This window comes from Equus przewalskii, chromosome 7 (assembly GCF_037783145.1).
Source record: "Equus przewalskii isolate Varuska chromosome 7, EquPr2, whole genome shotgun sequence".
NCBI classification, from domain to species: domain Eukaryota; kingdom Metazoa; phylum Chordata; class Mammalia; order Perissodactyla; family Equidae; genus Equus; species Equus przewalskii.
In genome coordinates this window covers 91,293,227-91,581,584 of record NC_091837.1, presented here as the reverse complement: position 1 = coordinate 91,581,584, position 288,358 = coordinate 91,293,227, and the positions used below count along the sequence as shown (strand labels likewise).

Here is a 288,358-nt window from a genome sequence, read left to right as displayed (position 1 = left end):
CCCAATTGTTAGGTTTTCTTTTCATTTTGCTAGTGGTTTCCTTTGCTGTGCAGAAGCTTTTTAGTTTGATGTAGTCCCATTTGTTTATTTTTCCTATTGTTTCCCCTGCCCAGTCAGACATGGTATTTGAAAAAATGCTGCTAAGACTGATGTCAAAGAGCGTACTGACTACGTTTTCTTCTAGAAGTTTAATGGTTTCAGATCTTACATACAACTCTTTAATCCATTTTGAGTTGATTTTTGTGTATGGTTTAAGATAATGGTCTACTCTCATTCTTTTGCATGTTGCTGTCCAGTTTTCCCAACTCCATTTATTGAAGACTCTCCTTTCTCCATTTTATGTTCTTGGCTCCTTTGTAGAAAATTAGTTGTCTCCAGATACATGGATTTATTTCTGGGCTTTCAATTCTGTTCCATTGATCTGTGTGTGTGTGTTTGTGCCAGTACCATGCTGTTTTGATTACCATAGTTTTGTAGTATATTTTGAAATCAGGGAGTGTGATACCCCCAGCTTTGTTCTTTTTTCTCAGGACTCCTCTGGCTTTTTGGGGTCTTTTGTTGTTCCACATAAATTTTAGGATACTTTGTTCTATTTCTGTGAAAAATATTGTTGGAACTATGATAGGGATTGCATAGAAGCTATAGATTGCTTTAGGAATATGGCCATTTTACTGCGTTAATTCTCCTAATCCAAGAGCACAGACTATCTTTCCATTTCTTTGAGTCTTCTTCAATTTCTTTTTTTTTTTTTTAAAGATTGACACCCGAGCTAACAACTGCTGCCAATCTCCTTTTTTTTCTTTCTGCTTTTTCTCCCCAAATCCCCCCAGTACATAGTTGTATATTTTAGTTATGGGTCCTTCTAGTTGTGTTCAATTTCTTTCAACAATGTTTTACAGTTTTCAGTGCACAGATCTTTCACTTCTTTGGTTAAGTTTACTCCTATACACTAACAACGAAGTAGCAGAAAGAGAAATTAAGAATACAATCTCATTGACAACTGCAACAAAAAGAATAAAATACCTAGGAAAAGCTGCCATTCAAATTTGAAGACATAATAAAAGCAATCCCCCACAGAGGGGATTTGCCATATAGATGTATTGCCTTACAAAGACTGACTTTTTGTGAGAAAACACTTTTGGAGAAAGTACTTAAAAGAAACAGATCACTAGAGATTCCTGTAAAAGACAGAAAATTAAGGGAACCAAATATTTTGGTAACATTATTATTTGAGAGAACTCACAATGTAAATTCTGGGCAGTGTCAACATCAAAGGCATGAAAGAAGGATATTAAAGAGATACAGAAGTGTCGTAACAGACTTGTCTTGTTAGGAGAAAAGTATAGATACTGGTAAGTTTAAGAAGTCAGTAGGGATAAATACATACGAGAGTTTGTCTTCAGGTAAAGGCATCAACTGCACAGATGAAGATGTGCGACTTTTAACCCAGCAGAAGAATATGGGGCCCATACGACAGAAAGTAGGAACAAAAATTAAAAGGAAGAAATAAGAAGTTCAGCAAATTAAAAATATAATAAGACATCAGAAGTAAGTTTTTTAATATGAGTAATTATGATAAATGCGAATAGGTTAAATTCACCAACTAAAAGACAGATATGCTGAACCTCAGCTTAAAAACAAGAATGTAGGGCATCCCACATGCCACAACTAGAAGGATCCACAACTCGAAGATACAACTGTGTACTGGGGGGCTTTGGGGAGAAGAAAAAGAAAGAGGAACATTGGCAAAAGATGTCAGCTCAGGTGCCAATCTTTAAAAAAAAAAAAAAAAACAAGAATATAAAAGAAACACATTGAGAAAAAAAAGTCAAAGAAACGTTGAAAATAAAAGGATTAAAAATTTATACTAAGAAAATATGACCCTAAAGAAAGTTGATATAGTAATCTAAATTTCAGAAATTCAAAATAGAATATAAGACCAAAAATGCCATAAAGGACAAAGCATGACATAACCTGCTGGTCAAAGTCCCGAGAGACCCAGAAGCTCTCTCCTTTGTAAACGTCAGTGCAGCCTCAAGCCTCACCGAGCCCCAGCGACAGCCCTGCAGCCACCAGTGGGAGACGTCAGGACAACTTTTTCAAAAGTGAACGGAGAAGAAGCTAAAATCTAAGCATAGCTGTCAAAGATCCAAACAATATCCTTAATAAGCCTGAGCTATTAGATGTAAAAAGAACTCTAGACCAAACCAAGGGAAAGTCCACAATACATTTGCAAAATAGGCCATGCATTAGGCCAAAAATGGATCGACATCATTCAGATTATGTTCTCCAACAATACAGCGATAAAAATAGAAATTACTGACACAATGATGGTTTTTAAAAAGTCTGTATGCTTGGAACCCAAAAAACATACTACTAAATAATGCTTTAATTAAAAAGAAAATGAAGTAATGTTTAAACCTGTGTGATAATGAAGTCACTACACAACAAAAAAATGTGGGACATAATAAAGACAGGATTTAGGAGGGAAATGTATAGAATTTCTAGTCATGAATACATTTATGAGGAAAGACAATTACACTTAAAAGCCAGTTGGTCAACTGAAAAAGTTGAAAAAGAACAGCAAAAATAAAGAAAATAATGAAAATAAAGACATGACTCAAGTTAATAGAGAACAAAAATGGTGGAGGAGATTAACCCCAAAAACAGAAGCTACTTGTTGGAATAAATTAACAAGAGAGACTTCTGGCAAGATTGAATTGGAAGGGAGGGCACAAATGAGATTCAGGCGGAGCAAGGAGACTATTTAAGGCACAACTTCTTAAAAAGACTGCTCTGAACTATTTCTGCTAATAAATTTGAAAAGTTATATAAAATGGATGACTATTAAAGAAAAACGCCAAATTTCAAAATTTACACAGGGAGAGAGATGGAAAATGAAGAGACCAATAGTTATTATTAAACACACTGAAATGATCACTAAAGATTTCCTTTCCAAAACGTCCCGGGCACAGATGGCTTTACCAGGGAGTGCCTTCAAATGTTTTTTTACACAGCTTTTACAAGATATAAGTTACATATAAAGTTCATCCATTTAAAGTGTACCGTTCAATGGCTTTAGTATATTTACAGAGTTATGCAACAATTAACCTAATCTAATTTTAGAACCTTTTCACCACCCCCGAGGGAACCATTAGCAGTTACTTCTCCTTTCCCTTCCCAAAATGATCATCCCTCCTCCAGCCCAAGGCAACCGATAATCTACCTTTTGTCGCTATAGATTTGCCCATTCTGGACATTTCATATAAATGGTATTGTACGATGTATGATCTTTTGTGACTGGTTTCTTTCACTTGGCATAATGTTTTTCAGGGTTTCTCTACATTGTAGTGTGTATCAGAAATTAATTCCTTTTTATTGCTGATTAATGTTTCATCGTATCAATATACCGCATTTTGTTTATCCATTCATTAGTTGATGGAAATTTAGGTTGTTCTGATTTCTGTAGCTTTGCAGTAAGCTTTATAACCAGGAAATTTGAGTCTTCCAACTTTGTTCTTTTTTAAGATTGTTTTGGCTTTTCTGAGTCCATTCCATTTCCATATGAATTTTAAGGTCAGCTTGCCAATTTTTACAAAAAGTCAGATAAAATTTGATAGTGATTGCATTAGATCTGTAGATAAATTTCAGGAGTATTTTTATTCTAACGTCGAGTCTTCCCATCCATGGACATAAGTTGTCTTTCCATTTATTTAGGTCTTCAATTTTTTTCAGCAATGGTTTGTAGTTTTTAGTGTGCAAGTCTTGCACTTCTGTCATTAAATTAATCCCTAAGTGTTTAATTCTTGCTGATGTTACTGTAGGTGAAATTATTTTTAATTTCATTTCAGATTGCTTATTGTTTACATATAAAAATATAATTGAGTTTTTATATTGATCTTGTATCCTGCAACCTTGCTGAACTCTTTTATTAGTTCTAATAGCTTTTAAATGGTGTGCCAAATTTTAAAGAAACAGTTGTCTTTTTCTACACAATTTTTTAATAAAATACATAAAATGAATAAAAAGTTGCCCAGTTCATTTTTATGAACTTGAATTATCTTGATTCCAAAATCATATAAAGGTAATATAAGAAAAGAAAATACAGGTTTGAAAATCCTAATAAAATATTAGTCAATAGATTCCAACATTATATTTAAATAGTCATAAATCATGGCCAAGAAGGGTTTATTCTAGGAGTGCGAGGATGGTTGAATATCAGAAAAGTAAGAAATGTCTTTCTCCCACTAATTTATTGAAAGGGAAAAGTTATATCATTATCTCATCAAGTCAATAATGCAAGAAAAGGTACTTTATGAGACTGAACACACATTTATGACAAAGTACAAAATCTCTCAGCAAACTAGATCATAGAAGGAAATTTCCTTAACTTGACAAAGTTACATATCAAAAATCTAAAGCAAATATACAGAAAAAAACAAGTTTAGGTGCATTCTCTTTAAATTTGAGAGGAAAATAAGGATATCCACTATCATGTCTACATTTTAACATAGTAATAGCAGCCCTGGTCAATGGTATAAAGAAAGAAAATAAAAAGAAGTGTAAGTGGCAGGAAAGAGATAATGCCTCATTACTCATTTGATATAATCAGTTATCTGAAAATACAAATATATCGCTATTAGAACAAGTTAGAAGCTTTAATTAGGAAGTTAAATGTAAGATAATTCCATAAAAATATAGCATTTCTCTATACATGCAATATCCAACTAGAAAATAAAGTTTTAAAAATAAAATTTATAAGGAGAACAAAAACTTTAAAAAATATAGACAATGTACACCTACAACCCAGATCTTACTTTCTAAATACCATTCTCCAATAAAAGGAACAGGAACTTCTTGGAGAGATGGCTGGTTCCAGGGCTGTGACGGGGACAGCACAGATGGGCTGGAACACGTTTGGTGTCAGAAAATAAGGAAGTGCTCAAAGAATAATGAGACTTATCTGGTGGACACAGGAGCCATCTTGTATGGTCAAATGGAACAAGTTGAACAACATAATAAATAATAGTAGTCATGGATTGCTACTCATACAACAAAATTAATATCCATGAGTTCATGCTGATATTGACTAAATATACTGAGTGAGAATGCACAGCTTTTCCTTAAAGTAGAATCCCAAATAATAAATATAGAAGGAATAATAGACACAGTAAAAACTCCATTATGCAAACACCCCAGTAATCATTGTCGCAGGCAAAAAATCACCAATAGACGCTAAAATTAGCCAGTGAAAGTTTGATGAGAAGTAGGCTCTTGTATAGACTCAAGGTATCTCTCCACAATATACTCACTAATTAAAAAGAGGAAAATAATAGCTTTACAGTGGAGAAAGCTGCCAGACACTATCTCAACCACATAACCAAAGCTAACGAGAGCTATCAAAATTATGTCCCATCCCGTCCCCCTGCCCCGATCAGACGCCCTGAGAAGGGCACAGAATCTCTCAGGCACGGACTTCCCACCTTTGGCAAATAAAAATACAGAATGCCCAGTTAAATTTGAATTTCAGATAAATAAGGAACAACTTTTTAGTGTAAGTATGTCCTATGCAATATTTGGGTGTCCTGTATTTTCTGTGTCAACCATAGTTATATGGCGTTCTTGCATTTAACCGTAAGGAAACCTGAATTATTCCTGTGGAAACATCAGACAAATCCAAACAGAGACGTACAACCAAACAACAAGCCAGTTATCCCTTCTTCAGTGACAATATCCTTCCGCAGTGTTGAATTTACACAAGGCAAAGAAACACTGAGGAGTCCCAGATCAGAAGAGACCAAAGAGGGGTGATGATTAAACGTGCTGTGTGGTCCTGGGTTGCTCCTTAGCCTACAAGGACACGAGCGGGACAACTGGTGAAATTTGAATAAAATCTGTAGATTAGTGAATACTATTATTTCAGTGTCCATTTCCTGATTTTGATCCTTGTACTATCTGCGTACACTGTTAACATCTGGGGAAGCTGGGTGAAGGGTTTATGGAGAACATTTTTGTACTCTTTTTGCAACATTTTTGTAAATGTTTCAAAATGAAAACTTAAAAATAAAAAGTAAAGATATAAATGATTTGAATAAATCCCATCTTATGTAGGTTAACTTAGTATTTTAAGTGCTTTAAATTATCCTCAAATTATTTTATAAATTCAATGCAATATCAATCAAAATTCAAGTTGGACTCTTTTAAGGACCTCAAAATTTTATATGAAAGAATAAAGTTCCATAAAATAGTAAATGAACTTGAAAGAAGAGTAAAGAGGGGCGTGTTCTCTGCCTGATGTTGAGACAAAATGCTAGTTGATCCTGGATTGTTATTGTTATTGGTGTGAAAGCAAACAAACCAAACGGAACAGAACTGAGGGCTCAGGGTGATCTGAGCTTTTCCCGCTGACCTGTGAAGCCGCCTCTGATGCAGACTAAGTGATCCCACACACACCTGGGGCTGTTTCTGGGGGGGATGGTGTAGCCACACCACAGAGCAATCTAGCAGCACCGAGCCACATGAAGCCTACGCACCGCCCGGGACCCAGAAACCTGCTTCAAAACGATGCTCCCACGTTTCCACCAGGGAGCACCCGCAACGATGTTGACTGTCTATGAGATTGTGTCTCCCAGTGTTATTTTGGTAGTAGGGGGTTGGAAGCAATCTGAGTGTCCACATTGCAAGAGCAGAGGGGTAATTCCGGAAAGAATTCATACTGTGGAGCCCTCCCAGCAGCCAGAAGCTACGGGTGATTTGTAGACATAATCAGAACGGTGAACGCCACCGCATAATCCTGAGTGGACAAAATGAGAACCAGAATAAGCTGTGCAAGACAATACCTTTTACATTTATTAAAAACACTCCAGGGGCCGGCCCCATGACCAAGTGGTTCAGTTCACATGCTCCGCTTCCATGCTCCAGAGTTTCGTTGGTTCTGATCTTGGGCACAGACCTGGCAGGACTCATCAGGCCACGCTCACGTGGCGTCCCACATGCCACAACCAGAGGCACTCACAACTAAAATATACAACCATGTACTGGGGGGCTTTGGGGAAAAGAAAAAAAATTTCAACAAAATGATACACTTTCCAAGAAGACATATGAACTAAAAGGCACACATCAAACCCATTAACACGGTTGCCAACTGTGGGGCGAGAGTCAGGGAAGGGATGAGGATACAGGAATAAGGAAGTCTGGTCATTCACTGATTAATTACATAAACAAGGCAGGGGCGCTGCACAACCCAATGGTGACACTGTGCCACTAACTGAGGAGGAAAAAGTAATTTACTCAATCCTCTGAGTAATATCTGAGGTTAAATACTATAAGTATATATATATATCTATCTTACGCTTCAAGTGTGTCATAAAACAAATAGTCAAGATATTTTTCGAGTACATTTCATTCACTATCAGACATGCTGAGAACCGAGTGAGCGACACGCAGGCAGAAAGGGAAACACTATGGCGGAAATACGAAGTCTGCATCTAAAAGAAACGACACAAGTTTTACAACTTTAGACCGTGAATCTTTCTGAGAAGCTTTACTGCATTATGAAGAGGCTTGGTTTGCTCTCACACATCTTTCTCTCAAACATAAGTATTACTCGCCCATTAAAGTAAAAGTTTAAGAAAACGTGCTACTTAATGTCTAAGAGACTTGCAGCTTGCGTTTCTGCCCGACGTCCTCGGAGCATTGCTCTCTTGGTCGTCCCGTTACGTTCCCACCCGAGAGGCTTGGTGGCAGCGCAGAGCTTCACAGCTGGCACCCACCAACACTAACTAATATTTCTACCCTCTGTACACACATGCTGGCTAATTTCTTCCATATACGTCGCTTTACATAAATTTACAATTTATGCACCGCTGTCTCACTCTGCCTGATTACGGCATATTAGTGAAACTTTTGTTCACCAGCTATTGAAATCTCAAGTGTATAATTAATAGGGGTTGTAAAGGTTTAAATCAGTTTCTATCAGCATCTATTAGAGGCGATGCCTCAGACAATGCACTGCCGAGTTGCCAGGCAGGCGAGGGAGGCCTGGCTCTTTGAGAAATGTCATTCTGAAGAGGTTGGACCGGGGAAGAGTAAACAGCTTAAGAGATTTTAGATAGCTGCAAGGAGGCATTTCCCAGCTAGAGGATGGCTAAGTCTTTGAGTGAATTACTGGAGAAGACTGCGGGATTCGTTCTTAGAAGAGCCTTCAAGACAAGATAGTGGAGGGAAAAAGTGAAACAAGCCCAATGCAGGCAGCGTTCTCAGCTGCCCCCTCTCTGAGAGCAGTGTTAGGCAGTGGGGCTCAATAAATGCACACTGGATGGATGAAAGCAGTAAAAATACATTACAGTTATTCTTAATAATTTAAATTCCCTTCCTGTCCCATGCTTTTTATGATAACATCATGTAGAATTCTGCTGAGGTGTGTTTTCCTAAGGTTTAGAATTCTGGCCAGTCTTTACATGTCAAGATTAATTGCATAGTTATACGAGGCATACTTGAGACTCAAGTGCAGAGAGACAGAATAAAATAAAATTCTGTACTCCCCAGTCTCCTGATTCTGCAGTAGCCTCGTAATTGTTTCCAGTAAACCTGTTTCTCCCCAGCCTTCCTCCCCAGGTCCGTTGTCAGAAGAGGACAGTGCACTAATAAGAGCATGGGAGCCTCATAGAGCAAGGCTCGCCAAAAAAGGGAAGAAAAGAAAAGGAGCAGATTCACAGCTGAATCCTTACAAAAATAAACGAAACGGAGCAATTGGACACACAACCACAACCATCGCTGCCTCTCCACCTGAGGAGGCAGCCACATCTTTGAACCTTCCTGTGTCTGTCCAATTAACCGTGACAATTAGGAGAACAGATGCCGAGGTGCACACCGCGAGCTTGCCTCTTCATTTCCGGTGAGGAAGCGCGCACATGCTAGAGAGATGGGCGTGAATCACATCAGGCGGGGAATCGTTTCTGTAGCACGATCTTGGAGCAGGTCTCCTGTCTGTGGTTCTTGACACATTTTAAAACAAAAAAGAACATGCCTCTTTCTGCCTCGGCAATGTCTGTTTCTTTGCAAGTCTTTATGTTTGAGACCGGGATGGGAGAAAGCAAGCACAGGGAGTCAGCTGTGAAATGCATTCTCTCTTATCCAGCAGTTTGTTAAGTGGGGGGGGTGGCCTGAGCTCACCCCACCGCCTCCTTTCAGGGTATACGACTAGGACCAATGGGAGATTTGGCTGATCCTCCCCGCTCTAAAGCGACAATGTATCGTGATCTCGGGCAGCAGGCAAGTCGCTCATTCAGTGCAGTGCCTGGACCCAGGGACCGTCGAGAAAAGGTGTCACGACATTAGGACAGGGCCCCGTGCCTCCGTGGGGGTCACAGAGTTGCAGAATGAAACCTGATGAGTAGTGCTGTCATCCCTCCCCTGAGGTGGGATGGAACACAAAGCGAAGCAGGCCTGTTTCCTCGCCAGGCCAGGCCATGGGCCATCGCTCCCCATCCCAGCGTATCTGAGTTCTATATCTCGTACTGCAGAAGACGCAATTTGTTGGAGATAACAAAGGTAGAAAAACCTACGGAGCCAGGTTGTAAAGTGGAAACTGAGCGTGTGGTGTGAGTTGTGCATCTTCTGCCCAAATTGCAGACAACGGACGTGTGATCTTACCTGTGGCCTGGAGGCCTTTCGTGGGAATGCGTCCAGGGCAAAGCCCTGGCTTGTTCTATGGCTCAGGGTCCAGCCTCTGGGAAAGCCATGCTATGTCACACGATGTTGTGCACTTGGACTCCCGGGAGACGAGTTCAGCCGTTGGACCGCAAACTGTCCGCCGTATTGTTTCAAATGGCTCAGGTATTCAGACAGGGCTGGGAGCACCAGAGCATGCGGTGCCTGCCTGGAGCGGGGTCTCCAAAGGATGTTAGGATGTTAGGATTGGTCCCCCTGAGTCTGACATTTACACAGCTTCCCCTGGAGAAAAACAGGGCCCATTATCCCTTTCTTTCCAGATACAGGTCTCTTCCTAACTCAGGGGTTGTCATAACACTGTTTTTTTCTTAAAACAGTTTTCATGACTCCCATTTCAATATTCCAAAACATTGTCCTGATACTGATCATTTCCCTAAATATTTAAATGGCCCGATTCGCAGTGACTCCCCCTGCACACACCCCCTGGAAAGCCGTTGTTTAAACTTGGGGTAACTTCAGAACACTCTTGGAAGTAGGTGGAACCCTCGAGGTAGATGCTGCTGTCACCATTTGACCCCCAAGGACACGGAGAACCCAGAAGAGGAGGCTGGTGGCCCAACATCACACCATTGGCTGGCGAGGGAGCCCCGAGTGGTTGGCAAAGACACACTTTTCACAATTTGCTGCTTTTCAGCATTTATAGAGTGTTCCGCACACCAGGTGCTGTTAGGCAGTTTATGGGTAATTTCTTAGAAGAAAATAAGTGGAAGAGCAAACACACACACATAATGAATCCCCTTGGCCTTGAGGCAGTGGGTCCCAGGGCAGGCTTCTGGAGACAGCTGGGAGAAGAGTGTTGGAGATGCCCTCCCCTCCACGTTCGTTCATTCTCCTCTCAGGACGTCCTTCCCTTTAGTTTACTTCAGCCCTGAAATCCTTCCTGTCTCCTCCCCTCCAGCCCAGACCCTGCTAGGGCCGCTCTGAGGGGAAGTAAGGGGGAGGGAAGTAAGCTGAGGAAGCACCACACTCAGCTGCTAATGGGGGTGCCCCACTCTACCCTAGCAGGGTGCTACATCTCAGAAGCGCATGCCAGCGCAGAGTAATCCTTTCATTCAACTAACCGAATGCTTAATAATGTAATTTCACAAATTGGTGGCAGATGACACCACTCAATCCATATTACACGGGTCCATCTGCTTATTCATAAAACACAGCCCTGGTTAGAATGCACACATATTCATTCATTCATTCAACAAACATTTAGTGGATGCAATAAGTACAAGGGATGCAAAGATAAGAAAGATGCACCACGCCTGCCCAGAAGTCCTCCGCATTGAAAAGGATGACACGGAGACAGATACCAGTAAAAATACGTCACGTGCTCCGGTGAATGAAAACGCAGAGCGATGGGCACCTTGAGGAGCTGGCAGATAACTCAGGGCTTTCCCTGCCATGTCCCTGGCATCCGCACAGACCCGCCTCCACTCCGAGTTCTGCTCACGATGAACCAAGCCCTCCAAGCCTGAGCTGTCGTCTCTTCTGTGATTGCAGCCCCATCCTCTGGATTTGTCTTGGAGGGTTTCTCCACCCCGGGTGATGGTGTGCTCACCAAGGTAACAGGCTGCGTCATCGCGGGAAGAGCCAGGCAATTCTGCTGGAGCCCAGCTGAGGGAGCGCCTGGCGTCTTCCCTGCACCTCTCCCAGGGAGGACGTTTGTCCCCCAACAGCCAAGGGGACGGCCCAGCACTTGGGTCTTTGCCTGGAGGCGGGGTGCTCACCATGTGGGATGTCTTCCCACACATGCAGAAGTGAGAGCGCCATGTTTAGATTTCAGTTCCACAGATACGACATTTCCTAAGTGGGGAGTGTCACATGCTGCCCCTCAGCCCCAGTCCACCTGTCACACCTGCAACCTGTGTGATGGCACTAACACGCTCCTCCTGGAGAGAGAAGGCGGATGTTATGCAAAGAGCCCTGATCGACCTTTCTCCTCATTTATTTGGTGGTGGGATGGGTGGGGCCAGGTTGCTTCGGGGCCACAGAAGGCAGACTTGGGGAAGGGCAAGCAGCCAGCCCTTAGAGACCAGACAGGGACGAGCCTGTCTACACCCTGGGTAAGATCGATATGCCCTGAAGTGTAAAGAGGGAAGCGGCAGTATCAGTAAATGTTTAATATTGTACCAGCTAATATTTTCACTTAGGTCTTATTTACGCTACAGCAGAACTGTGATTTCTTATCTTTTTATATGCAAATCAGACAAAACACTAGGGCCCTTGTTCACCGAGCTGCTCAATATGCATATTGCATAAGGGAGGGAGGCCTATGGACCCGGAGAGGGTTGAATTGGAAATCAGGAAATAGGAGTTCCAGGCCTGGGTATGTGATTAACCTCTTTGAGACTCAATTTCCATATCTTGAAAATGATGTTAGATTGACGATCTCAGGTACGTCTCAGCTCTAACGCACAACAACACGGAGTTAATTTGACGATTTACAATTAGTGTAGGCAGCAATCGTGATCGCAGCTTTGCTTTCATGACATCATGTTAATCATTTATCTGATGCCAATTTCTTTTAGAGAAATACAATCTCCAACTAAAACCTTATTCATTTGAGAAAAATATTCAGCTGGGCTCCACACCATTGCTGTTTGCCTATTTCTGACTCACACAAATGGCAGTTTCACGTGGTTCAACCTAATATTATCTCTTGTAAAAGAATCTGCTTTAAGACATGATTTCCAGATATAAGGTGATTAAAAAAAACTTCATGTTGACCTACAATGAACACCAAGAAAAGGAAGTCATCATAAAACATATTCGCTGTGATTTTTCACACTTTTCATTTTATACCTGAAAAAATGAATAGAACGGAGATTTTACCTTCCCACATTCTCCACCTATTAAAAAATCATACCACACTGGAGAGTGCTTTATGATCTCAAGCAGCTCTTACGTGTTATATTAATTGCCCTTAAGAAATGGGTAATGGCTTGATTCCAATGTGACAAAGAGGAAACTGAGGCACAGGAAAGTTAAGTCATCTGCCCCAGACTCTGGGTCATGTCAGGTTCAAAGCCAGACGACAGAACAGCAGGGGCCTTGCTGTCCCCCTTCTGCCAGATGCCCAACGAGTAAATGCCAACACATCAAGAAAGAAGGGCCAGCCTGAGGGTGCAGCGGTTAAGTTTGCACATTCTGCTTCGGTGGCCCCAGGGTTCGCCAGTTCTGATCCCGGGTGCGGACATGCCACTGCTTGTCAAGCCATGCTGTGGTAGGCGTCCCACATATAAAGTAGAGGAAGATGGGCACGGATGTTAGCTCAGGGCCAGTCTTCCTCAGCAAAAAGAGGAGGAGTGGCGGCAGATGTTAGCTCAGGGCTAATCTTCCTCAAAAAAAGAAAGAAAGAAAGAAAGAAAAGCCACACACGTGACCCACCACTCACAAGCTGGAGGGATTGAGGGTCCCAGCGTACCAATGTGGAGGACCCACAGCCAGAAGCTGCTGCACAGACAAGCCGATGGATGGCCTTCTTTTTTATGGTCTTTGGTGTCGTCTAGGAGCCCACAGAGCAGCTGGAGTGCTCACCCCAGGCACCACCTCCTGGGCCATCTGGGCTCCCTGCTGACAGCTCGCCAAAAGCCCCTGAAACTTCTGCTCCTGGAGATTTGCCCTGGGGCCACGGAGACGGGCCGCCCCTCCACCAAGAGGTTCCTGGAAATGTCTCAATCACATGGATTCAGTCAAAGGGACGGTAAATTTCCATCAGAAAGATGTGATAATTTGGCAAAATCCTGCTTTAACGACACAGGATCTGGTTGTTCATGTCCATCTACCACAAAAAGGAGGGATAAAGGTAAACGTCACTATCAACCTCTGCAATTGTAAAATAGTGACACTGCGACTCACAAATCACTCCATGTAATTAAAACTCACACCCGATGATCCCCTGAGTGACAGCAAGAAAGAACAAGAATGTACCCCAGTAAGCGCTAAGCCAAGTAATACCAAAGCTATTTCACGATTGGAACAGGTGCTGGCTGGGGGCCAGCTGCCGCCCACTCCGGGCCGAGTCCGGGGGATCCAGTGCCCAGGGCAGGAGACGGCTGAGCTCAGTGTCCATGACTCCCTGGGGCCGGGCCGGTGTCCCTGGGAGAAGCGGCCCGGGGGACCAGGGGCAGGAGCAAGGACCCAGCAGGCCTGGAGGAGGTACAGGCCTGGCCTGGCGTTGTCTCATCTCTGATTTCTCAAGAGAAGCCAAGCATGGGATTTAGATGCGAAATCACCCTTTTTAAGTATTGGGAATTAACCAAAATTTGTTAAAAAAAAAAAATTGTGGAACAAACAGACATATCTGCAGGCTGGACCCAGCACCCTATCCCTCCCACTGCCCCTTCCCGGGTGAAGACCCCTTGCATCACTTGATGACGACACCACGTGACCACAACACCATGTGACCACAACGATGGAAACTGTTGTGTGTTTAGATGGGAGAATAATTCTAAATTATCTGTTAATGAGGAGTCTGGAAATAGTAAATTCAGAGATATTCCCCAAATTTCACTATAGTTTCCTCCTCGGTAAGCCTTCTATAAAGTCACTTAAAGAAAATAAAAGTGATAACGTGAAGGAAACACAGGTCACAGGGGGCCCGTGCCACGTGCAGCGGGCACACCCGGGTCTCGCACGTGGTGTGGGATGGCCCAGGACTGGAGCGCCCATTGAACACCGCACTCCATCAATGCAGTTGGGTGTGGCGAACCTTACAGAGTCAGCCTGCGAGTGAAAAGAAGTGAACTGACTCAGAGAGTTTCCAGTCGGACATCATTCTGGCTTCCAGGTTTCAGGAAGATTTAGAATGGCCAGCCTTGAGCAAAGCAGATTTCTATTGAAATAAAGGTGCAGAGTTTCACAGAACATACACAGTAGATTTCAGAAACGTGGCTTGCTCTTAAAAAATAAAAAGTCTAGGGGCTGGCCCCATGGCCGAGTGGTTAAGTCTGTGCGCTCCGCTGCAGGCGGCCCAGTATTTCGTTGGTTCGAATCCTGGGTGCGGACATGGCACTGCTCATCAAACCACGCTGAGGCAGCGTCCCACATGCTACAACTAGAAGGACCCACAACGAAGAATATACAACTATGTACTGGGGGGCTTTGGGGAGAAAAAGGAAAAAATAAAATCTTTAAAATAAATAAATAAATAAATAAATAAAAAGTCTATTGTGAAAACTCCATTTGAAATAAAGAATATCAAGTAATGATTATTTTGAAACAAAACAGGCAAAATTTAAAACTTCACTGTAAAGATCCACTGATGTTAGCCAGCAAGGGGGAATGCTTGCATGTCTATGGGTAAACAGAGTCACAGAAGAGAAAAGATTTAGCGCTTGCGCGTAAGAGTCTGTGAGCAAATGTGGGGAAATGAAGAAACACACACACACACATACTATCCAACTATCAACACAAGAAAATGTATGAGAGAAGCTCATCTCAGTGTGGTACCACACATGGGGCCAGCGAGCGCTTGGGGGTGGGCAGTATGACAGGGCACAGGTCAGAGAAGAAGCAGTGTGCACGCCCCAGCTTTGAAGGATAGGGAATCTGTAACTAGCAGAAAAAAATAAATCCAATGTGCAAGCCAGGTGGAGAGAGGCAAAGGGATGAAGTCACCAGGAGGAAGGACCAGCACGTCGGAGGACTGACCACTGGGGTGGCTCCTCAAGCCTGGGGACAAAGAAGGGATGTTAAGAAATGAGGCTCCAGGCGGAGGTCTGCACTTTATTGTGTTGGAATGGAAAACCACAAAGAGTTTGTGCGATGTGGAGTGGCGTGGCTAATCCAACATTTATTCAGCAAATTTCATTGCTGTGTTCCTTCAGCGCTCTGCTGAGTGGGAACTGTAACGCTGAACTCTTTGTGGATCCGAGAGTTTAAAGACTGCTGGGGAAGTAAAATGTAAGCTGATGCAAGGCAGAAGGTCACAAATATCGTCAGTGGTGTGTGTTCGCACCGTGGACCCTGGAAGAGGGAAGTTGACCCTGGGCACCAATTTACGAAAGGCCCCCAAATTTAGACTTAAAATACTGTCTTTATTTGGAATTGCACGTATATTTTTGTATGCATTAAAAACGTTATTTTGTTTTGAGTGAATGTTAAAAAGTTTGCCGTGATTTTTGTAACCATTTTGGCATTTCTTGGGTGTGAATGTAAGTGCAGAAGTGGCCAGCAGAAAGACCCTTCCTTTGGAAAGAGCTTAAAGAAGTAGAGGGCACTTGGACTAGATCTCGAATGGTGAGACAGATTCGGGTACGTGGAGACGAGGGCAGGGTGAAGCGGGCAGTCCAGGCAGAAGAACCAGACTGTCGGAGGCATGGCAGGTCCTGCCCACCAACATTTGGGCCAACCAAGAGCTGGGCACAGCTGAGGCAGGGTGGAGTCAGTCCAAGGGGAAAATGACTCTTGCTCTGGAAAATGAGATACTTGGCTTCAAACTCTGCCCTTTCCTGTGCTAGCATTGGGCTTTGAACAAGTGACTATTTCTTCATCTATAAAATGAGGTGATGGTATTACTTACAGTGTATAGCCATCAAGAAGACAAGCTGAAGAAGTGAGCAATACAATGGATCTCATTACTGTCTTCCCCAGCTTAACCATCTTCTCCACTTTTATCATCAACACCTCCCTTCGTGGAGAAAGCCCAGAAAGGCAGAATGTGCCCCAGTCTTGAGCTCTGACTGTTGGAAGAATGAGATGGGAGTGGCTACTCCATGTTGGTTCCATATGTATTTTGTGGGATGGGTGGGTGATGAGAATTGACCACCAGACCACTAAGATGATACTGCTAGCAATGTTGCTGATTAGAATAAACACTGGAGAATTACGGAAAAAGGGGAAAGCAAAACTCTAGAATCAATTGTTTGGGCTCCGTAAAAGAAAAAGCCACCTACTCGTTAGCTATTTTGCCTAACTTGATTGCCTGATTACAGGCAAACCAATAAAAACTGCATATCATAAAAAATGTGCCAGATTGGCTTGCTACTTTATTTCTAATTTTCTGTTTTTTGGTAATTTTTTTGATTATCAAAGACTAACTCAAGTTCACATGTGATCGTTATTTATAATTTCTCAAATATGTAGCTGGGTCATCTACTTGGACCTAAGAAATGGAAAGGGGGGCTGTCCCGGTGGCACAGTGCTTAAATTCACTCTCTCTGCTTCCAGCTAGGGTTCACAGGTTCCCATCCCAGGCATGGACCTAGTGCCTCTCGTGAAGCCATGCTGTGGCAGCATCCCACATAAAATAGAGGAAGATTGGCACAGATGTTAGCTCAGTGACAATCTTCCTCACAAAAGGAAAAAAAAAAACGAAATGGAAAGGAAGGGACATTGCTCAGAGCCCAGATAGTACCATTAGTCTCCTTGAGGGTAAGAATATTATTTAAGTTTTAAAAAAAAATTATCATCAACAATACCATTTCCCAAGCAATACATTCTCATTGTAAAACAATTCAAATACAGAAGAACTCCATTAAGTCATAAGCCTGTTAAGTCTTGTGAAAAATGTCAAATACAGGAGCCTGTGATGTCATGAGTGAGGGCCCCCTGCTTCATGCCCCACAGCCCTCCCTCCTGCTCAGAGGGAGCTCAAGGTCACTCTGTTCTGGTGCATCGTTGTGGCCTTCCTTTGCACCCGTGGGTCTCAGTGTGTGAGCCACAGACCAGGAGCATCAGCATTGCCTGGGAACCTGTCAGAAAAGCACATTCTCAGGCAGCCCCAGATCTACTGAATCAGAAACCTCGGGGCGGGCCCAGTAATCCACGTTCACAGGCCCTGCAGTGACTGACGGGAGCTGAGGCATGCAAGACGGCGCAGCATCCACGCCTCGGGATGCAGCAGACAGACACGCACGAACTCCGAGTGACAGGACTGCGCCGACACCGGGGCTCTGCCACCTGCTGTTGTCTCTCCCAACTCTTCAAGTTGGACCAGAGTTTAAGGAGGAAAAGACATGATCAAAGTCTGTTCAGCGAAGAACTTCGTAGGATACGGGAAAAAATAGGACATTAAATGAAGCCAGGAGTTAATGGAAACTTTTACAATTACAGATCGTTCTGAATGTTTCTTACATATATATGGATATAGATATAAAAGAATAAAAGAATGGCTCCCATGTCTCTGCCCCCCAACTTAAGAAAAGAGCACGGTATCAGTCCAGCTGCCTCAGCTCCACCTTCCGCTGCCCCCTCCGGCCTGACACCCAGAAGGTAAGATTCCTCCCAGGTTAAGCAGAGAAGCCAGCCTCTCCTCCCTCCCCCTCAGCCTCCTCCCACAACAAAGGTTAGCAGACGGGAGAACCAACTAAAGACTGGTCTGGACAAGGCAACAGGGAGGATGGTGTGGAAGGACAGAGCGACACAAAGGGACCTTCCGGAGGGAGAGCTGTGGAGACAGGGTGCTCCCAGACAGAAGTGATGGACCTGGCACCGTGTGGCGTGGGGAGTCCAGGAAGACAGACTCCCAGGGGCGGGGGTCTATCCAGGGCCTGCAGGACCCAACGGACTGAGATGGCGCCTCAGCGGTTTGCTGGCAAAGTCTTTGGGAAACCGCAGGCGCCCGATCGGGACATGATTCTGACTCAGTTCACTTTGCACACTTGGCAGCCATGTATCCAATCAAACAGAAATAGCCCCTCAACAGCTTGACCACCAAGGAAGCTGAGTTCTGTCTCGCCTTCTTTCTGCTCCGTGTTCCTTTCTGGCTGGCTCTCTCCACTGTGTTTAAAACTTGCTCCAAACTCAGAGAAAACAAAGACACTCCTGCAAACAGTGTTTTCCACGGCAGATGACAAGCTCCTTGTGGGAGAAATTTCACCTGCTTACGTCTGTGCCACTGCTTGTGTGACCCCATAACCTCCGTCGGCAAGGAGTTTCTTGGAAACCACTAGGTCTGTGTAAGTAGAGGACATCATCTTTTTAGAAGGTTTTCAAGTAAAATGCTTTTCTCTGCCAACGCAGACTCTGACTCTGCTCTTCCAGTGTTCCGAGTACAAAGATACCGAAATGGTAAAAAGTCAAAATGTCTGTTCTTGTAAATACACTGAAAATGTCAGATCCATCTATTTATTTTTGGAACTATTTTCTTCACTTGCTGTTATTTCTATTCAACTCCTAAGTTATATGCTATCTGCTTTTCTAGTTCCTAGAAAATGAGTAAGATGGAAATGGGGAAGTTGTGGGCAAATTTTGCTCCACCTGAATTTAACATATTAATTTGTATACGTACTCTAAACCTGCACTCAGACATAGAAATGCCTAATACGCCCATATGAGGTAATCATCTTGATTTTTCACGTATTCCTGCCTATATTAGAGCCGATCCTAAAAGATGCGCATTTCATAAAGCTGCACGGAACTTCCCACAGAAGCAGGGCAGAAGTGACCGTGAATGCATTTCATTATTGGCAGGCGGGGGGCCAGACAAGGGAGACTAAACAGATCATATTTTGATTTAGGGCTAGTTTACCAAAATTTCACAATAACCCTACCGAGCACATCTGAGGGTTAAGTGAAACGGCACATATGTAACAGTGTGTGGCGCGTAGGAAGCAGTCAGACTTGGCTCTGCCTACACGTTGACTGAGGCAGGGAACTGCGCAGAAGGGGAGGAGACGGCCATGGGGCGGAAGACAAGGAGAGGGAAGGACGCTTCTTAAACCCGGCTGCGGGGGTCCGTCCCTCCTCGGCCCGACTAAGCCCTGCCACCCATCAAATCTCTGCCCCGCTGCCTCCTCCTCCATCAGCCCAGCCAGGGAAACAAATCCTTTCTGGCCCGCCCCCTCTCCGTGTGGCCTGCTGTCATATCACTGTTGGGTCACTTATCCCATTCGCATTAACGGCCATAATCATCAGGATGGGAGCTGTCCGACCCGCTCCACTGCCACTTTCTCCCAGACAGCACGCTCCGCCTCCATCCTGGTCCTGCTCCTTTCGCCTCCTCACGTCATCACTCGTCACTTTCCTCGTGACCAGGGTATGTGTCCAGGTGTCTGTCCCCTCTCCCAGCTGCCCAGCTCCATGAGAGAGGGACACCATTCTCATTGACTGTGTGTCCCCACCCCCCGGAAGTGTCTGTAGCGCTTGGTAGATAATGTGTAAGTCCTTGGTGAGTTGTTGAATTTTTACTGGCTTGGGGCATTTTTCCTGAACACGATAGAGTAACTATTCTAGACAGTTCCATCTGTTATGACAATTAAAATGCCACGTGATTGCATCACAGCAGGAATCCTTCATAGGTGAACCAGTGATCAAAACTCATATCCATGGTCAATGGGATGACACAGATATTGCTCTAAAAACCTTCATTTTGGGGTGCTCCATGTAGAATTTTAATATGGCTTTTGTGTGGGTTTACAAAGGTCAAGAATGTTCATTTTCTTCCATATTTTCCTGGGAGGTATTATGAATCTTTACCATTGTAAATGAATTCAGCCAAATAGTATTCCAGGAATTAACGAAGACTAGAGCAGCATTCTTCATCCCAGTGTGACATCTTAGTGGCTCCAGCGATGATGGTTTGCCATCAACAGAATGTCCATTCTGGAACACCACTATGGGGATGGGAGGGAACAGGCTCCATAAGCCACGCACCATCCTAGAAAATGTCCTGCTTTCTGTGCACATGAGCACGTGGTCGCCACAATGGAGAAGAAGGAGGCGCTCGGAGAAGGGCCGGACCCCCGAGCCACTGGACAAGCAGCCCTGGCCATCTCCTGCTCAGGTCAGGCAGGAAGTGACCTGAGGCCATCCTACCTTCACCACCACAGAGGTATGTGTTTTGGGGAGAAATGTCCTTTCCCCTCACAATATTGCCTATTAGTTCCACTGAATGTAGTTTCTAATGGAAAAAAAAACAAACAAAAAACTATTTCTGTTTGATCTACCAGCATCATAAGACACAATTTTTCTTGAGGTCTTCTCTTCTTGTGGTCTGCTTACCTCCTTTGCTAATTTTTTAAGGAGAAAATGACCTCTGGTGCCCCTTCCAACTCCAGAACTCCCCTATGAGAGGATTATAACGCTCTTTAAAGAATACCAACAAATACACACGCGTGCTTCGTGACTGCATTCACATGCCCAGTTTACAGGTAAATGAACTGAAATGGCAGAAAAAAAGGATTTTCCCCATATGAGAGATTGAAGTATTATTTCCTTTCCTCATGCTTTCCAAAGTCATTTCTCATATATCTTTGAACCAAATTCATTTTCATGAGCTTCTATTCAGCACTTATTTTGTATCAGACACAGTCCCAAATGCTTTAAGTATTAACTCACTTAAGCCTCGCACCACGCCTAGGAAGTGGATACCATCATTATCCCTATTTTCAGGTGAAGAAACCAGGGTGCAGTGGGGTTAACAGCTCACCTGAGGTCCCACAGCTAGAGATGGTCGAGCTGGGATCAAAACTGAGCAGGTGTTTCCCACCGCTACGTCATGCTCCCTCTAATAAAGCGACTGTGAACATCAAACAGTACCCAAGCTTTGTTCTTGCGTCTTTCGAGGAAAGCGTTTTATCTTAACAAATGCATCCACATCAGGCTATGAAAAGCAACGTCCTTCAAACCAGAACAGGATGAAACTTGGATGACCGTTCTTGGCCTCTGCCTGCCCCTTCTGGTTCAGTCTTGCTGGCCATCCGTGCCTCACCTGCCCAGGCCCTGACCAGGAGACCAGATCTACCAGGACAAGAGAAGTCCTTTCCTCAGCACGCGCCCTCTGATGTCCCCCTGCTTGGAGTTCAGTCTCACAGCTGCCCTTTGCTAACTCTGTTTGTTTCAGCCAGTTACCCGATGAGTTAGCAGCCCCCAGCGTGGATGCTCAAAAGAGCCAGGACCCCCCAGAGGACTCAGAGCTGTCCCTGGCCCCACCAAGCCTTGAAGAGCCACCCCGTCCTTTGGCTTTCTAGGAACACCAACTACATCCCAGAGCCATCATTGACGATTCCATCGAGGAATTCCAGAGGACAGTAAGTCTGCCGTGGGTCCTCTGTCTTCTGCCCATAACTCTAGAAGGTAGAGATTTCAAGAAACACAGAGCAGACGCCTAGACACACCCTCAAAGTGCTCCACGCCCCATTAAGCACAAGGCATTCTCGTGCAGGTACAGCAGACTCCGACTGGAAAGTTTCATCAGGAGAACTAGAATAAGCTAGAGTTTTCCTGAACTGATCTTTTTATAAAAAACTTTTTCTTGAGGTAGAGAAAGAAAGGATGTTTGAAAATAAGATAGAGGTCGAAATAGCTTTATTCTACGGCTATCAAAAAGAGTTCAAAAGCTGTAATATCTTCATGAGATGTGGGGAGCTGAATTTTGTAAAACACCATATACATGTATATATTTATTTAAAAATAAGAAATATATACACTAGGGGGCTAGCCCCATGGCCGAGTGATTAAGTTCATGCCCCCTGCTTCAGCGGCCTAGGGTTTTACCAGTTGGGATCCTGGGCACGGACATGGCACTGCTCATAAGGCCATGCTGAGGCATCCCACACAGCACAACAAGAGACGCTCATGACTAGGATATATAGGTAAGTACTGGGGAGCTTTGGGGAGAAGAAGAAGACAAAAGAAGATTGGCAACAGATGTTAGCTCAGGTGCCAATCTTTAAAAAAAAAAAAGAAATATATACACTAAAATATTGAAAATGGTTATTATTGCATGCTTTTCAGTATTTTCCAGATTTTTCAATTTCTATAAAATTCCTTGGTGGAAAGGAATGTTACCATGAAAGTGCTTAAGATCCTTGCCATCAAGTAAGTGGTATGGGGCCTGGGAGCAGGAGTAAATGCATAGTTACCTTCAGTAACAATGGGTGACGAGCATTTTATGAAATTTATACTCCGGGCTTTGTCCTTCTTACGGCGGAAGTACAGACTAGGAACTTTATAAAATAATCATCACCCCGTTACTGAAGATAACCGTACATTCACACCTCCCCCAGGTCCTGACACCACCTCCTTGGATGAAGCTTGTCTTAAGCTACTTGGTCTGTCATAACAAAGTACCCCAGGCTGGGGGGCTTCAACAACAGACATTTATCTCTCACAGTTCCGGAGGCTGACGTCCAAGATCAAGGTGCCAGCAGATTCAGGATCTGGTGAGGGCCCACTTCCTGCCTTGCCCACAGCCATCTTCTCGTTGCATTCTCACGTGGCAGAGAGAGAGAGAGCCTGTGTCTCCTCCTCTTTTATGAGACACTGATCCCATCTCGGGGCTCCACCCTCACGACCTAATCACCCCTCAGAGGCCCACCTCCAATCACCCTCACCCCAGGGGTGAAGGTTGCAACACCTGCATTTGAGGAGACACGAACATGCAGTCAGTGACGGCCTGGACACAGTCCGTGAAAGAACCAGACACGAAAGCACACGTAGCACGTGATTCCTCCTCTAGGACATGCCCAGAACAGGCAAATCACAGACACAGACACACAGCAGAGGTTATCAGGGGCTGGAGGAGGGGACAGTGGGTACAGGGTATTTTTATGGGGTCATGAAAAAGTTTTGAAACTAGAGAGAGCTGGTGGTTGTACATCCTTGTGAACAGGACACTAAATACCACCGAACTGTGCATTTTAAAATGGTTAGTTATGTTATGTGAATTTCACCTTGATAAAAATGTTTTAAAAAGAAATGTGCCAAAGGAAAAAAGAAGTAAATGATTATCTGCCTTCACGCAAAGCAGTTGAACACATTCAGACTAACACACGTTTGCTGGGCACCTCCCTGTGCCAGGCAGCATGCTGGGTTCGGCGCAGTCCCCAAAGGTGATGTGCACATCGCTTGTGAGGACCTAGCCTAATGGGGGCCTTACAAACTCACCAATAGCTGCCACCCCAGACTGAGCGGATCCAACGAGGCTCGTCCTTACCATGACAAGCCTGTCTTTAAAGTCTGCAAGCACGTTGTTGCTGTATATATATATTTTTAAATCACGAAACAGTGAGAAAACGGATGAAATACTGGAAAAGGCAAAATATAAAACTTTAATATTCTATGACGAGAATTGAAAGGAAGTATGGAAAAACTAAATATTAATGTGTTGGTATGATTGGATTTTGGACAAATTTTATTTATTGAAGTTATAATGAAGTTTATGGAATAAACAGGGATAAATATAACTTTTATAAAATTATGTGTATACTCATGTATATATACATACAAATGTGTATCTATGTATATGTACACACACACACAATGCACACAGATGTGCGCCAAATTACACAATCAGAAATTATGTAGCTCATCTTGTTTTATTATATAGAACATTGACCAACAGAAATTACTGAAGAAGGTCAAGTGGGCGCCGTGAAAGCAAGGGTGGACCTTGCATCTGGAGCTGGGAACGCGCTGTGGCCGTGGCCAGCCTCTCCCAAGGATGCCGGCAAGGATGCGAGTGCAGAGGGAGTGAGGGTGGGGCCTACGCGGAGGCCTTGGAGCTCTCTGGCAGGAGGAGTCTGCCAAGAGGTGTGGATTTTATGGGCATGGGGACACAAGTCGGAGCAACAGAATTATCTGCTGAGTGGAGATTAGTATTGAAATGGGTGGCTGCCACAGAAACCTCTCCTGGCACCTATGTTGTCAGGAGAGTGGGACACAGGCCGAGAATGTTTGCCAGATTTCTTGCTGCGTCAGTCCAGCTCTGCTCTCAGTCCAGGGACCCAGTGCAACTTTAACCTGCAGGAGGTACCTGTTCCCAGTGGGGCCCCCACCACGCCTCCTCAGGTCTTAATTGCTTCTCCTCTCTGAAGAGATCCGAGTCTTCCTGCATCCCCCTGCCCCATCCTCCACCATGGTTGTCCCTGTCTTGGATTATCTTTCACGGCTGACACTTCTTGAGAAATGTCCCCTGACCCCTCTCACGGGAGGGGCCCTGCCTGCCCCAGACACCAGCGCCTGGCGTAGGAGCCTCCACACTCTGCCCAGGAGCGCCCGCTTCCCAAGCTTCTGTGCGTTCTCCACCCGCTCCGCTTGCCATTTCCTCATGGGTCTGAGAACATCGCGATGGAATCTTAGATGGAATAGCAGGCATTAGTCACGCGGCCACAAGACAGAAACAGCTCAAGCGATGGATGCATAAGATGTGGTACATCCATACAATGGGACGCTATTTGGCAATGAAAAGGAATAAGGACTGGCACATGCTACCATATGGATGAGGCTTAAATATATGAAGCTTTGTTCTGTTTTGTTTTATTGAGGTAATATTGGTTTATAACATTATATAAATTTTAGGTGTACATCATTATATTTCAATTTCCATGTAGACTACATCATGTTAAATATATTGTTAGTGAAAGAAGCCAGACACAAAGGACCACATGTTGTCTGATTCTGTGTTTATGAAATGTCCAGAACAAACAAATCCACAGACAGAAAGTAGATCAGTGGTTCCAGTGGTTGCCTGGAACAGGGGGATGGGAGAAGAGGAGGGAACTAATGGGCTCAAAAAGGGTTTCTTGTGGGGGTGATGAAAATGTTTTGAAAGTAGATAGAGGTGATGGTTGCACAACATTGTGAATGCACTAAATGCTGCTGAACTGTACACTATAAAACAGTTAATTTTGTATTATGTGTATTTTATTTCAATTAAAAAAAACTTAGGTATAGGGCTCAGAGAGATGTAGGGGTTGCAGGATAAGGGTTTAGGACTCAAAGAGGATTGATTAAGGGACTAGAATTCTAAATATATTCCCATGTCTTTGGGTTACTAGTCAGCCTCACTGGGAACACAACCAAGTGAATCACATTGTTCCAGGAGAAAAAGCATTCTGAGTCTCAAATAGCTGATCTGCAGACAAACTTTAGAAATATAATCTTTTCCTTTTTAATTGTTGAGGACTATCTGTAATTTAGTCTCCGGAGTATAGTCAGTCTTTGGTTCTTGTTCTGAATTCATCAATAACAAGACATCATGGTGGTAATCTTCGGGGAGGTGAAATTCAATTTAATCCATTTTTTCTATTTGTTAGCTCCTCTGGTAATTGGTTTGATGGGGAAGAAGTTTGAAGTTATTGGTTAAATAGAGGTTTTTGGATTATCTGTGAATTTCAATTAACCATGCTTCACCTGGCCCCAATTAGCACTAATAATTGAGTTAACTGAATAGAAGTCATTTCCCATCATATCAGTCTTACTATAGGCTTATTTATTGTTTCACTAACGGAGCCCACGAAACACAAAGCCCCTTTCTCCACTGGCACTCACGCCCCCTCCCACAATGTGTCCGATTAATGCTGTTTAACGGGCACAAAGTAAACTGTATAGTCAACAGTATGAAACAAACGCTCTTAATAACAAAACATACGTAGCTAAGAGGTGAAACCAGAGATTTCTAAAGGACACTCGGGAACCTTGGCCTTTACAAAGAAGGTATTACAAAGCATTTCTAAAGAGTAGTCAGAAATCTTAACCAATGTTTTCAACTGATTTCTATTTTCAATTTGAATTGAGATTGCTCCTGTCTTAATTATCCCAATTTCTATTAAGACAGCTTTCTAAAGCGCCCGTTAATTTCAGCAGCCTGCCCGTCTTCACATGCGTTGTTTATATTTACTAACCACAATCTACATGCCTTTTAAGGTTTCAGTTTCTCTCCTTGGACACGTTTGTATTTATATTAAACACAATAAATATCTCCCATTCCAACAGCCCCCTTTTGACCTTCTTTGATCTCTGAATCCCAACATCCCAAAACGCCACACACAAATGAGCCCCGCCCCTCCCGCGAGGCCGGAGACCAGGCGGGTTCCACGGGCTCCCTGGCCCTCTCCGACTCCCGAGCATCATGTTTTTCCATTGCCATGGAGATGCAGCTATGTAGACAGAGCACGGCCACTCCAGCGAATGGGAGACGTCCGGCTAGGTAGAATTACTAACTAAACAAACGATCTTGGTGCCAGGGTGCCAGGGAGGGGCACTGACGTTCTCCTTTCCTCCCAGCAATCAGATTACAGGTAAAAGTGCGAACACCAGAGGGAAGCTGACACGGTTGTTCTTTTAAAGACACAGCGGACATGTTACTTTTCAAGAACACACAGCCTTTGGCTCAGAGCAAGCGGACATGTGAGCTGCTGTGGGTGAAAATGTGGAAGGTTTAGTGCTCCTTTTGTGAAAATATGGCTGTCCTGAACCCCACATCACGGTCTTCTTGGTGAATCAAGACACAGAGCAGGCAGCTGAGTGCTCCCCGGTGAGGACGCAGTGGAAGCCTGTGGCTTTGCTGCAGGGGACACTCCATGTTGTCCTGTGCGGCGTGAACCAGAGCTGGGTTTCTCCCACCCTGTGACACAGCCACTCGCCGGGCAATTTCTCTCCAGAATTAACAAATTAATTCATGGTTCTTTCGCATGGCTTCTAAAATAAGGAAACTGCCTATGCAACCCTCTGAGAATCAGATAAACAAGCTTCTAAGTGGTGCTTTTCTCAATATCATTTGTATGTTTCATTTGTACTTCTTTTTAATGATATATTTGATTTTGGTAGACTGATTAGTCTCTAAGGGACATAAAAAAATTGGAAGACAAATGTTTATAAGGAAGTAAATGCACATTTTCATTTAAAGATATCAGTGATGTTTTTTCTAGATTGGCAATCTACAAAGATTTTCTAAATGCAAAAATTACAGGTAACGTCTAAGCATTAATTAATCATTTATTCTATTACTTTGGCAAATATAAATTGATCCTAGTCCAACATATGAATTATGAGCTTAGTTGGGAAATTATGTCTATCTGTCTTGCCCAATTTTTGTGACATGTCTCAGATATTTTTCTTGCAAAATGTAATAGAATCCTGTGTGAATTGTCACTTTCATGTCCTGTGTGTGCATATTGCTGTGCTTTTATCAACTTTTCAATACTACCTGATTTAAGGTTTGAAAACCCCAAAGCCGTCTCGAACAGCCTCACAGCAACACAACACTGAGAGAAGAGGTTCAGGCGCCTTACATCGGGTGTTTCAATGACTTTTTAAAATAATATTAATTGGCCAGTGAATCTTGACAATCGCTGTATTTTTGGTATTTATTTAATAGAATTATAGACATTAGAGATTTTTTTGATGGCAATTCTTCTCACACTTGAAGATTGTTTTTTACTCCCATTTTCCACTTTTGTTTTAAAGAACTAAAGTGACTTTAACTTTCCCTTAGAAGTTGTTTCCAGGTAACAGAAATCACAGTTTAAAAAAATGCTAAAGTCAACTTAATTATCCTTTTCCAAATTTAGCATGGTTAGTTCACTCTTTTAAGCAAGACTTTCCCTCTCAGTGTGAAGACTTTGTGGGTTTGTCCTGATCAAGATCCTCGTGCCAGATTGTCAAACCTGGGTATTTTCTGAGGGAAATGGCCTTCTTAAAATACTGACTTCCCCAAAATCACTGCAGCTTTAGATGGTACAAAACTGACATGCCTGGAGATCTATTTATGAAAGAAAGGAAACCTCACTAGAGACTTCTCTGCATGGTTCTGATGACACATCATAATATTAGTACAGGCGGTCATCAGTTGGGGATGTTGGGGAGAAGAGAGATGCAGAAAGGGTAATTGAAATTACTGATATTTGGTAAATATTCATCTACACAATTCAAACACCTGTTTCCTAGCAACTAGGAAAGCCCCATCTCTACTCTTAGTTTTCTCATATAAGACATGTATTACAGAAAGAGGAATATAGACCAAGAAAATGGATACGCCATAATCTCTGCCAGTTTCTGTCATATGACCCTTATGAAATAATTGTTTGCATCACTGTCAATGATGTCATTTTTTAGTGATCTCAATAACATGAATACGGATTTCTGGTGGGCATTTTATTCATGATGTGGCCTCCTGGATTCGGCCCATCCTATCAGTGTTCACAGATGAGTGTCCTAGGAATAGCACGCTTTGTTTGCTTTCACAACAAACGGAAAAGGGAGCACACAGACCTCCCTACACCCCAGACAGGAGCGCGTACCTGCTGCTGGGTCTGCATACAGTTCCCACTAGGTCAGGAGCAGGTCTGTGAGCGGAAGATGTCCCATTCAACATGAAAGGCCACAGGCCCCGCGACCCTGAAAGGAAACGCCGCCTTTTATGCACCATGGGATTTACCCGAACCCCCTTGGCTCAACCCCTCTTCCTCCCACTCCCCTCAAAATTGCCCACCCCATTAATCAGCCTGCACAGAACTCTGGCTGAATGTTCACCAAAAATAGAGTTCAGTCTTTGTGCAGAAACTCCCTAGGGGTTTACTGGTTACACTCAAGGATGCTCTCTGAAGGTTCACGTGTGTCTTAGTCTTAATAATCAGATGTCACTCTCAGTGAATGCCATATTAATTTAAAAACATGCTTCTATGAAACCTCTGCCTCCCATGGCTGGCTATGGAAATGCCCTGAAAAGAAAATCAGTGAGGTTAATTTATATGTGGCTTCTGTTTCTCGAAGGCTATTAACAATATATTGCTTTGGATTCTTAAAAATCAGTGGTATCCATTTAAATTGGCATTGTTATTGAAATAACAAAAGTAATCCCCTGAGAGCCATTTAGAGGCAGTTTGTCATGACCAAAGTTCCCAGTAGTTTAATTGTCCTTTCCCTAGTAGCCTGTACACTGTGCTACAAAGAATGACCGAACAACTTTGCTGGTTGCAAATGTGGGGTGTGTTCATGCTAGTGTGTGTTTCACAATTGCCGCAGGTGTGAGAGGGACATGCACACCACAGCACGCAGTTCCCGAAGGCCTCCTCACGTGCTGGCATTCCCGGAATGGACATGCCGGGTAAACTCATGGTACCGAGACCAAAGAAATCATTTCAAACAACATAGCAATGAGAAAGAAAGCTTTGTGAGTCAACCGTGCATATTACCAAACACAAACAGGCCAAAGAAGTCTAAAATCTGCCCAAATGGCAGGAAGGGGGTTATTCAAAAATGGCAAATAATGTTTTTGAAGAAAGAAAGGGACTTGATTTAGCAGGAGATACAGCAGCTTTGAAACTTGTCATTGCAATGCAAATATCTTTTGCAAAATAAATGTCCCCTCTCGTGGCAGAGATGATAGACACACAGCTCTTTTTAACATTATAGTTTAAAATGCTTTTTCCAGTTAGAAAAATACAGTTTTTATACTATATAATTTGGTGTACGTAAGTGGTCTCCTAATAGGTTGCCGTGAATGAAAATTATTTTCTAATTGTTAACATCTACTGACAAAGAATGTTGTTAAGCGGTTGAAGAAGGCAGGCAACGATGCTGAGACTTTCAGGGAAAAGCACCTTCTCCAGTCTGACTCAGGAGGAAGGAAGACGGTCTTTTCTTACTGGGACGTGGATGCCGGCGCTGCCCGCTCTGCTCCCGGTGGAGACGGCGGGCCCAGCAGCAAGGAGGGACCAGACTGCGTGGCTGAGAGTCAGCTTTCGTACTTTAAGGCTGAGATCTGGGCCTTGCAGTTTTTAGAGTTAATCATTGACTTCTCTGAAGTCTTGACCACATTTCAGTGGAACTAAAAACATGCCACTTTTCCAAGTAGTCTTCTTGCAATTTCCTATTTTACCCCCAAATCTAATTGGAAGTGTCGTCCTAATGGGACCTGCGTCAGCTGAGGCGGAGACTCAACCTGGACTTCTTGTTTCAACAGAGAATTTGGGTTAAACAAGACGGGTAAAAGGAAAGTCGAATACTCATACTGAATGCTTAATTTGCACATTAAAAGCTGATCATTAATCCTCTATTTTAACTCTGCAAATGTCAGGAGCTCTTATTTTCCAGGGAGTCTGACAGTTCTAGGGAAAAACGAACTGTGTCCTGTTGCAAAGCCCATAAATGAACATCATAATAGTTTCTGTATCAAACCTAAGGACCATTAACTAATACTTGAAGAATCAATTTATATCACATTAAGACTAAGGGAATCCTAGAACAAACTGTAACCAAAGTAGAATCATAACTGGGAAAGAATGTTCGTAAAATCCAACTATAAATACAATATCTATACACATATATGTATACACACCTATTACACTGTTGCAACGTGTCGGTAGTTTCATGTTATTGAACTGAAATAAAGATAAGGCCTCAAGTGGCAAAGGACCATTGATTTGTTTTTCTCAATCTTTGAGAAAACCCAGAACCAGAGATCAAGCGAAGATGCCTAAAACACAGCTCGCCAAATGATGTTTTCAAGAGATTCTAACATAAATCAATGTGACCAGCAATAGTTCGCCTAATTCTGAGAAATCAGCAAATCAAATAAATAAAAAAGCTGTCTTTGGACCAAATTGTACTTTCTAACAAGACTGCCTACTGAGCATTACGTGCCCGTTCATTAAGCTTTTAAAGCTGGATTCACTAATGCCACTTGAAAGGGGCGGGCAACTTGCAGTCCAAATACGGGACAATGCTCGCCCTAAGCTTATTAAGTTTCAGTTTCATACAAATAGCTATTCAAAATGATTTGTTCATAAATGCACACAGCTTTCAAAATAACAATCTTCATACACTTAACAAAAAAAGTAAAGGAAAAATAAAGCTGAACCAGCGATAAGAAATTAGGTTGTGGATTTTGTTTTGAAACAGCACCTTTGGCTCTCTTTTCCAAATCCTAAAATGACTTTTAAAATGTAGCAGCTCTTAAATAAAGTTTGTTCACAAACTAATTATGTGCTAACTGCAAATTGTCAGCCTGAAAACGTCATAGCAAAATGTAGCAAATTTCCCCCCAAACATTTGATTTTATGTTTTTTAAAATTTCATCAGAATCTTGTGATCTTTCTAAGAGAAACTTTAAAGAAAGCGTGTTAGTTATTTCTTTAAGCTTAAGCTGCATTCACTTTGATAAGGAGGGGACACAATTATTTATCACGCTGAAGTGGCTGCAGAGATAGAGCCTACTGTGTTAGGGGCTGCGGGTCATCTGAGCAGCAGAAAATGGAACCATCCCCTTAGCGCACGGAGGGCGGGGTGGAGGGCAACGAGGGCTCATTCTTCATTCCTGATTAGAGCAGCTCAGAAACTTGTGGAAACTCGTAAAAGCCGCCCTTCAAACTCCTCTCCACTTCCTCTTCGAGTCTAAGGTTTCATTTGGGGCAAGGAAAAGAGCCACTTTACTATATCATAAATTGAGAGCATCATTTTAAATTTGGTTGATAAAATTAATAACACAATCCAAAAAAAATAAAACCCACGCCATTTCACTACATTTTTTCTCATTCATCTTATGAACACACGAGAGTTGAGAGGTTAAGTTCTGTAGGTGTTACTAACATGTTTTTTTCTCTGAATCAAAATTCTTTTATATTCCTCAACTAAGGAAAATGAATAGATTTCTAAAACCTTAAATCCAAAATACAGCCGAGTACATTTAAATGGAAAGACAAAAAAGACTCAGACAGGGGCTGTTTGGATTCTAACCCTAAAAGAGGAAGGAGCTTTTCTCAACAGTTCTCTCTGAGTCAAGGGTGCTGAGCACAATGAGGCTCCCACACCGGCGGCCCTTTTGGCAGGAAAGCCAACCGTGGTGGGTGGACCAAGAGGATGTCTCTCCTTGATGCCCAGAGATGCTGCTCAGCACGAGAACCCAGCCGCAGGGCAGAGACAATGCACAGGGCATTCCGTGTGCTCCTTGATTCCACCTCTCTCTCAAGGCTGAAGACAAGATTTTAGTGTTTTGAAAGAAACACAAATAAAGCACGAATTAAAATCTGCTGTTACAGGCCCAAGTGGCAATTACTAAGTGGAGAATATTTACACGGTCCTGTCAAAGCTTCTTTTGAAATACTGAAAATGTTTTTCCCAGAGAAAACGTAGTACTTTTTTACCGTTTTCAAAAAACTAAATATATATCAGCTCCTCCAACACTAGGCACATCTGCTTATCTGAAACTCAACACTGATGTTGTTGTAAGGTTCTGTATAACTCACTTCCTGTCTTTATACTTACACAACAGGATATTTAAATAACAAAGACAATGAAGAAGCTAGGCAAAACGTGGTGCTCCTGACATCACGTGTGCACTTCTTCATTTCCTAATCCCACCTCTACGGGTTCTGAGTTGTAGAAATAATTAGTGCACACCAGGACCCCCTCACAGAGGTGGCTGTCTCTAAGCACACCCCGTAACAGGCAAGGAACAGTGTTCGTCCTGGGCTTGAGCTGCAAGGGGCTGTTTTTCTTTCAGAGGAAAAGCCACTTGTGGCTTCATTGCTCACCCTGTTCTGAGGTTCACTATGACCTCCGGATCAGTTTCCCAATCATAATAAGCAAACACAGGGAAGCACATGTGGGTGGATGTCCAATGTCCCCCCAAATCCACTATGCCACTCACCATGTTTAATAATTTTTAGATCTTCAAATATATTTTCACTTACTTCTTAAAATACACAAAGTTTTCTTCAAGCTCATAGAGTTATAACGTCATTTCAAAAGTACACACTAAAAATACTTGGGTTAAAGAAAACTGTTTCCGTTGATTTAAAGTGCCCCCTGCCCCATGTAGATCAGAGTTTCCCGGTTTGGAAATCTAAACTAAAAGGAGGTCTTCCCTGTTTTATTACTTCCTTCGTAGGAACATTACTGACGGATATTATAAATTATTTCACCACAGCTTTCGTCTGGTCATTAGTGCGGGCCTACTGGAAGTAACCAAGGTTTGCAGATGAAGCTAGGCTCAAGCATTTTTCTGACTGCTCCTTTTGATTGGGAAAGATGCTCTGGAGGCCCCTCTCTCCCTCGGCGTCTGTGAGAATGAAGTTAGCACATGCACACACATTATGAGAATCAGAGCTCTGTGCCAGGGACTATCTTCCATTTGAAAACCAAGAATACGTTGAAACAAAGAGAACTTAATTCTGTACAGAAGAATTCCAACTTTAAAAACACTTAGGGGTTTCAAATATCTCTGCTCGTTACTGGAAGATGGCAAATGTCTCGCATCTGTATTTATAGATTTAACAGACATGTCTTTCAATCTAGTTATATTTTAACCTATGCAATACAACACTTTTTTAAAAATGGTATTTTCAAGTATAAAATTAAATACGCTTGTGTAATGGAAGAATTGAGAAACATATAAGGGTAAAAGATGAGATAGCCACAATTCACTTTTTGTTACATATTTTAAGAAACAGATCAACATGTCTTGTTTTCATAATGATGTTTATATTTACATATGCCATTTTAAATGTGGATCATAGAACTCTAATGTGGGAGGATGTATTTAGTTCTGGCCTTTTATTTTTCAGGTAAGCTATCTAAAGCCCAGAGAAGTTAAGTGATTTGCTAAAGGTCACACAGCTAGTCATGGCAAAGTCAAGACAAGAAGCCATTCCTTCTGTCTGTCTTCTCCAGATGCCAAGCTGTCATTCTTCAGAACTGTGACACAGGTTCTTCTCTAAATGATCAGAAGACTGGAGAAGTTGGGCATACTCAAGAAAAACTAACTGGTAATGTAATGGTAATGCTTAGGAAGATGAGTTGTCTTTCAGGCTGTTAAATCCCCTTTTCGTGCATGACAGATGAAGGACCATTGGTAGTGACCCTGCCATTCTTTTCATAACATCTTTATCGAGATATAATTCACATACCATACAACCCACCTATTTAACTTGTACGATTCACCGGCTTTTAGCAAAAACAGAATGTTGTGCACACACCGCCCCTCCCCAGCCCTTGGCAACCACGGATCTACTTTCTGTCTCTATGGAGGTGCCTCCTATGGAGATCTCACGTAAATGGAAGCAGGCAGTACGTGGCCTTTTGTGCCCGGCTGCCTTTGCTTAGCATCCCGTCCTCAGAGGCTCACTCATGCTGCAGCAAGCCACAGTACTTCATTCCTCTGTATGGCTGCACAGTGCTCCACTCTGCACAGACCACGTGCTGCTGAGCCATTCCTCAGAGGGTGGGCATTTGGCTGTCTCCACCTCCTGGTTATTATAAATCATACTACTACAAACATTCGTGTCCAGGGGTCTGTGTGGACATGTGTTGTCATTTCTCTTGGGTATATACCTAGGAGTGGAATTGCTGGGTCATACGGTAACTCGATGTTTAACCTTTTGAGGAACCGCCTGAATGTTTTCCAAAGTGGCACACCATTTTACACCCCCACCGGCAGTGCACGAGGATCTTACCACATTCTTGTCAACACTTGTTATTATCTGGCTTCTGTTTCTAGCCGTCCTGGTGGGTATGACGTGGTATCTCACTGTGATTTTGATCTGCATTTCTCTAATGCCTAATGACGTTGAGCATTTTTCATGTGCTTACTGGCTATTTGCATATCTTCTTCAGAGGAATACTTAGTCAGATTCTTTGCCCATTTTTAAATTGAGTTATCGTTAGGGCCAGCCCTGTGGCCGAGTGGTTAAGTCCCTGCACGTTCCGCTCTGGCGACCCAGGGTTTCACCAGTTCGGATCCTGGGCACGGACATGGAACCACTCATCAAGCCATGCTGAGGCAGTGTCCCACATGCCACAACTGAAGGAACCACAACTAAAAATATGCAACTATGTACTCGGGGGGCTTTGGTGAGAAAAAGGAAAAATAAAAATGAAAATAAATAAATAAGTAAACTGAGTTGTCTTTAAATCGTTGAGTTGCAAGAGTTCTTTATATATACCAGATACAGGTATATTATCAGATATGATACATGATTTGCAAATATTTTCTCCCATTCTGTGAGTTCTCACTTTCTTGATGGCATCCTTTAGGCACAATAGTTTTTCATTTTGATTGAGTCTGATTTACCTGTTTTCTTTTGTGCTTTTGGCGTCATATCTAAGAAGATTTTGCCTGACCCAAGCACATGACGATTTACTACTTATTTTCTTCTAAGGATTTTATAGTTTTAGCACATACATTTAGGTCTATGACCCATTTTCAGTTAATTTTTGAGTACAATGTGAGGTAGGATCCAACTTTTTTATACATGTGCATATCCAATTGTCCCACCAGCATTTGTTGAAAAGACCCTGTCTTCTTTTTTTTTTTTTTTTTCTCTCCAAAGCCCTAGTCCATAGTTGTACATCCTAGTTGTAAATCCTTCTAGTTCTTCTATGTGGGATGCTGCCACAGCATGGCTTGACAAGCGGTGTGTAGGTCCACACCCAGGATCCGAACCGGCAAACCCTGGGCCACCAAAGCAGAGCACATGAACTTAACCACTATGTCATCAGGCTGGCCCCCACCCTGTCATTTTTAATACAAAGGAGGGAAGCATGACTTTTAGATGATTTTAATGAAACATTAAGGAAAAAGAATGTGGATCTGAAGCAGGAACAGTGCTACAGTGTGCCATACACTATTTATACCCCTTGTAATCAATCTGGGGTATTGTTAAAAAAAATCGTAGAAAACGTTACACTGAATTAATTAGTTTCTCAGTTGGTCTCCATCTTAGCTTTTCTAGAATATCCTATCCTATCCACGACCTCCCCTAAGCAGACTGACAGAGCAGTTTAAGTAGGGTGATCTTGGATTCATTCAGACTTTCCGTTTTTGGTATCTTTCTTTTCCACCTTGTATCCTTCCAGAAAACTGTCTCATTCTCTCCAGTTCTTTGCCCACAGCCTCACAAAGTGATAATGGCTAATCAAGATTGGGACTGACACTCAGCAAGTATTTTTCATTTCAGTGAGCTACTTCAGGGAAACTGGAACACCTAGAAGGACTAAACGAACACTTCTCAACAGCTGAACTTTGAGCATTAAGGAGACGCCTGGTGAGAGACCGTGCCTGCCTCCTCTGTCAGGAAGTGTGGGTCAGTCCTGGCCCTGAGGACCAACACAATTAGCAATTCTCATACACAAAAAAAGCTGGTTTGCCTCTGAGCTTCAAATATATGTACATATATATATATACACACACACATATATACATATATATACATACATATATACATACATATATATACATATATACGTATATATATCTATTTTTGTTTTTTGCAGGGAAAGATTCACCCTGAGCCAACATCTATTGCCAATCACCTCTTTTTTTTCCTCCCCAAAGCCCCAGTGCATTGTTGTATGTCCTAGTTGCAAGTCCTTCTAGTTCTTTTATGTGAGCCACTGCCACAGCATCGCAACCGACAGGTGGTGTGGCTCCGAGACCAGGAAGTGAACCTGGGCCACCGAAGCGGTGAGTGCAGAACTTTAATCACTAGGCCATCAGGGCTGGCTCTGACCTTCATATATATATATATATACATTTTTTTTTAAAGATTGGCACCTGAGCTAACATCTGTTGCCAATCTTCTTTTTTTCTCCCTTCTTCTCCCCTGCAAAGCCCCCAGTACACAGTTGCATATCCTAATTGTAGGTCCTTCTAGTTCTGCTATGTGGGATGCCGTGGCTTGATGAGCGGTGCTAGGTCTGGACCCAGCATCCAAACTGGCAAAACGGCAGGCCACTGAAGCAGAGTGCACAAACTTAACCACTCGGCCATGGGGCCAACCCCTTCATAAGTATTTTTTAATGGTCAGGCTAATCTGGACCTGGGAAGTTTATCCTTCAAACCTCAGTTTTCATTATTATTCAATCACCCTGGAACTATAATTTCCTCAGTGCTGGTGAGATGCTAGCAGAAGTACCTTGTTCTCTTGTTTCATTTGAAGACTTCTCCCCACATAGTATGGTTGAAAGAGTTTTTCCGTGTTGTTAAAATATCGCCTACGGATGTTTATTTCTTTGAAGTAAGGGAAAGCTAAACCTAATTATTCCACAAGGTATTATGGTACATCCATACGCTAGAAGGCTGTGCATTGGTCCTATTTTTTACATGGAATGATGTCATGATATGTGGTCGAAGTGACAAAGTAGGTGGTAGAACAATATTTGTTGCAAGATCTCTTTTTTGTAAATTTTATATGTCTATATACATATATTTGCCTGTTTGCAGTAAAAGATCCACAGTTAATGGCATTACTCCCAGGCACTGGAATTAGGATAAAGGAGGGGATGGGACATACTCCCTTTTTATCTTATATACTTACATTTGTTTGAACTCTTTTAAATGAGCATTTATTACTTTTGTAATTAAAAAATTAAAAATATTAAATGACCCAACTTCATAAAAACATTTAATCTGGTGCCTTTAAAAATCAAAGACATAACTTTATTTTCAAATTTTTCTGTAATTATTCATCTATTTAAGGTTGCTATTTATTCTTTAAGTCAATTTTGGTAAAAAAATTTTAGAAAAATTTATTTTTTGGGGTTGTTAAATTTATTGATATGAAAACATTATTCTTTTATAATTTTAAAAATATTTTCGTATAATTTATTCCTAATGGTTGATTGTGTATATTCTCTTTTTGTCTCTTGATTAGACTTGGCAAAGTTTATCTGATTTTTTTTTTTTTAGTTTTACTCTTCAACTCAATTATTATTATTTTTTGTTTATTTCATTTAATTGTGTTTGACTTTTACTGATTTCTCTCTTCTACTTTCTTTGGACTGATTCTATTTCACCTTTCTTTGGATGACTTCCTGAGCTGAAACCTTAGTTCACGTATTTTATACTAAATGTTTTCCTATCTAAGACCCTTACCCTCTGGGTCTCACCCCACTTGGACAACATCCACATATTTGATATGTAGATTTCTCATTTCTTTTTTCTATAAATAGTTTGTCATTTCTGATTGGTTTCTCTCTTAAAATCTTTAAATTTGTGGTTATATAAGATATTTTAAAATATAAGGTGTTTTATGATTTCTGCCCTTTGGAATTTATCAGTAGTTCCTAGCGACTTTCCTTTTTTTTACAATGACTGCTTCACTCTTCTTTGCAAAGAGACTATATTCTCTCTTCATTAACTATAATATTCCACATTTTATTATCTTAACCTTAATAGTTACGTTATTCACAACTCTTTTTGTTTACTTAACCCACGATTTCTGTTAGAGATGTGCTAAGTCCCTTAATATAGGGATGACCTGTCCATTTTTTCTTCATATTTGTTAGAGCTTGCTTCATATGTTTTGAAGCTACAGTGTTAGGTATACAAATGCCCCTGACTTTAATATTCTTATAATTTTTATCAGTTTGAAATCTCTCTTTTCTTTCTTTTCCTCATGAATTCGATTTTATCTGTTGTTTCTATATTATGCTTATTTTTTTTAATTAGTATTTGCTCGACGTCCAGCCTTTTCTGTTTAACATTCTCGCTGTGTTTAAGGTTTATCTCCGGTGAATAGCACATCACTAGATTTTAAACCCAATCTTGGCATCTCATTTCTCATTTATTTTCATTCCTAATGTTTTTAACTCATTCTGCATTGTATATTTTCTATTTACCATGCTTTCTCCAAGTTTTTATTAGTTTTAACAAATTTTCATTCTTACCTCTTTTCTAGTTGTTACTCATAATGTTTTAAATTTGTTTATTTATTTGTGAGGAAGATTGGCCCTGACCTAACATCTGTTGCCAGTCTTCCTCTTTCTGCTGAGGAAGATTGTCACTGAGCTAGCATCTGTGCCCATCTTCCTCTATTTCATGTGGGACGCCGCCACAGTGTGGCTTGAAGAACGGTGCTAGGTGGTCTCCAGGATCCAAACCTGCCAGCCCCAGGCCGCTGAAGTGGAGCACATGAACTTAACCACTAGGCCCCCTGCAGCCCCCATAATTTTTCAACACAGATATTGAACCTTTCTTCTGTCCATACTGAGTATTAATAAACTGCTTTTTTTTTCCACCCAACACAAAAATCTTACCTTACTTTTTTCTCTCTCCTCTAGTCTTGAGATTTGGGGGGATTATTGTTCTGATAATTATTACTAAATTTTTTACAATCAACACTTATTTAACTGTAACAACATCAACTATACTTCAATTTAAAAAAAACATAACTTCCCACCAAAAATTTTAAAAAGGTCTTTGTTAAAAAAAATTTTAAAGTAAATAAATGTAATACATTTTCCTGGTTTCTTTACTCACCCCTGCTTCTTCTATCCTTTGTGTTCTTTTTAACATATTTTTTATTTCCAATTTCTTTTAGCCTAGGGTTCAGGAGCAGAATTCCAGGTGAGATTGGTTAAAACCTGGCAAGAGGAAAACATAAAGTTCCAATTCTACATTTTGCGGCGATTTTCACAAGTGAGGCAGCAGACAGAAAGCGAGATGGAATGGCTAGAATGAGCATCAGGCTGAGCCTGGGGCCTGGGCGGGCAGGAGGGCCGCTGCGCGGCTGGTCCTCTAACGGGGCGCAGGCGAGCGCTGGACAGGCCTTTCAGCCAGAGGCGCAGTGAGCGCCCCGCGCAGGGCCCGGCGGGCCTGCACCGACATCGCTGGTGCTCCCCAGATGCTCGCTCGCTCACACCTGAGCATTCACATATTTGCAGGCTGTGGCCTGTCAAGTGGCTCCACCAGCTGGTGGCAGGAACAGCGAGGGTGGTGTCCAGAGGTCTGGCTGCCATTCTCCAGAACCTTCTGTCTTCACTCCTGACACCTTCGCATCCGCGGTAAACGTGCTCGCCTCTCTGCCGCCTTTCTCCTTCTCCTCGAAGCCAGAGCAATCTTTAAACACGTGTCTCTGCGCATCCTTCTCCTGTGAACACCCCCCGGGCCGCCTGCAGTCCTTGTGGTGACGGCCACCTGCTCGCCTCAGCCCGTGTGGCCCTCGGGGCCCTGACCCGGCCGTCCTCGGCCACTCCCGGGGCTCACAGCGAGCGACGGAGGTTGCAGAGCAAGCAGCCATTTCAAAAACAGATTTAGGTTGCTTTAACCAAAAGAAACAGCAGTCCTGACTCCAACGGCTAAAACAAAAAGGGAAATTTGTTGAAGTCCCAGGACAGGGGGGCGTCTGCCCCCAGCTTGGTGCAACTAGCTGCTTCCCGCTCCTCCAGGGTGGAGGATGGCCTCTGGTGTCACTGCCCCGAGCCACCACAGCTCCCGGTGACCGCCCCCAGGACGGGGAGGAGAACGGTCGCTCTGCCTCTGATTCTTTTTATCTACAAGAAGACCCTCTGCCAGAAGCCCCTCCACTCTCACGCCAGGAAACTCCCCCTCGGGACCCACCGCCAGACTTGCGTCGCCTGGATGGAGCTAAACCAAACGCTGGCAGGGGAGTGGGGCCGCCGTACTGGCTTAGACCCACCCCAAATCCCTGCTTTGGCGGCGGGAGCTGCCGTCCCCTTTCCTGCAGCCATTGGCCACGTCCAGGCTGGACCGCACTCACGATGGAGGCAAGGCAGGGGCTTGAGTGATGGTTGGGTGGGTAACCAACCGAGTGTGCAGCAAATGCTTTCACAGCACTAGAGGGCCGACGGCGGAGTGCCATGGGAACATGCGCGTGGGGTTCTCAGCAGACTTCTTGCAACAGCTGTGCTCACACCGGGTAAGCACCTGGTAGCCGGAGAAGTGTCCTCCTGGCGGAAGACAGAGCCTAGAGCGATACCTCACAACACGTATGAGTTCAGTACGTATTAGTTGAATGAATGAATATCTCCATACATCTTATGTGTTTAATATATTATTATCATTGTGAAAACGTTAAGTGCCATGACTCAGAATTGCCATTTTAGGCTTTATGACTTGCATGTGGTTTTACTTATACTACGTGCGTTTCAAGTCAGATGCTCCTTTAGCCTCTTAAATATTGTTTAATATCATTCACTTTTTGGAAGACCGCTAAGGTGATAATCATACACGCACCTGATGTCGGCCGATGGAGTTGAGTTTACCCAGGAATTATCCCAAATTTGCAGTTTATCGCCAATTGCTACATTTTGCAAGAAAATCTTGGCTAAAGAAGGAATCATCATTTTTATTAAAATTTCTCAGTGTACATATACCAGGGAATTTAGAAATTATACAAAGTAGAACAATGATGTTGTTCTGTCTTAAAATTTCATAATAGAGCAGTGTGAAACACGCAAATAGAAGGAAAGCTCCTTGTAGTATGTGGGGCAAATGGATTGTAAGAACTATACCCTGAGACACATAATTCTTAAAAACATTACATGAATTAAAATGATTCGGCTCCTAATTGACTGTGCCACATAGGAATCATAACAACTTTGCTATGAGTTTTAAACTTTTAAGTGGAGTTAATAATTCTGTGCTGTTTCACTTTGCTGTTGCGAGCAGAATTAAAATAAAATAAATGAGAAAGCACTTCAAAATATAGCATGCGTAATTATTGTAATTCCTTGGGACAAACCCTCTACACTCGTATTTCAGAAGGAGTATAATGGTCATCTGTTCTGACCACAGCTGGTGGGAACACACAGGCTCACACAGACAACAGTGCCTTGGTCACTGGGAGACGAGACATTTCAAAATTAGTGCATTTTATTGTGGATTCTTTTGACTTGTAAATAATTACCTATAATTCATTGTCCCTACCTTCCTATCTACGGCATTCTCTACTTGTTATCTTTGAGTGAAAAAAGGGAATCTCCACACACAAAAGAGAGAAGTATTTGTGTGGCTTTTATGACTCCGTCCTAACAAGGACACAACTGACACAGATGAAAGTCCCATCGAATGTTGGAAATAATTCTTTGGTGCAGTATCACCAAACAAAATCTGTTTTTTACTTGGTTTCTCTATGTTTTCTCAGAGGGTTAGATACCCAAACTTTCTACCGCCCCCTTGTAGAGAGATCCGTGTTTCCTCCCTGTTTGGTTAATCAGGATTAGAGAGGTGCTGAAATGAGGATATTTGCGCCATTAACTTCCCTGTAATTTTGCACAGCAAGGAAGGGTGAAGTAACCTTGCGCAATAATGTCAATAGGGGAAGAGAAGGACGGTATTCAATGGAAGTAATATTGTTACAGGTTCTTCTAGAGCTGAGGTTAGTCTTTAAAGTCCTTTTTGTGTTGTAGGTGATTGAAGGAAAATTTCATCAAAATTTTCAATGTGGGGGTACACGTGAGCACATCATTGCGTCTAAAAATAAGGTGAAATTTCCTGGCTTTGAAAAAATAAGAGTAGTTTAAGGGTTATCTTTGTGACACTTTACAAATGTGGTTTGTTTTTTTAAAAAATTAGGCTTCTTTATGTTGTTCCAAAGGAATGTTTTCTATGATTGGAAATATTAATAAAATCATGTTTTAGTAGTGTTTCCTAAAGTATATAAGAACTAGAAGTGGAGTTTATTATCAGTTTGCCTAAAAGTTCCTTCTCTGCTTCATCTAGGTCAAGTACGCTTAGAAACAACCGGATAAGCTCAGTTGCAATTTGAAAAAAGAGAGGTTTGGGGGAGGGGATGGGAGTGGAATATTGTTTTTCCACTCTGTTAAGTGTGGGGTAATTTATTTTCTGGAGAAAGGGACATATAGAAAATCACTTCATTTTAAGGATTCCTTTATTTTTACCACTACCCTCAATTTACTGAGCTGTGATAACTCAGAGGCAAACTAGATGAAAAAGAAAAGATCTCTGCAGGTCTTGCTGTTGGCCCGCTTTCCCCCCAGCGGGCCCCCCACGACAGGGAGACCCCGGGTGGAGTGGTAGCCCCTCTGCTCTGAATTTCCTTGCTTTTGTAAATTTGTCAGTCCCTCCATGAACTTCGTTTGAACAGTTTGGTACTTAATGGATGACTCCATTGTATTGTAACTCACAGTGTAACACATCTTGTCTGTATTTATTTTAAATAAAGGCTTTCTAGAAGCCACGGGCCTTAAGCGGTAGGAAATAAAGAAGGAAAAGTGTGTCTCCAGACCCTGCAAATGCTGCGTGTTCCTGAAATGCCTTGAAGTCCACACCCCAGAAGTTTCTGCAAACCAGGACTGTCGGGAGGCCACACTGGGCCCAGGAGGCGAGGGCCCGTGAGCTTTGGAGCCGGTCAGGGAGAAGCAGAGTGCTGACAAGTCCTGGGCCAGGAAGGGCTGTGCCCACGGCCAGTCTGGTCCTCTCCCTGCGCGGAGGGGAGAGGGCAGGGCAGCTTGTGAGGGTGGAGCAGCATCTCCGTCTGTATCACATCATAGTGGGCAACATCTAGATGGCGTGCTGAATGGAAACAGTTCTTAAACATTCGTGATTTGGGGTGTGAATCTGAGATTCCGCTAGGCTTGACCATCCCAAGGACATTTTGTGAAAACAAACACGTTTTAAAAGTCAATGAGAAAGAAAACAAATGATTCTAGAAGTGACCCCAATTTTAAGACTACTAATACAAATTTGGGATAACATTTGGGATGCCTTCAGATACTTTAAAACAACATTAAATTCACATATAATTTTACAATATTGATTACATCAGCAACTATATGGTGAGGGAGAGCCTGCATATTAAGAAAAGAACTTACGTTTGTTCACACTAATATAGTATTAAAACAATTTTAAGTGATTTCACATTTTCATTTTTCTTGTTTGTATCTCTAAGCGCTCTTCCCATTTTGCAGATAAGTTCATTCTGTAAATTCCTACTAAATTGTAGGTTGATAGTTTTGCCTCCAAACTACAGTGAGGAACATTGTGAATTTTTTTGTTTGGTAAAAATATTATTGAGAATATAGTTCATTATATTCCATGATCTCTTCTTTTTGAGAAGTTGTAGGAGAAATTTCACTTAGATACAAGTAGTAGGACATAATGTTTTTCTGTGGAAAAACACACTTCTCATTTTATAGATGTGCAAATCTTGTAAAGAATAATGTTTCCCTCTTTGTTTTGGATGCTAGGAAGCTCAGAGGAAAATTCTGCCACCTCTAACAACACAGAGGGTCACTAGCCATGCATCAGTGTGTGCCGATCTCAAGCCTGGCTAAGCCTATCTTGACCCTGATTTTATTATTTTTCTACTCCTATTTTTCCTGAGCTAATTCCTCCCACTGCTATGCTGTTCTGTTGTATTTTATATATTCAGTTCAAATCCTTTGAGAAACTGAAAAAGATTTTCATAGGAATTCTCTGTCCCCCAGTTATTGGGTCTTCCTGCACAAATATGGGACACACGTTACGGGTACAGAAGACTAACAGTGCTTTGTGGTAAGTGACCAATGCCAACTTGAGTGACACAAACGGTGCGCATCCAGAGGATGTGGCGTAACTTACACAAGTGCAAGCCACTAATAAGCAGAATGAGAACTGGGTACGAGAGTTTGTGACAGGTTCCTAAAACTAGTATGAAAAAACACAGATTTGGCTTTGTTCATCTAAAGGATTATTTTTAAAATGGCCGAGGCCCTGGTGCTCTGGCTGGTGGGTGGATTGAGGTAAGGGTCAGTGACGTGGTCCAGGCTGTGCTTGGAGGCTACTGTCTTCCCCCCCGCCATCCCTGGTGCTCGCCAGCTCTGTGGGCTGGACAGGGTTGGGAATGCCCAGCCTGTCTGTCAGCATCTGTCAAATGGGGTGATAGTGGTCCCTACCTCGTGGGATGATTGTCAGGACTCAATGACGTAAAATGTAAGCTCTAGGAAGGTTTCCTACATAATAAGCATACAATAAATATTACTTTTAAAATTAGCACTTAGCCTAGTGCCTGGCTTGGAGCAGTCAGTGTGGAATGAATGAATGATGAATGAATGAACATACAGATGTGAAAAATTAAGATATAAAAATTTTGTTAAACTTTGATCGTTATGTGCTTTAAGTGATCACTGCCTATCTGAGACACTTTAAACTTTCAGTCTGTGAAATGTTGCAGCTAATATTTAATGTTTAATCTAATCTTCCTCACATTTTCCACTGATCACTGTTACCACAATGCTGCAATTAAAAACAAAAGCACAAAGAAGACTGCTTTTTAGTGACTCAATTAGTACAATTTAGTGACCCAATAAGAGAGCAAACTATTTGTCTCTTCCAGAAATTCCATTTCGGTGCCCCAAGTTTAATTGGACGCCATTGGTTTAATATCTATTTGGGGCACATTGAAACACCTCCATCCGTTCTAAAACGGCAGGCTGTGCGCAGCGCGGCATGAGCCCCCGGAGATGCACGTGTCCCAGGCCAGTCCTCTTCTAGAAAGGTAAATTCTCTTAACCGAAGGTTTTCCTTGGGGCCGGCAGCTTGGGGTTACTTGGTGCCTGGCTGCATTAATTAACCCACCTCGGGAGCCTCATACATCAACTTCTCTGTTCCATTTTATTGATTTTAATTTTTAATTTTCTGATCTTTCTAATATGCCTCCTCCATTTTAGGCAGAAGTAGTCTGGTTATAAGGCATCAACAAGCTCTGAAAATACTAACTGGAGAGTATTTAATCCAAATCTGGCTTCAGGTGTGCTCCATGCTCTTCCAGCCACGCTGGTCTCCATTTGGGAAGATGGGCTGTCTCAAACATTTTGTCTGAGGCTTAGAAGGAGGCGAAGACAGGTGAAAACAGCTAGAGAAGGGGATCATTTTAGGTAAGAGAAGAAAAACTCGAGGATCGTTTTTGTTGAGTTTATAGTCACTTCGTTAATCAGTTGATTTGGCAAAGTTCTTTATATTATTGGCAATGCCCACTGCCATTTGTATAATGGTGAAGTCCTTTATCTATAACCTCTGCATCTTTTTTAAAGGCGACAAAATCGTACCTAGCTACATGTTACAGCATCGATGAACTTTGAAAACACGCTAAGTGAAATAAGCCAGACACAAATGGACAAGTACTGTATGATCCCACTTATATGAGGTCCCTACAGCAGTCAGATTGATAGAGACAGAAGGTAGGGTGGTCGCCTGGGGCTGGGGGGTGGGAATTGGGGGTTGTTCTTTCGCGGTTGTGGAGTTTCAGTTTTACAGGATGATAAGAGTTCTGGAGATGGATGGCGGTGATGCTCGCACAACATTGTGAACGTACTCACCAGCACTGAAGTGCACACTTAAAATGGTTAAAGTGGCAAATTTTATGCTGTGTACAGTTTACCACAATAAAAAAATCAGCGGGAAAAAATGCACCTAGCCTTCCTCATCAACAAAATGTCTTGAGTCCTTAATTATGACAACTACTCATTCATAGCCTGACCACTTCTAACCATTGACCCTCCTAAATGCCCAATTCTACTTTCCTTCAAACTGTCTTATGTATGCGTCACACAAGATCTGCAAAGGTCTCTGAGTATTTCTTCCCTGCTCAGTTTCATTACAAGTGTGTGTAGCCGACCCACAGTGAAAGAGAGAGATTGCTGGTTCCCTTATTTTGTTTTCAGTTCTCTTAGGAAAGTTTGCATAAACATGCACATGTAATCAGTTATGCCTGGTGAAACATAATGAGATTTGGGGGCAGAAGAAGTCAATGGTTTTGCTGTTGTAGGCATGTGGGGTGATAATAGGTCACAACGTATCTGCTAAGTGATTAACATACTGTAGGACTCGAAGAAAAGGTGATGCGAAACCAGTCCCTCTCTTCCCCAACTTGGGAAATCTTCCAAAAGAGGAATCCTTGAATTCGTCTTTCCTTAAATGAAGTCTGCTCTATGGCCCACTTCTTCTTATTCTTCAAACCATTATGAACCACATCTGTGGAGTTCTCCATCAGCTATTCTGCAGCCAGCTGTTGCCCAGAGTCTTTGACTTAAATTGAAATGAAGAGCAGATTTGAGGGCCCTGTACCTGCTGTGAAGGCCTGACGCAGTTACCTAAAGCTACAAACGCCGAGAAAATGTGCCTGCGATCCCTCCGACTGTTAGTATATTCTCCATACTTTTGCCTCAATTTCGGATCTGCACTAACTCTGTGACCCAACCTTATTGACATCTTTGTCGTTAACCAAAACATATGCACACCAACCATCAGTAAAAGAAAATCTACATTGCAATAAGAACTGTATTATGGGTCATCTCAAAGTTTTCCTATGAGCAGAAAACAAGCACAGATCGTTAAAAATGCTGATTCCCTGGGAAAGTTGTTAAGTTTTCTGCTGTGGGGAAAAATGAGTCAGGCATTCTCTGTATCACACATATGGGTATATTTTGCACAGAATCTTGAAGAGATGCTTCGCTGATTATTAAACTATCTAAAAATTCAGGTGTGGCTATCTGTTGAAGGCCAACTCCAGACTTGGCTACTACGGAGAGAGAAGAAATCTTCACCAAAGTCTTTCCAACAACATGCAGGTCTCAACCATGAATAAACAAGCCTAGAGCACGGCCAGTCTGAGCCTACATTATCCTGCAGATAAAAGCCCGCGGCAGAGAAAGCTGCTCGGTAAGAAGTTATCTTAGTGTAAACAGGGGGGAATGTCCGCAGATCACGTTAGAAGTAAGCGTGTGTGTGTATGAGAGATGCTAGTCATCACCTTCAATAGAAATGAAATTTAAGGAGCAGGACTGAGATAGTTTCCTACACCCAGATTAAAAATATTTTGTTAGTTAACTTCAGATTCAAGCCGTCTGCAGCCATTTTGTAGAAAACTACTTAAAATATAATCCCAAGTTTGTCTCCCGCCGCGCAGGGTTCGCCATATGTTAAATTCCGTAGTGAGCGCTCCTGCTGATGACACGCTTTCCCTTGCTCCATCGTCTGAACTCAGTGTATTCTCTGAGTGCCCACGTTCTGTGAGAAGGAAAGATTGTAGAAAAGAAAAGCAAGTTAGGATTGAGGTAATACTTTCGAAACCATTGGTGGTGAAATAAATAGCCAATTTCCATGTACACATGAAATGGTTACTGCTCCGAACAATATGAAGGCAGCTGGCAGCTGTACTGTCCTAAAAAGAGTCTTTACCTAGGAATACTTGTTGACAATTTAATTCAAATTTATCCCTAATCCACTCTGAAATCTGTCAGTTTAAGTCAGTTCAGAGAGCTAAAGATTACCCCTAGATTTAGGTGGATAATTTCATTCTCCTTTCTCAGATACAATTCTGAAAATCCTAATAAATTTACAAAGAGATATAATTAATATTAAATATTTACTAATAAGTAGTGCACTTAAATTGTTAAACATGTATATTTAATAAATATTTTTTAGTTTGTCTTGGATTTCATACCACAGAGTTTCACTTCCAGCTTTCAGATAGACGGGGCCTTTTGGGGGGTTCTTTTTGTTTTTTACTCTTAGCTATTCTTTAATGCGACCCCTCAGAACCCTTCTTATCTAAACGTCCAGCAATCAGGCCATCACCTAAGTTATGCAGACAAGACACTGAACCCTGTTTCACTAAAATGCCATTTTCCGTAGCTTTTGAAGGAGCAGAGTCTCAAATGCTGAACAAATAATTCATTAGACGGTAACTAGGGAAAATATATTTTCTCATTCAATCTATTTCATTAGCCAGAATTATTGTCTGTTATAAATAGCCAAATATGTGTTTAACCATTAATCCATTAACCGCTGATTTTTCTCCACCCAAATATTGTAATTTACCTAAACATTTCAAAATAGGACAAGCTCTCCTGGGGGATTTCAGGAATTTGTGTTTTGTGCAGAAACTGTGCCCTTAATCTTTAATGTCTACTTTCAGTGTTTCAAGATAGTAAACAGTTGAAATTTTGGCAATGCTAAATATGTTATAGGAAAAGTATGGGAACTCGTTAAATATTTTGTTTTTATAGTATTTTTTCCCCTGGAACAAGCTAATGATAGTGCATTGACAAACAACTACCAGTGACTTTGTGTACAAATAATGTAAACACATTTCTCCTGTCATGAATGGCACTCTCACCAGTAACAAAACCGGGATGGCCTTCAAGCTGCCATTTTCCAGAATGTAACCCTTGCCCATCTCTCAAATTACGTTCTCAGAGTGTGCATGCCTTGTAGCAAAGCGTGGAAGAAAGGAAATCTCTTAAAGCATAGCATCTTCGTGGAACAGGCATAGTCCTGAGTGAAACCACGTGTGGGCGATAAGCAGGTCAGAGAAAGGAGGCAAGTCATGAAAATCACAAGTTTACATGGAGGAGTTTGGAAGTTTTGCTCACTGTTCATTGATCTAAGTTAATTTTCAACACATGGAAGTTATTAGTGCAATACTGTAGTCTTAAATGGACCCAAGAATGTAGATGAATGTAGCAAGTTTTTACCATTGACTCAAATCCATTCCAAAATGCTACAGAAAAACTATGAAAATTTCAAGTATGTGAATTTTAATCTTTGTGGGTGAGTACTCACATATGTGATAATATATCTGTCTACACAGATATCTGTGTCTATATATGCAAGTTATATCCATGTAATTAGTTGAATTGGGGGATACTTTTATTTGTGCATTTTTACTGTGTACTGAAATGAATTGTGGGCACTTCTTTTCCGTGAATGACTTAATTTTGATTGTTCAAGAATACATCCCGCTTAGGCATTCATGCTGAAACCAGCAACAATTGTCAATGACCTTTACCATGCCTGCTATCCAAATTAGTGCAGATCATTAATCACAAGGAGCTTACATTCTATGCATTTTATGATTCGCAGATCCTTCTTGCAAAGGTTCTCACCCCTCTTGCTCCTTGTCTCTCTACTCCCCCGTTCCTCCATCGAAAAACACGCATACCGCACGCATGCACACAGACATACATCACACACACATCACACACGTGCAGAATGGCCCCTGTGTCTAAGAGTCCAGCTTTGCAGGCACAAGCTCCTCCCTTGAGCTCTTCTGTAGTAGTTTCTGTTGTAAACGCCATAAGTTGGAGAGGCCCCGGCTGCATCAGCAGTGAACGTTAGCGAATGTTAGGCACCGAGAGAAATGCCACAGCGGAAGGTAACGCCTGGACTGCGGCGCTGATCGTTCAGCAGAGCTACGTCGGTGTCTTGGACGGAATCCATCTCCACTGCGGAGTTATCACGAGGAGGGAACAACATGGCCAGGAGTCTGGTGGGAGAAGACAGCGTTACCCCTCCGCAGGCCACAGCTCCCTCGGTCTACGTCATCACCGATTCAGGGGCTCACTCCCCCTCCCTCTAACCTTCCCCACTCTCACTCCTCTCCTCTTTTCCCTCCACCCCCTACCGCCCCCCCCCGCCCCCCCATGCACCATTTAATGCTATTTGGAGTCAAATTGGGATTTACTCTTTCTAGACTCAATGCAACTAACTACGGCCCACGGAGAGTAGCTGGGGTGAAGACATGGAGTTTGAAAAAGGAAAATTAGAGTTGAACTTTTCAGGGATAAAAATACAAAGAAAAAACAACAGTCACTTTTAAATTGCCCTACAGCAGAATCCCTGTTCTGAAGTCTCTCCAGGGGAACCTCTTTGATCTTGATTCAGGACTTAATCTATTGATACTCTGCGTCTGAATACCCCCAAACGTATTTACCAGGAAGTTAAGTGAACGCACACCCTAAGCCGTTTGTAACGCACGGGCATCTGGGACCCCCGGAAAGACACCCACGTAGAAATCTGGACTCGAGGCTTAGTGCTCAGGTGCTTAAGTCGGCTGAAAATGCATCCCCAACACGTCTGCACGTATGGATGCGTGCGTGTGTATCCGTGTGTGCGTAAACAGCTTCCCGTAACTGGATCTGCGGCAGCGTTAGTCCTTGAGAAAAGGGGTGACACTAGCCGCTGGGATCGTGATTCAGTGCTATTAGGGGAAGAATTATCTGTGTCTGAGTCATCGTGAGCCTCCAGACTTTCCCCGCAGTGTGGCAGAACTTTGTGCTGATGAGACAATAGTGGAGCGTGTGCGTTTCCTACAGGGCAGACCATTCCGGGGCTGGGGGAAGCCTGGGGCCTGCACCCGGCCGCGGGGGCCTGGCCCCCTCCCGGCGCGGAGCAGCCCCTCGAGCCCAGCCGGCGCCGGGGTCCCCGCGGGGCGGGCGCGTCCGGGGCGCGCGCGGGCGGCGCGGGGAGGGGGCCGGGCGCGTGGCGGGCCCCGCGCGCCCTCGCGCGTCCCCCGCGCCCGGGCGCAGCTGGCGCGGTCGGTCTAGTGCAGCGCTCGGCTCCGCGCCTCGGGCGCTTGGCTTCACCTTCAGAGGCGCGGGGCGTGCGCGTCCTCCTCCCCGGGCCCGCTGCCTCTTCCCCAAGGTAGGGGCTGGGGTGGGGGGCGGCGCGGGGCCGTGGGGTCAGGGGCGCGGAGATCCGGGCCTGGACGTGTCGTGAACCCCCGGTGTGCGCCGCGGGGGTGGGGGGCGCTGGGGAGGGGCTCCCCGGCGCGGGGAGGGGGGCTTGGCTTTCCCTGTTGGTAGTTGCTCCGCTCCGCAATTCCAGGAGAGGGAAGATGCAACTTCGGGCGGCGAGGCGAGCGTCCGGGAGGTGGTTTTTACCGCAGTGGAGGGGCGGGGTGGGGGCCGGGGTGGGAGCGCGGAAGAGGCTCTGGCAGTGTACACTTCGTCAAAGGCGACGCGGGAGGAGGGGAGCTCGGATGTGCTCTCCATCCATTAGGAGACAAAGAGCAAATTGCCTTACTTTAAAGTAAAACGCTTCGGCTAATGAAGGTGGGTGATGGGGCTGCGGGGCCCGAGGAGCCGCTTCAATTATTAAGGGTTTGGCTGATGGGATCGATGCCTGTGGGCTCCGAGCGCGGCTGCCTCGGGGACGTGTTTGCGTGGGGGAGGGGGGGGATTGTTTTTCCTCCCCCCTCCCCTGGCTGAATGCCCATCAGCTGGGAGCGTGTAAGTGACCATAACATTACAGAAGTGAGAGCGCCTGGAAGGGAAGTTAGGGCAGGGGTGGGGGTGGGGGGCGAGGGTTCTCGCAATGACTCCGAGAGGGGTGGGGAGAGGGGGTCTGGGTGTCAGAGACTCCTCGGAGATGCGCGCAGCCTGGCGGGGTTGGGGTTGGGGGTGGGGGTAGGGGAGGTATTGATCGCGATATATACCCGGGTATATGCAAGAAAAGAAGAATGCAGTGGGCGTGTGTGTGTGTGTTTGGGGGGTGGGGTGGGGGTGGTGGTAGAAAAGCGCCTTGTCTGCCATTTCCAGGGAGAACGTACTGAATAGTTAGGATCAGTATTTAGATTAAACCGCCTCGTCAAGTTTTAAAGAAACTTTGTGTGAATAAGTTTGTTAAAAGCCAGCCGAGTTGGGTATTTAAAACAGCGGTTTATGGACGAAGGTTAGTGTGCGATAGAAATCAGCCGTGGTGGGCTGGGAAGCCAGTGGACCCCTGCTATTAGGAACCAGAGAAACCCAGCCTTTTGCCCGAAAAATGTGGGTCTGTAAGTTGGTCTCATTTATTATCAGCGTTAATAAGCACCCCGCAGCAGACCGGGATCAGACCAGGAGCTTCTGGCTCGTGTGTCTGTATCTTACTCATTCCGCTGGGCTTATTGATAAAGAACTGCTTGGTCTCCGGGTGTGCAAAGATCAACTTGCTCAGCCCTCTTTTTAAGTATATTCATTCTGTGCCTTATTTAATCCAGATGCACAAAAAGCCATTTGCAGCTTCATTGTTGGTTTACATTTTTTGAAAAGGCGACTGGTGTAACCTGTGGAATTTGAAATGCAAATAAAAGCCTGTGGGAGTTGAGGCAGAACAAATCAGCATTTATAAAGTGAAAAAGATTTAATGTCTTTGAAATCATTGCAGAGGAAAAAAACTGGAGAGGGGAGTGATTTTTCAGGGAGTGAATTGTGACGTCAGGTCTTTTTGGAAAAGATGTTATTTTTAAGGTCTGAAACCCGGGTATGTAAAGTGCTTACAGGAAAAACAGATTACAAGATTAACATCTGTTAACATGATCGTTTATCTCCAGCCAAAATTAGGTCAGTTCTTTCTTAAGGAAACACGATTGCTGGCTCATGCTTAAATAATAAAATTAAAATAATGAGTTCATAAATTAGGACAGGCGTTTGTTAATAACCTGACCTGTGAAAAACATTTTTTAATTTCGAGATCAATGAAAGGTCAAAGTCCCTTTTGGGTATTGAGAACAGCTCTTCACCCTGCGTCTACCCCTCCCGGATGACCCCCTCTATCCTTACTCCCAGCTCCGTCTCCGCCCCCACCCCGGATTGCTAATTTCCCTTTTCATCCACTGTGGAAGTACAAAATATACCTAAATGGATACTGTCTGACATCCCCCTCGTTAAAGAAGCCAAACTCTCTCGGCGCAGATGGCTAACTTTCAGAGCTCTGCTGTTGTTTTACCATTAAATGAAACGGGGGGGTGGGGAGGGGGGGGGAAGGAAACAGCCTTGCAAAATCTCCCTGCCCCCTGGGTGTGACTGACGGCTCTGTCGGCCAATCCGCAGCGGCTTTCTCCATTCCGGAGGTAATTTGGGGTGTGAGTGTGTGTGCGCGCGCGCGCGTGCATGCGCCCATGTGTCTGCACACTAAGTCCGACCAGCCCCGCGCATCCGCAGGCTTCTGCTTTGCACAGCTGTATGCCGTAGACGTGGACACGCTTTTACCCGAGTCTGCAGCTAGATAGGCACACGGCAGTCTAAATAGAGACGCTGGCTCCTCCGAGTGTCCTCCTGCAAAGAATGGGCACAAGAGGCGCTTTCGGATTCAAGTCGAAACCTGCTGAAGGGGAAGAAAAGGGGAGTGATGTGATTATGCTTCCCAACAATTGGGAAATCGAAATGTGCGGTTTTGTTCCTCTCGTTCCCACGCGGCAGGCGCGCCCTAGCGCGCTGGGGTCCCTGGGTGTTGGAGCCCACTCGCCAGGCGCAAAACGTACAGAGAACGAGAATTGTTGACACTGGTGTTAACTCCGTAGAAAAGAGAAGGACAGCATGTACCTTCCAACTTCAAATTTTATTTTTTCACTGGAAGTTGCTACTTAGTCCATGGCAAATGCTAGAATGTGACTTGCTCACGGTCGGTGAAAGTTCTGCTGCCCACCGACTTATGAATGCGGAGCGCTGGCCGCGTCTCCCCTGCACAATGGGCACATTCACGCGCGGAGTGCGTCACGGGCCGCCTCACGTTTCGTACTGGCTTAATCTGGCACCAACCTCCCTAGGAATATCGCTAGTGCGTGTGGAAGTATATGGGCCAGACCTGGCCAGGTAGCATCTCAGTTTCACTGCTGGAGTTGCTGTGCTGCTGCACTCGGGGATGGATGGTGCTGCTGCAGTGGTCGCTTTAGAGACCCACGTGTACCACTCCCTCCGGGAGACCCCTGCAGGGAGACCCCTGGGAGAGACCCCGCGCCCCGGCCTCGTCCACGCACCGTGTGCCCGGCTGCCGGGCCGCACCGAGGTCACCCGGAGGGTCCATGGGCGACCCCAGGCGACCTTCGTCCTACGCTGCAAGAACACAACTAGGTTACAAGGTGGTGTCCGGCCCCGCACCTACCGCTCGGGCCTTTTCCGCCCTCCACACCCAAGTTCGCCCCTTTTCTACCCCATCTCAGTGATCTGACGGATCGAGGAATGGGCAGCGCTGGGGAGGTGTCGCTGGATTAAATCATCCCTATTTCTGTATCTCCTGCGGTGCGGCGCTGGGCGCGGGTGCTGCTGGGGGGCGGGGGGATTTACCTGCCCGCCCCGGGGGCGGGGGCGGGGCGGTGGCCGCTGGTTGCTGGGCTTCCAGGGGGCGGGCCGTGGGCGGGGCGGGCAGCGCCGAGAGGTGGGGGAGGGCCCTGCCCGCGCCCCCGCCCCTGGCGCCCGCCCCCCGCCCCCGTCATGTGGAGCGGACGTCACACGCCTGCACTGTAACCCAAGAAGTGAAAGAGACCGGGACCCACGGCCCAACTTCGCACCGTAACAAAGGCGTGGGTCCGTGCGGGCCGGGGGGGTGGGGGCGGGACCAACTGCGGAGGGAGGGGGCAAGAGGGAGGGGGCCAGGGGATGGGGCGGCGGGACCGGGGAGTCGGGGGAGCAGGGGCCTGGCCGCTGCGGGGGTCTGTGCGGGGGTCTGTGCAGGGGCCCGGGCAGGGGTCTGCTCGGGGCCGGGGGGAGGGCGGCCCGGCCGCGGCGGGGGTCTGCGCGGGGCCGGGGGGTGGGGGCCTGGCTGGAGCTCTGCGCGGGGCCCGGGGGTGGGGGCCTGGCCGGGACGGAGGTCTGCGTGGGGTCGGGGCAGGGGTCTACTCGGGGCCGGGGGTGGGAGCCTGGCGGGGGCGGGGGTCTGCGGCCGGCGGGACCGCGCTCCGGGGCCCGAGGCGCGTTTGAGGCCAGGTAATTGGTTTCTATTTTAAACTTCACTTTGTTCTGGCGGAGGTGGGGCGGTGGGAAAGGCGTGGCCCCCGAGGACGATTACATAAGTGTTCACACCTGATCCGGTCCGGGCCGGGGGCACCGCGGGTGTTTGGGTGGGAGGTGCTGGAGGGCGCCGGCCCCGGGCATCCCCGCGTGGGTGTAGTGTCCTGCCCGTGTGACCAGACCCCGGCTCGGCGGTCGGAGCCCGTGTGGACTCCGGGGCTGTTTCTGGAAGCCCAGAGGTGCCCGTGGGCGTGGGGCCGGGCCTGCCGGCGGGGTCCACTGCGTAACAAAGGGGCAGGAGCTCCGGACCCTGGGCCGCGCGGCGCGCTGACCCAGCAACGAGTCACCAAAGGAACTTTAGACGGGGTCTTAATGAAACATTCCCCCAGAACCTGCCATAAGTCTCCAATCCTGACTAAAGATTTAAAAATTGATGCATCTCCACCCTGTGGCTGTGTAATAAATACCATGAAAGTACTGATCGGAGCAGAAGCGAGGGTGGATATTTCCCCAACAGGATCTTGTCCAGATTATTTTTTAAGCCGCCCTATTAATATGATTGGAGTATTTTGGTTTAGGAATGTAACTGCTACTTTAAGGAACCAGGCATGCGTGCTATTTGATGAGATACTTTCTACTGCTTCGTAAAAAAGAGCTCATCTTATCATTTGTTTGTTCCTCCTTCGTTTTCTGTTGCATTCTTTCATTGTGGCGTGAAAATAGCCGCGTTATTTATATTTACACAGACCGGCCAGAATTAAATTTACCGCATGCCACTGCTGCACACGAATCAGAGAGTTTCCCCTTCTTGATAAAATTGCAGAGTGAGTTGAGCGCCGGCCAGTGGTGCCTGGGTCTGGGGGCTGGGTTAGAGGAGGAGGACATCTTTAGTTTCACAAGAGTCAGTCTCGTGCCATCTTGAATGGGCCCTGGGACAACCCGAGCTCTGAGCAAGACTCACGTATTTTGGTAATGGCATTAGAATTCTGACGTGTAAAGCTGCAAACATACCACGTCTAATATTTTTCTTAGTTCATTAGTAGGACTTTGTTTTCTTTAAACTTGCTAATTTGAATGTACTGAAACAGTCGGAGCATATTAACATTCCAAACAAATAAGAATCCCAAGGGATGTGTAAGAAAGCTCGTTAAGAGGAGTGGGAATGCCTCTCTAAAATGAAACAACAGCGAAGTAGTGTATTTAGTAGGTACGGTCCTCAACAACGCGAAGAGAGGAGTTCTGCTTGTTCTCGTCTGTGAAAGCTTTTGTTTGTCAGCGTCATCTTTCCGATGGCAGAGGATACTGAAACATGCTAGATCCGGAACCTTAGCTTTGGGCCGTGTAGCTGATACTAGGTGCTGATGACCAGACAATAGTTTACATCGTCAGTGTTAATCCCATTGTTATTTGTAACCGCCCTTTAAAGTTGACTGGCTGATTTACAGATGGACATTTTCCTGGGACCCGGAAGCCCTTACCTGTCTGACTCTAAGATGATGTCCCAGAGACCAACAGGAGTGAATAGGATGAGAGATGTTTTTGAAAACAGGTCGACGCTGAAAGCACGGTGCCTCCACGTCCACAAATGCCTTTCCCTTCCTTCTCCTACATGGGGATGTTTGAGTTTCATAGATGAAGCGTTTCATGTGCAGATTAAGTTTAGGAACAACTATGTGAAAAAGAAAAGGAGACTTTACAGAATAGTTCAAAATGAGGTGTACTCCAACAGATGGTTTTCAGTCTTAGCAAACAGGGAAAAAGGATAATGTGACCTAGGAACTGAAGCAGAGTTTCGTCATGGATTGTCTTGAAAAACCAGTACTCAGTTTATTGGGTTGTTGTGGATTTTTATTTATTCATTTTCCAGAATACGTATTGGTCTTATTCATAATTTACCAGAAGGAATCTTTTAAAAAAGAATTTTGTGGGAGTGGCTGAAAGTCTCTCTGGAGATTGTGTTTAGAGTTTCAACTGCATTATACCTTAATGCCACAGAAATAGGAAACTGAAATATAAGCTGATTACGTTCAGCAGGAAGGAGCCTGTCTGAACGTGTGCGCCTTCCTTTTGTAATATGCTTGTTTTCAATGTTCAAGACATTACACTATTTTGGTTTTTATTCCATTTTCAACATTGGTGAAAAGGGCATGTGTTAAATAATTAAAAGTGGTATTTTGCTGATGTAACTAGATTTCTGATGAAGCGAAGCATCTCTGTTAAATGTCTGGAAACAACAACTTTTTCGTTGGTCGTTGATAGTCACACTGAGCTGGGGACATGTCAGCTTCCTCAGTGATAGGCACAGATTGAAGCAGAAGGGATAAAAGTAATGGAAGAAAATTAAATTTGATTCAATCTCTGCTGTATAAACATTTGCCTGTAGAAGGAACATTCCTTCTTCAAAGCAGATGTCTCACCTGCTTATAGTGTAGTGTTTATACATTTTAGGGCTTAGATAGAGTTCTCCTGGCACAGTCAATTAGTTTTTTCAAAAATACATCTCTTTGCTGCCCTAACCCCTCCCCCTCAAAATTCTGGAGGCTGTGGAAAAAGTGTAATTAAGTGGGATCTTACTGAACACAGTCCAGAGGTTCCAGGTGGGCCTGTGCACCGCGCTGACCCAGCCACCTGTGTGCCACCCCGGCTCTCCCGGGGCATGGCGGCCCCCGCACTGTGCAAGCACTGACTGCTTTACTAGCACCCAGCACAAGGACCTGCTTGGCTTGCTGACCACTTGGCGCCTTTGACCTTCACTCCCAGGGTTCTTGCTGTCTGCACATGGAGAGTTAATGGTATTTCTGTCTTAGCTCCCGGACGCTTCCTCTGTTGGTGGGAAGCTGCATCTCATTTGGCTTTGCGCTTTTCCAGGGATGGGCGCTGCGGGATCTCGATTTGTTCTGAAGTCTGTTGAGGTGGCGGTATAATCCATCCTGTGTGCGTTGTAGAGACAGGCGGCAGGGTGGAGCTTCCCGAAGGCAGATGGAAACGTGGGCTGCAGATAGGCATCCGTGGCGGCCATTCACGTTAGGAGTTTCCGTAGCAGCACTTCGACGCTGCCTTCCGCCTGGCATTAACTGGTGGCACGAGCCAGCCCACGGTGACGGTGGCCCTCCGCTGCCTCCTGTCCTCCCCTGGGGCTGTTACCCCAACCTTTCTACCCGCTGGCCCACAGTATGCTGGCAGCAGCCTGTTGAGGGTTTGAAGATCACTCTCGGGGCCACAAGAGTGACAGCATTTTTCAGATTCAAGCCTTGGCCTCCGTTCTCCCTGGTCCCGGGAACAAGTGGGTTTGGGGTTGGGGTGGTGGGTTCTCTTTGGAGGGGTGACCTCTGCCCTAGTGAGTTGAGATCCCCCCACCTCTCCCACCTCTCTCACCAGATGGGGGACTTTTGGGGGTTTTTTGGTGAGGAAGATTGGCCCTGAGCTAACATGTGTTGCCAGTCTTCCTCTTTTTGCTTGAGGAAGATTGTCGCTGAGTTAACGTCTGTGCCAGTCTTCCTTTATTTTGCATGTGGGATGCCGCCACAGCATGGCTTGACAAGCATGTGTAGGTCCACGCCTGGGATCTGGACCCGTGAATCCTGGGCCGCCGAAGCAGAGTGCACAGACTCAACCACTATGCCACTGGGCCAGCCCAGGGTTGGGGGGCGGGGGGCGAGTCCTCTTAATCATTGGACTCTAGCTGTGAATGTCTTCCAGTTTTCAGGAATATTGGCAAGTTGTCACATCAAATGTTTATTTGTGAAGAATTAATAAAATTAACCTTAAGGGAAGAATGAAGAAAACCTTTCTTTATGAATTTAAAGTGCTTCCCCATCCAGTTCTTTAAAAAGCATCTTTATTTTAAAATTAATTTTTTTCAAAAGAGGACTGTTTTAGGGTTGTGAGCTAAATAGCTATAGGGTGGATGCGTATACAGGCGCTATAAGTGCATTGCTTGCAGTTGGAATTTATGCTCTCTGCTAAGGTATAGTGAGTGTATTTTAGACGTATTGGTAAAAATTAGCAGTTGCAACTGTCGGTTCTCTGTCTTCTTTATCCCTTGCATCTGGCTGCACGTGATCTGAACAGCTGAAGCTTTTCTTTCCAGAGCTGGAGCTGGCTGTCATATTTATGTCCAGAATGCAGTGTTTTCCAGTGGCATACGTCGAATTGTAAAGAAATATAATTTTGTGGCTCTCAACATTCCTTAAAAGTAGTTTTCCAAAAAAGATCTGGCATTTAGTCTTGAATTCAAATGGTACTGAAAATTACAAAGCAGGAGTAATTAGAAATGCAACTATTTTTAGAAGGCAAACATGTAAATATATGTAAAATAATGAGTAAAACACCATACAGGAGAATAGAAAAAAATAAATTACTTAAAAAGCAACTATATCGAATTTAGATGCATTTTACTGTTTGTTTCAAATATATGTTCATTCTGGTAGGTTTTCTTTCTGGGTTTTTTTTTTTTTTTGGTCAGAAATTTAATCAAGTTGTTATGTTTTCAAAATTTACTTTGAGAGGTATTTTATATGATTGTGAAATTCAGATGGTTCCTCACCAGTGTGGTGAAAACAGGATGAAATATTGATTTTATTTTGTTTTCAAGACAGAATTAATCTGGTGTTTTATTCCTTCAAAAGCAGGTAGACTTGTCTCGCACCGATTCTGGCTCCCCCGGGGAATTGCTGATGTCAGCTCGGCCCTCGGATACAGCTGTCCTGTTATTTTCTTGCTCATTTAGGGGATGGTGAGCACAGGCTAAATGTGGTGTTAGCTTTCAGGACGTGTTAAATGGAGACTCTTAAAAATTGAGGTCCTGTGTGAAAACTCTGCAGATTTTTCTTGATGGCTAAGAATTAAAAAATTTCCTTCAGCATTATTTACTAACACTTGACAAACCATCTCGCCTTCAGCTCTTCTCACACTGAAGAAAGTAAAGGATATTTGTTTAGGAATTTTTCCTTTGTTTCAGAAAAGGGCAACATGTGTCTGTCTCTGCCATATGGCACTATTTAACCTATATTGCATGAGCTGGCTTGGTGCTGTGTTAGGCATTGATTTATTTCGGCATCCGAGAACATTCTTAGAAATTTAGTCCAGTGAAAGAGGCCGTGAAGATTGTCAGAGAGGCTGTTCGTGGCTTTAGCAGCTGCTCAGGTGCTTGAGGGTAGTAAGCAAGTGTCCCTGTTTTTTTTTTTTTTCTGTTTGGTGAGGAAGATTGGTCCTGAGCTAACATCTGTTGCCAATTTTCCTCTTGTTGCTTGAGGAACATTGTTGCTGAGCTAACGTCCATGCTCGTCTTCCTCTATTTTGTATGTGGGATGCCCCCACAGCATGGCTTGATGAGTGGTGGTTGGTCCATGCCTGGGATCCGAACCCATGAACCCTGGGCTACCGAAGCTGAGCACACAAACTTAACCACTAGCCACTGGGCTGGCCCCCAAGTGTCCCCTTTTCTTTTCCTAAAATAATTTTTGTGGGAAATAGTTTGACATTAAATGTTGGCTGCTTGTGTTCATTGAGGAAAACGCAGCGCCCCACGTGAGTAGCTAGAACTTCTGCTGGTCGCACATTTGCACCCTCAGGGTTGGGCTGGTGAGAAAGGACGTCCACTGTTAGTTCCTGATTACTCCACTGATTTTAACCGAGAGCTAAAAAATACGTGTTTTTCCCTTAAAGACTTAGCTGTTTTTTTTTTTTAATGGATGGATGAATCGGTGAACAGATGCATGGTCCTGTTTCATAGTGTAAGCTTTTATGGTGCTGCTCTGGGGTACCTAGAGGCGGCACTGTGATGTTTGCACTGACGACTTGTTTTGTTTACACATGTTGTCTTTGAGTTTTTGGATAGACTTGTGTTTAATTCACAAGGGGGCTTCTCCTGCCGTGTCTCAGGGACTGACTACTTACTTTGATGCAGAGCGTCGCGGAAGATTCTGCCTCTGTTCTCAGCATCCTCTGTGGCCGTGGTGTGGCCTCCAAAGCTGAGGTGTCTGGATACTCTTCTCTTAGTGCATCCCTGTCATTAGCTTTAATCATACTGTTTTTCCTGTTTTAAGGAAACAAGTAAACAAATTTATACTCATTCACGTGTGCACCCCCAAAGCAGGGCATGTGTGCACAGAAAGGTGGGCCTGGGTATCACTCAGAATTTCAGCAGAATGGGTGAAGGCTGCTTTTGCTGATGCATAATTTATGTTGACATTATCAGTGACACGGAGAGAACATTTTTATGCCAGTTTGAGAAAATACCGTCATTCACATTGATAATCATATTCCCACCAGATTTAGATTCATCATACCAAAGCTTTTCATGTCTTAGTGTGACCATTAGCATAATGATGATAATTTTCCCTTTGAGTAACACCAAGCGTAATTTAAATTAGTGTTATTGTGATGAGTACCACACAGCCCAGGTGTTCAAGTGGCTTCCTTATTTCAAAAACGGATTTTTGCTTTTTAAGATAAGAGGCAAGGAAGATGATCTCATTCCTAAAGACAACTTAAAAAATAACAATGTTGGTAAATAAGTGAATTCCTAATGTAAAAGTACTTGCCATAGCAACGTAAACTTGGGGACAATTCTGTAGAGTCATGGGATTAGTGGTTTAGTGGGAGGATTAAAATTGGCCTCAGTAAATTACCCTGGTGACAGAGAGGCAGAATCTGTTAATGGTTTTACAGGAAGATTGGCTTATCAGTTATTTTCTAGGTTGATGAAAGATTATGGGCTGCTTAGAATTTGAACTTTAGAAAGGAAGGTTAATTTTCCTAATAGCTACACATTTTTAAGTATCTGTAGGAATTGGTTAAAAAAGGCTGTTAGTGCAGTTAGAATTTGGGATTTTATACACATGTGGGAGACGATTTATGGTCCACGTTTGTTGTTGAGCTGCAAACGTTAAGGGGCAGTTGCCAGTGTGCATTTCAGGCGGTCGTTACATTAGGTCTTCCAACTGTCCGTGGAAATAGACCATTTTGGAAAGTGCATTAGATCTTTTGGGCCACAAAGCCTCCATTTAGATGCTTACAAGCTGGTAGTTTACTACACTGCACCTTCTTGGCCTGAGCGCAGTGAATGTGCTCCCCACTCCGGAGTATGACTTTTCTATCGGGTAGGAGGCCTAAATCGATGGTGTAGAATGACCACGAAGGAAAATGGTTACTTTTGTGATTATTTATGTTTCTTTGTGAATTTTTGTTACTTCTATTTGGATTTGTTTTAGAAGGTTAATATTGAGAGTTACATATACGTTATAACTAGCAGGAAATGTAGAGATGACTTTTTGCATGAATCCTGACATTTTATTGGTTGTGGCATGCTGAACGCACACAGCAAGGTGAGGTCAAAGTCCGCCTTCGAGATGAGCTTGTTAAGAGCGTGTAACGCTGATTTAGCAGGGTGGACTGTAGACCTGGGAGGGATCGGTCATTTAGGGCCATGGGTAGTATACTGTCCCCACTTCAGTTTCACTTTCTGATGCTTAGCTCTAGCTCTAGAGAGAAGAAAAAATCTTGCTTGAATTTTTGCATCTCTTAGTGGGGATATCATGTTAGTATGAGAACTGGATGGGTCGTCCCTGTCAAAGGCCACTGCAGCTTGGCAGAGCTCAGACGAGGAGACCTCGGGAAGTGCGGGGCACCATGGACACCCGGCCGCTGTTTGCACAGGTTCCCGGCTCAGCGTGGGGCCAGTGTACAGACTTTCTTGGGAAACCCAGTCTAACGCTCATACTAACATCACTTTCTATAAGAGAGTGAATGTGGAAGGGAAATGACCAGCGTGGGATCAGAAGCCCTAAAAGAAAAAAGCTACCAAAGAATTGCCAGGAAGGAGGTCAGAGGAGACAAATGACGGTTGTGACAGACTGCCAGTCCCTGTTAGGCGTCCTGTCTAAGCTGCAGCAGCAGGTGGATACAGGAGTGCTGGTGCTGGTGGTGAGCCGGGCATCTGCAGGGCCAGTGCTCAGTGCTGGAGCAGATGACTGCTGAGGCCTGGAGACGCGGGGCTTTGAGAGAGAGCTGCTGACCAGAGCGGGTCAGGGAGGAGGCCCAGATGAGTGCCCCAGGGGTGGTGCGCATTTTTCCTTCCGCACATCCATGGTGTAGGTAGACAAGATGGCAACTGGGCGAAAGAGAAACTGGGGAGAGGAGCAAGCTGAACACAGTGACGTGTGCATTTCCCTTTTTCCTCTCTGATGGCAAGTCAGACACAGGGCTACACACAGCAGCCCGTGGGGCTGGCCGGCTGGAGTTGGGTCTGCTCCTGGTGGCTGTATGGACTCTGGCCAGCTGTTACCAGCCCGTGGAGAGGTCACTGAGCCTGCTCTAGTGAAATTGGAAGCTGGACCAGGGTGCAGTGAATTTTTCTTCTCTGTGCAAGAGCCGCTTAGAAAATCCATCTCCTTTTGCGTTCTCCATGTGAGCGAACATAGTGGACATTCTAGGTTTTCTCTTAAGAGGCAAAATTGGTAAATTGAGACCCAAATTTAGGATTTGTTTTCCCTTTTCTGAAGAAGATAGTATTGAGTACTTTTTCATTATTTACCTGAAGCTATATCCTAGGTGGTTTGCCACCCTTCTAGAAACTTCTCAAAATACGTGATGACCAGTGTACATTAAGAATTGGAAAGAATTATCTAATCAGTGTGATACTTTATGGACATCATCCTGGATGCCCTTGTGTGAGAATTTTTGCAGGCTTGTTTGAGTATCAGGCAGCTGAAATCTCATTTGCTTGTCGGTGGTAATGGTTTGCTTCTTTATACCCATCTCATTCCATAAAGGGTGTGCGCTGAGCTTGAGAGGTTACTCATTAAATATATAGTAAAGCATAAATAAAAACCAAGAACAAGAATGGAATAAGAAGTCACAAGAAGGGGAAAAATAATATTACCTATCCAGATCATAACGTTCCCTCCAGTGGGTGTCCCTGAACCAAAATTTAGAATCTGAGCTTTCTGGCAAGTGAAAACAGCGAAAGGTGGCCACTGATGTGTTGAATTGATGCTAAGGAGAAAGCTCACCAGTTCTGCTGTGAAAGAAAATCCTTTTTGAGCGCGTAACCCTAAAGAAAACTTTTTACATTGATTCGTGTATCGGCTGGTTTTGTACATATTTTTATGTAGACGGTGCCTTCAACAGCATTCTTAAGGCGATGCTGTAGTGGTTTTGGAAAGGTCCTTCCTTGTAGCTTCTCCAAAACGAAGAGCCAAGGGCTTAGGAACAAAATATGATGCACTGAGAGCTATGTTTTGAATCACCGTGACAGTATGATCCAAGTTACTGATCATTGGAGTGTCCCATTATGTTAGAAGTTTAATTTTTGTGACTGATGACTTATTCCAGAGTTGAATCAAATTTGGTGAATGCCTTAATAACCAGCCCCCCAAATAAATAGCTTGTAAGTGCTCTGTTAAGGCTCATTTCCTTTTCACAAACATCGATCTCATGCCTGCTGTGAGCAAGGCAGTGTCCCACGTTCTTTATGTGTGTTGTTTAGTATTCATAACAGTTATGAGATGGCTTGTCATTTTAGCCCCCTCTCCCCCAGGCGGACGCTGAGACTGGCACGGTGAAGTTGTTGGTCAAAGTCCCATGAGTAGAGTTGAGAAGACCATCTTTTGGGCAGCCGCCTTGAGGTTATGACCGTCCACACACTTGTTAAAACTTGTGTAGAGTTTGAGTCTTAGCCTGAGCTCTCTGGTACTGTATCACTGTGGAGGTCACATTATGGAAGACCAGTGTCCCTCCTCCTGGCCCCCTCCCCTTTCTAGGTGGCTGGGGTGACCAGTGAATCCTCTGAGAGAAGCTGGGAGCCAGTGTGTAGGGTCCCCGGAGCTGGAACTGAATCAGTTTATGGCCGTATCTGCTCTGAAGTTTAGCACAAGTTCTGAGGAATCCATCCCGAAAGAGAAGTTTAGAGGGCGCTCTGAGGATTTGAAGCAGGGGAAGTCCTGCCGCAGCCTTTCGAGCCAGCTGGGGGGGGACTCGGCCCCACCCTGGGCGCCCTGCCCTCTGCTTCTCTTGCCCTCTTGCCTGCCTGTCCACGGGCTTAGGGAGGTTCCCTGGAAGCCCAAAGCCACCCTCCTGAGCTTCGGAAACCCGGGTCTGTGTTGACAAAACCCTGGGGCAGAGGTCGGCAGACCGTCTGTGAAGGCCAGGTAGGCAGCGTTGCGGGCTTCGCCGGCCATGCCTTCTCTGTTGCGACGGCCCAGCTCTGCCTTGCAGCATGAAAGCAGCCAAAGGCGGTACGTCAGCGGATAAATACGCCTTATTTATGGACACTGAAATTTGAATTTCATGTGTCACAAAATATTATTTTCTTTTGATTTTTTCCACCCGCTTAAGAATGTAAAAACCATTCTTAGCTCACAAGCTGTACAAAAACAGGTGGCGGGCCACAGTCGGCTGACCCATCACGCTGGGACGGTGCTGCCCGATGGAAATACAGCGCATCTGTCATTTTAGATTTTCTGGTGACCACATGGAAAAAGGCTAAAGACATGCATAAAATTAATGTTAATAATATGTTTTATTTAATGCATACATATGCAAAATGTTCCTTGAACGTGTAAGTGATATAAAAATTATTGCTGAGATATTTTTTGTTCTTTTTTTACACTAAGTCCCTGAAATCTGGTGTGTATTTTACACTTACAACTCATCCCCATTTGGACTAGTCCTGTTTGGCCACCATATAGGTTGGTGCCCCTGAAGGGGGTTGTGATGACTTGCCCATTTTGGGAAGCCCCACCATCAGCCACGGCCAGGTGCTGAGGTGGAGTCAGAAATCTCCACCCCACAAGTTCAGCTGTGTCTGTTTTCGGTTGTTTTTAAACAAGGACACTAAGGGAAAATACATTCCTTTGGAAATATCTCAGTCGAGTCCTAGCAGTTTAATTAAGGGGAAGAGGTTCTTTTTCCCCACTCTCAAGATCTGTGCCAGGAGCCAGTGGTGGCCATGGTGGGGCGCTGAAGCATGCTTCCTGGGATGGCAGGAGGCGGGGGCCTCCCCTGGCAGGTCTGTCCCTCTGTAAGTCCATGGTAATTAAGCTAGCACGCTCGCTCGCTCGCTCGTGGAGCAAAGAGCCATCCTATCTAGGTGTTTCCCTGTGTTCCCTGCAGCCAGACCCCCACCTCTGATGTAGCGTCTGCTAACTCAGATTTGTTAATTCTGGCATTGCAGTTGTATAGAGAGGAATTCCAGTGTGGGAAGATGCAGCCTCTGGCTTCGGGGCCAGCACCTGCCAGGGATGACTTGTGGCCAGATTTGGAGCCTCTGTGTGCCTTCACTTCTTCATCTGTGAAACTGGATGAGATGCGGCCTTCCCCGAGGGCTTGCGGGAAAGGAGGGCGTGCGTGCACGGCAGCTTTGAAAGGAAGTGGGCTGAACCTTTGCAGCTAGCCAGTTACCAAGCAGACAAGTTACAGATGAAGGCTCCTTACCCTGAGGCTGTCAGAGAGCAGGAGGAAGATCCTGGTGGTGTGAGTTTATTCTGTCTCATCTGGGATAGTTTTACATCTAGCATATAAACTGTAAGGAAATTGGTTATTCCTATTTTTTGCACATTAAAAAAAATCATCTGTTTTAGAAAGGCGATAATAATTGTGGTCTAATTCAATTAGGTAGATGTTGTTTATATTGCACATTAAGGCTTAAACCGGTTTTATGATAATTGGCATTTTAGTTTTGTTAACCTCATAATATAAAAAGCAAATTTACAAAAAGTAGAAACCATTACCTCTGTTTGGGTTAAGGTGTACCTGGAGTGAACACTGTGGGCAGAGTTAGTTTATTATTGTGTAAATTGGTGTAATGGCTGAGGATCAACAAAATGCTTGTTCTGTTGAGGAACAGAGTATCTCACTGAGATGGTCTGACCGACCCTCCCTCGCACATTCTTCGTGGGTGAACGTGTTCCTGCCTCATTTCTGCTCCTAGATCCTGTGCGGTTGTCGAATTAGAAGTCAGGACACTGTGTTCTGTATCAAAGCTTGTGAAAGTGCTTATGTTTTGGAGTTTCCACTTAGGAGAGCCATGTGGAAAGGTAGAACTTTTTTTCCTTCAGAATGAATCTAAACACATATATTTAATCAGTCTTTTTTAAATTGGTCATTTGAACATAATAATAATGATAAAAATGAAGGTTTCCCCCCGGAATGGGTAAGAATAATGCTTCAGGAAAGCTGTTTCTCAGAAGGAAGTAGAGGACTCTCCTTGAAGAAGATGCTTCTTTAAGGAGACGAGGGCTCGATGCCGTGTAGAGGATTTTTGTCCCTTTGTGTCAGCAGGTAGGATTCCTGTATTGTTCTGTGCTGCTAAGAGTTAGAGCGAGATGCATAGAGGCACCTGAACGGTTCTCGCCCTTGAGGGCCTTCCAGTGGGCCATTTTGTGAGTGCTGACGGTGTGTTTGGGGTGGTTCATAAGCCAGGTGAGAGGGGAAGGGAGGGTATTTACAATCATAAACTGGCCAGAATCACCTTCTGTTGGCATAGTGGACATCCCACGGGTGGGCATGAAAGCCTGCCCTCGTCTTCAGGAGGCAGAGCTCAGCTGGTCTCTGTCCCCGTGTATCTCAAGACAGCTGTTCCGTTTGCTTATTCAGTTTTATCCCATTTCAAGGTGAGACGTCGTTAGATTGCTTCCTCCTTCTGGGGCTGGTCCTGTTCTTTGTGGCAACACAGTGGTCTCCCTGTTACTCCTGCCCATAAATCCAGACGTTCAGGTCAGACGTTTATTATTTTGACCAAGGGTCAAGTTCCATTTCTTGCCATTGCAATCACGGAAATGCTTCTTTTGATAAATAAATGGTGTTGAAACAGACTAGAATTCTGTTGACTGTCTTGGGTGTGGAATGGCAGTATCAATGTTCAGAAAACTTATCATACTTTTATTTTGAATAAGATTGGCTAGCGTTCAGGTGGAATAACAAAGTCCAAATCTATATTGTTCAGCTGTGATAAAAAGTGCTATTTATCTATTTTTTGTTTCAGTGACTCAGCAAAACAGTGCTTTGGACCTGTGCAAATTTAGGTAAAGGAGTATTTCTACTTAAAGGAGAAATGTGAACCTTCAGTGTTAGGATCGCCATTTCTTAGTATGTGGACCTAAAATTCTTTGGAGAGTTTTGCAAATCCATGTATGTCTCAACGAGTTAGATTTCATAAGTGGGCCCTTATCTTGAAAATGCTTTAAGCCCCAGAGCCAGTCGCCCCCTAATGGCCATACATTTGGGGGGGTTCAGGACCTTACGCGGTTTCCGCCCGGTCGTGTGAAATTTATAGGTCTTCACTTGCCTTAGGATCTGCTAGTCAGATGGGACTCCAGTAGCACAGGAAATTAAAGTGTTCTGATTAAAACGTCCCTTTCTTGGACAAACACGGCTGTTTTTAGAGGTTGGTGGGAAACAGACACAGAACTGTAGCCTTACGTTTAATCACTCCGGGCAGAATTTCTTTCATATTCACTTGAAAGTCACTTTGTTGAATACACTTTAATATGTCTGCAGTTAGAGCTAGGAATATGTGCTACGTCCTCTTGTTAGAGGAGAGGAACTGTGGGAGCCAAGAACAAGCTTGGGCTTTCCTGAAAGCCCAAGATACTGACTTTGTCTTCTATAGAATTCCCTTTGCTGGCAGTGACTTATCCGAATGTCATTGTTCCAGGGGATTAATATGAACCTACGCGTTTTAATTGTTGAACCAGAATTAAAACATTGACAGCTGGTACCCAATATCTTACAGTGTCTGTTTCTCTTTCATAGGAGTATGAAGACAGACACAAGTAATTGGGTTTTAAGATGGATACAGAGATTTTAAAAAATAACTTACATAGGCATTCCCAAAATGGTATGAAGATGTGCACTTTTTGTTTACTACCATATAAGGGGCTGGTGGGGTGGGGTGGAATTTAGGGCAGATACACTTAACTTGATTTTTCAACCACGTATTTGAGTAATTATAGCCAAATACTTAGGGTAGTGTTCTCCTTGCCCAAATTAAGCTGTTTTTTTCAGGTAACTATACAAAATGCATAGTTCATAGACTGCAAAGACTTCATCATCTTTGCCTTCAAGATGTTTGCAATCTAAAGGGGAAAGTGCATTTTGAGAGAAAATAGCACGTTCGACATTTCACAACACGGATGTAATTTTATTTTATGCAAGAAGCTGTTTACAGAGTGCCTTCCACATGCCAGTCACCATATTAGGCATTTGCAGTAGTTTAATGTGTTTAGATCTTTAATATATATAAACTTTAATTTAAAAATTAAAATGGGATCATGTCATGTGAAGTTTTCTGCAATTTATTTTTTTACGTAACATCACAACCTACTCTTTTTGGGTTTTTTTGGCACCCGAGCTAACATCAGTTGCCAGTCTTCTTTCTTCTTCTTCTTCTTCTCCCCAAAGCCCCCCAGTACATAGTTGTATGTTCTAGTTGTAGGTCCTTCTGGTTGTGCTATGTGGGACACCGCCTCAGCATGGCTGGACGGGTGGTGCTAGGTCCACACCCCGGATCCAAACCGGTGAAACCCTGGGCCGCCGAAGCAGAGAGCACGAACTTAAACACTTGGCCTTGGGGCCGGCCCCACGAACTATTCTTTTCTTCGTTTGTTTTTTTGTTTTTCTCCCCAAAGCCCCAGTGCATGGTGGTATATCCTAGTTCTGCTGTGTGGGATGCGACCACAGCATGGCAACTGACAGGCGCTGTGGTTCTGCACCCGGGAAACGAACTGGGGCCACCGAAGGGGTGAAGCCCCAAACTTTAACCGGCAGGTCATCAGGGCCGGTTCCACACTTGTTCTTTTTAAGAGGATATGCACAGGACAGATGTTTGCACACACCCTTAGTGATGTCCAGATGCCCCATGCGACCCCGTTCTGACCCACTTGGAATGGATTCTGGCTGAGTAGTCCAGAGGAGCAGGCCAGTGCCCACCGGCTGGACATCCGCCTGAGGAGACTGCTCTCATTTATCCCCAGTGAGTGGACATTTGCCTTGCTGCCCGCATCCTAGTGTGCAGGGAGCCTCTGTGATGCACAGTTTCGTGCACGCATGGGAATATTTCTTTGGGATGAGTTCCCTGAGATGGAATTTTTGGCATGGAGGGGCATTTTAATTGATGGCTTCTGCCAGATTTCCCAGGGAAGTTGTCAGAATGCCATTTTACATCCTGCAGCCGTCAGCGTGAGCGAGGCCCTTCTCTGTCAGCACTTGCTGTTGTCGCTTTTAAGTCTCAGCCAACTGGATGGGGGAATCATCTCATTGTATTTAGAATATTTTGAATGTTGAGCATTTCATAATGTTTACGCATCACTTTCTTTCACCTGTTGATCTGTTGGTCAGTTTCTCCACTGAATTATTCGTGGTTTGTAGCTTTGCAAGAACATTTTGTTTATTAGAGTAATAGCCTTGTGCTTTGTGTCACAAGTATTTATCTTTTTTATGTCATTCACTATATGTAAGTTCTTTTTGCTCCAGAAACATTCAAATAGCCTCTATCTGAGTTGTTTCTTAAAAGGTGTGTGAATTTCCCTCATTTTTTTTTCCCTTTTGAGTGGGTGGAGGAGTGTATAACAGTTTTGATTATTGTGCTGGTTACTTTTTCTGTCCATTCCTAGGCAAATTTTGGACATTTGTATTTTACTAGAAAATCAGTAATTTCTTTCATCCATATAATCACATTTATTAACCTAGAGTTTTGAGAAACATTGTATTCTTTTAATTTTCCTTCTTATCAAAGAGTCAGTTATCGATTTCATTTATCAGTTTTACTATTTTTTCTTTTTTTCTGATTTGTTACTTTTTAAAATTCAAATGTAAGGGTTTTAATGCTTCTTTGGATGTTTCACGTACAGATTTTCTTTACTTTTTTAATTTTTTTGAGCAGTTCTGTTTATGAATGTGCTATAATTTATTTATCCATTTTGCCGTTGATGGATATTTGGGTTGTTTCTGTTAGGGGCTCTTGCAAGCGATACACATAAACGTTCTTGTACAAATTCATTTCTGTTGGGCGCAAGTTGACTGTGTTATAGGGTATGTTCAGCTTTTGTTGTTGTTGTTGTTTTCTAGGAAGATTAGCCCTGAGCTAATTACTGCCAATCCTCCTCTTTTTGCTGAGGAAGACTGGCCCTGAGCTAACATCCATGCCCATCTTCCTCTACTTTATATGTAGGACACCTGCCACAGCATAGCTTGCCAAGCGGTGCCATGTCCGCACCGGGGATCTGAACCGGCGACCCCCAGGCCGCCGAGAAGTGGAATGTGCGCACGTAACTGCTGCGCCACCACTTCGGCCCCTTCTTTATTTTTGATGATGTAGCTGGTTACACCGTGAGCTTTCTTTGTGCCCCGTACATTTTGCCGTGGAACAGTGTCAGGAGAGGTTTTGCAATTGCTCTTTGATTTCCTCCTCCCCGGGAGTTATGAAGAGTTTAAAATTTTCCAAGTAGCTGAAGTCCTGGTAATGTTGTTTCTGCTTTTACTTGTTAATTTTTGGTGTCACAGTACTGTATGGTGGAGCTCGTGAGGTCTGTGCTGTGTTTCATTTGTGGAAGTGTTGGAGGCCTCCTGTGGTTTGCACGAGCCCGCTCACCTTTGCCAGTTGAGCCAAGTGGCAAGTGTGGGGTTGGTACTTCTGTATTAGATACACCTGACTTTTTAATTCAAATTCTCTATTATTTTTGCCTTTGAATCTGCCAGATTTAGGAGAGATTTGCTATGTCTCATAGATGCATTTTATCTCTGTTGATCTTTGCGTGCACTGCTGGAGTTTTTGCTTTATGTATTTTATTTTGTGTTATTTGATTTAAAGGTTTAGGACAGTTATGTTCGTTGTGATTTTTTTCCCCCCCTTAATAATTGTAACATGACTTTAGTGCAATTCAGTGCCATTTTTAAAGCAGGAATTGAACTTGTCAGGATCTTTTTGTTTTCACTGTTGCTTCTTTTTGCATTTCCTGCGGCATGTTGTCCACACAGCCAGCTTTTCTGAATTCCGTAGTTTTAGGTATGGCTTTTATAGAGAGCAAATAGTTGGATTTAGTTCTTAACTCTATCATAGAATCTTTATTAGTAAGTAAATTTATTCCATTTATAGTTATTGTTGAAACAGATTTATTTGATCATCTTTCTTAATTTTTTTTTTTTTTGAGGAAGATTAGCCCTGAGCTAACATCTGCTGCCAATCCTCCTCTTTTTGCTGAGGAAGACTGGCCCTGAGCTAACATCTGTACCCATCTTCTTCTACTTTATATGTGGGACGCCTACCACAGCATGGCTTGCCAAGTGGGGCCGTGTCCACACCTGGGATCCGAACTGGCGAACCCCAGGCCGCCAGGGTAGAACGTGTGACCTTGACTGCTGTGCCACAGGGCAGGCCCCTTTTTCTTAATTTTTTTTTTTGTTAAGATTGGCACCTGAGCTGACAACTGTTGCCAATCTTCTTTTTTTTTCCCCCCAAATTCCCCCAGTACATAGTTATATATTTTAGTTGTGGGTCTTTCTAGTTGTGGCATGTGGGATGCTGCCTCAGCATGGCTTGATGAGCGGTGCCATATCCGTGCCCAGGATTCAAAACGGAGAAACCCTGGGCCGCTGCAGTGGAGCGTGTGAGCTTAACCACTCGGCCATGGGGTCAGCGCCTTTTCTTAATTTTTTAAAAGACTTTTTATCTTGTTTAATGCTTTTTTCCTTTGTTTTCTGTGTGTTGGTCGGTGAGTTATGTTTTCTCTCCTTTAATTCCTGAAGTCGGAAGGTCTGTAGAAAGTTGAATGTTTTTAGTTCTACTATGGTTATATTCATAACTTTTGCTTAAACTTGTGTTTCTCAATTTATCACCTTGAGTAACAATATAATTTGACTTCCTCTGTGGAGAGATGAAGAAATTAGTTCTTCATCTTCTCTTACCTTCCTCCTCTTTCTTCATTTCTTCCCCTCTCCCCACATGGCTATCATAATTCCTTTTTTGGATGTTGTTTTAGTCTACTATTGTTAATTTATTATTTTTCCATAATATATATTTTATTTCAGAAAGTGTAGTAACTACACATTTATTTTATGTGTAGGTCACAGTTATTTAGACTGATTCTGTTTGTACTTCTGTGGTTACTGGGTTTAGTGATAATTGCCAGACTCGTTTCATCTGTATTTTCTCTGCTCCTGAGTTCTTGGAGTCATCTTTTGTTTGACTAGAGTACCTTTCCAAGTAGATTGTAAAGACCGTGCTGGTGAGGATGCTCGATCCCTGAGCAGGGCGGGTGCTGACGAGAATCCCGGAGATGGGAAATGGTCAGAGCCTGAAGAGCAAAAGAAGTTTGGTATTTCTTGGAGCCCTGGGGTGCGCGTGTGTGTGTGCCTGTGTGCACATGTGAGGGATGGCGGGTGGCCGAGGCGTGATGTCTGAGAGGTCGTCGGGCAGATCGTCCCGACCCTGTGCATCATCTTGAGGACTTGAGGCTCTGTCCGAAAGGCGGTGGGACGTTATGAGGGTGGTCACCAGTGGGGCGCTGGTGTGTTCTGGGTGAGCCCTCAGTGGTCCGCAGCAGGGGGAGCTCACCTGCGGGGAGACTAGAGAAGGGGGCCGTTTAGGGACAGTGGTCCGGGGCAGTCCGGGGGAAGGCTAAACAAATGGCTGTGAGGTGGGAGAGGAGGAACGGAGAGTGACCGGTTCACATGGGAAGTGGAATCCTGGGGACGTTGTGATGTATTGGACCTGGTGAGATGGAGGGAGGCCCAGGATGGTCTTGGCTCCTTCGTAGGGGGTGGAGGGACAGTGATGCCCTCAGCAGGTAGGTGGTCCTGGGGGCAGGAGGACAAGATGCAGCTCCGTGTAGACATGGTGAGTGTGGGGCTGGGAGATGCAGGCCCTCAGGATGCTCCGGGCCAGACGCGGGAGAGGCTGCACCAAGACAGGTTTGCCGTCCAGATTCCAAAGATTGGCAGTGTTACCGGGGCTGGGCCAGGATCTCGGGAGAGCTCTGGTAGACTTTGGGGATCTCCTGTTGAACTATATCCCACAGTCCAGCGAGGCCACTGAACAGGTCGGGGTAGAGGCCTGACCGCTCCAGGGTAGAATGTTCTGACAGTGCTGGCCCGGGCCTCCTGGGGTACCAGGAACACTTGGTGAGGACCCCATGGAATTGCGGCTGTAGAACTGGAGAAAAACCTTACAGTCTGCCCGTTACAGAGCACTCATTTCACAAAAGGGAAAGTAAGGGCCGAAGAAGTCAAGTGCCAAATCTGAGGCGACACATCCTGTTACAGAGAACAGGACTAAGGCCCAGCAGAGACTCCTGCGTGAGGTCCTCCTGTCTCGTGCCGGGTGTCAGAGGTGATGTAACAGCCGCACCTCAGCCCAGTTCCCCTCTCCCGGGAGGACGGTGGAGGCGGAGGACCCGTCACCTTCTGAGTTCACAAGGTTGGGGTTGGATGGATGTGACAGCCTTGCAGCTGGTGATACGTTGTGTGTACTTGTGAAATTATTCTTTAAGTTTTTGCTATAATAGTATTTTTATCTCCGCTGCTTGCTGCTTCTGGCCAACAGGAATACTGTGCCGTTATCTTTGATGTGGGAGCATAAAGCATCGGAAAGCTGCCTTTTAGTTAATCAGCTGACAGAGATACTTTTAAAGAAAGAAAACTGCTGAGGAAGGAGAAGGGAATCTAGAAAGAATTGAAAATCAGGTTTATGGAACTTATGGAAACACTTTCAAGGGCAAGGCAGGCCTTGTGGTGTGAGGGGTTTATAGAATCGTAGATAAGGAGTCCTGAGTGTGAGTGAAGTCAGAACGGGCTGTGCTTTTGGCCGAGAGAGGTTGTAAAATGTTTGCAACACAAAGTGAAATGGATTGCAATTCTCAGAATAAACCAGAGAGCACAGAAGAGGATTCGTATGGAATTTCCAGTCACGAAGAAGTGGGGCATTCCAAAGCTGATTTATAAAAGGGCTCCTTGGATCGAAACACCACAGTGTCAGTTAAATGCTGCCTCTGAAATAACTTGAACTCCCTCAAGCAGTGAGCATAAAAAGTGACTCTGAAAGCGTGCTTGTGTCGGGTAGAAATGCACCTTTATGGGGCCCTTCTTTCTGTGTACGAATTAGAGTTGTGTTCTTAGCGCTTGTGCTTTGTTCCAGAGCTAAGTGAAAAGTCGGGAAGGAAAAAGGGGCACTTTAGGTTTTTGGCCCACAGGCGAGAGGCTCCTAGCAGAGAACGCGAAGTGTAGCAAGGTCGACCATAAGCAGTGTGTTCTGCGTTTGGCACATGAAAATTGGCTGCCTCACTAGAAAAAAAATGTTTTTAGAACAGTTTGTGGGTTCTAGTGATGACCTCTGACATCTAGAAGTCTGGTCCTCATTTGGGATGATACTGTTTCAAGAGTAACGTATTTCCTGCAGTTTTAACAATAGATTATGTACCTAATGAGGCCTATAGATACTATTCATGTGTGTTTAGGATTTTTAAGGGAATACAGTATTAAAGCATTTTAAATGATTTTAAGCATTTAAAAACTATTTTTATTTTGCATTTTTTAGTGGTAAAATATATATAATGTAAAATTTGCCATTTTGACGATTTTTAAGTGTACACTTCAGTGCTTACCTTCGTTTTATAATGAATGAATGTTAGTTGAGAGGAGCATAGGGCGACCGTCTGATTTTCTGAGTACGGTGTGATTAACCTTTCAGGTTCCAGGGCCTTCGAATGGAAGAAGATAAAAATAGAAAATGAAGCCTCTGCTTAATCCCAACATTAAATTATATTTTTAAAAATGTTAAAGTTTCTGGTCAGGAGACTAAAATCACCATAATCCCTTTTATCTAAAAAGTGAATCTCCTCCCTTGACCAAACCCTGTAATTTTATTTAATTTCTTCTTACATTGAAAGAAAGCGCTTTTCCCCGAAATGCAGTAGTGGAAACTATTACTAGGTTTTTGGTTATTTCGATGTAGAAGGGAAAATATGTAACCTAAAATCTTGAGTACTTTCTTTTAGCTGTCCTCTCTGTACAATACACACATTCATAGACCTTTACTAAAACTTATTTTTAAAAAGCTCTCTAAATATAAAGATATAATGAGTGTAACTTTCTTAGTAATTAAAAAAAAACAGGACAGCAAATCCTTAATAATAGTAAGTTTGGCTGTAATTTTGGGCTGGTGACTTCACCACACTTCACGCTTTACTAATTTTGCATTTTGCTGGGAGAAAGCAAAAACTTTGTTCCAGCGAAGGGAACCTCAGCACACCCTAATTTGACTCCAACAGTTATTTTTATTCAGGCACACAGAACTAAACATGTGGAAACACTATAACTTCATTTAAAAAAAAATATTCAGCAATGGACTTTAAATGCCTTTAACACTGGGATGGGAAATTGGAGAGCGGAGGACTTCCAGACCTGACGTTCTCTTTTGACGCTTCTTTTTTCGGTGTTGTACCTCAGCCGTCCAGGATCTGTCATGGTTAAGAGAGACATTTGAATATGTGAAGGAGTCGTAAATACAGTCCATATACCCAAGACTCTGCTTTGAGGACTAAACCATAGAATTAACAGTGGAGGGTCGATCGACATTTTCATTTATTCCCCTCAAGAGAGAGTTTCTGTTGTATAAGCAACTGGTGTGATGGTTTTTCTTCTTGAGTGAACATGGGCCTGCTCCAGATCACTGGGGCACACGTTGAAGGACATTGCCAATCTTAATTTTGGTATCTGTGCTTTCAGATATACACTTTTCTGTGAAAGTGGGAAGCAGTGGTTCCCTGTTTCTCAACCTTTCTGACCCATGAGAGCGTGCTGCAGCCAGTCTCCCTGTGTGGGTCTCCCGTGTGCACCAGGACACCCCCCCCCCCCCGCCCCCCGCCGCCGTGCCAAGGTGGATGTGTGCGTGTCTGAGAGGTGTCCTGGTTGTCCATGTGGGCGCTGAAGGGTCTGTTTGCAGATGGGCACGGCCTGGGTCTGTGTACCCCCATCCAGAATCACTCGAGGTGTTCACTGGTTCTCTGGGCGGAAGTTTGGAACGTGCTCTTGCTCTTGTTGGAAAGGCTGTCCGGCACCACAGAGGGAGCTAGAGATCAGCAGGTAGCGATCAGAAGCACGAGTCACTGCCTTCCTTTATTACTTTGTGCTTTTCGTGGGGCTGCCTTGAGAGGCTGTGACGCATATGGTTATTTTATGCATGGAAATGGATTTATCTCCTAACCGAAAAATCAGGAATTGAATGTACTTACAGTTTGAACGTGTCTGCAGATGCAGGAAATTACTAAACTTCTGCTTCGAAAACGAGGCTGCCCATGTGGATTGCGAAACATTTTTGAGGCTCCGACTCTATAAATTGACCTGATGTCTGTCTTTCTGAAGATCGCAGTTTACAAGTGCCAGAACCTGGGCCGGGACGCTGGCTTCACGTTCTTGCTCTCTCCCAACGCATCGTGTCACCTGCAGCCATTGGGGAAGGCTGGGCCATTTCTGCCCCAACAGTGTTGGTTAGCATCTGGTTGGGGCGAGGTAAATCCCGTGGTGACGTTTGCTCTGTCACCTGTGAGGTCACCTTGTCCTTTGCTTTTGGCCTAATTGTTTGTTCTCTGAGGCGAGAGAAGCGGGACTAGCCATCCCGACGTCCTGGCCTCAAGGTTCTCGGGGATGCTCGTCCATGAGACCCCAGGGTCTCCCCCGCCTCCTTCCGGCCCCCCTGCGCCTCCCCGTGCCCTGAACGTAGCCCAGGGGCGCTGCTCTCACCTGCCTCTCTGGGGAGCCCAGGTCCAGGCCCCGCCTCCTGTCTCTTGGTCCTCATCCAGCTCTTCCGGTCCTCGTCTCCTGCTGACGGGACTTGGGTTGCTCTCCGGTCCTCTGGAATCCAATGTTCCATTGTCAGCAGCGAGGGCCTTCGTCACGTCCACCCCCTTGGACTGTGTGCTTGTCCCTCGGTCCGTCTCCCCGACTCTCCATGCTCCTTGTCCTCTCTTTCCGCCCCAGGGGCGTCTTCGTGAACACCGATGCCCAGATTTGGGGTCCCCACCCTGGACGTGCCCTCCGTGTGGACCCAGCCCTCCTCTCCTTTGCTGGCTCTGCCCAGCGCCTCCCACAGCGAGTCATCCCTCCAGTTCACATTTCCCGGACCTCACCCGGGTGCTTGTCGGGCACCCACGTCCCTCCTCCACCGGTGTTGGGTGTGTAGGTCCCATCGTACTCTCTGGACGGTGTCCTCATTCAGGGTCCCCCCTCCCACATTGGTGGTTTATCCTCGTGGACTCCTGGCCGGCCTTGTTGAATCAGAGAAGGGCTGCGGTGGGGGACAGTGGCCTCACACGGGACGCTGGCCGGGCCCTGTGTGCGGGGTCTGGGCGTGGTGGATTGCACGCTTGGGCACACTCATAGCAGCGGGGAGGCGGGGAGAAATGAGCATCTTGGGAAGTGGGAGGTCACGGAAGCCCCGCGGGAATGGAAGCCTCTGGTGGAAGTGTCTTCTGCCTGTTCTCTTCCTGCCTCTGAGTTAGCAGGACCCTCGTAGTAATGACAGTGGTTGACGTCACTCCTGATGCATGTCACAGGAGCTTGGATTGGTGCTCGCTGCTAAGGGACCTCGATAATCAGAGAGGCTTAGACAGTCACAGAGGACGTGAGGAGCTGGGAGAGAAGTAGTCGGTGGTCAGAAAAGACCGGTGGAAGTTGTTCATGTGAAGCTCTGTGCCTGTGCTCCAGAAGTTTGCAGTGGTGGGGTGAGTGGAGGATGTGAGGGTCTTCTTCCCTCTTTGGGGCTCATCAAGTGCCCTTGGTTCTAGAAGTTTCTTCCTGCCTGGTTTTCGGTCGGCCTGCATCTGCTCACCCACATTTCTCTTCTCCATTTCACCCCCTCTGTTCTGCAGTCTTCATTTCCGAGGTGGCGTCTTAAATATCTGAGCATGGAGCTCCCCTCTCTGCCTCTCTCCCAGCTGAAGTGATGCATGAACAAACTCCCCTGGTCTCCACACTAACCGTCAGAGGGGCTGCACTGAAACCCCCCTCCCGGCCCAGCCCAGCCCTTGCTTGGCCGCCTCCATGCTGTGTGATGTTAGCAGTGTGCTCACCCTCTCTGTGCCCTAGTTTCTTTATTTGTAAAGTGGATAGAATGACCATAATTACTTCACAGGGCAGTTGTGCAGATTAAATGGGTTGATACTTCGTGTGTTTAGAACAGCGCCTGGTACATGGTAAGCACTCGAAAGATGTTAGCTGTTGTCACCTGTCCACTTGAGTGGTGGCCTCCTGGAGGGGGTTCAGGTGACCTCGGGGAGATGTTGAAGGGAAGCGACAAGGACCGTCACGCCACTCAGCCGGAAGCAGGTCCGTTCTGTGGTGACTGGACCGCCCCGAGGGTGTTTATCCTTCTTGGTTTTGAGGGCTCCTGTCTGGTGTCTCTCATGTGCTGGCTTTTTCTTTTCTCTGTCTGTAATGTTGTTTCATTTGTTAATTTTTTAACAGACCAACAATGGTTTGTTTCAATGAGACAGCTTTGGTAGAGGCATATGTCCTCTAATGTTTTATTCTAAGTCGTTTATTCTGCATGAATGATTGTGTGGTTTTCTGCGCAGTATACAGCACAGTGTCATTTGATGTCACCTCTTGGAATAAGCCTGGGTTTGCGGGAAGATCCAGGACAGCCCAGAGTCCCCATTTCCCGCACATCAGTGACATCAGTGTTTGTCACGCCTGAAGGACCACACGGTGCATCTCCAGTAGCGAAAACTCCCGCCTTGGGGGGTTTCACGTTGTCCCGCCCGACCCCACGCTGAGCCCTGTCAGTTGTTGGTCCTCAGCCTCGTGGGCTGTGATGTCCCTCAGCCTCACCCTCCGAGGCGGGCTGGCCCGGCTCTGCAGCCCGGGCCTCCGTTGCATTCTCTGCTTCTCTCCCGGGTCACCCTGGGCCCTGGGTCTGGGGACGGCCACAGAGGTGAGCGGATGCCTCATCCATCACATCAGGGTTGGTCTTTCTAAAATTTGTGTGCTCTTTAGGGTCCTCCCAGCTTCGCTTACTTTGTCCGTTATGTTGAAGCGTCTGACGGCGAAGGTGGGGTCGTGGATGGCCTTGGTGCTGTGTCTGGGTCCCGACCCCACGTCCTGTGCATTGTGGCAGCATCTGGCCCTCTTCTCCTGGGTGCCGTCCAGAAGGTCCCAGAATCCACCTGTCCCTGAGGTCGACTGGCTCCCTCGGCCCAAGGGAGACGGAAAGTGGCGCTTTTAAAAGGTGTCCCTCTCCTTGGAGTCTTCTTCACTAAAAACCACTGCCAAAGAGCAAAAGCTTCCTGTTCCGTCTGAGGTGTCCAGGGGCAGGAAATGGCCTCTGAACACACAGAACTCTGAAACGTTTGTTTCCGTCAAGGAAAAACTAAGAAAAAATGTAGTGGTTAGTTTTTAAAAAACCCGAACTCTGAGGACAGATCGTCCAGCAGAGGGATGGTGCGCGGTGGCCCCTCTGTGCGGGCTCTGCGTGTGCAGGAGCCGCCGGGCTGCTGCCGAGCTCTGGCTCCTGTGTGCCGTTCAGTCTTTGCTGGGCCAGGGCCTCCTGGAGACGCCTGGACCGGAGGAGGCTGGGGTCGCCCTCACGGAACATGCGGCTGGAGTTGTGTCCTGACACCCACATGCAGTTTCTCCGCATCAGATGCTGCTCAGGCTTCCTCCTCCTTCCACAGCTGGCCCTGCCCCGCGTCTGAAGGGTCTGGTGATGCATTGCAGGCTTAAAAGATACATTGACCAGGGCCTGGCCCGGTGGCCGAGGGGTTCAAGTTCCAGGCCATGTGGGTTTGGATCCTGCACATGGACCTACTCCACTCACCAGCCATGCTGTGGTGGCGTCCCACATACAAAAAAATAGAGGAAGATTGGCACAGATGTTAGCTCAGGGCTAATCTTCCTCAGCAACAAAACCCCCCAAAAACCCAACATTGAGTAAATAAGTTTTGAAAAATGGAAAAAATGAAAGACGTCCTAACCTCTTCATGAGTGAAACGCCCAGGTCTGGGGTGCAGGAGAGGCCTTGCAGTTTGGTGCCCCCAGCACCGCCCAGAGCTGTTGGGGCTGTGAATCCTGGTCTCGAGGACTCTGGACCTCCCAGATCCACAAACACCACTGAAACTCAGCCCGAGGCTCCACGCGTGCTGGGAGGCAGTCCTCTCGTGTGAGGTGGTGAGATCTCCGCACCTGAGGCTGGAGACGAGGGCTTGCTGCACGATCACGTAAAGAAAGGGAAAGTACCAGGAGAGCTTATTTCGGTGGATCCCCACCTGCCTTTTTTCGCTTTTAAAAAAGTTTGTGACATTTAGGACTGAGAAGCTAAACTTGCGTGCACTGCTTCTGGCTCAGGCAGGAGACTGTAAAACCTGTCTGCAAGTGTCCTTTTTAAAAGGTCGCTGTCAGATCTGTACGGAATGCCTTTCCAGTTGGGTGCGAACAGCCGCGCACATCGTAACCTCGGAAAATGCGGGAAGCTGAGGCTTAAGTGAAACGCTCTTCCCGCTGGCACAGCAGCTCGCTGGTCAGGTGGGCCCAGCCACAGGTGGGTGGGCTGTGTCTGGCCCCCTGATCTGACGGTCTGCTTTGTAAATTCAGATGATGATGCAGGGTGAGAGATATGGTCCTGCCCTACTGATGGGTGGTCCAGAAGAAAAAGCCGCCCCCGGGGCGTGGCGTGTGTGCAAGGCCTAGGAGAGCACGATGGCCGATCTCTGTGGGGATGTGTTCATGGCCTGCGTGGATGGCCGGTCCAGGTGTTGAAAGCTGATGCAGTTGCACAGCTTCCCAGGGGTCCCTGCTGCTGAGTCTCTGCTGTCGTCGTTGGGTGCTTCCCACTCGTTTGCTGTGGCTCAGAGATGGGTGAGGAGGCGCCGTCCGCTGTTGCTCTCTGCGCTGTGTTTTGCTGGCAGCTGCTCCTGGGTGTTTTATTTATTCTGAAAACATCTGCGTAGCCCCAGCAAGGCCTTGTGCGTGTGCATCACTTAATTTTTTTCTTAAAGAAAAGCAATAGCAAACTTTTAGAAAAAATGTAACCACTTTAATACCGCACTTCGGATCATTTCCGACTGGGAGAGGCCGGTGGAGTTTGCGCCTGCCCCTGCGAGCCGCGGGGAGCCGGGCTCCCTCGCAGGCCCTGTTGCTTCATTTACAGCCACGGGGAAGTCGGGTTGGGTTCAGTTTGAATTCCTTCCTGTTCAATCCGTTGCACCTCTGTTTTCCCGACCTGGGATTGGGAGCACTTAAGCTGAAACACTCATTTTCAGTTTAACCACGGCTTAGGAGCGCTTTTCCCGGAATAGCTGGGAAAATGTTAAAAGGAGTTTGAAGGTGAATAGAAAAATAACTAAACAAGAACGCCTGATTGTGAAGCCTTCTCGTCGTCCTTTTGAGCAGGACCTAAGGATCTTAAAGGGAAGGAGAGCAAAACTCTTGAGGAATTTTCCCGAGAGGCAGCTGTGTCAGCAGCTCTGCGGGCTGGGTGCTGTGGGAGGAGCACTTTCGTTTTGATTATCTGGGAAAGCTTTGCTCCAAGGATATTAGTTTGCATATGAGTAAGACGAACTTTGTTTTTCTGCTCGCTTGCCACTCCTGTTCCTGGGGTGGCATTTTGGGACAGAGCCCCTCAGAGATGGCAACAGCGGCACTTTCCCTTCTGGGAGGTGCTGTCGTTGTGCAGCGAGCAGTGACGCGGCGGATCAATTAATTAGGAACTTTGGGATGTTGCTCATCTCCACGCGTGTGGAGGAAAGGTCTGTCTGTGTCAGCACAGGGAAGGGTTCGGTTTTTATTGGGTGAGTCTTTAACGAGGGGGATCGTAGTAGCCTTGTGTGCATGCCGGGGGCTGGGACGTGCATGCACCCTGCCTCTCTGGTTCCTGTGTTTCCACCCAAAGGTCATTCTAGAAGCTTAAGCGTGTGGAGCCTGCAGTTCCTTTTAAGGAGATGTGCACGCACTGGTGCAGACCTCCTCCCTTTTATTCCAGTAATCGTGTGCATTGTCACTTGATTGAAGTCCTGGAACGGTTTGATTTGAATCTGTACGAAGGAGTCTCTGAGTTTGGAAAACGGAAACCTCCAGTCACATTCCTCCCCCGTGGGGCCCCACGCGGCACGTGGCCTGGCGGCGGGCAGAAGTAGTCGCGGTCATTTCATGTGGCCAGGGCAGGCTCACCACGAACGACTGGAAAGCTCTTCTGTGACAAAAACACTTTGAAAATGAATATAGAGGCCCGAAGGAAAATATTAAATTTGATATTAATCTGAAAGATACTTTAATGCCAAATGGGGTGAAAGGGGGAGCTGGTATGTCTCATCTCTGGATCTGGGGGAAAGCATTTGACTAGAGTGTCCGAGGAGGAGCGGGCTAAGGACTGTCCTTTAGCCCTGAGGGAGGCAGCCAGCCCCTCGCCTGTGCAGGTGGGGTGTGAAAGAGCCAGCAGCTTACCCAGGTGTGAGCCCCGCCTGGCGCCGACGATGTAGCCTGGAGTGTGAATACCCCTCAGTCAGTATCTATTGACTCTCTGAGTAATTAGACCCAGAATGTGGGCCTCTGGACGGCCTCGCCAGAACCCCTCCTGGGTGGTGGTGGCAGTTGGCATTGCTTTCCTTGCACTTCGATAGTGAGCATTTACACTGTTACTGAATCTTGGATTTGGGACCTGCAGAGGACCTTGAATTTGCTGAGTGCCTGCTGTGTACCAGGCACTGGTCTAAGTAGATGCTGCTTGTGTGAATCCAGAAACGCTCTAGCCCTGAGTAGTAACAGAAGAAAGTCATCTACTTGCATTTCCTGAACTACTGGGCTTATTAAAAAAGAGAGGATGATGGCACGATCAGATTTCCCCCCCTTTTTTTGTTACTGGCTGGTAGCCGACTCACCAGCCACCCGGAACCATCACCTCTCGTCTCGTGTGTGTTGCTTTGGGCCCTCAGGTTCAGCTCCAGCACGCTCGCCTGATGGCCAGTGGTCTGCTCGCATTTGTGGCCCTGATCGTACTTTGGACTTAATTGGGGGGTCGAAGCATATTCTTGTAACCCCTGAGCGGGAATTCAGCATCCTTCAACATTTGGGTGATTTTGCCACCTGCTGCGTTTGACAGACGTGTTAACGGCCGGTGCGATCCTGCACAGCAGTGCAGCCCACTGTTTTCTGGGCATCATTCACGTTTGTTAGTGGACTCTCTCCTCGTCCTCCATTGACAGCGGTGAGAAGACGAGATTCCAGTGATTTCCACATGACTGCGCTCTCTGGGAGTGGTGAGCCCCCCGGGCCCAGTGCCAGGAAGGCCACATGGCTGTCAGACCCCCCATGTCTTGGTTTGCTCGCATGTTCTTCTCCTGTCTGCGGGACTCTGACGCTCCGTTCCTGGTACACGTTGTGGGCGGTTTACCAGCATCCTGATCTCAGGCCCCACAGGACCGCGGCTGCCCTGGGATCTCCCGGAGTTGTGATAGAGTCCTGCCCTCCGAGGAAATATCTGCTCTCTGGTGTGGACGTCCAGTTCTGCTTGATGTTCCGTGACTGCGGGGAGCCCTGGCTCCAGGTCAAGAGTTGGGCCCTCTGCCTCGAGCAAGGAGGCTGGGCGGAGGCTGGGTGTTCAGGTGTCACTGAGGGCGTCATTTCAGACGAGATGCGAGTTCGTGCTAGAACACATTCTGAGAGCGCATGAAAGGTCGTTTTGCCCATCATGTCAAGGCCGTGTGGACAGAAGAGAGGGTCCTGAGTGGGGTGCAGACAGGCTGCCATTTCCATTGGAACCCTGGCTTGACCTGCCGCCCCTTCCCTCGCTGGTCAGTGGAGGACACATGTGCTTTGGTGGTGGCGAGAGGTCCCGTGCTGGGAAGGAAGGACATCCACCTGTCCTCAGAGACGGGGATGGCAGACAGCCGTCAGAGCCATCTGGGTTCAGCAAGGATTTCCAAGCGTGCTCCGAGTCTGCAGTAATGCCTGTACGGTGGAGAAGCTGACCGTCACAGCAGAGTCCTGTCCTGGACCGCGGGACAAGGATGCATCTGGTCGGGCCAGAGGGCCGGTGGTCAGGTCGTGGGATCATCAGCAGGCTGGTGTTGATGGGGACTGGGGTGTGTGTTTTATCCGTAGTAGTATTGGAACGGGACACACTTGTCTACCTCCAGGTATGGTGTGTTTCTGAGTAAGCGAGTTCTCAGGTTGAAAGAACACAGATGTGTGCAAGCATGCATGTGCATACACACACGCACACGTGCATACACACACATGCGCCACACACACATGGAGAGCCATCTACCCTCCATGAGGCCTTGGCAGTCAGCTCGTCTGTGGCTCTTGGGCTCTCAGTCTGCCATGGGCTGTGGCCGCTCCTGTCTCCAGAGGGTCCCTGTGGGGGTGGATTTTCACATCAGGCCCCTCTGCACAGAAGAGGCTTGTTCCAGACATCAAGTGCACGTGGGCAAGGATGTGTGCCTGAAGCAGGAACGTGTCGCCCCTGTGTGTCTGCTGAGAAAGTCACGCCCCTTTATAACTCAGCATGACTCAGACTGTCTTCCTGAAGTTTCTCCTTCCACGGCCGCTTCTCCGTAAGTGTCTGTCCACATTGGAGCTACAAGTCCCCCTTAGCTCCTGGAGTTACTGTTTGAAACGTCCTGAGAGAACAGAGCTGGGCGCGTGGGGAGCCGCGGTGTGAGCAGTGTGCCCGGGAAAACCCGTCTGCGAGTAGGGATGTCCTTTCAGAGGAATAGCTGGAAGATGCCTTGGGACGGGAAGGTGAGTGAGAGCTCATCTCCTCAGAAGTAAAATGATACTTTCCGTTGCTTTCCTCGTGAAGCTGGCTTTCCAGAGCGTGACGTTGAAAGAACCATCCTGCCAGATTGCAAGACTGGACCAACATGTTCTTATGAAAGGGACCTCCTTGTATTAAAAAAAAAAAAAAAAGAAGAGGATTATTCTGCAGTGGTTCTGTACTCGAGGCCCCGTCAGAGGGGGGCCTGCGCGTCATCCCTAAGGCATGGGGTTCCTCCTGTTCTGGTTTGAAAGGTTTCCGTCACCCGTTTGTTTAGTGCCTTTTCTCGAGTACAGTTTCCTTGAAGTGATTTAAGAACTAATTTGAGGAAACTGCCATCACCTAAGAAAGCACATATGGTACATTTATCAAAAAGGGTTCAGTGTAAGGAGAGAAAGCTTAAAATTGTTTACAAACCATGTGGCTGCTTATGGAGAACTTTCTAGAAAGGGGGTTCTGACCTGCAAGGCACTTCGGCCGACATTTTTTCTTTGCCACATACACGTGGTGTCATGAGTGCTCAGCCGTGATCCCGAAGCATAGCCGTCTTTCCTCTGCTGTGTGCCGTGTCCTCCTGGAGGGCTTCTCCACCTTCTCATGGGCCCTGTCAGCTTCGTTGAGTGGAGTGACGAACGCGGGGCACGAGGCGGTGTTTTCCCGTGCTGTGGCTTCCGCCGTCGCGCAAGAAACCGGCAGGGCCGTGCGTGGCCTGCCACGCCCCCAGCGCTCTGTCACCGGGAATACTGATGCGGCACTCCAACTTTGGAAATATAAGAACACGACTCAGACTAAATGTGGAACAGGAGTCCAGCGCGGCGTTACAATACGTGTGTGTGACTAGCTCGGTAACGCGATTTTCAGTGCAGAGCCGAGACGCCGACCGTGTTTGTAGTTAGAACTGGAGTCACGAACTCCCCACGGTGAACTGGTCAATGGTGCCCTTTGATGCATGAAATGAGTAAATATGCAGGGGTGCACTTAAACCCAGTCCTTGGTTCCGAGGGTCAGGGTTTGACGGTATGTCCCAGTGAAAATGTGCTGCTCGCACGTTCCCGGGGAGCCAGGGCTGCGGGCAGCCACCTGGACGTAGGATCTGCGCTGCGTGCATGGTGAGAGCCCCAAGGCCTTCGGGGGGCTCCTGCTTCAGTGGGAGGGTGGTGCCCGGGGAGGCCACATGGGGCTCTCTCTGTCTAGAGAACACACCGGTTTAGTGGCTCAGCACCGGACATCTCACACTTGGACTGTGTGGGTGACCAGCTTGTTCTTCGTTATTTGTGGGTGAAGAGAGGCGCGAGTTTTGGGCCTTCTGTTGAGGAAGGTCCCAAATGTGCTGCTGCTCCTCCTGCAGCCGCAATCCAGATTTCCCTCAACAGGCCGGCTGCTCGGAACCTGGGGTTTGGGCAGGCGGGACAGATTCTCTTGAGCAGTTTTAGGCGCCCAGGGAGTCTGGGGAGGGGCGGAAGCTCAAGTGAGCTTCTCCTGTTTGCCGGGAGCTGACTCCGCAGAGGAGAGGGGAGGCACGCTGTCCTTATCTGGGGGGACAGTGCTTGTTCCTTAGGGAAAGAGGGGGTTTCTTGGCGTCTCAGATTGATGGGACCTGCCTTCCTCCTTGAGCAAGAGGCAGCCACAAGCCCCTTATGCGCCGGGAAATAGGGGGGTACAGGTGGCCGGGGGTTATCAGTCGTACTTATTTTTCTTTCCTCCCTAAAGCCCCAGTACGTGGTTGTATATCCTAGTTGTAGGTCATTCTGGTTCTTCTTTTTGGGATGCTGCCGCAGCATGGCTTGACAAGCAGTGCCAGGCCTGCGCCAAGGATCCCGAACCCACCAACCTGGGCCGCTGAAACGGAGCGTGCGAGCTTAACCACGCGGCCACGGGGCCGGCCCCAGTCGTACTTATTAAGTAATGTAACAATAGCTCATTCAGATAAATGAGTTGGAAACACAGACTTTGGAGAAAGTGTGTTTTGTTTTTCCTGTACCTAGTTAATTCAGTGGGCGAGCCGCATGCACGTTTGGCTCTCTTCTATCCCCAGAGGTCTGTGCTCAGGAGAACCGTCTTGCATCGTAGGTGTAGCAGTGTGGTGTCGTGCGACAGACTTGTGCCGACCCCTGTGTCCTGTGTGTTGAACAGTGAATTTACGGGTAACCATCCCTTTCACCAAATGGGCGTTTACATCGTTGGTTTCAGTAAACTCTAACACCTGAGTAATTTTCTTGACCCAGGTTGTCTCTAAGTTGGATGTCACAGTCCCTGAGAACACAGGAGCGGGCCCCCAGGTCTGTGGCCTGCTCACCCTGCTCTGGCCAGGCACATCTGCTCGCAGCACCTGCACTGAACAAATCCGAGAAAGGGGATCTGGACTGTGCTGCTGTGTGCTTGGAGGGGGGAAGGAAAAGAGGGACAGGAAAGTGACGGTGGGGACAGAATGGACACACCATCAGAGTGCACACCGCCCACCGTCCTGACGTTAATTTTCAGCGTGGACCTAGCTGGAACCCATGGATGATTCATCGACTACATCTGGATCAGTGTCATGGTCTTGGGGATGTTGGAAAATATTCGCAGGCACTGGTGTGACTGCTGTTGTCTCTGAGTGCCCCAGGACATTAGAGTGCCACACTTGATTGCTGAATAATCCAGCCGGGGCTGAGGCAGAGAGATCCCATGTCAAGTTCAGTATCTTTCCTCTCCAGGGACTCAGGGGGTGGGTCTAGGAGCTTTGAAATTCAAAAACCTGCTTCGTTGTATTTTATATTAACGTTTATCGAAAGCAGTTGCTGGATAAGATACTTGGCTTAGAAAAAATACTCCGTTCCTCATTTCTGCAAGATCATTCAGGGTCTCTTCAGGTGTGGTGTTTTCCTAATTTGCGTCGCTGAATAACACAATAGCTTTATTGTGGGGAGTTAAAGTGGAATTTTGCTTGTTTATCCTTTTTTGTTCCTTGCAGGAAAAGTATAGATGGCCTTTTATCTTCAAAACTTAGAGCTTGCAGAGATGTGTCATTAAGTGAGCTTGGAAATATATTTTTAGACAGGCGGTGCAGGATAAATCCTGGGGCAACGTGACATCATGTTCTTGTCAAGAATTGCTCTTTGTAAACGCTCTCTGATAGATCACTCTCCTTAAGAGGCTGAGCTATCAGCTGCTTTCAAAGGTGCTGCCTGTGTTCCCGATAAACTGGGTCATGTTACAGTAGTTATTGGCAGTCATGGAGCTGGAAAATTTAAACTGGTTATAGTGTCTGTGCTTTACATAGCAATGCATTTTGGGAAGAGAGGTCCTTTTATAATTTTGATCTTCTTAAAGTATTGATTGGTGTTTGTACAATGGCAGACAAAATGTTATGTAAATCCTTGCATGATATGCCTTTCAAGAGTCCTACCAAAATATATCAGGGTATCTTTACAGAAAATGTTTGTGAGTGGTTGCTTAGAATTCAGTGAAATTGATTATTGAAGTGTTTATTCTTCCCCGAGTGTTCTTAATGAGGGGATTTCTGGGGCTGACTTGTGTGCTAAACTGCACTGCCTCGGAAGGTAATGTGTAACTGGACGTTTCATGGCTTACTGAACATAATTCTCTCTCTTTGTATTCTTGGGCACAGTTCTTTCTTTGATTTGATGGTGGGGACTTCTAGGCTCTTTGACAAAAAGCATAGAAGAGAGAGATAACGTTGGATAGGTATTAATTACAGTCTGTTTTCTTATACTGGAAGGGAAATGTTGGTTTTAGGTAAGACGCTGGAAAACAGGTCACTGTGTGTAGGTTGGGGGCAGATGTTGTCCTTTACTGTTGGTTTAGGTGGAAGAAAATACAGCTTATTTGTAGGAGTGAATTTCAGTTGAAATATATTTTACAGTCAACTAGTGCACATTCTGAAAGGGTGTGTCCGGTAGACCAGGGACAGTTACCGAGTGAGAAAATATAGTGAGTTTCTGCACAGCATTGTTTTGTTTTCACTGCTGATAATTTCTAAAAGGAAATTTAAAAATTTTTATATTAGACACTGAATTGGTGACGGTTTCTAATTGGTGACTTTTGAGTTTAGGCTCAGTAAACACCGATAAGCCGCTTTCAAATGGGATTTTTCCCTGTAGTTTATCGAAGGCCCTCTAATTTTCCATGTTTGTCTTAAAAATAGAAATGTATGCGTCTTCATTTTCTCCGGTGCCCCAAGTTGTCAGCGTTCCTGAGTTACTCCAAACGCTGGCTTGCATCGTCTTGCTGCAGGATATAAGGAGTCAAAGTAGAAACTGAACTGCTTTTGTGGGTCATGTAACGAAGAGTGAGCGATTTGTCCTCTTTTTGGACAAAGGTGAGTGCCCCTCCGTGAGGACAGACTGCATCCGAGCCGCCCGGTTTGGGGGGATGAAGTTCTGAGCTCCTGGAAATGGGGCTTTTAATGGAAACGATGACAAGGTCATTAACTACACTTGCCCTGCTGGCTGCTCCAGGAAGCTGGCTTTGCTGCCAGGTCCCAGCTCTTTGTGGCCGACCAGGGGCTCCAGCAGGACAGTTATCTGCTGAGAATTACAGGCCAAGCTCTGGCTCCTGTTCCTTTTATTTTCCTTCCAGTTTTAAGTTTACTTTTTTAAGGACAAAATAGACTGCTAAAATCACTACTTAATATAAGACTTGGGAGATAGTAATTAACAGGTAACAGTAATGCATTTACTTTGGAGAGCAAAAGAAAAAGTAGAAAGATGCTTTTTTCCCTTGGATATAAAAAAAATCCACCTCCCGCCCTTTCTCTTCCCATGGACGCCTCTTTATTAAAGTCTCCACCACCGCTTTGGATTTCTCAGGATATGTTATTAATGGCTGGAGAAGGAGGATTCCCACATCGTCCCTCCTTTATCCTTGGACTTTTCTGAATGTGGTCAATAACTATATTGTGTGTTCATCTGGTTTTTTTTGGTCCCCTGTAAGGTGGGATTTGACCACCAATCTTTGTATTTTAGTTGAAGGACAGCTTATATATTAATGTTAATTTATATTTCTTCTGCAAATATATTGGTGTACCATCTTTACTCTTAACAAATGTTCTATTTGTACTTTCTGTCTGGGGGTGAAGATGGAAACACTCACTCATCTCCTGAACTAGGAATTTATTTGGGGTTTCGACAGATTGTGGTAAACAGCTTCATAAAGGTAACCTACTTGCAGAGTAACATTTAGGTCATCTGGGCATTCTTGCTGTAAATGGAGTGATGGTTCTAAAGCTGTGGTCTGGGGTACAGAATCGAAGTGGGTCTTGCTTCAGTGGTCATGGAGTTTGCATAATAAAACCTTCTTATGGACAGTTAGTTCCATTTGGGGACTAACGTGTTGGCACTTGCTTTGATTTATTTGGAGGTGCTAAATAATTTAAAGGAGACCTGTGCTTAAGAAAATGGAACTTTGTCACTGTGGTGTGCACGGTTCGTTCCCATTGACTCGTGCTCGGAACAAAGCGTATTGGAGACACCTTTAAAATGAGTTTTTGGCAGAAACGTCTGAGCACATTGTTCTTTGGCTGCTTGGAAATAAGGCCCGCGGGAGGCGCTTGTGTGTTCCTCCCGCCTGGGACTGTGGGTTTGTGTCCTTTTCCCCTAGTGGGCGAGGTGGGTGGGGTGTCTTGTGAATGCTGCCGATTCTGGTTGCCGTTCCTTCATTTTTTCTTATTAGGGTGGAAATGCAGTTTGCTCATAATGGATTATTGATTGGTCTGAGCGAGGCGGCCTCCAGGCCTTGTCATCCGTGGTCCTTACTCTGCCAGCAGTGAATGCGCCACTTCACGGAGCCACTGGGACCCTGGTCTGGGGACTATAAGCCTGGAATTGTTAATCTCGGGCAGATTGGTGTGTGGGGAGAGGAACTCCTCATTGTTGTTATGGAATTTCTCCCCATTTGTTCGGAGAATAGGCTTTTTGTCTCAGCAGTAGATAAGCTGGAGCAGGATGTTAATGATGTATTTTAATTCGTGGCTCATAATACTACAGTGTAACTAGTAAAGCCCATTTCATTGTCTGCAGGGGAACAAACGGGCAGTGTGCTCCGCGGGCTGGGCCCAGCACCCACGGGCCTGGGTTTCTGGGCAGGCCCTGCAGCAGTGGGCAGAAGTGACTGCTTGATGGAGTCACTTCAGAAGCGGCCGCCAGCCGGGCTGCAGGCTCGCCCTTCTTGTGTTACAACTTGCCAGTTTGGAGCCTGACAGCCCTGCAGCTATCCCGAACGTTCTGTCTGCTGGGAGCTGTTTTCTTTGTAAGGGCATCTTCCCTGCCTCACCGAGTCTTCAGGTTTCACAAATTCTCCTGTTACGGGAGCTCCGCATGCCGGATGCTGACCCTCCGGAACCCCACGGTCCCCCAGAAAGTGACCGGACGGAGAGAGAAGGACGAGTGACCCCACGGCATTGAGGAAGCCAAAGCTGTGTCTGAGTACCGTGCTGTGGGTAATTAATGAGCCCAAACTGCAGAAACCCCAGCGCGAGGGTCATCTGAAAAACAGCGCAAGCTTCGGTTTTGCTTCCCGAAACTGAAAAACTCTAAACTTGGGGCTGGAAGTGCCACTTCCAGGCTCCCAGCTGCCGCCTCAGGCCTCTGGTGTGGACTGGTCTGGTTTGGGTCAGGTTAAGGAAACTCAGAGTCGCTTTCTTCTGCAGATAACTGTGAGTGTTAGAAGTTACTGGAAAGCTAGCCTTCCCATTCCTTTTTCAGGACCAGATTTTGATAGAATGGACTTTGCTAGTTTTGGGGAGATCAATGCCAGACCGTTGGGCTTTTGCTTTGTGTTGGTTTAACTCACAGGGCAGACGATGGCAAGATTTCCTGTAGATTCAGAGACTTGCTTCCTATTTAAAAATAGAGGATATTTTACCTTCTTCCCCTGATAACGCTGTATTTTACTGGTCAGAAAGTGATTGTTTAAAACATGGAAGACAAACTCAGCAGCGTTGCTGGTCTTTTGCTGGGGAAGGGATGCATGGGACCCCCGTGAATGCCCACGTCCGCGGGCGCCTTCACTCCGGCTGGTGATAGGGACTTGCCCCCGTCTGCTGGAAGGCCGGGACTGGAACTTGGGTGGCCTCCCTGAGTGTCTCTGGGCAAGCCTCGGAAACCTCAGCAAGCAATCTCTTGAAATAAAATACTGCTTTTCCTTTGAACAGTTTCATATTGTTCAGACAATTCTTCTTTCTTTGAATTTTGAAAACTAGAACGAACAAAAGGTAAATTTCTCAAACTGCATTCCTTAGGGGCCCCCTGAGCTTCCTTGGGGCCCGGAGAGGGGGAGGGGTGAGTGGGAGCGGGGAGGGGGCTCCAGGCTCCACCAGAGCCACTCCGCTTTCAGTTGTGTTACTGACTGGAGTGGCAAGGGGGGAGTTATTGTTTTAACTTCTTTTGTGAAAAATTTCTAAAATCCATACAAATGGAAGAGTAATGAACATACAGATACACCCACCATCTAGGTCCAGCAGTTGTTAACACTTTGATATATTTGCCTTCTTTCTTTTTTTGTGAACTACCTCGAAAATATTTCATCACACATCTCCAAAAAATAAGAACATTCTCCTACGTTACCAAGCTAGCAAAAGCGACAGTAGTTGCCAGACAGGATCTCACATCCCCTCCATGTTACAGTTTACGTTCTATAAAGAGTCCTGGGGCTGAGCGTGCTGGACTTGTCTGCTGTGCATGGTGATAGCTGCAGTGGCAGTAAATGACCTGTTGAAGGGAACCTGTGAGGGTCCAGTGAATATTTAACGATTTCTCATTTAGCATCCTAAGCTGTTAGTTTGTCCTTTTCAGTTTATTAAACCAAATATTGTCACTGCCAGTGACTAGGTATCTTTGGGTACTGTGTTGACATTTCATTAATTTATTCAACAATTAATTAATAATAATCCCTAACATATATTGACCATTCACTGCATGGTAAACATTGTACATTGCATACATTAACTTACACCTCACAAAAATGCTATAATGAAGGTTTCATTACCATCATTTACATTTTAAAGATGAAGAAATGGACTGGGGAAGAGAGACATTAAGACACTTGCTCAAGGTCACACAGCTGACCTGAGTGAGTGGCAGAACTGGGTTTTGATCTCGGGTAGCCTGATCTCAAAGCTAATGGCCTAGACCCCCTCTCACAGTGCTGTGATGTTCACTCTGTGGTTGGCTCTCTGCCAGTGTTGGTGATGGAATGGGGAGAAAGCTTGTTATTTTGTGAGCCCGTCCTCACAAAATATGGCATCTGACATGAGTGACTGATGAAAGAAGCAGTAATAGTAACACGTGCAGACGCTTGCTCGGACAGGCCCAGGGCCATGCAGAGTGCTGGGACAGAGTGCTCAGTCACATGGCTAAGGGGGGCAGGGAAGGCCCTCAGAGAGGTCGTACCTGAGAAGGTGGGCGGAAGGTGGGGTGGGAGGATGGTGAGATGTGCGTCTAGCTGGGGTGTGGAGTAGGTCATAGGCTGGGGGAGTCTGGGGACATGTGTCCCCAGCGCAGGGGGTCAGGCCCTTACAAGCCCAGCTAGGGAGTCTGGGCCTCATCTCAAGGGTGGGTTGAAGTCCCGGAGAGACCACCCAGATCTGCCGATTTTGGCTTGAGATTTTGGGGGGGGGGTGCGTGGATTCAAGAGTGAATTGGGGGTACGGCCACCAGGATGCTGGGTTGGTGTTGGATGTGGGTGACAGGGCGATGAGAGAGCTGGGAAGCCCATCGTGTTTCCTGGTGGGTCCTCAGGCATGGGGACTTGCTCTAACCCTTAGGGTTCTGCCCACACCATCCCAGACGAGGCTTGCCTCCCTGGGAAGACCTAGACACCTTCTGCCAGTGCAGGTCATCACTTCCCTCCCTGCCCTTCCGGAAGCTTCCACCTGCCCTGCTGGTGCACTGCCAGTGTGTTGTGTTCTGTGTTTACATCTTGTTTCCCTTTCTGGCTTCTGGGTTCCTCGAAGCTAAGCCTGTGTCTTGCATATCTTTGAGTTGTTCCACTCCCACCAGTCGCCTGGCGCCCAGCAGGCTCTCAGGAATTGTGATGCCACCCTTGTTCAGTCTGGCCCGCCGCTTGAACCATGGGGCTTCTGCGGTGAGGAGCGTCATGGCAGGGGCTCCAGGCCACTGATGGGGGCTGTAGTCGCCCACGCTGGTTCTGGGTAGATCCTTTGGCTGCGTTAGGGAGCTTCTCCTTCCGGGTGTAGGCCTGGGATCCTAGTTCTGCAGGGCCTGCTCCTAAAGGCGTTCCTGTGGGCAGGTGAGGTAACCCCATCTGTGGCCCTGGGCCTGGGGGACCTGTTGCAGTGCACCATCAGGGTGTGGCAGGAAGTGACTTCTCAGCCCCCAGGATGCTCACTACAGAAGTGATTTCTTGGTTGGAACATTTACCCACAGGTTAAGTTGATCCCAAATCCAGTGAGTGTAGCCGTGTTGGGGAAGTTGGGGACTTCCTTTCAGCTGTGCTCCACGGTAAGCCGAGAAAGGATCTCTGAGTACGGCAGCAGCCTCACTTCTGTGCATTGAGACCTAGCACTTTAGCTATTTATGTGTTCACGTGGTTATTTTTTAAAGTTTAGCTACATATTTTATTTTCAAAACCTTTATATTTCGTCCTCTTAAATCTCTCCCCATCTCCATTGTAATGCATTTTTTATGAATACACATTTCTGTTTTCTTTAATAAACATTTTAGTTTTTCTTATTTTTTATGAATGTGGTAGAATTACCTAACTTTTTCAAAATGAAATTTATTTTGAAAATGATATAAGGCATTTTTAAAAAGTAGCGGCAAACTGTTCATCACAGCTGTAGAGAAACACACACATACACACAGAGGGAGAGAGCCACTGGAAATCTATTTTAAAACCCTAATCAGCAAGACATTTTTATACCTAAACAATTAAATTACAGTCTTGTCTGGCAAGTTCCCAATTACAGCCTTGGAAAAAGTTTATAAGACAACAACAACACAACTGTGATTCATGGCGGGCAAACTTTGTGTTCACAGGGGCCGTGCTCTGTGTCCCCATGTGGGTTGACATGTGGCTGTATGTTGGCTCATGTCGTCTCCTCCGCCCCCTCCTCTCCTGATGTTTGTGTTGCAGGCAGACTTTCTTTAATCACTCCGGTCTGGGTAAAAAGCTAGCATTTATTTACCCGTTTTATAAAGCTAGTTATCTTTAGGTTAGTGTGTTTTAGGAGAAGTTGGAACACCAGCTCGCATTTGGCGCGCGGTGGCTTGTGTGCGAGAGTGAGAGAGGCAGCCCAGGACTGAAGTGCATTCAGCTGGAGCCAGGGACTATATTGCTCTGTCCCGTGGTGGGGTTCCAACGCGGACCACGCCCCATGGGGACCAGAAGTCCTGCTGAGAAACGGGCTGAGACCCTCCCAGCTCACAGAGGCTGGTGGGCTTTTTTAAACCAGGAGGGCAGAGCCCGGAGTGCCAGGAGGGCCGCTGACGTCCCGTGAGCTTTCTAACTGGTGCGCTGCCCACCGTGCATTTTTAAGTTGGAAGTTCTGATGACAGCATTCCTGTTCTTTTTTGGAAACAAAGTGATGACCCTGTCTTAAATAGCGGCTTTTGCCTGCAGCTAAAAAGAATCACAAAGATTGGTTGATTTGGCCACTGACTGAGGAGAGCCCGTTGCAGGAAATTAACTTTTTGACTGTTTCTTTAAAGGTTTGCAAGAAACTCCATTGGCCCACTGTGGGCAGGAGGAAGGGGGCCACGCGCGGACCTTGTAAAAGTGGAGCCACTTTTGTGGATGTTATGATTTCCTTAGGATAATGGTAATTGGGATTAAATAGTCATTACCATTATAGTAGTTTTTCCATTTCTACATTTATATATTTTCCTCTCCAGAATATTTTTAAGTTCTTTAAAAATGCATCCCATGCAACTCTCACAGGGACTTAGTTCTCCAGGATGGGGGTGGTGGAGAGGAAGTGGAAACAAAAGAGAAAGAAGAGCTTGTCTGCTGATTGCAGGCCCTGTTAATGCCCCAACTTGAGAATTTTCCTGTAAATTGCAGGGCCTTGCTGCCTTTGGGTAAAGCTTTCAAGCTAGTTTTGTAGGACGCCCAAGTAAGAAATGAAAACTATGTTCTCTAGTCTTTGGGCTTCTTGAGGGAAAGTGTCCAGGCTTTGGGGTGTTGGGGAATCAGAAGCTTTAAACATCAAGGCTGTAGTGAGGAAATGGGAGTGGGAATTCTCAGCAAACAAGGATGGCGGCGCGAAGGAAGCCTTTGTAAATGTGCAGAAGAGTCTGAGGCCCCCCATGGAAAGAAGAGGGGGCAGCATGGTCATGTCCTGTTGCACCCACGGCGTGCCTGGATGCTGGAGGTGGCCTGGGACCACCCGAGCTGGTTCCTTCCTCCTCTGCACTCACATCTAATCCTCTTTGCATTCACTCTGGGCCTGTGGGTCTGTACGGCAGGATGCTGCCTGGTGTGAGAAGCGAGGCCCCCACTGGGCGGCGTTTCATTGCTCCTGGACTGTCCACTCTGTGTGTTACAGGGGATCTGAGTGGCGTTCCGAGGAGGTGCTTGCAGGAGGTGCTGTTGAGATGTGGCTTCCTCATGTCGTGTCCTCTCAGCACCTGGCAGATGAGGAGATGTGCCCAGGATGTGAAGGATGCCCCTTGCAAGCCACATGGCTGGTTAACAGGGACCAGGGCTACTAGGGTCCACTCTGCAGCATCAGTGCTGGCTGAGACCCCAAGACCTGGCCCACCTGGGTGGCACAGAGGCGGGGTCTCCATGTACAGACCCCTGGAGTGGCAGCTTGGCTTTGAAAGCCTCTGACTTTCACTGGCTCCTGGAAGTGCTGAAAACAGCAGGGTGTAGCAAGGAAGGAAGGAACAAACTGGCACAGAGTGCGCATTTTTATGATTCAGAGTCTTCTCACTGAAAAATTCACTTTTATTTCCAGGTGCATTTGTGGGTCACTTCTTATGATCCTTAACTAGTTGAATGCTCGTACTTTGTGAATCCTCATGGCTGGTTTTTGGCTGTTTGATCCTCCTGAATTGGAGAACTGTCTGACATTTAACATCCTTTATGAACCGACTTAGACAGGTCCAGTGGAGTGGAGTCTGTAAAATTATTTCAGAGCCACCAATTTCCACTGTTTTTTTTTCTCTGTAAACTTATTCCTATATGGTTCTTTAACTCCTACGATTTTTATACCCAGATTAGGTCACTAAATTCAATATAAATAGTGTGTTTCATTCATACTTTACATATTACATAACGTTCAACATTTGGGGGATGAAATAAGTCCTGGGATAGAAGGGGATACATGCCAATCATTTGCCTTATAAATCATCATAAATAATACACAGCTGTCCAGAACTTGTGCCAAGACCGAAACAGCTCGAAAAGATAATTGAAATTAGTTTAAATTATCATTAAGAGGTGTTCTTGGTAACCACGATGGTTTATCCAGTTTTAGGTGGCGTTTTCATTAATGGAGACCTGGAGTTTGGGGCTCCTCTTGTCAGGAGGTACTGTGTGCACCTGTTAGTGTAAGAGCAACCCCTGATGGCCGCTCCGCCGCCTGTCGGTTTCTTCAGGTGCCGGGGAAACTTGCGAGCACAGGGCTTTCTCCAAAGAGGTTTGAGAATCCGTAACTGAAAGGAGATTTCTGCCTGTTCCTATGTGGGTCTGTGGGAGGAGGTGGTGTGGAGAGAGCACTGTGTCATCTTTTCAGAAAGTGTCCGTCAGGGATGGCGTCTGCACTCTCGTGGGGAAGTGGAGGAACAAGTGTAATGCGCTCAGAATCCCCACTCCTTGGGGACGTTTGGGTGGACACCCCTCGTCCCTCTGTCCTGTCCTCAGTGTGCTTTTCTGTGTCTGCTCTGGTGAAAACGTGGCGGGGCGGACAACCCAGAGTAAACAAGGAGTCCCTGTTCCGCTTCTTTGGGGAGAGAGCTTCATCTTTGAACAAAAATTTGTAAAAACACGGCTTCTTTTCTACCTCTTAACAGTTTTTGTTTTTTTTAAAGAAAATCTGCCCATCTGGGGGCCTCTCTGTGCAAACCTGGAGCCTCCCCAGCAGGGAGACCCTCACAGTCATGATTTCGAGTACTTCTGTGTTGAGGGGAGAAGGAGAAACAGACCTGTCCCCAGGAGCTGTGGGCAGCCCTCCCGCCCTTTCTAAGCCGTCAGGACACTGTCCTGAAAGACGCCGTATCTCTCACATCCTTTCCAATCGGCTCTGTTTTGTTTATACTCTACTTATCACAAGTCAGATGGAAATTCCTTTTTTTGCTGTACGTAGCTGCTTTCGGTGTGCTGTCTCGGCCCCTTGGGTGGCATACAGGCGTTCATGCTGGCTTTCTCGGGGCGTGGACGGTCACCCGCTGTGTGTCAGGCACAGCTCCTGGCGCCGCCTCGTCCAGCTCGCCTTTGCTGGTGCACAGGGTGCTGGAAGCACCCAGGCCCCTGGAGGAGCCACTCACACCAGGCCTGCCCCTTGTTCTCTGAGGGTGGGAAGGACATGAAAGTGGCAGTGACCACACAGTGTGACTGACACCTGCTGTCATCGGGGAGCTCAGGGTGCTGCTTCTGCCCTTCGTTGCCTCGCCTTGACTGAATCATCTACATTCTTAACCAAAGACCCGTTTCCGTAACATCTGAACACAGAGGTACATTTGTGAAGCGCCCATCACAATTGTCACCTGCGTTTGCGGCTCACTCGCTCTTGGCACAGCCTCCGCCTCCGTGGTCTTCACTCCCCTCCTCCCCATCCCGAGTCTTTGTTTCGCCTTCCCACACGCTGTCCTTGTTCTGTGGCCTGCCTTTGTCACCCTCCCACGAACTCTCTCATGACAGTCTTTCCCTGAAGAACTGGTATCTTTTTATTAAAAAAAATTATTTTAGTGCAGTCATTTACAATAATTTAGCACACAGTTATCAATAATTTGTCGTTTGCTTATTGATCTTTTAACGGAAGTGGCTGCCTGTACGTCTATTTAAACGTTTGTTGGCGTCTCTTTTATGTGGACTGGATTGAGATTTTTCAGCAGGAGCGGCCGGTCCCCATCCCTGGATGTTACTGGGTCCCTGTTTCCTCGGAAGCCTCGTTCCTAAGATGGTGTCTTTTCTGTTTCAGGGGCTCGCTGTGTCTGCCATGCTCTCCAGGTAGGAGATGCACGTCGCCGTGGCAGGAACCACTCTGCAGCTGGGATGCAGAAGACTTATCTGAAAATGGAGAGATAAGACCTTGTCCAGCAGGCCTGCCTGGTGAGAGCGAGCCGAGCCCGCCCCTGCCGGGCGAGCCCTTGTCCTGGAGATGGATCGCAGCCGAGAGGCCGAGATGGAGCTGAGAAGGGGCCCCAGCCCCACCGGGGCCAGCAGGAGCCCCGAGGTGGACGGGGACAAGGCCGTGAGCCACAGCTGCTGCATCTGTGGCAAAAGCTTCCCCTTCCAGAGCTCCCTGTCGCAGCACATGCGCAAGCACACGGGGGAGAAGCCCTACAAGTGCCCCTACTGCGACCACAGGGCATCCCAGAAGGGCAACCTGAAGATCCACATCCGCAGCCACCGCACCGGAACTTTGATCCAGGGCCAGGAGCCTGAGGCCGGCGAGATGCGCGTGGCCGAGGGCCTGGACGGCTGCACCAGCCCCACGAAAAGCACCTCGGCCTGCAACAAGATCCTGAACGGGGCCACCCAGGTGGACAACAGCAAGATCCTGCTGAGAAGCAGCAAGAAGGAGCCGGAGGGGGCCGTGGGGGGCCCCGAGGAGGGCAAGGCCGGAGTCGCTCAGTGCTCCTTCTGCAAGAGCAAGTTCGAGCGGAAGAAGGATCTGGAGCAGCACGTGCACCAGGCACACAAGCCCTTCAAGTGCAGGCTCTGCAGCTACATGACCCTGAGGGAGGAGTCCCTGCTGAGCCACATCGAGAAAGACCACATCACTGCGCAGGTGCCCAGCGGCGAGGCCTACGCGGAGAACTGCAAGCCGGAGCTGCCCCCTGGGGAGTTCCCCTGCGAGGTGTGCGGGCAGGCCTTCAGCCAGACCTGGTTCCTGAAGGCTCACATGAAGAAGCACAGGGGCTCCTTCGACCACGGCTGCCACATCTGCGGCCGAAGATTCAAAGAGCCGTGGTTCCTGAAGAACCACATGAAGGCACACGGCCCGAAGACGGGGAGCAAGAACAAGCCCAGGAGCGAGCTGGACCCCATCGCCACCATCAACAACGTGGTGCAGGAGGAGGTGATCGTGGCCGGCCTGTCCCTCTACGAAGTCTGCACCAAGTGCGGGAACCTGTTTACAAACCTGGACAGCTTGAACGCCCACAACGCCATCCACCGCCGCGTGGAGGCCGGCCGGCCTCGCGCCCCGGCCGGGGAGGGCGCGGCGCAGGGCGGCCCCGCCGACGCCCAGCGGCTCTTCCTTCAGTGCCTGAACCTGCGGCCCGCCGAGGCCGGCGCGCCCGCCCGCGGCCAGGCCGGGCGGCGGGTGGCCGAGCTGGACCCGGTCAACAGCTACCAGGCCTGGCAGCTGGCCACCAGGGGCAAGGTGGCCGAGCCAGCCGAGTACCTCAAGTACGGGGCCTGGGACGAGGCGCTGGCCGGGGACGTGGCCTTCGACAAGGAGCGGCGCGAGTACATCCTGGTGAGCCAGGAGAAGCGCAAGCGCGAGCCGGAGCCGGGCGCGCAGGGCCCCGCGCGCAAGAGGGCGGGCGCGCTCGGGGACCCCGCGCCCGGGCCCCTGGAGCCCCGGCCGGCCGCGCGCCCCAGCCGCCGCGCCGCCGCCCCCGCCGGCCACGGCAAGTCGTCCGAGTGCTTCGAGTGCGGCAAGATCTTCCGCACCTACCACCAGATGGTGCTGCACTCCCGCGTGCACCGCCGCGCGCGCCGCGACCGCGATGGCCCCGCCGACCGCGCGCCCCGCGCCCGCTGCGGCTCGCTCAGCGAGGGCGACTCGGCCTCGCAGCCCAGCAGCCCCGGCTCGGCCTGCGCCGCCGCCGACTCCCCGGGCTCCGGCCTGGCCGACGAGGCCGCCGAGGACAGCGGAGAGGAGGGCGCGGCCATCGCGGCCCCAGGTGAGCGTGCGCGCGCGGGTGCCGGGTACCCACGTGGCCCCCGCACCCAGGTAGCCCTTCCCAGGATTATCCTTTGCCCAAGTATTCTGCCCAGGTGCTCCCATGCTCAGGGATCCCCGAGCCCAGGAAGTGCAGGCCCAGTAGCCCCGCACCCAGGTGATCCAGGCTCAGGTAGTTCTGGCACCCAGGTAGTCGGGGCTCAGGTAGCCCTGTACCAGGTGGCCCGGCATCCTGGTTTGCCAGGCTCAGGCAGTCCAGTTCTCAGGTAGCCCCATATCCAGGTAAGTCTGCTTGGATAGCTCTTTCCCAGATATCCTATACCCAGGTATTCGGGGTTCAGGTAGCCCTGCACCCGGGTGGCCCCATACCCAGGTGTCTGAACTCACTGTATACTTGGAGCTCCCGCTGGAAGAGGCAGACACAGGCGACTCTCAGCTCCACTTCAGGCTCCTTTGTGCTAATTGCCCATTGTGTTTGCATAAATTAACACCTGTGGCTTGTTGAGTTGATGGTCTCTCCTGGTCATTTCTGAGCAAAGAGCAGGTGATGGGCCACCTCCGGGATGTACCCCTCTCTTTCTTTGCAGTTCCAGACCCACTTCTCTCACCATACAGCCTGCACACGCACGTGTACGCACACACTTTCCTCTGCTCCCCTCCTCCCTTGCGCCAGACAGCCGAATAAAAGAGTAACTTCAAATTGGTGTGCGGGTATAATTAATCTCCTCGGATTCAGGTAACCCTGTGGGTTCAGAGACGGCTAATTGGAACAGATTACTTTCCAAAGAGCACCTATGTAAATATTTAAAGACACTTGGCCAAGTTTGTTTTTGTCATTTTCCTACTTTTTATAAACTTTAAACCTTTTGGTATTTTCTTGATTATTTTTTTGTTTGTGTGATTCTTTTAAGTGGAGGGCGATGTTTCTGTTATAGAACTTGTTAGATCGTCCGTACAGCGGGGAACGTCTTCCTCCTCTTCCAGAGCACTGCTTAATGGATGCGGCTTTTACCTGAAAGGTCAGGGGTCCAGAAACCCAAGCCTGCAGCAGGACTGTTTGCAATCTGTAGTGAGGTCATGACCCCTGAGCATTTCTTCACAACAAAACATACAAATCCTATGTCATTTTTCATCATTAGAGATTTAGCCAAGTCTTTGGAACAGAGTTTAATTATTGTAGGCTTATACAGTGTATTATGTGATAGCTTACGTACTCGAATATGTATTGAGTCAATAAATTGTAGAAAAAGATTGTGTCTCTAATCTGTAGGGAAACCTGTGCTGAGTCTGCACGCACATTTCTAAGTGTGTACACAGGTAAATGGACACGTTATGCATCGACTGTATTTTGCATTTCATTTCTTACTCATTACCCTGTGGGATGGAGCAGGAGGATGCACTGTTCTCTGAAAATGGATGCTCGTCCTGTGAGCTTTTTTGGCTTCTTCTAACAGTTTGTCATGTAAAACCTAGTGAACCCAGTTGCAACCACTGGCTGGCATTTTTGAAGATTAATTCTTGGTTTTTCTTTTTTAAACCTTTTTACAACTATAGATTTTACTGGTCACATTCCAATAATACTGTGACTCCTTTTTAGATCACATTGGATAAAATATTAGGCCAGCACTGAATCTTTTTTTCTTTGGGGGCAATATTTTTAATATTTGGAAAGGCTCTTGGGTCTTGCCTCCATCTATTACGGTGGTAGTCAAATGATTAATAATAAGCTAATTCGGTAGAGCTTTCAAAGTCAAGATGTTGGAAAGATCAAATTATTTTCACTTGGAATTTACTCTTTTTTTCCTTCTCAGGTTTAGTAAATTTTAGAGATTGTCATTTATTTCATAGTGAGATTATATATCTGTTTTCTCTATGTGTCATCTATTCTTTTGAGAAATTTGATACCTCAGATGATTCTGTAAGCTTGTTTATCATAGTTGACTTTAAAAACAAGTTGACAATAGAATCAACAGGATATCGTAGCTTATTGAGAACTAGAAAGAGAAATTTATGGCATGACAGTGGCATAAAATGCTGAAGAACATTGTGGGTCTGCATGGGTCACTTTTTTTTGTTTTTTGGGAGGAAGATTGGCTAACATCTGTTGCCAGTCTTCCTTTATTTTCTATGTGGGATGCGGCCACAACATGGCTTGATGAGCAATGCGTAGGTCCGTGCCCAGGATCTGACCCTGCAAACCCCAGGTCACTGAAGCGGAGCACACAAACTTAACCGCTATGTCATCGGGCTGGCCTCTGCACAGGTCACTTTTTGTTGTCCCAAAGGGCAGTGTCTTTCCTCTGGAAAACACACACTTTTCAATCCTAGCAGGCCCTTAATGGCCTGGCGTGGCGTTAGATGGCTGCTTGCTGGGTGCTCCTGAAGGGGAGAGACGTGTGTTGCATGGATTCAGCACTCACAGAACACTGTCATTTGCAGGGTTTGGCGAAGGCCTTTGAAGCAGCCACTTTGGAAAAGCAAATGGGTATTTTGAATTCTCCGTTTTGATCTGTAGTGTGCCTTTCTTTTGTTACAAGAGGCATACAGCTTCAGAAAATGCTCCTCTTTCCTGTTACTAAAAGCTTATTTAGATTTTAAGCCTTTAAGTGACTTTAAATTCTCACAGGACTTTGGGGTGACTGGTTAAAATCGTTAGAGGAAATCCGTAGAAACTGAGGGATGGAAGGGCAGCTAGTTCTCGTAAGAACGCACCTGTCTGCGTGTGGGGGCAGAGCTAACTTCAGAATTCGGATCTTGGTGACCCTTCAGGTAAATCACTGTGCCTCAGTTTTACCCAAGGTTTTTGGCATCCAGGAATGGATTTCAGTGCTGCTTCTGCATCTGGAGATAATTGCTGTATCCGGTGAATTGAGAGAATCTTCTTTTCTTCATGAAACATCCTTCCTCAGCTGACGGTTGCCGTCTGCTCCCTTGGAAGGCTCTCACTGACACGTTATCTTTGTTTCCACGAGAGGCTGGGTCTCAGCAGCCCTCATGACTGACTGAAAATATACAAGAACAAAGTTGTGAGGAATACTCAATAATTTAAAATGTATTACTAAGCCAGATTTTCATCCTCCATTGAGAAAGTGAAATGGCACTGATAGAAAGTACAGTTTTGGAGTTCACAAAAAATTAGTCTTTTTATTAGGGAAGAGGAGCCTTGAAAGGGCGTGTAATTGAAGTTTATAAATTCGCGTTTCTAAACACGAAGCAGAGTGAGCATGTGTAGGGGTCATCACTGAGGACTTGGGAATGTTGCCTCCAGTAAACAGGCCCAGGTGGAATTCGGCTCCAAAAGCCTTTGGATGACGTGGGGATGACAGAAGCCCGCCAAGGGCATCGCCTCGAAGGGCTCTCCTCGTGCGGTACCTGTGCTGTTAGAGTTGGTGCCCTCGGGAGAGGAACCTTCAGTCGGCCTGCCTAGCACTTGAGCCGTCCACGTGTGTGAACCTGCCTTAATGCCGAAGGCTGAGGAGCCCGTTTCTCTGTTTATCGGCACATCGTGTCTGCTAAAACTTAAGGGACTACCCCAGCTTTTGACCATTTCTTGTTTTTCTAACGTCTTCTGTCACATCAAATTCATAGTCTGTTGAGCCCACACTCTCTGTATCTTTGGATACTCACTGTAACTAAATTGATAGTAAATCCCCAAGTTTTAGGTGAAGTCATATGAAATTGCAAATATTTGACTGTTTTTGAGTGACAGAGATGGCAAACCATGTGACTCAGCCGAATAGAATAAAAAGTTCTTAGAACAAGTGCCATGGAATTATATGCAGTTCGAAGAATTAAGGAGAGAGTTTTCAGAAATAAAAAATATGGTCAAGGGAAGGAAAGATAATTAAAGGAAGAAATGGACTTGCTTCAGAAAGTCGCCCTTTTCCTGTATTCCTCTGCTGGCTGCCTCCCTCCCGGCAGGCACTCTTGTACGTTGGAGCGCATCTTCTCTCCGTTGCAGTTGAAGGAAGGGCCACAGTCTTTTAAGTCTCAAGTGTTGGCTGAGCACATGCTTTGAGACTGACCCGTTGTCCAGGTCTGTGCGATAGCCAGCCAGGAGGGCCAGACTGGTCACGTGGACAGCCAAAGGACTCAGCAGCTCTTCTTCGTTCTTGTTCGTGGAGCACCGACAGTCCTTAGAAGAGCTAGGGAGAAAGTGTTTTTATACGTGCACCCGTTGTAACCGGATTTAGGGTGGGTCCAGGGAACCGCAGTCAGAGTGCGTGGGATGTGGGGGTGGGAGGAGGAGGGGTGTTTGCCTGTGGCGGCCGGGCCTGCTGGGCTGGGAAGCGTGTGTTGTCCCTTATTCTCAGAGTTCACTTGGGCCTGGAGCAGAAAGAGCGCTGACGGATGCGTTCCCTGTACTGTCCTTCTGGCCGAGTCTGCCTGAGGTGTGCATGTCCTGAGCAGGGAGGCGGCGACCCACGCAGCCCGGCCTGGCCCGCTCCGGTCTCCCACACAACTCAGCCATTGGAAGGCTCTCTGTCTTGACACAGGACTCGTCACTGGCCCCATCAAGAGGCTAAAAATGATATGACAAAGGAAGGGGTTGTGGACAGGGAGGAGAGGAAATGGATAAAGTGAGACGGAGGCAAGTTCCAGGTACAGGCAGGAGACAGGGGACAGGCAGTTTAGGTCGGGGGAGGAGGGCAAGTGCTTGTGGGAGCACTTCCCTACAAAAAGTGGATTCTCGAGGGGCCCGGGCTGTGGGAAATGGTAATTCTGAGGGGTCTCGGTGGTGGTGGGGCCCTGAGCTTGCAGAATTGGTCACGAAGGATCCGAGGGCCGCCTCCCTTCAGCCGCTGGTCTGGCTCGTGTAGCTCACTCTGCCCAGTTTCTGCATCGCTCCAGCAGCCTGAGGTTCATTTCGACTAACATCTAATAATGTCTGCAAAGAGATGGATCTGCAGCTCAGGAAGTGCCCCAGCGACGTGTGTATGATGGTGTAGGTGCCAGGCCGTACCTGTGCGAGAGCGTGCGAGGTGCTCTCTGCCATATGCCAACACCAGGCCCAACCCAGCTCCTCTGGGGGCGTTGTTTCCACGATGGCGAAATAAGCCAGAGAGCATCCAGAGAACACCACTGGGCTGGGGTCTGGAGAGGAAGGACTCTGGGTGGTAGGGACAGAGATTAAGGAAGAGCAGGGCTACTCCAGATTACAGAAGAGGCACTGTGAAACGCTAACAGGCTGAGCAAACCCTGAGTGGTGACAACGCTCTTGATGGTTTTACGCTGCCCTGAAGACTAAGGAGTTTACTTAATTGGGAAAAGATGAAGTAAGAGTGGAAAACCCTCGTACTAATTCTTATTCAGTATAAAAATGCAGCAAGTTCTATAAGAAGAATATTCAGACATACTTGACAGTCGAATGCAGAATGCCCTGTGGTTTCATTAGCGTCTAAGCGACCAGACGCCACTGAATCAGTGCTGGTAGCTTGCGCGAGTACACATGATGGTAATTGTTCACATGGCGCTGTGGTACCCTGCCTGGTGTGCTTTCTCTAGTCATCAGAGGGAGATTGAGTTATGATGAGGAGAGGGTCTTACAAGTGTGTTTTATTGTATTCCAGTTCTTCAAACATTGATCACCTATGCATGGCGTGCATGCTAATATTTGCTTGAACAGAACACTGTGTTCCCTGACCTTCCAGAATGAATTTATTATACCGTGAAAGACATGAGGCTCTAGAGACTGTGCTCTGCGGTTTTCTTCCTGTCGCTGAGAGACACATATGGGATGGATGTACTTAGTACTGTATACCAAACACCGTGCAAACATTTGGGTTTGCTAGCAAAAGTCAAACAGTTGATTTATTTTCTCTCTCTCTTTTTTCTTTGACACAAGATAGAATTATAGAATTTCAGATCTGGAAGGAAACTGAGGGATGTGTAGTCTGAGCCCCCATTTGATCAGTGAGGAAACTGAGTCACAGGGAATTTCGTAATTTGCCCAAAGCTGTGTGTGGTGTGTGTGTTGCTGGAGGACAGCGTGGTGGAGGAAGGCACGTGAGCTTGGAGGCCTGCACTGTGATTCTCCTTTTGGGCTGAATGGCAGTGTGTCTTGTCCAAGTAGCTCATGAGTGTCCATTCTCCTCGGTTGCAGGGTGGGGGCCGTGATGCCCCTACAGCATTATTGACGTGTTCCCGTGTGGTGCCCGGCATGTAGTGGGCATCCTGTGGACTCACCTCTTGTTGGTACTAGAGTTATAACGAGGACCGGTTTCCACAGGGTCCAGTTCCCAGCCAGGAAAGCGTCTCTGTCCTGGTTTGTCACTGGAAGGGCAGAAACCTGTGGTCACAGGATGGCTCAGACCCTTCTGGGACTCAGATGCCCCATCTGCACTCACGCCCACTCCGCAGGCGTCCGAGTTGGAGCTGGGCTTCTGCGTGGGGGTGCTAGTCTCCTCCTGCCACGGAGGAGGCTGCTTGTGGTGAACGGTGAGTGGGTGTTCTCTAGAGGGTAATGAGTGATGTTCTGGGGTGCCAGTAGAAATGCGTGCTCTGTGTTTACAGAGTCTGTGGATGTCACAGCTTTTCAGTCTTCTCCATGTTTGCTTCGCATCCTAAGTTCCTTTATTTCAGTCCTCCTTGCCCTGCCGGATTTCATTTTCCCAGTCTGCGTGATGGGGGATGCTGACTACAATTCTCAGCTCCTCCCTGGGTTTTAAATGTCACCCGTGCTATTTCGTCTTGCAGAGGAGCTTGTGGTCTTCACCAGTTCAGACTTGAACTTCTTGCTCCTGATGTGAATGTAAGGATTCCTCTTTGTAGGTTTTATCTATTAACAGTGGAAAGAAGCAACCGGATTTGGTTCTTTCACCCCATCCTGTGAGATGTGGCCTTGCACGTGGAGAGGTAGATTGCACCGTCAGGAAGCGTCTGCAGAGTGAATTGCACTGATTTTGCTTCTGAAGCATCTGTTGCTGACCACCGGGGGGGTCCGATCAGCTCTGGAGGAGGGGGACCCCATGCTGTGGAAGTGGGGTTCAGACCTGGCAAGCTTGGGCCATGGTGCCTCCAGGTGTTGGGTGCCCCTGAGATGGCACGTCTGAGCTGTCCTAGACACACATCGTCCTCCTGGTGTTTACACTCCTGCCCATCTGTGATGGTGGCCGTTCTTCTGTCCCTGTGATGGGCACCTTGATGGCATCTGCTCCTCATACATCACCAGGTGTTTCTTGAGGCACAGATGCCATCAGATTGCCTTCTGCTCAACTCCTTAGTGCTCCCGTTGCAGGCGGAAGAGTTCCGTCTCCTTCCTCAAACCTGGCCCTGAGTGGGTGGCCCTGACCGGCCTCCCTGGGTCCCCTCTCTCACCTGCGCTGTACCCCAAGTACCCTGTCCAGAATTCCCACTCGCTCTTGTGGCCTGAGCATCCTCTTTTGACACCACACACTCTGGAAACTGGAAATCCCTCCCTCTCGTCTTGGCTGGTCCCATCCTCCCTGCTTGTCACCCTTGAGCCTTCACTGGTCACTTCTGGGCCGAGTGACCCTCTCTGTTCCTGGAATTTGTCGCCTGTTGCAGTTTCTCAGCGTTTGTCTCATGCCACACGTCGTCAGCATGTCCCTCATCTCTCGTCTACTGGTGATCTTGTTGAGGGCAGGGCTCACGGCTTGTTCCTCCCGGTGGCCCCACAGTATTCATGACGTGGACAGTGGCTCCCCACAGGTGAATTGGGTTCGTCTCCACAGTTTGTGGTGAGCTACGCTGAGAGGTATTGTATTTGATCGGGGTGAGTAGGTGAAATGCTCAGTACTTGTTCCTCTTGGTTATCTAGAGGCCATGTCATCTGCCACAGGAGCTGTGACTAATGACAACAGCAATGGCTCAGCTGATCATGAGTATTTAACTTGAACCGTCCATGCACCACACAGTTTTTAAGTTGAAAGTGTCCTATGAACGTGAAATAGTATTGTGGCCCTTTGGGATGGGCAGGAGTTTACTTTTTTGGTGATTTTTGGGGCGTTGTCAGACTGCGTTCAGGTCCTGGGAAGTAGCCTTTCTCCCACCTTCTGACCCCGCACGGCCTGTTCCGGTGCTGTGACCGGGAGTCTGTGTCCCGGGGCCTGTTTTCCTGAACCATCATTACTGTGGACAGGAGCAGACGTGGCCAAGCCGTTTCCAGTACTGAGCACGGAGGACACATGGCGGGCGGTCCTGCTCAGACCTCGTGTGGGTTCATGGCAGGCTTCTCGGGAGGCTGTGACTTGGGTCACCCACTGGAGGGTCCCCCAGCCTGGTGGCTATGGAGGCCAGAGGCTGTGGAACAACCTGGAGCAGGACTGTGGGCTTGGACTGGCCCCCTCCCGATCCCCCCCCCCGGAGCATAGGGTCCACAGAACAGGGAGAGTGGTACCACGTGCAGTGTCCTCGGCCTGGCTGGTGACGGGCAGTTAGGACAGGTGCGGCAGTCCCGTGATGGGCACAGCTTGGTGCTCGAGGGCTGATGCCTCTGGTGGAGCGAAGAGTGTCCTAAGAACGGAGGAGTGTGGGGCTCAGCATTTGGGGGACCTGCAGAGCCCTCTGGCCTGTCCTTGCCAGGGGGACCCTTTGGGTGCAGATGCTGAGAAGCTCCAAGACTGTCCAGAAAGCTAGTCACCTGTGTGACCTTTGCACTGGCGTCTCCCACTGCTGAGAAAAGCAGGCCCCTCCTGACCCCCACGGCTGAGCCCACTGGTTGTCCAAGTTCACGCTCGCTGCCGTGAGCTCAGAATCAGAACCACCCACGGCGCTCAGCCCTTTCTTTAGGCACCTGCCAGTCCTCGCTGGAGCACAGGCTGAACTCAGCGGGCCGCTGATTCTGCGTCATCCTTGGTCTGCGTGTTCATAATGGGTACCCTGGGTTATTTAGTAAGTTTAGACTTTTTCTAAGCATTTAGGTTTTATTTGATAAGAGTTTCTGTTGTGTCCCTGGCACAAACTGTTGATTTTTCACTTGTAAGTTTAGGAGTTTTTTTTTTTGATACTTCTTTATTTCCTATGTTCTGGGCCTAATCCGAAGCCAGTTGCTCCTGAATCCTTTGTAGGATATGATCCAGTGTTTGTGTACCCAATTTGCATAAGTCTTTGCATATTAAAACAGATTACAGTTTTAGATCTGTATGTTACTAGAATTAAAAAGCTAGGGATGCTCTCCAGATGAAAGGTTAGAAGGGCCTGTGTTTATTATTGCAATTCTACCTGATCCTGTGTGTGCCGTCAGCGTCGTCATCTCCATTTAAAGGATGCCCTATCTCTGGTTTTATTTACAAAGGCGGCCATTGATTGGAGAGCAGTATTTTCACAGATTAGTAAGACGTTTGGGCTAACTACTAACCGCCCAATATGTTCCTGTAGAAATGTGCCAGATCTGAGTATGACTCATGTCCTTCCTTCTAACTCCAGAATAATTGTTTTCAGCACTGTGAATAAACTGTATTCCCAATTTACTATGATTACTGTTTTCATTTAATAATCTCATTGGTTATTGAAATATATCACTTAATGATAATCCAGTGGTACCCTCTGAGGAGTTGGCCATCCTGTAGAAAATATGTGCGTTCCTGAATCTAATGTCTGAAACCTGCTGGAAAACAGCGGCTTCCTTCAAAATCACAAAATCAGGGTGTTCCTACGTGTGATAATCCAGCAGTTGATTCCATCACGAGCATATTGGAATAGTTCATTAACTGGATGCACTCCTGGAGAGCATCATTCTTGATGTTGAAATGACCGTCAGGTTCCCAGAGTTCCTCTCCTGTAAAACTTGTCTATAATGGTACTGGTTTTTAAAAAAATGGATTACTACATCATTCGTGAGGCATGATTTAGACAGATCATTTTGGTATTAGGCTGGAAATTGGTGGTAGTGGGATGGATTGAAAATTTTCAGTTTTAGGAAATATGATTGGGTACTATTTTTTCAAAAATGCTGGAGTTTATGGTAGGAGAGGGCTGTGAGGTTGAAAACAAGGCGTGAACCCTTAAAAACCTTCTTGACTGATAGAGAAGTATCTGTAATAGCCTCAGAATGCGGGTAAGTGAGTCATCTAAAGATGACTTACAAAGCTCCTGAGTTTCAGGTGTGAAGACAGGAATCGCAAAGTCCAGACTGGGGAAATTCTGGAAAGTTTGACCTTGAAGGTGCTGGACAGGGTGTGTGCTGCACCAGCAAGCATGAGAGTCTCTGCGGTCTCCATGGGGATGTCCCATACACACCGCTTAGCAACAAACTCTTGATATTGTTTGAAACCCCAGTCACAGAAGGGCATCGTGCTTGCAAGTTAGGAGTAGGTAGAGTAGCTTGGAGAATGGCCCTGCTAGCCGGGCAGCACTGGGCAGACAGCAGAGTCTTTGATGAGAGCCTTTAAAATGCCCGCTGTTCTCAACATTTCTTTTTCAGTCTGGGTCAGAATTCCTTGTTCGTTTTTTCTTTCTTGAGTTAAGATTTTTCTCTTTGAATTGAGAGATCTTAGGTACTTTTGGGGGGTGTTGCCGTGGATGTGTGTAGAAGTTTTCAGAGCTCTGCCACACCTGTGAGCTAGCGGGGCATGTCTAGAATGGAGAGGAGGTCTTCTCCTTCCTGCGTCCACACGCACACGGCTGGCCATTGGTCGTGTTCAGCCCCTCTGTCCTTCCCCTCGCTCCTTTTCTTATCAGGCGGCCACAGGGCAGTAAGGAAGCGGGGCATCATGTAACGGCAGATGCTTAGTGCACGCGCTAGGTCACGATGCTGGGGAGCACTGGACCCATGTGGCTGTCGGTCTGGTCTCAGAGGACACTTGTGCTTGTCATCTTTTCTCTGTCCCAAGGCCAGAGACAGAGTCCCAGACGTCGGCCATTGGCCTTAGGAGCCGCAGGAATGGAGCATGGTGAGCCTGCTATTGTCATTCCCACAGACCCGCCTCCTCCTGGGGAACCCCAGTCCCTCTGCCCTGGGTGCCGTGTGAATTTGTCACTTCTCAGCTCCTTCTGATGCCCTTGGTGGCAGAGGAGGGTCTTCCAGGGCAATGTTAGGGTCCTCCCGAGCTGGTCTTCTGGCCTTAGGACTGCTCACCCCAGCTCTGCCCCCAGGCTCTCCTGCCCCCGCTCCGCTGCACTCTCCTGTCTCCCAAGGAAGGACGTTACGGGGGCAGCGAGGCAGGGAGAGGAGGAGGAGAAGACGCAGGGATGACCATTGCATGGGCCAGACCCGGGCCCGCAGGTGACCTGGTTGTAGAATTCTCTGGAAAATCTTTGTCTTTCATGACACATTCGGAACAATCCAAATTCTGTAGCCCTGCGCAGATGAGAAACTGGTCCTCGAAGGCCTTTCTCTCGCTGCCTCAGCTGCTCAACAGAATTTTATTCTGTGTCCTCTAGGTCTTTAAAACGTATTACATTTGTTAGTATATATGCATAAGTAGATTTTTTCCTGTTTTGATACCTGATAAGATCATCCTATTTGTTCCACAACAAATTCCAAAACAACTTGCTTTTTTGGAATAACAATATGTTTTGGAAATCTCCAGTGTCCACAGAGGTATCTGTGCCTCATTCTTGAACTGCTCAAAAGTGGAACATGATCATAATTTATTTGCCTATTGATGGACATTCAAGTTGTTTCCAAATCCTTCTCTTTTAAAGACTTTTTTTTTGGTGAGGAAGATTGGCCCTGAGCTAGCATCTGTGCCAGTCTTCCTCCACTTTGCACATGGGACGCCGCCGCAGCATGGCTTGATGAACAGTGTGTAAGTCCGTGTCCAGCATCCAAACCCATGAACCCCAGACCACCAAAGCGGAGTGCACGAACTTAACCACTATGCAACCGGACTGGCCCTGGTTTCCAAATTTTCATTGCAACTAGTACCGCAGTAAACATGCCGGTAACATAGATCGTTGAGAACACTGAGGAGTCTTTCATGATCGATTTCTTTAAGTGAAATGGCTTGTTTGCGGGGTTTGCACGTTTTATATTTCAGTAGATGCTGCCAAGTAGGCTGTAGTAGTCCTCATTTCCACCAGCAGCTTAGGAGTATGTCCTTGTCCCACATCTTCAATAATTCTGGGTGTTGTAAACTTTCTAAAGTTGCCTCTTAAAGCTGAAATGTGTTCTATTTTTATTGCTTTAGTTTCCCTTTCTCTGGTTTCTGAGAGTCAGTGAATTTTCACGTTAACTGGCCATTGTGTGTCACGTTGTGTGATTTACCTGTTCATGCCCTTTGCACATTTTTAATAATGTGTTGTTTGTCCTTTTCTTATTAATTTATAGGGACTCTTTATATATTGTGGATATGAATCTTTCATTGTTTGCTTTAAATACTTTCTCCTAGTTTTCCATTCCACTTTTTACTTTATGAAGTCTTTTATTTTAGAAGTTCTAAAACGTTGGAATTGTCCGTTTTTTCCTTTATGGTTTTTGGGTTTTACACACAACTTAGAAAGACATTCCCTACCCTGCTGTTAAAATATTGTCATTGAATAAAGCTAGTTTGCTTTACTTCCTTTACTTTATTCCACATTATTAACACATTTGTGTTAATCCATTTGGAACTTTTAGTGTACCCTGTGAGGTGTTTGTAAATTTTTTCCAAATTGCTATCCAGTTTTTACAACATAATTTATTTAATCATCAGTCTTTTCTCCACTGACTTGAAATATTGACTGTATCGTATACAGATGTCCATGCACTAGCCTCTGTACCCGAGCGTCTGAAGACTTGTATCCTCATCATTGCCCAGTGGGGTGTGGATGTTAGTCTCAAAATACAGATGGGGCATCTGAGGTTTGGAGTTTTAAAGAAGGTTTCTCAAGATTCACTGATAGTGAGTGTTGAAACCGGGCCGTGGCTGCAGACGTCAGTGCGTATTCTGTTACCGCGCTGGGGCGGGGAGAGATGGCAGGGAGGAGAGGGGGAGGAGGGGATGGGGGCACCCTCCTAGAACTGTGCCCCTTCTGTCTCCAGCCCTCAGACGGCCCTGGTCCTCCCCTTGTCAGCCTGCTCTGCCCAAAGCCCACCCCAGCAGCGGGGCCTCGAGCATCCTGTCCAAAGAAGATGAAGGAGTGAGGCTGCAACTGCATCCTGGCTTCGCGGACGGAAACTTGGGAGGCCCCATGCGGTGCAGACCGGTCCTTACACACCTGTGGTCTGGGGCTTTGGCAGGTGCTGTTGGCTTCTCCTCCCAGCTTTCCTCCGTTCTCCATGAACACATTCCACTCTTCTCAGGAAAGAAATGATACTGCAGAGAGAAGAAAATTTTCTTCTCGATACATAATGTTTGTGTGTCATCAGCACTTACACATTTTTTGGACCGTGTGTCTGACTCACATGGTGCTTGCTTTGAAGTCATTCATGCAAGTAATGTGTTTGTTTTAGATGAGAACAAGTTAGAGTTGCTAGATTTAGTAAGTAAAAATACAGGACGCCTGCTTAAATTTGGATTCCAGATAAACAGTGAATCCTTTTCTTTTAGTATAAGTACGTCCCATGTGATGTTTAGGCATACTTATTCTAAAGAATTGTCTGTGGTTTATCTGGAGTTCAGGTTGCCTGGGTGCGCTGTGTTCCATTGGGAGTGTCTCATGGTCAGTCTGTCCGGCAGCTTGGGTCATTGGTGCACACTGGTTCCCAGCCGGCTGAGCAGCTCTCTGTGTGTTCACTACAAGATTCAAAAGAAAACAAAAGTTACCTTTGGTCTGTTTACCTGATTAAAAAAAGTAACAGCATTTCTAACTCAGTTCTGTGAAGTTTCTTGAATCAGGATGGTCTGCATGGAGGAACCTGACGGCGACGTTTCCTTTCCGTATCTGAGAGACGTCCTGAAGAATGAGGCTGCGAGATCTCTCTTTGGTGCAGGTGTCAGTCGTCAGAGCACAGCAAAGTTCTGTTCTGTCGGAATTTTGTAGGTGAAGTGTCTATGTTGAGGGTTGTTGGCGTCCCTCAGTGTTCCTGACACTGTTTGATGGGGGAATGTCGTGTTCCGTGGTGTAGCGTAGGGGCCACCGCTTCTCACAGACCCGATGGGACACTGGCAGGTCCTGTAAGAACCTGGTAAGAGCTAAGGTGTTAATAAAAGACTTCAGCTCTTACCACCAACATGTCGGTCAGGTGTGGGCCAGGCTCCTTAGTTCAAGACAGAAGGAGACCGAAGAATCCTTCAGTTTCTACGTGAGACGTTGGCTGCCCAGGTAGAGAGATGTTTTGTGGTGTCAGTGGCACATGATCGGTAGGCTGTGATTTTCACACATAATAGTAAATAAATGGTCCAGGACTGCCCCTCCCACAAAGCTGTGTAAGGAAATCAGTCTTGGTCATGATGTGGTTGATTTAGTGGATGTATTTCTCCTCATTCTAAATTGGTCTTGCCTGTGTATGATCCAACCTTACTTAGTTTTGATTAAAAAAAAAATGGTAAATATGTGTGACAAAAATCCATGGCAAGTCACCATTCTCTTGGGAATTCTTTATCCTGTGCTGAACTGTTGAAGAATTACTGACATTCACTTGTAGATTCCAGGGCGCAAATGAAAACGTCGTAAAAACAGTGAGCTCATTCCTGTAGCCTAGCAGAATGTGCAAAGAGATCTCAAGTTTATTTTAAAAGATTGGACAATATTGAAGTAGAAGGTTCTGGGCCTTCTTCGTGACCTGGTATCACGTTGAGATAAGGCCTTCAGGAGTCAGCTGAGGGTCCTCGCCTCACCTGAATGCATTTTGGAGGTGAGCGTTGTCTCCTGCCAGCGTACGTCTTGTCGTGTCCTGTTGCTCACGCGACGTTTGAGGCAGGGCCTGTCACTCCACATTAAGTGAGTATTAATGGGAACACACAAGAAGGGCTGAGCTGCCCTTCTCCCCAGAGGAACCCCAGGAGCCCCATTCGATTCCTGGAAATGTTCTTCTCCAGCTTGTGAAAAAGCTGCCGTTGTTTTCCTTCTGTGGGTTCATGCCTCTCTTCCCGTGGAAACACTGCCCGTGAGTTCTCTTGAGGACGTCGTGTTCTGATTGATCTTTCCTGGCCTGAGCTGCTTGCCGTTGAATAGAATCCTGGAACCTCAGAGTGTTCCAGTTAAAAGTCTTCAGAGGCGCACAGCGCAGTTTCCATGCAAACTCAAGGCGGCAAGAGGATTAAATATTTAGAGCTGTAGAACTAAATACCATTTTGAGAGGACATCTTGTCTTCTTTCATTAGGTAAAACTTAATGAACCAATTACAAAGATGAGTTATCCTTGCTTTTCTTGAAGATTTGTACAGAGAATTACTTTAGATGGTTTTTCTTATTTATTCCAGTTTGTCATATTTTATAATCTGAGTTTCTTTCCTTACTGCCTGCAGCTTAAGCTGTTGTAGCTTGCCCTTTCCTTGGCAGAACTGGAAATGCATCTCCTCTCCTCTCCTGCCCCCCCAAGGTCATCCTTGTGTATCCTCCTCTGCCCTTGGTCGTGCCTCTGTTTGGTTGATCTGTGCATGGCATGTCTGTTCCATAGCCCCTTTCTGTTTAATCTGTGTCTTTTGGGTATCTCTGATTCTCCACCTCCCCGTCAATGTGGAGTCCCACTTCTCTTAGAATCTTAGAGCTGCCTCATAATTGGTTCGTTAATTCAAGACGACACCTGTTGTAACCGTTGCATTGACCTGTGTCTCTGAATCCTGGGTTTCCAGAAAGTTAGCCCCAGTCACACCTTCTCAGGTGCAGCCCTGCCAGTGTTTGCTCCCCACAATCTAATTGCATTCATGAACAGGCAGAGCCCCTGGAGCTGAACGGTGGAGGATGTGTGGTTTCACCCTTTCCTCCCACCGCGGAGGGACCTGAGACGGGGTGACAGCCCTGCTAGTGGACAGACGCCTCTGAGCGTGCCTGGCACAGAGCTGTCTCCTGATTTCCCAGTCCTGTCCGCTCTCCAGGAATGGTGTTGGCCTAAGCCTCGTTCGGGGCGTGTTCCTCCACACCTCCGGCAAACAGTGTCTTACTGAGTTCTCATCAGCGCCACTAGAGACCAGTGTGGCCTCATTAGCATATATAATAACTTGGCTGAATTTTGCTGGGGTTTACTTGAAATTGTTCAAGGAGCCACAGCTTTGTTTGAAATAACAATATTAATCCTTCGTAGTCTGGTGCATTAGTGAATTTCTAAGATTAAAAAGAACTCCTCCCATAAAGTGGCCACAGTTAGTTTGATCTGTGCACGAGGCAGGAACATCTGTGATGACTTTGGTGCCAGACCCACTGTGTATCTAAGACCTGTGGAAATATCCTCAAAAACACTTTTTTCCTTTGAAAATACATATTCTGTGACACGGTGTATACTTTTTTACTGCAGGTAAAATCAAAGAATTGTGAAGTGTTGCCAAAATATAGGCAATACTTTACGCGGTTTGGAATGGTGCCTTATATGATAAGGAAATAGTAGGCTTGGGAGAGTATTAGATTTATTTTAGGGTGCTGTTCACCTGTTGGTCCTGCTCTCTCTGGCTGGGTGCTCTGAAAAGATGCCAGCCAACCCTTGAGTAGCCCAGCAGAGTCTTCTGAGGCTGGAGGGAGGGACCTGGTGCCAGCTTTGCCAGAACAGAACTTACCAGGGGCTCAGTCTGGATTCTTTTCAGCTCTGAGCTGGGGGACCCTGAGGACCCGGGATAATGCCTGGGACACGTGACCTGCTCCTTAAACCACAGAGCCCTGCCACAGAACCTGCCAGTTATATTTGTCTCCATCCTGCAGGTGGAAGCGGGTGTCCCTTTACTCCACTTTCTGCTCCTGTGCGTCCGGGACGTGGGCTGGGCCTGCTGCCAGGGTGGCCAGGAGAATGGCACCCGGGCCAGAACTGTCTGTTGGGGATGCATTTGGCCCCCTCCTTTGTCTCTCGGGGTTTGTGACGCCCTGAACTTACCTCACGCTCCCTCTCCGCTCCCTTTCCAGCCAGCTTACATCAGCCTAAACTCAGGTGACTCCTCCTACGTTGTCTTTACTTCTTAAAAATTTCTGAGTCAGTAATCGACCCTGAACATAAGTATTATCCATAAAAATAGCATTTCTGATACAGACCATTTTTAAAACATATGTTAGGAGCTTGTGTGTACACCTAATGTACAATTTTGGACTGTTGCTGGGCCCGGGGTCTCAGAATGTGGGGGCGTCATCATTTCTGGTATTGAGAGACTGAGGTTGATGGCTGGAGGGGCCCTGGCTCACGGTGTCTCTCCCCAGGAACGGGTGTTATTGGTGAGACTGCATGAGATACATGTGTAGCCCAGTCGGAGGGGGTTCCAGCCTCAGCTGGACCCCGACTTGACACAGACTTTGTGTGTCTCATTTCTCACCTGGGACGTGAGACTGGGCTGGAGGAGGCGGGTCCCACCCAGATTCCCTCTGCACCTCCTCCTTCCTTTCAGCCAGCAGGTCATTTCTGTAGTTATCTCAACCAGGAAGGCATTTTCAGCTTCATTTACAGCAAACTGGGTCTCTTATTATTTATTCAAGTTTGGGTTCGCAACTACATTCTCTCTCTGTTTTAAAGCGATTGTTCGTTTATCTCCCGCTTAGCACTATATTATAGGTTTCCAGGGAGAAAATAGAGATTAATTACATTTAAAATGAAGTTATTGCTGAAGGATTTTGATTTCTACTTTGTTTTTTCACATGTAGGGCTAATTCAAGAAACAGTCTTCTTTTTCCTTTTTTTTTCTTTTTTTTCACGTTTAGGTCAGTTTATTTCAGGCAGTGACCTGGGTGAGTTACTTCTGGTGAAAGATGTCGTGCCCAGCAGTGAAACAATACATTGGGTCCCCCAAAAGCATTGGCAAAGAGAAATTTAAAAATACTGCATTTATTGATACATTTATTTTACCAACAAACTGCTTATAATTTCATTTTAAAAATTCACCGTTGTATTTGACTGTTGGGCTGAGAAACCTTTGCAACTTGATAACCAGCAAAATTGTGGGATTTCACATTTAATAGGTGAGCATTCTTGTCTTTTGAATATTTAAATATCGTTCCTCTTCAGAGGCAGAGGTGATATAAACATTGACAGGAATTTCTGAAACTTATGCAGAAACGCAATGAGGGTGGTCATTCTATAAAAGGAACTATATGTATTTTTTTTTAGGCGTAAGAATCTTCAATGCAGTATTTTCTCTAATTGAAAGCTAACCAAGTTAATAAGTCAATTACATCAAAAAAAGGGAGAAAAAATCCTTTCAAGTTTTGTTACTTCTTGTCTGTAAGTAGCAAAGAAATATGAGATGTACATTCTGAGAGAGCAGGGTTTTATCGAGGGCTGCTTAATGTGATAGGTTAAAGCGATAAAAAATTGTGCTTGGGTTGTGCACCTATTTAAGTATCTTAAGGAAGCCTGTGATAGAGAAACTGGCGCACTGCTTGTCGATACCCCTCGTAAAGGTGGGAGTCAGCCGTGTTTTCAGATTGGGTGAAGGCAGAGGAGTTTGGATTTTAGAAGTTTTTCAAGATTCCTGGTGTCCTGCCTATGGCTTTGGTCTCCATGTTTTCGTGGGTTAAAAAGATGTTGAAACAGCCGGGAGGCGCGCAGAGTTTTAAAACATTGAGGCTAAAACGGTGCTCCCAGCTCCCTGCCCGCGCCGCCGGGACGGAGAGCCTGCTCTTTGAAGTCGGGATTGGGGACCAGATGAGCCTTCAGTGGTGGTTCCCGAGTGGGAGCTTTCAGAGTTCAAAGGCATCTCGACGGTGACCGTTTGCCAAGTTTCATTTCAGAACCTTACCGCAGCCATCAAATGGTTGCAAGCTGAGAGCACTGTGGAAATCTGTTTATTTCTCAATATCCCGGGCCGTCTTGACCCTGTGTTCTCCACGTTATTTATGGAGGTCTTTGGGGCTCTCTTTGCCAAGCATGAGAACCGATAAATAGTCCTGCCTTCGTTTTTCTTTCTTTTGTTTGCTTATTAACAACAGCTGTAATTTGAGATTAAAGCTCCCCCCCCCCCCCCCCATTTGGAGGAGGGAGAGTGGAGGAATGAGGAGAGTATATGTTCTTTGATCTAGAATCAACCCAGGAAGCAGGCGGTGTTTAAGAAGGAGGGAAATGTGTGTTTTCAAAATTTTTTTTTTTTTTTTGCCACCGGTGAAGACTCTCCAAGTTTTATTTCCTATGAGACTTGAGCGCGTGGTCTCAGTTGCTGTGGACGTTCAGGTGTGTGGTTACTACGTGCTGAAGACGGCCTTACCGTTACGTTCACAGATGTTTCAGGTGAAGTCTGCCGGGTGAGTTTTCCAGGCACTCTTGGTTTGTTTCTTGAGGCCTACGGAAGCATCACAGTGCATCGTCCTAGTCTGGCATCTGGGCCTGGATTAAGTTTTAGGATTTGAAATAGGATTAAATAGTTAACTAAAAAACCAAAAAGCCCCAAACAGTAAGTTTGGATAATTTACAGATCTTGTCTTTGGTCATTTAATGGGAAAATCCTTGGCTTTTGGCGTTGTCTAAAGCATGTGCAACACTCCAAGTGGCCGTGCCCAAGGACGGGGAGCTGTGACAGTGGATTTGGGGCATGTCAGCAGCCTTGCCTAGGAGCGGGAAAGGCGGCCAGCGTGGTTCTTTCTGGCATGTGGCACACACAGGTCGTCCTTCCTGGGACTGGCTGCTCTGCGAGGGCTGCAGCGTGCTTTCCAACCGTGGAGCTTTTATGACTTTTCATAGAATGTCTTGCCACACAGTGGTTTTCATTCCTAAGTTAACGTTTGTCTTTTCTGTGAATTTTAGTGATTCAGTGTGCAATGCTAGAAGCTGACCTTTTAGTCGGAATAGTTGTACACTTAGTATGGAAGGGTGTATTGTTGGAAACAGCATACTCTGTTAACATAAATTAGTGAATTGAGTTCCCAGTTATTGAAGAAGGTTGCTAGCAGGGTGTTGACTCCTTTGCAAACAGAGCTAATAGGTTGTTGGAACTGAAGTGGCTGTTTTGAACCGTCCCTTTTCAGTCGGATGGATGCTGACTTTCCAAGAAGCACTTGGTGGAAGGGTTCAGGGTTCTGTTCCCCTGCGAGGAAGCTGAGCATGGACACTGGGCCTGTGGGAAATCTGAGATGAACTCCGTCTGATCTCAGGATGTGAAACGTGCATTTCTCGTGCTCCTCCAGCCAGCTTCTCTGCAGTTGAGATGAGAGAAATAGAACTTCCCATAAGCTCTACAGAAGTGTTCGTCCCGGGCAGGTGGGGGGCAGCTGGCTGCAAGGCCCGGACAGACTCTTCCTTTCCCAGAACCCCGACTCCCTCCTGGGAGCCACCCTCTGGAGGCCCCGAGACAGTGACTCCCTCTGGAGAGACAGACCTGTACCCTGCTTCCACTCGACGTTGGCTGTTGTCTCGTGGTCCTTCGATGATGAAATCCACTTAGAGTGGAAGGTGGCGGCTCCGAGAGCTGCTCTCATTGGTGGGAAGACTCACGATCAAGTCAGGGGGGTGCCCACACCAGAGCCGGCTTTGCTGCGACTGCCATCAGAGGTGAGGAAGCATCACGGGCAGAAGCTGGCCTGTGTAACTGTGTTTCGGATAGTTGTGCCTTCGAAATTCTTTCGGTTTTGCTATATAAGAGCACTTAGCTGGCTCTGAGTTACTGTTTTTTGGTCATAGATCAGATGGTTGACCCACTGTGGTGAAGCCTTTCATTTAAGAGTGTGTGTGTGTGTGTGTGTGTGTGGTTTGTGTGAGGTGTGTGTGTGTGATTGAGTGTTCAGGCGTGTATACGGATATATATCACTTCGTTTGAGAAATGGATTAAAGGCCAGACTCGCCGTGGGTTTTGTTTCAAGCGTTTGGTGGGAACGTGAATGGCACGTGCACTTTTATGTCATCCTAAAATGACCTGTCATGAAAAAAAATTTAAGACCAAAATTGGAATTTCCTGGCTTGTTTTACCTTTCACGTAATTAAGTTATCCTAAGTAATCCAATTTGGCAAGAAGAAAAGTCCTTTAGAAACCTCCAGTGCTAGTGAAGGAGGGTAACCTTTTTTGGGTGAAGAAAACGTAAGAAAACCTAAAAAGAAAACTTGGATCGACGGTAGTGTGCATAGTAGATCATGGCTCAAACGTTTAGTCCTTTCAAAGCCCCCAGAAACGGGAAGACTGTCTGCGTCGCCCCCGTTCCTCCCTGTCTGGTGTGTGTTCTGAGACAGTATTTCCCTGTGATCAGTTAACCTTTAAAGCCTTACGTTAAATTTTAGAGATGCAGACTTTCAAAAACATTCCCTGGGAGAGGAAGATCGCAGCTAGTGTGCCAACTTTAAATAAGATAATTTTTTGGGTGAAATCTTACTTAAGTACTTGCTAGTGTGCTCTTCAAGAAAACAGGAAAATGACTTGTTTCAGAATAAGTAGGGTTTTTTCCACAGCAGGATTGCAAACAGTAATGCCGAAAGCCGGACAATGTTGAGTGATCTAGCCCATTTAGTTTAAATACTTAGGAATGTATGTGTATATATGTATATGCAAGTCTAAAATTCTGTTAGAAATACAACTTTAAAGGGAATTTGTTCAGAGTAAGGGCAAAAGATAATGTGGTTTTGATGGCATCGAGTTTCTAAAAAAAAAAATCCCTTTTTGTTTAAATGTTTAATTTTTAAAAAATAAAAGTTACATAAAATTCCTTAAGCTATTTGGTAGATACAGAAACTGCTTAAATATTGTGTCATTTTAAGAAAACATTTAACAAAACCTTTTAAATAAGCAGATGTTCACTGGTTTCAAATACATAAAAATTGTGTTGGAACATTTTTATTCATGGAGTTTCCTGAAGATTTTTCTTTGTTCACTAATATTTGCTTCCATCATTCTTTAAAGACTTGTTTCAACTTGAGTTTTTATCGAGTCACACTTAACCCAGGCCAGAGTGGCTTAGATTAAGGCAGCATTTTCTATCTCAGCATAAAATCAGTTTCTGTGGGTGAAACTACGGGGAGATGGGAGGTAGGGGTAGGGGTGGCAGTGGATTATTTGAAAGGATAAAATCAGATCTTAGTTCAATGAAAGAATAAATAATTTGGGAATGTCTCAAAAAAATTAGGAAATAATAGGAAAAAGCCAGGCTTAGAAATCCCAGTCATTACACAGTTTGTTTTTTTAGAAACTTGCCCCTTATCTTACAATACTGAAAAGTTTAGTCGATTGGTGTATATGTGATTGCGTAGAAAACATGGGTCCTTTTATTTCTTTAGTCCTAGTATCTGTCTATCAATGGATCAATTGATTGATTCAACAAGCCTTTACTAGCCACGGTGCTGCAATGAGTTAAAGAGGGATAAGATCTTATTGTGAAGGAGATCTCTCTGAGAAGGATGTACTTCTGTTGAGCATGTCCAGAACTTAGGGAAGTGGCAGTATTTATCCACAAATTATACACCTTACACACACACAGACATAAATACACACTCTGTGTCACATGCACGTTAGGTATGTGTGTACGTGTATATAATTTTAAAGTCATGTAGTAGTTAGATTTAGCTACTAAATTCTACTTGAAGTGCTTAAACAACTTTTTAAATATTTTTTAGTGAGGTTGGGGTTTTGGGGGTCTTGATGGGGGAAGGGGAGAATGGAGCCAACTGGAAAGACACAGAACATGTTCTTGTGAATCTGAATTCACAAGAATCTGAGCCTTACGGTAATTTAAACAGCGTGTCGCATTTCCAGTGATGGCGCTTGATTTCTGTCCTCAGGCCCCCTTTTCCAGTTCTTCACACAGGACCTGGATTTCGATGTGCTCCTCTTCCCAGGTGGAGCGTCTGGAATCTGAGGAGGGATGAGTCAAGAGTGGGACTCGTGGAGAGGGGTGTACTTAGGGCCCTCGTGTGCACGGCCCATGTCTTGGTGGGAGCGCAGAGCCGGGCTGTGCGGAGGAAAGGGGGGACACTGGGCTCAGCTGGGGTTTTTAGGACACCAGGTGAAGGAAGGACTACGAGGGACATTAATGTGACTCAGGCTTCCAGGGTTGCTCCAAACCTTGTTCAGGACATCTTGTGGTGGGAGGTTGAGTTCCCCAAGGTGCCTCTGCTCACCTGTGCCGTCGACACACCTGTGCAGCAGGGCTGGCCTCCTGCCTTCTCCATCAGCGGCCACACCCATCCTGTCCCCTGCCAGCTCTCTTCCTTCTTCCCTCTTATTAATCCATATTGCAGTCCCTCAGAGCAAGACACGTCTGAAACCGTGACCACTCTCTCGCCAAGGCTGACCCAGCAGGTCAGGTTGTAGGGTCTGTATAGACTCTCTTAGTTCCCCCCAGGTTCGAGGTGGCGTGTGATGCGACACGCGAGTGCAGTGCAGTGGACGATGGAGTGACATTCCAGGAGAAGAGATGAAGGCTGAGCCGGTGGCCTCTTCCTGTCCTGTTGGGGTGTCCTTCTAGACACTCTGTCCCCCACCCCTGGCGTGGAGCTCGAGCTCCCGGCCCTGAACGTGCGATGACTTTCATGCCTTGGTCCCGCACTCAGGATTGGGGCCAAGCAGGGAACATCGAACGTCTGTGTCCTTTTTCTCCGGAAACAGCTGATGGCGTTGGGCTGTGCCAGCAACTGGGTTCCCCTCTGCAGGGTGCCTCTGGGCTGCTCCTGCGTTTTGTCCTCTCGACACTGGCGTTTGTCTCCCTCGGGGTTTCAGATGTTTTCATTTTCAGGTTATTTCAAGGTTAAGATGACCCGCATGCTTTGTTAGTTGCTTTATTTGTCTGATGATAAAATGTGATATTTAAAATATTTGAAGAGCATTTGGTGCTGGAGGGATGGAGCAGGTGCTCAGGGCTGTTTGCGCTTTGCCTGAGTGCGGAGGACGAGGGGTGTCACTGGAGAGCCCCGACTCCCATCCTCAGGGCCGGCAGGAGATTTAGGGTTCCCGCCAGTCTCCTCATTTCATGGATGAAAAACAAAGGTGAAGACTAGGTTTTAGGTCTCCCGAGTCCAGAGAAGTGCCTTCTTTGTAGCCAGGATACAATTTTAGAACTTGTTGAGTTTGGTGCTTCTGGTTTTTGTATTTCATAAATTTTTTGGTGTTCCCAACACTTCTAATTTTCCATCCCTTCAGCGGAAACAGCCTGATACATGTTTAACAGAATTTTATCTCGTTACTTTTGCTTCTGGTCTGCAAATGTTGTGGAACATTGTCTTGTGTTTGACCTCTGCCATCTGTGATCCTAAATGAAGAGTTCGATCTTCAAATTACTCTTTCGGTTAAGAAGTATTTGGTTTAAGCAGTGACCCGCTTGCTTAACTGTTTGGCAGTTTTCTTTTCTGAACTATGTGGTGTTTGGGGGATGTCTGTTAATATTCATATTTTGGAAGATACTCGTCTAGAGTCAGGGTGGAAAGGAGTACTGTCCGTAGCTGGTCTGCTGTCAGGTGTTCATTTCAGGTGTATTAGGAAGGTGGCAGAGTGCGTGGGTTTCTCCAGGATGACACAGGTGACACGTGTGGCTGCTCTGTCCCCTGTGCTGATCCCCTCGCCACATGAGGCTGCCATATGGGACAGGGAAGATGGATAGAGCGTTTCCATTGTTTCCGTCATCCAGCATGTTCTGTTGGATGCTGATGACCACGGGACTCAACGTGATTTTCAACAGTTTCAAGGACACAGCTTCTAAAAACTAGAGCATTTCATAGAGGAGAAACTGTTTTAGAATTCCAGCCACTCCTGTTTCTTTTTTGACACCTGAATGTTTTTTCTCCTTTGAGGATTTGCAGGTTCTTCTCGGTGATGTGTCGAGAGGTAAAATGAGCCTGCTGCCCCCTAGTCTCCGAAGGGTAGAATGGGGAGATGTTTGCTCTTCGATGGATCTCATTGGCTATAATCTGGAATCTTGAAATTCCTCCGGGAGATTTTGAGATTGGGTGTGAGTTGCACACGTTGATACGTGATGAATTTTGGGAGATGAGGAACCTGGTGAAAGAATCCTGAGTGGAGAATTTCTCCTCTTTCCCTCTGTCCTAGCTCACAGACCACCTACAAGTGGGTGGTTTCTTGGATTCCAAAAATAAATTTGTAAGAGAAAAGTTTCCTTTCTGTCAAATTAATTTGAAGTTTTCAAAGTCAGAGGTTTTTTTCTCCCCTCACAAAGCAAGGCAGTTTTACCCATCAGGGTTCAGTGCAGGAAATAGGAACCCTCCTAGGTGTTTGCAGCAGGAAGGCCTCTAACACAGGGAACTACAGAATTGTGAGGTGGGCTGCAGGGGCCTGATGTAGGCTGCAGCTCCTGGAATGGCTGCCAGAACATTCCAGAATTATCTCTGTGCTTGAAAGAAAGAAACTGCTGCCAACATCAAAGATGTTGCTCCCCAGACTGCTTCTTGAAACCCAGGAAGCAGGTTCCTGGATCTGTGACCCGAGAGTCGGGAAGCTTTGTCCAGCCACTGCTGTGACAGCCAGGTGACTGGAGAAGGGGGTCCCGCTCAGGGAGCCCCCGCTCCACACCCCTGCCTGCCAGCAGTGGCAGCCGCAAGTGGCCACTCTGCAGATCGCGCCGGACCCTCTGATCAGAGGACATGGGATGTCAAACCCAGTGCAGGACGGTCTGGGAAATGTCCTTTCAATTTTCCAAAGTCTCCATCTTCAGGGAGGGTGGCCAGAGGTCAGCCAGGTCAGAGTGCCCAGCACAGATGGCAGCAAGTATCTTTGCTACTGGCCATGGAGTGTGTTTTTGGTGTAATATTTGGTATAGTTCCTTTTGGTATGTGAATGGTATGTGAAAAGTAGTCTCTCCTTAGATGAAATTCAAGTGCTTGCTTTTTTTTTTCCAAAATTAATTTTTACTGTTAACTTCAAAATTATCTTCTTAGGGTTTTTTCTTTTTGATTTTAGTTGGCAAATTAGTTGTGCCAATGGTAGCATTTCCCGTAGTCTTCTGAGCAAGGTTAAGAAATAGAATTTTATTAATTTTGATAATACATTTTATTTAACTAATCTTGATAATGAAATTTTTGTCATTAAATTCCATAATGAAAATTTGGCCATCAAAGAGTTCTACTCTAGTATCCTTGATCTACAAAGAATAGAATGTTATACAGTACATCCCCGTGCAGAGGAAATGGAATGGATACCTCATTAAGGAGAGTTTTAACTAAATTTTCCTGAAATCCCTTTTCGTGGTACTCTCCCACTCCAGCTGTGCGTTTGTTTGCAGTTGCTTCTGTTGGAGGTTATGTATGTTGTACATATATATATGATTATATCCTACCATTTGCTGTACCTTCATCTGAACTGATAGCTGGTAGTTTAAGATTTTCCAGCTCTCTTCTGTACTTTGAAGGGAGATAGATGAGCATGTATTTGACTTGTCCTGTGTTTTGCTTTGGCTGATGAACGGTGACGTGGCCTCACTTTAGCTGTGCTCCTGCCAGTGTCTCGAGTCCCAGCGTTTATGACAACTTTACTTCAGAGGTAAACGCAATAGGTGACTGTGTTCGCGCTCGGGGTTTCATAGGAAGTGCTTCATCTGCTGGGCTGGGACTCCCTGGAAGCCGAGGGCAGCGTGGTGGAAGCTGGTTTATGTGAATTCCTGAGAACAGGAAACATCAACCTGGAAACGTGCATGAATACACTTTGGAAAGGCCGCCTCTCAGCCTCTTCATTGGTGTCCCCACCCGGCTGTCCTTCCCCGTCCTGGTTGGCCCCGTCATGAGAGCAGTGTGCCTTTGGTTTTCTGATGGTGGTAACAGACCTCTGTACCTTCCATCCTGAGACAGTTTTCAACGTGTAGCTTCTTTCAAACCACCGTTTGCATCTCGCCGTGTGCCGGCTGAGTCCCCTCGAGTCACTGCTTCTTTTCAGGTTCCCAGGAGGCACCCAGGACCCACGGTCTCGGGAGTGGTCGGGGCTGGCCCCAGCGGGACCAGGAGCTGTGCTCCCCAGCACACCTGCACGCTCTCTGATGGGAGACCCTTCGTCCTCGTCAGAACAGTGACTCTGCTGTTAGGGACTCAGTGTTCTGGTGACAACAGAACCGTCATTGTTACGCATTGTGAAAAATGTGAATCTCAAGTGTGCTTTCTTTTCCTCCCGATTTTGTGCTTTGTCCCCTAAGGTCCACATCCCTCCTCGCTGCCCAGAAGGCTGCAGCCTGGTCTCCGTTTTGATGAGGCTTCCTCCCTGATCGCTCAGTGAATTGGTGGCAAAGCCGTGCTGGGCCTTTGTGGGCATGGCAGCCTGGCCGGCGAGGCGGAAGGACAGAGGAGGGAAGAGCGCCTGAACTGTACCACGTGGGGCCATCGGCAGTGGTGGAAGCACACAGCTTGAGGGCCTGGACTCTTCTAGAAGTAATCTCAGCAGATGAGCGGGGTGGAGGGGCAACCTGTGGGCTGAAGGGACTTGAGACGCATCAGTAAATGGTGACGGGGCCGAGCTGTGTCCTGGGGATGCGCAGGTGCAGAGGCAGGACTGTATATGATGCCCCGAGCCATCGCTGCGGAAGCCAGATGGTGGTTCCTCGTGTGGGTCGAGGGGGCTCTGTGGCCACGTGGAGGGGCTTCCGGGGGGTCTGGCCGTTTCTGTTTCTTGACCTGGATGTGGTTATAAGAGTGTTCTCTTTAGTGTCGTTTATTAAACTGTGCGTTGGTTTTGTGTATTTTTTGCATCTGTGCTTCATTTTACCGTAAAAAGGCCAAAAGCATTAAGGGGCCAGGGCAGCCTCTCCCGGGATGACACTCTCGGTGGATGGGTGGCTGGCTGCTGTCCCGGAGACCTGCCTCGAAAGGAGCCAGTTGTAGTGGGGTTTTGCCGGCGGCATTTTGCTCTCAGCCACCTCACAGAGCAGGCGTTAACCCGTTTTACAGAGTGGCGATGAAGGCTCGGTTACCTCACCTGTCCACCCTTGCTTGTAACGAGAGGACCCATGGGCATCGCTGATGGGGGGACACCCCTCCGGGCTGTGCACCTGCAGTCCTGCCAGGCAGGACAAGGATGGGCGTGGAGAGGGCGCTGGGCCGCTGTCTGCGTGCTCACTGATGATGCTTTGGGATCCCTGCCCCTGAGAAAGAGAGGCCCTGTTCCAGGGTTGTTGCTTGGGGCTTGATGCTGCGATGGCAGAAAAGAGAAAAGTGTTATTGACGACTGGGGATTGGTATGTCCCCTGGATGTACAGAAAAGCTTTGGCGGCAGCCTAGAAACCCGGATCCAGGCAGACGGGTTAGCAGACCGAGAAGGTTTGCTGGGAAAGGGGAGGCCCGGGGAGGCGCGAAGCCTGTCTCCCAGGCTTGCAGGTTTGCGTTTTGGGGCTTCCGAGGGCACAGCCAGGGAGGAGGGACATGGCAGTTGGCCAAGAGCTCACTGTGTCGGCGTACAGGCTGCTGTCTTGTGATTCCTGCTGTCGGAGGAGGTGATGGCCCCTTGGCAGGCAGGTGACACACCCTGAAGGAGCGGCCAGCTCGCAGGTCACAGAGGGGCATTCTGCATTGGGTCCCCCCTTAGTGGGTGAGACCTCCGACCGGGGGATGCGTCACTCTGCAACGGGAGCAGACTTCAGCCTGCCTCTTGTGTGGGCATCTCATGTTAGGGCCGGAAGTGACACTGGAATTATTTAACGTGTTGGAGTATGGTGTGGTCCAGTTGGAGTGGGAGCCGCTCGTCCAGGTGGATCCCCGGCCGGTCACATTGGATGGCCTGGCGCTATTCCGGGCCTGCCGCGTGCTCGTCACCCATGGGGTTATAAGTGGGATTCCAGACGATGAGGACTTGTCTTTTGACCCCAGCTGAAATACGGGGACATGACAGGCTGTCGTCCAGTGTGAATGTGATAATGGGGCCCTGCACTTAAACAACACATGCCTTCATCACGTGCTTTTAATCGAATCACAGACTGACATGGGGAGGTTTTGTAAAATTGCGAGAGGATTTATGACTGTGGTTGTCTGTGTAACTAATGAATGCTTCATTGTGGTTTTAACATTAACTGTGAGCAGAGCCACTGGTGGAGCACAGCAGACTCAAGTGTGCAGGAAACACAAGGGGACTGGGAGCCAGGGGGGCTAGAAGGCTGTCCTGGCCACTTCCATGGACCCCTCCCCTCTTGGCCTGTACCAGGTGCCCTGCCAATGAGCGAGCGTCGTCTCCTTTAACCCTTAGACGGCTTTGCCAGATGTCATTCCCCCGTTTCTTGGGTGAGGGGAAGGCCCGGCTCAGGATCCCAGTGTGGCCGTTGATGCAGGCTGACCCCCGGTCTCGGCTCGTGATCTCTGCTCTCAGCAGTGTCTTCTGTCCTGGCTGCAGGAGGGTGGGCCTGAGGGAAACCCCCATCACTGTCAGGTCCCACCTGGGGACGCTCAGGTGGCTGCCCCCAGATGGAAATCCTCCAGCAGCCAGCTCAGGTGCATGCACACACCTGGTTTCTACCACTTAATTCAAATGTGAAACTGGCCTCTGTTTACTTGGAATGTGTGTTATTTGCCATTTTGTAGTCTTTGAGCATTTTTTAATTTCTACCAGAACTCTTAATTTTTCACATAGATTAGGTATCGTGTACACTCTTTTGTTTAAGACTTTATCTTTTCCTTTTTCTCCCCAAACCCCCCCAGTACATAGTTGTATACTCTAGTTGTGAGTGCCTCTGGCTGTGCTATGTGGGATGCCGCCTCAGCACGGCCTGATGAGCGGTGCCACGTCTGCACCCAGGATCTGAACTGGTGAAACCCTGGGCTGCCGAAGCGGAGCCGACAAACTTAACCCCTCGGCCACAGGGCCGGCCCCTCACGCACACTCCTTGAATGGTACAGTTAGCCTTTTGGTCCCTGCTCTTCACAGTTAAACAGCGCTGATGAACCCGTTGGAACATGTGTGAGCACATTAAATAGCGCGTCCGCATGGGGGTCTGGTGCCAAGGTCTTCTGAAGTCTGGTGCCTTTGCAGACCCTGTCCCTTGGGAACTGTGTCCCCTCTTACCTGATGGGTCGTGTCATGGCCTCTGCTCCGGGAGGCTGTTTCATCAGGGGCTTTCAAGGAAAGTTAATATTCTCTGACCCTGTTTCCCTAGCTGCCTGCCTGAGCCATGAGTGTGGAATCTGCAAGAAGCAGGAGGTTGCGAGTATCACTTGCTATGTGGAGGCACAGTGTTTGCTGCTGGGGGATGATGAGGGTGGGTACACCATCTCTCATGGCTTAACAGACCTGACCGTCTACTGAGACTGCCGTGCACGTGCGTGCACCACCCCCCATGTACACACATGTACACACATGCGTGCACCCACATGCATGTGCACACACCTGCTTGCACTCGCACACACACTTTCGCATAGGTGATGAAACGCATGGGTAGTTGAAGCTAGAGCAGGGCCAGTAGGGACGGCTGACCCTGGGTCCCCCGTGAAATGGCCCCGTGTGCTCCAGGTCTTGCAGTGATTTGTAGGGAGGGATCCGCCTTAGCGGGCCCTTACTTTGCTCATTGCATTAGCCTAGCTGCTGTCAGTAACATCCATTCCCAGAAACGGGTGGCGCTCACTGGGTGCTTTGTGAAAGCTGTCCCAGAGAGTGGAAGGCTGTGGTCCTTGCCTTTTCGACCTGGGCCTGACGCCCGGCAGAGGGGAAATGTCGTGATTTCTGCCCCAGGCCGGTGCGCTGTGTGTGTTCCGGGACACCCCGGGTGGGACTCGCGGGAGTGTGGTGTGTCGGCACAGGCTGAGGAGTAGCTGGCAGCGCGGGTGCAGGGAACTGCGTGTCACTCGTCTGGAGGCTCGGCAGGGGAGCTGTGGTTTTGAAGACATTGTGACTGTTGCATGTGACTGATAGAATTTTTTCCCAGATTCTAAAAATAATAATCATTTCATTTTTTGCAGTTCCACGTTGTAGTTTTGGCGTGCATGTGTTATGTAAATCATAAAGTTGATAGAGGTCTGTGACTAGAAGAGAGAAGATGGGACCCTGGTATTTCTGCTCCTTAGCACATAGTGGTGCATAGGATTTGTCACTTCAAGCTTTTAAGAGTATGGATTGATCCTCTCAGCTTTTAAAAATAGCCTCAACACACACACATACACGTTTTCTCCTTTTAAAGAATGGTGTATTCATTGGGTTTTGAATTCTGGACTTTGGAATTGACTGCCTGTGGGAAAGTGAGGGAGTTCTCAGGCCTCAGGGTCGTGTGTGTAATTATCTGGTTGGACAGTAGCTGACCTCTGTGGCCCTCCTAACCCAGGCCCTGCTGTTCCCTTGTGGGAAACTGCGCATTGCATGTGTTCGCATGTGACTGTTCATGTGTGTGACAGCATGTATGTGAACGTGTATGTGCACATCTGTCTTTGCATGTGAGGAGAGAAAGATCAGGACAGACAGACGGACACAGACAGAAGTGGGTGAGAAGCCCCCGGGTCACCACGGAGGCTGCAGCATCGGCCTGGTGATTTCCAGGGCGGTAAGAGGATGACTCAGCAGCGCTGTGGGTAATTAACGTACATGAACACGATCTATTTTTAAATGTGGTTTATGGCTCTCAACCCTATGGCTCAAGCTCTGCCACCACCAGCACTAGGCCTTTTTCAGTACTGTGTAAAATTGTAAGCTGCCAGCATTTTGAGAGAAAAGAGGGTATAACTTAAGGGCCATAGAAACGCAGCAGCCCAATAGAGGTATTTTTTTAGGTCAGAGAGAAGTAGTGTAAGATGTCAGGCTTGCGAAGTGCCTGCTGTTCTTAAGAAGGGAGTTTAGGTAACAGAATTTAAACATTCAGGTCAGTTGTGACTTTTCAGGTCACTTCTCGTTTGCAATCGTGAAGCTTGCTCATTGACCAAGGGTCACTCACAGTGTTCTCGGGGAAGATCTGGGGTTCCCCATCCCGGCAGGGGCTTCGGGGCGGCGTGGGGGCCCTCCCCTCTTGTGGGTGCAGAGGGACAACTCGGATCACACAGGTCCCTGAGAACAGGAAATGTTCTGGATGAGACTTCTTAGAATGGGTGAAGCTGAGGAACCCTGGCAGAACCTGCCGGGCCTCTGGCGGGTGGCTAGGGGTGTCGCTTTCATCCCCCCGAGTTCCCAGTTGTTCCTTGGTGGTTTGGTTGGCACCCATCTCCTGTTTAGGGCATGAGCTCTGTGAGGACAGCCGTGTGTGCTTTGCTCACGACTGAATTCAGCAAGAGGAATTGCAGAGACTCGTAGGGTTTATTTAAAGGGCAAATAAATTAATTAGTATTGACCAAGGTGACGTCTTTAGCCAGTTGGAGACACGGGGTGAGACATGACTTGTGCCCTCAAAATACATCCTCAGAGAAGCCGTCCCCACCCCCTGGGAGGGTACCTGTCACCTGCCACGTGTGCACACAAACGTGCAATCATTGCTGTCTAGAGATTGCCTACACAGAGTCAGTGCTCCCAAAGTACTGGTTTTCTATATCGCTCTTCAGCGCCCACCATGTTCTTAGAAGGGGAGGGAGGCGTGGGTTTGTGTTGTTGGCTGAGGGACCACTGTGCTTCCTTGCCCGCTTCCCCTCACCTCTGCCCCAGATGTCTCTGGTCTTCACCCTCACTGTGGGGGTGAGCTGTTTCAGGCTGGGCTGGGGGCCTGGTCTTGCAGCTGTTGGGCCTGCCAGACGGCCTTGAAGGGCCGTCAGGCCTCAGGAGGCTGAGGGACAGGGCCCACCCTTTTGAGTTCAGCTAATAGAATTTGATGCAAAACCCTTTACTTAACTGTAACCATTTTTAATTCATAGATTCAGAGCTCCTGCTTAGCCAATAAGCTCCTGGAAAACAGTCACAGAAATGCAGTTTTGCAAGTCCTTCTCAAATTAGAAATATGACTAAATGATTGAGAAAATAAACGTTAGTAATTGGGGCTTTTCCGCGATTCTCTGAGCGGCCTTGTTCCATCAGGGCCTGGAATTCTTTCTGCCTTGAATTTTTAAAAACTGGATAAATTGAAAATGAGCTCTAAGGAGCAAAACTAAAGATATACAAGAAAGGGGAATACCGTTATTTCCTCTTTAAACAAAGGAGAGAAAATGAAAACAAGGAATGAAGAATTTCATGAAGGAGGAATGCGTATGTGCTCTTTCTTTTTTGCATTTTAATGAAGAACGCTATAATTACAACCCATTGTTACTGCCTCTAGTGTGGCGCAGGCAGCCTGCCTGAGATTTCAAAAGCAATCTAGTGATGTGATTTGGGAAGAGTTGCTCAAATTATTAAGTAAAATGTAAAGCAGTTCTTTCCACTAAGTGTCTGTGGTGGAGTGAAACTTTGAGATTTAGTATTTATATAATAGTTTGAACTCTTGATGCGATACATACGGAAATCTATGTTTTATACTCATTTATACATTTGTAACCATAAAAGGCTATGAGATCCCTGTGCCCAGCCTTCTGGTGTGGATGAGATTACTAGCCACACAAGCGGCTGCCTGCTTGGTTAACATTCCCCGCCGTGGCCCGCGCTCTCTGCCCGCTCATGGCTTGGTAGTTCTCACTTAGCTCAGTGCTGGCTCATCACCCTCCGTGTCAGGCATCCCCTGGAGCCGTCAGAGGATGAGTGTTTGGTGAGGCAGGATGGGGTGCTTATTTTGTATAGTTAGCTTCATGAAATAATAAAGTTTTACCTTTGTGGGCATTTAGATAGCAGATCCTGGCAAGTGCTCAGAAATAGCTGACCCTGGGACATGCAGTCAGTCCATCTTCTCTGAAGACACATAGGACAATACTCAAAAGAATGAAGATAATTTTAATTTTGACACAGATGAGAGTTCTTGCTGTGAAAGGGCGTAGAAAATCACACCGTGGCGTGCATACAGCTCCCGTCTCCATGGTCCCACTCTTACCTACCTCCAGTCTCCTGGCCCCTGCCGTCCGCAGCAGCTGGCCTGCGAGGCCCTGGGGTGGCCCTCCTTCTTGGTTCTAAAATGAGTGTGTATGAAGAAAGGCCTGGAAACGTGTGTCAGCCTTGCCTCGTCCCATATGCTACAGGGGGCGCAGTGACGGTTTCTCTGTTGGGGTGCTGCTCTGTGGCCTGTCCGTTGGGTGAGTCGGGATAACCCCGTCCAGGAGTCCATACTAGAATGAAGAACCAGCCGTAGAAATGGTTTCCATTTCATTAGCTATTTCCTATACACAACCTCAAGTTGTTATTCCTGGTTTTCCAACTGGAAGCCCTGTGAAGGTAGCTAACTGCATTGCTAGAGCAGAGCAGCGTGTCGGGCACAGGACGGATGTGCACACCTTCCGTGTTGAAGGAAGGGATGTTACCCCAGGCTGGGTTAAACTGGATGAGGAAGTTTTCCATATTAGGCATCGGTGGCCCTGGGGCTAGAACTCAGACCTCCAGACTTGAGTGCGGAGGTGACCGAGATCAAGGACCACCTGCTTAGATGGGATATGGTACTGAAACCCCTGCAGCATGCCTGTATTTTAACTTTGAAAGGTACTACTTTGAAGCCAAGGTAAAAATACCTACTGATAAACAATTTCACACCTGTTACTAAAATATCTTAAGTTAAACGTTAGATCGTTAAATTGGATACATTTTCAAAGAGTTGGACATTTGAAGGTAGTGTAATGCTGGCCGTAACGTAACCCCCAAAGTCTAGTGCATATGGATACATTATTAAATCAGAATTCACCTGTGCCAAATAATTCAAGTTTATCATTGACTTAAAGCCCTCTGAAAATAGTAATGAACAGACTGAAACGTAAGATGCTTTAAGACCTATGGATGAAGCTGTGTTTCAAAAGAAATGGGCATGGTTGTATCGACGAATTTTTAAAGCGAGTTCCTGGTGTGTATGTTTTGCTAGTAGATACCTGTTGTTCAAAAGCAGATGCCTCTTCAGTTCCATTTCTGAAATCCAGGGACCACACACGTCGAGCCCGGCAGGAGGGCCAGGGTGATAAATTGTGAGCAGGTGCCATCTAGCGGTGGTGTCGGCACACGGCGCGTCCCGAAGCGCGGCAGCTGCTGGCAGTGGAAGGCCGTGTCTTCCTCCCACACTGCAGCAGCCCGCGTGTGTTATGAAATGGCCTTTGTTCTGCAAGGCAGACACGTGCCTGGTTTTAAATCTGAAGACTAGACTCATAAATAATCCCGACTTTTTTAAGGGATCATTATAATTTCTTTGTAAGTACACAGAATTTGGGTTTTGTATTTTTGGATAATTAAGCAGCAGGAAAAACTTTTTAACCATGTAAATGCTAGGTTGTGTACGTAGTAACCGTTTTTATGTTGGAGATTGTGTTAACTTCTCTTCCGAAATCTTCCCTGTTCTTGAGCTCTTAAAACACTTCTTGTGAAAGAAAAGACACAGGTGGTTTAAGCTAAGTGCTGCTTTGTAATGCATGGTGAGCAATTCGAGAGATTCCTTAAGAAAAGCAAGGTATCCGGTCCAAAACAGCCTCCATGGGCTGACTTTCCTTCTCTTGGGCTTACTTCCTTAATGACGTTTAAAATCTAAAAGTATTCTTTTCAACGGTTACTTCCACTGGTCTTTATAAGGTTCGGTTTCCTTTCTTTTTACCGGTGTAAAATGGAAATGTTCATTGCTATTCAGATTATGGTTTGTCCGGTTTTGTTGGATGATTTTTTATTTTTACATTGATTTGCGTTTTTTTTCAAATGGGCAAGTTATAGTTTGCTGTTAGAATTTGGGGGCGAAGGAGAGTGTATCACATGCACGGTAGCCACGAAAATGGGCTTGAATTCGATTCTTTTTCGTGTGGATTTGATTTTAAAACGACAGCAACATGCTGAGCGCCGTGGTTATGGTGGCGTTGGTGGGAAGCAGTGGTTAAAGCTGGGTGTCTGGAGTGCAGTGACGTCTTACGTACGGAGGACAGACTGCTGTTTAGTACCTGAAAGCTGGGGGTGGAAGCCTGAGCTGTTTGATTAACCTTTAAAGTGTTGATTTTATATGCACCGAATAGGAAAGTTTCTGAAAAAATTTTTTCCCCTGATTTTAAGCTTTAAATTTTCTTGTGTAACATGGCTAATTTGTTGAGTCAGAAATCCTGCATTTAATTGGTAACTGTTTTTCTTCAGAAATCAAAACATGGCTTCCAAAGTGATAAGATATTTACATTTTTTTTCCATTAACGCAAATAAGTTACAGTTCTGCAAGAAATGAAAACTTGTGTACTCTACTCAGTCCTACAGAAAAAGTAGCACGAGCAACTTAAGAAACAGAACGTGTTCATTTATAAAAAATTTAAAATATCAGCATTCAGCTGTCATGCGTTGTTCCAGTCCCATAAGTCTCCTTATTGTTTGGACTTCTTTATTCGGATTATTTTTGTAGTTCACACTGCATGCGTAAGTGAGAGAGCTTTAAAACACTTCTTTAAAAGAAACTTTTCTGACCAGAGGGCTAACTTGTCCTTGATAGATACTGGATGGCTAGAAGCATTTTTTATTATTCGTGTGGAAACCAAAGGCTGTGCTTTTTAGGCCCAGCACAACGAGTCCCACTGGGACTTTTGCTGCGAGGCGGGGGGAGTCCTGGACTGGCAGTGTCCGACCCCTCCTTGTGTGCTGGCACCCCTGCGTACTCATGCCGTCCCTCAAGTGGTTAACGTGCCTTCCTGCGTCCCTCTCTACCCGACCCACACGCTAATTCTGTCTCTGCCTCTTGGCTGTGTTCCTTTATTTTTGCAGAACGAGGATTTCCAGGCTGAACCAGCCCGTGGCAGTATTTTTCATCATTTTCTTTGCTTCGCTTGCACAGAAAGCTTAAATTGGGTTGTTAATTGAAAACTCCCTTGGATATTGCAGCTGAACTTTTTAAGTATTTTCTACATCGTACCCCAAACATCTTAGGATGATAATGCCCCTGCACCTCATTTTGAGCTGAATGATAGATCTTCAGCACGTTTCATTGAGAATCAGTGTTTCTGTTTCGATTCTTTTCGCTCAAGTATCTTTCCAGGGACTCTTTGTCCCTGACACCTGGGCAGTTTCTCTGTTAATTTCTTGCGTTTCAGTTGTCTTAGTAGCTCCCAAGTTTCCACTAAATCTTGACGCCCAATTGCTCTCATTTCCCTCGAAATACCCTGCCCTTATTCTGCCCTGTATCTTTTTTAGTTACCAGTTGCCCCTTTTAAAGACAGGTTAAAAATTATAAGAGAAGGATCTTCTGAGAAATGTTATTCAAAAACTGGGACGGCCTCGCTGTCGCGTCAGGGTTTTGGTAACTGGTAATATTTGTTATAAAAGTTACTAGAGACTCACAAATAGTAAAATTCACTGCTGAGATCTCAGTTATTTTAATACAGAAGTTCTTAGTTGTGAGAATACTTTAGGCTTCAAGTACTTGGGATGCTTTATCTTTGGAGGAGGGTTGTTGTACAGGCCACAGAAGGCCCAGTCCCTTCTGTATAACTTGGGTTTGGGCTGTTTTCTCTCTCATTCCCCACCCACCACACACTTGAGTGGAAATTGGTTGGGTAGATCTTTCTTTTTCAACAACGAGGAGCAAGTAGGACTGGGCAGGAAGACCATCTCGTAATTCCAGCCGCGGGGGATGGGAGAGCCACTTACCTGGCCGTGCAGTCTGCTGGCAACCCTGAGCACCGGCGGCCGTCTGAAGTCGTCACTACAAGTGCCACGTCTGGATTTCAGTTAAGAGAGTGGGGCTGCTGTGGGATCGCGTGCTCAGCTTGGGTGCGGATGGCCTTCTGGGTCCGGAGCAGGGTCCCCAGAGAAGGCATGCTGTCCCGCTTCAGTCACAGCCTTGTGCACCTCCGTGGCTGTGGCAGGAGGAGCTGGGCAGCCGCGAGGTGGCCTCTGTGACAGTCTGGGCCTTGGAAGGTGGGCGGGCCTCCCTCCCCATATGCAGCCGCCTGACCAGGGTGGATCAGTCATTTGCAAAGTGCTGTATCTTACCATCATTTTGAGTTTTCTTTCGTCACAGTGGGCTTGTGCATCCTATTTTTGAGAGAAAGTTCCTCTTCTAGAATTGCACACCCTGAAGTCGTTTGGGGTCCAGTATGAAAAGTTCTGGAAACTTGCTGTACACGTAAGACTCAGTGCTTTACCTTAAGGGCATCCAGCCCACGGAAAGTTCAGTTTAAAGAAAGGTCAAAGGTCTCCCGTGGCATCTGATTCTCCTCCAGAAGTTACTCAGCAGGGTCATGTGGAACAGAATGGTCCTCGACACCCTCCTGCGACAGCGGCGCGGACCCTGTGGGCCTGAGCACATCTCCATCCTGCAGATCACCTACGGGTGCAGTGTGTCTGCGTGGGGCCCGTGCCTGAGTTGGGAAATGAAGGATAAAATTGTATTTTCTTTTCCAGATTCAGTGCACCTTCATTACAAAATCTTGTATATTTTTTGAAAGACATAGTCTCCGGGAATACCAGAAACTGGGCTGTTGGTCAGCTCAGTGGTTTGCCTTAACAGATCAAGTATTGATTTGGTTGGTTATCAATGTGCCATTTCATGGCCCAGTTGCTGATCCTGGTAGAATGCATGGTAGATGCAGCCTGAGTTATGTTGTGGCCCCTGATAAAAGGTCGTCAGAGCTGTGGGAACTTGGCAGCAGAAAGAAGGCCTTAGTCACAGGAAGTCCTCAGTTTTTAGCGAGCTCTAGACAAAGGATGTTGTCCCAGCCAGACGTTTCTTCATGGAGTCTGAGCAGGTGTCTGATTTCATTCCTGGACCAAGGGATTCCAGAGGGCGGGCCCCCTTAGAACTCGCCAGGTCTGAGTGAAGCTGGACTCTTAGCACTGGAAACAGTGAAGAAATCACCAGGCCGAGGCTGGGCCCCGAGTGTGGGTCCCCCGCTCCCGTCACTGGTGATTTACTGCATTGCTGTGTTTCTGGGGACCCGCCCCAGCACGGCACTAGGGAGGTACCGAGGTCAGTAGCTTTGCTCTGTCCTGCTAGGACCCCTTGCACCCGAGACTGCCTGCACATATGCTATTCTTCATCTCTGCAAGCCCTTAAGTACTTGCTGAATTAACTAATTCACGTGGCACTTGATGCTTTTTAGGGTACTTTCATATTCACTCTCTCTGTACATACGAATCTTGGACGTTAAGTGACGACTTCATTCATTCATTCAATATTTGTTATGGAACATCTGCCATGTGCCAGATGTGCTAGGTGCTGGCGCTAAAGCAGTGAATAGAAGGTGTTTGCCGTTTGTAGATCAGATCCTTCTGGGGAGAAGCAGAGAATAAACAAATACATATATACAATGCTGGGGAAGAGAAATGCCAGGAATACAGAACAGAGTAAGTAGGGTGGGAGTGTGCATGGGGGCTGTTATTTTATATAGGGGTGTGGGACACGCTCCTTCATGAGGGAGTGAAGACTTTTGACTTCCTGGGAGCAGAGTGTTTCAGAGGAAACAGCAGGTGCAAAGGCCCTGAGGCTGGGTTGTGACTGACATGTGCGGAGCACACTCCTGGGTTAGTGGGAATGCTGGACCAGGGCAGAAATTTCCTAGGTCGAGCTTTTGTTCCATTGCAACCATTAAGGTGCCATGCAGGCTTTTTCAGTGACTTTATTCCATAATTTGTAAAATATTCTTGCCATGTGACCATGTGACTAGATGCTCATTCATGTGTTTAGTTAAAGCAGAGGAGTTTAAAAGGGAGGGGTCAGTGTTTGAAACACACAAACTTAGAGTATAGTCTTAGTTCCCTCAAGTTGTGCGTTGTTCGGTTTGAGGAGAGCGTGGCCGGTGGAGGACGGCCGGCGTGGATCAGCACTCTGTCCAGGCACCTTCTCTTCTGCACCTGCCCCCTCTGAGGCTCTCTCTGGGCTGGGACCCTTCAGGGCCCTCCCATGCTTCCACCCCCCTGCCCCCGTGAGTGTTATCTTGCCTCACCCGGGGCATAGTTTTAACCCAGGACTGCCACTTCCTGGGCGGAGAGTTCTGCTCGCACCCAGAACCCTGTTGATGAGGAATTCGGAACCGATGGGCACGTGCCACTTGTCTTACAGCTTCGTCTCATCTGGGAACAGGAGGTCTGTGTCCTGCGTGTCCCTCCTTCCGCCCTTTTCTGTCCAATCTCATCTTCTTGGGGACAAAGAACAGAGGGTGAGCCTCACCCTTGGGGCCACCCCCTGCCCTGTGGAGGTGGTGTCGTATCTGAGTCCTCAGCTGACTTTCTGCGTTAGAATAGAATGCATTTTGGCGCACTTACACTGAAAGCTGAGAGCTGACGGATCTGTGAGCTGGGGAGGAGGATGTCGTGTTGCTGACGGACACTGTCGCTCTCCCTCTGTGGTTTCTGTGCAGACACACTCGACTGTGGCCCCGTGCTCGCGTACGCTTTCTTGCCTCCGATGGGCCTGTGCCCCCTCCTCCTCCTGAGTCCTTCTGTTGGGATCACGGCCGTCAGGGCCAGCTCAGGTGCACCTCCCCAGGGTGAGGGGCCGAGGCCAGAGTGGACATAGTGCCACGTTGCTGTCTGGTCTCGTCTGACCGCCTGGCCACCTGCTGAAGTCTCGCTCTGTTTTGCTTTCTTGTGACACGGATCCCATGGGTCTGTTAGTGGCCCAGGAACCTGCAGTTTAAAAGGTCGCCTGGGCGATTCTGATGTGAGTTGTGTTTGGGGACAACTGCCCTAACTTCAGCCTCCCAACTGTGGCTCCCTAAGGAATTTCCCAGCATGCACGTTTCTCATGGCTGCACACCTTAGCAGAAGAATCTTCAGTTCTCAGGCCCCCGGTGGTCTGTGTGGTTAGACCAGATCGCCAGCAGAGTGAGCAGCAGAGAGCCGCCCCGTGGACAGATGCTACCTTCCTGGGACACTCGTGTCCCTGGGTGGCGTGCCCTGGCAGCCTCCCTTTGAACCATTTTTCTAAAATGCAGAGCTCTTCATGGCGTTGCCTCTCTTCGCTTCAAAAGCTGCACAGCGCTCCCCAGCTCCACTGAGGAAGCCGAGTTCCCTGCATGACCTCAGGGCTCCCAGGGACCCTGGCCCACCCCGGCCAGTCTGTTCTCCCCATCCCTTTCCAGCTGTGGATGCAGCAGATAGGTGCAGCGGGCTCGACAGCAAGGCCTGGGGCTCAGAGAGACATGTTGGGGTCCAGGCCCTACCACCCACCAACCCCAGCTGCTTTCGATAAACTGCTTTCTGCCTCAGTTTCTTTATCTGCAAAATGGGGATTGCAGCATTTACCTCCTCCATGTGATGCGAGAGGCAGATGACGAATGCCGAGGACTTAGCGTGCCTCCTGGGCTGTGTCAGTGAAGAGCTGTCGCCGGCTCATGGAGGGGAACTGCCGACATGTGTCTCGTGCCTGCTGCAGAGCAGGAACTCGTTCCCTCGGGGAGCCTCAGGGCCAGGCTCTGAGTGACGCCAGCCTGAGACTGAGCCAGGCGGTGCCGGCCCAGGATCTCGCCCGGTCTGCGGTGACCTGGCTTCTCCCCATCGTGTCCTGGCCCTGCCAGCTTGCAGCTCTGCAGTCCCATTCCCTGAGGGTAACGGGGCTGGCAGGCGCTGAGGGACTTGCCTGGCCACCAGCAGGTCCCAGGACACGAGCGGCCTGACTCTGGTGTCAACACGGGTGATACAGAGCAGCGATGTGGCATGCTGCGGGACACACAAACCCGCTCCTGTGTCCCCTTGGATTCCATTAGAGACCTTTGTGGCTCATGATCTCCTGCAAGCTTTGCTTGTGTTCATCCCAGAATTGGTCATCTGTGTTCACAACCTGGCCCTGGGGGGAGACAGTGGGGAGACCGGTCAATCTGTTGATGACGGGGGAAGTCATCTAAGAAAATCTTCCCATGTGCCCCCCACGTGGAGCTGTCACAGTGGCTCTGGGTTTAGCAGAAGGGGTCTGTCAAGGCTGTTTGAGGGGAAGGCCCACAGTAAGATCCAGGTGTTCATGGTTTGTGCTTGGTGGGTTGCATTAGCGAGAAGTTCCTGTTTTGTTTTTTGTTTTTTGTTTTAACCAAAAGAGTAGGCAGCTATAGACATAAGAGAGGCACCCGGCCATCGTCCTATAATAAACAAGCTGGTCTGAACTGTGCTCGCTCATTGTCGAGTATGAGGTGATGTAAGGTAACTGAGGATTGGAAAGGTGGCTATTCTTACCGAGCGCCTTTTCCCCAAACTGAAAACCACGTCCTCCTGCACATTCCAAGGTTCTGTGGAGCGATTGCTGTGTATGAGCTCCTCAGAGAGAAATAATAGGGTATTTTTAAAGTTATAAATTAAGCAATGACAAAGCATGTTTTTTTTTTTTTGCTGAGGAATGTTAGCCCTGTGCCCATCTTCCTCTACTTTGTATGTGGGACGCCTGCCACAGCGTGACTGCCGGTGAGTGGTGTAGGTCCCTGCCCGGGAACCGAACCTGGGCTGCTGAAGTGGAGCGCGCCAGACTTAACAACTAGACCGCAGGGCCAGCCCCAACAAAGCATTTTTTTTTAAAAAGAAGTGTTTCCCCCTCAATCACTCAAACATAGTGTGCACAGTCCACTAAAGCAGAGTGCATTGAGCAGGAATGATGACACTGAAGAGGCCTGTGAACCCAGCGCTTCCCTTCTGTTGGCAGTTACTGGGTCGCTTCTGTGCACGATCCTGAGAACCTGAGGCTGGAGGAAGGATGGAGCCCAGGAAGGTCGCCCCACATGGTTCCCACCAGCTGACTTCCAGTTGCTTCTTCACCTGCCGGGAGGGGCTTCCTCGTGCTGTGGCAGCGAGCTCTCTGCACTGGCCGCACTGGCCACACGTCACACCCGGTTCCCGATGACTCCCAGTTGTTTGTCCTGTGTTGACTCCCAAGTCTTGGCCACAGTCAGAATTACCTAGAGGTTTTCTAGAAAAAACCAATGTGTGGACCCCTTCTTTGAATGGTCCTTGGTTCTTGGTCTAGGCACCAGCCTTGTGAATTTCTTACTGGTGATGGTTCATGTTCTTTCCCCACGAATCTAGTGTACAGCCAGCACGCTGCCCTTGACGAACTAGTGATTCATGCATTCGTTCATTCAGTACCTACTGAGGGGATGTCAAAGCTTGCGGCAGTCCAGCCACGGCCTTCTTTTTTGGGTGCAACAGTCCAGGTTCCTGCGGTCATTCTTCATATACTTGTTTCCGGAAACCTCCCTGCGTAGGCCTGGTCTGCACACACCCGGCTCATCTTGTGTCTCCTTAGCGTGTGCTTCAGAGCCGAGATGGGCTACACGTGTGCTGGTCTGTGCCGGTCCTTCTCTGCCTGTGGCTGAGGATGCTTTCCTTGATCTAAAGCCCTGGGCCGTGACAACTCACACTGAGCTTGTGGTCCCCTAGGAGCCTGGAGTCCTTTTCACAGCTCAGCTCTTAGCCAGATCTTTCACTTGCTGCACTTGCTGTTTTTCCTTATGGGATTTTGTCGCCTTAGTTTTGGGCCTTTGTTCCGTCTTGTTGAAAACTTTTGAATCTCTGTGCATTCAGTGAAGGTTTTGGCTGTCCCTCCTAGCTGAGCGTCGCCGAGCCGCACTTCTTCATCTAGGCCATGGATGAAAGCAATGGAGGGGCTGTGGGGGCCCAGACGCTGTGGATCGTCTGCAGAACTTCCTCCCTGTTGATCCAGGCTGGGCACCCAGTCACGCCGTCCACCTCAGCGTTCTAACCCCGCCACGTTGGGGCTCGTCCCCCAGACTGTCGGGGGGGCCAGTCCCTGCGTTGCCTGTCCCTTGGATGACCAGCGTGGTAAACCTCTCGACAGGAAGTCATGCCGTACACCGGAGGGCTCTTACAGTGCTGTTGGTTTTTTTTTTTCTTGGCCAAACCTGGAGTAAAATATTTGAAACTCTTCCTACTTTATATACCCGACTACCAAGGGTCACAGAATTTGTCTAATCTGCTTTCTCAGCAGGGCAAATTGCAAAATATGTTTTGATCTGTGTTAAAATTTCTACTGACTACTTCGTTTGCTATTCAGTGTGGTTTAAGTCCCACAAATGTGGGTACAGTGTCGAAAAGTGAAGTTAGGTATTTAAGAATCCTTCGACGACAGGGGTGCTAGACTGCCCTCAGGTGTGGCCGCAGACGGGCTGCGTGTCGTCGGGCCGCGTGTCGTCTCTCCACGTTGTTAGCACGCTGGAGGGCCTGAAAGAGAAACGCGCTTTTCACCCACGCGTTTGACCTGAGCTTATGAACTGAGATGAGCGGGGAGCTTCCTGCCCCAACATCGTGATGTCCCGAGTCCTCGGATGGCCCTGTCCTCGCTGGCAGCAGGCCCCTGCAGGCAGCCAGGGAGCGGGGTCCGGGTGGGAATCCAGCATCACAGGCTCTACGTGCCCTGGGCCTTTTTTTCTCCTTCGTCCTGTGGAAAGAAGGGTGTGGATGTTATCCTGGCTTATTTGTGAACTGAGTTACAGTTCCTGGAATTGTGTAATAAAATATTTAAGATGCTTGGCTGCGTAAGTAAAATGTCACGTGTGGGTGTGAAAGTGTCGGTTGTAGAGACAACACTGGAAAATATTAAAAAGTTGAGCTCTCTGAATTCATCTGTTAGAAAGGAAATTACAGTGATAAAGAGTTGAGACATTCTAAACCAAATGAAGTCAATGCAAGACCTGTAGAGCGGCTGTGAGTTAAGGGACCTCTTCGCGGTGGTTCTGTTAAAGCCATTTTTGGGTTTGGGAGAGAAAAGTTGTATTCCCAAGATGCCTTGGAATTAAGATAGCTTCCCTGAATTTCTTAGAGTCCAATGATGCATCTCAGGCTTTCTTCCCTGCATAATTTTCATAGCTTGAAACTTTTGCCTTTTCTTAACCTTTAACTCAGTGCCATCCCTCCGCCCCTCCCTTGTCAGCCGGGAGTTTAATCAGATGTCCCCAGTGGATGCAGTGTTGACAGTTACCTGTCCTCCACTCCCTTGTCCCTTCCTGTTACTGTAGAGGAGGGCCTCCTGTTTCTTTACAGGAAGTCTGGTGACATTGACTGGACTGCAGAGGGGTCCACAGCTCCAGCAAGCTTGCCGCCTCCAGCGTTCCCGCGGCAGCCTGCCCTGCGTGTCACAAGGCCCTGGCAGAGCCCGAGCCCTGGACGGGACCTGCCAGCGCTCTGTGGAAACCCAGGGAGGCTGGGTGGCCGGGACCCTTTACATTTATGGGATTAGAGAAGTTCTGTCCATTACTTATAAATAATGACCGTTATGAAGCACAATCAAAGGAGGGAGAGAGAGGGGAAGAATCCTTGTTTCCAACATGTAGGAGGAGAAGCTGGACAAGGAAACGCTCTTGCTTAGAGAACATGGGAAGCAGCGTTTCAGGCAGGATGTTGACTGTTCGAGTGCCCGTTTCGTGGAAATGGAACTAGGGAGAAAGAGAGGTGGGAGGGGGCTGGCGGTCTGCGCGGCATCCCAGGGCCCCCCGGGAACGCCAGGTCCCTTCTTGTGCACAGGGGGCCGTGCAGAGAAGGGTGGTGCACCGCCCCTGGGGAGCCCTGGGTCCAGCGCTGGGTTAGCCGTCCTGTCACAGGGTCCCCTCATCGTAGCCAGGATAGGACCCAGGTCCACTGGCTCCCATGCCGGCTCTGTGACCTGGGCCCCACTTCATCCCTCTGAGTAGCCGCCACACGCAAGCTTGCTTTCGGGTTATGTGTCTTAATCGAGGGGGGAAAAGAAAAGTGGCCCGAAGATGCACTAAGAACAGAGTGCTTTAAAAATGGATGCAAAAATCGAAACAAGACTGCGCAGCGAAACCCAGGTAAGTTGTAAAAGTGAAAGGGGAACACTTAAAGATGGTTAAAATGGTAAATTTTTGTTAGAATAAAGAAATTAAAAAAGAGAGTGAAAGGGGAGTAATTTTTTTCACCAAGTACCTGGAATAACTGTATTTCTGTGTGAGTTTCAGGGGTGATGTGTGTGTGTATATGTTTAAGATGTTGCCTTGGATTTGAAACCAAGTCCCCACCTCCACTCCCTCCCTCGGGCTGTGGGAGTCCTCACGTGACGTGCTCCTGTGTGTGTGCAAGGTGGCCAGGCACCCCCAGATGGGGACCGATGTCATGTCCGCTAAAACTTGATCAGTGTTGGAATTTTAACCATTTCCAGGGAGGTCCTATTTAGAAAGATACACAGGAATTTAAGGTGTGTGTGGGTCATGTACGTTATCCAAAAAAGACTGTGTTGTGTGTGTGTGCACGTGTGTGTGATGGCGTTTACTCTGTCGTGTAGACATGCGTTGCATGCATGTGGCTCGTGACTGGTGCGTGCTTCCCAGAGGACTGCGTGGGCCTTTACGTTCTTCTTGAGGAGCCTGCTGTAGCATATGGGTTGTTACCGAAACCGAAGTGGGTACCCTTCCGGCGAGTTAAATCAGACTCTCCACCAGGAGTAGTTGTCTCACAAAGTAAAGTATATTCGCAGCAAATAGGAGACCACACGGAATCATTTCTGGAGTCACAGCTCTCTCGAACAAAGGGAAGCAGGGACGTTTGTTTGGGATGGGGAATGATATTCAAAAGGGAGAGGTGGGTATCCTCTTGCGCAGGCTCAGTGGGAAACATGCTTCCACACACACTGCAGGGGATGGGAATAAGGCCTAAGCTCCTCCTGGAGAGAGCTTAGCATTAAAACTAAGGCAGAGGTCACAGGCATGGCTCTCTGATGAGGCCTGGTCTGGTTCAGGGAGGTTGGTGAGGGCATTTCCTTAACATAACAAAAGGAGAAAAACAATTTGGAAAAACGGTTAAATGCTTCCAAACCCAGCCTCGAGTTCCCTGGGGCAGCTAAGCGGGTGACAGGGTCAGCAGCTGGACAGTGTCGATGCAAATAATCCATAACCAATCTATAAATGAAAATTTGGGGGAGTTTATTCTGAGCTAAAATCTGAGGACCATGGCCTGGGGCCTTTCTCCCCGAAGGAAGAAAGGGCACCAAAGAAGTGAGTTGTACAGAGTGGTTATATACCCCCAAAGAGGATGTTTCACATATTGAAATGTCCCTTTTTACAATAGTTGCGAGACTGCCCTGTTAGCACAGCGATTGATGGACACAGCAGGTAGCTTGCTGTCTGGGTGAACGCAGCAGGGTGGCAGGTCTGTTGTCTCGAGCTGGGTGGTCACAGGTGAGCTGGACGGTCAAAGGTGAGCACGGCAATCAGTTCCTAGCCTAAGGAAAGATGCTTATCCTTAAGGAAATGCCAATGTCGGGGGAAGTTACACCTTTATCTTAAGGCCATTTGTTCTTGCCATAGGAAATGTTTAAAGGGGATATACAATGCGTGCTCAACAGCCATGGTCAGGCCCTTTTGGAAAAGACAAGGGCCCAATTAGATTTACACCAAATGGCTTCCTCATGTACTCCAGTATATCCTATTGCTTGCCATTTGTATTTGTCAACAGCACAACTGAGACTCCCTGTGGGTCCAGTGACTTGTGGGCCTTTCTGAGCCTGTTTTCTGACCTCTAGATGCCTCCTCTTGGCCTTGTGGCCAAGATGAAATGCAGTTGTCTAGGTGAAACCATGTAATGCTCCGCACTCGTAGCTGTCTTTTACTTCTGTGAGTCTAGGAATGTGTTCCCGGCACGCTGCTCCAGTCGGAGCTGTGTGTTCATGGAGCACGGTGACCTCTGAGAACCGCGTCCCGGCAGAACCTCGGCTTGTTGCTGCAGAACCGGTGGAGGAATGAGGGGACAGCTGTGCTGGCTGCCGTCTGCAGGAGGAGTATGTGTGGAGGGGGGAGGCCTGTTTTGCGATGGTGGAACTTAGTTCGCTGGGAAGTCCACCTTGTGGATGAAATGCGCTCATGAATAAAGTCGGAGATGGCACCAAAGACCCCAGGAACAGAGACACTGGGTCCTGCTCCCCTTGCGACCTCTGGGGAGCCGCTTCATCTCAGCCTGCTCTGACCTGGACTTACTGAAGCTGGATGGTGTTAAGTGACCGCACTGTGCAGTCCACTCAGCTGAGCAGGTTTATTCCAGTGGCTTCCGTGCTGCTGGGTCCCCTTCTGCAGCCGTGGGGAGGACCTGAGATGGGGAGGCAGTGGGCGGGCCGGCCGGGCGGGCCTCCTCTGAGCAGACCTGGTGTCTGCTCTTGAAGTTCAAGTTCACCACACCTGTTAACCGAGGACCCTGGGTTAGCAAAGCCTCCAGGGCCTGAGAGCCGCGGGCTCCTGGTTGCAAGAAGCACTGGTCCCCAGCTTGCCCTCCTCTCGCCCTTGTTTTGGTCTCAAAGGATCTCTATTCCCCAATCTCAGTTGTCCTCCCGCAGTTAGAAGCCCGCTGGCAAACAGTCTCTTTTCTTGTTACCCTTCCCTCATTTCCTCTGATAACAGCTTTGCCCCGCCCCCCGTCGATGACTCTGATAGCTTTGTGCTCTGTCATTTGCTTTGATTTCTGACTTAGTGTCTTGGTCAGAGGAACTGGACGTTCTCTTGGGATGTTTTATTACCCTTTTCAGGAGCATAGCGTTCGAGCACTTTGACAGATGTGCTTTGAGAACCCCACAGATGTGCCGTGTCAGGTTACAGCAGCCTCATTGTTTCGACGTAGGAATTCTACTGATCGTCTTTGGCGTGTGTTTTCATAAATCCATATTCCTTTAATACAGGGAAAACTCGGTCCCCCAGCCGCAGGCGTTAGTCTGTTTGAAAATTTGCAAGTGCATTTGACATACTGAGCATTGTTCTGAATTAGACAAAGGCCCAACGTTCCCCTGGGTTCAGTTCCTGGGGAAATGCCCTTTTGTCCGTGGCGCTCTCCACAGCTGCCTAGGTTGCTTTCTGAGCAACATCAGGTACCGCATGTGACAGACGGACAGACCTGACTTCACTTAGATGTTAGCTTTTCTGGGCCAGCAGGAGTCATAAAATTTATCCCTCCTTTGTCTTATCTCCACCAATTCTGCTGATCACTTACAAACTGGTAATATTTTGTATGTGGACATAATCATTTAAAACTGCTTACGGGTGGCTCCCTAACTTCCTCCTAATTGAAAAGGAGCGTGGGTCACTGTCCTGCTTCAGATCTGTGGAAAATGCCCTCTGTGCAGGACGCTTTCATGCCTTTGTGAAGATCCCGTTGGAATAGATTTTTTACCAGCTTGGTGTGGTTCCTAAGTCTTAACTCCAAAAATGCGTAAACAGATACCTATGTTCCACTGGGGTATTAAAATCTCTAAAAAAACGTTACTTAAAACCCGCCAGCATTGGGCCTTCCCATAAGGGGACACCTGACGTGTTCCTCCATCTCCGCTGTGACACGGCTGTAATGGGATGAGACCTCTAGGGCGTATCGATGATGAAGCATCCACGCCCTGTGGTTCTGGAAGGTTTACGATATCCACACACATTTGTGCACCTTCTAGATTTTGACTTCTAGATTTAGTTAAACCCAAGGTCATCAATGCAGACTTAAAACGGGATTGTTGTTAGGTCGTGTCAAAGCCACTTGAGTTGTGGTCTAGGCCGACTGCAGGAGCTCTGGAACCTCCGCTCGGAAGGTCACGCGGCCCGGACATGGTGTTTCACCCGAGTGAAGCATCTGCTCGGGAAGAGACGGGTGCGGGTCAGCAGAGCCTTCCTGTGGGGGCGCTCCGGGCACAGGCCTCCTGTCCTGCACAGGCGCTCCGGGCCGGCCCCTCCAGCTGCGGAGAGCCGGGGCCCATCCAGGGCGCTCTGCTCTCGGGCCCCCTGTACGGGCAGGTGCATGGATAGCCTGACCCCACCCTCCCTCTGGTGGCTCCAGGGGAGACTTTCGGTGTCAGGCTTTAGACTCGAACGTTTCACCTCACAGGGAGGAGCACAGGGGCCCCTTCTGGATCAGGCCGAAGTCCCCTGCAGCCCAGCAGTGTCTGAGGGATCCCGGGGTAGGGTCAGCTCTGTCCCGTCCTGCCTCCGTGACCAGGGGCTGTGTCTGAGCCTCTGGGAGTCTTCCTCCCTTAGAGGGTTGGGGCGACTGTGCAGTCCACGGGCGCCCTAAGGAGGCTGCATTCAGAGAGGTCTTTAGAGGCCATGGGAAGCCTTATGCTGTTAGGAAGGGTTAAGTCTTTTTCCTGGTTTTTGATGTAATTGGTCACCCTCTGTTAACTAGTAACTGTAATTACAGGTAACTAGATAGGCCGCCATGTTGAGTCATTTAATCAGTTGAAAAGAGAAGGGCCCCCCCAAATCCCATCCCACTGCCTTCAAGTTTGGTCAGCTCTCCCAGGGCTTTCTGAGAGCCGACCCTTCTGGAAACGTCCGCTGTCATCCAACCACGCGCGTTCCCCTCTGCCCGTGCGGCTCTGTCTTTCTGTGTGTTCTGATGAGAAATGGTAACGTCACATTTTACATTTTGATCCTCAGGGGGAAGGCCACACCGCTGCTGCTTTGCTGAGGGGGTGGCCGCGACCGTGCTCTCCAACGGAGACCAGAGTGGCACACGTGGCGATCACACGTCAGGCAGAGACGCCAGCGAGCCCAGAGCGGGGCTCGCCGCCTCCGTGTCTGCACTTGAAAACAACAGCAGAGAAACTCCCAAGAGACCAGAGCAGCCTAGGTTTTCCATGGACTTAAAGATGCCAGCGTTTCGTCCCAAGCAAGAGGTCCCCAGCTCGAGGGACACTGCAAACTTCCCATCAGGTTCGGATCAGACTTTTCTGGAAGGAGCAGATTTGCAGCTCTTGTCAGAGAGCCAGGCTAGCCACCCGAAAGAGAAGCTGTCTGATTTGCACAATAAGGAGCTTTCTGGGGGAGGAAAAAGGGCGCCAGCCCCAGACCTGATCCCGCTAGACCTCAGCGAGCGGTCGACCCGGGATGACCCCAGCCATAAGGAGTTGGCCTCCGCCCTTCAAGCTGCTCTGGCCGTTCACCCGTGTCCTTACTGCAGCCACAAGACGTACTACCCCGAGGTCCTGTGGATGCACAAACGCATCTGGCACAGGGTCAGCTGCAACTCCATGGCCCCCCAGTGGATTCAGCCCAACGGTTACAAAAGCATCAGAAACAACTTGGTTTTCCTTGCCCGGAGTGGACGCACGGGCCCCCCGCCCGCCCTAGGGGGCAAAGAGTGCCAGCCTCTGCCCATTGCTCGGTTCACACGCACTCAGGTGCCGGGTGGGGCACCAGGGCTCAAAGGCAGCTCCTCACCTCTGGGCGTGACCGTGAAAGCCGCTAGCATACCTAAGAGCAAGGAGAGCCCTGGCGGGGGCCCCTGCGCTCTGTGGACGGCCGGCCCCGACGGGCATAGGCAGACCAAACCTGGCCACGGCCCGGAGCAGCACGGTGGCCCGGCACAGCTGCCCCCGCCAAAGCCCAAGCAGGAGGTCAGCCCCAGAACAGGGCCCGCGGCAGGCGGGGGTGGCTTCAGCAGAAGTGCCACCCCCACGCCCACTGTCATTGCCCGGGCGGGCTCCCAGCTCCCGGCCAACAGCAGGCCAGGGGACAAGTATGTCATCCCCCCGACGGGGGCCGGCCTTGGCCCCCCAAATAAGCACAGTGCCCCGGACCCCCTGAAAGCCAAATTCAGTCCTCAGTCTCAGGGTCAGCTGCATGTGAAAGGTGATGGGGGCCCCCCTCTACCTCCCCGAGAGCCCCCCTCCAAGGCCGGTCAGGAGCTGCGTCCGCTGGCCAGCTGTGGGGCGGGCTCCAGAGGGAACGCAGTCCTGCAGGCCCAGCCCGTCCTGCACTCCATCAAGCCGGAGCCTGCGTCCGAGGGCCACGAGAAGCGCCTGGACATCCTCAATATCTTTAAGACGTACATTCCAAAGGACTTCGCTTCCCTCTACCAGAGCTGGGGTGCCAACGGCCCTGCGCTGGAGCACAGAGGTAAGACGTGCGGGCCCCCTCCCCGCCAGCCCCCGTGGACACCGCCACGCGGTCAGCCTCTGTGGACCTCACGGGGCGGGGGGTGGCCTCTCCTGGGAAGGTCGCCGTGCTGCCCACCTGCTGTGTGTCTCAGTGCAGAAGGGAGCACAGCCCACCCGTCGCCCCCCTGCCCGCCCCAGAGCACGGCAGATGTGTGCTGCCTCCCCCGCCCGTCACTCAGCCTGCGGGGGTGCCTGCCTGGTGTCCGTGGGCATCTTAACCCGCGGCCCTGCAGGGCTTCCCTCCTGGCCGTGTGGATTTGAAAATCCGGTTACATCTCCTCCATGCTGAAGGTTGACAGGAGCAGGCGCCCTTGGTGGCACTGCACTTGGTCATTTTAAACAGAGTCCGTAGATATTCCTTGTCCCTTGTCTCTCAAAGGACGAGAATGTTCATTGGAAGCGATTATGTTTTATTTTTATACACATATGATTAAAAAATAGCTATCAGTGCTCCAGCATAGGTAAGCAGAGCCTGGCCGGGTGTGCACCTACCATATAAAGTTTGGGGAATTGACTTGTGCTAGAATTCCAGAAAAAATATACCTTAAATGGTTATCTTCCTTTCCTCCAGTATTTTGGTATTGGTCCCTTCAAGTATTGGTATTAAGGACTTGCCAGCAGTCTCCGCACGCTCCGTGAATGCGTGCATTGGGTATGGTGCCATTGTTCTTGATTGTAAAGTGGAGGTACTCTCACTTAACGTCCAGAACACTGGGAAATCTCAGTATTTCCTATTAAAAACCAAAAACACCAGGCAAACACAAACCCGCAGGGAGCTCTGTTCCTGAGCTTGTTACCTGGGTGGTCCTGAGCCTTCTTTGGACAGAATTGTACATCCTGCACCTGTCATTCCTTAAAGTGGATTACCATTTACAGTGACCTTTCAGATCTGGTCCCTCAAATTCCAGGATGTTGGGAGCACTTTTGGAGGATGTGGTTCAACGTTTGAGAGAAGTGTGTCAACAGAGAGGCACCCCAAATCCACTGCGGATGAATGTGGGTCTCTGCTTTTCTCCCATGACTTATGGAACCTTTGGGCCCTCAGGCTCGGGATGGTCAGGCTCGGGATGGAGCGATGCCCTTGGTTCGTGTTTACTCTTAAAGGAAAACTAAGGTGTTTTTCAAATAGGGGAAAGCTCAGGTGTCCCACAGTCTGAGAGATTTTGCCAGTGGGCCCTCATTCGTGGCTGGCGTTTGTCCTGTTTCCAGTTGCGTGGAGCTCTGTGGCTCTTGCTCCGTGCCAGCGCTTACTGTGAACTTTCTAGAATGAAGCTGAGGGCCTGGGAGTTCGGAGGCTGTGGGAGGCTTTACACAGAGGTGTTCATCAGACGCAGCGAGCACTGGTGTGTCCTGTGTGAGGTTCTCGTCCCTTCTCCTGGCAAAGTGCTCTGTGCTTAAGGTGTAACTGGGCACATGCCCCTTGGCTGGCGGTAAAAGGCAGCGGCCACATGGCTTAGCGTTTTCATGTTTCACTTAAATAAAGTGAGCTTTACACAGTCTTAGCGATATTTTCCAATCACACAGATTATTGCTATGAAATGGAATAAAAGCATATTGGTTAGCCTTTTGGATCTCACGCCAACCTCATTTCTTTGGATGTGGGTTTTCTTAGACCCTAAAGCCGAGAAGTTTTTGACATGAGGTGACCAGCGAGTCTCAGCGGGGACCCTGGGTTCTTCCCCTTGGCCGTCCGTCCAGTCCTTCGCCGTGACTGCAGCCTCCCAGGGGAGTGGGCCAGATGTGTGCACCAGTGTTTTAATGACTTCCACTTAGTAAACCGGACTTGTAATTTAATTACTTACACCCTAATGGCCTACAAGAATCACACAGTTCTAAAGCTGCCAATTTACACCTAGTAAGCGGCATACCCAGTTTTTAAAGGCCCTTTGTGCCGTCCTGTGGGCCTACATTGTTGTTTCTTCCCCACCCCCCACCCCCAAAAAGTAGAAGTGAGTTTTAAGTTACGGATTTGAGAATTTCAGATGACAGAATTTGAAGTCAAAGTAGCCTGAAATGTTTTCTTTTTCCTTCAAATTTTTTCAGTTAATGATTCTAAGGCTTTTTTTTTTTTTTAGAGAGAGGTTAAATATTTATCTTTCAAATATGGAAAACGTGAAATTGTCCATAAATCATGTATGTTCTTCTTGGACTATTTACCCTTCTAATGTGCACACTGAAATATAGTTAGGTGTAAGGCAGCAAATTTATGGTGTTAAAGGTCACTCTGATGGGGGTTTCTTAAGGGAAGTGTTTTAAAATTTTTGGCCTTCATACGCTAGTTAATAAGCACACTTTTAGAACCATAGCTTCCCGGGTTTAGGGAAGAACTGAGATCGGCTTGTCGCAGTACTTTGGCCGGCGTGCCTGCGGGTACTGAACGTCCTGGTGAGGAGGGACCCGCTCCCCCCGGATGGCCCCTTTCTCTCTGCTGGAGCTCTGTGGCTCCTGGTCCCGATGTGCGGGCCGATGAGAGCAAGCCGAGAGCTCCTGGGCGTGGCAGTCTGCTGAGTCTTCCAACGCCGCCCTCCGTCTTTCCTGGGGCCCGTCTCAGGCTCCGGCACCCTGATGGTGATCTTCAGCGATCCCTTCCTGGCCTCCAGGGCCTCCACGCTTCCTTTCTCCTTCTTTGCATGTTTGTTTATGACGCTCTTGTAGCTGGAAGGAAATCCAGCGGGCTTGGCGCGGTCTGACTGTTTGAGAGGCGACCAGAGTGTTAATGTTTCCTGTTACGGACACTCTACCTCTGTTTCTGCAGCCGAGGAAATAGCTGCCGCCAACAAAACATGGCATTCCTGACACATGACTGAATGCTCCAGTCACCAAACTTTCTGAGCTTCTGTTGTCCACTTGTTGCTAGGCACCCATTCCTTCCTAAGCATTACACAGTTGAGTTTTGCGTCACAAATCTCAAATTTTATTGAATTCATCTCTCTTCAAAATAATCTTTGGGCTTGTCCCAGTCGGTGAGTCTGTCTGCACTTTCTGGATCTGATTTGGTTGTCTGGCGCATTTGGGGTGTCGTCTGCAGAGCCGAAGGTCGTAACCTCTCCGTGCAGACCACTGATTGAATGTCCTGTCGTAGGGCCCCTTGTGCTAGGGAAGGCAGACCTGTGCAGACGAGAACCTTCTTAAAGAAGAGGCATGCATCGATGGCGTGCGTGACCTAGTCGTGGAGCCGGAGTGATGCTGTGGCTTTTCACTGGATGTGTTCTACTTAAGCAGAGAACATCTCTATCAGGAGAGGCCGAAAAGACACACGTTTTTTCAGAATTTAAGAAAGAGAATTCTCAGAGAACTTTTCCCCGTGTGTGTTTTGACGGCATGACGTTTATGTGGAACTGGATGGTCTAGAAACCCTGAGAGGGGAAAGGATGACACACGGACATGATCCTCGTCACTTTCCTTAGGGGCCTGCACGCTAACCCTTTAAGAGGGAAAAATGCTACATTTTCTTTTTTTTTTTTTGTGCCTTTGTTTATTTTATTTATTTATTGAGGTAACATTGGTTTATAACAGCATATAAATTTCAGGTGCACATCGTTATAGATTTCGATTTCTGAAAAACGTGACATTTTCTACAGTTGTTCTTACAGTGTGGCTATCAAGTCTGGAAACATATATGAGTATAACATGAATGGTTTGTTGATAGAATAGTTATAAGATAACAAATTTTCCATGTTTCCAGACTTTGTGGCTAGCCTATATTATATGTATTTTAGAATAAAAAATTGAAGATAATAGAATAGGATGATTCTAGATAGAATAATATATAAAGGTCTTTCTTAATTGGGACTTAAAAAAATCATTTATAGTAAGGACACATTAATATGACAATGAGGAAGGACCGTACTTCCTTTGTTTGAATGTTTGTCAGCTGTTTGCAGGATCTTCCCAGCCTCCTGCTCCCCCGGGGTGGGCGTACTACAGCATCCTGAAGTTAAGTGTGCCGGGCTGTGGAGAAGAGTCTGCACGTGCCTCTGGAATATTCCGAGGCCTCTGCACTTTCCTATATACAGCCTGAGTTTCTAGGTCAGAGAGTAGAGCTGTCTGCTCACCAGGTAGTCTTCAATTCAAATGAAGTTTATAACCTTTTTGATTAACTCAGAATTTTGTAGTAGCTTGGGCATAATATTATTGACCATAAAGGGCAAGGGTCTTTTCTTTAAAAAGTAAAGAGAAAGTGATATGGTAAAATGCACGAGTACACTGTGTGTGTGTGTGTGTGTGTGTGTGTGTAGTGGATGCACATGCTGATGCCTACTTAATTCAGGGAAATAGGGATAGAAGTGCTTTGTTTTGTCTGCTGCTAGTTTGGATAGGAAATAGCCAGCTAAAAGAACTACTTAGAAAAAAGTATTATAATGACTTAGTTTTTGAATGTTGTGAATGTCAGATGCAAATGCCATCTTGCTTATCACCATCGTTCATAGGTATCCTGGGTAGGCATAGTTAGAATCTAGATTGAGACATAGTCCGATGAACCTAGAAAAATCCGGACCACGAAGTAATTTCAGAGCTTGTTCTCTTAGGAACTCAACTGCATAGTGCTTATAATGAAAAGGAATGGGGAACAAAATTGCATTTGAAGTTGAGGTTTTCCTGGACCAGAATAAGAGGAAGGAAGCATCTTCCTGAAAGACATATTGAATTAGTGATTGACAGTGGTGACATTTCGAGACAGATATGTATACTCCAAACTCTGTGGATGTGGGGTGTCTGGGCACCCTTAGGAGCCCCCGGGCCCACTCTTGGGCCTAGGCCTGCATAGATCATCCAGAGACAGCCCTCCTGAGCTTTCCTTCCACCCAGCGTGCTCGGTTAAGACTCTTGGGAAGAGGACGCACGCAGTCGCAGTAACACGGAGCAGCCGGCACCCGGAGCCGCTCTGGCCTGGTCACGGTTTGGATGTTTCACAGCGAGTGGGGCACCTGTCCCCATTAGTAAGTGGTTTTTCATTAATGACAATGAGACCAGCGCTAGTTAAAATGCCTTATTATTCTTTCTGTGTTCCTGAATGAGGCAGTGGGAAATTGAGAACTTTGTGGGCAAGTTCTTAAATTTCTCCATGACTCCTGTTCATGACGTGTCCGATGAGAAATCTGACAAGATCTGCCTTGCCGTTCATGCATTTCTTTGGTTGTCTCCATAGTGTAAAAATGACTTTACATTATTTTTGCCTGTTGAGGCACTCTGAGTTAGGGTAAGAAGCAGCAGGATTTGGTTTCTGCTTATTTGACTCAGACCCCTTGTCCTCCTTTCATTTGCCTTTTACACCCCACTGTCAGACTCAGGTCCAGAAACCTCAGCTCAAGGAGCATCATTGAAGAAAAATTGTCATTTTAGGGGTAACCTTTCCTAGTTAGTATTTCTGCTTTTTGTTTTTCTGTTGAGTTGAGTTACCACTGAGCCTAACAGCGAATATCAGGCTCGGGGAAATCTCTCTGGAGCTACATCGTGTGACAAATTAGCCTTTTCTTCAGAGAGGCGCCCCGAACCAGGACAGGCGGCTGCCCAGACTAGTCCGTGGCCTCTGCCTCCCTTTCTGAGAAAGGCGGGCGTGTCTTTCAGGCTCAGGACGGAGGGAAGCTGCAGCCAGTGCTTTAGGACTGGGCTCATTCCCAGGCGTCCCATCTGTGCTCGGAGCCCCCACATGGGTGAGGGGCCAAGGGCCTGGGGCCCTGGGGTGTGGCCCTACAGCATCCTGGTCCCTGCGCCGGCCTGACACACAGCCTCCCTCGACTTACGTGACAAGCTACTGACAGAGCCCTTGGTGGCGGGAGCCTCCAGCCACTTCAGGCCCACCTGACAGGCCGCCACACCGTGCTTCGGGGGGTGTTAATTTGCTCTGATTTATGCTCCCTCGTGGTCCTGCGTGCGCCTGGCTGTCAGGGAGCCTCAAGGAAGGCTGGCAGTTGTCACTCAGGGCCTGGAGGTACCTCCACCGTGACATGCCAGACAGACTAATGATGTTTTCCTCTCGCCCGCCCCCCCCCCCCCCCAAATCCCCCTGCCGCCTCACCTGCACCCACCCACGGCCACCGCCACCAGGGACGCTCCGGACACAGGCCCGGCCAGGAGACTTCGTCTGCGTGGAGTGTGGGAAGTGCTTCCACCAGCCCAGCCACCTCAGGACCCACATGCGGGCTCATGCAGGTACCCCACCCGCCACTCTGACATCCCATGGCCATCTGCGTACCCAAGGAGGGTGTGGGGGAGTGAGGTCCCCCTGCTGGTTGTTCCATTCTCCACGCTCGGTGACATGTATAAATCTCGCTGTGAGGTGGGGGGAACATGTCCTCTTCTGCGATTACACACTTGACTCTCCTGTCCAGCACCTGAAAGGAATTTTTCTTTGCATCCCAGTGCTGTGTGGTTTAATTTGGGATAAGCCTGTTTGCAAATGTTCCATTTTAATTAGGGAGTAGACTCCTCAGACGTGAATATGCTAACGAGGTATGCTGCCACCAGCACACACTGAAATCAAAGCACCCTTTCAGCATGGCACACGGCAACGGTTCCTCGTTGGCAGTGACTGGCTGCTGGGGTGTATGCCCAGGCCCCCTTTTGGACTGGTCAGTGATGGATGGTCCAGTCCCTGGGCCTTTTTGTAAAGAGCTCTCCTGAGACCACATCAGGCTGAGAGCAGGGTGTGTGAAGACACCACCCAGCTCCAGGGAGACAAGACCAGCGTTCTTTATCAGAAGTGTGAACGATGCATACATAAGCCAGTCTGATGCAGAATGACAGAGGCCAAATGGTAAGTAATGCAGGAGGAGGGTCCCTCTGCACACACACTGATAATTAATGTTGTCAGTGATGACTTTCTTCAGCAGCAGAGTCTGAATTAAAAAGGGCAGTGGCCCCGGGCAGCATCCTCACAGTCTCTTACAGTAAGTGTTACGGTAAATTGGTATTTTCCGGCCACAGGCTAGGCGCTGGTGTCTTTTTTTGTGAAGTGCTTAATGTTTAATGGACTCCTTTAGTGTGGTGGCGTGATGAAGCCTGCGTGTTCATCTGCTAACGCACCCCCTTGTTCCCACAGAGGCGTTTGAGTCTAATGGTCTCCGAGGTGCTGATGCCCACGCCACCTCCACAGATGCCCCCAAACAAGTAGGTCTTCTGATTAATTGGGTGTTTGGGTTTTAATGTGGTCACTGGAAAAAGGTGCGCCATGATGTTCATCACGAAAGCACCAAATGGTCTTTGAGGAGCTCTGTCAATAATTTTAGGGTACTTTGACTTAGAACCCAGTCCTTCCAGGCAGTGTGTAGGCGGTTGATAGACACTGAAGGTCTCTGAGCCAAGATTCTGTGGATGAGGTCAATGCAGCTACTTTCCATCTTGCTGGGGACGAGGGAGTTGGGAGACACTGGTGGTGGCTTTAAAACACTAGAAATTCGTACTTTTCCGCACAAGATGTTTCTGCATGTAAGCTTGCTTGAGAACAGATTATGCTTTGTCTCCTTCCTTCAGAACAGAATTTTTGTTTTGCTCCATAAGAAGTGTTCTGCTGAACGTGGTGTTTTGTGGCCGTGTCCTCTTCTGGTTTGATTATCTGTGTTACGCACACCCTGGCACAGCCATGGTGCCTCAAAGCACTTGTTTGCATGTACGTATAATGTGTGTTACTGTAGATCTGTGGCCTTGGTATGTAAACCATTCAGAATCCACAACACGTGGCAGAGCTCTTGGACACAAATGCCGATGGGATACCGTGTCTTGCTGTAAGGCAGGGAAGCGTGCTCCTCTGTAGGTGGCCCTCTTTTACCGTGGGCTGAGAGCACGAGGTTTTAGAGCTCTTCTCCCTTCTCACCCCTCTTACTGAATGTCACGCCCATCCTCTCGTTCTCCCATGAGCATTTTCTACATAACTTTCTTGCTTTCTAACCGGTTGCCTTAGAAGATTGTGTAACTGCAAGCTCTCCCCTTTGCAAATGAAGGAGGGTTTCTTTGCCACCAGAGTAAACATCAGAGGCCCTGTTGGGGTGTCAGACCAGGGGGTATGCCCTCCCCAGCAACTGGGATCACCTGTGGGATCTGCGGTTGCTGACGATGATGATGGTGATGGAGATGTCAGGGGAACCTCAGGAATCACTTCAGCCCGTTTCAGTGGGAGGGAGTGGTAGGAGATCAGAGCCGGCTTTGCCGAGGGCCAGCTGCGGGTTCACGGTTGAGCTGACTCAGCACGACGTACCCCGATCAGGGTGCTGTTTTTGTTTTTCGGTGCATTTTTAGAATTCCTATTTGTTGGGAGAAGCCTTTTCTTCATGTATCTTTGACAAAATGCCTTGCCGTTTGTGGTAGTTTTTAATAAGTGACTTTTGTCTCCCTTAGTAAAACCCCTAGTTTTAGAATGTAAAGCTGTTATTTCATGATAGTATGACAGTTTATGGAATAAATAGCATCTTGCTGAATGCTGGATTGAAAGACTGCTGAACGTATGTGACCTCAACTTGAATTAGGTAGCACTGTCCTTTTTAACAGAAGTAAGACCCCCCTCACGACAGGAGTCACCGTGATGTGTCCGTGGGATGCAGTAACAGCAAGGTCGTGCCCTAATTGGAGAATTACATACTGCGATTACAGCTGGAGTCAATCCAGAGTGTTCCTGCCTACACAGGCAAGCATTAAATCCACTGAAGACGTGGCTTTTGATAAGAGTGTTGGACGGGGGCAGGGGCACCAGGCAGCTCCCCGAATAACTCAGTGAGATTCCTCAGGACACACGTCAGTTTGTTTGCTGCATATTAATTCCACCTGAGCCTCTTTAAAATGCTTCTGTCACAGGGAGAAATGGGTCAACAAAGCAAATCACTTGGACTGTAGTTTAAATTATTTCTATGTTCCTTATAGTCTTGCTCGCAATTCATAACAGTTGTTACTCATCCTTGATTATGATAGAGAAGAGATGTATTTATGTTTTTGTCTGTCTCTATAAATTCAAGTTCTGCTGTTTTATCCTTATTACCAGCTAACCTGTTGGTTTCATGTAGACAGTGGCTTCCTGCCGTGGTCTCGGTAACGATTAACTCCTGGTGCTTGGCCCTCGGTGGGTCAGCTGTCTGTCTTTTCGTCTCCTCTCGTTCAGGACTGTGATAGTAAAACTGAGCTGGCTTTGTATGCGTCCCTCGTTAGTAGTTAGTTAGGCCGCCAGTTTGTAGAATTCTGTACTCGAGATGGTGTCTTCAGGTACTGCTTTTTGTCCTTTGTTACATTTAAAGTAGCTTTTGTTGCTGAATCATGAGATATTCTGGTTCTCTAAGCAAATTCCATTTTCCTTAAGGTACTCTGGAACTGTACCTTTAACAATTCCCGGAGAGATGTCCTGCCAGGGTAATTGACAAACACATCACTAATAGGTAGAGGTTTAAATCTTAGCGTCCTTCTTCCTTATCCTGTAGTTCTCATTGTTTATACAAAAATCGCAATTGCTGTCTTAGATTTAGGATGCGTTATAGACTGATGGAACAATTCTGTAGTTCTTTATATCTAGAATGGGACTCATTATACTTATCTGCCACATTCTTTCTCATGTTTCACATGCTTTACTAACATTAACTAATTAATATTTAAATCAGATTCTTTTCCTGTAGGCTTTCGAAGCTGTGAATCACGGGCTTTTTTTTTTTCCCCATACAACACTGTATTTGTGCAGAAATTATTTGCTGTGACACTTAAGGTTGATGCACTTTGAAAGATATATGTAAGAGATGCTAAATTATCTAATTGAAACAATATTTGGGAATCAGTTTTACAGTAATCATTGAATCACTCGTTAACAGTATTTACTGAGCACCTGCTGTGTGCAGGCTCTGTAATATTGGGGAGACAGGATGTTGGGTAGACAAGGTAAATATTTTTCCTGCTTTTATGGTTCTTAAGGTGCAGTGGGTATTTCGACGAGAAAACAGGGCACAGCGGTGCAGCACGGTGCTGTGGCGAGGGCCCTGGAGCCCAGAGCTGGGGTGTTTGAAAGACCTTCTGGGGGCAGCAGGGCAGGCGCTCCCTGCAGAGCGCCACTTGCCCCCCCCCACCCCCACACCAAACACCGATGGAAGAGCATGTTCTGTTACAGGAACGGCGTGAAGTTCAGCGAGACTGGAGGAGGGAGAGTGGTAGCCGGTGGGCTGAGGTGCAGGACACGAGCCGGGAGAGACCCTCCAGGCCTCAGTGCCCGTGCTGAGGATGTGCGGAGCCCAAAACTGGGGACGACTCGTCCGTGGCGTGTCTTTAGAGAGAGTGTCAGGTCAGAGGAGGTTGAAAGGGCTTTCCGGGGTTCCAGCCAGATGGCTGAGTGCCGCTTGGAGGCACAAGGGGAGTCCCAGTGAGACACAGAGGTGGCCCTAGCTTGGGTGCGGCCGGGGAAGAGCAGATGGGCATGGAGAGCTTTGGGAGGCAGCAGGACTTGGGGATGGGATGCAGGATGCAAAAGGAGGGGCGGGTTCACGTGGGCTTCAGGTTCTGGCTTAAGGCCCCAGCGCTGGGGAGGAGCAGGAGAGCAGGACAGAACCTGCTTCAGGTCAGGTTCCAGCCAAGCTGGAGGTGCCTCTTGGGATCTAGCCAGGGATGTCCAACAGGTGGCCGAGTAGGTAGGTTCCAAGTGGAGAAGAACGAGGCTGGCCAGGAAGATGTATATAACAGCTGCCAACATTTAAATTCAGTCAAGATCAGCTAATTCTGCTCTGAGAGACCTGAATAAGGTAAATATTAAGACATTGGCCTTTTGAGTAGACGGCTCTGACTTTGACTCTCACCTGAGTTTCCTCATCTGTAAAATGATGACAGCAGTATTGCTCACTTGTATCCTTGCAAAGGTTAACACGGAAGGGGACCGCGGGCCTGGCGCAGAGCACGCCTTCAGCGAGCTACCTGTTACTGTCAGGTATTCTAAAATGAACAGTTGTGCTTAATACCTGGAGGAGACCAGGCACGACGTGAGCATTTGTGTGGCGCACACGCAGGTGAACCTGTAGGCACGCAGACTCACGCCTGTGTAGATACGCCCCTCATAGACAAACCTGTCAGCAGGTTGTGCTGGGGACCCAAACCAGTGGCTGTTTCCTTCACCTGGCGTCTGCGGCTTTGTCAGAACCTGGCCCTGTGCTTGGACGTGCTCCGATCTGTCTTGTTCTCTTGTACAGACTAGTTGCCGGTTGCTCCTTAACGGGAGGGTACAGAAAACTGTTAGTTTGAGAAAAGTGTTGTCAGCGTAGACGTAGTTCCCTCCTCTCTCTCAGGCTGTGGACAGACTTCCTTTTTTGCAACCATATACAGCACCCTCCCTTACTTGGCCATATTAATATTTGAGTTTTCTGTGTTGGATAATTCTAACAAATCATAATGTGCTGTGGATCTCAGGGAAACAGTTCAGCAGGCATGAGGTCCAGGGACATATGCTGAAATTGATTAAATTCAGTCATGTCAGCATGGGCATGAACTTTGAGGAGAAATAAGATACTTTACTTTTGGTGCGTTGTGGATAGTGGTCTCTTTTCTGTGCGTACGCTGGTTAAGCCTCTTCTGCGTTCCGGGCACACACTTTCCGCGGGAGATCCCAGGGGCGGTCCTTCTTTATGAACACACTCATCTGGCAGGCAGAGTGGAAGGCCTCCTGAGTCCTTGGAAGTTAAAGATCTGGATTGAATAATAGGGTTTCTAATAGGTAGTTGGTGTCACAGTCTCTATTCTCTGGCATCTCATTCTTTTGTGTTTGTTATAAGGGTTTGGGCACTGGACGTGAGGGGCCATCTTCGAGAGTGGAGCCTCCATAGCTGTGGGTTAATCACTCCAGTCCTTGTTTGTGCTTATTGTATCATGAAGATACTTCTGATCATAAGCATAGCTAACATCCCAAGAAAAATTCTAAATGAGAGGAGGAGTTCATGCGTATTGTCATTTTTAAGATGCTTTGTCATATATTTAGCATGACTGAGTACCTGTTTAATTTCTAGTAATCATCAATATTCATTATTAGAAAAAACAGTTTTTTAAAAATAATATGCTGAAATATGGGTATCATTGTCCTATGGATGTTAGAGAAAAAAAACTAGGAGGTATTTTTTAGCATTATGGAGAAATTCTTTTTTCCATTATATTGTTGTTAAACATTAGAAATTAATGTTTAAAACCAAGGAAAATTAACCCTCTCTCCGCAACGCTCTGGTTCTGCGATTTAAAAGACCAGACCAACTTTTGCTGAAATATGAAATCTGGTGTTTGGATGTGTTTGGAGTCTTCGCCAGAATTAAGACTATGATTAATAGTTTATTTCTTATTATTCTCAGTGTTATTTTAAAGTAGTTAAGCTAGAGAAATAATTCCATTAGTCAAAATAACAGGAAATGAGAAAATAAATAGCAACCTAATTTGTCTCATTTTTAGCTATGGATGTTATAATACAAATGATGGAGAAATCACGTAGATTGGTATAGTTGAGTATATGTGTATCTGTTTTCAGTATCACTTTTATATTCTCAGCATCACAGATTGAATTTCAAAATTCAGCTCATTTGTCTAAGCAATTTTCTTGTAACACCAAGCAAACATCTTAAAACACATTACCCATTTTTCTTAAGTATAACATACTGTAAAAATTCATGAATACAACTAATGATTTATCCAAAATGACCCGCCATAATATGTGCCCCTGCTTACTTGTGGCTTATTGGGGACAGATTGTGGTCAAGAAGGTATTGTGTGTCGTGTTGCTAAGCATTTAGCGCCATACCACATGCAAGCCTCGTTCAGCAGGTGACCTCCCTCTGAAGGTGGAGAGGTTCCTGTGTGTCCTGTGCATACAGGCTTTTTGTGTGTCTGCCGTCCCTTGGCCCCCACACATGAGCGCATATACAGCCCCTTCCGTTATAAAGGCAGATGGGAAGAAAGTAGACCTCATCAAGTTCCAGAAGTCAGTATCCATCCTAGAACACTGAGATGGCTTCAAGAAAGAGAATATTTATTTCAGAATGACTGAAAAGCCCACAATTCACACAGCTACAGAAAAGAAAAGCCACGTTTTCTGAAAGTGTGCTTCTCATTTTCTGACTATTTCTTTGTAGGAGGTAAAAAACAACGTATGTGCTCAAAATACTGTGTGTCCATGTAATTTAAGCCTTTCTGTGGCTCCTTTCTTCCATGGCTGCATTTTCCCCTTCGCCTGGTTTCTCCAGTGAATGTCCCTTCATTTCTTAAAAGCCTGTGGGCCTGCCGTACTGAGTCATAGAGTATTGGTCCCAATGACTCAGTAAGGGAAAACCACTCTCTGAAAAAATGTGTTATTTGAACACATCCTGTCAGTTCTAAAGAGAAAGTGGGCATCTGTGCATCCAGATTTATGGACTAAATTTAACAATCTAGGTATTTGGATTATCTAGATTTTGCAGTTTTTATAAGTAAATTATTTTTAAAACTTTCGGGGCCCTGCCATGTAAAACTTAAGTCCTTTATGGAGAGAGGGCCATCTCCTCTTAGCTCCCAAGGGTCTTTCTCTCTCTGCCCAATGCAAGCTTGTGTTCTGGTCCAAAGGAAGGGAGAGCCAGGTGGGTACCTGGGAGTGTAGTCTGTTGTGTATATGAAATCTGGACACACACAACGCACGTGTTCCCCTGCATTCTTTGCCCACTTCATGGAATCACCGGCAAGTCTGTTTGCTTGTACGGTCACGTCCTAGGGACTTTCAAGGCCGGTCACCTGACAGCTGACAGTCTCTCCCTTGTATTTTCCTCTTGGTAAACACAAAGGCCGTCCCTTCCTTGAATGTGTCTAGAACTCATTCTGAATGAGGCCAGTTGACGATGAATCTCTCCACAGCGTGATGTCGCTGTGCGAAAATGTAAAACGTCTTTCTCCGTTTACTGCAGGAAACTCACCATCTACTTAAGGAAGTTTTATCGCATCTCTCATTCAGTTACTGTTTCCTACATTTCAAATAAACTGCTGTCTGCACCGCTGTGGTCAGCCCCGTACCCCCCATAAAATTTTGAGCATCTTTCTGACTTCCACCAGATGTCGACTGGTAGATGTCACGAACGCAGGGCCAGTTTTAAATAGGAGTTTTCTGAAACTATTAACGAAAGAGAAGCACTTAATTCATTATGTCAACCAGACTTCTCCCCGCCACTTATTTCTGGGGTTCCTATAGGCGTAGCTAGAAACCAGTGAGTTTTACATGAGAGCTCTATTTTATGTATGCTTGTTAATTTCAGGCGGTCGGTTTCACTTCATCAAGATTTTAGCTGGAGGTTAATGCAGTTAAGTAAGATTAATCTTGCTCTCTTGCTTTTGTCCTCAGATGGTAAACTCTATTGTTGAAACAGAGATGCTTCAAATGTCATTTGAGAGCGTTCTTTAAAAGCTGCAGGCTCACATTTATTCTCATTTTTATCTTGTAGTTCACTTGACTTTAGAATATCTCTTCTATTTTCCCAACATGGTAATTATTTATGGAGATTGTTGAAAGCTCTGGGGTTCTGACAGACCTCTGTGAGAGCTGCACTGTTTGTTTGTATGGCCCCCGAATTCAGACCTTGTTTTGGAACAGTCATTCTCATGGAGATCCGCTTTGTGCTGCGGAATGTTGCTGTTCTGAATCCTCTCCCAATCTCGCCATCTTTTTAACCTTTTCTCCCAAGCTGGTTCAGATGCTGTTATTTGCTGTTCTTGTGTGTGGAGTGGGGGGAGAGGTCTAATGATCCTTTCTAAATCACTGGCAATGATTTCCTAAAGCTGCCTCTGGAAGGCAGGAAGGCACACTTAACCTGTATCGTGCTCGGGCAAAATGAGTTCCAGCTTACGTCGGAGGTTTTTGCCGACCTGACGGGGTTGCTCTGTGAAGGTCCTTGTTTGTGTTCCTGGGTGTTGATAAGAAAATTAGTAAGAAAACTCCACTTAGAAACCAAAAGGCAGAAATGAGCTTTTCTGTTGTCTCCTTTTTCTCATCCAGGGGAGAGACCATTCTAACACGGATGCCGTCCAGACAGTGCCTCTCAGAAAGGGAACCTAAAGACACGTTTCCATCATACCCCGGTGCCCTGTGACAGCCGTCAGCAGTCCCCTCATGGATGCCCCAACAGTGACCCTGGCCACCCCTCGGAAGAACAGCTGGAGGACTGCCGATCGGACCCCTCCAGTCCTGGAGCCGCTGTGCTGGAGTGGAATCTGAAGAGAGATGCCTCTCCGTGTTAAATGTTTAAAAATAAATGAAGATGCTATACTCTAGAATTACATGTAGATATTCTATATGCATATATGTGCTCATCGACCATAGTCCCATATTTTTCTTAAAATAGACAGTGATATTGGCAGGCACAGTAGGAGCACAAGGCATCTATATTGTTCAAGACAAGTTTGAGACACTGGAAAAAAGATTCTTGTGTGTATTGGACAGAGTGAAGAAGCTAAGCACTGTAATAGAAACCGCCGACGTTCAGAAGGACTGTCGGGGTGATGTCAGAACAAGCAGAGGTGGAGTTGAGGTTGGCAAAGTGTTAATACTATGGCCTCTCCTTGTCTTAGTGGGTATTTAAAATAGTAAATGAAGAGAGGCAGGAGGTGGCCTTCAGGTGCTGTGGAAACCAGGCGTGATGGAGTAGGGGCCTCGACAAGACCCTCACTGTTCAGAGGTTCAGTCGCACCCCCCCAGGGGCTGTGTGCATTCCCCACGTGCTTGCTCCTGCTTTCCACCACTTGTACTCAGTGAGTCCGGCCGAGGAAACACGTCCGTGGGAATGCTTATATTCTGCTTCAGAAGAGAGAGCTAGTTGAACACTAAGAAAAGCAGGCTTCTTTGTTTATTCTCAGGACCTTTTTGTAACAGGGCTACATTCTGCAAACTGCTCACAAAGGAAGACTGCCTGTCTTAACAAATTCTCTAGCCACTGACCCCTCCCGATCTGGACCTGTTTTCGGAATGGCAGGAGAATCCCTGAGCAGATTGGGGGCCCTAGATCACCAGGTGCTGGGGCCCTGCAACTTTGTCCTCCCTCCCTGCCCTGCCTACCCCGTTCCGTCTGTCCCTGCACCACCCCAGCGAGTAGGTGTCTTTTCTTCTTGGGCCTGGGGACCTCCACAGGACGAGGACCTGCATTCCCAGCATGTGGGGGTCCCCAGGCCCGTGGTGGGGGTGGCTTTATATACCTCTTCCTCAGTCACGCAAATGCAAGTTTTTGTGGTGGAGGTTAAGGCCTGTGACAAAGGATCTTAAACCTTGCAGTGTATGCAGTGAACGTTGTATTCCACAGATATAAATATTTTCTTTTCCTATTACCGTGACACTGTGTGTGATGGTAATATTTCTGAGAGTTTCAGATTTTTGCACATATGATTTTATGCATTATCAAAAGTTACTGCTGCCTTGAATGAAAATGTTCTGTGAAATTTTTTGCAAAAGCTTTACTAGGTTTTTTTTAATTGTGAAATTTTGTAAAGGCAGGAAATGGATTAAAAACGAGCATGCTAAGTATATTTTTCAAAAAAGCAATAATTTTACATGTACAGAAATTATCCTAACCTTTAATACTGGTGAGAGCGACCGTTTACTTAATACAGTAATGGATTAGTGCAGTTTTTGTAGAAAATGGGCTTCTGATACAAAGACTTGTTTAAACACACACACACACACACACACACACAACCCTAAAGTGTGGTTTTCTTGTTCTAATGATTTGTTGAATTATTATATTATTATTATTATTGTTGTTGTTATTAGTTGATGTTTGGTTCTGGATTCTACTTGTTACTGAGTTTAAATTACTTGACGGTTCAGGTTACTTTGCAGCATTTGCAAACAATGCAATGTAACTGGCTAGCTTATACACACACAGGTATATATACATATATTGACATGATATATGTGTATATATATATACTTTTTTTACTTATTTTTTCCTGATACTCTTACACCAGATGTGTACCAGAATTATCTGTTGTGTTGGTGTCGTTAGGAATGTCTGTGCAGATACTATAAAGCGGCTGTAATTGACTGTTCTGTAAAGTTATTTTGAGCAAAGATACATTACAGAGATACATTCCTTTGTTCACCTTAGAAATCAAAATGCCTTTCTGTTGATTTATGTTGGATCATTTCGATAGTTTCCCCAAAGTGATAATTTCTGCATTTTCTGGCTTTTATTTTCTTGGTTGAAAGTGAATGGTGACAGTTCAGGAATGCACAGGGGCTAGTGATTCAGTCCTGTCTGTTTCTCTGTGTTTTAGTTATTAAAAGAAATTCTGTACCCAAAGTGACACGGAGGTGTCGTGTCCATTTTTATGTCTCAGCAGTGGCACGCGGGAGCCCAGCTGGCATTCCGAGCTGGGTGTGTCCTCCGGGAGACCTCTTCCCAGGGAGCCTGGTAGAGAAAAGGGGTCGTTCCCGGGGTCCGGTGGGCAGAGCGTGCAACTCGAGTCAGTTTAAACGTTCGTGTGCTGCACAGAGCACAGAAATAAGATTTTCACTTGATTACACAGACGGGAGGGGACCCCCCGAGAATGCTGTCGTCCGAGACAAGCTGTGTTCGGGCCTGATGTCGGTTCCTTTCTTCCACTGAGATCATCAGTATTGTATCGGTTTGTTAATGCGTTTATGTCAGTTCGACCATAGTATTTAATATGATTTGTGTTTTCTTATTTATTTAGCCAATATGTTTTGATTCGCTTTTTTTCGGATGATAATTTCCGCGTGATCTCTCCTGTAAGTCACCTTCTGACTGTTACAAACTTTCTACTACCTCTGCCAGTCTGCTGTTTCCTTGTTTCTTAACAGCATTTTTACAGTGTTGGCGTCTAATGTAACTTAGACAATAAAGGGTTTGGTTGTCTACACCGCGGCTTCTCCGTGTGTCTCCCCCGCCCCCGCCTGCTCTCCGACTGCCCCCGGCGCGGCTCTGCTGGTCTGGCTCCCTTGCTCGCCCTCTCCTCCTCCCCGCTCTCGTCTCTTACTCGTTGTTGAATTTCAAATAATACGCAAATAATGAGCTTATAGAAATCTTTCAGGTTATTCACTCATATTCCTTAATTTGAAGAATGAACATTTAAATTCTCTGAAAAGTCATCTTCTCTGGGAAATCATCAGCTGTTCTGTCACTTTTCTGCCTGGTCCCCGGAAGGTCCTCTGGCAATCTCAGATGGATAAATTTCACCTTGGTCCAAATGCAGCACAAACTTTCAAGCCAAGTGGACTTTGCCTTTTTGGTTTGGAAAAGTATTAAATGCTTTAACAGGTCTCCCCAATATTTACTTATTTATTTTTTAAACCAAGAAAGACACTGGTTTCCTGAAAAGAAGCTGCTCTAGGAAATTGACCTGGGAATTACACATGGCCACTTGGTAAGATACGAGAACGCTGATTTTGCCCAGTATGTCAAGAGCCATCTTCAAATTTGGCCCCTCTGTCACGTTGCATAAGGTTATATAAACATCTGTATAAAGGCCCAGGCACACGCAGATGTAAAACTCAGCACTTCGTTAGGATGTCGTGGTGGACACAGCGAGTAGCAGGTTTCGCCTCTCGGTTCCTTTCCAGGAGGCTGGCCCCAGGAGCTTCACGTGCTTTCCCCCAGGAGATAGCCTGTGGCTCCTGGGATGAGCGTCTTCTGGATCACAGAGGATGACCTAAGTTGTCAGTCCGTGCCTGAAAAACAGTACACCTCCTGGGTTTTCATAGCCCGACTCTCTTTACCAATATTCCTTCTTTAAAACAAGACAAATAACCACCCCAAACCCCGAGAGCTTTCCATAATGTGCAAGAAAGAAGAACCGCGTTTCTAAACTTTACCTTTCCACTCTCAAATGTCTGCGTGTCGGAGGTAGTGGCTGTTGCTTGACTGCGTTTAAATTTGGTGAGCTCTAATAGCAGAACAGTTTGTTCACTCGGCAAAAGACAAGAAAAATCATCCCAGGCCAGGATTCCAGTGATGGTGTAGGTGTCCCGAGCCCCGTAGCATGCCCGTGGGAAGTGACCGGGGGAAAATGTTCATTCTTCATCAACTTTGCTAATTATACTTTGAGGCAGTAAAATGCAAAAGACCATAGAATTTGTATTTCTTTTTTTAAATACAATTTATAACATTATATTTTGTACTCTTTATATTAGAATTTGTAACTAGATTGATGTATTTAACTCTATTTCTGAAAAAATAATGTTTCAGTTGTGTGATAAAAATATTTAGATAAAACATATTCACTCTATTGGAATTTGAAATCAATAAAAACATCTTGGAGTTCTTGAGATTTGTAAGACTTTTTCCCCTATTTCAGGAGGTGGCTCAAGCCCTTTGACAGCCTGTCTCCATCTGTGGTTTTTTATTTTTGTTGGCCGAACAGAAACCAAAAGGCAAGTGCTCTTTATTTATACAAGGGGGAGAGTTTTAGAATGATTCACAAGATAGTTTCATCTGAAAAGATGCCAAGATGGCCACAGTGTTTTTTCCGAATCTTCTGTGGACTCCAGGACATACACTGTTTTTTGGAGGGTGACTATGTATTTCTCATTCCCCGCCCCCCCCCCCCCGCCCCCCGCACATCTCTATTTCCCACATCAAATACACACACTGTTCTTATACTTGTGGTATGAGCCACACAGGACATACGGGAATGGACGCAGAAGAGATCCTGACTCAGATGAAATAATTGTATCGAAAACTTGGGGACGCAGAGAGGCTGGTACTGTGGGTTGCTATGGTTTACCGAGTAGACAGCAAACATATACTTGAGGCCCTCAGATGCAGGAACCGAATTTAAACTTAAAAAGAAAATGTGTTTTAAAGTCAAAAGATAGAACTATGTCTCAGTTGGCAGAACAAGGTAAGTACTTGAACGGGGCTCTCAAATTGTGCCGGGGTGGAAACTAGAGGGCCGGGCAGTCAGGAGGTGGGTTGTCCAGGCCTGTGCCTGAGTCTGTCCAGCAGGGTCACTGATGGCATGGTAAGTCCCTCCCATCCGTCCTCTCTGATGAGGACCCCGATTTGAGTAGTTTTCCGAAAGGCCTTTAGAATTTGTAGACAGAACCAGACCTCGTCGTAGGTGAGGTGTATGACTCAGTTTATTGAGATCCTCTCTCCTCTTGGGTGACACGAGAAGGGAGCCGACTCTAAATGAGGAAGCGGCAACACCAGCCTGTTTAACAGGTAGCTGACAGTTAACTGAAAAGCTGACAGGGCGTGTGGTGTGACAGAACAGTCCCCAGCCCAAATACCTACGTGTCACCTGATGTGGGGAGTTCCTTTCAGGTAACGTGGGCATATGACCTTCCTATGTCCAGACCCCAGACAGGCATTTCCCCAGTCCTCGGGTCTTGTACAAGGCTCCGAGCCCCTTCTCCAAGAAAACAGCTTTCATTTTCTGTCCACCTACCAGTCAGCGAATGGCGTGATGTTCTGCCCCGGTCCAGAGGTCCTCCTTAGCTATCGAGAATTAGACGGAAGGTGGCCATCGAACATTCGCCATGTCTGTAAATTGCCATATATACTGGGTGCCAGGACTGGGCATGGCTGTGCCGCTCACACACTGTAAGATCCTTATATAAAACCTGAAAATGAATCACTCCATTTATAACAGCACCTTGTTTCCCCTTCGTTTTCTTGCTGTTTGGAAACAACAGTGATGCGTTTCTAATCTGTGCTATTTGTGTTCTCAATCTTACCTTTTTTAAAAGGTGAGTTGTTATTCAAGAGATTAGCAAAATTATTGAGAGAAAATGTGAAATGCCCTGGTCATTGGCTGTGTGACAAGTTTGTGGAATGTCTGGTTTCCTCGCTGCCAGCTGATGCAGGACGCCACTGTAGGGCTTCAGGGCTGGGGCGGTCCTGCGGGAACCTGGACGCACAGGTTGTCACACACGCCTCCATCAGTTCCCTTTCTGGGAAGAGGAAGGATAGTAAAATGAAAATGGCAATGAGAATGCTCCCTTCTTTTTTTTTTTTTTCCCCCAACTGAAGAAGATACGGTGGAGGGTTGCATTTCAAGCCCTCTCTTGATGGGATGTTAGGTCTGCTAAGGGAAGAGAACTGGAGTAAACCTTTAACTCGGTTGGCAACGGTTCCAACTTTTAAAGGGCAAGAGGACTCTCGCCTTTTCTGTACCCAGAGGAGTCAATAGAAGAATATTCAGTCAGGAAACGTCATTCCCGCTTGGCTGAGCTTCCCCAGTCTCCTTGTGTCATGTTCCAGTTCTGGAGATTTATAGGACACGGTAACAGGAATGAAAAGGGGGGTTTCTTTTAGAGAAGAAAGGCTTCACACAAGACAGGTGAGCAGCTGTGAGGTATCTGGAGGTCTACCTTGAGAAATAGCGAGTCATAGCTTCTGGGTGCTTTGCACTGCAGAATTGTGGCTAGCGGTGGAAGGTGCACGCTGACTTTGGCTTCACGCACAGAATTCCCTGAGGCTCAGGCCGTTCAGCAGTAGCACGAGCTGCCTCTTGATCTGGCAGGCCTCGCCCTGGAGAGGTCCAGCAGAGCTGGACGTCCATTTTTGAGGAGATCAGTATACGGGTCCTTGCACAGAGAGGTAAGTTGGAACCAGATGAACACGCAAGTCTCCTCTGATAAAAGATTTCCAGCATCTTTGTAGAAATTGTACAGAAAGTTTTTGATGTTATAAACTCGTCCGGCAAACTCTGTGTGCTTGCCGTGGCTAAGTACAGCCCCAGATGCTGGGACAGAAAGTTGAACAAAATGGAACCCGCTCTTGGTGCTCCCACACGGGACGAGGAAGGCAGACATCCATGTGAGTTCTGATTCAGATAGACGTGGGCCACAGGGACGTGGATGGAACAGGGATGGGGTGCACTTGGGGAGAGATGTCAAGGATCTGATGAAATCAACCAGAGACCCACGTGTCACCAGGGCCAGGTGTCACCCGCATGAAATTTTTAAAACTATTTTATAAAATGGTTGGGGTAATTACTTGGAATTGAACCAAAATTTGCATCTGATGACAAACCGAGTTGACTCAGATAATCTATAAGAAGATGTTGATATGGGAGAGAAAAGTGACATGTGAATTTCAGTGAGGAAAAGCCTAAGGAAATATATTTTGGGAAATACCCCACAGTACATTTAGAGCATATTTTGAATTGTCAAATCTGACAGAGGAAAGGGACCGAGATCATTGTCAATTATTCCTTGATGACATTAACTCAAAGTGAGGCTTCAGGCAGAGAGATCAACAACGTGTGTATCAGCGGGCAAGATCCTGTGACAAAAAACAGCATCAACAAAATAGCCTGCCGTGGTATGGGGGTGGCGCGCCTCTGAGCCCGAGTTACTGTGTGAGTCTGTCATCATTAAAGTTCAAAGAACTAGAGACAAGCCAGCAGTGGGCGAGCCAGTGGTCAGGGGGAAGCCTGAAGATGAGACAAAAGGTGAGCCCTTTTAGTTAAGAAAGACAGAGGCCAGGAAGGACCTGGGTCAGACGGTTTCATGCAGTGAGTTGTCTCAGGGCAGAACCGGGTGACACACCTTTCAGTAAATTCAGAACAACAACAACAAAAAGCTCATGTTTAAAAGGACCGCCTGTGTGCCAGAGACTGAGGTAGATGTTCTCATCTGTTATCCCATTCCAGCCTCACAGCGCCCTTCAAAGTCGGCATTTACTCCATTTTACAGGGGAAAAACAGGTCAGCGAAGGGTGCCTTACCAAAGCAACATAGCCAGTAACTTGTGGACACAACCAGGGGTCCAGGTTGGTGGGGCTTGCAAATCCCAAACGCCAGATCGCGCTGTTCTGCCCTGATGCTGTGCAAGCAGGGTAGTAAAAATGATGATGCTTATGGGACATGTTGCCGCTTTCCAAAGCACCTGGACATCCATTGTCCTGTGGCTCACCACAGCGACCCTGCCAGGGAACGGATGTGGGTACTACCGCCCACATTCAAGAGATGGGTAGAGGACCATCACTGGATCAGAAAGGACATTTTGGAGTTGTGAGCTCTTGTTTCAGAGGGATCAAAGCTGCTCTGGTTGGCCTGATGTAAGTTAGGGACTAAGAGGCATAGGGATAAACACACTGGTTGGGATTTCTGAAGACCTGGTGCGATTCCAGTGTGTCATGTACCGAGTGTTCGTGTCCATCAGCCAGTTCCTCCCAGATTCAGTCTTTTCTTCTCTGTTGGTTCTTTCCCTTGTGCTTGAGACATCCTCTTCCCCAAACCACCACCAAATAAAAAACCTTCCTTCGGTTGGCCCTCTGATCCCTGTCCATCTACTGTGTGCTGTCGTTTCCTTAAAAGTCAGTCTTCTGAAGAAGCCGTCCACCGTCGCGTTACCCCTCCCCATTCCAGCTTTGAAGACCACCCCCCGCTTCAGTGAAATGTCTCATGCCAAGGTTGTCAAGGACCTCTTAGTTGAATATCGTGATTATTTTATTCTACATTTTATTCTAACTTTTCTGTGGGAAATTACACACACACACACACACACACACACACACACGTGTTCTTCATCATCCAGATTCAACAGTTACATTTTGCCAAATTTCATTGCTACCTTTTAACTTGTTGTTACGGTGTTTTGACTTGGAAGATTTTGAGTAATGTCCAGACGTCATGACATTCCAACCGTAAATACCTCCATGTGTGTCTCCCAGTGACACCTTCTTTAAAAACACAATAACAGCAATGTTGCATTCCTTCTATTTCTTGATCCTTCAATGGAATTTCTTCTCCAACCTCCCTCCTCACTTGACTTTCCATCGCCAGCCCGCCCGGTCTTCAGTCTCGTTCTCCTTTCCACGTCACTTTCCCTCTGTCCTCTAAAGGTTGGGATACAGGTCGTCTCCCTCCGCAGCGAGTCTGAGCCCCACGCTCTGGGACCACAACCACGCTCAGCTCAGCCCTGAGCTCTGGACGGGTCATTGGAAATGGTGTCCGAGACCCTTAGATGTAGCGAATCGTCTCTCCACTCCTGCTCCAGTGATGCCTCTCAGCAAATGGCATAACCAGCTACTCACTGGGTCACCCAGGGTGAAATCCACAGGCTCATCCTGACTTCTCCCTCCCTCTCCATCACGTAGCTGTCCATTCTGTGGGTCGGAATCTGGCTCTCCCCTCCACCCACTGCTCCAGCCTTGGTCTCCCTCTTCTTTGAGCCCTGAGGGTGACCACCACAGTCTCTCTGCGTGGGACTACATCCCCTCCAATTCACTTTCTCTGCATGGACACCACTGGAATTTTCTGGAAGACGTTAGATCTTTCCATTCCCTTGTTGAAATCTTTAGTAATTTTCCATTACCTTTAGAAAAATGCTGAACAACTTCCTGTGCCGTGTGAATCATCGTCACAAGACACTCAACAGCGTGCATTTCTTGAAGGTGCGTGGCTCCTGCCTCCTTTCTATGCCTTCTTTCCTCCAAAACTCCAGGCAAGGAGATGCCGCCTCCCCCACCTTTGCTGGCCCCCTCTCTTCCTGCAGCCCAGTCCGCTCCCAGGCTGGGCACATGCCTCTCCTCCGGGTTCCGCCCCCCGCATACTAGGTATCCCAGTGGTAGCTCTTATCACAGTATTTGGAAGTAAACAGCAAACCCTCTGCTTGTGCCTCTGGCTCTGAGCTGTCTGAAAGCAGACATTGCATTTCACTTCCATGGGCTGCTTTCAAGCCAGGTGGTTTCCTAAATGAACAGGTGACAGGCAGTGCCTCAGTCTCCACAGCCATATAGAGCCATCTCTGTCCCATCTCCCTCCCAGTGTTACTGTGGCAAACGGCATTATGGGCGGCATTTTGCAAACTTTAATGTTATATATAACCCGTAAGTTGGAATTACTTGCAAGAAACTTGCTTGAGTTACAATGTTTTTTTGAGAACCGTAAGTTGTCATTAAATAGCACCGTCTCTGTGCACCAGATTTTTCTTTTTTAATAGTATTGCATTTACAAATCAGGAAATTTCCATCGCTCATTTCCCACACTAGAAGCGAGTCATTTGGTCCTGTTCAATAAGTTTTTTTGGAGCAGCCAAAGATAGTTGGATTCTTTTCTCTATCCACAAAAGTGGAGGTTTCAGGTAGACCAAAAAAGCAAGCTGATGGCACTCTTAGTGAAATATAATGGTGTTTTATTAGTAGTATTAATTAGTAATTATTAAAGAAGAGCTTTTGCGCTGTCCATGGACAGAACGCTTCGTAAAGCCAAGGGAATGACCTCGGATGCTTCTGCCCTCTGGCCTGCTTTCAGATGTGCCTGCTGGAGACATTGTTTCAGCTCTTCACAGGCTCGTCAGAGGGAACACGTTAACTAACTTCTAAGCCTTCATTATAGTATGTTATCTAGCTCTTGCTGGGGCTTGTAAGTTAACTCAGCTGCTTCAGATGTCCTGGTCATTCTGAAGTGGAGGCTCCAAAAACAAAGGCTTTGGCTCTTGTCTTGGATGGGGAGAGTGTGGCAGTTCCAGCAGAGACCCAAGAAGAGTTCAGGGGGCTCTCCACTCCTTGCTGCAGGGGGTCAGGGCGGATTTTCTGCACACGCCTCTGCTCAGTGGTGGGTGCTGGACTGAGCAATAGATTTGGGGCAGGAAAGCATGGAGAGTGCCTGGCATAGGCTGCCAGGTGGGCAGGTGGACGGGCGGCTTTCGGGGACTCTGTGCATGCCTCTGGAAGGTTTTAGTGCCCGCCCTAGGAGATGGCCCTGCTCTGTGGTCCCCACGACATGTGTGAGCAATTCCCCAGTGTGCAGAGTGTGGGCGTGGGGGTGTGAGAGGGCAGGGCGGGCAGCTCCAGAAACCTGCTGCTTCCTGCTAACTTCCTAAAGAATAAAACTGGCTCCTGTCCCACAGTCGTCTTTGTAGCCTGAAGTCAAGTAGATGCCTGGGATTCATTAACACACACAGGCCAGGACAGCGCTCCTCAGGGCCTACTGTGATGCTGGGGCTGGCCTTGTGAGGTGGGCGCCACCTGTGTGGCCTGACTCATGCCGGGTGCCGGGGAGGCAGCGCGCACAGTGTGGCGAGCCCACTCGTAAACCATTCCCTCGGATCCCCGTGTCTTTTTCGCTTTCTGGACGCCTCCACTGGGTTTTCACATAGCCCTGTGGCAGGCTGACATATCGATGAGCCATGTAACATTTGATCCAGGATCATCGTCCATAAGTTTAAGATGAACGACTGTAGACAGAAAGTGAACTGTTGTTCAAGGAAATATCTAAAAGCCACACACCTCTTATGGATACGCATTAAGGTTTTGGTTAGGGATTTGCCTTAAGCTAGTTTTCAAATCAGACAGTTACAAAATTTGAAGGTTTGAAAACCCCTTGGAGACCATGTCGTCCAGGATCCCATTTCTACACACGGACACGAGGTCCAGTGGCTCGCCCACGTCTCGCCTGGGCTTGTGATCATCCACGGCTTTATTGTATTTTTATAATATCTGTCGACAAAAGTAATCCATAACCAATCTATAAATGAAAATTTGGGAGAGTTTATTCTGAGCTGAAATCTGAGGACCATGGCCAGGGGCCTTTCTTCCCGAAGGAAGACAGGGCACCGAAGAACTGGGGTGCACAGAGTGGTTATCTACCCCCAGAGAGGATGTTTCACATAGGATTGAAATGTCCCTTTTACAATAGTCATGAGACTGCTCTGTTGGCACAGCGATTGATGGAAACAGCAGGTAGGTCTGCTGTCTCGGTGAACACAGCAGGACACAGCAGGGTGGCAGGTCTGCTGTCTCGAGCTGGGTGGTCACAGGTGAGCTGGGTGGTCAAAGGTGAGTACAGCAATCAGTTCCTAGCCTAAGGAAAGATGCTTAAGGAAATGCCAATGTGGGGGAAAGTTGCACCTTTATCTTAAGGCCATTTGTTCTTGCCATAGGAAATGTTTTAAAGCAGATATGCAACGTGTGCTCAATGGCTCTGTCAGGCCCTTTTGGAAAAAACAGAGTCAGGCTGAATTAGGTTTACATCAAATGGCTTCCTCATATACTCCAATATGTCCTATTGCTTGCCATTTCTATTTGTCATATCACACGATGAGGGCTACGTTTGTCTTCCAGGTTTTATACTTGAAGCATCTTTGTTGTTTCCATTGCATCCTCTCTTCAGCTTCTGCCTCAGTTTTACATTCTTACTCTTCTCAATTTATTTTAACTTTCCCCAAATTCTCTCTTGTTTTATTAAGGAAATAGGAAACACAATGTCCCGGGATTCTTCAGCTAAAGCTTCTGTCGTATCTGATCCCTGACAAAGTGGATCTGCCCCAGGATTGTCCCTCGCAGGTGTCAGACGGGACGGCGGATGCGCAGTCTCCCCGACGCAGTCCCGCGGGGAGCCCACACGCTCGTCTCGCGCTGGCGTTTCTTTTCCCTTGCATTCATCCTTTTACCGCCCCAGTCACATGCAGGATCCGGCTAGACAGCAGAATCCTCAGCATTTCCACTCTATAACGTGTCCCAAGCCCAACCGCTGGGGGGGCACTCACCTGCCTTCGTCCCTTGATTTCTCTCCAAAAGCTTGTCGCCCTGAAGTTGCCCTCTCCCACCACTAGATGGTAGATGGGGGTCATCCCTGAATGCAGAGTAACCCCCATTTCAAATTCCTTCACTTCATTCGTTATCTTTTTCTGCAAACAGGTATTGAGTGCCTACTGCATGCCGGGTAGGGGGCTTCTGTCTGCCAGGGGGCTGCCGAAAAGAAGATATGACAAAGCTCGGGGGTGCACAGTCCTTGGCAGGGAACGGCGATGGCATTCTCTCCTCTGCCTGTCCGATGTGAGCACCTGCTATGCATCTCACTTGGGTCCAGGCACCGGGGATGCGGGGCACGTCAGACACTGAGCTCCCATCTCTTAATGGCTTTTACGTTCTTCTGGGGATACGCACAGTGGTCAAATGAACATATGCGTGCACGAGTCTCAGAATGAGCTATGTGCAGTGAACAGAGAAAGGCTGAGAGTCTCAAGAAAGAGAATTTTAGGTTGCTGTCAGGGCCTCTGGGTGATGCTTCCCCCCAGTACAGGAGTAGGAGCACCAGACAGCCAGGAGAAGAGGGTCTGGACCCAGGGCGAGAAGGACCAAGGGTGGGGAAGACACTTTGTGTGCACACCGAGGCGGCCAGGGAGGCCCCGCACAGCCAGCAGGGGAGGGAAGCTTGAGGAGGCTCAGGCTGGGGGCAGGCCCCATCCAATGCAGTCACTCTGGGGGTCAGGGCTTCAGTCTGTGGGTTCTGGGCTGGGGGGCACAATCCAGTTCATAATAGTGAACCTCCCCCTGAGAGAAGGCCAGGGGGGCGGGACAGGGGCCGATGTTAGAGAAGGAGGGGATGGCAGTGCAGAGACACCCCAGGGACAATGGAGGGGAAATGGAGGCAGATGAGGTGGCCACCCTCACTTTTCCTGGGGTCTGCCCTCTGAGGACCAGCTCTGCCAAAAGCTGGCCCATACAGGTCCAGGCCATCAACCCTGCCCTCAGGGCCTTATGATCCTGAGAATGTGAATAAAGACCCACAGGGAGCCGGGCAAACTTGTGCTTAGCTGAGTGCAGAGTTGATGTGGGCTTGACAGGGGCCGGGGAGGAGGTGGGGTGGTTGACACGCTTGTCACGAGGCACTGGGGGCCCATCCCATCGTATTTACTTGTGGAATGTTTCATGAAGAATGTGCAAGTTAATGAATTGTCTGAAAGGTGGGAAGCCGAGAAGTGACTGTTGAGAATAAGATTGATGGCAAAGAAGGGCAGGCACCAGGTGGAAGTTCTGGGGGCGGCCACACTGTCTGCTCCCCCTGCCAGGCCAAGGCTGACCCTGTCCACCCAGCTCCAGCCCGTGATCTGGGATGTGGAACACTGCGAACTTGGTGAGGGGGAGTGTCTGTCCCTTGGAATTTGGCTCAAGTGTGGCAGGAAGGACAGCTGGCCTTCCAGGGCCACAATCCCAGGACTCGTGGTGGAGGTTCCGGGGGGTAGGACGCAGCCCCGTCTTCTGAATCGGCCCATTCGTCTGTCATGGATGGCTCCAGATAAGTGTGGGTTTTCTTCACTTTATTAAATACAAAAATAACAGGAAGATTCTGGAAAACAGCTCTTGATGGACGAGCCAAATGTAGGTGATTAAACTTCCTAGATTTTCAAATCTAAGTATTTTTTTAGATAAAAACTTGACAGTGAGTCCACCTATAAATACAATTAATTTCACTAATACTAGGAATATTTCTGGTTTGGAAAAAGACTCATATCTAATATTTTTGGTCATCATTTGGAAATATTGCTGAAGCCCAAGATAAACTCTGTATTTTTCCATATTCTGGTCAACAAATATGCAATGTCATCTATGTCCCAGGAGTGGGCTGCATGTTGTGGTGGGCAAAATATTATTATTGACAAAATATCTGTGCTTCCTGGAGCCCTCTTTCCTTAGATCTTTGCTCAGCTTGTTCCCTCACTTCCTTCTGCCCGCAGCTCAAAGGCCCCTTCTCAGAGGGGTTTCCCCACCATCTGACTTAAAATGGAGCCAACCTGCATTATTCTCTAGTCACTCATCTGCTCTGTTTTTCTTCATGATACTTCCACTACTTGTCGTGTGTGTATATATACATATACATATACACACACACCCATATGTGTATATATTTGTTGTTGGTTATTTGTCTCCCACACCAGGGTGTCTTTTTCTTTCAGGGATCTTCAGGTTTGTTAGATTAGGTTTGTTCTTCTTTCTCTCTCTCTAAAATATCTTCTGAATGATCATCTTCTCCAGAGGTGAGGTCCTGATGATATCGCCATCACCACCATCACCATCACCATCATCATCATCATCCTCATCATTACCATTATCCTTACATGTAGATCATGGTGTCCTAAAATAAAATAGCTGGAAATATAAACCTAAGATTTAGGGAGGAGGTAAGTCTGAAAATAAAGATCTATGTGTGATAGTCACTCATGGCTAAAGCCAGGAAAATGTGTGAGGTCCGTAAGGAAAAAATAAAAATAAAGAAGAGTTCATAGTATTAGTAGGTGATAAAGCTCCTGTAGGAATGAAGGGAAGGCAGCCAGGTACAGGTTCAGACATAGAGCTGCCGGGGACGGGGCATTAATTGCTGGGGTGAGAGGGAGGCAAGTGTGGACTTTGAAGAGGCCCGTCCTTGTTGATGGGGAGGGTGGGGCTTCTGTGGTGTGGTGCAGATGGAATTCTGATTGCAGAGCATGCCCGTCACAGCCCAGACGTGGGACGATGTCTACCACTCAGCTGCCTTTACCCCTCAGTGGAGCCCATGGAGGTCATGCCCTTTGCTGGACATCTGCTGGGTTTGTAATTAAGCAAAATAAGAAGCTCCTTCTGAAATGTTGTTGGAGAACTAGGATTTAACCCTGCACTATTAATAGAAAGTGTTTAGAAGCCACTTGAATCAGTTCTGTATTTTAAATGGTCTCTTGGAAGGAAGGTGTCATTGGGGAGTTCCACCTTATTTCTTTTATCATAGTGCTACTTTAGGAAATGACAAAGAAGCATCTGTTATAATGTAAGATTGCAGAGGGGAAAAAATAGTGAACTCATTGCAGGAACTATTGTGATGAGCTTATAATGTCACTGAAATATTTTCTTATTAAAATAATTACAAGGCAAATAGACAAGTGACTATAATATAAAATGTCTGGCATCAGTAAGGCAGTTTATTGTTTTTAGATAAATTCTAGATTATATAACTGAGTTGCTATATTGGAAAATGCTTCTCAAGGGCAGGGCCCTGTGTATGTATCCAGTACCGTCCACTATGACGGGCACAGTGATGACAAATGTGGGGAGCAGGAGGCAAAGGAAGGAGAGGGGAGGAGGAAAAAAGACATTGTGGCAGTGTCTCCAGGATACCTGAAATTTGTTTAAATGTCCTGTACTGGATCAATTCCATCTGAAGACTTGGAAAGAAGTTATAGATGAGAGCATTGTTGGTGACATTAGAGGGATTGGAAAAATCGAGAAAGTGCCAAGAAATAGACAAATGTTGCTCTTGTTTTCAAAAATAATAAGTTGGTAGATTCACATAGTACATACTGGTTTGCTTGAGCAGTCTTCTGCAAGACGTTATTAAAGAGATCGTCTGAGAGTCCAGGGAAGAGAAAGCAATTCTCTGAGAACAATGTCGGTGGGCCCCTCCATGTCGTCACCTCTTAGCCTTGTGCTGACATATAATTGTCATTCTGGAAATGTCTGTTGAATGCCTAAAAATTATTGAAACAAGCATTGTGAATCTAACTGCATTTTCTCCTTTGAAAGCTTTAAAAAACTAATCCATGAGAAAATTGAGAGAGAAATTAAATATCCGGACTACAGCAAAGTATGTGACCAGTTATTCTTGCAGAAAAATGGAAAATATGAGCTGGACATTGGTATGAATGAGAAGACCTCTTCATGAGTTATTATTTGTTTATTCAAAAGGTAATTAATGAATACCTATGCAAATAAATTTATAATAACAAATTGACATTTTAAAAATGGGGGTCCTGATTTAGATTTTGAGGAAGGAGGTTGGGGAAGTCTTCCCTGAAGTGCTGTTGAAGCTGAGCCCTGAAGGATGAGTAGGAGTTTGCCAGGGGGACTGTGGAAAGAGCGTTCCAGAGGGAGGCACTTGGCTTAGTCGGGGAAATGAAAGGGTGTAAGTGTGGGTAGAGACTGGGGAGGTCGAGTCAGAATGTGTATCAGCCAGAAATGCAGGACCTGTGGGTTATGTTAGGGCCAGGACTTCTGGTCCTAATGCTAAGTGAAAGCATGAGACACTGATGTTTTTTCAAGCAGATTATGACATAATCTGAATTATATTTTTTAAAAGCTCATCATGGCTGTTGGATGACAAGTGGCTTGGAAAGGGGAGACTCTTAAAGTATGGAAGAGAAAAGGTGATGGCTTGGCCTAAGCGAGTCATGGTGAAGAAGGCAACAAGTGGCCAATCTCGATACATATGTGGGAGGCAGAAGTGGCTGTTTTGTACCAGATTGGATGGGACGGGGGCTGGGCTGAGGGAAGTGTAAGGCAGCCCCCCAGATTTCTGGTAGGAGTAACCCCAAGGGCCGTTTTCCGAGGAGAGGAGTCACTGGAGGAGGCTGCGGGGCAGGCTTGAGCTGAAATGTGGCGGAGGCGAGCGGGCAATGATAATTTGTGCTGGGCTGTCGTGGGGTCTGTGTTCTTCAGTAGTCATCTGAATGACTGATAAAGATGTAGAAGGCTTGGAAGTCAAATTTGTAGATGACAAATGCTGAGAGAGATGAAAGGACCCCAGTGGTAAACAATTTCAGGACAAAACACCCGGCTCCTGGCCCTTTGCAGGCCCGTCCAAAGGGAAACCTCCACACAGCATCTTCTCTGATTGCCAGCTGCCCTCTCCATCCCATAAACATCACCTTACTGCCCTAAAGTGGAGAAGGAAAGGAAGAAAAATATGGGAAGGAAAAAAAGCTTTGGTCTTTTTCTACTCCTCACACCAAAGCTTCCACCCCCCGTAGGGAGCACCCATTGCATTGGTCTAAGGAGCCAGGGATCTATCCATGCCCCTTCCTAGAGTGGGCTGGGAGGCGGGGCTTCCGGGGAACACAGATTAATTAAGGCCGACTGTTTCGATAACCAAGGTCTCTACAGCTTTCCATCTTCTAATGTCATGGCAGATGCACATTAATGTGGACATATCAAAACAGAGCAAACAGCATTGGGCATTTGCTGGCCTTCCATGCTCTTTGCTGCACTCCCACGTTGATTGTTGCAAGGGCCCTGGGAGATGCGTCAGTGGAATATTTTTTTGTCTGTTTCATACTTGGGAAAACCAGAGGCATGGGAAGGGTGTGCTTTGCCGACATGAGGAACTGGAGCTGGGGCTGGCAATTTCCCGAGTTCTCTTCCTCCAAGTTCCTGCCTTAATCCAGGAACATGCCATTTTCCCTGGGATTCTAGGACGAACCAGTAGGCTCTGCTGGTGTGCTAGGGACTTATGGATGGCCTGGCAAAGGAGACTCAGTGAGCAAGGCGTGTCGTCTGCACACCTCACCCAGCAAGTGGACCCGTTACATGCACATGTTTTAACAGTCACGTACACCTCTCTCCCTATGAATGTTCTCCCGCAGACATCCTTCACCTGCGGAGAAGGAAACAGCACACTGTGTGAAGCAACGTTGTCTAAGGCTATTGGATGACGTTTGTGATTCTTTCAAGATAGTGTGTCCTTGTGAGGCATTCCCTTAAACACAATCTCAAACAACCAAACAGTAAAAGTTTAGATAAAGCCATTGTTACAGCCCTTCTGTTCTTCATATTGAAATGATGTATGCCCTTACGTGTTGACATATGTTGTTTGGTTTCTTTTTTTCCGCTTGAAAATGACTTCGTGCCACATTTGTAGTAGACGATCTCTGTGGCACTAGGCTCAGGGCGGAGCTAGGCTGAATCTTTCAGGGATGTTGTGAGTGTCCTTAGCACACGAGGACTCTCTCAAATTGGGCAAGAGTCATACAAGGCAGGGCACCACCCCTTATGCGGAGTTTCAGGCAGGAACTGACATCTGGCAGATGTGTCCGGGTGGTGCTCGCTCCTGGGGAGGGGCTTACCCGGGAAGCAAACCTGTGTCACTGTTACATTCATTCGAACCATTTCTCTTTTGAAAAATGATCCTTTTATAGGTTTGTCTTGGCAGCGACACCAAAACCATGCGAGTGATTTGGAAAAAAAAAAAAAAAAGTGGGCATTTCCAGGAATCTGGTGTGGAGAAAGCCATATTACAGCCAGCCTGCTTTCAATTGACTTGACTTCACCACAGAAATGAGGTTAATGAAAGAAATACTTTTCACATGGGGAAATGACATGGAAATGGCCTTAATATTGATGAGGTAGAGAAGTGAGGAGAGGAAGCTCCCCGGCAGCCGAGTCCTGTGGAGTGGGGCTGCTGCCCTGAGGCCAGCGCCGTCTGAAACTCTGCTGTTCCTCACACGCTGCCTGCAGGTTTTCTGGGAGAGGGGCGTCTTTTATCCTGGGGAGGGGGCCACCATGTCCCAGCACCTCTGTGTCACCGTGTGCTGCTGAAGGCACTTGGTGTCCCTCAGTGAATAAAGCATCTGGCATCACTTACCCAAACATCTCCATCGTCCTGTCAGCAACAGTCTAATTATAGATCTGTGTGTGGCCGGCTCTGCGTCTCGCACCCATGTTTATTTTAAAGACATGTTGCAGTGGTGAATGCTAGCCTGTCTAATGAATTACTATTGTCCAGGCAGTCTTGCCTCATTTTAGATTTAGTAACACTATTCTTTAAAATGAATTGGTAGGAAAAAAATCAATGGGTAGAGTATTCTGTGTGCTGTGTCTCCAGCTAATGATGAACTATTAACCGGTGGAATGTGCTCGAGAAGTCAGCATCTTCCACCATCACCCCGGCGGCTGTTATGCAGGGTTTGTTCTGTTTCATTCAGAAACAGAGGAGGAGGCTGTGGCCGGTGCTGGGTCTCACACTTTGGAAACAAATGACCCAGGTGATCACAGAATGCAGGAAGAGAGCCTGTTTGCAGCAACAACGGCCGTGTGTCTGCATCTCACCTCCTCTCCTATGCGTTTGTGGCTTTTTCTTTTGTTTTTTTCTTCTTCTTTTTAAATTTGCGCTAGTGTCACCTAGTTCTTCTTTTTCACTTTGCTTTTTTATTCCAAATGATTTCCCTTTAATATTAGATAAACCTTATTTTTTAAAAAAAATTAGAAGACATGTAAGCAAAAAGAAAAAGTAAATAGTCTGCAATCCCATAATGAAGAGATAACTGCTGTTAGCCTTCAGTAAATACGGCTCCAAATAGTTTTTATACATGATGTGATAGCCAGTATAATGGGATATAATATACTATGTTCTCCAAAATGAGATTATGTTTTACTCTCTGTTTATAACCTGTTTATTTAATCTATTATGTGAACATCCTCCATGCTGATAAATTTTCGTCTACCATCATTTTTAGTGGTTGCCAAGCAATCTGTTTTGTGGATGTATTATTTATTTAACCAGTTCTGTTTTGATGGGCCTATAGATTATTTTCTATTTAAAAAAAATTAATATCAACAAAGTTCTGATGCGTGGCACCCTTTGCTCCCCCATCTCTGTGCCCCGTTCCTGCCTTCCTTCAGCATGTACCCGCGGTGTGAAAGGGCTACCCTTCCTGAAGGCTACTGATACATCTTGTCAAATGACCTTCAGGAAGCCTCTTCCATCTCTCTCTGCTCTGCGGGGTGTGACGGGCCCATTTCCCCCACTCAGGCTAAATGTCTCCCTAAACATTTCCATCCATTTCCTTTTAAAGCAGGCCCCTTCTTTTAAATTTTGTTTTGATTGACATCAGTTATTGTCTATTTGCCATTCTGGTTTGGGGCCAGTTTGCTCATCTCTGGTTAAAAATAAGGAGGTAGCAATTTGGAGGCTAACCGATTTCTGCACTTTAGTGACGATGACTGAATCCATCCCAATAACCTGAGGATTATCTCCTTTCTCCTTCTCCTGGCCACCCCAGGGTCTCGGCACCCCTTCTGAGACTCTGCATGGAACCGTTGGCCCCTGGGTGGTGAGCTGCGTTTGGGACTGCGCGGCACTCCCCTGGGTGTCTCAGTTGTAAGGAGCGCATCGTCCTGGCTGCGCCCTTGCCTGCGCTTCCGTCTGCAATAGAGCCTTGCGTTTGTGTTCAATTAATTTTCCAGTCAGTTCCTGAAAGTTTCCATGTTTTTCTCCAGGTATTAATGCTGGTGCCGTAGTAGACATTTGCCTCTATCCCGTAATTTGTTTAGCTCTTTGTGCAATAGATTTCATTTAAAAAAAAAAAAAAAAGGTTTATTTGTTTTGACAAGTCCATGTGCCACCATCGTGTTGTGCCATGAACATGTCATAATAGAGAATAGTCCCTGCAATTAGCCCGGCTGTGGTATGACTTAGAAAAGGGCTGCTTTATAATTTTTGACAATTTGAAACTCAACCCAAGTGCTCCCTACAAACACCTTCACTTAGGAGGTGGATGTTTCTTTGGTTTTGAGGGGGGAAGGGGCCAAGATAAACTACATGTCTCCGTGTAACACAAGCCGCGATGTGGAGGCCACCCGCCTCTCGGAGTGCAGACGCGGAAGTCCACGGAAGTGAGAGTGGCATGGAACAAGAAGGTGCCCCCTGGACAGTGAGTTCTTCTGTCTGTGATGAGTGGGAGGATGGATCCCACTCAAAGTGTAGCAACACAACAAGCCTTTGAATTTCTAATTCCTCCCAGTCTTGGCCCAGACTTGGATTTAGAGCTAAAGGATACATTTACTGATATTTCTAGTAATTTTTTCCAGAGTACTATTTTTTTTTTATTTCTTGACATTTCTGGTGCCATTCTAGCTTTGGTTGGAGTCTCTTTTTTTTTTTAAGTTATGGGATAAAGGTATTGCCAGCAACATCTCCTCTTTTTTTCGAGCATTTCTCCAGTTCTTTTGGAGGGTATGTGATCACTTACTTACTTTGCAAGCATAAATAATGGGCAGCAGTTACAAGAGTAACGAGAGTTCTTCATTCGCCTTAAAGCGCCATTGACACCTCTTACTTTGTCAGAGCCTTAGGAGGCTTGCTTTATGTCTTTGCAATGCTTAGTAAGAATAGAGACCATGCTACTGTCTGTGTTGGGTAAAATGTCTTACTCACTTAATGTGCTTTATAAATAATAGCATTAACAATAGTGCAGCTGAATCACTAAATGTCTTCTGAATTTTTTTCCCTCACCAAGTTCAAAGCTGGCTTTTCCTTCTCTCCTCTTCCCACTCGCCCTTGCTTTTCGTGGCATTTCAATGAGTTATTTTAGTCTAACACTTATTGTGGTGTTCTTCCAAAACACGGCTTATTTATGTCTGCCTCAAGGATGATTGCATTCTTTGCACTTTGGAGATGCTGAGATATTAATATCACCACTCTGAGCTCAGAGAAGTTAATTAACTTAGAAACGTCACCCGTTTAAGAAGCGGCAGACTCGGGGCTTGGACTTGGGTCTGTCGGCCTCTGAAGTCTGACTGTCTTCACTGTGGCACTTGACGGCTCTGATGCTCTGGGTGCATCAGACTCAACAACTCCAGTCTTCCCAGTATTCTAGAGCACCGGGGTGGCCACAGGTGACCATCTTAAACAACATGAACATTGCTGTTTTGCAAATCAAGGTCATTGTTAATAAATGCAACCACCGTAAGCCTTGTCTGCTTTGCCATTCATTTTATCAGCGTGTTCTAGGAGCTCCTACCACAGGCCACATGCCCAGCATTATGTTGGGTGCAGGGTGTTGGGAGCATATAAGTGATGGAAAGGTGGCCTCATCCATTCATTAAGAGACTGAATTCATAAGGACAAGGCAGATGTGGTTTCTGACCCAGGCAGCCCAGAGTCGAGATGGAAAAGTAGGTCTTCAGTTAGCACGCGTAGTGACACATGAGTGCACAGGGGAGTAGAAGGCGTGCTGGGTGTCAGCTAACCTCTCTAGGAAGCCTTCCCCACAAGGGGCAACTGGGAACCCGGCTGAGACTTGAGGAGCGAGTGAGAGTCAGCTCCAGGAAAATGGGGCAGAGTGGAAAGAGCGTTGGTTAGGTGTTCCAGCTCTTTCCAGCTAGTTCTGCAGACTTAAGAAAACCACAGGGCCTACCTTGTAAAACCCCGCACTCCAGTAAGGTGGGTCTGAGCCTCTGAGGATGCATTTTTTGAAAACCATAAGCCAGTGCACAAATGTAAAATCGTTTACCCTTATTATACTAAATTTAGTCATTTGAAGGCTTTAAATAGTTAAATTTTGAATCAACAGGTATAACTAAGCAGCTAGTCTAACAGTTTGATCTTTAGAATATATCAATAAAAGTTTCTGAGCCAAGTTCTGACTTTAATATCCCTTTTTCTTTGTTTGGGAGGTTGCTTGGTTTTCTTTAACAAGGAACAACTGTAAACAAACTCTTCTTCAAGCCGGAACGTCTTCCTGCTTTGGTTGAAGCTCTGGGGTTAGTATAGGGATGCTTGACGTGGACCGTTTTGACTATCTTTTACCCACTCAGGTAAGAGGGAATAGCTCCACACCAACAATATTTTAGGATGTAAAACCCATGGATACAGCCTTCCAAACACTTCTCAAACAGAACTGCTCCTCAAACGTTTGCTGCCGGGGAACACTGCCCTTGCTTGACCCTACCCTGTTGCTTGCCCTTCTTCCCCGTCCTGATGAATGCCTACGCTTAAGCCTGCGGTTCTTATCGTCAGCCTAACAGGCAAAAGATGCCTGTCTTGAGGGGTTATGTGAGCAGCAACTTTGACTGACATTACACCTCATAAAAGCCAAGTGTGACAGGAAAAGAAGACTTGAGGTGGTCACGTTACCATCCTTGAATTCCAGTGCCGGCTCTCCATGAGGCCTGGGCTTGGGCCCTGTCAGGTGCCTGGAAATCTTTCAAGTTCTAGTCAGGTGAGCCAGGGAACTTGAATTATTGAAATAATAAATCACACTCAAAAATCTGTCATTTGGACCCAAAATGAGGGTCAACATGTGCATCTACTGATGTGACTTTTTCCACGTAGACTTGACCGTGGGGTGCCTTTTGTTTGTGCATTACTACCAGAACAGCGGGAAATGCTTGCAGACCTCAGGGCCTGCTCTTTTTGCAGGTCCTCTGGGTGGACAACAATGATGGGCTGGTCCTGGGCCTGGTTACCTGGTTCGCGGGAAAACGTGGGGGGAACCAAGTGCACTCGTGGTGGGCGTTCTTCTTGTTTGATACAGTTTTACTAGGCTTGCTGCTGTGATCACAGATATTTGAATTATGAAGCTAAGAGAAGTGTAACTACATATATCTATATAATCTAAATCTATATCTGTATCTACAGTTACTTGTACTTACATCTAAATCTATGTCTATCTTGTATTTCTATCAATATGACATAGCCATGGAATACATATGTGTGAAAAAATCACAAGATGTTTAGGGCGTAAATGTGTTTCTAGCATTTGAAAGTGAGGGTAAAGTTTTGCTTTTCACTGTTTCTGTATTCAGAAAATGATGAACGTTCATTCAGAGGGATCCACGGCCTCTGTTCACTCAAACAGTGGATTGGTGGGGAGTTGCTAACGGGTGAGCTGGTGTTCAGAAGCCTTGGTGTTTCCTGTCTATGTCCTCCCCTTGAAGCATGCAGCCCTGCTTCTTCCTGAGGTGATGGTGAACAGGACTTCTCAGTGCCTTTATCCAGGTAAACCAATGGACCCTGCGCTGCGAGAATACGGCTCCGTTTACTTTGTTGAGCACGTCCCTGTCAAACCCTCAAGCCCGTGCCAAATCTGAAGCTCATGTGAAATCAGCGGTAGGAAGACATGGGTTTGTTTTCTGTTTTTATTTGTGGCATCTTCACCTTCTTGATTTCCTCTCTGTAAGTAACTCATTGCTCAAAATGAGTAAGGAGGGAGGAAGAAGGGACTGGATGCTCTTGCCTTATCCAGGCTCCTGGAGCAGAATAAAGCCTTTCCTGGCATGCTGTTCCAGCCCCAAGGGGAGCGGTGAGTCAGCAGGCTGTGTTGAGAGAGGGAGGAAAGCAAGAGGGCTGTACATCAGTCTGCAAAGGAACGGCCACAGTACGTACTTTAAAAATAGCGTGAAGATGAGTGGAAATGCACTTGAAGCGCTGAACTCCATGCCTGCACGTAGGAGGAACTACAGAAAGTGCACGTGGTTGTGAACAACCGTCTGAGCTGCGCTGCTCTCGGTCCCAGCCCGGTCAGACCCTCTCTGTGTGCTCAGGGCTGGTCTGAAGTGCTGGAATTTCCTCATCTCAGAAACTGAGTGCAAAGGCCAATTTCTCACCTTTTCTGATTTCTGTGCTCTGTGGAGATCACCTGCTTAGGTCTCACGCCCGCCTGCCTTGTGAAGCCTGTGAAATCTTCACCCCCGGAGGGACTGCTGCTCTGTTGTAGATGCTACTGAAGTGGGATCTGCCTTTCACTGTAATTTCAGAGGCTTAGGCAGCATTGTTGAATAGACTCTTCTGGAAGCTCAGCCTCCCGTGGCCTGCATGTTGTCTGTCGGCCCCTCTTAAACTGGCCATATACAAATCACTCTTCAAGACTCTTCAAGATTCCAGTTTGCCTTGAAAATGCATTCCAAGATGGGAATGAGATTTGTGGGGAGGGCTGCCTGAGGATAAAGCCGAAGACACAGCCGTGATAGCCAGCAACAAATGATTTTAAATTATTTATGGGGATAAGATACCATTCTTGGCTTTTATCCGATGCCAGAGCAACGACATGATTCAGATCCCTGAGCCGGGGCCGGGGTAAGGCTGCGCGAAAGGAGAGTCTCAAGGATGCTTTGTCTTCTTTCACTCAGCTGAAGGCAGAATTTCCTCTTATTTTCATTGCAGGTTTTTTGTATTTAATATACAAGAATTTGACAAAGTACTACAGTATAATCATCTAATAATATCCATTTTACCCCATAAAATTATTATATCCAGTCTTAAAATGTTAAATATGTCACTATTAGAAGAGAGTAACATAAAACTCAGTTTATAGTATTAAAACTCGTAACGTGACACAATGTGATCAATCATGTTCCCTGGTAATATTAAACTTTCCTCATTTTTCTTTAATTTTGCATTTTTAGTGTAACAAATTGAGATTAAAGCAGCAGGCTCTTGTTCATAATCTCCTGGCAGTGAGTGGCAGAAAAGTTACGAGTAGAGTGATGACAAAACACATCGCAGGAATCCCTAATATTTAACGATGTTTCAGATGGATGGCGGCAATGGGAGATGCTGAGCGGTAACAGCCCTGGATCCGTGCAGACGGTCCAGTAATTACAGGGCCTGTGCACTAGGCCGCTTTGGAATAAATGTAGACGATTAGAAAAAGGCTTGAATTAAATTGCATAGCTGGGAAGAAATTGAGATCTTCCTCTTGGAAGGTTTCAGTTTTCTCTCCGTGGTTTTTTATGAACTCTCTGACTGTTTTACTTTAAAGGCAGAGTAACCTGTCAAATTTGGAGTTATTTTTTAAATAAGCATGTTAATGTAGCTTAACACAAGCGACTGCCTCTCTGTACCCTCCCCTGGAACATTTAAGTGGCAAAAACGTTTTCCTCTGAGCGCCTAAAAATGTCTCTACGTGCTTACTCATTGTTTCTTAGGAAAACAGAGCTGTAAAAAGCTGTCTTCTTTATTTTACTCATAAACAGGGGCATGGCTTTTAAAAATTATTGAGATTGGTTCTGAATTCAGGACTGTTAGATAATAAAGTTTTAAAAAGCACACAGTGTGGGGCCGGCCCCGTGGCCGAGGGGTTAAGTCCGCGCGCTCCGCTCCAGGCGACCCAGCGTTTCGTTGGTTCGAATCCTGGGCGCGGACGTGGCACTGCTCATCAAGCCACGCTGAGGCAGCGTCCCACATGCCACAACTAGAAGGACCCACAACGAAGAATATACAACTATGTACCGGGGGGGCTTTGGGGAGAAAAAGGGAAAAAAAAATCATTTAAAAAAAAAAAAAACACGCACAGTGTAAGTTAGCCAGGCTTTCTCTTTGCCCTAATTTACACATCAATTGCTTTGTTAAGACTGAGATGGCACAAAGGAGTTCACCACCACAAACTTTTAAACCCCGTTGGTAAACCCAGCTATATCAGCCTCTGTGTCATTTGCACCAAGTAACATTCAGCCTTTCAAAAAAGAGTTCTGTCTTTGTGGGCTTGGGTAAATTTATTGAGGTGCTGTGCTGTTGGACCGTATTTGCTCCCTTGGCAAATGAGCGTGAGGTGTCCATACAAAAGAAGAACCCTGTGCGTACTGTAATTTCTCTGTTGAGCTTCTCCTCCGCACACATCTTGAATGTACCTCTGTGACCTGAATGGCAGGTTCTTAAGTGTGTCTTTGAAATTTTTATTAGAAGTTTGTAGTTCCCCGAGAATTTTTATGGCCGAGAAATCGCGAAGCCGACTAGAGTGCTATAAGAGGGCCTAGTGGTTTCTCCTCCATTACTAACAAGAGTCTTTTTTTGTTGTTGCCAAAGAAAAGTCTCACTCAGTCCCTAGCAAATTTAGTATCGGCTGTGTAGAACCAGAGGGATGATTACCAACGAGCTTGCTTGTAACTGCTGATCTGAATGACCCGTGGACAAGACACAGTCTTTGCCTGACTTTCCGGAGAAGGTGACCCCTCTGGTTACAGCTGTCAGCCCCAAAGGACACAAGTGGGTTTCACACGTTACAGAACACCTACCTGGTACAAGCCACGCCGTTAGAAACGGGGAGACTGGGATGGGAAGGGGCTCCCAGCACTCGTGAAATAGAAGCGCCTTCTGTGAGGAGAGCGCTGAAGAGGGGTTGACTTTATGTTGGGGACGGGAGGTGTGAGGAGGACTTCGTGGGGAGGTGACAGTGGGAGTTCCATAGCTTGGAAGGAGGGACGTAGGTAATGGTGGGAGAGGGGGATCCGGCAAGTGTTATGGATTCACGTGGAGTGGAGTGTCTTAATTTAACCCAAGACTTGTCCACTGCGCTGGGAACACTGGTAACATTTTACGAGGAGCCCTTCATGTGCATCATCTCACTTAACCTCGCAACAATTTCACAAAGTAGGTGCTACAGGGTGCCCGTCATATTGATGAAGAAACCGTGGCTCAGGAAGCGGGCGCTGACCGCCTGAGTTATGAAGACGTGGCATAGCTGGGACTCCACCCCGGGTCAGCCTGACCCCAAAGCCCATATTTTTAATTCTGCATTATGCTGTATAGAGAGAAATCTAGAATGGAATGTAACTGAGGATAATCTGTAAAGCACAACTTAAAAATGTAATATTTAGGCCTCTTTTATGGGAGGTTAATATAATGGTTTAGTCAACTGAAGATTTAGTTGAGTAAAGGATTAGTTAAATTGGATTTACCTCATATAAAGGGAGAAAATATAACGGAAGAAATTGAATTGGTAAGCCACGGGAACTACACATATACATATTTTTTTAAATAAACATTTGCATATATATAGTGTATATATATATATACTAGTTTCCTATGGCTGCTGTAACAAATTTCCACAAACTTGGTGGCTTAAAACAACACACATTTGTTCTCTTGCAGTTCTGAGGGTAAGAAGTCTGAAATGGATCTTACAGACTCAAATTAAGGTGTTGGCAGAGCTGCATTCCTTCTGACGGTTCTGGGGAGGAATCCATTTCCTTGCCTTTCCTGCTCCTAGAGACTGCCTGCATTCCTTGGCCCCGGCCCCTTCCTGCGTCTTCAAAGCCAGCAGTTCAGCATCTTCCAATCTCTCTTTGACCCCCGTCGTCCCGCCTCCGACCTCCTACCTCCTTCCTTCCCTTGTAAGAACGCTTGTGATGGCATCTGGGCCCACTGGGTCTGTCTGGGATAATCTTCCCTCCTCAAGGCCCTTCACTTCATCACATCTGCAAAGTCCATTTTCCCACGGAAGGCGACATAGTCAAAGGTTCCCAGGATTAGGACGTGGACCTCTTTGGGGGGTGCATTGTTCTGCCTACCACAATACATACAGACATATAGAAATATCACAAAATACATAAATATCAATATGTGTGTATATTTATATGCACATTAATATATTTCACATACACACCTGTTGTTTACTTATTATATTTTTCTGCCCTTAAAACTTTTCAACTTTTTTTTTTTTGGCATAATATTGTAAATGGCTTCATGCTTTTAATTAGGGCACAGCTCAGGTGAGAAAAATGGCAGACTGGAAAGCCTGCTCTCCACCATCTTGGGCAAGTCACACTCTCTTTAGGCCTCGCTGTTTTGATGGTAAAGGGAGGGTGTTGGGTTTAGATCAGCTCTCGGGTTTCTTGTAAGTGATTTCTAAATCTGCACTGCCTTTCAGTTCACGATCTAATCACAACCACTGACACGTTCAGTGAAGGGTTTGCAATAATGACCCGGTTCAGAGTGTAGGTATAACAACTACTTTCCGGTTCTGTTTTTATCAGTCCTTCTGGATTTGGTTTCTTATCACAACTGATAATTGTGGCAATTGACCGTTTTCAAAACCCACGCAGGCAGGCATTCAGGAACTCTCCCCCTCTCCCTGCACCGCCATGGTTCACGCAGGTGACACGACGGTCCAGTTCTCAGGGGGCTTAGAAGGAGCTCTGATGGGGCGGTTTCCTCCTCATTTTATGGCGCAAATGCTTTGTGAGCCATGACATCCATTTGTAAGAAGCCTGCCTGGTATGAGCAAGCTGTTTGCACTGCCGAAGGAAGCAGAGTGAATTGTCTAGCACGGGAGTGGACAGCACCCGCCTTGCAGTCTGCTCAAGGTAACTAGTCCAGACAACTAGTCAGAGGCACAACTGCTGCCTAGGCTAGGAATTCCATTTGGGTATAAAAGTTATATTCATGACTCTCATTGTGCGTTTTATGGGCTATGCAAACATAAAGCAGAGTTATTTCATGGAATTCTCAAAGGTCTATTTTATATCTTCTCTGCACAAAAAGTCAATGAAAGAGGGACAGAAAAGTATTCATAGAACAGACTCTATTTATATAATAGTTTTGAACGTCAGCGTCATGGTGATTTTCTTTCTGGGTATGAGTGTTTCTTAGATGGGGGTGGGGTGGGGAAGAAGATAAATGTTGAGGAAAAGGGTGCATTTGGGTACAATACCGTAATTGTTTGTCCTTGCCATGGTTACATTGGCTCAGCACGTATCTGAGGGCACATGAAACGAGAGTGAGGCTTCCTTCCCACCCGCTTGTTTCACTCTCTGCCACCACATACATAAAGTAATGTTTATTTGCACTTAATTTTTAAAATCAGCTTGGCACGTGTCTCCATGGCGGGGTAGTTCTTGTGTAGGCATTTTTTTCATAAGACTTGGGGCCTGGTCTCTGATGGGGAGTATTTTGAATGGGAGACAAAGTATTGGTATAGAATTTAAGTCTGTATACGCAGGACTTCTTCCAGTGCTCAGCCGAAAGCAACCCAGGGCCGTTGCTAAATCATCTTAATGAGTGAGTGTTGTGTGGGGCTTTGTTTTCCTAAGCAAATGCATTTGTATCTGTTTCTGAAACTGTCAGAGATCAGTCAAGCAAATATTCCCGTGGAAGAGAAAAATACAGGTTCATAAAACTCAACTGGACTTATTTCTCTCTGCGGCGAGAAGGGATTGTTCTAGACAAAACTACGTTACAGAACTGAATTTGCTTTGGAAGGTTGTTCCTACCCGGAGTCCTAACTGATGTGTGAAATAAATAACTCCTCCTCCCGTTTTCCCTCGGCCTGCAGGCACCTTTATCAAATCCATATGCTGCACAGAATGAGCCACTTTTCATCTGAACGCAAGACTACCGAGACTTACACTCGCGGATGAAGGAGACGATTTGAATGGGTTCCAGGTTTCCTGCTCCTCTTTGCTGTTAAAGGGAGCAGGAGATGGCCACATCAAGCAGAAGTGGCTGTCACGGTGCCTGAGCACAGGCTGACCACAGACCTGAGAGAACAGCCTCGGCCCGGTCATCATCTCCGACTTTCTCCTGCAATGAGGAACCACAGCGACCGCTCGCCATTCATCACCGTGCCCTTCCCACACACCCAGCACCTTCCAAACGGGCTGGCCTGGAGATCTGCAAACATCTGCTTCTTTTCTCTTTCCCTCTGCAAACTCCCCATTCAGGTAGACTTTAATGACTGAGAGAGAGGTAAAATCCTTCTATAGAAATGACAACGGACGCTTGTTTTCTTTTAAATGTAATGTTAGGATTTCACTTTTATGAATAAGGCAGCAAAATGGCACAACTGTATGCACGTGTGCACAGACAGCAGGTTGTTGGGACTTGCAATCGATGTTAAAAGTTTAGTTTATGCCTATCAAAGTCATCTTTGACCCTTAATGGAGTGGAGGGCTCCTACAGTACTAAAGTTCATTGGTCTTGCATATTTTAATGGATAATGCTATTGTTTGTGGATTCGGGGTGTTCTCCTTGCCTCTCAGACAGGATGTTCCCAGCCTGTTTCCTTTGGGGGTTTAAGTTGTTCTGGGACAGTCTACAGAATGTTCGACTGCTGCTAATGCGTGTTGTGAGACCTATAGATGACAGTGAGAAAACATCCAGGTCAATAGATCTTGGCTTGCTCATTCAGTCAGGTATTTATTATTCTTCTTTGCATGAAAATTTTTGACTCTGGCAGACTCTGTAGCTCCCCACAGTAATAAAAGTGCGCCTCGGGGTGGCTAATCCTAAACAGTGGCTAATCCTCAAGCTATTTGCATTTGTTTTGGGAATGCACATTTGTACCTGCATTATAACAGGGCCAAGATTACTACCGAACAAATAACAAAGCTGGGTATGGCCAGACTGTTTCTGAAAGCGACAACAATCTGCTTTTTCATTGTATTTTCTCACTCAGACACTTTTTATTGGCCTCATCATGGCATTTAACTCTTTTGGATCAGATCTTTTCCAGAGCAAGGTGATCTGTGATGAGCCGATCACCTCATTGCATCCTGTCCATCACAACTGAGATGCAGGGCATGAACACTGATGGAGAGAGAGGAAATACACATCTTTAATGACCTCTTGGTCAGGAGCACTGCCTCGGGGTCAGAACCAAGTTCAAATCTCTTTCTTGCCATTTCCAACCTAGCCATGATTTTAGACAAGTTAATTTCCCTCTCTGAACCTCAGTCTCCTTAACTGAGCACAAATTCCCGCCCCATAAGGGTAATAACAGTGAGTATTAGGTAGTATGGTGGTCGTAACGTAGGTAGCACCAGTATTGCCATATAGTAAGGGCTTAGCAAGTGATAGCTGCTAATTTTACTTTGCAAACCGGCTTCCTGACTGCAGCAAATCTGCAGATGACAAAAAACTCTCATGCTGATGTGAAGATTTCTTTCCAAGAAAATTGTATTATTTCAACCATGCTCATTTCTCTCACCAAGCCAAAAAATTAGCATATTTCTCTAGAAGCTAGGGAGAAAGGACTACTTTTGTGTGTGTGTGTGTGTGTTTTTGTGTGAGGAAGATTGTCACTGAGCTAACATCTGTGCCTGTCTTCCTCCATTTTATGTGGGATGCCACCACAGCACGGCTTGATGAGCAGTGCTAGGTCCACGCCCGGGATCCAGACCTGCAAACCCTGAGCCACCGAAGCGGAACATTCGAACTTAACCACTACGCCACTGGGCCGGCCCCAAAGGACTACTTTTTAAAATATTCTTTTAACTAACAAAATGCAGAGATGATATTCTTTCTGCGTTGTTTCATGGCAGGGACACATTCTGAGAAATGCATTGTTAGGCGATTTCGTCATTGTGCAAACATCATGGAGTGCACTTACACAAACCTACATGGTAAAGCCTACTACACACCTGGGCTATATGGTACTAATCTTATGGGACCCTCATTATACATGCGGTCCATTGGTGACTGAAAAGTCGTTATTCGGCCCATAACTGTATAATATGATATTATTTGCTGTCACAGGAGTTTTGAAAACATAGCTACATTATATACATATAATTTGTTTACAAGGTTCTGGGTGGACCATCAGGCAGAAAGACAGAAAAAGTTTTTGAGTAAAGAGAGGAACAGGATTGAGAAGTGGGAAATAAGGAATATCGCATGAAAGAGTAGAAGCAGATTGTGAGTAAACATCTGAAGAAGAAAGTAAGAGGAATGACATTAAACGTGTCAGTGCTCCTGTATTTTGAAGGAGGTGTAAATTGGATCAAGTGCTGTAAATGTTCACAGGCCATACCCCCTTTGGATCTTCTCACCTCTTCCCTCCTTCTCACCACCTGCGTCCATCAGCTCTGTCACTTTATGTATGAGAGAGAGATTCCCACATTCACTCCAGAGGTTCCAGGAAGAGCAGACAGCTTAAAAACATAAAATTTTAAAAATGCAGCTATTTCTTCATCGAACACTCCTCTCAAGCAGACATATTTTAAACAATGCTCGAAGTTTCAGAAGGGAGTTAAGATACATGAGAGAAAAATCCTTTCTGAAGTTTGAAGCTGCCTCGGGTGCACAAACGTGCACCTTCCTAGGAGAGAGACCATTTTTGGAAGAAGATAACAATAACACATCTGTCTTTTCAAAACCACAGCGCAGCTCGAGTACCAGATTAAGGGAGATTTGTAAACTCTGTTTCTGAAAAAGTACAGCCTCTTCCTTGGTTTTATTGGTCGAGGAATTCCAGCGAGACGGCAGCAGTCTGGTTCTTGGCAGACTTCTGCGGGAGCTGATGAACGTCTTTTCTAGGTTAAAGTCTCCTCTTTTTTTGAGGAAGATCAGCCCTGAGCTAACATCTGCCCCCAATCCTCCTCTTTTTTGCTGAGGAAGACTGGCCCTGAGCTAACTTCTGTGCCCATCTTCCTCTACTTTATATGTGGGATGCCTACCACAGCATGGCGTGCCAAGCGGTGCCTTGTCCGGACCCAGGATCCAAACCAGCAAACCCCAGGCTGCCGAAGCAGAATGTGCACACTTAACCGCCGCGCCACTGGGCCGGCCCTAAATTCTACTTTTTAAAAGTCACGCTGTGAAGTGAGCTTGAGTTGATAGATCTGTTGGGCCACTGTTTGCATACTGAAGTATGGCAGCCTTCAACAAGCTACCTACTGGCTAAAGCAACGAGCCAGATGAAGACCTCAGTACAGTCATCTCAGCTATTGGAACAATGTAATTTGGCAAATGAAAAAAAGAAAGCATATGTTGATCATGCAATGCAAACAGAAGATGCCCCTTTATTATAGGAGATCACAAAGTCGTGAATGGCGTGTCTTCTTATAAGGTGATGACGCAGTAATTCAACGACGTTCTTAAAACTTCCAGTAAATTTCCACCATTTCAGATCCTATTGAGGCCATTAAATCAAGACTGATTTGGACACGAATATCTCTCTTCTACAGAAACATATAAATGGGATCAGATGATTCGGGTAAGTGGCAACTATTAATTTTATTGAAAAGACCTCCCTCAATTGATGTTTCTTGTTTGAAAGGCTAGCCCATCTCTAAAGGGTTAACTGGCGTCCCATTAATGGGACACACTATCACAAGACAAAGTAATACAGTTTAACGCCCCCTGCTTTGAATTCAGAGTTCATGCATAGTCTAGACTAAAGGCCAAACAAATGTGCAACACTCCATGCATGTCTATGGAGGAACATTTTTGCTGAAGGATATGTAAATATTGCACTAATCAGAGGTTCTGAAATTCCAAATGCCGTAAAAGGTTACGACCCGAAGCCCTGTTAATATATGAGCGAGGGCGTAGACCAAACCCTTTTGAATGACAGCTAACATGGGGTGTTTTGCATGAAAAATAACCTCTAATAAATGACCTCTGCTTTTCTCTTTTCAATTCTGTGACAGTAATGAATGAGAAAGGGGGAGCTTCCTACACATCCAGTGTTATTTACACCGAAACATGAAAGTCCTGCCTGAGTGTTGGCTCCCATTCAGGAAGATGGAACAGTAGACAATTTATCGCAGAGAATGATAATTTCTTTTTCCCTTTTGGGCTTCCCAAAGAACTCCAAGTAGAAGAGCAAAAAAACCTAAACACATGCAAAGTTGTTAAAACAAGTGTTTCATTTCCTAAAGAATCCTTTCCGTTAGAGGGTGTATATGGAATCTCCTGGAATGCTGATGAAACCTTTCTTGCTCAGAGAGCCCATGACGTTTAGCCTGTCAGGTCTGTGTCTCTTCCAGAGATGAGCATGTTTTAGCAGCTTAGAATCTCTGCCAAGAGATTAAATTTTCCTTGGGGCTGCTTTCACATGAGCAGAAAGTTCTGTTCTTTTCCCGGATTTCAGCTTATCAAAAAAACAACATATCCCCTTAAAGAACGGCAATCTCCTTCTCCTCTTCTCACAGCAGGAAAGTGTCTTTCCATGTTGTAATTTTTAAATCTAGTAAAAGATCTACTCTATCAGCCTCTCGTTGCTCAAAACAGCTGACCAGTGCTTCGCTCGGTCTCTCCAGGTTTGAGGGTGCGTCTCTCCCATGGGCCTTGGTCACGTTCAGAGCTTTCTGAAGAAATATCTCATGGTGTTTGGCTTAACTTTTTCTTTACAAAATTTAGATCAGACTACTACCAGTTATATCCCTTTGAATTTTAGTTCACGGCTTTTCTCCAAATCTACTGTTTGAGCTCCTCTGATGTTTTCGGATGCTTGTCTGGCTGTACGTTTTCACTTTCTCCCCCTATAAACACTTCCCTGTTCTGCTGGGCATCTCTGAGTCTTCCTCAGCTCTGCCCTCTCTCTGATGCTGAGATTTACTGTACGCTTTTCACTGATACACGCTTGTTCTCTTTGAGCTGCCCTTGTGCTTGTTAAAATGTTACCACTTGAAATTAAACATCCTTCTTTTATGTATTTAGAAGAACATCGTATATGGTTTTCCTTGCCTGAAACCTCCCCTCCAGGCATGAGATCTGTGACTCGGTGTGGAGGAGAATACATTGGAGGTGGCAGTGATGGGGCACTGCGGGATCAGGGTGGCGACATGAGGCCTCTTGGATTTGGATGTAAACCGTGACCTAAGATCCTGGGGGAGGGGCGGGAAGGGCTGAGGGCAGAGAAGGAAGAAGAAACACAGCATTCAGATTCTCTTGGGCTTCACCTCTGACACCTGAGGGATTGCCTACGCTGCTCCCTTCTTGGCCTAGAAGCCCCACGTGGCCTTCAGGCCAGCATCATTCACTCCCTGCCTCAGCGTGTGAATAACCTGTGACTCGCCCGCCTGAAACCAGTCTTTGCACCCTCGCCTCTCCTCTGCCCCCAGTGCAAGGACAGCCCATCTGCAGCCCACACTGAATCACCCCGGTGCTCTAAAGAGAGCTCTCCGCGCCTCCATGTAACTACAGGATGAGTCTCACCCTCAGGAAGCAAAGCATCATTCCTAATGTGACCCATCTCCCACTGACCTTCCCACTGAGATCTGAGATCCAGCTGTACCCAAGTGTACGCCCTTCTCCAAAAATGCTGTTCTGTTGGGCTGTACTGGTGTGTTGTTCTTTCCACTAACCTGAAACTCCTTGCTTATCTTCAAAAACCAAAACAAGTACTACCATCTTGACAGAAATGAGTGGTACCGTGACCTAATCCCCATCCCCAGATCCCACACCTAACTCTGATGCCAACCCCAAGTTTGTGGCTCTGATCACCCACAGCATACGGGTTGTATTTCCCTCAGCACATCTGACTGTCTCTGTAGGTCGTATATTTGGGGCATCAGGGACCATGTTTTATTCATATTTACATCTTTGATGACGAGCACGGGGTGGGGCTCCACCAACGTCCGTCTGAGGAAGGAAGGAAGGGCATCCTTGTGGGGCAAGGGGTCGAGGGTAGTTCTCAGCCTCACCCCTTCCAAGGGAGCCTGGGGGCAGTCCAGAGTGCTCTGGGCGAGTCTTGGATTCACCTCACATCCAGTTTCAAGGACCACGCACTGGGCAGGCTTGCAGATAGTTTTCAATAGTTTCCAGGAACGTATCTGCTCATGGAAATCTGCAGGCCTGTTCTAGGTGATGAGAAGTGATACTGAAGTAGCCATATCACCATAGAGTGCCATGGACTATCAGAGTCCCGCTGCCTCCAGTGCCAACCAGCTCCACTTCCATCCCCAAGGGCCAGCCTGGAGAGCACCCCACCTGCAATTGCCTCTGATGCCAGTGCTACCTCAGAAGGGTCAGTTGACGATAATAAGAGCACTCTAGGATAATAAGAGCGCTCTAGGATAATAAGAGTACTCTAGGGTAATAAGAGCGCTCTAGGGTAATAAGAGCACTCTAGGATAATAGGAGCGCTCTAGGATAATAAGAGCGCTCTAGGGTAATAAGAGCACTCTAGGATAATAGGAGCGCTCTAGGATAATAAGAGCGCTCTAGGGTAATAAGAGCGCTCTAGGATAATAAGAGCGCTCTAGGGTAATAAGAGCACTCTAGGATAATAAGAGCGCTCTAGGATAATAAGAGCGCTCTAGGGTAATAAGAGCACTTTAGGGTAAAAAGAGCGCTCTAGAGTAATAAGAGCGCTCTACTATAATAAGAGTGCTCTAGGGTAATAAGAGTACTCTAGTGTAATAAGAGCCCTGGAGGATAATAAGAGTACTCTAGGGTAATAGGAACACTCTAGGGTAATAAGAGCAGTCTAGAGTACTAAGAGCGCTTGAGGATAATAAGAGTACTCTAGGATAATAAGAGCGCTCTAAGATACTCTGACTGACAAAATCCAACTTGCAACTGGATCACTGGCTGCATGGGAGTCTAGGAGTGTAGTTTTCAGCTTCCTGGCCTATGCAGTACTTTGCAAGGATGCTGGAATAGATGCACTGCTGGTCATTCTACAGTATCTCTCATAACATACGATGTCCCACCCTGAACCCCACTTTGGGGCTTGGACCCTGCTGCATGCTGATATAGTGTCTGGATACCAACCACCTTCCTGGGGGCTGCTCACCGCTCTGGAAAAGTGTGTCCTGAAGGTCTAAGCCTGGATGCCAAGAGCCTGAGCTATGCAGGTGTATGTAGGGTCGAGCCAGGAGCAAGTCTTTCCTGAAGGCTAAAATGCTAGGCCTGAGGCAGCACCTTGGCACTCAAAACCACTCGCTCTTTAGTTTGAATAGAACTGATCAAGAAGGGGATGCGGCTTTGCAGCCTCAAAGTGGTGAAGTCTCAGGAGGGATGGTTCCTGAAGAAGTTCTAGCCAGGGAGGGTGGCTGTTGCACCTAAGGGAGCGTCGTGGCTTTGGGCATGGACAGGAAGAAGCCGTATGCTGCCCGGACTGGACGTACTGCCTTGCTAAGGATGGCTTGCTCCCAGATTCTCCGTCACTGCAGGCTCATCCCTGCTGGGAAGCCCCTGTGTTGGATGGCAGACTGGGATGACTTCTAATGTCTTCCACCTGCACTGTGGATGTTTCTTCAACCCTTAGCCCATGCCAGGGGACAGCCAGAACCCATCTTCCCATTTGTTTGTGACCCGAAATGGGTCACTCAACTGTGTCCTGAAATCAGATACTCAAAGTCACATGTTTTTGGAGGAACATAGATTACCATGAAAGTGGAACAAATGTAAGACAACCGTAAGATTGAGGACCACACTTTCTGTCCCTGGGACTGACCTCCTGATTTCATTGCTATCTAGCCTTATTTTTCCTTAAGCGCCTCCTGATTCCTTTTTGCTCTGGGCATCAGGTGACATTTTCCTGACTGGGACATGGCTTGTGATCCTCTCACCTTTCAAAACAAATTTTGGTCGTTTTTTTCCTCCATTTTCTCATTAACTAGATCCCCAAAAATGTAAACAAAAATGAAGCATTTTCCCCCTCCATTTATTTGAATTTTAGTTTTTGATTCTGAGACCACTGAAAAATCGCCCAGTGTAAGCTGGCAGAGTGGGACAGAAAGTAAACACAACAAACACAAAGATCACAGGCTCTGTTATTATCTCAGTTTACCTTGCTGTTTAAATATTTAACTAAACTTTACTCCTTCTAAAGCCCCAAGCCAAAACCTTATATTTCCTTTTTTGGAGCAGTTGATTTAAATGTAGGTAATGAGAAGGAAGGCATTTCCTTTGGCCAGATTAGGAGCGAGTAACAGAAGTATCTTTATGTTGTTGCTTTCGTACATCAATGACAGGACTCTCTGTTAGACATTTGGATGAAAATTCAATCGCCCCGTTGGCTTCAGTCCTTCGCAATCCCTGTCCTGAGGGAGGAGTGAACAGTCTACTGTGTCAATTCAGCGCTCCCAGGCTCGAACCGTGTTTAGATTCAGGGAGCATTAACAGAGTGTCTCTAGCCTGGCTGGCACCAGACCAGGCACCTTGAAGTGGGTGAGGAATGAACTTCTCGTTCTCGTGAAGCCAGGTCATTGATTCTTGATACTTTGGATGGAGAAAAATAGCCATCAACAAAATCGGGCTAAGAAAATGTTTACGCTTTGATTAACCTCAGTCTTTCACAGTCAATTAATCTTTGTGTTTTACTTTTTAAATTTACTTGAGTTTATTGGTGGAACATCATAATACATAATACTCCAAATTTATGTATTTGAGGCTGTTAAAAATTTCATTCTGAGACTCTCTGTTTTGGGAAAGTCAATCACAATCAAATTCTATGTCTTCCCATGGGTAAACTTCCTGTGGACTCTACCCAGGACGACGTTTACTCCAGCCTGAGTGTTTGTCATCTGGCTTACTTTGAGGTCTCTGTTTTGGAATAATGCAAGCCAACTTTACCATTAGCTTGAGCAAAACTTCATTTTGATGGTAAATCTGCTATAAAATCAGTATAATACAATCTCAGGATAAATAGTTTGAGATGATGCACATGGATCTTCCTAACTACTTGAAGAATCTGCGAATTGATCAAATATATTGGCTGGGTAAATTCTTTTTTGCATGAGGAATTTAGACAATTTTGTCCAAATAATCCATTTATTCTCCTGTGCTCACATTTGTTTTATTATGTTTTCTTCTGTTCCTTCGTAATTCAAACATTCATATAGTTTATTTTCTTATAACTAAACAGGTAACTCAAGACGATCGATGTTTCAGATTTGTATTTTTCCCTCAATTCTTTCTCCCCTATAATTATATCTACTTGCTATGGTGCTGGAAGTTCTCAGTCACCTGAACAAAATGCTGAATGGGTCAACCGGAAAGAAAATTTATCTCAGTCATTAATGGTTTACTAAAGTTATCCTCCAGAACCAGAAGCGAACTATAACTCGATTCAGAGGTGCAGACGTCCTCCCGACACACATGCACCTCCAGCCAAACTTGGATCTGGGCACAAAATAACCTCCAACTGAGAACGACTATCTTAGACCAAAGAAAAATGACACGTCTGATGTGTCCCAGGTGAGGAATTCTTTTTAGCTGGAATACTAGAATAAAGAAGAGAGTTGAGCAGAGGCCAGCAGAACTCCAACAGACCCACAGTGGCGTGTAACATGAGCTAAATAATAAACGATTGTTGTTGTAAGCCAATGAGATCTTTGGGGTTGTTCGTAACGAGGAATGACCTAGCAAGAGCTGACTGGGGCAAGCGGTCAGCACAGGCCTGGGGCACATGCCCTCTCCATGAGTCAGAGGATAGAGGCAGCTTTCTAGAGTTATGTGGCTAACAGTGAGGGAGGAAGGAGACAGGACTTCTCAGGGACAGAGTGAAAATCTCCTTAAATTTGTTTGTGGTAGGCAGAACAATGGGTCCCCCAAAATGCCCGTGTGCTAATCCCCAGGATCTGTGAATGGGCCACCCCACGTAGCAAACGGGACTTTGCAGTTGTGATTAAGTTAAGGATCTTGACGTGGGGAGACGACCCTGATTCTCCAGTTGGGCCCACTGTGATCACAAGGGTCCTTTAAATGTGCAAGAGGAAGGCAGGAGATTCAGAGGCAGAGAAGGGACTGGGGCACTGGAAGCAGAGGTCCAAGAGAAGTGATTGCTGGCTGTGAAGATGGAAGGGGCCCCCGGCCAAGGAATGTGGGTGGCCTCTAGAAGCTGGGAAATAGCTTCTCCCCTAGAGCCTCCAGGACGAACGTACCCCTGCTAACATCTCGAGTTCACCCGTCAGACTCATTTTAGACTTTCGGTCTCCAGAACTAAGAGAACACATTTGCATGCTTTCAGGTCACCGCACTTGTGGTAATTTGTTACAGTGGCAATAGGAAAGTAGTACACTGCTCCTCCATGAAAGCACAAGCTCTGGTAATTTCCTAAGTGATAAGAGCACGAGGAGCATCTTTTGTCCCAATATGTGGTCTTAGACTCTGGTTCCTGACTCAGAGTTCCTCCTTCGAATATCCTGGGTGACAGCAGTGTCTTTCATTCCAACGGGGTGACTCATGATGGGCTCCTGGATGAGGGCCGGTCACCAGAAAGACTAATTGATAGATAAAAGCTTGGAATTTTCAGTCCTGTTCCCCATTCTCCAGAGAGAGGAGAGGGGCTAGAAATGACATTAACGATGGCTCATGCCTAAGCGATGACGCCGCCATAAAAATCCCAAAAGGACAGTGTTCAGAGAGCTTCCAGGTGGGTGAACGCATGGAGGTGTTAAGAGAGGGGCAAGCTGGGAGGGGACATGGAAGCTCCCCGTGCCTTCCCACGAGTCTTGCCCTACACGTCTCTTCCATCTGGATGTCCATCTGTATCCTTTATCATGTCCTTTTCTGTAAGCTGGTAAACGTAAATAAACTGTTTTCCTGAGTTCTGTGAGCCACTCTAGCAAATTAACCATATTTTTTATTATCATTCAGTTTGAAATATTTTCTAATTTCCCTTTATATTTAGTTTCCTCTGTTATTTAGAAAGGTATTGAAATGTGTTAGTGTGTAGCTTGCTGTATTTGTTAGGGTTCTCCAGAGAAACGGAACCAACAGGGGATGTATATCTATTTATGTAAAGAGATTTATTTTAAGGAATTGGCTTACATGATGTGGAGGCTTGATGAGTCCACAATCTGATGGGGAGGTCAGCATGCTGGAGAGTCTGGAAAGAGTTGTGGTTTGAGCCCAAAGGCCGTCTGCTGTAGAACCAGCAAGAGCTGATGGTCCGAAGGCAGGCTGCTGGAGAGTCCCTCTTGCCCCAGGGAGGGCCAACTATTGTTGCATTCAGGCCTTCAGCTGACTGGGTGAGACCTGTGCTCATCATGGAGTGCAATTGGCTTTACTCCCAGCCTACCAATTTAATGTGAATCTTAGTGCCAGACCTAGGAATTCATAGTTTCTGTCGCGTTACGAAGTGAATCTTCTTTCATTTACATTTTTGTTTTTATTTTACCGGTATATATTACCTTCTGTCTACCTTCTGTATTATCATGTAGCAGGACCAAGTCAATGACCATTTTGATTTACATTTTGATCTACTAGGAAGGGAACTGGGAGTTTGCCTTTCTCTGTGTCTCCTTTTTCCCTATTCTGCTACATTGACTGAAAGCAATATTGAATATAGTGGTAATGGCAGTATCTATTTTGTTCTGATTTAATGAACAATGTTGTGTGTGGGGGTTAAGTAGGACTTTTGCTTTTTACTCCATATACTTCTACACTGTTTTATACTGAATTAAAATTTCTGGGATGGTGCCCAGGAAACGTATTTTTCAGGAGCATCTTTAAGTGATTCTAACATACAGCTAGCTTGGAAATCAAAACAAAGAGATATAAAATTAAACCTGATAGCAGCTTAGCTCCAGGTTGCTTGGTTTTTCTTCTCTTGAACAAACATTTGCTTTGAGCAATTGTAGAAAATAAGAGAGAAACACACACACACTTTCTCTAGGAAAAATCGATATAACTAAGTGGAAGGACAAGTCTCATAACAGAAATAAAATTAAAAACTTCAAATTCAAATACAGTAATCCACACTATTATCAGTGTGTGGTCCTCCCTGGGGCATAGCTAATTTGTGCATTTACCTGTCAATCAAAGAGTATGGTGCCGTCCAGGTCCAGGGTTAGGCAAAGGAAGAATTTCAAGTTGTGTGACCTTGAGAAGGTCCTCAGCCTCGGTTTCTCTGTAAAGTGGGATCAAAACTGACTAATCTGTAAGGTTATTGTGAGAAATAAAGGTGGCAGGTGATGCACATAGAATATCCGAGGCTTTGGAATTGATATTTTTGCTATATGCAAACACCAGGAAGAGAATTAACTTTTCTTCTGTATCTTGACCCCAGATAGAACAGATGTTTTCCGGTAATTAATCTCTCACAGGTGCAGGTATTTTCCTATCTGGCTCTGCTGTTTGAAGGATGTAAACACAATTATTTGTAGAGAAAGGAAATCTGCCTTTCATTAATACAACACCGATTTCCTAAAGTTCCTCTATCAGAATTAAGAAAATAGTTTTCCCTCTACTCACTTCAAAGGATCATGGACTGTTGGCATGAAAACTCTTTAGGAATGACAACTGGGTCAGCAGTTTTGAGAATAACCTGACATAACGTCTTCAGTTTATGAACTGGTTGGGATAATTGCTAAGTTTTCCCCTAATAATAAAAGACCTTGAGAAAAAAAAATAAATAAACAAACAAAAACAGTAAGAAAGGAGAAACAGGAAAATAATTGTGGGAATATGGAGTGTTAGTAAGATCGGGGATGAGCTACCAAGGTAAATCATAGAATCCTCCCCAAGAATCTCAGGAAAATCCTCTGCCTTCTTGTATGTGGGGGGCAGTTGGCCCTGTAGCTACAACATAGTCCTATTTGGAGACAGGGATGGGAGATACAAACCCGCAGCCTGAGCAATTCTGTGAGCATGGAACGCCTTCTGTGTACCGTGGCTCTATAGCGAAAGCCCCGGGAAGCCGTGGAGCTGAGAGGTCGATGCTCAGCTCCGCGTCAGCCGTTCTCCGCCACCCAGGGCCACTTCACTTCCCCTGCCCTTCTTTCCCTTCTCTAGTCGTCATCCTTGGGACAAACCCCAAAAGCTGTGCTAACATTTGATTTTGAAAATGAGCCTAACAAGCCTTTCGGCTCCTTCTAGCGATCCTCAGGCTTCAGGAAGGGGCGTGGAGAGGGGCACGCTGGCCAGTTCTTGCACAAAAGCAACATGTTTGATATAGAATCTGTGTTTCCCAGTTGACACCAGTCTGAGAATAAAACTAGTCATGGGCACAGCAGCAAACCGTGCTGCTCTGTGCTTGTCTGCATCTGAGAGCCCGAAGCATCTCTCGAAGTCCTGGGTGTCTGACGGGGTGGGCGGGGTGGGCTGGCCCCTGTTCCAAGGTCTCCACTCCTTGCTGGGCTGTGGCCCTTGCCTCCTCCTCTACCCTTTGGGCCCCTGGTCTGGTTTCTTTTTCAGAGACTGCCGTGCCTTACCGCTGAATCAAGACGCTCATTGCTCAGCTTTCCCCAACGGAGAGGAGATTTAGGGTTAACCCAAGGGAGAGAGGACTGTATGAGAAATACAGTAAATGGGCTGACTTTCTCGGACGGTTCACTGTGACGTCCTCCCTTCCTAGATGTACTGATTTGGAGTTTTGATCTCCCTACCTTTGGGTATGGAGTTGCAGTGAGCAGAAAGTTGATGAGGCAAGAAGATATGGGGACAGTTATTTTCTTTTTAATAATATGTCCATTCCCAGAAATAATATAATCATCACAATAACCTTACCACATCTAACAGAGAGAAGCAGTTCTAGTCTTTACAAAGCTATGGTATTTGAAAGTGGTATCCCTGCCCTGCCTCTGTCTAATTGCCTGTTGGACCTGGAGTGGTGACTCGGTGTCCTCAGAAGCAGAGGGTCTGGCCTTCGTTAGGTATTTCAGACTCACAGACAGGGGAGCATGGGGGAGAATTTCCTTCCTTTGGGTACCTTCTCATCCAGTCACACCTTTTTTGTAGAAATCAAATTCACATATAAAATTAACTGTTGAAAGTGAACAATTCAGTGGCTTTTAACACATTTACAGTGTTGTGCGACCACCATCACCATTTCTTCACCCCACAGGTTACCCCACACTCAGTAAGCAGTCTCTCCCTCTTCCCACCTCCCTCAAGGCCTGGAACCTCTAATCTGCTTTTTATCTTTATGGATTTACCTATTCTGGATATTTTGTATAAATGGCATCATACAATATGTGGTCTTTCGTGTTGGCCTTTTTGCAGTCAGCACAATGTTTTCAAGGTTCATCCACATTTTAGCGTGTACCAGTACTTCATTCTTTCTTACGTCTGGATAACATTCCACTGTCTGGATGGCTCATGTTTTGTCTCTTGGCTCACGTGTTGGTGGACATTGTGCTGTCTGCACTTCTGGCTGTTGTGAACAGTGATGCTGTGAACATGCATGCACGTGGACTTGTTGGAGTACCTGTTTTCAGTTCCTTTCGGTGTGTACCTAGGGATGGACCAAGTGATACCTTTTGAATAGTTTCTTGAATGAGAATAGGTTGGCCTGATGCTTATGTCTATGATGAAAAGAACCAAGTGAAAGTAAGTTTGTGGGACGAGAAGCCTCGTTTTTATGTGCCTGCCCTTTCACCCACTGCGATAGTTTGTTGACGTGTCAACTAACCTTGGCTAAATGAGGACAGATGGGAGGCAGCTGCCACCATTTTGTAGCACATAGGCAACTTTGTCCACTTATGCAATCAAACCCTAATTTAGGTCTGCTGTGAAGGGATTTTGCAGACATAATTGAAGTCCCTCATCAATTCACTTAGTAAAGCAGATTGTCTTGGTGGGTCTGGCTTAATAGGTGGAAGTCATGTAAAAGAAGGCTCAGGTGTTCCTTGAGTGAGCCAGACTCCAAAGAACAGCTAGGTAGACACCTGCCATGCCTTCCTGACTGCCTGCCCTACAGATTTTGGACCTGTTTTCCCAACTCCACAATCGCCTAAGGCAATTCTTGCCATAAATTTCTCATATATCTTTATTTATCATCTATGTCTATCTATCTATCGTCTATCTATATCTAGCTACCCTCTACGTCTATCTGTCTATCATCTATCAGTCTATCTAATCTATCTATGTATCTATCTATCATCCATCTTTTTTATGGTTCTGTTTTTCTGGTTGAATCCTGACTGATACACCAAACCACAGTTCAGACCCCTCAGTAGAGCTTGGCCTCCTCCAACAGGGCCAGGCAGGTGATGTGAGTGGGTGAGTGTGTCAGATGGGCAAACGTAAGCTAACGTGCGTGAGGCGAACGTAACAGCACTTGACCAAATGGAGGTCCTTCCAATGGCTGCTCTCAGGGAATGGAGTTTATGATTTTCTAGAAAATATAGAAACAGACTTATAGATAATTTTTAATGTTGACAGCTATTTAGAACTCTTTAAAAATACAGGCTGAGACTTCTGTGTCCTGAAAGATGAGGCCGACCTGCTTTCTCTAGTCCTCCCGTTAAGTACAACTAAACACATTATCTGTAACAAATGTAAGAGGACTCTGAAAGGTGGAAAGGAGAAGGTAGATGGGCTCGGGGCCTCGGGACCCAAGGAGCCACACAGTGCTGCTTTCTCTGGGCTTCTTTTTCTCTCACAGATCCCAGACTGGGAGCTGAAGAAGCCCCAACCTGGAAACACCAATGTCGCAGGCACAAAAAGGCCCAACAGAGCAGTTCTTTCTAGCTGAAGGTGCAGGAGAGAGGCAGCTGGGTGAGACAGATAATTTTTAGGCAATAACTGCTCCACTCCAGCCAAACGCCACAGAAAACTGTACCCCTTGCCCCTCCACTCCCACCAGAAAAAGCATTGTGGGGAGTCTAGATGTCTACACTGGCCAAGTTGCAACGAAGTTCCCCCAAATCCGGCCAGGGTGGTGTCAGACAAGGCCACGTGTCGGTGGAGCCCACACCGGAAGCCTGGACTTCCAGCCCTGCTATGGACCCGATTGTGTCCCCTCAAATTCATATGTTGAAGCCTTGATTGGAATATAAAATGGTACGGCCATTCTGGAAAAGAGTTTGACCGTTTCTTAAAAATTAAACATATACTTGCCTCGTGATCCAAAACACACACTCCTGGGCACTTACCTCGGACAAATGAAACTTATTTTCACACAAACACTGTACATGGATGTTCATAGTAGCTTTATTCATCATAACCCAAACTGGGAACATCCCAGATGCCCCTCAATGGCTGAGTAGTTAAACGAGCTGTGGTCCATCCACACCGTGGAACACTTTTCAGCAATAAAATGGAATTTTGCTGATACAACAACCTGGATGAATCTCCAGAGAATTCCTTTGAGTCAAAAAAAGCCAATCCCCAAATTTACATAGTTTGATTTCATTTACATAAATTCTTGATATGACAAAATTATAGAAACGAAGAAGACAGTAGGGGTTGCAGGAGTAAAGGAGGGGATGTGGGCTGGAGGCACGTGATGTGGCTACAAAAGGCCAGCACGAGGGGTCCTGGTGAGGATGGACCTGTTCTCTGTCTCCACCGTTTCAAAGTCAACGTCCTGCTGTGCTATTGCACTATCGTTTCATAAGACATTACTATGGGGAGAAAATGGGTAAAGGGCACATGGGGTCTCTGTGTTATTTCTTGCAACTGCATGAAAATCTACAATTATCTCAAAATAAAAAGTTTAATTAAAAACAACAACAAAAATATTGGTATACAAATTTGTTGGATTAGTAATAGAAGGTCTGAGGTTCCTTCTACTTCTAACAGGCAGAGCTTCCAGCACGGGGACAGTGGTCTCTGTGCTGCCCAGAATTCTCTGGCTGTTCGAGGACAACGCTTTCTTGTTACTGATGGACTTTCTGGAAACCTGTCATTGCTGCAGGCCCTCTAATGAACATTTGTCATCAATAGGAAATGTGGGACAATGGCCGTGAAGAGCCCTCTGTGTTTCTCTAAACTGTTGAAACATTCATGGACTTCTCTTTCTTACCCAAAACCTAGAGTGGCCCTTGCAATGGAGCACAAGGTAGGGATGCACAGCTATCATGGAGTGATTCCATAAAGAATCTGGTCACCTCAAGTTCACCAACGTGAGGCCACATGCAGAAGGCAGCAGGGGAATTCTAACCTGTCTTGACAGATGGACTCCAGTGTCGTCAACATATCTATGCAGCAAAGTGTGTGACTAGGGAGACTGAGCTCTTCAAGGCTCCGATTATGATTACTTCACAAGATCAAGGACACTTCATAGACTTTTGCTTAGTTACTGTTCCAGTGAGCTCATTATAGTCAATTGGTAAGATCTTCATGACTTATGAACTCAGCACAATTTAGCTGGGGACAGTTTTGGAAATACTTACAGTATTAACCACAAATCATGTCTCAGCTGTTAAAAACAACATTTTTCTCACTTTATGGAACTATATTGATTTCCTATGCCCATTGATCATCCATTAATTTATTCCACAAACACTTATTTGATACTTATGACATGCTAATCTGACCACAAGGTTATCAAATAAGGCCTTGTGTTTATGCATCTACACTTTCATGTAAGATTTTAATGTTGGGGAAACAGTCATCTCAACATGTTGAAACAGGAAAAAGTTTCAAAAACACATCCTTTATCTTCTGTTCAAACTTTTGTGATATTTGGCACTAACAGAAATGACCTTTAGGTCCCATGTGAATGCGTATTACAAAATAAGGGAAAAAACTCTTAAACTCAGAGCTCTGCTCCCCACATGGAGGATTTAGGATTTTTGCATTTTTATTTCAACTTTCCTATGGTGATTCCATATTTGCTATATCAATAGTCTCATTTTCAAATAAGGTGTTTTGTACATGGCAAATCTCAGAAAGGGCATGTTGTTTTCACAATTATTTTCACTACTTTTGTTATTGCATTTTTACTGATGTTGAATCAGTTAAATTGTCCTCAAATTTAGCTTAGGCTGAGATGTTTGTGCTGAAAAATATACACACTGAATAAGTAATGCTTACTTTGAACTTTTTTGTCCATGATTACTTCTCTTTTCTTTTTTATGTAAAAGTCTATATTCTGTGCAACAATTTTCTTATTTTCAGATTTTAATGTTTAATTAATTTAATCTACTATCCAAAATTTCTTGTCTGCAAATTTTGCTCCTTCTTGGACCAAACTTATTGGAGTTGAAGCGCCATTTTCCCTCCTCCTCCCACAGAACTCGTCATGTAGAGAGATGCTAATGAGACATGACTGGAGAAGGGTGCACAGGTGTATTATACGGGCTCAGATTGGCAACTCTCTGATATACACAACACAGGCGCACACACACACACGCACACACATACACAGAGAGCCAGGCCTGATCAAAGACTTCCATTTGGTTGAACTTGGCAATGATTTTGAAATGTTGACAACTGTCAAATTAAGATCACCCAAGCCATTTCACAGGCTCAAATTTGGATGCAGGTCTCAGAACAGAAGGAGATAGCTACTGGCTACCGCCCAAGTGACTTCGCCATCTATCATTCGGTTAGCTGTGCTTTAGGAAATGAAGCAACATCGAGATGGGGGAGTCAGCTTCCAATTTAGAAATCATTTCTTTCCACATTTACCTTGACTCGAAGGAAGAAAATAGGTTACTCTTTTCTTTAAAATGTGCAAATAAGGAGCTCGGTTGGTTTCTTTGGCTTTTGTTTTCATCTTCCCGTCTCCTCCTCTCTGATCCTGGGAGAAGCATCAGTGTCTTTCAGTGGGGGGGATGGGGGACATGGGGGGTCAGCTCTCCACTTCTCTGAATCGCCGTGTTTCCGCAGTTGGTCGTGGTGATGTGTTCTGTTGCTATGCTCCCCGGCGATGCCCGCTTTTCACTGTCAGTCTGAGTTAAAATCTTCATGTGTTTATTGTCTTCCTCTTGATTTTAAGCATTTTAAGTGCAATGACTGTATCCTCTCAGTTGTGGTAGTATTTTGGCATCCAGTACGGTGTTCTGCATAAAGCAGGGGCGTGACAAGTGACACCCACACACTGAGAAGGACAGAGCATTTGGGGGCGTGAGAATTAAACGTCATTATTCTTGAGTTGCCATCTCTATTGGAACTAACAGAACAGGGAGATTTAAATCATTGACTACAAACTTGCTTGTAAGGTTTGATTAGTCATCTGTTAGCAGATTACTCAGCTGACATTTGACCGGAATCCTTTAGGTCAGAAGAATGAATATTCTGACCGTTTCTGGGAGGGGTTCTCATTACCGCAGACTTCAAGTGGAGGGCCCGGGAAGGTCTCTGTGCATAACGGAGGCCACTGAGAGACCCTCCAGGGGAGGAGGCTCAGCCTGTGCTTCTTGAAGCCGCGTTATCCAAGGGGATGGTTCCTGTTGTTAGTAATTTGTATCTTGGGAGCAGAAGAGATTAAACCACAACTAACTGCAGGGTCTGTTGTAAAGGTACAAAGCAACAGAGGTCACAGCTAAAAGCTCGGCTGACAATACTCCTAGTATGCTGTTGCAAACCTCCAGCCCCCGAGTTCCTGAAAAAAGAAAAGTCCTGCACCACCATTTTGGACAGCTTGTGTGTCAAGACCACCGGACAGTGGGCCGTGGGAAGAGATTGTGTGGATAAAGCATTAACATATCTGAATATTTTTGGAATTTCTCTTGTGAATGTGGATTAGAACTTATTCTGGTGTTGTCACAATAAAATGACCACACAATCAGCTAAGAGCAGACCCTTCAATTAAATATTCAACTTTCCTTTCCTGTGGGATGTCAAATAATGACTAAAAACACTGATTGGCTATTGTGAGGTGACACGGGCACATTCTTGCCTGTGTGTGACACGCAGGGGAATATGGCAGTGCTTCGACACACAACAGACTTCTGCATTGTGCAGTGCCCGGATTCCAGGGCATGGCTGGAACGTTTTCCAGAGACCAAGCCAAGCTTCTTCTCCATCTCCGCCTTTTCTTTCTCACGGTTCTTTGAAACTTGAAGAGGAAAGAGAATTCCCTTGAGGCGCCAGCTGCCAAGGTTTCTCTTATCCTCCTTTGGGATGCAGCACCCTAGGCCAGTCATGAAGGTGCTGGTATCGAAAGAAGGCTCAGCCTGACCCAACCCCGGCCGTGCCTCTCTCCCAGGCCGTCAGGGAGAAGTACAGTGTTCAAATACACCCAGAGCTCCTGTTGATGGCTCGGCAGGTTGTGTATTGCACCACATCGGGAGGTATCATTTGCATAGACCAAGGTGTGACCCCCTCATTGTGCAGTGTGCAACCTGAACCATGATGCGTGGGAGTCAGAGTAGGATGGACTCCTCCTCTTGGAGCTCCATGTATCCTTTTCTTGAGAAGCACCAGCTCATGCTTGTCTGCATCCAGAGTAGTCTGCTCTTGCCAAAGGGTGGGGACAGGATTGCCTTCAGGTTGTTGTGTAAGAGAGAATTTGAATTTATGGGAAGGGTGCCACCCCAGCTAGAAAGGAGGGGGGTCTGCTAATTCTTAATATACCACTAATTGCAAAACTTTGGGAATAAATTCTTTTTCAATTTACTCTATTGAAAAAAATGGGTATAATAATCTATCCATTTCCTACCTTGAAAAATTGTCCTGTAGATAATTTAAACAATAGTTATGAAAATACCTAGAATGGTAAAATTGGGACAGTCAAGACGATGCAATCATAATCATCCCTGGAAATGAGCATCGATGCAATATGTTTAGGACATCGGTTATAAAAGGATGCACTTGAAGTAAAGCAAATTCATCCGTATTCAGTATCTTGGTGGGCTCGGAGCTGGAACTGTGGTTTCCTTCAAAGAAATATATTATACCATTAGCTTTGATTAAATGATGTTATGTTTTTCTGGGTGTCGATGACTCAAAAATTATCCAGACCCAGAACTCACTGCTTTAAAAAACGTCTCTTAAAATCTTTTGAGTAAAATGTGTGTAATGGGAAGAAACAGAAGAGGGAAGCACGAGCGTACATGCATTGGTGTCTTTCATCCCTTACTATCCTTCTGTCCCCATGTGGTCTTGTGCCCGGGAAAAACGCACCTTCCATGGAGCTCTGAGGCTGCTCCTTCTCAAGCACCCTGCTGGCATTTCGCCTCATGTTTCCTGTAATGTTCACGTTACAGAGTTTAGAGTTCACAAATATTGCCTGAAAAGTGTCTTTTTCCATGAATTTAACCAAAGGGTACAACTGTGATTTGATAGCATTCCCCATTCGAGGGCTTCTGGTGGGAGAGAAGCTGGCGGATCCGGGCACGGTGAGGCTCAGCCAAGTGGGAAAGAGAAAGTTGGAGCGGGTGCCTCTGAGGGCCCTGGCAGCAGGGGTCAAGCCCCAGACGTCTCTGCCGATGTCTGAGTAACGGCCTGATGCCGCTGGACAGCGTGTGCCATCACAGCAAAGGTGTGAGGAGGGGCTGTCGCCGGCTCCAGCCACAAGATGTCACTAGCACTGCTCGGCGTCCATAGCCATCCCTGCTCACAGGATTAGCCGGGTTGCCTTTAATTTTTGTCTACGTTCTCCATGTATTGAAGGTGAGGCACAGGGGCACCTTTAAATCCATGCAGTCACATTATTGCTTAGGAATGCCGTGATGCCCTGGGGACTCAGACAGGCAAGTACAGATGAGCAGTGCCAGTGGGAACCAGTGACGAGGGACTTGCGCCAACATGGAGCAGACGCATCCACGTGTGCGTGGAGGCTGCTGGCCACAAGAGTAGGACTCCACATCTCTCATCGGATTTTCCTTAGTACAATCTATGCAAGTTTGTCTTCCCCGAGAAGCCTCAAGTGTTGAGGGTGGTTCAGTGGTTAGAGTGTTTACAAGGGCTGGGCGTTGTGTCCCATCAGAGGGCCACAAATTCAGTGTCAATGTTATACACACACTAAACCTCCAGTGAAACGAAACACGAGTCCCCCGTAAGGGTCAGAGTGCGGGAGAACCTGTCCCCCGCTGGGGACACTGCCACCAGCAAGCTTCCTGCCCATCGCCTCCTTTCTGCCCCTCTCCTGCTGTCCCCCACGCCCCACCCTGCGCGATATTCTGGCTCCAGGAGTAACAGACAGTTTTATTTACCTCCCACAAGGAGGACAATTGTTCAAGCCCAGTCTTCCTGGGAAGTGCAAAACAATGATTTTGCGGTGTAACAGCTGCGCGGTTGCTGAGCGATCCGAGGGCAGGACGAGGTTCCAGGCCGCTGGGGCCGCCGCCTCTCTGGGAGCAGGTGAGCGCGCCGCGTGATGGAAGCCGCAGGGGCTAAAGATATGTCTTCCTGCTGTTTCCTTCCCTCCACCGTGAATCACACCCCTGAAGCTGCAGGATCCTCCTCCACACTTACAACCGACCCATGCTTTCAAGCCCGTCCGTCTTTTAAACCGATCACCTTGACAGAACAGATAAACTTTTGAAAAAAATGGCTGCGCACTTATCTGTATATCTCTTCAGGAAAAGGGGTGCGTGTAAGGCCTACATATTTATATGGCAGGCGGCCTGGACATCAGATACAGTATCAGGGTGCACAATCATGTCTTCCCAGATGGGGAGTGGGCTGGGGAGGGGTGGGCAGAGGGGCTAGGCAAAATATTGTATGTCGAAAATATTACTAAATTACAAAAGGCTGCCTATTTTGTGGGTTAAATCTTTAAGCAGTGTGTCCTTATTAAAATTTACCCAACTATCAGGGGCATAAAGTAAATTTTCATGTAGTTATGTTTTTCCTCTTCTGCAGATTTTAATGCACCCTGAAGTGACAACTGTTGAGTGGAACACAGGGCCCTACAGTGCCCATCACAAGTGGTTCAACCCTAATTAGAAATTGATTGGGACTCATTTTGCATGAAAAGTGATACAGTTTTTAAAGCCCTAATAGATATTTCCGGCCTATTGCACAGGTGCTTTGGTGGAGGAACTGTGGCCTAGTGACTGTGCAGTAAGAGGAGAACAAAATGCTGAATGTGACACAGCAGCACACGGGGCTTCTCCTCGGCGTCCATGGCATCGGGCTATGGGATATCCTGTAAATACCTGACGAGGGCGCCCTGGGCATGGCTCATGCATTGTCTTGACAAGACCGCCATCCTAGCCGTGAACAGCCTGGCTCTCAGGTCACCACTGAGTCATTCTAGAATTCACCACTTCACAGAGCTACAGAGGACTCCTGAGGCCTTGAAGTTCCCCTAACTCCCTAAAGTAGGACCAGAAGCGGTCAGTGGACCAGGAGAATGTGACGACACTGCCCCTTCACAGGCCCACCCTCTTCCCGAGGGCAATGGGATAAAGCCGGTAAGCAATTGGGCGTCTCGCATTGAGCGGGGAGTTCAGCCTTGAGTGGGTTATGTAAATAGCCACCTCCCTGCAAGTCAGGTGCAAGCTCTGCTGCTAGCATTCACCGCCTTGCACACAGGGTCCCAAACTGCCTTTCATCCCTGTTTCCTGACAGTCCTTGTTGTGGGTTGAATGGTATCCCCCAGAAAGATGTGTTGAAGTCCTTACTCCCAGTACCTGTGAACGTGACCTTGTTTAGAAACAGGGTCTTTGCAAATGTATTTGGTTGAGATGAGGTCGTACTGGAGTAGGGTGGGTTCTAGTCCAATGACTGGCCTCCTCCTAAAAAGAGACAGATTCAGACAGAGACATAAAGGAAAAGGCCACGTGAAGAGAAAGGCAGAGATTGCAGCGATGTTGCCACAAGCCAAGGTACTTTGAAGACTGCCAGGAACCATCAGGAGCTGGAAGCAAGGAAGGATCCTCCACTGGGGCCTTTGGAAGGAGCGCGGCCCTGCCTATACCTTGGTTTTGGACTTCTGGCCTCCAGAACCGTGAGTTGTTTTAAACCAACTTTGCGGTGCTTTCTTCCAGCGGTCCTAGCAAATAAATACACTTCACCATATATCCATCACGCTCACGTGAAACCCAGGTCTGTCCTGTTTCCTGGCCAGCCCCTCCCACTGTCCAGCTGAGTACCCTTCCTCTGCCTCTTCTTTCTGCACCCCCCCCCGCCCCCCCGAAATCCCACTCCTCACCCACGGTCCATCTCAATGCCTCCTCGGAAGCCTCTTCTGATCTTACCTATGGAGCAAGAATTTCTCTTCTCTGAATTCTCAGATGATACTGTGCTCTTCTCGTAGCATTTATATTTTGTATTTGATTATCTTTATTTACTTCCTGTATATTATCTCTACTCGATTTAAAGCTATTTGAAGGCAGACTATGTAAATTTTCTATTTTGCATTCCCCAAAGCCTGTACCACAGCTTGCGTGCAGGAGGGCATCAAAATATTGTTAAATTGATGGGGCTGGCCCCGTGGCCGAGGGGTTAAGTTCGCGCGCTCCGCTGCAGGCGGCCCAGTGTTTCGTTGGTTCGAATCCTGGGCGCGGACATGGCACTGCTCATCAAACCACGCTGAGGTAGCGTCCCAGATGCCACAACTAGAAGGACCCACAACGAAGAATATACAACTATGTACTGGGGGGCTTTGGGGAGAAAAATAAAAAAATCTTTAAAAAAATAATATTGTTAAATTGAAATAAATAGTTCCATTCTAGATTGACAAGCTATTTGGAAATCACCAATTTCTAAGATTCTCTCAGTATTGATTAAGCTCAGTGTGTCCAGTTCAGTTCTCCCTTCTGCTTGGCTAGCACCATGTCGCAGCAGGAATGAGTTATCTGGTGCTTGGATATGGCAGGTGTCCAGTGAGTATTTATTGAATGTATGAACGCACGTATGCTCCTGGATGAAGATCTCATTCCCACCCTCGAATGGCCTACAGTCTAGTAGGTAATAAGTACCCGATATTTCCATCGGGTGTGGAACACGCAGTGATAAATGTGTGCGTGGTGTCTTGAGAGCACAGAGTAAGGCCCTTAGCTCAGCTCTGCAGAATGTCAGCTCCTGCAGGGGCTGATTCTCAAGCTGAGCCACGAGCGATGGAAAGACTGATGGGTAAAGAAATGAGGGCTCACGGAGGCGTGGAAGGAAGGAATAATGCTCTGGACACATGGCTGGGCATTTTCCTATGTCTTCTAAACTAAAACAACATTTCTTAGTTTCTCGTTTATTTATTTGAGTTGGTCGATCAATTGATCAGCCCCTGGACATGGTCAGACTTTAAAAGAAGGGGTGCTAAGGGAGTGCTCTGAGTCAAAGCTCCAGGTGAGAGCGTAAACAAGACACGATGACGTTGGATTTGGGTTGAATTGTTGGAGAGGAAACATATTAGCAGTACTGAGGGCAGATGATAAACTTTGATCATTTTGTTAAATACTCACACCTACGAAATGTAGGTATAGGTTATAGGATGTTGTAAAAAATGATTTCAAAATCATATTCTTGTTGACTGTTGCATAAAACCCACACCGATTACTCTTCAGACCAAAAGTATGAACCTGAGTGAACTCTCCCGGCCATGAGCAAAACAATGATGATGGTGATGATAACGATGGAATGATAATGACGCTACTGTTACTACCAGCGACAGGCCTTCATACAGTACTCAAAGCGCCAGCACTGGTCCGTGGACTTTGCGGATATTATTTCCTTTAATTCACACACAGCTTTAGGTAGGTAGTCTTCTAATTTCAGCTTAATTAAATTTCAGTCAAATCCAATTAATTCAAATTAATTTAATTAGCTAAATTAAATCAAGCTTTAATTTTATTTTTATTAAAAAGTTAAATTTTAACATTTTAATTTAATTCACACACAGCTTTAGGTAGGCAGTGTGTGTCCCCATTTCATGGATGAGGAATCTGAGGAGGACCGCGTACCTGGCGAGGCCCCCCAGCTCGTGCACAGTGCCCCTGGCTTCCTGCTCCCGATGGGCAAAGTTCAGGGGCCCTCAGGCTCATGGTGGAGTCACGACAGATGGACGAGCCAACAGACCTGTGGGCTGACAGACCTGCTGTCGAGTTCGGGCCTGTTCCTGGATGTGCAGTTTGGGGTGACTGGCTAAAAATGCTGCACCTGAATTTCAGCCTTTGCAGGAGAGGACAGCGTCCCCCTCCTAGGCCTGCTGAGCAGGGGACACAGGTCAAGTCTGTGAGGGCCCATCAGAGCGACTGCTTCTGAGAAGGGCTCAGAACATCGTTATTCAAAAGTAACAACTCAGGTGGGGGACCCGACCTCTAGACAGCCCCGAAACTCTAACCAACACAGCAACTGTTTGTCACTTTATGTTTACAGCACCCCTCAGATAGCATCCCTTTGGGGGAAGTGGGAAGATCTGGCATTCCTACTGTGGTGGATGACAGAGGCTCAGAGGAATTCATCCGTTCCCAGATCTCCTAACAGGTGACCGTGCCAAGTGGTTTTCCGAATTTATTTCTTCAGTGGGCCCCCTATTGTCCTTGGTTTACAGCGCTCCAGGCCTTTTGATACACGAGTGTGGACAAATTGCTCATCAAGAGCCTAGGGCACGGCCCCCGTTGGATCTGGACCTTGTGGTCATCCATGCGACCTGTATGCGATTCCTCTTGTTATTTCAGCTTCACAGTCAGACTTCCGAGGGGCACCTATTGGTTCTCATTTTTAATTGTACGTGCCAGCCTTTTGGAAGTTTATTATATAATATTATTTCTTCCACTAATGTTTCATGGGGTTGTTTAGTCTACCTAGACTGTTCTTCTGCTTGTTTTATGGACAGAGACCACGCCCTATATTTTTAGAGCTCTATGTGGTTAACCCACGTTGACCCATAGTAGGTGCTTCGTGAACACTTTTCCATGAAGACAGGGAACTCATACTGAAACTTTGATCTTGCCCAGTGCGCTGGGCCTTATAAAGGGAGAGTGGAGGCTTCATGAGAAATGTGATGCTCAGTGAAGCAGGTTGATGAGCAAGGACCTAATGGAAGACATTTCACAGTGGAGCCATTTTCCCAAAGGTCAGAATCAAGCTGGTCTTACCAGGCACTGAAATCAGCAGCATTTGCAGAACTCAGATCCAAGTGAATTCTGGATCCTCCAAAGTCAGTTTCAGGGGCAACACTACTCAGGCAAATGAGCATCGCTTGCATTGTTTTATGAAGAAGAAAATTACTAGGAAGCTCGGAAGTTCTCTGCTGTGAGCTGTGGGGTCATCTGAACTGGCCCCCAACCCCTCCCCTGGATTACTCTACATCCTTAATTATTCTTACTTGAACCTTTCCAGCTTGAGGATGCATAGTACAAACTGAAATTTCCTTCTAGGTACAGTTATATTTGCTTCTTTACAGGTAAAAAATAAAGAATAAAAACTGGATATGGAGATCCTAATAACATGAGAGCATTTTCTCCCTCCTTTCGTTTTTGTGCCTGTTTTGTCGGACTTAGATGAAATAAAAAAATCTCTGGAAAATCACAAGGCTCTAATGTCCCGGTCTGAGAAGGAGCAGAGCCAAGAGGCCTGCTCATGGCTGCTGAGGGAGGGCCAGAGTGTGTCTGGCTCCAGTTCTGCTCTGGGGCAGGTTTCCCGTGCACCTAACGCGTCCATCAGTCCACCGGTGGACCCGACCACAGGCCGAGTCTGCGCATCTCCCTGGGCTTGTGGACCTGGGATGAGAGTACTCGCCCAGTGGCCTACCTCCAGCTTGTTCCCTGGGATTTCCACAGGAGTTTTGTTTTAAGTGCAACCAGGAGGTAGTGCAATAAGCATTTTTTCTTGGCAATCTCCCTTCCTCTCCGTGCCCCGCTGCCGAGCTCGCATCCCTTCTGTCTCCTGATGGTGCTTCAGAGGAAGATCAAAGGCTCCCAGATAAGCGTTTTTTTACACAATGTTCCTGACACTCCATTTTGCAAAGGTTTTTTTTCCTTTTTTTTTTTTTTGGTTAAAAGAACATATAAACATGCCGAGTGAGATGGATAGACTGTCACTTCTCTCTTTCATTTTCTCCTCTCTGACTTCGGTGAGCGAGCAGCAAGTCCAATCACGGCCTTCTCTGACACTCCAAACCCGGCCCGTCTTCTGCACATGCAGGAAAAAAATACGCAGAAAAATATAAGAAGTAATGCCAAATAATGCCACCTCTGACTTCCATCTCCTTCGGCATTTGAAGGCAGTCTTGGCTTTTTTCTCTTTAAACGATTTTGTAAGGCAGGGACTGTGGGAAACTTTTCCACTCAGGGCCCCGCCACCGGAGGAACCAGGAAACAATGCCCCCATCGCTGGACTTTCTGCGCAAAAGACAACACAACAAACCAAAACACAAAAGGAAACTGAAATCTTTGCTGGTTTCTGTTGTAGTTTCTCCAAAATGCGGGATAATGAGCAGCACAGATATAAAACCAAAGAGCACCGTTTAGCACCATGACGACAGACCTTTAAGATCTTTCTTTTTTTTCCTTTCTCCAGTAATTGCAAACAGATTTTGGTGACTGCTGGTGACTCGGGTTTTTACTTCCTAGGCACTCGGGGCTGCTGGGCCCAGGGACGTGGGAGCTGCGGCGTGCTGGTGAGGCCTCTGCAAGAACTCCAGCAGCTGTCTACACTGCCGCCACCTGAGGGCGTATTTCCAGGAGGGTTCCCTTTTCTCCTCTGTAAACTAGCAGGCAGCTTCCCCGGGTTGGGGTGGAACGGCGATTTCGTTACATCCGGGGCGTGAGGGCCGGTGCCGGTTTCCACCTTTGCTGCAGGTCGGCCTCATTCGGAGCGGGGTGGATGTGATGTAATCAAAAGGGTTTTCGGAAGATGATTTCCGTTTCCCACTCCCCAGGGCCTCTGCGTAGCCTGTTTTGTTATGTTCCTTCCCAGGTGGTGGTCCCGGGTACTTTACTCGCTAAATCCTGGACCCGGACATTTGCTCCTGGAAATGGAAGACCCAGGAAGGGGGCTCCCTGTGGGGAACGGGGGGAGAGTGGGGGGCTTCTGGAACCCCTTGGTTCACCGCTCCTGCTCGGACCGCCTCCTCCAGTACGCCCCACGTGTCCTTCTCTGCCCGGATGGTCTCAGTTCTCCGCCACCAGAAGTTGCCAAGACGGGATGCGGCAGCTGGAGGCCCCGGGGCGGAGCAGAGGCCTCTCCATTCCTTCCCCATCACACTGCCAGGATATTTCACTGGCTTTCCTTGTCTCCTTGGCCCGATCCTGGTCGCTTAGAAATGCGCTGCTTTTAGCCTGGTGCGTGCCACTTTCCTAGCTTTTATCACGAGTCTCCCATATGCTTACCAAAGAGAGAGGAGCCGTGACACATCAGTGTGCTCCGCCTGGCCTTTCTGAGGTGCCACGCACAGTTCAATGTGAATTCCAAATTCCAGAGTGACACACGCCCCTTCGCCTTATTTTTATGTAAGGTCCTTAAGGCCCAGCCGTTGCACCTTGAAACGGGAGACTCCGCTGGCCTGCCGGCACATGGATTTTTAAATGTTTGCAAGTTGTTACTGCTTCGACTAGATCCCCGCGCTTCATCTGTGCAAGCCCTGATCCATTCACTTCTGTGTGGAGTGCCTGGTTCCGCTATTTTGCATGAAAAGTTTTCATTAAAAAAAAAAAAAAATCCAAAGAGCGAAGTTGCTGAGTGAGCAAAGGATGATGGGCCTCTCAGCGCCCGGACTCCCTGCAGACCAGCTCGCAGCCCTAAGAAAAATGAGTCCATGGTCTCAGCTCGGTCCCTAATGAACAGTAGTAGATCACACCACAAAAACGAGACACGCATAATTTGGCACCATTGACAGCAGCCTCCCCACCACAGCCCGGCGCTTTCATGTCTGAACTAACGTGAAGCTTGGAAGCATCTTTGACTTAAAGTGTGCGGAAGGGAGCAGGGCAGGAAGAGCCGAAGGATACCTGCGCCGCTCTCGGGCGTCCGCAGGGATGGGGTTCTCCTGCAGGCGAGGAGCCCGACCCCCCCTCACCCTCGGCCCACAGGCAGGCTGCCGCTGGGGGCGTCTCCCTCCGAAGGGAGCGCCGGTGGGCAGGGCCCTCCCGGTGGACCTGGCCGAGGGAGGCGGCCACAGGGACAAACAGCATAAATCAGGGCCGTCGTGATGAAATCGGGCACGCATGGCAAGTAACTTATTAGCCGCCTGTGAAACTAATTGTGATACTGATACACTCATTTCTGCAATGTCTTTCAAACACCAGTTGTGATGGGAAACAGCTGTTAGATCCAGGAGAAAAAAAAAATAAAAGAAAGAAAAGAGGGGAGCTTTGAATTCAAAATCATCATCATGTCTGTCTTCGCTGCTCCCTTCCACAAAGGCTCTTAGACTCCCCTATTCTCCTCTAGACAATTACTCACGGCGGGGGGTCAGCCAGGATGAGCACACGACTGCATTGAAAGTTCATCTACTGAGGGGAAAAAGACAGAAAGAGAAAAAAGGATCCCTCTCTTAATGGGGGGGAAAATGGCATGTTTAAAATAGGTTAGAGATTCGGGTTAAAAGCGGGGAGAAGGCACAGGCAATAGGAGCAGAGACGTTATAAATTGTACCATTTGACTGCTGGCTTTCCTTAGAAGTGCGCACATGCGAGGAGAAGGCACTTGGAATCTTCATTTAAGGAAGCGAGAAGATAGATAATTAAATTGTTTTGAACGTGGGAGATAAAACTGTGGGGAAATAGTGGGAATTTGCCCCTCAAGTCTGTCCGACTTCTGTCCTGGCCAGAGAACTGGTCTGGTTGCTCCCCACACCCGCTCGCCTCCTTTTTCTGCCTGTTTTTGTCCTCTCTACTTAGGATCAGAGAATACTGCTCCTTCTTGTGAAGAAAGGGAGCTCAGGACCAGTCAGGGTACCTCTGCCTCCCCCGGCGTTGCCTGGACTCTGGTTTGTTCTCCAGAAATGTTTATTTACAACGTCTTACAAGACATTTTTTCAATTTATAACGCCTATGTCATTACATAATGGGTTGTAAATGATGTCGCCTGTCGTGGAGAAACAGAAAGTCATCCACCAACACGTGCTTGCTTACAGGCAACTTCCCAGGAGCCGGGGGTGGGTGCCACACCCCAAGACCCCCACCGCCACCGAGGCTGTGAGGTTGAATGTCTTTGCTTCTGGTCCTTAAAACCTGAGTCCGCCTCAGCATGCGTCAAGACCCTTTGTCTTGCACAGGGCAAGCTGTTTGGAGTCCCCCTCCTTTTTATTCCAGCAAGACGATAAATGGACTTAAAATGTGGGTGCCTACGACTTGATCCTTTATTTGCTGTAGCTGACATAATAAAGCCTAGAGTATTAAAGATGTGCAGATAATTAGAGGCCATGGGTCAGATCCCTTAGGGCTCCCTGTTTGTGACCTTAGGGTTCCCCCATCCCACTCCAAGTTGCTAAATAAGGGCCTGGCCCTTGGAGGCCCCTTCCTTGCTGCACTGTCTGTGTGACCCTCTCGAGTTCCCTGGAGCTGAGCAGAGGCAGTATGGTGTGTCTGTGTGGCAGTGCAATTCCTGCTATTTTGCATACGTGGCTGGCTCTGCCTCCCACCCCTTGCTCTAACTGGCCCCTACGAAATGCTCAGAATTCCGGAAACAGGGCTGGTTTTCTTTCTTTCTGACCAGCTGTGTACCTCACGGCGCCCTGCAAGAACATCGAAGCTGTGTGGAGGTCTCCATCCTGCTCAGAGAGCTCCTTCCTCCTTCCTTGACCCAGAAATCAGAGAGGAAACGCTTCCCAGAGCGGCTCCCTTCTTGGGTTAGAGCGCAGACATTCTCAGGACCTTGTGCTCGGCAGGCTTATTCCCAAACAGGCCGAGCAGAGAGTAATAAGGAACACCCGTTTTTGTTTTCTCTCTCCACAAGGACTAACCCCTCAGCAGGCCCTGAAAGCCTTGAACAGACTTACAGATATGGATGCCAGAGAAAAATCAAGATTCTCATTCTAAGATCTCGTGTTTCCCCTCCTTTTAAACAAAAGTCCTAGCTCTCCGTATCCATCATTCACAAAACACCTTCTAAACGTAAGCCTGAGGATGCAGGCCGAGGGAGGAAGGAACTGCCAGCCTTTGCTTTGGGGGCGACTGTGAAGCAGGAAACGCCCTCCCCGTCGTTACACTGGTTTTAATGATCCCCTCCCGCGTGGGGCGGTGCTGGCGCTGCCAGCTGAGTTGGCAGGGACTGCACGTCGGGGCGCGCGGGCTCAGGCCTGCCCCACTCGAGGCTGTAAGGCATTAACCACGTCTCTTCATCAGAAACATCTTGGAAACGCTCCCTCTCCTTTCCCGCAGAAGAGAGGGGCTGCCCACATGCTTTTCGCCATACAAGTTTCAGTTTCTCTCCCTATCAAATTCGCCCTTTGGGCCTGATATACAATAACGGATAAAAATGAGGGAAAAAAGTTGAATCGGATCAAAATCGATCTGAAAGGATCTTGCCTCTCTCTTTCTGAAAGATGTCTCCTGCGTCTGACGTTGCAATTGAAGGCGTGTTTTGGACGGATGTCTTCGCCATCAGAAACCCGGAATGAGCTCAGCCGTACCCCACAGGGCTGGTCTCTGAGCAGCCATGGGCGTCAGCTTTTATTATCCGCGCTGTTGCCACTGTAATTAGTACAGTGCTAGAAATATGATTTATTGATGCGCAAACACATTTGCAACACTCTGAGGGTGGGTGTGTGCTGCAGGGATCCTGGGCACAGGGTCCCGAGAAGCCTGGATTCCGAGAAACTGCCTTGGGACCTCCAGCCTTTCTTCTGGGTCTGTAACTCTTTTATTCAGCTGTCGGGGAAGGAACCCGAATCGTAACTTTGCCGAGCACTCGAATGCTTGTTGGTGACAGAGGGTGCCAATTTCCTTGTATGCAAGCCAGAGCAGAATTCAAACAAAAAACAGGGGTCAAAGGGGCTCTTAAAAAAATGTTAATTCTCCTAGAGTTGTATTTTACTTCAAATAATTAATTTCCAGCTTCCACCTCCTTCTTTCAAAGTGAAAGAGCTGTGGAACTTTGATTTATGTTGGTAAATAGGTGGGTAAAGACTGACTCTCATGGACGTTAACTGCTGGTGGTCCGTGCTGTGCTCGGAGAGCCCCGCTCCGCGGCAGTAAGTGCAGCCCGAGCATCCCTGGCCTCACCAGGCAGGCTTTCAAAGCCAGAGGGCATTTTCACTTCCAGGGCCGTGTCTACCGGGATTTCCTTGGCAAGAAGCAGGATCATCAGCATGTGAGGTCTCCATGCTCCTGGGGGAACTGTGTGTGTGTGTGCAAATATTTTTTTAAAAAGGCAGCAACTTGGCATACCATATTACAAAAATAGCCCTGTTAGAAAACACTGCGTTTGGAAATAGAACTTCCTATTCAAATCAGGGCAAGGGGCAAAGGGATCGTGAGGCAAAAGGAGTCCTCTGTGTGTGTGTGTGTGTGTGTGTGTGTGTGTGTCCTGAATAAATGAATCAGAGATGCAGCAAGGCTGGCTGTCCTCTGTCCTGGGTCTCTGGATATTTCTGAGGGTTAATGCAGCGGAGGCCAGGCCGGGAGAGGGCTGCCAGCTGATCTGTTTCAGCTGGGTCCTGCCAGGCAGCTACAGAGCATTAAGGAGCATTAACTGTCTCCTGTCCGAGCTGCAGGCTGTGGATAGGCCCTGGGGGGTGCGAGGAAGGGGCTGGGATTCCCTCAGGAGATGCACCGTCATATATGTTCAGCTTCTCTGCAGTGGCTGCCAACCTGTATGGCTGCTGTGTGACATGGCTATCTTCTCGCGGGAGCCGCTGGAGACCTCCAGGATAGAAAGCCAGCTCTCTGGGATGAGGTCGAATGAATCCTCCCGAAAGGAAGGCAGACGCCCAGTTGAGATTCGTTATGCCGTGGCTCTGTGAAGTTTTCTCACGCTTTGTTCCACGGGGTTAGGAAGGCACACTGTGCTCTTTCTTCCTGCCACACAGTGGTTAGTAGATATTTGCAACATAAAAATAAAGGAGATTTTCCCAAGAGAATCACACTGGAGATTCCTTACGAATTTGGAGTTCTTAACTCTCCATCCATTTATTTACCTGACTTGGTATGGAACGAAAAAGCCAGCTTGTTGAGGTTGCTCTCCTTCTGTCTTCCGTTTGTCACATTACTACTGAACTTCAGGAATTCAAGCTATCAGTTATAACAATTATAGATTGAAATACCACAGTATAAAAATGTGTGTTTACTATTTTTTTAGGGCAAAAAATAAAGTTTTGCAGCACTTAATTTTCTCCTTCCTTTTCTTTTTTTCTTCTGTAATTTGAAGGGTATTGGCCTCTTTAGCAGATACGTTTTGCTGCCTGGATGTTTTGAAACCCTCATTCCATGAGCATTTTCTCCTTAGTTTCAAAGATGTGCCAACCGTTTGCTGCAAGGCAGAAAGTAAGGGTGTGTACCTAATGGCATCGGGCCTTCATCTCCTGCGAGTTGTACCAGCCCGAACATTTGGTTCGAAGCTTGATTTCTAGAATATGTCCTGTCTCTGAAGATTGGGAAGCCACCCTGATTTGTATAATTTCAGCAATATCGGGAAGCAGAATAATAAGCAGCTTAATCATCACCTTGAACACGCTGGTCTACGCTGTGTGAGCAGGAGGATGGCTTACCTGAGACCGTGTCCGGCCCGGCACAACACTGACAGCTCCGTCTCTGCAGCTTTCGGCCTCCGAGCATCTCATTTTATTTTTACTGAAGATGCAAATAACTAAGAGTTCTTCCTGGCAAAATATTCCAGTGTCCATTTTTATTTTTTAATGTAAGTAGGGGACAGGCAGGTGGATAAACCAAAATCAGAGTGTAGACAATTAAATAAAGATCTTAGTTGGGTTCCAAAAAGCGCGAAAGAGAGAGATCTCACTGCATCTTTGCCAGCCTCCCGAAGCTGGTCGCTTCCAGCCACATTTGAGCTGTTTTTTTCATGCACAGCATAAAGTGCCTTCACTTTTTTCTTCATGCTTTCTTTCTTTTAAATTTTGAAATCAAATGACCGCTTCTTTATCCACATTTCAAATTTCCAACCTCTGTATAAATACAGGGAAATGGAATTCTGGAGATAGAGGAAAAACTGCAGTAGAAATATCCAATTTTATACGGTGGCTTATTGGACAAGAACAGGGTAATTTGACTATGGCTTCAATTTCAGAAGCATTTCTAGCACATGCATTTGGTGCACATACGTGGCAGCTAGACTGACAAGACAGACCCTGATGGCTCCAAAGGGTCAATAAAACACACACCATGAAGGATTTACACAACAGACAGTAATGGCTTCTTTGGAACTGTTATGGTCTATTGGGTCAATAATAATCCACTTTTTAAAGAGTGCCAAAATATGAATTTACACAGCAGACTGTAATGGCTCCTGATCTATCAGGTAAATTATATGAATTCTTAGAATTTATATACGTGCCACAGCACATGGATACCTATCAGAATGTACTGTTGTGTAAAACAGGCTTTCCGTATAGACCAACATGCAGCTTCCTTTCCAATCGCTGATAAAAATGACATACTGCAGCTCAGGAATTGGAAATATTTGTTAACATTCAGAAGTTTAACGCCACAATTTACATTTCACCTTAAATTGACTATATTTTGATAAATATTCTGGATTTCTTGCATCAGCATAAACTCTGTCTTGCCTAAAATGAAGTTATTTTCAATCGAACTATTTTTTAAATACCTTGATTACACGATTTTGTGGTAGGTTGATGCATAATATTTAATTTACACATGATGTTTATAAATAAACATCTATATATTTATAATTTCTTTTTTCTTCTGTGGTGTGAAAATAGACATTCCTGAAAATTCAGTGCTACAGCTACACTTAACGCCAATGCCTGATTCTTTCCAGCAGGGGGAGGTATACAGCAAGGAGCTCCTAAAGAAGCAACCAAAACTATTTTTTTTCCCCAGCAAGCACTGACATTTAGGAGAAAACAAAATATCTACAAAAGAGGGAAATTAAATGAATAGTTTCCAAAAGGAATGGCAGTGCGACATAGTTTGACCTAATAAAGAATCCAGAGCAAAGATATTTCAGAGCCCCTCCTTGCTATAAACATTCTTCTCTCTTGGCTTGCTTTCTGTACAGTTGGAAATTTTTCCAGAAGAAAAGCCTAGTGAATTATTTAATAAATAAAATCCATTAAGACAACCATATTCAAAGATATCTTCTCGAGTTCCCTCCAAAGAAGCAATAAATGTACTACCTGCAGCTGGCACACACATATAGGTACACAGGCAGAGGTTCTGATGAGCGTGCACGCCTGCTCGTGCACAGGCATGCACGCTCACAGTGAAAACGTCAAGGCTCAGTCTTCTCTCGTTTCACTCACTGCAGGTGTGTGTATTCTAGTCCTTTGGCTAAAACAGTGATTTCTTTCATTCTTTTGTGAATGTTTGTTGTATGTTCCTGCTTGTGCATTAAACAAACAAACAAAAAACAAGAATTTTAAGCACAGACTAACCAGAAAATTCTCTGCCTGAAAATTTGGCTTTTCCTGAGGTAGAGAGATTTCTTTAAAACACTACTCTCCATTTTCCTTTTGAGGACAGATAGCAATGTGTTGTTCATAATGGACAGATGACACGGCTGAAGAAGGCCCGTGTACGGGCGAGAATGGGGGACCTGGCAGGATTTGGATGTTTTCGGGCTGTGGTGTGATGACATCATACAGCCAATTACAGATCTCACCTTAGTTAGCAAGGAGCTGAGAGCAGGACGACGACACAGGTCTGCCTCGGTCCCCTCTCCCCTTGTCCTTTCTCAGTGTCTGTTTCCCTTGGATATCTACCATCTACAGTATTGACTGGTTTATCAGGAAGTGGCCATCTCTATCAGTCTATCTTGAATTGTCATCAAACAGAAGATTAAGCGCTGCCTGCCTCCTCTTCGTGATTTTCGGTCTTCACATCACAAAGTTTTCAATCAAATTTCGGCAGTGCGCGTTTAGCTTACAGAACCCTGAGCACTTATCTCCCCAAAGCAGGCGACTTAAACCGTGTTCGCCTCCTGCAGTTCTGAGATGTCTCCTTGCAAACCTGTCCACGTTTAGGGTGTGATAGGGTCCCAAACCTGGTCTCTCTCTCTTTAGCACCCTACGCAACTAGGCTCTTGGCTGAACAGCAACAACCAACGAAGAATCTGACTAACAGACAAGTGCCAATTTTGAGAGGAGTGATTCCAGGGTGGCGACCTTGTGTTGTTTGTTTTCAAGATGAAAGAACCACACCTACCGACTGCATTGTTCCAAGTAGCTTTCTCATTAGCAATCTTTAGGAGGCCCTGATCATGGCGTGGCTTTTCAGCTCATGAATCAGCAGAACACAAGAGGGACGTCAGCTGTGCACACTTCTGGTCTCACCAGCAGATACCAGTGAGGAAGCCGTGCTGTGGAAGGGATCCTAAGGAATAAAACTCACCTCCGTTTACGAGGAATTCAGCACCAAGTTGATGCCACCCCAATGCTTACCTGCCCTTGAGCCTATGCGACGCTTGGAATTTCCAATAAAGAGACTGATGAGATTTTGGATAAATAGCAGCCAAAGAGGAAGTTCTCTCTGGGAAGGACATCAGTAGGAAGTCAGGCCAGACGGAAATAGCAGCCAAAGAGGAAGTTCTCTCTGGGAAGGACATCAGTAGGAAGTCAGGCCAGACGGGAATTGGTGAGACACACTTCCTGCCACATACAGGCAGAATAATGGTGGTTAAGACCATTCCCAATTCATCCCACTTTTATTTTATTTTTTTCATTAAATATTGACTAGTGAAACAGCCCAGTGTACCGGATAGAGGGGTGGGCTTGTGTGTGGTTTGGGGGGCACGTTCAGGAGAAGAATCGAGGCTCTGAATGACACAGCCTGTCCAAGAACACTTTGGCAACATGAGCATCATGACAGTTAGTGTTCAGCTTCTAGCTTCATCTTTCTGTACACATGTATTTCGCATTTAGTGTTTTATGGGCACACATGCAGAGGAGCTCACACTGCTGAAAAGCCAAGCGTCATCCCCTGCCAACCCTTTGGAACTTAAAAACCTAAGTCATAGCTGAGACGTGAAAATGGGAGCCTGGTAGGAGTGAAAGGCCTAAGGCCATCACTCTGTTGGTGACCTGGAAATCGGGTGGAGGTGTCATCTGTTACCTGTGGTCTGTTGTCGGTCTACAGCCACTCTTGTTCCTTGCACTCTGGCTCTGTTCCTTTGATTGAGGTTGGGGTCCCTCCAAAGGGCTCACAGCCCGCTCAGAACACAGGGTGAAGGGTCTGGAGATGAGACTGGATCTTTTGTTCTCCGGTAGGCTTATTTCTGGTGAAACGGACCCTCGGGTTTCCAACAAAAAGGAATCAAGACTTTGAGAAGAAACTTTGTCCATGATTGGGGCCACAGAAAGCTTTCAGCGGAGGATGATTACGCTTTGTTGAGTGTATGTCTGAGACCGTGTTCTCCCTCCTGTGGCGTCAGAACATAGTTAGTACAGGTAGATCCTGAGATTGGAGGGTCCCATCTACGCCAAGGCCCGTGTGGACTGGGCCAGAACTGGGAAGCAAGTGGGCAAGTGTGACATCAGCTTAAAATCAACCTTCCTGCCATGTGTCCATAAAATGCAAGTTATACAGAAGGTTCCTAGGTGCTTTCTGAAACCACAAACCCACTGCCCACTCAAATAATCTCACTGGAATTAGGTGGAATGATCCATGACACTCAGTAGCTTAAACACTCCGTTTTTGATGTCCACAATTCAAAAAAGTCGAGCACATAAAGTTTTTTCTTCAGCACTTTGCTATTAAGGGCAAATTTTGAGAAGGCTAAACCATATGCAGTCAGCACACAATAGCGTTAATTCTGTCAAGTTTACACCCATTAGAATTCCCAGAGGTGTGAGGAGTTAACAGCTCAGGAGAGCAAATAGACCCGAATGGGGTTATACACAAAATAAAGTAAAATTCCCCCTGCGCGTTCTCCTTGAGGGTGTTAATACCTTAAACTCCAGAAAATCCCACTAATTGGGCATAGAGAAGAAACTAAAGTTGGAACGATCTTTGAAGAATGAATTGAATTCACCTCTTGCTCCTGGTAAATTCTCCCTTACAGAATTTTAAAATTTAAATTGCAGGTGTACCCATATGAACTTGTTTTCAAAATATGTAGATAGCTTAAAATATTTTCTAAATTGCGTGAACACAATCATATTACTAGGAAGCAGATGGAGGTAAATGGCAGGTCTGTGCATCACATTGCATCACTGAGCTAGATGTAGAAATCAATATTTGTTGAGTTGATTTGGATATATATTGATTTCACAATTTTTCTCCCTGCGTGGTAGAGAGCTAGCGAGATCATTCGGAAGGGGGTGTAATGTTTTGTTTTTGTTTTGGAAGCCTGCTATAAAATTTGTTCATTTAACAAGCTTTCCATGCACTAATTACTGGAGATTTGACGATTACAACATACACTTCCTGCCCTGGAGGATTTTATAGGCTACCTTTTGGGATTGGAGAGGATGCGAAATTGACATGAACACAGAAATCAGTGAATTGATTTAAGTATAACAGCTTAATGCGTTTGGTGAAAGTGGATGCATAAAAGGCTAATAATTATTAGTTTTATCTGGAAGACAATAGAAAAAGCCGGCATTTGGCTAAGGTCTTGTAGGATGAGTAAAAGTATTCAAGGTGGATGAGAAGAAAGTGGAAAGTAATTTGGCAGAGGACAGAGGAACACTAGTTTCGATTTTTTCAAATTTGTTCAAAGCTAAACAACTTTTTCTGCCATTTTTCACTGATGAGAACAATTTCCATTATGTTTGTTTTACATTTTTCTTTATCAGCAAACTGTAGAAATTTCCTGCCCAACACACACAGGGGGCACTACAGTTTGAGACTTCGCTTAAAAAGCCTTTCTTCAACATCCTATTCCGGAGCAACAGTATTTAAATGCTATTCAGCATAGGCCTTTCTCAACATTCAATTAACTGCACAGAGCCCATACATGGATGATTTACATTAGCTATTTCTTAGATCCCGAGGTGACACTGATTAAAAAATAAAGCAAAAACTCAAGGATTTAGAAATTCGTTTTAGAAACAACTAGAAATAGTAACATGCAAAGTCACTAAGAACCATGTTCTCTCACATTGTGCTTTATTATATGATGGTTTGGAAGTAAAAAGTCTAAAATTTTATCCCCCCCCCCCCCAATTAATTAGATTTGGTGCCTTGAACACCACATGCAGCATCTCTTGGTGTCAGTTTTCTGCCTGTAACTTTAAGCCAATAGTAAACAAACCGTGCTTGAGCTTATTGAGCCATACATTGTAGGAGGGATGTGAAAGCATTTCAAACATGAAGAATATTATCATTCACATGAATCACTGCAGTGATAGTGACTATTATAGGAAAGTTCAGGAATGTCAATCCAGAAGTATTTCTTAATTTTAAAATGCTGAAACATGGGAAAATTAATTTTCTATGAAATTCCTAGGTTTGACTTACTTTATAAAAGTTATCCATTTACCTATGCATGAACACAGCTATGCATGGTACACATTCTAAGTAGAGAGATTGTAAAATCAAATACTCATTTAGACTTTTAAATTTTCAGGGTGTTAGATCTGGAATTTCTCTCTCCAAAGTGGCATGTGGGGATGAGATATTTAGATATGAAAAATAACCCACACTTTTCAGAATGTTTGGTGTAACAATACTAATTCCCTCCTCGGTTGATTAGGATGCAATGATTTCATAAAAACGTCAGAGCAGGTGTATGGAAAAGACATTAGGGCGTCAAAACGAGATGAAACAATGTTAATTTGTCTGCGGAAAGTCCGTGCCTCTGCCAAGACGAAATTGAACCCTGTATTCAGCCATGTCGAGTCTTGGCACTCCAGTGCCCAGAGACCTCGAGTGGAAGGCCCCAGCACGCCAGGCGATGTGACAACCCACGGGGAACAAGATTTATCTCCCTCTTCCTGCTTTGGGGCTGAACATAAAGAAGGTAGCGGTGAGGGATTAGAGTATTGTAGGAAAGACTCCAGTCGTCCTGCAGTTCCTAATGCTGGGGAGAGGGCAATGCAGGAGACATACCCAAGCAGGGAGAGAGAGAGAAAGAGGGCCGGGGGGGCAGGGAAAGCCCCTTCTAGCAGGCAATATGGATTAGGGTTTAAAAGTTTGAGGGTCCTACCTCTTGGTAAATTGGTGTGTTTTTCTGGTGTGAAATGTTCTTGAGTGTTAAAATGTGTTCAACACCTAAGTGGCATCTGGGAGTCTGAGTTTGCAGAACAAAGGTGAGCATTAATTCTAGTTTGGATGTTAATTTGGCCTCAATAAAACACTCCAGTAAAACCAACATTTGAACAGGACCCAGAATCCAAGAAGCAGCCAAGGATATGAAAGGAAAATAATAATTCTAAGTGCTTTGAAATCTACAGCAATTTGTTTTGAAAAAAAAGTTCCTTTTTTTCACCCTTAGATTTTTCACAGTCCCTGTTCCCACTTCATCATTTAATACAGCTTGTCTGGAATTGACCAGCAGTCTTAAGGAATGTCAAGTCTTCACTTTCCATTCAAGAAATAAGACCCTCCCAGGACCTCCTGAATATTTCTGTTTTCCATCTAATGAGAATTACCGTGTGCTGTACTGGAACTAGGATCCGACTGGCTTAGGAGGGAGGGCCTGGTTTGAGTGCTGGCCTTGTCAGGGACTGGCGATATGACCTTGAGAAGTCACTTCTCTGGACCTTGGCTTTCCATCTCTCCATTTGGAGCAGACTAGAGCGTTGGTCTAGATTACCCCTACGGAAGCCTCCCATGATGCTCCTCGGTTTTATGGGAGCTTTCTAAGGTCAGGCCTCCGCTGATAACTCTTAAGTGAATGGATATGTAGTTAGTGAATTTGTGATAGGCGACACAACCAGATTATTAATGCAAAAAAAAAAAAAAGATTATTAATGGGAAAAAAAAGTGTGTGTTTGTGGAGCTTGTCAGGATATCTGCAAATGTGCTTCTCAGCACTGGGTTTCTGTCCTGGGAGACACGGTTCCTGAGTTGGCTCGCGGGTTGCCTCTGCCCACACTGTTAGAAGGGCTGGCTTGGTGCTGCCATCGAAAGCCCCCAGCATTGGGCTTTTGGCCCAGCAGTAGGGGTATCTATTTCCCCAACTTACCCCTGGGGTGTTTTTGGTGGGAAATATTTCTCATCCATGTTTTGAGAGGTATTTATTCTAGCATCCTGCTGTGTCTCATCTTCTTCCTCTGATTTGAGTTTTACATGTGCTTCCAGGAGATTTGGACCCAGTGGGTTTCCGTCTTATTGGTCTCACTTGCTCTCCCTTCCTCTGCAGGTGGAGAGAGTTGATGTGGTAGAGAAATGCCTTTCAATATTTTTAAGTGCAACATTAACTCATGTCGGATATAACAAGTAACAGTGCAATGAAATGAACTCAGGAACAGCAAAGCCATTAAGAAAATGTGCCATTAGGGAAAGGGGTGTTTCCTATGGAAGAGATTCAACAGGTACACACTTGTACGTGTTCAAGGAAATGATTAAAATGTTTATGGCCCTTCTAATTATGTTCATTTTACGAAGTAGAGGCTTTTGGAGCCAGAAACATTTTCCTAATTTGCTTTGTTGGTAACAAGATCTAGGTTTTTCATTTTGATGCGATGGATCTCAGTTCAGACGTCCCCGTGTCATATGTAGTCATAGGTGTATCTGTGTGAAGAGCAAACCTTGTGAGGTAGCCGTCAGCCGATACAACGTCAGCTCTGTTCTCATTGTTCTTCTTTTTTTGTTTGTGGAGTATGCGAAAGCGAAAGGTAAAGGTTTTGTTCAAAGCTGTAAAAGCACATATCAAATATTTCCTTATTTCTTTTCATAATATCATTGGAGAGGGTGTTTTATCTTTTTTCCTGCAATTTAACATGAGTAGAAATTGTCAGTCTAAAATTGACAGGTATTTGTTGCAGTCAACAATGAATTGCTCACACTGTGGCTCATCCACCAACATAGGCAGTGCCTGTCAGGTGTCACAACAGTAGCAAAATTTATTAAACTACAATGAGAAATAAAACAATTTGGAGCGTGGTGGGTAAGATGTGAAAGGCATCTGGCGTTCTCTAATGAAGTACATCCTCCGTCACCAGTGCTGTGCTCCTCCTGCAGGAGTGCCCGCGGGCCCAGGGCGCAGGGACCTCCATGCTGGTCTGCAGCGGGTGATTCATCCTCCCACACATCTGGTGCTGCGTGTGGAGTTTCCTACTGGGCTTTACGACCCTGCTGTTAGGCAGGGCCTACAGGCCTCAGGAAATGGTTCATCATAAGAGTGTCCTTTGCAGGAAGAAAGAAATAGCAATATGAGATCGAGTGACTCACTCACCCAGCGAGGCAGGCTCCGTGTTAGGCTTCTGTTTGGCCTCTGAAGTGCGTGTATTTCAGGCTGTCCCTGTGGTGGGGGTTCCAACGTGAGCATCCTGTCCATCAGAAAATCCTACTTTTGGCCACGGCTCTCAGCACCTGTTGAGTGCTGGTGTGTGGGATTTCTTAAAAGGTATCTCTCTCTTAAGAAATCAAACCAATCAACCCCCAGATGAAATTTTAATTCAGTGAATATGAAACTCTTCTTTTGACAGCCCTCAGTGTGCGTTAACTTTCAGCTACGTCTTCTCACAGTTGTTATTGGCCACTTGCCTTGTGGAAATTTATTGCTCTGCTGAGAAAAAAAATGACATGATGCAGCTAGACATACCAACCCATGGTTTGGGTTTTCTTTTCTTCTGAAAGACACTGAGATAAGAAGGAATATAAAGAACTTTAAGAAGTATAATATAAAAGCGTTTTACAAAGAGTTTATGCCCAGAAACCGTAAAGGAATAGATTGATAAAACTGATTACATGTAAATTTAGAACTTCCATATGGCAAAGGCCACAATAAAAATATCAGCTACAATCTGCAGAAAATATTTGCATCATATTTGACAGTCAAATATTTGTATATTAACTTTCTAATATGGAAAACTGTTTAAAAAATCAAGAGCTGAACAGAAAAATGGACAGTCCATGGGAAAAAGAAATAAAAAGGTTGGTCAACGAATATATGAAAAGATGCTCAACTTCAATATAATTAAATGCCAATAAAAAGTGAGGTTCCTTTTTCACTTGTTTTTTTATTGATTGAACAACAACTTTGTCCCTTGCCCTGTGGTAGTTATTAAGTACACGCATGTCTATAAAACAGACATTATATTTGCAGATCCAAAACTGAGCTTCGAGCACACTCGTGTCCAGGGCACAGAGCCACTAGCCACTTGTGGCTATGTAAATTTAATTTACTATAATATAAATCAAATAAAATTAAACATTTAGTTCCTCAGTGACACTAGCCACATTTTAAAGAGCTCAATGGACACATGTGGCTGTTGGCTACCATGCCAGTCAGCGCAGCTCTGGAACATTTCTATCATCATAGATGGTTTTCTTGGTCAGGCCGCTCCACACAGAGAGAACTTGAGTATGCAGCAAAGGAATGTAAATAGCTCCCAGGTATAACAGGTTCATGACAAAAAGGGGCAGGAGACAAGACATATCAGAGGGGGCTTACTCACTTAGGGTGGGCAAACAGATGGTGTTTATGTTGAGACCCAAAAGAAGAGAAAGAGCTAGCCATGTGGAGACTATAAAGCGGGAAGGAACATTCCAGGGGAAAGATAGAGGATGTCCGAAGGGTCTGCAATAGGACAGAGCTGGGTACTTTTAAGGAATTGAGAGCCCCAGTATGGTGGAATCCAGTGAGTGAAGAGAAAGTAGTATATGGAGAAGTTGGGGAGACTAGTGTAGTGGGTAGAATTGTGTCTTGCCGAAAAGTCATGTTCATGTCCTAACCCCTGATACCTGTGAAGGGGATCTTTATTCGGAAGTAGGATCTTTGCAGATGACATCAAGTTAAGATGAGGTTATACTGGAGTAGGGTGGGATCTAATCCAATGACTGGCGTCTGTAGAAGAAGGAAACTTGGACAAAAACAGAAGACACAGGGAGAAAGGTCATATGATGATGGAGGCAGAGATTGGAGCCATGTGGCTGCAAGTTGAGGAATGCCAAGGATTGCTGGGAATCACCAGAAGCTGGCAGCGGCAAGGAAGGATTCTCCCTAGAGCCTTGGGAGGGAGCAGGGCCCTGCCCACACCTTGATTTTGGGCTTCTAGCCACAAGGACTGTGAAAGAATACATTTCTGCTGTTGAAGCCACCTGGTTTGTAGCATTTTGTTATGGCAGCCCCAGGAAATGAAGGCAGTGGGCAAGAAAAGCCTGAAGGGACTTGAGGAAGGAAGTGCCAGGCAAAACCATTAAAGGATTTTGAACAAAGAGGAGATTTGACTCAGTTGACCAGTCTGTGTTTTAAAAAGGTAACTTTTACAGCTGGGCACAGCATGGATTGAAGCAGACGGCAAATTTACTAAGTTACATACTTTTGCAGTCACCTAGAGAAGAGACGCACGGCAGTGTTTGCTGAGTTGGAAGCAGTGGAGATGGAGGGAAGTGGGCTGTTGTGAGAAATATTTTGAGGCTGCAGCCCCATTTCCCTTGAGTAATTGGGTGGAAAGTTCTAGTGAGCAGTGAGGATTTCAGGTGATACAGGGAAACCAAGACTTCTGTCCTCTTTTGTCTTAAGAACTTTGAGACACTTGTGAGATATCTACTTGGAAATGTCAAGTAAGCAGTTGTATATACAAATCTGGAATTCGGATGAAAGCTCTGGGCTTGAGACAAATTTGGGACTTATCTTCATCAAAGTGGTATTTAAATTCTTGGAAATTGATGCAATAGCTCTAAGTGGCCAGTAAGGAAAGGAAAGAGGACCCAGGACTGAGCTGTTAGGAATCCCAGTTGCTAACATCTGAGTCAGGTAGAAGGAGCCAGTAGAGCACAGAGACATGGAGAGATCTGGGGGGTAAGAGATCCAGGAAAGGGCAGCGTGCTGCTGCTGAAAGCAAAGAAGAGACTCTGTCAAGAAGGACAAAGATAGCATTTTTCAAATAGAATAATGCCAAAATTTTAAAAAGTTTGATAAAACTTTTAAACTAAAATCCCCTGAAATGGGCCTCATATCACTGCTCAGGGCAAAGTTATATAAATATGATGGTCATTTATTCACTGTAGCATTGTTTACAGTAGTAAAATGCAACAAAGAAAAATATGAAACAAAGCTGGGAGCAGCCCTAAAGTCCATGGGGAAGAGACTGGAGAAATGTCTGGTCCACCCACAGTGGAATAAGATGCAGCCCTTAAAGAAAAGGCAGAGGTGATTAGAAGGAAAGATCTGCAAGAAAGATTAGTGAGAAAACAAAAGTAAGGTGTAAGACAACATGCATAGTATGCTCTCGTGTTAAAAACATGCAAACAAAGGCGTGTATTTCACACGCGTAAAGATTTTCTGGGAGAAGGTGGAAGAGCCTGTTTACGTGCTTATGCCTTGGGAGTGTGTCTGGGGATAGACGTGTTAGAAAAGGAAATTTTCCTTTCATACTCTCACATGCTCGTCTGTTTTTGACCGTATGGATGAACTGTCTTTATAATTAAACACTAGAATAATTTTAAAGCTTTTTTTGTTTTTAAATAATGATAGATTCACGGGAGGTTGCAAAGAGAAGACAGTACCCTTCTCCAACCTGCCCCAATGGTTACCTCATACGTAACGATTGTACAAAATCAAAATCAGGAGTTGGACATTGTAGAGTGTGTGTGTGTCGTTCTGTGCCATTTTACCACGAGTATAGATTCAATGCAACCACCGCTCCAACCAGGATACAGAACTAATCTCTCTTCACAAAGGTCTTCCTTGTGCTCCCTCTTTCTAATCATATCCCCCCTCCTCCTCTCACCATTCCTAAGCCCTGGAGGCCACTAGTCTATTTTCCATCTCTATCATTTTGCCATTTTGAGAATGTTACATAAATGGTACCATACAGCATGTGGCCTTTTGAAACTGGCGTTTCTTTCTTCAACAGGATGCCCTTGACATCCATCTAGGTTGTGCTGTATCGACAACTTGTTCCTCTTTGTTACTGAGTAGGATTCCATGGCAGGGCTTCCCACCATTTGTTCACCATTAATACATTTTGCTTGTTTCCATTCTTGGTTAGTACCGATAAAGTTGTGAACAATTCGTACAGGTTTTTGTCTGGATGTAAGTTTCCATTTCTCTAGGATAAATGCTCAGGAATGCAATTGCTGGATTATATGGTAAGTATATGTTTAGTTTTTTAAGAAACTGCCCGACTATTTTCCAGAGGAACTGTACCATTTTACATTCCCACCAGCAATCTACGAGAGTTCCAGTTTCTCCCCATCCTCCTCAGCATTTGGGGTTGTCGCTAATTTTTATATTAGCTGTTGTAATAGTTGTACAGTAATAACTCATCATGGTCCTCATTTGCACTTTGTATTGGCTAGTGATGTGGAACAACTTTTCATGTGCCTGTTGACATCTGTGTATCCTGTTGGTGTCATTCCTCTTAATGTCTTTTGAGTATTTTCTACTTGAATTGTTCTTTTTTTTCTCGTGTGGAGTTTTGAGAGTTCTTTATACATTCCAGATAGGTGTGCCTTGTGGGATAAGCGATTTCAAGTATTTTCTTCTGGTCTGTCGCTTGTCTTTTCATCCTTTTAACCGGGGCTTTTGCAGGTAAAGAGTTTTTAATCTTGATTAAGTCCAACTTATAGAAATTTTTACTTTACGGTGCAGGTATTGTGTCTAACAACTCATTGTGAAACCTTCGGTCCTGAAGACTTTCTCCTGTTTTCCTCTAAAAGTTTTACGTTTGCATTTAAATCTGTGATCCATTTGAATTAATTTTTGTGTAAGACGTGCGATTTCGGTTGCGTTTCTTTTTCTTTGCCTGTGGATATGCAAGTGCTCCAACACCTTTTGTGGAAAACATATTCTTCCTCCATTGAATTGTCTTTGCACCTTTGTCAAAAGTCAGTTGGCCATACTTGAGAAGGGGTAATTATGAGTTCTCAGTTCTGTTTTGTTGATCTATGTGTCTGTCCCTCTGCCAATATCACACAATTTTGATTACAGCAGCTATATAGTAACTCCTGATATTATGTAGCGTGATTTTTCCCTCTCTATTTTCCAAGATTGTTTTAGCTATATTCTAGACCCTGTGCCTTTCCATATGAATTTTAGAATAACCTTTTGTATATTTGCAAAAAATCTTGCTGGGATTTTTGACAGGAATTTTGTTAATTGTGTATATCAATTAGGGACAAGTTGGTACCTTTACTGTGTTGTCATCCAATCCATGAATATGTGTGTCTCTGTATTTGAATTCTTTCAGCAGTGTTTCATAGTTTTTAGCATATAAGTTCTATACGTATTTTGTTGGATTTACATCTAAGTATTTTGTTTTTTTTAACAACTGTGAATGGTATTTCATTTTTAATTTCCGTTTGCACATGTTGATTGCTATTATATAGAAATACAATTTGTTTTTGCATGCTGCTTTTGTATCTAACAAACTTGCAGAACTCACTAGTTCTAGGAGCTCTTTTTGTGGATACGTGGGATTTCTACATAGAAAACACGCAAATAGGGATAGTTTATTTCTCCTTTTCTAGTCTGCATGCCTGCTATTTCCTTTTCTTGTCTTATCCTGCTGGCTAGAACTTCCAGTACTGTGTTAAACAGGAGTGGTGAGAACAGACATCCTTGCTTCATTTCCAGTCTTAGGGGAGAAAGCATTCAGTATTTCACCACCAAGTTTGATGTTAGCTGTAGTTTTTTGGTAAATGTCTTTATTTAGTTGAGGAAGTTTCCCCTAGTTTTTTGAGAGTTTTTATCATGAATGGGTATTAAATTTTGTGAAATTTTTGTCTGCATTAATTGATATGGTCATGTGATTTTTCTTATTTAGCCCCTTAATATGGTGGGTTATATTGGTTGATTTTCAAATATTGAACCAGTCTTGCATCCCTGGAGTAAACCTCACTTCATATATGTACGAATATATATATATACATATACTTATTTATTTGCTGAATTCTATTTAGAATAATAGAATATAACAGAATATAATAATAAATAATAGAATTGCTAACTTCTGTTTGTTAATATTTTGTTAAGGATTTTTATTTCTATATTCTTCAGGGACATCAGTCTGTAGTTTTCTTTTCTGTACTGTCTTTGCCTGGTTTTTGTATCAAGGCAATATTGACTTCATAAATGAATTGAGAAGTATTCCCTCTTGTATTTTCTGGAAGGAATTGTGTAGTATTGGTCCTAATTTATCCTTAAATGTTTGCTAGATTTCTCTAGTGAAATTATCTGGGCCTGGAGACATCTTTTCTGAGGGTTTTCAAATAATAAATCCAATTACTTTAATAGTTATTGGGTTACTCAAATAATCTATTTCATATTGGATAAACTGTGGTAATTTGTATTTCACCTGAGTTGTCTAATTTATGTTGTGGAGATATTTGTGGTATTCCCTTATTCTTTTCATGCCTGCAGGGTCTATAGTGATTGCCCCTCTTTCACTCTTGATGTTAGTAATTTAATACAAATAATTTTTCTCTTTTTTTCAACTTTGTAAAGTGTTTGTCATTTTTTCTTGATCTTTTCAAAGACCGACCTCATTGTTTTACTGATTTTTCTCTGTTGGTTTTCTGCTTTTAATCTAATTGATTTCTGCTCTTGTTTTTATTATTTCCTTCCTTCTGCTTGATTTGGGTTACTTTGCTCTTTCGTTTTCTAGTTTCTTGACATGGGGGCTGAGATTATGGACTTGAGAGTTTCGCTCTTTCCTAATGTAAGAATTCAGTGCTGAACACTTCCCTTATTGTACTGCTGTAGCTGCATCTCGCTGATTTTGATATAGTTTCATTTTCATTCAATTCAACGTATTTTTAAATTTCCCTTGAGATTTTCTCTTTAACCCATGGATTATTTAGAAGTTTTTTGATTAGAGCCCAAATGTTTGGAGTCTTTTTTGTTATTGTTCTGTTACCGATTTCTAATTTGATTTTAGTTTCTAGTTTGAGCGTGATTGGAGAACATATGATCTATGATTTAAATTGTTTTAATTTGGCAAAGTTTCTTTTATGGCTCAGTGTATGGTTCATCTTGGTAACAGACACTTAAAAAGAATTTGTATTCTGCTGTTGTTGGGTAGAGTGTTCTATAAATGGCAATTAGATCCTATTGGTGATGTTGCTGAGTTCATCTATATCCTTGCTGATTTTCGGTATATTTTTTCTATCAATATTTGAGAGTGGAGTAATAAATCTCCAACTATAATTTTGGATTTGTCTATTTCTACTTTCAATTCTATCAGTTTTTGTTTTACATATTTTGCATCTCTATTATATGGTACATTCACAGCTAGGATTGTTATCTTTTCTTTTTTTTTTTTTAAAGATTTTATTTTTTTTCCTTTTTCTCCCCAAAGCCCCCGGTACATAGTTGTATATTCTTAGTTGTGGGTCCTCTTAGTTGTGGCATGTGGGATGCCGCCTCAGCATGGCTTGATGAGCTGTACCATGTCCACGCACGGGATTCCAACTGTTGAAACACTGGGCAGCCTGTAGCAGAGCGTGCGAACTTAACCACTTGGCCACGGGGCCGGCCCCTGTTATCTTTTCTTGATGGATCAATACTGTATCATTATAAAGTGTCCCTGGTAATTTTCTTTCTTCTGAAGTCTACTTTATATGGTGTTAATGTAGACACTCCTTGCTTCTTTTGATCAATTTTGGATGGCATACTTTTTTTCATTCTTTTACTTTCAACCTGCCTGCATTCCTACATTTAATGTGAGTCTGTTGTTGACATCATGTAGTTTAGTCATGTGTTTTGCTCTACTCTGGAAATCTCAGTCTTGGCACATTTAGACCATTTACATTTAATGTAATCATTGATGTGTTAGAGTGCAAGCCTGTCATTTTATTCTTTTGTTTTCTATTTGTCTTCTCTGTTTTCCTTTTCCTATGTTTTCATAGGTAAGTTGAACTTTTTTTAGAATTCTGTTTTGATTTGTTTACAGTGCTTTGGATTACATTTCTTTGTATAGCTTTTTAGTGGTTGCTCTAGGTATTACATTACGTACATAACAGTCTACTGCTGTTGTCACTTTACCAGCTTGAGTGAAGTGTAGGTACTGTACCTCCTTTTATGTCCTTTGTCTTCCCTGATTTGTAACATAATTTTCTTAAATATTCCCTCTACATACATTGAGAACCACATTATGCAATACTATTATTTTTCTTTCAACTATCATTTATAATTTAGAAGACTCAAGAGGAGAAGAAAAGTCTACTGTATTTCTCCATATTTTTGCTCCTTCAATTGTTTTTTCTTACTTGATGTTCCAGGACTCATTCTTGTTTTTTTTTTTAAGATTGGCACCTGAGCTAATATCTGTTGCCAGTCTTCTTTTTTTTCTACTTCTTCTTCTCCTGAAAGCCCCCCCAGTATGTAGTTGTATATTCTAATTGTAGGTCCCTCTGGTTGTGCTATGTGGGACGCTACCTCAGCATGGCCTGATGAGCAGTGTGTCTGTGCCCAGGATTCGAACTGGGGAAACCCAGGGCAACCAAAGTGGAATGTGGGAACTTAACCACTCAGCCATGGGGCCAGCCCCTCAGGTCCCATACTTTTGGTATGTTCTTTCTGTTTAGAGACTTCCTTTAGTCATTCTCTTAGGATAGGTCTGTGGCAACAAATTCTCTTAGTTTTCCTTCATCTGGAAATGTTTGGTTTCTCCTTCATTTCTGGATATAGAATTATAGGTTAACAGTTCTGTTCTTTCAGAACTCGAAGAATGTTGTGGTAGTTCCTTCTGGCCTCTAGGGTTTTTTATCAGAAATTGGCTGTCATTCTAATTGTTTTTCTCCTTTAGGTAGGATGTCATTTCACTCTTTCTGCTTCAAGATTTTTTTTCTTTAGTTTTCACAATTTGACCATGATGTTATCTTGTCATGGATTTCTTTGGGTTTGTCTTGTGTGGGGTTTTGTCTGCTTCTTGAATCTGTAGGTTAAGGCCATTGTCCAAAGTTGGGATGTTTTCAGTCATTAACCTTTGAATACTTTTTCAACCTTACCTTCTCCTTTCCTTCCCAGACTCCAACGCCATGAATGTGAGATATTCTGTCATGGCCAACAGGTTCTCTTTGAAGTTGTTAATTTTTTTTTCCCAATCTGCTCCTTTCTGTTGTTCAGATGGGATAATTTCTATTGTTCTGTACTCAAGTGCATTTATTCTTTACTCTTTCCCCTGAATTGTGCTGTTGAGCCCACCCATTAAGTTTTTTTATATGTTATTATTTTTTTAGTTCTAAAATTTTCACTTGGTTCTTCTTTATATATTCTGTTTCTTTGCTAAGACTTTGTATTCTGTTCATCTTTCTCAAGTGTGTTTGTAACTGCTCAGCGAAGTATTTTTATGATGAGTTCTTTTTAGTTGATTGTAACGTCTCTATCATCTCTGTGTTGGTGTCTGTTGATTGTATTTTCTCATTGAAATTGAGATTTTCCTGGTTCTTGCTATGATGAATGATTATTGGTTGAAACCTGGGCATTTTTTTGTCCTTAGGTTATGAGTCTCTGGATCATATTTAAATCTCCTGTTTAGCAGGCCTCATCTGACACTGCTCTGGCAGGGCAAAGAAGGGTGGGGATGACACTTGTTATACCAGGTGGAGTGGAAGTCCATGCTCCCCACTTGGTCTCCATTGATGCAGGAAGACAGGGAACCAGGGACCCCTTGTCACTGCTGAACTGGGTGGGGAGCTCAGACTCCCCATTCAGCCTCCACTGATACCACCTGGCTGTGAGGGGCAAGGGTCTCTTTTACTGCTCCCGATGTGGCCTTCACTGACACCATAGTGGGGTGGCTTTGTTCCTAATGTTCACTTCTGACACCACCCTTGTGGGACCCAGTGGGCTGCCTGTTTCCCTGGGGTGGGCTAGAAGTCTAGGCTTCTCAAATGGCTTTCTTTGACAATACTGCAGGGGGAGGCTGGGATGCCTTGTTATAGCTTGGTGATGGTGGAAATCTAAGCTTTCCATTTGCTGGCAGGGGTGAGGGTGGGCTACAGATTTTCCTACGGCATTTGTCTGGAGTAGAATGAGTTTTGCCGAAAGTTTTCATGCTTGTTAAACTGCCCCTTTGTTTAGTGAGACCAGGCTTTTTCTGACTTTTTTTCATCTGTGCCCATTGGTACTTCCAGTTCCTAGCTTCTCTAGTCTAGCACCCAGCCTAGTATGTATGAAACACACACATACACAAAATGATGCCACCATGTTTCCTTGGGTTCCAGGGTGCTGCTGGTTTGCTTTCTTTTCTCCAACATTTAGAGTCTTCTTAAGTTTGTTTATAAGTAATGTGCAGAGATTTTAGGTGTCCTTAGTGGGAGGAAAAGGACAAAGTATGTCTATTCTATCTTTCTGCAAGTGTAAGTCTCTAGAATAATTTTGAAAAGATAGGTACATGATCTTATATCGTCATTTTTGATGCTTCTGATCAACACAATACTCGTCCTTGCAAGCTTGGAAGGAAATTTCCTCCCTCCCTTGTTTTCTTGCTTTCATTACTTCTTCCTCAAGTCCCTCAGTTTCCTTTGTGTTTTTTCTTCAAAAAGAATTTAGAACAGGTAATAACAAAAGATACTAATAAAACTCTTAAATTTTTTTGTTTTTTGGAAGTTAAAAATGCTTGTGCATTCCTAAATCCTGCGAAGTTCCTATTCCAGTTATTTCCCCTGGTTGGGAGCAATCCAGATAAACAACACACTTTCTTAGTGTGGGGCTGGAGAGCCTTAAATTAAAAAAGAGAGACAAGGGCTGATGAAATGGTTATCTCTAAATCAGGGAGTCTTTCGTCGTTGTTTTTGATGGTGACCGATGGCCTTTGATTCTAGTTTGGTGTTCAGAATCCTTGAAGCTTTCACATTCTGCATTTTCTTTTATCATCACCTCACTCATGTCACCCTTAGTAAAGCCCAGACATCTCCTCTGTCTCATGTTTTTCTTCCCAAGAGTAGATGAGCTATTTTCAGATGCGGAATTCATGCTTGTTTTGTCCCGGGGATAAGCACTGGAAGTTACTCTAGTACTAAATTTATCACTGGTGATAAGTGAGGGTAGACAGGAAGGATTTGGTAGGGTGCCCTCTGCTTTCCCTCCTTTAATCCACTTTTGTGGCACATCTTTTCATTCCTTCAATTGTCCAGTCACTTCACAATTACTTTCTTGAGTTTTAATTCAAGGTAACATTAGTATATTCTCTCTCCCCAAAGTGTGTATGCTATTAAAGCTGTGTTTAGCTAGCAGGTGGGGAAATGTCTGTATTATTTTTGGACATAAATTCCTCCCTCACTCCAGTCATGTCATTTCATAGCCATGAGTTGGGGACAAAGATTGTCCTCTGCCCACAGTGGGACCCACCCTACATACATGATTAAAGCCATGCAATAAAGGCAGACCCCCTTAAGCACCATTGTTCGTTATGAACCTAATCTAGATGTGAGCAGAGCGTAGCATCACCCACATCCCAATTTCAGGGAAAAAGTGCAGCAAAAGTGCTACAGTAACATCATAACCAAGGATAAAGGGCTTCACCCAAGTCCTTGTCCTCAGGGAGACTGCACTCTACTGAAAACAAGACTGGAGCACACAGATGTGAGCAATTCGTGTTTTAAAATAAAACGTTCCCTTTTGGAATTACATTGCAGCCATCCATAGGTCTGCCCATCTCCCCAGTTCCCAACGTGGAAGAACAGAAGTGAGAGGACCAGGAGCGTTCCTGTTCCGGTAATGTTTGTCGAAAGAAGGGAAAAAAACCTCTTTTTCAGGCTGCTTTCGTATTGTCATGAGATGCACAATTTTTCATAAATTCAAAAATGGGGACAAAATTTAGAACTTTTTGTCAGGCAGGACGTTCTGATTCCTATTGACAGGGCTTCAGGTGCTTATGGTGAAAGAAGCCCGTCATCAGCGGCCTGGGGCCGTCCCCAAATCACTGATAGGCTTGCTTGTGAAGTATGCTGGGAGGAGACCCTTCTGAAGAGGAACGGGGACATCACGGAGGTGGGAAATGGGCCGCCAGTGTGAAGCGAGCTCTCTGCTCGAAGCTGCTCCAGAAGAACGCATGGCCGGTGAAAGCAGCCAGCCATCTGATGGAGAGAGCCTGTGAGCAAAGGCAGATGCAGCCCGTCTCCTGTGAGCAGTGAGGCCTCGGACCAACAGTCAATGAGCTGCTCGCCTTTTGTTTGGCTTTGCTGCCATTGACGAGTTGTCTGAAAGTAACTGATTGTATGGACTGGAGCAGAGTGGGAACCAGGCCAACGGCCGGAGCCAAGAACTCCAGGCGAGTTATCCAGAAAAAGCTTTTCTTTCTCTCCTCCTTCTCCCCCTTTTCTTCTTCTTCTTCCTTCTTTTTTAAATTCAAGATCATTTTATTTAAAATGAAATTCCCTGTAAAGTTGTGCATTGCCTTTTATTTAAAGATGTGATATCTTTGAGAATAAAGGAAGGAAGAGAGGAAATTAAAAAAGCAATGAGGGAGGACGTCTGGCAGCTTGGCCTCTCACCAAGTGACCCTTTGCTAGGCCCCAGGGGACTCGGAACTGCATGAGCCTACCAGGGAAGCGAGCGATTTATGGGCCTTGTTTGGGCTTTTGATAAGTATCTCTGTAAAGTGATGCAAGGAAAAACAACCCTGGACCTACCATCATTGCAGAATTCCTGTAAATTATTTTAAGATGAGAGAGGCCATCAAGACTAGAGAAAAATAACCCCCAGGCTCAGGATATTTATGTGTGTTTCATTTTAAAAATCGGTGCCACAGTGTCCCAGTGGTCATTAAGCAGGCTGTCTGGGTGTCCTTCCGAAACCAGAGGATCTGTTCCCCAGGGAGGATGAAACAGTTATTCATAAGGCGGGATCTCAACGCCACTGGGCCGAATCCCAGGCATGAAACGGAAGGGACCGTGGAACTATCAGGATTACCAGGTTCATTGGGAAGTTCTCCTATTGGAAATCCTCTTGGAGAACCTTTCCATCCCCTTTGCCAAAAGCTAGAGTGTGACAGTGGTAAAATATGCTGGTTCATTTAGTCAGGTGACAGACATTGGCTGAAATCTGGTGACACAAATGAGGGAGACCTTCCCGTTAATTTAGGGTGGTGATTCCCAACGAGTGGCATGTTGTGCCCCCCAGAGGACATTTGGCAATCACTGTGGACATTTTTGTTGTCACAACTAGGGGGTGCTACTCGTACTGGTGGGTAGAAGCCTGGGATGCTAAGAAACCTCCTACAATGCAGAGGGCAGCCCCCACAGCAAGGCATTACCCAGCTCACAATGTCAAGAGCGCCGAGGATGAGAAAGCCTGATTTAGGGCTCCTCTGCAAGTCATTGATCTTACTGTCAAGGACTTAATCTTCCAGGACTACTGAGAACATTCCGTCTTCAGAATATCTGTGTTGGCTCTTTTGAAAGGTCCTGGTGAGCTCTGGTGGTTAAAGATATTGCACATGAGTTGTTTTAGCATAAAATTACTTTTGTTCCATGGCCAAAGGCTTCTCCCCCAGAAAGCTACACCACAAGTTTGTATTGTTTTCCCTGTCAGGGCTTCAAAAACTCCATCACCATCATGGAAAAGCATCTTTTATCCCAAGAACAATGGGTTAGTGCTACACTGACCACCTACTGTGATGGTATATCATTGCTGGGGTGACCATTTCTTCTATTTTAAACTATTAAGGCTTCCAACTTCCTAAGATCACTAGAGAGTAAAGACATGGTAATCTGGAAAGATCTGTTGTGAAATCTACCAAAATGAAGACACTCATCAAATGGCCTTTCTCCTGCAATAACTCTGAAGCTCACCAATATGCCGCTGACATGTATTGTCTTAAAGGTGTTCACTCCATGGACATCCCAGGAGGCAAGGGGCTCCTTCCATTTTGTGCTGCAGTTTTACAAACGACTTCTGGTTGCTTATGGAAAATATTAGTGTCGGGTGTTTTTCTGTTGAGTTGTTTCTGCTAAAGCAGAACTGAGGTCAAAGGGAGCAGAAACTGCCTGTTCTTGTTCAGCTTTTATCAACAAAGAGGTTCGGGCTTCAGTCTTGTCAGTCTTCGCACAGGGCTCCACTCAGGAGGAGCACTGTGTGGATGATTCATGTGTTCCTGTGCATTTGATCTGAGATAAGTAGAACCAGCCCAGCTGACTGGCTCTTGTGGCGTGCCGTTCTTCCTGGCAGCGCTGTCTTCCGAGACTGATGTAATTCCTTTAAGATTGATGTTTCCATTATGACACACTGACCACTGAGTGTTTGAGTTGTATTAAACTCAATGAACTACCACCACACTCGTGCTCTGGTCTCTCTCTCCCTTCTCTTCTCTTTCAGGCATGTTATATGTTGAGATGGGTTGTTATTGGCAAATGATACGGTATTCACTGATTAGAGAACATGAAACATGAATAGCATGCAGAATTTAAAGGAGGCCCCCAAACCTGAAGCTCCCCCAAGTCTCCAGGCCTTCTCAGCACTGTAAGTAGATCGAGCGGCCAAGGGGACCCTCCTACTCCCAGACCCATCCACCCAGAGCAGCCCCAGGAAACAGATGTGTCATAACTATTTCACCTTCTCTGAAGTGAATTTCTGGGTCCTCGGAGCAGGCTGACTCATAGCTCACTTGACTTGCCCTTATCTGGGCACAAGGGGACACTTGGCATTCCCTTGAGAGTTTCCAGCGTTAGTAACTCCAGCTGGTCAGCAATAGACAAAGCATTGTGGAAGGAGCACGGGGGCCCTCTCGAACCTGGTTAGAGGGGTTGTGTCATGTCTCAGATCACACAGGAGCACCGGAACTAGCATCTGAAGAGCATACATGATTGTGTCTCAAGTGAAAGGAGGATGCAATTGTTGCTGTAGGTTCCTAGCAAGGAGAGATTATGCTAGATCACAGGTGTCATGGAAGGCTTCCTGGAGGTGGTGGATGTGGGCTGGTGGTTTAAGGAAGTAATAATGAGATAATAATAATAATAACAACTATAAAGGTATTATTTGCTGAGATCCTCCTATGATGCAGGTACTGCTCCAAATGGTTACTACGAATAGTTTGGTTTAAGCCTCATCATTTTTCAAGGTGGGTGCTATTATGATACCTATTTTATAGATGAGGAAACTGAAGCAGAGAAACTGGCAGGGGAACATTCAGATGGGGAATTTGCATAAGCAGAGGCACGGCGGTGGGACTAATGGCTTTGGAAGGGAGAGAGGTCTTTGAGAGCATCCAGTCTTGATGATACCGAGGCCCAGAGAGGGCACGCCGTTTGCCTAAAGTCATAAGGTGGTCTGGGAGAGCCAAGTGGGAGGCTTTCGTTGGCTGCCCCAGTGCTCACTCTGCGACCCTGTGGAAGAAGGCATGTTGACCAGCCTAGTTGGAGCAGAGAGTTGATGAAGGGACATAAGGTGTCTCTTGTGCCAAAAGCTTGATTTTCATGTGGCAGGCCATCAGGAGTGATGAAACAAAGGCAGTGATTTGAGAAGAGTGACCTGGGATTTGGACGCAGAGCAGATTGGATTCAGGTGGGCCCGAGGCAAGAGAGTTATTGCTGGGTCTAAGTTTGAGATGCTGTCTGCCTTGATTCATCCAATGGCACTGAGAGTGGAAGGATGCAGGAACACTGGTGCTCTTTGGTAACTGATGGGCTAGTCAGCAGGAAATGAATCTTCACTTCCTATCAATTCAATGCAGATCATTATTATTGTATGAGGAAATGAACAGGCAGTGATTGCTTAGAGGATAAAAATGAACGTGAGAGGAAAAATACAACCAACAAAATCAGTCCAAATGTCTGGCATCATGATTTATCTGAAAAATTTCCTGAAGAACGCACTGGTGAGGACCAGCAGCTCCAAGTTGGCTTTTGACAGTGGTTCTCCGGGAGGTTTCCAGGATCTTTTCTTTCTCCCCAGTGCTCTTCGGATGCACTGTGTGCCATTTACAAAGGGGGATGCAGGAGGTTTTCAGTGTATAGATGAAGCGATCGTGTTTGCTGAGAACCCTCAACCCCTGCCTCGGAGGTGGCCTCACCGCCCATCACCTGGGAGGCACAACCTCAGGAAGGCCCTGTTTCCCAGCTGGAATGGCGTGGTGCATTGGGAAGACAGAAAGAGCTGCCCTTTCTGGCTCCAAGAATTCTTGGCTTAGAAAGGAGATCTTTGGGAAGCTATCCTTCCCCAGAGATCTCTCAGTGACATTGCTTAATTCTCCAGTTAAGTCCTAGAGGTCACTATTAATAAAACCAGTCGTGAAGGGAAGATGAACACTGAAGAGGATTAAAACTGGACTCTGAGGGAAGCTGGTGTTCGGATGCAGGTGTGACCCCTACCCTCCACGTCTGCACTTCCTGCTCCAGTCACTCGACCACAACATTCACAAATAACAACTGAGTGGATGTCTGTCTGGAGGTTAAAGTGTGTGGAACAGGACATTCTGGTCTGTGAGCACTGGCGTTGTCAGCCAAGGCACACTTTAATTTGTGGATTGTTCCGCCCAGAGATGAAAAGGTAAAACTCCCTTTTGACAGTGAGTTGACCCCATCAGCCTTAATGCTGTTGACTTTTATTTATGGGACGTACAACTCTTGGTTCCCAAATTCTTGTGCAAGAAATAGAAAAGTCTTTAGTTTTTAACAACTTGATTTAATTTCTAATTCAAGCTGACTTTTCTCTAAGAATGGCGGAAACTTCCTAAGAGTCATTTAGCCCCTCAAATTCCCCACCACCATTCTTTCCAGCATTGCGGAGATGTTGAGGAAAGCCTGTGGTCTTAGCTCTCCTCTGTCTAGAGCCACCTGCCCGTTTGGGGGCAGCTGTGCTGCCCTTTGTCCCATCTGGGGCTCACACTGATCTCCACAGGGAGCCTCAGAGGAATCTCTTTCTCACCACGTGCTCCCTGGTGGCTCTCTGCTACCTCCATAGCGCTCTGTGGGACACAGGAATCTTTCTTCCTTGCTGTTGCCACTTACCAAGGATAGGAATCTCTGTAGACTTGTCATGGCCTTGTGTCCCAGACTCGCTCTGCAGATGTTCCCTCTGGAATCTTGCCCTGCTGCACCCCCTTAGACCTAGGGGAACTCGGGATCTTACGAACTGCTTTCAGATTTTGCAGCCTCCCAGGAACCTACCTGCAGCTGTACTCTCATCTTTTCTTGTCCATCTTTCTTTTCTTTCCCTGCAAGCCAGTAACTTTTTATCTGGTCTGAGGGTGCGTTGGGGTGGATGACTGGGGAGAAAAGCTCATTTCTCTTCAAAAGCTTTTATATGTCTTGGCTTGTTTATTTGTTCCTCCAAGGGACTGCATTTTTGGAACACATCAGCCAGAAGACATTCACGGATGCTTTCCTTCCTTTGCTGAATTCTTCCCCTGTGGCAATAAACGCAGAACAGCATAGGTGCTTGAATAGGATAAGGACAAAGGAAGGAAAAAAAATTACCGGAAAAAATAAATAGGACAATATTTCAAATAATAGTATCTTCCCATTGCAAAGTCTGATATTTGGGCGTATGATGTACGAGTGAGTGGAAGACCTGTGGTGGGTTTGTGGCAACTTGAAAAGTCAACCTCTTTGAACTGCTTGTCAGCAGGCAATTGACCCAGTGTCCTGGTTCGCTTGATCCTGGAAGAAATGGTTTTAGAAAGTGTACCAAATGCAAATTTTTTTAAACTTGTACCTAGAACACTTGTCTGAAAACAACACCAATAGGAAGCACCCCATTTTACTTTCTGTTTTTATTGAAATGTTTGGTTATCTAAAATCTTTTAGGCTTAGTTGTATGTCTGTCAAACTCTGGGTCTGTACTAATTTGCATATGTCTCCATGTGGGAAGTGAGCTGAGTCTTTGGTCAGGATGGTAAATTAGGTTTAATTTTATACACACATACACATGTTTGTTTGTTGCTTCTTTGATTTTAGGGAGAATAATCAAGGGCATGACAAAGTTGGAGACAAAGTTCAGAAGCCACTCTGATGAGAGAGAAAATCTCTGCTATTTGCACAAACTACCCTATAAGGCAAAAAGCCAAGTTTTACAACCTCTTCTCAAGAAACTGTCATTTTCACCGAGAGGAAACAAAGTCTCGGTTTGCACCACTGTTATAATTGATTCTAAAGGAACTACAGTTCTTTTTGAAAATGTTATGCACAAACCCGTCAAAACCAAGCCAGATTTGGCAAAATCCTGACATGGATTTGTGTTCCTTTTCAGATTCTCTTTCTGCAAACCTTCTCCAGCCTGCTATAGCCACTCAGTTTATTTTTTTATTGTGGTAAAATATACACAACCTGAAATTTTCCATCTTAACCACTTTAAAGTGAACAGTTCGGTGGCATTTAGTTCCTCAGTGACCCTGGACATGTTTCAAGTGCTCAAGAACCCCATGTGGCTCGTGGGTGCTTATTGGACAGTGCAGAGCGAGGATGTCAGCATCAGTGCGGAGAGCTCTGCGGGACAGTGCTGTGCTGGAGCTCATCTTGAACCGACTCCTGCTTAGAACTCATCAAACACCTGAGCAGATGGCTGATGCCTGAGGGAGTTAGGCTAAAGGGTGTGGCAACGCCCCATCTTCTAATTTTCTAGGCTCATGGAGAGGCAAAGACTCAATGGGAATATCTTTAATAAGCGAAAACAAAATTCTGTCTTAGAAAAGAAAATAATTATTTCTTATTCACTTCTGCAGTATAAGAATCTTTTTATAACAATATATTAGTTTTGGAATTTACAAATGCTGATGAAAATAGGCTTCTGATTTTATCTTAAAGGAGATGCTCAAATAATCAGCATTTTTCTATGTTCTAAAAATATTGTTAAAGACTATTAATGATGTTATTCAGTTTCTTTTATGTTAAGTATCTACTTCATAAATTGTGTAGAACTTTACACTAAGAAGAATGTTTGTCTTTCTTGACAACTCAAATATCCTTAGGAAATAATGGGTTTCACTTTTTGACTTGACTGCCAGGAAGCTCAGACCCAACTTCAGAACTTGGTTATGGTAAATATCTAATCCCTGGCTGCTTGTAGAATTATTTACTCACTTTACCTTTTTCAGTTACCTAACTTTCATCTTAAATACTTTTTCAAAAATTTTTATGTGTATATGTATTTTTTAATTGTAAGCTCCCTGAAAATATTTTTGGAAGTAGACAAACTATGCATAATAATGACACATTAGAATTATTTTAGAATTATCCATGAATTCTCAGAATTTTATCATATGCTTTCTTCATATGTAAGTTTGAGTCCTGTGCTTTTTGCCACTCATCAAAACGAGTATTTGCCTAGTTTTGGTGGGATATATCATTCATAAGCTCAACAAGTTCCAGAACTAGGTATCATCAGATTCTAGGGTGGGATGTAGTTTTTGTTCAAGAAGCAAACGCAGTTCCCCATCAACCTCTCCCAGCATTCCTTTCACCTGAGTGAGGCGCTCATTCAGGCCTGCTGAGCTGGTGTTGCTCTCACACCGCACGGCTGAGTTACACATGTCAAGTACTGTACCAGCACTAGGTCTTTATTTCCTCATGGGCACATCTTCTTGTACCTCCTGTGTTTCCATTGTTTTGTTTATCTTGAAATCCTTCTCCATGAGAGTCTTTGGCAGCCCTGTAGAGCTCCCTGCAACGCTGGATTGTTGTGCAAAGGCTTTGAGAACATATATGTGTGGTCCATTTCCTGGGGCAAGGCAGGCCCAGCACAGGGGTGTAGACAACAGAAACAATAATTTCATAAAGGAAGAGATGTGTGAGCCAACAGGACACTTAACTCTTCATGTGTTAAAAAAAATTTAACACTGTCTTGGTTGTCTATTAGATGCCAAGAATTAAAAGACAAAATTGGTAATCGGGACCTTAAATTCTGCATCCTCAAAAACTTCGTCTATTGGAGGAAACACACATGTTACAATATAACACAATCATTTATTCATGGGGCAGACGTTTAGGCAACACCTACTATGTGCCAGTTGCTGTGACAGACCCTGAGAAAACAGCGGAACATGGGAGACACAGCCGAGTGCCGGAACAGGGGCCATGTGCAGTGTTCTTAACGGTCACCCGGGGAAAAGCCATTATGTTTGCTGTCACCCACTTGTTGACTGGCTGGTGCCACTTAGCCACATTTTCTTCCATTTCTTGGTCCTGGAATTAGCCGTTTTCTGACGATGTCTTTTGTGATGAAGTTTCCATAAAAATGTAGATGAGGGGAAGTTGGCCGCCACCAGCCGTGATGGTTCAGGGTGGAAGGCAGCTCCTCATGCAGGAGGAGGTTTAGGACGTGTTTCCAGGTTGGGTTTGCAGCAGCATGTCACAGCTCACAGCCGACAGCAGGCAATCACCCACTTGAGAGACACAGTCGCATGAAGGCAGCCCCTGTCAAGTGCAGTGCGCTGCCGTGTTCTGATGGTGCCTGGCCAACGCCACGACCACACGGTCACAGTTAGGAAGTGGCTGAAGCGCGTGTGTGGGGCCGTCCCGCTTCTGTGTCTGCAGCCCCCTCCCTCGTCCTGGGAGTGCTCTCGGGCTGTGGATTTGTAGAGAGACGCTCTGAGTCGGAGCTCGAGGGTTTCTGCGTGCTTTCCCCTACAAACACCCCCTAAAGTTGCTGATGTGGAAACTGAGGGTCATCCTGCCTGGCAGGGCAGGGGCAGGGCCAGGGTCCGCGGTGTCAGGCCTGCGCTCCCTGGGGATGTGCCTGGGGGAACAGGGTGGTGGGCTGAGCCAGGCTGTGTACTGGGGAGCCAGCAGACGAGGCTCCACAGCTCAGGGACTCCAGCAAGCTGGCCATTTGAAGGCCCTGAAGGAGAGAGGAACCCACACGTGCTGTTTCTGCAGGTTTCTGCGACTGTTGTTTGTGTTTCATAAAAGTATTTCTATCATTTGGTTTTTTTATGTAATGTATCTCGGGGCTTTTGAAATTATTTTGCAAAGAGTGTGTGTAACTCTGAACATGAAACAAATGTACAAAATGTGGGCCGACGCATCAGAGAAGGTGCAAGCCCGCAAGCATCGCTCTGCCTCTGCAGGCTGCCGACCGAGCACCAGGCCCCAGCTCCTCCCGCTGCTCCTCCTGAGGGCCGGGAAGAAGATGGGAGCACAGAAGTGCTGCTGTCCTCAGACTCCTCCCACTGCTCCTCCGGAGTGCCAGGAAGAAGACGGGAGCACAGGAGTGCCGCTGTCCCCGGGCTCCTAAGCCTTCCAGTTAGTTGTCTCTGAATCTTGTTATTGGTTGAAAAGCATTTTTCTTAGCAGATGGGGTTAAAGGAGAGAAGCGAATGTCTCTGGTGCTCCCTAGACCTTGTCCCTTTATGGAGAAATTGTTGGCAGAGGCGCTGCGGTCAGCGTGTACTGGGGAAGGTGGGTCAGTGTCCCGGCTGCTCGGTTAGAAACGCCTCCTTTATGCCACTTCAGAGGGTGGCTTTTTTCTCCCACCTGATTCTGTCTCCTTTTCTAGGAGGGCTGGCGTTCCAGGGAGTGGCTGTATGTTTTCTCAAGTCGTTTTGCTGTCGAGCCACCCTGCTTGGGCATTTGGAAGGGAATCTTCGGTTCTTTTCTTTATCCGACACTCCTCTGCCAGTGCTTGACCTCCCAGAAGGCCCTGCCTGTGGAAGCACAGGAGGCCCCGCTTCTTGAGGTGTCGGCCGTGCACCACACTGGGAACAGACGCATCTGGAAATCCGCCCGCTCCGTGGACGCTTTTGTGTCGTGTTTAATGATTTGCACACAGGTCCTGCAACGACAAATCCATATGTGAACCACCGCTCTGTGTTTGCACTAAGCTGCACAGAAATCGTGCTGCGCTTGCAAGAGGCACGGCTGGCTGGCTTGCTTCCTGCCAAGGTTACAGTGCTGGCCTTGAGTCAGCTTTATTGGTTATTATTTCCTAAACTTTTCTAATGAAAAGAATCTCTGGGGTGCCTGTGAAACCTGCAGCCCTGCACCCTGCCCTAGGATGACGAAAAGAACCTCCAGGGAAGGCGCCTGGGGACCTGGGTGTTCAACAAGCAGCCCGGGAGTTCCTGTCATGGGAAGTTTGGGAAACTGGGGACAAGCTCACTTGGGGCCCCCTTGCTTCATAGACCCACGTCCCTCGATTTCAGGGCGAGCAGAGACAGCCCTGGGGCACTTCTCCAATGGCCTCTGCCTTGGGAATTGTCGAGCTGGGGTCCAGATGGTTCTGGCTGGAGGGCCCAGACTCACGGAGCTGTCCTCCAGGATGAGGCTGTGGGTCTCCTAGACCTGGTGCAACTATAGATGTTGGCTCAGCTTGTTGGGCAAGAAAAGATGGGCAACTATCTGTCTCTTTATGCATTTTCTGAGTCTTTTGGCCATAACAGGCTCAGAACAGGTTGCAGGCTTCTAAAAGGACACATGGGGAGAGTGAGACTGGGCTGCTCTCTAAACACTGTCAGCCCGTTGGAAAAGGCTTGATAGAATTTTACCTGCAGACCAGGGAGCACCTTTTCCGATGACGGTTCTTGTACTGCTGTTTCAAGCCTGTACCCTGGGCTGGTGGGCACCTTGCGTCCACCGCCGACACTTTTGGCCAGAAGCCTGGATGTTTGGGAATCACAAAAAGGGATAACAACCCCTACCTTCCACCGTGTTATTGTTTGCCGGTGATCCGGCCAGGCTTCTTGCTCGCTCATCCTTTCTCTATTTATAAAACGCCCACCTACCTCCCAGGATAATTGAGAGGAGTCATTCACAAAATGATTTTAAAGCGCTTTTCAAGGAGAGGCTGCCATGGAATTGCTTCATAATAGCGAAAGTTTTCACTTGAGTGGGTATTGAAAACAAAGGATTGACCTTCCAGAAAAGGAAAACACTCCTAATTTACTACAAATAGAAACAAATACATTGTTCGTTTGTAGCTGTCAGGTCACTTGCTTGCAGAGGGGGAGATTGACGCCATGAAATAGCCACTAATTCGTCTCGCCAACTGTTCAAGTACGAACAAGTTTGGAAAAATCCCTTCCAGATCTCAAGGCCATCATCCTACATTCTGCTCATGGGCTTGGCTTGCAATGGGCCCAGCTGTGGGGACCCTTAGTTAACCCAAGATGACAAGCTCTTTAGTTACTGTATTTTGCAATGGTTCTTCCTAGCGCTCACCCATGGGATGGGTACATGCTTATTCCACCACAGTGGGTGGGTGCACTTAAATGCCATGGGGAAGCCAATGTTTTCTGTGCTGGAATTAACACTACGCTCGTCTTTGGACAGAAAGGACGCACAGTCATTCTTTACCTTTGAGCCCGTTGTGTAGTGAGAGCCTCTTAATAACCCTCCAGACTATGCAGGTATTGTCACCCCCACTTTATGGAAGATAAAACTGAGGCCAGAGGTCAAATAACTAGATAGATGACACAGGATTATAAATACAGGAGCATGACTTGAGCCTGAATATGAGCCACTGTGCTCCCCATCAAATTATGCTGCCTTAAGAAACTGACTTCTCTAGGTATCTAGCCACATGTTTTTCTGGTCAACAAATTAAATTAAATTTAGTCCCTAAGAGAGGGACTAGTAGAAGGAAGAAGTGGTCTTGCCTTAGTTTTTTTGGGTTTAAATCTTACATTAGGAAAGACATGCTTTCTTGTTTGTTGGTGTCAACATGATAAATCAAAGAGCCCTATTGGCAATGAACATCAGTAAGTAACTGGAATTGACATTTTATAATTATGAAAATTTAAAAATGTTCTGGTGGTAATGGTGACACTGATAATATTGATGTGTCGTGGTCTGAAGGCACTCACTTTAATGTTTATGCATCCCCAATACATAATAATAAATTCACTAGGCAAGCAGTGGGCCCTAAGCTTTCTTCTAATTTATATGATTAATAAACAAGTACTCCATTAAATGGGATAGAGTACTAGTTCAGAATTATGGTGTTGCAGAGTTTTCTCTGTAACCACTTGCAAAGACCTCTTGAGTAAATTTTTAGTCTTTATTTTTAGATGACTTTCTTTTTTTCATAACATGGCAACCTACCTCTTGTATAGTGCAAAAAATAGTCTATCCAACCCATGGATTGTTTAACAGAAGATTTGGAAATGATGGCACCTCTGTTGTAATTACTAATGTTAATCATCCACACCTAGTTTTGCCTTATGTCCTAGCTGGTTGAGGAAACTACTCCTTAGCCCACGCATCTTCACAGGAACCTTTCTGCTTCTGCCATAATCAGAACGGTGTTTCTCAGTCCACACACATGACCCCTGGATGGTTAGTGTTGGGCTACTGAACAGGGATCCCATAGAGTGTCATCTTGTATTTTTTAGTGATTATTTTTTTCAAACTACAGATCGAAATTCTGCTTCTCATTTTGGGGTGGCTGGCATCCTCGTTCTTGGGGTGCGCATAGTAAAGCAGCTTCCTGAAGGGGGTCGATGAGCTCCATCTGCAGCCAGAGTTAATTCAGACGCAGACTCTCCCCCCTGCACAGCGCCGGGGCCCATATACAAGTCAAATCTGCTATTTTTCCTTGGGCAATGATTTATTTCCCTCTTAAATTGGCTGGACCAGTTAGTTTTTTATTTTTATTAAGTCACACTATTCTTAAATGAAACTATTGATTTAAAGTCAGCTTAGTGAGGATTTAATTTGTTTTCAGGGGATTAGAGCAGGTAGCATGGGATAATTTTACAATAAAGTGGAACAGAAGCATTCCTTCACAGGACTCTCACCTTTTTTTCTCTTGCCAGGCTGCACAGACATTACAAATTTTCAAGTAAATTGTGGAAATACATTCATAAATCAGTCCTAATTCCTCTGCCTGCTTAAGAGTGATTCAAAGGAATGTGTTCCCATGACCTTGTCCCATTGTCCTTCTAATGATAGTCCAAATGTCAGTGCTGAAACCACACATGTGCATGTGGGTGCACGTGCGCGTGTGCACCCCCCTCCCCACACAGGGCTCTTTTCTCCTTGGGGTCAACCCGTCATCCCACTCTCTCGTCCTTCCTCACTTTGTATCGCATTGTGCTTTGTTCACACCACATGTTCTTTCGTTGCACAGGAAGGGGTGAAGGAAGAATGCTGGGGCTTCCTCCCTGTCCTGTTGTGTCCACGCTCCCTCTTTACTTGTCCTCGTGCTCCATGACCCTCCATCCCGTTCCGTCAGCCCGGTCTTGCCTTCCCCAGAAGTGACTGCAAGTCTATGTGCCTTCAAATGGCGGGAGGGCAAAGAGGGACGGGGGACATGAGCAGCTCTCCTGACGGCCTTAAAAACCAACTGAGCGAAACCATCCGAACTCAGCTAGAAAACATTTTTTGTTGTTTGTTTTGAGAAGTACAGTCTTGTCATTGCCAGTCTGTTTTCTCTGAACTTGGCTGTCACTATCCATTTCCAAAGGAGTCTTTTCTTTGTATTGAAATCAAATAGACTTAGAGCTATTTTCAGATTAATGGCCCTTGGTCTAGAGATTGCTAAACCACTTTGGTCAATCATTCTGAACATTTCCAGTTGTCTCCAACCCCCTTTGACTGGAGTTTCTGGGACTGAGTCTTGCCAAGCATCAGATGACTAAGTCCATCTGCTTAATCCTACATGGCCACGTCGGGCTGGCTCAGCACTGCTCCTAAGGTGCTGCCACCTTGCCCTGGTGTGGCCCAGTGTGGCCTTCATCCCCTTCATCCTATAATAAATCTTGACTTCCCGAGTACTTAGTTTCATGCCCCACACAGTGGAACAGGGAGCCAGGGACGACGGGTGTCCATTTGAGAAGTACAGATGTGTCCAAGGAGCAGTCCTAGGCCCCCTGCAGAGCAGATGTCAGTGATGGATGAGGGAGCGAGGGGCTTAGATGGCAGACCAGAGGATTAGGTGTCTCTTGGGGTTCTGACTTGCTATGGCATTCTGTTGGATTGCAGAGAGCAGATGAATTCCTGAGTTATGACACAGAGGAGAAACCAGAGACACAGTTATGCCCAAGACTCGAGAGTGCAGCAGCAGATACATGGGGCCAAGTCAGCCCATAGGACCAAGAGGAGGACCTGGCCTTGGTGACACCTATCAACCAACAGCAGGCTCACCAAAGAAACTAAAGGAATAAGTCACACCACGAGAAAACACAAATGGCACAGAGCACAGCTGTCATTGTGGCTCCAGGAACCTGGGCTGAGCCAGGATTGTGTAGGTGCTGAAATGCAGAACAGCTAATGGATTAAAATAAAAACTCCATTTATTTTCTGAGTAGTCAGAAGAAAGCGTCTACTTAAAGGTGTCATGAGAAGCATAAAGAAACGGAAAAGAAACGCTTAGAGTAACAGCACTGGAACAGCGGCAGGAGTGGAGACAGGAATCTGAAGGCTCAAAGGCCAAGAGCTATTTCAAGCTACACCATTTTAGAGAATTCCAGTAATCGAAGGTAGTGATCAAGCCACTGAGGGCGGGGAAGCCCAAGAAATAGAAGATGCCGAAGAGAACACCCAGGGGAAGGTCTCACACGTAGATTGGGGCTCTGTCCGTCTGTGTTTCAAAGAGGCTATCGACACTTCAATGAAGGAGAATCTTACAACGTGCGCCCCTGCAAAGGAAAACGAGCAGGTAAACAAAAAAAGAAACTCTTGTGATATCTATATTAAGGAGCTGTATACACACATAATTGTTCATTAAATATGCTCATTGGTTATTTGTAGAGCTTTTAAAAAATTCTTTGTCATCAGTTTCTTTGTTTTCAAAGTCCACTAAAGAACCTCAGTCAGGAAATGAGAAAGTGGAAAAACTAAATCGTCTCCAGTTGTTTTACTGTTAAATTCACCAAATTTCAAACACTTGACCTAGTAACTAGGTAAGGATTGGGTGCATCAGCCCTAAGCTACCAGTTATCTAACTGGAGCCAAAACAGGCCGAGTTCCTCATTTGGGCCTTTGAATTTCACGCATTCATTACAGTGAAGGGAAAAGTTGTGTGGAGGAGTTCTCATGATCAATTTTGTTTGTTTGTTTAAGGAGTGTCCTCTAATTGGTAAATGAGCCTTTTAATTAACATATGTGCTAAAAAACTCTCAACAAACAGTTGTAGAAATCGATAAATTGAACTTCATCAAAATTAAGAACTTCTGCTCTTCAGAAGACACTGTTAAGAAAAGAAGACAAGCCACACACTGACAGAAAATATCTTTAAACCACATATCTGATAAAGGACAAGGTTCTAGACGAGATAAAAAACTCTCACAGCCAGATCATAAGAGAAACATCCCAATAAAAATCATGAAGAGAAGATTTGAAAGAAACTTCACCAAACAAGATATACGGATGGCAAATTAGCACATGAAAAGGTGTTCAACAGCATCAGTCACTAAGGAAACACAAATTAAAATCCTGATGAGGTACCGGTACACACCTATTAAAAGAGCTAACAGACCAACAACATGAAGTGCTGGCGAGGATGTCCAGCCACTGGAACTCTCATACAATGCTAGTAGAAATGCAAAATGGTACAGCTACTTTGGAAAAAAATTTAACAGATTCTTATAAAATGAGACCCGCTTATCATATTACTCACCATCCTGCTCCTAGGTATTTATCTAAGAGAAATGAAAGTGTACGTCCACACAAAAACCTGTGTATGTTGAATTTGAGGGGACAGGACACACACCCTGAGCTGCTCTTTGAGCAACGAATGTGCAGGGATTACATGAATGTGCATGTGGCTTCATTCATAATTGCCAAAATCTAGAAATAAACCAAATATCCACCAACTTGTAAATAAACTCTGGAATACCTGCACAGTACTACTCAAAAGTGATAAAAATGAGCTACTGATATGTACGATGCATGCATGACTCTCAAATAGGTTATTCTAAATTAAAGAAGCCAAATTCAAAAGGCTACATACTCTGTGATTTCATCTGTATGAAATTTTGGAAAAGGCAGAAAAACAGGGACATGGAACAGGTCAGTGGTTGCTAGGAACTGGGGGTGGGTGGCGGAGTGGTCAAGGTGGTGGGGAGGGGATTAGCTACCAATGGGATTCAGAGCGGTGGAAGTGTTCTGTATCTCAATTCTGATGGTAATTACATGACTGCGTGCATTTATCAAAATTGATAATTGTCAAATGATACCTCAAAATCTGAGTTAAAACCTGAAGCAAAAGGAAATGATGGAACCTTTTAATTTACTTAAGAATTTTGTTTGTGCCGCTATTTTCGTGTGGATAAGAAATGGCCTGATTTTGGTGATAAGTTTATGCAATTTCTTCGGAAAATCCATCTCCTCTTGTCAGGAGTGAGCTTCCTATTACCAATAAAACAATAGTCAACTCCCTGAATGACTTCCATTAGACAGTTTTCATTGCTGCAAATCTCAAGGGATGTTTGCACCGTTACTTTGCAAATTAAAAGAATGAAGTAAATGTAATGGTTTTGACAAGATAGAAGCCTTAAATAACTGGGAATTTTATAAAACTTAGACTCTGTAAGAAGCATTGCAATTTGTGGGATTATTGGTTTTTTTCTTTTTTATCCCTAAGTTTTTGAGATCTAACACAACTTTATTCTGTTATCATTTCTGGAATTTGCTTTATCTATTTAAACTACTTTTAACATTTTTAAAAAGAAATGAACCTGTGTATAGCGTTCGCATTTTAGAGAGTGCATTATATGTTGTCCATTTGATTCTCTTGAACCCCTCCTGTGGTACGTCTAGAATCTTCCCGTGCTAATTTCGTACAAGAGTAAGCAGAGGCTCAGAGATATTAAAACTTCCCCAATTAACACGTGTCAGGGCAAGTGCCTGAACCCAAGTCCTTTCATACAAATCCCCTGTGCTTGGCCCTCATTCTCTCTAGTCAAGGTTTTTATTGAGTACAGACTATCATTGCATAAGATCTAGGGGAATAAAAAAATGACCCTCACCCCAGATCATTTTGCATGGAAATCATAATTTAGAGTAGTCTTGCTCTGAGAGAGGCAAACTGAAGATCCATCCTATTTGAAGGTAAAGGTCACCTGGAGTTTTGAGGTCTGAGTAGAGGTACAATGAAGGCTGGGTAATTGGATGAGTGAACAAAAGCAAAACGTGTATGTGCCTGTTCTTGGGGAGGTCACCACACCACAAAGTGCTCATTGTTGTCATCGTGCGTAGCGCCAAAAACCGTTACTGCCACAAGAAGAAGAAAGGAATCAAATAACCCAGGGCCCTTTGTCTAGCTCTTTGCACAGAAGAGCTCCGTAGCACAGAGTGGCTATTATACCCCTTCGTCTCACTGCGTTGCCCTTATAAATGGGACGTGCTTCCCTATAAAGAGCAGAAGGGCAATGTGCCGTACAGGCCTTTGTGAAGGCAGGTGATGGTGAGCGGCGCGGAGGCAGACAGAACCCTCACGTTGTCTCAGCGTCATCCTCGCCCTGGGCACCTGTGAAGGAGACACCTGGGGATGGCCACCTTGGCTGTTCCAAAGAAAGGAAATAAACGGAAGGTGGCCAGACCCAGAAATCTGGCAAAGGAACATGAAAAATCCAACTCAGAGAAGATGAGTGATCAGAAAAAATTCTCTCGCTCGTATGTGGATGAGTAGATTTTCTACATCTGCCAGTCCCATTTTTAGCTGATCGATAGTTCTCTCTCTCTCTCTCTCTCCCTCCCTCCACCTCTTTCTCTCTCTCTGTCTGAAGATTAAACAACAAAAGATGTTTTCTGTAAACCAAAGTAGGAAGTACAGTCGGCCTGCTCCCTGGCTGATGTACCCATGTGTAACTGTACAGTTTAATTTTGTGTTGCATTAATCAAACAACAATAAAAGCCATAAAAACCCCACTAAGAAGCATTTTTACTTAAGACCCAATGCTAAACACCCAGGGACTTTGCCTATTGTCTTCTCCAGTGCCCCTGTAAAAGGAATTAGATAGCAAGAGAAAGAAAGAAAAATTGAGCCACTTTTTTTTTTTTTTCCATAGAAAGGGAGAAAACATATAATAAATTAAGGGTAGTGGGAGTGAAATCAAGGCCAGAGGTAAATGACGTTTAATTGTGTGAGCAGCTCTCCCTTCTGGTCCCTGCCAGCTGCTGCTGTTATTGCTACCTTCCTGTTTTAAGATGAAAGCAATGATGGTAGACACGTGCAGACACACAAAAGAACCTATTTGGACTGGCGTGTCAGCTCATCTTTATCAAATGTTGCACAGGTATATTTTGTTGCCATGCTTCATTACCCCAGAATGGCATGCCTGAAATGTTTGTCTCTTCTATAAACCCAATAGCTTTCCCAGCCAGGCACATTTGACAGAGCAATAGACGGGTGTTTCTTTCGCAGGCATGGGTTTGTAAAGGCCGGGCAATTAAGGAGAGAGAGGGGGAGAAAGAAAGGGGGGGGAAGAGAGAGGAAGAGAGAGAGAGAGAGAAAGAGAAGGAGAGAGAGACAGGCAGAGGGAGAGAGGGAGGGAGAAAGAGAGAAAGAGGAAGGGAGAGTGAGAGAGAGAGGAGGGGAGAGGAAGAAGGAGAGAGAGGAATTTATTTAAAAAAATAAAATGTGTGTTGTGTGTACATTTTTAATGTCTTTAATAAATAAAGAAAACATAAAGAGCTGCATAATGGATCTGGACTGTGTTTTAGAAAGGATTGTTCTGTGATGGGGAAAAATCTTATTTAGACAACTAGGTGGTTGATTTAAAATACGAAGTATTGAAAATAATTTCTGTGAAACAAAAGGAGATAGAGCAAATGTCAGGGAAATGCTGTAATGGTAAATAAGACGCTGGTCACCAGAAGTGAAATTTGGTTTCTTTTACGCGTAAGACTCTTGCATGAAAATCCACGCCTTATCTTTTGGTAGCCTACTGGAAAATCAATATTTTAATCCTGTGTGATATAGATTAAGTTCTTGGGAATTAGAATTGGCTAGGCCTATATTTTATTTTTTTCTCCCTTACAGCAACTGTGATAATGACTTTTGCAAATCAGAGAAGGAGGCATGAAGATTTGGCAAAGTGAATGCCCATCTGATTTCTTGCCTTCCCTCTGGCGGGACTGTCCCCGCTGGGGCCGGCAGGCGTGCTCGCAGATTCCACTGAAGAACCCAGGGCAGCATCGCTAGGAGCTACCTCATTTGCAAAGGGAGCTTTTCTCCCTCTGAGTTTGTATTCACACAGCATTTCTGGCAGAACTATTATTAACCGAGACTTCCACTTGTTATCTAGAAAAGAAGGGAAAACAATAATTGATGGGCAATTTCAACGTGGGGGTCACCAGAAGCAACACAATGAACCACATATTTTTTGTTGTAGTTGTTTCGTCTTCTCCAGGAATGACAGGATGTCAGCTGATGTCTAGATGGAAATTTGCAGAACCCGACGCGTTTGAGACGAGAGGAGAGTCAGTTCCGTGACGTCTGCTCTTGGCCCATCAAACCGGAGGTGTTTTAGAATTCAGAATCTTTTGGAATTTAGAAAGGCAATGCGGTGGCGATGTCGTGTACTGGACTACAGAACGCTTCTCGAGGAGTCGCAGGCAGCGCTCCGGAATCAAATACATGAATAGAGTTGCAGCCAAATATAGGAAGATTCAGTCAAAATGGGATAATAGAAACTATAAATAGTCTTGTGTCAGTTCAGGTTAGGTCAGAATTTGTCACAAAAAGAGCTACAAAAATATTTTCAGCTTTCAATTCTTTGGATTTTTGTAACTGCAGATAAGGGATTGCTCACCTGCACTCTTTAAATAGAAAACACCTCTCTGATGTTACTAACAACATGTGGCCTCGCACCCACCCGCTCATTAGACCCACGAACATGGCAGGCTCCCTTCAGAGGGGCCAGTCCACCTCAGCAGAGCAAGGTGGCTTCTGTACATGACGCTGGCATATGTGCAACCCTGCTAACTTCATCAGAGGACGAGATGTAAGAAGAAGACGTTGCTTGGTGCACTTTGGTGGGGCCCCACAAAGCTGTTTCCCATGGTCTCTGAATAGGGTAAGGCTGTTTCTACTGCTCCTTTAATCTGTCCTCGGCCTCCTGCTTCACCAGGAGAGAAGCCTACACTTGACCTCTTGCCCTGGCATTTGATGCTGGAGAGTGCTGGTCTTCTTTCCTCCTGGTTCCCAATGCCAGTCAGCCACTTGCTCGTAAGTGAGCACCACTCGAGGCCCCTTACAGCATTGGGGCCGTGTGACCTCACGTTTGCCATTGACTTGTCTTGTTACCTTTAGTGCCTGAAATGAAGTTTCCATGTGTATCTTCAATTCCTTCTTGAGCAGTGGCGCCCCTGAAACTTTGGCTGTGCTGTTCCCTGGTTTGGACAGCCTTAGAAACGTCGCTTCACTTCTCTTGGCCTCAGGTTTATCCTCCATAAGGTCCCCTTGAGCATTAGTGGTCTTTGGTTACTTTTCAAAGCTGGAAAAAAGGGTATGTTATTATTTTCCTTTTTCAAGAATTGAAAGAGGCCGATTGTGTGTGTGTATGTGTGTTTAATCCCCGACAGTTGGAAGAGTAACAAATTTTTATAATTTATGAACAGTTCTGGAAGGTGGCCCAAGTTTACATTCTGGGCTTACCATTAAAACTTTGTAAAAGAGTCTATTTATGGCCCATCAAAGAAACGCACGCCCCAGAACCTGGGCCTGCACAGGCTGTGAAGGCTGCTTTGCAGCAAATGCTTGACGGTCTCCTTGTGGGAACATAATTAAATATGGTTTCACAACGAAATTGTCCCTGGAAGAATTCTCTTTGTGGGCAGTGTTTCAGGGCTTCCTTAGGCTGAATTACTTAAATGTTGTACGCTAGAGGCAGACACAGTCAAAGGAAAAATGAGGGTATTTAGTAGAGATTAGTCATGGCAGATTCCAACGTTTATAACACCAAAAGTTTCTGGCTACTTTATTTTCAAGTTATTTGTATTTACAAGAAACAAAGTGAGAAGCTAATTTGAGATCTTGGAACATCTCTATCCAGGAGAATCCTTCACTGAGGACAAGGGAGAGACCTTGGAATCCTGGTCAAACTCTCCGCCATCGGCTCACACCCCCCCATGTTAGGTTTCCCTGTGTGTGGAAGGCTCAACTCTCAGTGACCCGATCGATTGATCTCTAATAGGAAGTGAACCAAGATGCGTTCTTCTCGCTCCGGATGGCATCCTTCCCCCTTCCAGGCTGCTTCATCCTGCCTCAACCCCAACCAACCACTTCTTCTTCCCTCTCCAAGCAACTTAGCTGCGTGAACTCCGAGGGGAGAGAATGGAGGAAACACAGTGCCTGTTATTTTATCAAGCAGAAAAAAGCAACACCTTGGAGGTGAATGATCGATATTATTATAAGCGAGGTGTAGCTCAGGGCAGGTGAGTGGTGTGTTAATGAGGCGCCACCTCCCGCTTTCTGACAGATGACTGTCATTGTTCAAACGCGGCGCCAGCGTGATTGATGGCTGGGTCATCCTGCCCTGCAGTTGGAACACTGTCTTCTTTCTTCTGTTGTTGTCTCCAATCTGTTGACCTGAGAATGACCCAGCAGAGGTGGAGCTGAAATTAACATGTCATTTTCTCCAGCGAAATTAAAAAAAGAGGGAGTCGGGGCAGAAGAGGGGAGGAAGAGAAAATTTGAAACAGAGAAGGTATATAGCTCAACAGCAAAAACAGGAATCCTGCAGGAACGTCCCCATGGTGTTTTAGGCTAATACATTTCTAATAAAGATTGAAAACATATGTTAATGCTCACTTATGTCATGTCAGTTTAGCCCCCATAAAAAGACACTCAGGGTCTTCTCCGAATTCATAAAGGAAGATGATACAGCAGCTCTTGAGCAGCTGTGTGCTCTCATCAGTGGGGTCCCCATCTGAACGACACTCATCCTTCATTCAACAATATTTATCGAGAGCCCGTTTTCTGCCAGTCACTATTCTGTCTCCACAAAAGTGTGTTTTAAAAAGTGTTTTCACATTGCACATTAAATTCAAAATATAGCAAATCGTAGACTGTAGGAGCTGGAAAGTCCAAATAATTTCATTTTGTTTCTGAGTTTATCATCCCACATCATGAGAAACCCTGTGGTTTTCTGACTTATGCAGCCAGTTAATAACAAGTTAATATCAAAGCTGGATGAAATCAAATTCTTCTAAATGATTCCGTCTGATTTTCTTTTGGAAAACAGGCTTGAAATGGTCTCCCTTCCCGCCAAATTAATCATGCTCTTTCTCTAACTTCCACACAATGTTAACTGTTTTTTTTTTTTTAAATATTCTTTCTGGGCAGCTAGTTTAACACAGTAATAATTGGCTGATTTTTTGTACTTCAGAAGTAAGAATAATGTTGTAATTTCATTATTTCTTTAGATATCTTAAAACTTTATGTATCATTTTGACTCGAGAATATATCTAAAATTGTTAAGGTGTTATCTGGCCATTCTGTGTTCCATCTCAGTATTAATAGCTGAACATGACACTTGATTTTTATAGGTAAGAAAGTGGCAGAGATGTCCATCAGAAAACCTCAGTCTTTGTGCAGTCAGGCAGATTGCAAGACAAACACTCAAAACTGGATCCATAGACTATATGCTATTAATAAAAGATGAAACAATGTTGCTATATTATGAATGAACTTATTTCCCCTCATGTGTAAGAGAAAGATATATTTGTGGCAGATTATCGTAGGCTTACCATAATAATATGATTTCATTGATCTCTCTCTAAACTGGCCTGTGCATGGGGAGTTATACATTACAAGGTAAATTTGGGGACTGTGTAGTTTATCAAATCATATCCCTTTGGAGATGAGAATTACTCAAAATGAGCATCAAGTTGTTTACCTCTGATTTGTGACTGGATCTTTAGATCTTGCCGTATAGTTATTTCAGGTTTTCTGAGACAGTTCCGAATTCAAGCGATTTAACAGTTTTCCAGTAAAGTGATGCACTAACAGTATAATGAAAGGATGAATATTTATATAAATTAGTTCACAAATCAGAAAAAAGTCTGTTGTTAGGCTTAATGTTCCAAAATTTGGTTCAGAAACGGTCATGTTAATTCTATAACAAAGTGACAAACTGTGTTATCCTCAGCCGTGAAGTCGTCAAGATTCCATGTATGTTTGAGAATCATTTACGGATGGGACTTCCGATGAGGTCAAAGGAGGTTCTCGTTTGCATCAACTTCAGGAAGCACTTAACAAATATTTATTGAGTATCTACTGTGTCCCAGGCACAGTTTATCCACACCTAGGTTTAGATTTGTGAAAAGTCTCCCTGATACAAGCAAAGACAGAGATGTGCCCAGTAAATTGAGGTGCTCGTATTTCTGTGTGTTACAGCTGATGGGCAGTGTGACGCGGTGCAAACAGCCCCATCTGGACAGACCTGGCTGTGGGGCCTTGAGGAAGCCCCCTTCCTTCCTGACCTGCGGGCACCCCATCTATAATAAGGAGCTGGATTGATACTCTGTAGAATCTCTGCCCACATTCTATAATTCTGCTGCTGTCCAACACACGTCATTCTGCCCTACACTGAAAGACGACGAGAAAGAATTTGTAATTAGTGAGCCACCAAATATATTTTTTCCCTTCTGGATTGGAAACACAATCAAAGGTCTGAACATTCAGTTTGTGGTGAATGTTGGGAACGATAGTGATACAGAGTATGTAGTCTATTTGCGTTTGGGCTGGAAATTGACTTTTTTTATGTTGGGGACAAACCGCTTAATCACATTTGGGCTAAAAAGCACCTACTGGTGAGAGGAGGACCGGCTCTGTAACAATGAGCACGCAGGCTATCTTCGCGATGGCATGGCCTCGCTTGTTCAGACTGATCCTTGATGCATAGGCTCAGAGGAGAAACCTCAAGATATGAGAGAATGAGTCTGTCAGATCCATTTTTCTTCTTTTTCTTGAGGGTGAATTTATTTTTCATCGTTTGAAAGGAGTGTGTGACCATGTTTCGACAAAGTCCTTTTTCCCCTGGAATCATATTTCCATTTTCATTTCTAACAAAGCACATATTTGGGTCTCAATATCTCATTGGTTCATCTCTCTCTGTCCTAACAATCCTTTGCATTTCAGACTTTATGCCAAAGAAAGAAATGTTGTGAATGCGGCTCATAATGGTGATGGATTACAATGTGAGGAATCGTGGCCAGCGAGTTCGCCAAATTACCCGAGCCTGCCATGGTGCTGACTTGGGTCTGAATTATGGAGAAGATGAATTTTGGAATCTTTTCTGCTGCTAGGACAATGAACACGCTTTGTTAGTAGACCATAGAAACGTTGCAGGAAACAGTGTGTAGAATCAGAAATATAGCAAAATGGGGTCTGGCTAGACTTTGGCTGAGGTCCAGAGCCCAGAAGTGCAGACAGACACAGGGGGAATTGGGAGGAGGCGCACAGTCCTCCAGCCGCCCCGTCCTGAAGTTCACTCGGCTGCCTTCTCCCTTCTGTGCCTGGACCTCTGGCCTCTGCCTGACAGAATGGCATGGCCCTGCTGAGAGGTGCAGACTGTCTATCATTTCAGCTCAACTTTCAGTGATGCCTGACAACTTTGTCTTTCCCTCCCCAGAAAACAGCGTCTTTTGTTACTCACCTTGCACCTTTAAAACCTTGTCAATCTGTTGAAGACTGCACCTGTCCTGGACCAGCGTTTTCAACAAATAACTGATCACACAGAGGAAATTTGACGCCCTGACGTGTGCACCACCACAACAACCTGCTGCTCCACCTTCTAGATTTGAGCCCACACAGCCTGACTTCTCACCCCCTGACGGTGAATCTCCCTGCTCCATTTTCACTCTAATCCATCTCCCGTCTCCTTGGGGATATTATTCTCTCCCACTTTACCGTGTTGTTTCCGATTTATCGCCCCCTGCTGGCTCCGTCCTCGCACCATTGGGACTTCCTCACATTGTTCTCCTATCAAACTTTTTGTTAGCACCAGATTCTGCCCTATTTCTCTCCCTGTACAGCTGCCCTCGTTCCTCAGCTGAGTGCCTACCCGTCTCCCCAAACCCAAACTGCCGAGGACAGTAACGTTCTGATGACCAGACCCCAGGCTTCTTTACCACCAAGACATGTCTGGAGTATTGGCTGCTGTGGATAGCCTTGGGCTTCTTGGGCCCCTGCCTCTCTTCCTACTCCCTGTCTGTTTCTTCTCACTCCTTAGGCCTTTCCCCCATCTCTCTCCTTCATATATTGCTATTCTACATCCTTTTACCTTTTCTTCTCTCCCTCCCTCCCCTTCTCCCTCCTTCTCCACCCTCTCTTTCTTTCTATATCCCCCAGAAGTTCCTTTGCAGTCAGAATCTTTTTAGCGTCTGACTCTGATGACGCCTAAGTCTGAATCTCTGGCCCTGAACTCTTCTGAAACCCAGAACTACATTCCCACCTGGACCAGCTTCCTACTTCTTTGCTTGACTTGTTGAGCTAACCAATGTTTACTGAAGGTTCTATGCGTCAGGCGCTGGACTAGGCCCTGGAAAGTCAACTGGGAAACATTCACAGTCCTTGCCCTCAAGTGGTTCATTGTTTAGTAGCTGGATTCTGACAAGAAAGCAAGGAATTATACTATAGACTCATGTGGCTGTGATCGCGGCAGGTGCTGTGTGTTATGGGAAGAGAAGTGTGTCCACTTGCCTGGGTCTTCTTTGATTTCCTTCATCTGTGTTTTAAAGTTTTCAGTATACAGATCCTGTATATATTTTGTTAAGTTTACACCTAAGTATTTCATTTTCTTTGGATTGATTGCAGATGGTATTGTTTTTAACTTTTGTTTTTATTGAGGTAACATTGGTTTATACCATTACATAGAATTCAGGTGTACATCATTATAATTCAGCTTTTCTATGTACTACATCATGTTCACCACCAAAGGTCTAGTTTCCATATTATGTTTTAAATTTTTATTTCGTAGTTCATTGTTAATATATCCAGATGTGTTGACTTTCGAGTGTTGTTCTTGTTCCCACAAACTTACTGAATTCAGCTTTTAGTTATGGGAGATTTCTTGTAGATTCTTTGGGATTCTGTAGAATTAATGTAGGAAATAAGTTCTGTGTAAATAGGGGTAGTTTTATTTCTTCCTTTCCAGTCTATATGCTTTTTATTTATTTTCTCTTGCCTTATTACAGTTACTAGAATCTCCAGTAGTATATTGAATAAGAGTGGTGAGAATGGACATTCTTGCCTTGCCCTTGATCTTGGGAGAATACTGCTGAGTCTTTTATCATTAGTATAACGTTAGACGTAGGTTTTTTAGAGATCTTCTTAATCCAGTTGAGGAAGTATCCTTGTGTTCCTAGTTTTCTGAGAGTTTTTTTAAAAATCATGAATGGATTCCACATGGTCAGAGGACATACTTTGTATTATTTCAATTATTTGAGGTTTGTTTTATGGTCCAGCATATCAAGATATGGTCTTTTCTTTTTTCTTGGTAACTGCTCCGTGGGTGCTTTGTAACCCACCCCCCACCCACCCAAATGAATCTTCTGCTGTTGAGTGGAGTGTTTTCCATATGTTATTGGTTCATAGTGTTGTTCAGATCTATATCCATGCTGATTTTCTGTCTAGTAAATTCTATCATTTGCATAGAATGTGGTATTGAAGTCCTCAATGATAACTGTGGATCTGTCTATTTCTCCTTTCAGCTCTATCAGGCTTTGCTTCGTATAGTTTGAGACTCAGTTGTTTGGTGCGTGCACGTTTAGAACTGTATATCTTCCTGGTGGGTGGATCCTTTTATCATTATGTAATGTTATTCTTTGTCTCTAATAATTTTCTTTGCTCTGAAGTCTACTTTATCTGATATTAATATTGCTACTCCAGCTCTTCATGGATAAATGTTTGCATGATATATCTTTTTCCATCCTTTTACTTTCAATCTATTTATATGTTTGGATGTGAAATGAATTTCTTTTAAGCAGCACATAGTTGGGTCCTGTTTTTTTTTTTTTTTATCAACGGCGTCAGTCTCTGCCTTTTACTTTGTCTATTTAGACCATTTACACTTAAAGTAATTATTGATATAGTAAGGCTTAGGTCTGCCATTTTATTATTTGTTTTCTGTTTATTTGCTTTCCTTTTAGTTCCTCTGTTCCTATTTTCTTGCCTTCCTGTGGGTTACTTGAACACATTTTTGGATTCCATCTTGATTTATTTATCATGTTTTTGGGTGTATCTCTTGGTATAGTTTTATTGGTGTTTGCTCTGGGTGTTACAGTATACACATGTGACTTATCGCGGTCTCCAGGTATCATCATTTTACGACTGTGGGTGATGTGTTGACTCCTTATTTCCATTTAGTCCCTTTACCTTCTCCACATTTAAATATAACTTTCTTGTGTGTCTGACTGTGTTATAACCTTTCTTTCAATCATCACTATTCATTTAGAAAATTAACAAGGAAAAAGGTAGTCTATTGTATATTCTCATACTTCTACTCTTTCCATTGTTCTTTTTTCCTTTCTGCTGCTCCAAAATACCTTCTTTTTTACATTTTCTTAATTTGAAGGATTATCTTTAGCTATGCTTTAAGAGTTGACCTACTAGAATTCTTTTTTTTTCCCCTTTCCTCTAAGAATGTTTTTATTTCTCCTTCATCCCTGAAAGATGGTTTCACTAGTTGGCAATTCTTTCCTTTTAGTACCTGAAAAATGTGCCCCTTCCTGCTAGTCTCCATGATTTCTACTGAGAAATCTGCTGTCACTTGAATTCATGTTCCCCTCTGGATAATGTATCATTTCTCTGTGGCTACTTTCAAGAGTTTTCCTTTTCCTTGGTTTTCAGCGGTTTAATTATGATGTGACTTGGTGTGAATTTCTTTGGAGTTATCCTATATGGGTTTTATCTGGTTTCTTGAATCTGTAGGTTTAGGGAGTTCACAAAATTTGAGAAGTTTTCATTTATTATTTCCTCAGATACTCTTTCAGCCCCACAGTTTTTCTCCTCACCTTCTGAGAGGATATGATATGAATGTTTGTGTTGTTTTTGTTATTGATCCCAGGTCTCTGAGTCTTGGTTCATTTTTTTTTTTTTTTTGTAGTCTATCTTCTCTCTGTTGTTCAGACTGGGTAAGTTTTACTGATTTGTCCTTCTGTTCACTGGTTCTGTCCTCTGTCTTCTCCATGCTACTATTGAACACCTTCCTAATTTTAAAATTTCTGTTATTGTATTTTTCTGTTCTATTACTTCCATCTGATTCTTTCTTATGGCTTTGATTTCTTTGCTGATATTTCTCTGCTTTTTAGTTTGTTTCAAGATATGTTGTAATTGCTTACTAAAGCCTTTTTATGATGGATGCTTTAAAATCATTGTCAGGTAATTCTAACATCTGATTCATCTGAGTATTAGCATTGGTCGATTGACTTTAGTCGTTCAACTTGTGATTTTCTGATTTTTGGTGTGATGGGGGGTGGGGGGTTTATTGCCTCCTGGACAGTTTGATTATTATGTTAGGAGTTTCTGAGTCCTTTTAAATATTTTATTTTAGAAGGCAGTCACCTTATTTAGGCTTTGCATATAGGTCTTAACCTACTTTTGTAGGCTATGGTTCAAATGACAATTTAATTTTCAGACTCTTTGTGGTGCCATTTTGGTTGGCTTGGTTTATTTTGTGTTGTTGGGATTCATGTTGGTTCCTACTGGTGCTGCCTGAGGGGGCAGAAGGAGATTCCCCAGGCTGGGCCACCTGGTGTTTCCAGGTAGGAGAGGGGAGTATCTGAGCTGTAGGGACAAAGAAGTTTGTCATGCCTGGCTACTTGTTATGGTGGGGCCCCCTTACTCATGCTGCCCTGTGTCTCAGTGGTGGTGGGGGTGAATGAGGTGAAAATGAGAGTGCCTTTGATAAAGTAATGGGAGAAGAGAGTAATGCCCTTCATAGAGTAATGAGAGAAAGAAAGAAGAAAGTCATGATTTGAAGGTGGGTCAGAAATGAGAGCAATGAACAAAAACCAAGAGACAAAGAAAGAGGAAGTTAGGTGAACTGTCAGTGTCCCATTAACTAGGACCCTCACACTGAAGAAATAGCAGATGGTGAGGAGTCAGATATAAGATGGTTAGTCCAGTATTGGACAAATTAAGTTTAAAGATCTTTAGAACATTTTTCTTGAATGTCTTGAAGTTAAGGATTCTAAGTAGCTACCTCAGGTTTGGGTGGACAAAGGCCATGTTGTCACTGAGTGAGCATAGAAATAGCACCAGAGAGGAGTTTGAGGCTTTGAGATTGTGAATCCTGAACCAGTCATGTTATGGGTCAACCAAAGCAGAAGAGACACACCAGCAGGACAATAGCTTTGAATCATCAGTATCAAATAAATTCGATTCATTGTGGTTGACTTACTAGTTAGGGAGTGAATAATATTGGAATATAGGAAAATTTAAAACATCCATATATGTTCAAGATTAAATGTAGTTTTCACGTAATTAAATATATAGTAGATTGTTTCTATTAATGCCAGGATTATGTATTGTCTTTTATATAAGCTTTATTAAAACAACTGCACATGCAAATAATAAACATGAAGTACATAGAGCTGTTCAAATCTCTTTTAGGTCTGACTTCCTTGGACTGAGCTTATAGTCGCTCCTTTCTAGAGCATATTTAATTTTAGTGAATCTTATTTTGACACGAATACCCATCACAGCATTGGGAATTAATTCTCCCAGAAATTTCTTTGGATTAAATTACATCACATAAAATTCAAATCTTGAAAAAGAACCATGACTTTCTAGAAAAAACCACACACATAAATGCTGCCTCTAAATATAATGACCTAAGGCCTCAAAGTTAAAACACTGTTAATATCATTATTGGAAAAGGTGAAATACAATGGTAGGACCATAGATAGGAGTAATGTTCCTGGAAGGAAATGGACCAATACATAATAATGGCCTTAAAAATCTTAATACACTTTGTTCCCATAATAATACTTCTAAGAACTTATTCTAAGGCAGAATTCTGAGATTATCTTAGGAAAAATTACGGGTAACTTATTTGATAAATTGGAAACTTGTCTGTAGTTTTTCGTGGAAAGCATCTTGAATCCAGTAGAGAGACTCCATTCCTTATGTGGATATTTGAATCTCTCTCCTGATCTTATCACACATAAGAGGACAGTAGAGTAGGTCATCAACTTACACGGCAGGAAGAGCAGGCACTTCTTATGGGAAGTTGTGTCGGAAAGCTCAGTGCCCTCAGTTTGGGGAGCAGGTCTATTTGTCTCTCCATCCCTCCTCCTTTCCCTCTCTTTCTCTCTCTTCTTCCACTCCTTTCTTTCATCTTTTTATTCCTTCTTTCTAAATGGTTTCAAACCTGGATAGAATAAAAATGTAACATTACTTCCTGATTTTGAGAAGGCTGCAGTCATAAACTAGTGGTCATAATTAATTATTTCCTATTTTGAGAGCTCTAAATACAATACTCTGTGTGTTTCTGCACTCCCAAGGGTTTGAATTAGGAGCATTGAAACCTGGTGAGCCACTGCCTTAACAGCACAAGAAGTCCCTTAAGCTCACCGTGCAAATGTTTCAGGAAATACATATATGCTGGGCCTGGTGAGTCATACAGCCAAGGAAATGTGCTAGCTATTATAATTGTCTCTGGATTAGAAGAGGCCCATAGACTTGCCAACTTATCTGCTTTAAGCCTCTATGAGCGTCTAGAAGGTTGAGTTCTGCAGAAAATGCTGAAAGCTTTGACGTCGCCACATGGAAGTTACCATTTGAAAAAGGTAGCAATATGTTTTCACTATTTAGGGGTGTGTGGATAAAGAATTTGGGTTGAGCCCCATGGCTTAAGGAGTTCTCTCCCTCTTTCTCTCTCTTTTTCCTGAAAGTAGGCTGCTGAATCCATTCAGTTGTGTCAAATCATTTTTTGAGTAAAAAGCTGCAACATCTGAATTCAACTCAAAAGATCCTGGAAATTCTGGGTGAAGGCAGGAAATCCTGAGTGAGCTTCAGCCTCTGCTTGTGGCGCAGTGCCAGGAAGAAATAGCACGCCCATGAGCACAGGCCAGAACACTTCTTGGATTTTGTCGGCTCTGATCTTGGTTGCTTTAGGAAATTGTAAGTTAAACCCCTTGAGTCAAGATGGTGAAAAATGGTTGTGCTGACGACTCTGAAGGCAGAGGTAAAACTATCTGCGTGCAGACGTAGACTCCACTTTGATTCTAATTCCGCAGTTTTAAAAAGGTTGTCGAGTGGCCCCACCAAGGAGCACTTGTGTTGAGTCTCTTATAGCAGGGCGGCTCATCTGCTCTTCTCTCACCTGGACACAAGGACTCGAGACTGTCAGGCCCTTCTACAGAGGTTGGTTAAGTCTATCGCGCACCTGTAGTGCTACCTCTTCTAAACACTTTTCCTAAAGTAACAGCACTTTTTTCTGATGATCAAAATAATAACATGGTCATTGTAGAAACTTTGAAATATAAGAAATACATGATAGAGAAAAAAAAGTCACTCTTACCCAAGCTTGTTAAATGAAAAGTGGTATTTCACCATTTTTCCCTTCTCTGATGATGAGGCTCTACTTTTATGAGTTTACTAGATGTTTATTTTGCATAGATGTGAGAGAATACTCTGTTAACATACGGTTTCTATTGCATTTTGTATTCCTATTTTTGTTACTATTCTGTAATAACTCTTTAAATATTAAGAATATTCTCTTGCTTTGCCATATGTGTTGCATATGCGCACACACACATGCCTCGATTCTTCCTTTGTCCCTAAAGCGTTATTTTACTTTTAGACTTACTAAAAGAATGAAAGTGTTGGTTTGAAAGAGCTAATCTATAAATGGGAATACTCTATGTGTCATTCATCAACCATAACAGGTGTGGATATAGGGAGACTTATGAGTGCTGTGGAGGCATGACCACATTCCAGCTCTGGGACACCTGCCTTTCCTGTCTCTCCAGGATGTCTGGATTCCTTATCCAGGGGCAGCTCTTAACTCTTTCTGAAGCTTATTATTATTATTGTTGTGCTGGCTGTGGATCCCTCGTCTACACTCTCCGCTTGACCCCACTCGGATGCTCATTAGTCCCAACTGCCTTTTGGAATTAGACCATAGGCTTTGGCGTCAAACAGGCATGGATGCAAATGATCTTGTCACTTACCAAGGGAAGGATGTTTACCTGACTCCTCGGTCACAATAGTGTGGATGAAAAATGCCAACCTCACAGGACTGATGTCAGGATATATGTGCGTATACACACATGTGCGAGCACAGATATACACACATGCACACATATACACACAAATATATACACATACAATATACCTATATACACACATGGACACACATATGCATATGCATGATCACACATACACACAGATACATACACACATATACACAATATACATATACACACACATATATACATACAGGCACACACATATATACACATACACAGACATACATACACACACAGAGACACATACACATATATGTACACATACACGTACATACATATACACACAGAAACACATACACAAGTATACACACAAACACACGTGTTGGGGGCCTGTAGCTGATGCATTAGATTAAGAATGTGCAGATTACGACCTGCTGAAGGGGAGGCATAGCCACCCACCTGGGGTCAGCAGGGGGCTTGCTCAGGATCTGAGCTCCCACTTTGGGGAAGTGACACCCTGAGGTCCTTTTGACTGAAGGCGCAGTTTCAATACACTCACACAAAGGAAGTCAAGTCACAAGACCTGCTACAGATCCCGGAACAAGGGATGTGGCGAGCCGGGGAGGGGCAGTTCTCTGTCCCAGGTCCCGAGGGGCAGGAGACAGAGAGAGGGGAGCAGGCACCTGTTACTGCAGAGGTGGTTGGGGTGAAGGTTGCTCACTTTTCACAGGCTCGACTCTGGGCGGTCATTTGAAATGGCGTCCTGGGAGAGGCAAGGTGGACACTTGTGTGGGCATCCTGAGCTCAGGCCCCTGTCTCAGTGTCCAGACTCTGGGTGTGAGTGGGGTTGTCATACTGTAAAATGCCAAGGCAGCAACTCGGAATGGCTGTTTTCTCATCACAACACAATACATGTATGTACATACGGGCACACACACACATACATACACACATAGATATACATGTATACACATATAAACACACAGACACATATATCACACACATACATACATACATGTATACACACTACACACAAATGCACACACATCCACATGCATATATACGCACATACATGTGTACCACATGCATACATTCATATACACAAAAATATACACATATATGTATACATATGCATTTATACAATATACACTTACACATAAATACACATATACACACATACATATACACAGACACACATACACACATATGTGTATATACACACTTATGTGAGAAGGAGAGGGGACCTGGCACACAGTAGGCCTGCAAGTGGAGAAGCTCAGCATGGCATCCTGTAACCTGAGAGAACAATTGAACAGCATCCTGCTTAGATATGATACAAAATCTAGTTTTCATTTACTGTTCCTTTACTTATGATAACAGTGTGGCGGGCTGTAGATAAAGGATTCAAAGAACACGCGTGAGAGCATCTCCAACGCTCTGGTTTCCTACTTCCCGGCAGGTGGGCGTGTTAGCGAAGCTGGTGGGGTGAAGTAGATTAGAACGCTGCTCATTTACCGTGTTTTAGGAGGGGTGACCAGCTGTTGTGAATGAAGAGCATTCTAGAATAACTGCCAAGGATGACGCACAAAATCACCTGCTGGACGTTCCTGTAACCCTCTCACCGTCTCCACGTGTTTATCACACAGTTGGAAACACCATCAGAACTAACAATAAATAAGGCTGATAATATTCCTTGTTAATGTTTTGGGAACTGTGGATAAGTGAGATTTCCAGATAATTTGTAAGCCTAGAAAACACCTTTCAAAGCCCTCTACAATGGGAGTGACAGCACCTTCTCTGTTTCCTCAGGCTGAGGGTCTGGACCGTCCGTTAGTGTGTTGCTTGTGCCTGGTCCTCACCACCCACCAAAGCTTGGACTCTGCCATGAGCACCTGCCCAGCTCCCTGTGCATCCCTGGCTCTGGCATTCTTCTTCCCCTTCTAGAAGGATTTCAGAGGAGACCAGGAGCTCAGCTTGGGGCCCAGTGTCATATCTAGGCTCAGGCAGATTCTGCTCTGACCTTGACCCCTTATTGTAGTATTTGGGCACTTTGCTTGGTGCCCACATACCCACATGTACAAATTTGCA

At 45.9% G+C, this 288,358-nt stretch overlaps 1 protein-coding gene and 1 non-coding gene across 8 annotated transcripts; one reads left to right on the top strand and one right to left on the bottom strand.

The window, feature by feature from the left end:
* Window positions 1-47,389: 47,389 nt before the first annotated feature.
* Window positions 47,390-51,386, bottom strand: ZNF516-DT (ZNF516 divergent transcript). 2 transcript variants are annotated; one of them, XR_011542828.1, is made up of 3 exons: window positions 50,844-51,369; window positions 49,969-50,396; window positions 47,390-48,136 (listed from the first exon to the last, which is right to left on the bottom strand). It is a non-coding gene; the product is annotated as a ZNF516 divergent transcript (transcript). The 2 variants fall into 2 exon arrangements; XR_011542827.1 differs by lacking the exon at window positions 47,390-48,136 and having other exon boundaries at window positions 49,965-50,396; window positions 50,844-51,386.
* A 9-nt stretch (window positions 51,387-51,395) lies between these two features.
* Window positions 51,396-171,822, top strand: ZNF516 (zinc finger protein 516). Of its 6 annotated transcripts, none has more exons than XM_070630291.1 (6): window positions 51,396-51,553; window positions 100,464-102,399; window positions 152,506-153,966; window positions 160,056-160,160; window positions 161,050-161,117; window positions 168,949-171,822. In XM_070630291.1, exons 2-6 carry the CDS (start codon window positions 100,644-100,646, stop codon window positions 169,006-169,008), a joined length of 3,450 nt encoding a protein of 1,149 aa, XP_070486392.1. In that variant the 5' UTR covers window positions 51,396-51,553; window positions 100,464-100,643; the 3' UTR covers window positions 169,009-171,822. The 6 variants fall into 6 exon arrangements, with proteins under 6 accessions (XP_070486392.1, XP_070486394.1, XP_070486391.1 ...); XM_070630293.1 differs by lacking the exon at window positions 51,396-51,553 and adding an exon at window positions 51,829-51,963; XM_070630290.1 differs by lacking the exon at window positions 51,396-51,553 and adding an exon at window positions 55,078-55,194.
* Window positions 171,823-288,358: the final 116,536 nt, after the last annotated feature.

Coding starts and splice junctions, on each gene's coding strand:
- ZNF516 (XM_070630291.1), top strand. CDS start 100,644: ATGGATCGCAGCCGAGAGGCCGAGATGGAGCTGAGAAGGGGCCCCAGC. Junction 102,400..152,505: donor CGCGGCCATCGCGGCCCCAG/GTGAGCGTGCGC, acceptor TTTGATCCTCAG/GGGGAAGGCCACACCGCTGC. Junction 153,967..160,055: donor CCCTGCGCTGGAGCACAGAG/GTAAGACGTGCG, acceptor CACCGCCACCAG/GGACGCTCCGGACACAGGCC.